General features: G+C 46.3%; 4 protein-coding genes across 8 annotated transcripts in view; 2 read left to right on the forward strand and 2 right to left on the reverse strand.

Annotated features, from left to right (window-relative positions):
* Positions 1 to 5440: 5440 nt before the first annotated feature.
* On the reverse strand, positions 5441 to 9537 carry LOC119440481 (uncharacterized). Its single transcript, XM_049663116.1, has 2 exons — positions 9500 to 9537; positions 5441 to 7576 (listed from the first exon to the last, which is right to left on the reverse strand). The coding sequence occupies exon 2, from the start codon at positions 7560 to 7562 to the stop codon at positions 5754 to 5756; it is 1809 nt and encodes a 602-aa protein (XP_049519073.1). The 5' UTR covers positions 7563 to 7576; positions 9500 to 9537; the 3' UTR covers positions 5441 to 5753.
* Positions 9538 to 76589: 67052 nt separating this feature from the next.
* On the forward strand, positions 76590 to 82956 carry LOC119441925 (apolipoprotein D-like). Its single transcript, XM_037706590.2, has 6 exons — positions 76590 to 79413; positions 80161 to 80294; positions 80397 to 80426; positions 81151 to 81227; positions 81629 to 81736; positions 82618 to 82956. The coding sequence occupies exons 1-6, from the start codon at positions 79285 to 79287 to the stop codon at positions 82794 to 82796; spliced, it is 657 nt and encodes a 218-aa protein (XP_037562518.1). The 5' UTR covers positions 76590 to 79284; the 3' UTR covers positions 82797 to 82956.
* Positions 82957 to 83079: 123 nt separating this feature from the next.
* LOC119441924 (adhesion G protein-coupled receptor L4-like) lies at positions 83080 to 228182 on the reverse strand. 5 transcript variants are annotated; one of them, XM_037706588.2, is made up of 29 exons: positions 227604 to 228182; positions 192810 to 192896; positions 189400 to 189598; positions 182757 to 182872; positions 175317 to 175349; positions 160706 to 160916; positions 160028 to 160182; positions 159909 to 159938; positions 157821 to 158040; positions 156882 to 156976; positions 153903 to 153944; positions 153584 to 153797; positions 149748 to 149842; positions 140369 to 140572; positions 136706 to 136806; positions 134701 to 134943; positions 134500 to 134617; positions 123854 to 124034; positions 121409 to 121567; positions 118173 to 118400; positions 105696 to 105804; positions 94794 to 94953; positions 93937 to 94015; positions 93753 to 93819; positions 90381 to 90466; positions 90155 to 90287; positions 88780 to 88878; positions 87152 to 87201; positions 83080 to 87060 (listed from the first exon to the last, which is right to left on the reverse strand). In XM_037706588.2, the coding sequence occupies exons 1-29, from the start codon at positions 227800 to 227802 to the stop codon at positions 86982 to 86984; spliced, it is 3792 nt and encodes a 1263-aa protein (XP_037562516.1). In that variant the 5' UTR covers positions 227803 to 228182; the 3' UTR covers positions 83080 to 86981. The 5 variants fall into 5 exon arrangements, with proteins under 5 accessions (XP_037562516.1, XP_049517695.1, XP_037562515.1 ...); XM_049661738.1 differs by having other exon boundaries at positions 83080 to 87201; positions 149748 to 149836; XM_037706587.2 differs by having other exon boundaries at positions 83080 to 87201.
* A 40070-nt stretch (positions 228183 to 268252) lies between these two features.
* The window catches only part of LOC119441926 (adhesion G protein-coupled receptor L3-like), a 125324-nt gene continuing 105218 nt past the window's right edge, over positions 268253 to 288358 (forward strand). The window contains exons 1-3 of the mRNA XM_037706591.2: positions 268253 to 268348; positions 279668 to 279952; positions 283982 to 284122. Of these exons, the coding sequence (XP_037562519.2) occupies positions 268279 to 268348; positions 279668 to 279952; positions 283982 to 284122 (496 nt within the window). The 5' untranslated portion in view covers positions 268253 to 268278. The remainder of the gene's footprint in view (positions 268349 to 279667; positions 279953 to 283981; positions 284123 to 288358) is intronic.

Consider the following 288358-nt stretch of genomic DNA (forward strand, 5'->3'; position numbering starts at 1 on the left):
ATCGGCTGTCATATTATCCGACTCACAAGCAGCTTGCCGCCTGTTTCTAAATGGGACGGCACCCCAGTCAAATTTTGGGCAATCTACTAGAAGGGCACCACACTATCATATGGTGTCCAGAACACGAGGGACTGGCAGGGAACGCGAGGGCAGACCGTATTGCTCGAGGATTAAACGTCCGAGCAACGGCAGGGCCCCGCGACGACCTTCCAACGAATTCTCGTGACATCCTTTTACAGCAAAGGCAGCAGCGGAGACGTTTTGGACATCCTCACTAGAATTCGAAAAGCCAACAGGAGAGGGACTGGCGTCGTATTCAGACAAATACATACCCCAACCTGCACCACCTACACAGAATACACCCCACGAGGTTCATTGAAGAGTGCCCGTGGTGCACAGAAATACCCACACTAAAACACATTACATGGGAGTGTCCCAAGAGGCCTACGCACATATACAGCCCAATAATACTGAAACATTCACTCATGAGAAATAGGCAGTGGGAGGCATGGCTTGCGGACGAGGGCCGGGAGAGCCAATTGGCTCTTCTGGACCAAGCCCAGCGAGCCGCTCGTGCCAGTGGAGCCCTGGAATAGGGGCCCCAACCAGCGTGCCTTCTTTTATTTATTTAATTTCAATAAAGTTTTTACTCACTCACTCATATCTGGGGCGTATAAAGTAGCTGGTGCGCTCCTGCGATGTGAGTGGTAGCCTTTAAACTTTGATTACACGCTGAATGTAGTATACGTGATATCGTGGGTGAACGAAACCCGCAGGTAAAATACTAAATGAAAGCACAGACATATAAATGCTGTGGTTGAGGGAAGGAAAGATACGCAGGCAAACCGAATCGCCGCTATTATATGAAATCAACGAATAAAACTACTGCATTTATTTTGATCACATTTTGAACTACCCTGCTGGCATTTCACTTGTCGACGATAGCACTACTGTGGACACCGGTGCGAAGTTGGTACTAGTTCATTGCTAACTTCTTCCTCTTCTTCTCCTTATCGTTGATATTACGATATTTGTAAACGTAGGTACCATTAAAAGAGAGAAAAAGAAAGCAAGGAGCGGACTGGCAACTGCTACCGCCATCTCCTTATCTTTCACTTCTTGTTTATGTCCCGTCCTTCCTGAATGGTACGCAGGCTAACTTCAGTCATCCTGCCAAACCACACGCAATTGACTGCCGGTAGGGCGCTCCGATGGGGACCACGTGGTTTGCGCGGCACAGTCCTCCTTCCCATGCCGATGGAGAGTGATCGTGGATGTCGGTCACTCTGCGGGAGCATCCATCACACGCACAGCCGACCCGCACAGACCGCGAATCGTTTCCGTTGCAGCCGCCTCACGCGGGCCTGCAGCATGGCACCTGCATGGAGGCATGCGCTCTCAGCCGCTCCCACCACATCTCACCGTGATCGCCCTGCGCCAGTCGTCAGACGCAATTACACGGCTAACAAATGATGTGCGCGGAGGTCGGTTCACGCAGCACGCCGAAAGGTCCGCATCCTGCGCCGTCCTTGATCTTGCATACATCACGTGGGCAGCTGCCGTTTCATCTTTCATCGTATACAGCGTGTCAGCATGCGTGTGTCTCCCGAAAGGCTTGGTGGTTCGCACCGAAACAAGAAACGCCAGCGTGCGGGAAGAGGAACGGAAGAGCATTACTTAATGACTTGCAGATTGCACAGAAAATCGCAGAATAAACCTGATTTCTCCTTCATTTGCTGAAGCACGAGAGAAAGGGCCCATGTACGATGAAAAGTCACTGAAGGCAGCTAGAAGACCACCTTACGTGAGATCGTCAATGTCATTATCCGAACATGAAGCTAAGGGCGCAGATTTTGACTGCATTAAAATAAATTTACGTTACATCTAGGACCGAGGAGAGGACTGCTGGATGTAGTATAGAATAGTATAGTATAATAAAGTTTAGTATAGAATAGAACAGAATAGTATAGTGTAGAATAGAATAGTATAGTATAGTATAGTATGGAATCATATAGTATAGTATAGAATCATATAGTATAGTATAGAATATAATGGTATAGTATTGTACAGTATAATACAGTGCAGTATAGTACAGTACAGTATGATACAGTAGAGCACGTATAACATACCTGATTAACTAAAGCAGGCTACATGACTATTTGCCCCCGCCCCATTTAAAAGGAGGAGTTGCCACTAAATCATCATCATCATCGTAGTTCTTACGTGTTCCGTCACCTTTCTTATGCATAGAAAACAAGACGTATTTACCTCATAACAAGAGATTTTGAAATGTAAGCCACATTGTGGCATACTCAGCAAAACAGAAAACACAGTCATACAATAATCAAACAATTTAAAAAAAAATAGCACGCTAACGAAAGGAATACACATGATAAAGACCTTGTATGTTCCTTTGGTTAACAGGGCAAAAGATGGGACAAGGCGAGTGGAAAACCCGCACAAAGCGCTGTTTGATTTTACACTCGCCTTGTTCCACTTTCTGCACGTTTCCGTTCAAGGACGTTGCCTTGCCGACTATAGCTCGGACTCAGACCTTAGTGGAATACACAAAGACTGCAAAATTAAATGTGCACATTGGTAGCGATGGTGACGTAACGCATACCTTTTTAGGCAATACCGCTGCGCCGGGGGTGCCGCGTCAGTACAGTTTATGTCCATCATTCTCAATTTAGCGTTCTGTGTGAATGACTTTTAAGCTTTACCAGTTTAGACGCTCAATCGTGAGTCGCTTATTTCGCCTCTCGGAAGCAGATTTATGTATAGGTGACCATGTGCAAGACTACCTGCTTTCGTCGCAGTCATCTGCGAGGAAACTACCCTCTGCGGCCCATATTTTGGTACCAAGGTACACGCGCAGCGCTCAAACGTTCAGCGAGTTCCTTTGACGGAAGACTCGCAGTGAGTTGTGCTCAAAAGAGGACTGAATTTCCGCAGCGAAATCTCCGCTCAAGGGACGCTTACACGAAGTTCAGCTACGCAGTATTCGAGCACCCGAGGAGGCTGTGCTATCAACCAGGCAGCCGTGAACCGGGCGATTAAACTGTCGACAAGGTTCGTCGGTGGTGCAGACATGCACGCACCCGATTGAAGCGATCGCGCCATCGTGGAGCGGCTGAGAAGTGGGGGGTGGCGAGCTGGGGTTAACTTGGAGGAGCGTTCGTCCACCTTCGACGTGGAAAATCCAATTGGGCGTCAGGGAGGCGTTGAAAAAAAGAAAAGCCTCAAAACTTGCGTGCGCCTCACAGGCCACCGTTGCCGGCGGGATCCGAAAGCAATAAACTGGACATCAATAAATGGACAGATAACGAAGTAAAAGCCGTCCATCTCGTGGGATGGCCCCATACTTTACGGCGGCATCTTAACGAACCGATGAAACAATGCAAAGCGCCGACGTGGCTGTTTAAAGAAAGAAAACAAACAAACTATAAAAGAAAATGATGCAGGAATTGTTCTGTAGGCTGGCTATGCGCGGATGGAGCCGAGAGGTGAGGATGGGATAAGAAATAAAAAAAAAGTGCATTAACGAGCGAAGAAAAGCCGGCGGGTGGTTGTGACGCCCAGTTTGCGATACATGTGGAAGCGAAAGAGGGGCGGGCTTCGCCACGAGGTGGCGCGCGGCGGCGATGGCGATGGCGATAGGCGATCGGAAGGCGGGACCATGGCTCGTTACCCCCCTCCGCCACGGGGCCGCGATGAAAATGGGCGATGCGAAAGACGGCGCGTCGAAAAGCTCACCTTTTTAATTGACCTTTCGCGCAGGGGAAAACGTGCTAAATAATTGCCGCCATTTCTAAACGTTACTCGCCGGGTCAGGGGCCAGCGACGAAAGGCGGCTGGTTCCGTCCTCGTTGTTTGGCGGCTGGAGGAGGTTGGCAAGGGAAGAAGAAACAACAAAGAAGAATCAGCGCTTTCCTCATGAGCCAAACTCATTTGAGCTCGACCAACGCTATTTGTATTGGTTCGTTCTTAGGGCTTTCATCGGCTATGTTTAGACAAGACTTGCAAGCCATTGTGCAGAATGCCGCGGAAATGGAAATATTTTGAGGACAACCTCCGTATTATCGCCGCTTGACAATAAGTGAACGTTACTTGGTATCAGTTTTTCTTTCGTGGTTGCTAACTGCTAGATGTTCTATGGTAGATTAAGGAAAGTAGAAACCTGGCGAGTGATAGCTCTGTCAGATACATAAATATAACGCCGCGTTTAAAGGAGAACGTCGGGTTCCGTACCCCTGTTTACCCCTGTATACTCCATTTGCGTGTTTCTGGCGTCTCGAAACATTACTTGCGTCAAAACAGCGCTGTTTATAATTTACCTGCGAGATCATTAACTCAAAAAAGATGTCGTACAATCAGACGCTGTTACACAGATGCAATTCGACGCACGAATGTATGACAACGCCATGTTCAACATATGAGCCTGGCTTTGCAGATGGGCAGCGACACTTCTATTTAAGATGAGACGAATTTTTGTTCCGGCTTTCTGGCGGTCACCTGAACTGGATGTTATTTTAATTGCTGCGCTCATAAGCTTGCGCAATGTGTGGTAAACAGGAAAATTTTGGAATATATATAAAACGAAATATAAAGACTACGACCCACGATATGCAGCGAGCTTCCTTAACCAACATAAGCACTTCAAAAAAAAAAAAAAAGAAATAAAAGAAACAATGCTACCTAATTCGGTGTTAGTCAAGGCGATCCGAAAAATTTTTACGCTATACCTCAAGGAAATCGACTTAACTATTACATTGTTAGAAAAAATAACCCAAGGACTCAGACACGGGTACCTGGGGTCATGCGCACGTTTACAGTTCTTACATACACGTATATACAAAACTATATTTACAGCGTCCGGAACCTTTGCGGCTTGTTTTGCAGCCTTCCAGTGCATAACTATAATACCGATTACTGAAGATGGCGAGAAAGTTAGGCTTCGATTACAATCAAGGGCATGTGTACAGCACACAAGCAATATAAATGAATAAAGCAGGGCTGCTGGTCACGCCCGTGTTTCGTGGGAATGTTGCGTATATCAATTTTTGCTTTCATTCCCTGTTTTCTTCTCTCCCTTAGTTAACCTCGGTTATGCCTGCTCTTAAGGTTTTCTACTGCCATTAGCGTGGTATATATATTCAGAAGCTGCTATACGCTTGATAACTTTAGTCGTGAGGAGATCGTAAGCACACTGATGGGCACGTTGATTTCTTTCGGAACGAACGTAGCTGGAAAAGCGGGTAATATGGCACACAACGCATACTAAATAACACGGTGTCTTTACGTACCCCACTCCTCCCTTCCCCCCCCCCCCCCCCCAAAAAAAAAAAAAAAAAAGTGTAACTTTTTCACGGGCCACAATCTAGAGTGTGTCCGCCACAAAGAGAAGCAGTCGCAAAACCCTTTTCTTTGCTCACTCCACTCAGTAAAGGGAGCATTTATGCGCGGGGTTGAGAATCGCGTCCTTGTCAACGTCACTGTGGTTACACCGGAACGCTTTACCAAACTCTGGCATGTTCATGACGGCCCCGTTGCAGCGTTTAAGCGCTCTCTCTGGGAGCATCAGCTTTCCTTCAAAGTCGACGCTGGCGCACATTACGTGGCAGTAAGTGATGAAGAAAAGCTGTTCATCACTCAGTCCGATGTCGCGTATGATAAGGCGAGTCTTACGGTCAGCCATGGCGAAAAGTAGAGCGTCCAGCGCTACGCGTGCGCCAAGGTAGTCGGCCAGGAAGTCAGCCTCTTCCCCCAAAGGAGCGTTGGGATTGGCTTGCTGGGCGAAACACATGGCCCTCTTTTTGTACTCTCGGTACACGCCTCCAGTCCACCAGTGTGCGGTCGAGCCAAGAACGTCTTTTTTTACGCTCTTGCCGGTGAACAGCAGAGCCAGCAGTCGGCCAGTAGCGCTTCCTAAACCACCGTACTTGATCGCGAGTGGGCACTTCGGGGGAGTAAAATGGTAAGCGTCGGAGTCCTGCGTAAACGTGAACCATGTTAGTGGCCATGTTGGCATCTCCGCCAGCCAAGGCAACATTGCGCTCGCCCAATGACCGCTTGATGCCGCGTACGTTGTACTGCGCATTGTTGGCGCGTATCTTAAGCTGGTTGCTGTAGTAGTCTGTTGGTGACAGCGCGTCCAAATTGGCATACCTCTCTGCAAGGTTGAAAGTCTTGAGATACGAGCCAATCTCTGGTGGAACAACTGTTGTCCTTTTCAGCTTTTCCAGCGTTCTGGATTTCGAAAGCTCGTCCATCCATTCAGAGCTGCGTATTCTACGTGTCATGGAGCTCTTTATGGAGTTAACGAGTTGGCGCACATCTTTTGAGGAGTCTTTGTTGGTGCTCGCAACTGACAGAACGTACAGGTTCCAAGCTTCCATGAAATGGGTGAAGATAAAAGACACGCAGACTTCAACTTGAACTGGACTGCGTACTACAGGATGCTCGAAGTTGAAGTACTTGTCCATAACTTTTCGAAGTTCTTCTTGATGCACTGCCATTTGTGTGAGTACTGAGAAGCCAAAGAATCTCATTGCACTTTCAGGAGGCAAGTCCTTTAGCAGACTTCTAAGAGCTTCTCCAATGTAGTACAACTTGGTGTGGAAGCGCGTCGTTGATGTTATGGCTCCCATGGGCTCCAGAGCCTCGCTCCAGACTTTCTCAGACAAGCCGATATCTCTGGTGACGGCGGCAATTTCTTGGAGCGTGTGCGACTTTTGCACGCCCAGCATGGCTTTGGAGGCACGACAAATGCTCAGATGAATGCCAACTAGCTCTTGAGCAGCGGCACCGTCGTAGTAGGAAAACAGTCCAAATACTTCTTTAACATACTCTTCATAGTAACTTTCGAGACTCTTGTTCGAGTCAGGCGAAAAGGGGCATGCAAAGGGAGTCGCTTGGATGGACAGTCGACGTCGCAACATGCCTTCGCCGAACAACGCGTTCTCGAAGACAAACACAATCTTCATCCCCCACTTCATGTCCAGATGCATGAGCTCCTGGAAGATGTCGTATGACTCGGTGTCCGATAAGGTGAAGTGCGGCCAGTTACCGATCTGAAACTTTTCGAAAACTGGCTTGATTTCGGTGGCTAGGGCTTCTTTTACCGACAGAAGGCAGGACCGGTAGGTGATGAGCACCATGTCGAGGACAGTCTGGTAGGTGTTGTTGGGCTCCCGCTTCTTCATGTCCGCCTGCAAGTCGTCGACGTACTTCTGGCTGCCCAGCCAGGAGACGTTGACGCCCTTGATGTTCGCAGAAGCCCAGGGGCTGCACACGTACGAGTAGAAGTCCCGACAGGGCAGGTCGCCGCTCACTGGTCCTAGGTGCATCATCTTTTTGACCTGCTCGCAGTCTGCAGTCTCGCAGCGCCTGCGCTTCTCGGACTTGCGGAGGGTCATCTGGATGTGCTCTCCGTAGATAAGGAGGAATATGAGGAGCCCTATTAACACTAAGCCGCAGGCCACTATGAGGTAGCTGCCAATGCCGCTGCCGCCTTGCATCTCGGTCTTGACGGCTGGTGGTGGGGCGTCGCCGCCGGCCATGGTCCCGCTCTGATCTGCCAGGAAGAACAGAGGCACAAAAGTTATTTTAATAATGTTTGCTGCCGATGTATTAGTAGCGCTAATGTCTTAGCACAAAAGTAGCGTTATTGGTTAGCAAATGGCGCACTAAATGGCCGACGGAAGGAACTCTAGTGCAGGAATCACCCTCCTCCTCGCCGGGATGTGTTGGCAACGTGAGTTGTTAAAAACTACTACGTTAAGAAGAAAAAAGTACCTCGTGCATTGCGTCTCTCTTCACAAGAGTGCATTTCGGTTCTCGGATAGTGTTCTTTGATAGCTTGTCTGCGCTTTTATTGTTATTCTGCGCACCTTCCCTGAGCTCATATATTTGAGGTTGCCTCCTCAAATAAGCTTAGTTCCAACTTTGGCGCTCTTTCTGTCTCTTTCTTTTTTCTTTGGTCTTTTTGCTTTGAGCCACAGTACGTCAGATTAGCTATGCACCAACTCGCCCAACATAGTACTCTGCTAACCCAGATAAGAATGGCGAGCCGAATGAGGGAGGCCTCCGCGAGCCGGCGCCTCGCAACCGGATGGTGTGGAGTTCTCTGTATATGACTCCCTGAAGGGAGTCATATACAGTAAACCTAGGTTGATGTACGGAGCCTTCATATGTGCCCATGCTCAAAAGAGTAGCGGTGCGTTGAAGGATCCCTAGGCTAGTCTACGCTTCTCAATGCCAACAATTTGCGAATAGTTCATTCCACATTTCTCAGACGCCTAAAGTTGCTTTTTTCAAACCGCTACTAACAGCCTAGCTTTCACAGCACTTCGTTGTGACAAGGAAGCCCATTTGCAGTCACTGTCAAAGTGTTCCCCAATCAATGTGCGATCAGCTCTAACAGTTCTGAATACGCGAGAAATGTGAAAAAACTTCGAGTGCACGAACAAGAAGGAATTATGCCTGACGGGTGGTTATCCACAAAAACTATCCACATGAAGTGCATTGTTCGTCCAGTATGGCAGTCGGACAGACTCATGGAACCGCCTCATTCCATCACTACGTGACGAACCTGTCCCTTAGTTAACACGCATATAAGTGGTCCCGTTTCATGTTTGAGGTGACAGTAAACAAGTTAGTCATGCGTAGTTACCTCGCTTCCAAGTAGCGTGCTCGTGCTACAAGTGTTACTCAGTTTGATGCGGTTAGGAGCCGCAGTTTAGTACAATATATCCAACACTCCGAGCGTTGGAGATTGGATGTTACGCTATCCGACGTGGTTCTACTTGCTATGTTCCACCGAGTCAGTACATGTGCTTGAAATAAAATATTTGTTGCGCAGAGGATACTTCGTTAGCGCTAGTTATTTCGCTGCGTAATTGCGCCGAGAACAGAGTTGACACGTATGCAGGGGTAGCACAGACTGGGCTACATATACGCCGATTCGTCATACTATAGTGCAGTCCTGTGTATACGAGCTATTCCGAAAGACCACAGCAGCATCCAGCAGCACAAACTATGGTCAGCCGGGACGCGGATGTTTCACCTAGAAAGCTTCGCTTTAAAGTGTCGACAGTAACCAGTCATGCATGATGCCCGACAAACGTAATAAGTGTGCACAAAAACAGGAGGATACGCCACAGTTTATCGCAATGCCTCGTATTTGCTCGATAACGCGTTTGAAAATCCGGCACACGCGTGAGAGCAGAAGCAGGCACTTAACGTTCGCAGAGAGATAGGAAAGAAAATGCGTGCTGGCGACTGCCAGCGCAGTGTTAAAACTCTCAGGCGGTGAATAACGGAAAGTTGGTGTACGCCAACTGTATACCACAGGTTCGGCGCGCTGTTATACATTGCGGACGAATGCGCCAGGCAGAATTCGGGCACCAGGTAGTCTGACGCGCATTGCGCTGCGCGCGGCTGTACCGCCGCCGTCCTTGCCTCCCTGCATGCAATAAAATAGCTGCTTTTTGCTTACTTGGGTGGCGTTCCCTGAAGCTGGTCCTTCTCCTCGGGAGTGTTCTTCTTCCTCTTCTGTCACCCTGTCAGCGAGCCTGCGTGTTCACGCGCAAGCATGATGCAACAGCGATAACGGCAGGAAAAATAAAGGGTGCAACGATCTCTCAAGTGAGCACTATACGTCCGTATTTACTGTAGTGACATTATGTTGTATTATTTCGAACGTTCATAAACTTCTGCTGTAATTGCACTCATTGAAGCCCATTGAAGAAATTGAGGTAGAGGGCGACGGTACGTTGGCGTTTAGTCTAGTTATTAAATATATAGTGCAGTTAAATTCATTTCTGAGGTCACTCTGGTCTGCTATATCAATGACCTTGCCCGTATGAAGCGAAGATGGCTATCGACGACTCAGAAGCTACATAGTTAATTAGAATGTCTTGAGGGGCTAGTTGGGTTCACTCTAATGAGTCAAGTCAATAAAATGAACAATCAGTCAAAGCTATGTACTGCTTACGATTCCCCTTTTCCAGAGAGAACCACAAGTGCCTTCTCTCAGGTTGTATACGAAAAATAAGAAAGGACTGGTGCCATCTGGAAAATCGCCATAGATGACCCCAGCGGTTGGACCCTCTTTTAGGCTACCATCGGAAATTCAACGCAGCAGTGCCAGTCTTCTGCATAGTCTTAAGGAAGGAGTGGCGTTTAGGCGTCGTTACGTGCTATGCATGCTTATATGCGCTGCAACTCTGGACTGTGAGCGGCGCCATGTCATACACCATGCACTATGCGATTGCCCGCAATACATGGTAGGTCAACAGAGGTTAGCCGCTACTCATGCCCGTCTCGCGAGCCAACCGTTGTCAGAAAACTTCCTATCGCGACTCTGGCGTGACTATTAAGCTGAGTTCTCAAGCCATCCAAGCCGTACTTGGCTAAGTTAAAAGTACCGGTCCGGACTTCTAAACTGTGTGTAGGTCGTTATAGGTCGTTATGTGCTTTGCCTCTTGTCTAGCTCCGTCATCGTCACTCATTTTGCCCGTCTTCCCTTCCCTGCTTATCCAGCACTGACTAGCTGGATAGGATAATGCTCAGCAGGCCAATTCACCTCTCTGGGTAACTTATAATTAAACCTCTTTTTCTTTTCATGTATTACAGCGAAGGCAGGAAAGCGAATTATTTTCTACCTCATGTACTGCAACTGGTTTCTGTTGCTACTAAAATCAATATGCTGCAGTAAAGGGGTGCGATGGCCCCACCAGAGCACCGTCGTATGGTGGAAGGGCAATCTGTTCCCCGTCTATATATAACGCACGATCCCCGCAACAAGCACCTATTGAGACTTTAATTGTATACTGCGTACCAGCCAACATGCACTGTAGATTTTAAGAAATGCATGTAGATTAAAGGTGTGTGAGAGAAAGGGATTACAGTATATCCGCAGAGAGGGGATGAAAGCGGCATGTGTGAGAAAATGCGAAAAAGCGCACAGGACGCGGACAGTCGTTCAAACAAGCCCGCGGCGCACGCATGGCACAGCGTATACAGAGGCATCCCTGGAAGACCTCGATGAAAGAAAGTTCACTAAGTATTATGCCCAGCGCGGACAGCTCGTGCACCTTAAGTTGACAGTGCGGCAAGCGAGTGAAATTTATAACGCGGCCAGTAGAGCAGACTAGCGCTCTGGTGGGGCGGACGACGCGACCGAGGAGGCCGGCAGTTAATCACGCTCGGGCTTAAGATTGCAATCATTTTCGCTGATTGACTCGTAACGCGGCGCTACGAGGACCGAAACGGACGGAAACAGGGCTCAGGGAGAAAATGTCCCGGGAGCCGGCAGGTCATTGAGCAATGGGTGTGCGTGCCCTTCGGCTGAATGAGTCTTCGGCGCAGTCACCCTGTCGGGCGCACGTGGTGCACTCGCGCCAACGGAGTGGCAGTGTGACCGTTTTGCCCGCTCTTTGGCTAGCAATATGCGGTCTCAATGGAACCACAATAATCTCGGAAATCCGAAGAGACATACAGTCGAACTCGGATATAACGAACCAACATATAACGAATCATTGTATATAACGTACAGCTGTAAAATCACCCTTGAACATTTTTGTATAAAATGTTTATTTTATATATCGAATTACCTATATATCGAACGTTCTTGTGATCCCCTTCAGATTCGATATATCCGGGTTCGACTGTATACCTTAAGCTACATGCTTAAGCTTAAGCTATAGTTATAGTCACATGACTAAACTGAGTGTATAGTCAAAATGAATACTTAAGTATTGCTGTTCGTCGACAACTCATCTGAAAGTAAGTATTACGTTATATTAGGGAGGGAGGAAATGAGCGCTGGGCGAAGAATGTGCAGAGAAAAATAACGGAGGAATTGAGATTGATGTCAAATTAATGTCGCTCAAAATTATGTCTTTGTACGGTTTAGTTTTCAGCCATAGTTAATTACTTGCCAGAGGTAATTGTAGATGAACAGTGTGTCTTCACACCATGTCCACGAGAAAACAAAGCATTGGCTAATATTACACTGCAAGGTTCTGGATTCGCAAACAACTTACAGTGCAGACCACTCTGGTGCCGAATACTTCACGGGTTTGAAATTTTGAGCCGGAGAAATATAAGCTGAGGTTGTTAATGAAATGCCTGAAATTTGCGCATATAAATACAAAATAAAAACATAGTCTAAGAAAAACGCAACAACCTATGCTCGAAGAAGACGTCCAGTTTTCATTTATAACGAATGCTGTTCAGCTACGTTGACTTAAGGTTAACAAAGGTGCTTAATGTTGACAAAAATCCAGCCGCATGCACCAGAACCTCCGTTTTTCGTTCATTGAACCACTCCAAAGGAGAAGAGTCCATCGCCGTGTCTTGCAGCATTGGGAGCGCAGTCACGCGCATCTGCGAAGTCGTTACGGGCTGTTCAATTCGAGATCAGGTCCTCCAGCATTGAATTAACTTCCGTGCCCGCACGTTTAGCATATGAAAACAAGGTCGCAAATTATCTTAAATTTTAGGACCGCTTCCCTGAACGCTTTGAGCGATGTGCTGAATGCGTGCTAAGGAAGAATACACGTTTATTTAATGTGTGCACTTGACCGTCTCCATGGTTCTCCGTGCACGCTAATCCGCTCGGCTTACTCCGATAGGATTCCGGATGTTGCTTATCAGAGTCCGGCCGACAGATTCCGCAAGCGCTGCTGGGTAGAATTCTTCTCGATCTTAAACGTGACACATATACAGCGCCTCGCAACGCTCTTTGCGTCCGATCGCAGGACTTTGCCTAGCGTTTGTTATCGGAGTTCAGCTCAGTTCAGTTCAGTTTTATTTCCTTAAAGACCCCTTTGCTAGGGGTATTACATAAGGGGTGGGTACAGTTGATGCAACAGAAACACAGGTATTCAGAAAACTACAAGAAAGCTCCATTTCGCAAGTGCATAAAAACAGAAAGAAGGGGGAAAATGACGCGGTGAAAAAAGCTGGTTATTTTTCAGCCAACAAAGACACATTTTCGAAGAACGATGTCGGGCAAGTGATTTCAGCCACGTGGTGGGGAAGGGCGTTCCAGTCTGATGCTGTGCGGAAAAAAAAAAAAAAAAAAGACGAAGAAAAGGTAGTTGTATGGGAGCGTGGCCGTAAGACTTGTAATGGGTGCCCAGTTCGTAGCGATATGCGTGCGGGTGGTGTGATATATGGCTCGTGAATTAGGGAACTGTAAAAAACTTATGAAAGAGGCAAAGGCTGGCTGTAGCGCGACGACGTGTAAGGGGCTGGAGATCAGATTTTGCTCTTAAGGATGATACGCTTACGTCATATGAGTATGATGAATGGATGTATCTGACGACGCGGTTTTGAAAGGACTCGAGCGCGTTAACAAGATAGACTTGATATGGATTCCAGATGGGTGATGCGTATTCAACTTTCGGTCTGATAAGGGATTTGAAAGCTAGGAGTTTTACGTTCTGCGGGGCGTCACGCAAGTGTCGTCTCATGAAGCCAAAAGTTCTGTTAGCTGATGAAAGTATGTTGGAAATATGCGTACCCCAACTGAGATCATGGGAAAGTGTTACGCCCAAGTACTTAAATGATTCTACTGATTCTATGGGAACGTTTACTATTGTATAAGAGGACAGGAAAGGGTTACGGCGGCGGGTAAAAGATATATGCTTACATTTGTTGGGATTAAGAGTCATTAACCATTGTTCACTCCAAGACTGCACGTTGTTAAGACTTTGTTGTAAGGTGTTTTCGTCATTAGCATTAGAAACTCGATGGTAAATCACGCTGTCATCAGCAAAAACTCGTATCTTGCAAGATACATGTAGGGGTAAGTCATTAATATAAATTAAAAAGAGAAGAGGACCGAGAACTGATCACTGCGGGACACCAGAAGTTACAGGGAGAAGAGTGGATTATTTGTCATTTATAGAAACGAATTGGTAGCGATCAGGAGTGAAATAAGAGAGAAAGGAAATAAGGGTGGTTAACTAGCCACTGTATATACCGACTGGCCGAGCTGCGCTGGTGTAACGGAATAAAAGGGATAAAAGGTGATAGGAGAGAGGAGTGAAATTTTTAGAGCGATAGCTCTACGACTCCAGGTACAAGCCCCCAGAAAACGTCTGGTTCCGTAAATCTGACCTTCAAGCTCAGCAAAGGTCAAACTGGGACTTAGCCTGCCACTACCGACGGATACTGCATACGCCGCGTGGGCGCCCATATCTTGAAAGCGATCTGCCCTATGTAATACCCATAGCAAAGGGCTCTTTAAGAAAATAATACTGAACTGAACTATGCGGACAAAGTGCGCGGTCGCACGGGCCTCATCTTCAAAACAATCTGCGATGTGTACAAAGTGCGCTGAGTGCTGGTAGCTTCGTATGCGCTCTGCTTTCGACGCTTAGTTCGCGTTGAAGCGAGTCGCAGCATGAAGGTCAATTCGCTCGCTGCTGCTGCCGTGCCGAGCAGCGTCTGTGGTGCAATTGTAGATGCGGTAGTTGCTGACGGCGCCGAGCAGCGTCTGTGTCCTTTCACAAAGCAAACAAAACCGTGCGTTCAATCACGGCAATATATTTTTTTTTCAGGGTTACACATCATGGTGTTCACGCTGCTCTTCGTCCGCGGTGGCAACCGCTACACATAGTACAGTGCAATAACGCTGTGCTGCTACTCCATTCAGTCGGTGCACACTACGCGCTCGCTCGCGCACACGTATACTAGCCTGTGTACGCGAGTGCGTGCGCATACCGCGGGGGTCCTCCGCCGGTACCACGCAGAGCGAACTCGGCGGTGGCGGCGTGCGCGCTCCTTGCTCGCCGACGACGTCTGCAGCGGTGCGCGCGCGCGGACGTCCCGTGGCGGCGGGGGGTGCACGCCTGCGCCGCTGGAGCGAGTGGTGGCCGCGCAAGCCACAGGGATATAAATGGCCCCGCTAAGGTGGGACGAGTCCGCCGGCTGCAGCGGCCGCATCGAGACAGCCACCCCCTGAGTAATGGAGAGGGGAGCGCAGCAGCGCGGCCCGGGGAAATGGACGGCATCCGCGGCAAATGGAATGGGCTCCGACAACGACCACCCACTTTCTAAGAGCATCGTTTGCGGACCTCTTAGGCCTAACGTCCCGACTCGCAACGACGGTCGGCCGTTTTAATTTGGCAGCGACTCCGAGAAAGTCGCCCCCCCCCCCCCCCCCCCCCCACCCCCCTCACTGTATACACCCTTACACACGCGCACTGGTTCATCTGTAAAAGGAATAGAATGAAGAAGGAAACTCTCAGCATCGGTCGACGGGTGAGGGAGGAGCAGTAGAGCGCCGTCCGCGGTCTCTCTCTTTTGTTTTCTTCTGCCATTTCTCTACGTTACCGTGCGCGATGCTGCCTTGGCAGTCCAGGGACGCCCGGGCGCTCGCGCGTGCGTATGGTTCGTTAATTGCGTTATTTCAAGGGGGGGGGGGGGGGGGCGACCTTTTACAATCACCGCCTCCCACCACCTCCTCTTCCCGGGCGTTGTTTTAGCCCGTCCGTCGTTTTTCTTCCAGTTTCTTTTGCTCGTCCATGGCCTGCGCATTTAGAAGCTGAGCACCTCCGCTCCTTGGTGCGGCATGAACCAGCGCGTTTACTACGCACGCTTGGAACGTATACGCGAGGTCGCTCATTCGCTCGTGGATTGTTTGAAGGCGTTGCGAGCGGGCTACGAGGATCCCATTCTGTTTCTGCACGCGGAATTAACCGCCTTGCCCGAGCTTGACCGAGTTAAGCGAGAGGCCTGATTTAAGACACACTGTAGTCACCGCCAAGTGAACTTCGCGTGGTGCTTGAGCCGGTTTGTTTGTCCAACCGTCGGTGGCCTAGAAATCTTACAAATTAGGCAAACAAGAAAGCCGGAAATTTCTTTTTATATTCCTGGTTTTACCTCGACGGATGGCACGTCCGTTCTGTTCCTCTTTTGTCCTTCTTCCAGAAGGTTGCAGGATCGGCACAGGCATTATAGTCAAGTCACGGTGCGCTCCTTCGATTTCTCAAGGCGTAGATACAGTTTGGACGTGGGCTTGCGTGGCGTGCGTGATGCACAACTAAAACGGAGGGCGTGGGGCCGGCAACACCTACGCGGGAAAAGCGTGGAGACATGTGCTCACGCAGGAAAACCTATTGAAGCGAACAGCGTCCTCCGAGACTGTAATCGCCTTACAATAACGCTGTGTTAGAACTTCGCGTTGTCATGTCGCCAGAGAAAACAAAGAAAACAAGTTGAAGAAGAAAAAGAAGAGAGAGAGAGGGGGGGGGGGAGATCGAGGCCGCGTAGTTACCAAATAAAAAAGGAGAAAAAAAAAAGACTATGGGATAGGATAGCCTCCGACAGAGATCCAAGTTTAACGGCACCGTTTCCTGTTGTGCAGGTACATACATCATACAAATAGCGATATTTCGAAGAGCCGATGGTTCATCTCGATTTGCAATCGTTTTAGCAGGGAGTTGAGTGATTGCTGTTTAAGAGAAGAGAGAAAAAAGGTAAAGGAAAGACAGGGAGGTTAACCAGAGATTATCTCCGGTTGGCTGCCCTGTACCGGGGGAGGGGTAAAGGGATTCGACAGGAGAGAGAGAAAGAAAAATAAGTATAAAAAAGGGGGGGAGGAAAGAAAAGGAAATCGCGCGCGCGCACGCACGCACGCACGCACGCACACACACACACACACACACACACACACACACACACACACACACACACACACGCACACGCACACGCACACGCACACACACACACACACACACACACAACACACACACACACACACACACAAAAACAGAACTGTTTCCGTGGGCATTGTCACGCAGTCTGCGAAGGCGTTCTAGTGTTGCACAGTGTCAACGTCCCCTCCTACGTCACACAGTGTAGAGTCACAATTTGACGCAGCAGTGCCTTCAGGACGGCTCGCGCTGTTGTTCGTGTAGGCCAGTTTCCAAGGATGTTCATTTGCGTTATTGAGCGTTTGCCCAGTTTATCTATCGTGGCTCAGAGAGCTGCTCTCTGTGGGTTAAAACGAGGGCACTCACAAACAAGGTGTGCGATTGTTTCGTTGCACCGGAAGAGCGTTCTAATCACAGTCGGTCAGATAGGCCGGTGGCTCGCAAGAAGCGCAGAAGCGCCTGCGCGGCCTTCTTCTGTGACGTTAAGTCCAGCCTGTGATGGAGAATTTTTTCTTCCGACAGAGGCAGGTCGTCCAATTGGTTGAACGCGTTGGTAAGGGAATGTCTTTGCGCACTGTACTGCGGGCAGTCGCACAAAATATGTACAATTGATTCTTCATTGCCGCAGTGGTCACAGGCTGCGCTGTCGGCCATTCCTATGGGGAACGCATAGGCGTTGGTAAACACAACGCCCAACCATAATCTGTACAAAAGAGTTGCGTCTCCTCGGCGAAGCCTTGATGGTACTCGCTTTGATGATTGCTGTTTAAATTTACTGTTTTGCGCTATAGCCCCGTTTCAAGCGCGTATTCACTAAATCGAAGACCTGTACGATACTATGAAACTGTTATCGCTGGTTCAGTGCGCGCTCTCTGCTTCTTTTCTGCCATCCCGGACAATCAATAAATGTTATTCTCTCTCTCTTTCTGTTCCCCCTTTTTCTTTCCGCCAGTGTAAGACAGCAAACTGGACGCTCGTCTGGTTGACCTGCCTGGATTTCCTATCCTTGCTTTCTCTCTCTCATCAGCCCAGCACTTTCATTTACCAAATACATAATTAGCATCTACAGCTTTTTTATACAATCGAAGCTTACGAAGTGAAACTGTTAGGAGAATGTCATAACATAGATGAAGCAGTGGAAAACAGGAAATTGAGAAAACAGTAGCTGTACCTAGCTTGCATTATACTAACAAAAAAGAAAAGAAAAATACCAAGAATATAATTTAAGTATCTAGGCAGTAGGCAATCCGTTACATTATCAATTACTATATAATTTTTGCTGTTGCACTAAATTGACTGAAATGTGCATAGTATATGTAATGTGAAAGGTGTTCAAAAATGATTTGTCAGTAAAATGAATGTGGTAGTGAATTTTTCATTGCTATTCAGGCTTTAAGAAGGAGCTGATTGTGGTGTTCTGAGATTCTTGTGCAATGAATACTAATGCCGCTATTACGGCCTGATTCATAGCAGTTGTAAATGTCAGGGTTCGTGCAAGATTTGCGAATAAAATAAGTAAAGTGCCTCGAGCGGCCAGTCGCGTGGTAATTTTGCGTGTATTCGCAGGCTTCTTTCACGCTCGGAAAAGCATGTTTATGTAGGGTGTATTGAGCGCCAAGAAATTGTATCGGGATTTTCTAATATTGCTCTACAATTTTCTCATTGACACTTTTCATCTAATTATAATAATTCAGAAGTTGATTAACTAATTCGAACTATAATGACGTAATTAGGCGGAATGCAAAAAAAAATTATGAGCCATTCCACTCTGTGAAGGTGGATGACCAGCGAAGCTGTATAGATGGCATATCTAAATGTACAAAACAGATACACATAGATGTTTTGGTGTTATTTTTCCACTTCAGTTTTTATTGCTTTGCGATCGCTATGGTAGACGGCCAAGGGTTCGGTGACGACGATGGACAGGTTCTTGGCGAAGGTTAAGTCCAAACACGAGCGCCTCGTGGTCGTTGGCACCTTGGGATCGGTGTACCACTGTAGCCCTAACCGTTCGAGCATAAACGAGGCCAGCCAATTGCCATCTGGCCACGACACGTCCACGTTGAAGTCGCCATCGACGAGGACTGCATGGAGTTTGATCGTCGTCGGACGGATCGAGCAGCCATCCAAAGGGGTCGTTCGTAAAGTCCCCTAAGTCGCGCTTGCGGGAGAGACAGGTAGAATGTGCGCGGTGGCAACGACCGTCCCGTCGGCGGTCTTTACGGCGCGACGATGGCGCCTAAGTCGTTCCTCACGTATATGGCAACTCAGCCTGCTCACGAGTAAACTGGACGTTCACACGTCACGCCGGTGTAGCCGTCGACTTGAACGAAGAAATCGGACAACGTCTCGGAGGGACAAAAGAGGGACAAAAGGGACCCGTCTGAGTATGGCGTCGTGGACCACTTTCGGCGCGTGCAGACGCAGCGACCTGACGTTGAGAGCCGCCAGCGAGAAGGTATATTGCGGTTCGGCGAGTCTATAGGCGCACACGCTTTGGTGACGGTGGGAAAGTGGTGGTTATCTATAGCCGCCGAAACTCGTCTAGCAGGTCACGGTCCAGGCTCTTCTCGGGCGTAGTAGAAGGTGTGATCTCCCTTGGCGTTGGTGAGGTATAGCCGGTTGACGTCCGTGCACCTATACTGAGGGCATGCAACGTAGACCAGCTTCTGCGGGTGCCTACGGTCTTACTCGTACACCACGTCCGCCTAGGTGGCTCCCTGTGACTTGTGAACGGTAATGGCGCTGGCCTCAGCCACGGTAAACTACCTGCGCCGCCAGGCAAGCCCCGTCTTTGTGTCCAGAGTGACGGGGACGGTACGCAACTCTACAGGCACCTAATCGGTCTTGATCTTGATCGCGCGCCTGCAAGCCGATTGCGCGAGCGGTTTTGCCTTGACGCGCGCCATGTGACCGGTGTGAGCTCGGGACGTCAAACTGAATCCAAAGGCGAGTCTTCTCGGGCCGGCTAGTCGGCGGCGCGACGCTGCTATCGGAATCGTTGCAAATGAGCTGTCGAAAAAGACGACTACGCTCGAGCCATTGCTGATGATGATAGTTTTCGTTCGCGGACGTGCCCTATCCATATGCAGCTTCGCTGTAAAAATAATCTGAGTATCTCCAAACGACGGCAAACAACATTACCTTTGTTCTGTGCAGCTACGTGACCATTTGCATACTTTTAAACCTTGGCCCAAGTTAACGAAACACCCTGTATAACAGCCACATGGTAGCAGTTAAGCGCATGCGCGGAGCCGTGTATTTTCCGAACATCTTTCGTAATATATATATATATATATATATATATATATATATATATATATATATATAGGTCCAAGGAGTAAATATGCAAAAAAAGAAGAAAAAAAGACAGAAAAAAGAGCCTTATAGTTGTGAGTGCTTTACAAGACAAGCAGACTAATACCGCGCGGTTTTTCGTCTCAATGTAAATATTAGGATATATTTTACAGAAATATATTGCTTTACGGTGTTTTAAAGAAGGACCGTCTGCTGGAATATTTGGTCTAACATAGTTACTTCCAGATATAGCGCAAATAAGAACACATGCACACGAAGAAGACACGACAGACGCTGACGAGCTGTCGTATCTTCTTCGTGTGAATGTGTTCTTAATTGCGCTATATCTGGAAGGAACTATGTTTTAAAGAAGTTGATATCAGCGTTATGTGCGATTCAACACTGAAGGTGATATACTATATACGGCAGAGCTCACAGCAATGAACTATTTTGGTGACAGCAGAATGCTAGCAAAAAGCAAACATGGACGTCGGACGTGAAGACATGTGCATTCGAACCGGATACCGGTGTTTTCATAACAACACATGAAGCGTTCCTAATTAAGGCTGTCTGGTGAAGTTGCCATCTTCCCTAAGTTTGTAGTATATAAGAAATGACCTGATGGCAGCATTCAACTGGCTTCGATATGCTCTGATCCTTGTCACTTCTTTTCTCTTTTGCCTTTCTTTCGCTGTTACGGACATCCAGGCAATGAAATCAAAATCCGTACACACTTCGTGCTTTAGTGAAACAAGCTGAGTTAGGACTCAGCGCTGTCTTTCTTTCGCTGCTCTATCATATTGCGCTGGTGATTTTTTAAGCATGAATACTAACGAACTCACCCAACTTCCTATAGTACCTTTGCTTTATGCTCATGCAGCTGAACTGTGGTTGATTCTCGTGGGGCGTGTTCGTGCATGCATGTAATAACAGAACTTCAGTAGGTGAAACTCATTTTTAATGAATTCATTTCATGTGAAATGTGGCAGCCAGTGGCACACAAATCCGGAATCTTGCTTAAAGAGAAAGAAAGAAGAAAGAAAGAAGAAGTAGAAAAAAAAAAAGCCACAATAGGAAATGCCAGGAATGACAATTGATTCTTAAGTGATGGTTTTCATCTCATTATTTTATTTTTCATTGCAATATCAATTATAGCAATTATACGGACGCTCGAGGTGCGTTTTTGCTGCTACCGTCGGCGTCACCATGCTGCCACATGTATAGTATCAACTGCGGATGTGCGAGGCCCGCGTATATACGGATGATTAGAATCTCTCCGGAGATGCGACAGACGCGTATACTGCGTTTGCCCGCAAAAAAAAAAAAAAAATGCGAAGCCATCAATTGGCTGTGCAGCGAAGCCAGGGACAGCCTAATGCTGCTGGCACGATCGTTGTGCACGCACCAACACCAGAGTTCCTGCTTTGCAGCTGCGTGCATATATACCACACCGCGGCGCATATGCACTGGTCTGAACGGAAGGAGCAGTAAACTTCAAGAACACCGGCGTTTGTTTTCCTTCGGTCTCGTCTGGCAAATCAATTCTGCGGAATCCCGCAAGGTGGAGGAAGGTTCGTGAAAGGGAAAAATTGTCATCCAGCCGGACCGTAGCATGAAGTTCCGTGCTATACGGCCGGGCGGATGACACATTTTCCCTTGCGGTCTCATCTCGCGTACCATGCGGGTCGGACGCCGGCAACGCCGCTGGCGGCCCTATTCCCCATGCCAGCGTGCTGAGACGCCTGGTATAGCTGCCAGGGCACTGTTTCTGCGGCTCAGCAGCAGTTGTCTCGCGTGCGGCGCCTCGCCAGCACGTTGCCTCCTCGTATACACTGTTTGAGCACCGTCCAAGGAGCTTCAGCGCCACATTAAACCTGGCTATCGCTTTCATTGCTACGACCTTCGCCCAGTTTCTTAAATTATCGTTACCTATGTTCAAGGAGATATTGGCACCTGTAGATGGCTCGCCTAATACTCTTCTCTTAATTGACATATGTGTGCACAAAACTATGCAGATGTTTCAAGCAAATATAAAATAAAGTGCATATAACGACAGCAGTGTTAACATACAGATAAACACGCACATGCAACGTGAACACACGAAAACAAATGTTCCTGACATATTAATCTCGCAACCTATTGCGACTTCTCTCTCGATCCATTATTTCAGCGTACTTTTGGAGATGTATCGCTCATTTCTAAGCACGCGAACAACCCAACCTTATGCACCATGCCCATGACAGAATATGTTCCGAAACTATGGAGCGCCATGCGCTTTGTCAAGCTATCAATACAACATACTTATGTCATATAAGTATGTTGTATTATAGCTTGATTAGTTCACACTTCTTGAGGCAGTGTGAACTCCGCCTCTGCTGAACGCGTTGAAGTACTTTATGCGGCAAAGTATTTCTGAAATAGCCTATTTTCACTTCAAATGCCTTTCTCTACTTCAATACAAAGTTGTTCAGGGCCCCTTCAAGTGAGGATTAAAGATCACATAAAGTATTATTGCAAATCTTAAAACGATATAAAAGTTTTATCTGACTGACTATTGCATACTTTCTGAATGGTGTCCCTGTGCATTGTCCCACGTGCACTCAGTACTCACTCACTCCCTTTTTTCCTCTTTCTATTCTCTCTTTTCCTTCCCCCAGTGTAGGCTAGCAAACCAGACGCTCGTCTGGTTGATCTCCCTGCCTTTCCTCTCCTTGCTCTCTCTCTCATATTGGCCAGATGAAATATTATGTCACAAAAATTTACCTTCTTATCTCTACTGCACACGTTTTACAGAATTATTAGCTAAAACACACGATATGCAATGCTATATGTAGGCACACGGCATCAACGCACGCCATTGCACTATGCAGGGGAAGTCGGAAAAAGAGCGACGCTTCTCTTGTTATCGCCAGCTGTCTCAGCAATCGTAAATACGAATGATTCCAAACCAAAGAGAGAGAAAGAATACATTGAAAGGCAGGAAGGTTAACCAGATGTAGTTCCGGTTGGCTAGCCTGCACGGGGGAAAGGGTATGGGGATAAAAAGAGAAAGAGAATGGAAGGGGAAGAGGGAGAAAGAGAGACGAACATAAACAAACTGCGTACACTGTAGAGCGGTAGGGGGCGGCGTTCTTAAAGTCTATCGTGAAGGCCTAGAGACCACAGGAACCTTAGTAACGTGAGTAAGGGCTTCAGTGCGGAGCCCTGGTCTAAAGCTTTTAGTTCCGTTAGTGGACGATTGTCCAATTGGTCCAACACTCTGCACATCACTTGTCTTTCGACATTACAGTTCGGGCAGACACAGATAATGTGTGCGAGCGTCTCATCGCTGTTGCACATGTCGCACAGTGAGGCTGTTGGCCATTCCAATAAGGAAGGCATATGAGTTCGTAAATGCAACGCCTAGCCAGAGACGGTACAGCATGGTCTGTTCACGTCGAGGTAATCCAGGCGGTAGATGCATCCGTATATCCGGAGACAACGAACGCAACCGGCACATGGTGAAAGTGTTTGAGTCCCACAGGGGCAAAGCACATTCACGGGACATCATTCGCAGTCCAGCCGCAGCGTCTGTTCGCGAAAGTGCAATGAAGGCACGTTGACCACTTTCATGTGCAGATCGGGCGGCCTCATCGACGTGGTCATTCCCGCTGATGTTGCAATGTCCTGGAAGATTATGTTGTGTCCTTTGTCATGGCTGCGATGATATATCTCTCGTATTTCTGAGGTCAGTTGTGTGCTTTCGGGGTGAACTAAATGTGATTACGATCGGTACATGCAGTCATGCTGGAGAAATAAATTTTCGTTGCCTCTTGAAAACTAGAAGAGAGCTAAAAAATAAAACGCGAAATTTCTCGCGATACATCATTTGGAACGGCACAGTACGAATCCAGGTGCTTCAATATTTGTTTGTCCTTACCAATTACTCGGCGGCTCACGTGATAGATATCGAAAGGCAACCTTATCGCATTTACGCAAGAAAAAATATTATCTGATGACAGCACAGTAAAGCGCCACAATTTTTGAGTTAGCTCACCTAACTCCGCAAAGATTAAAGTGATTTAACTGCATGTGTTACTAGTCAAGGTCATGTGGTAATGTGACGGTAATGAACTGAAACTTCTTAAGACTGAAACAGAGATTCCGGGAGAAAAAAGAAGGAAACTTTGTGCGATGTTAAAGAAGGCTGAAAAGGCTCTGAAATTCGCTCGACATACATAATTTGGAATGTTTCGGCAGGTTTATAAACTATTCAGTCACCGGAGCACACACGAAAATTTTGTGAAGATTCATATAGATGATTACATGTGTCCTTCGGGGGCAGATTGAAAATTACTATGTTCGGCAAAGCATACGTCACACTGTGCTTGATGCTCCATCTCGCTCGGCCCCAAGAGGTGAGATAACGAGCGACATTTGTGACTTTATTCTTTATAAGCTCTTCATAGTTCGGCTCCATGTAGGTATACGTTCCTTGCTATAAGTGGCAAGGATAGCAACTAACAGTTCCATAATATTCTTGTTTTAATTAGGTAACTATGTATTGGTGTTAATGTGCAAATTTGTGTCGGCCGTTGCTTCACATTCATCCTACTGCCTCCTTACACAAAACCCTTAAATGCGCAGTCAGGCTATGAAAACACGACACCGATGCGATGCCAACTATCGCTATACGGTTGGAAGATTCGTCGGCAGAGAGTGTTCGCAACAGTTTGGCAACACCGGGCCAACAGTGACGCCAGCGCTACCGACGACTCGAAGCTGTTGAGACAGTGGCAAAAGGTACTTATGACAAGAAAAGACTGACATAAGAGAGATAGCGCGAGGCGCTGTGGCTAATCTTTTCATACGTTTGTCCTTGTCTTCTTAGCGCTACCTATAGAATAGCAGTATGACAGACCAATTAGCCTGAATTAACGCATGCATACATATAATATTTATACATCAATAACACAGCTGCACAGATATTGTTAGGTTATTGACCGCGAGCAAGTGATAGCACGTGAATTCTTGTTGCGTTTTTTTTTTTTTTTTTTTTTTTTTTTTTGCGCAAGGGTGGAGGCACGGTCAAACACCACCAAGCACCTAGCTTTCAAGCAGCTGACCCTCTCTACACAGTGATATCGTTCACCACTTCGGGGCATGCTGGAAAGCTAGGACATATATCGCCAACACAAGAAAAACGTTTTCGAGGAGTAATAGGTTGATCAGTGAGGTGCTAAATTGCCCCGAGGTTACCGCAGTGATCCGCTGACACAGTCTATACATGGAGGCAAAACGCGGTGCATTAGGCCGACAATTAAGAAACCGCGGGCCCGCTGCGAGGCCTTTCTCTCGTGACAGTCGATCGGAGGAAAGCGACTCGCCGGAGAAAGGAGGCCTCCGAGAAAAGCAGCCACACAACACACGCACACGCGTCGGCGGCGTCGGCGGGAAGTCACGGCCACGAACGGACCTTTTCTTTTCGACGCCGGGATAACCAGGTGGCCTCCATCGGCCCTCGAAGTGCATGTATAGACAACACGTACACTCACAATCGGCTCTTGTCCAAGGTCCGCATTACCGGCGTCGTGTTTCGACCGAGCCGAGGTTATTAAGACGCTATCCCGGACGATCTGGGCGAAGGCGGGCGTCGGCTCTCCCGGTCCGGCCGACCTTGCTGCGGTAGAAAAGAAGCTCGGGCAATTACGGCCCGATGATCCATCTTTGCCACCGCACGAGGCCCGGTCAAAGCTCCGAGAAACGCCGTCCCCTATGCGCGCCGGTTGCTGCTGTCCCGAGAACGCCGCGAGGTTGCACGGAGCGCCACTGGACCGGAAGTCGTGCGACCTGCGGATAGATGTGTGAGATGTCGGTGCGGCTATAGTCCTGCCTATACTTCAGTCCTATACTTCAGTATAGGACTATACTATACTATACTTCAGTATAGGTATTGCACCAGCTTCAGTATAGTCCTATACTTCAGTTAAGCGTGCACTGTTTTTATTCTTCTTGAGGCAGTGTGAATGGGGAGGCACAGAACGTACTATACATTCTTATCCGCAGTATCCTTAAATGGTGACAGTACGAGTACAGGTTAGGAACAATTTCATAACGAGAATTGTTCTTAGAAGTATCTGGAAGTCATGCTTAATGCTCAGAAAAGAATAATTAATGATTCACTCCGATTTATCTGACCAAATTTGCGTCGGCATTTCCCCATGAAGCAGCAGAAGCTCTGAATTCAGGTCCGAGACTGCAAGTTGCCCATAGTCGCTCCTGTCAAAGAACACCTATCGCGACAGATCAATGCAGTTAACCTCAAGGTCAATATCACGAAAATGAGCAGGTTAGAAAGACCTCTGTGCACGAAACTGATAAGGCAGCTAGGTTTTGTAAAACCGCTGAATGCATTTCACGACGATGTCATTTTACGCTGTGTAGTGCCGCCCTTGAAAGTGCAGATGGGCTCGAATATTGTGTTGTTCTTCAAGTGACATGAAATCGCGGCTGTGAAGTTTAGCATGTAGCAAGGGACATCATGCCCTGAGAAAACCCGCACTCCTTGCTGTCGTTTGGAATGTGGTAATGGGTGCCGTGAAAACAGGTGCACTTCCACTCCACTTCAGGTATATATGCTCATTGCGCCGCCCCCCCAAGTGCCCACTCGAGCGCACTGATACGCGGATTCACGTGCTCGTATGCCTAATAGGTCCGCATGTGAGGCCGCGCATACCCGTGCTCCACCAAGCACGCTTCTAACTAGATTAAAACGTATCCCACCAAGACCGCGCCACGATGTCGCCTGTCTGACCTCTCGAAGCGCTGGTAATTACGAGACGCTGGGGCCCGCCAGGTGGTGCACCTTATTCGAGGAAGGCTGTCTACTCGAACACGATGACCGACGAGCCTCGCTGGCCAAGTAAAGACAGCAGCAGCGGCAATGAGTTTTAAGAAACAGCGTGGGCTCGAAATCCTGGTGTTGTCACCTAATATATATATATATATATATATATATATATATATATATATATATATATATATATATATATATATATAAAGTAAACAAGTACAAGTCTTGTACATGCTTCCGGCATTTAGATGAATGTTTTCACTGCAAGAGGACAGGCGGTGAGAGGTAAGTGGCGTTGCTCAAAGCTTTTCCCTTTCGTGAAACGTCAGGCAAAGGTGACCATAGCGGTTCATTAAGGTCGGAGGCACACACACACACAAAAAAAAAATCTTTTTTTTTTTTTACACCAGAAGCCAGAATTTGAATAACTTCCTTTTCTGAATAAGCATGTCGTATTTAATTTACCGAACTATTTGAAGTGCATAAAATGGTTCTTTTTTATTTTGTGGTGGGTAATTTTTGCCATAAAATGTGTTAAAAGTGCTAGTCGTGCCAGCAATGATAAGTGACTAACGAATTGCTGAATTGAGTAAAGCTTTGGCATTTCCGTAGCTAAGTGGTGTGGAACCTATGGAATGAACTAGGATAAATGTAATGTGATAAGTACTAAGGAAGTAATGTTTGAGAAACTAAGCAAAGTGATAGAAATTGCCCATTTAGACCAAACTTATTCGCAAAATGAGCTGCAAATTCAAACATATTGCACCAACTTCTTTTGTTCTAGTTCGTTGCACACATCTCTATGTGAGGAATGAGTCATGCAAAGTTTCTTTTCAAAATATTCGTTCAGAAACAAGTTATCAAGGTTTTCGTAACTTAAGATGGAACAAAATCTTGTTTTCAGATAAACGTAAACAAATGTTTCAAACCACGTGAAAGATGTCAAAAACAACACGTAGGGGCCTAAAATGCACCAGGTTCATATCTGGGGCCCCCATGAGATGCACTAGAGTATCCTTTTCTTCGTGTGGCTGCTCGATGACAGCATAAAATGAAGAAAAAAAGTTATATATATATATATATATATATATATATATATATATATATATGTACATTAATTGTCGGAGTCACGAGGGTGATAGTGGCCGAATACTGCACCAGGGAGGCCAATTCCTGTTCTGGTGAGGGAGTGACTTTGATGAAGCTTAGTGGGCCTTCCTAGTTTGGTTGCACCTGAACTAGTATAGCCCCACTAGGTCTCGGCAATATATTTTTCTTGCCGTTGTCAGGCACCACTCCATGCCTGATAATGTACAATAGCCTGGCAAGGGAACAAGAATTCAGAATCGCCAGTCAGCCTCTAGAGTCTGTAAAGGAGTACGTTTATCTAGCTCAATTACTCACAGGGGACCCTGATCATGAGAAAGAAATTCACAGAAGAATAAAATTGGGTTGGAGTGCATACTGCAGGCATTGCCAAATTCTGACTGGGAGCTTACCACTGTCGTTGAAAAGAAAAGTGTACAATCATTGCATTCTACCGGTGCTAACATATGGGGCAGGAACTTGGAGGTTAACAAAGAAGCTCGAAAACAAGTTAAGGACCGCACAAAGAGCAATGGACCGAAAAATCTTAGGACTAACGTTAAGAGACAAGAAGAGAGTGGTGTGGATCAGAGAACAAACGGGGATAGCTGATATTCTAGTTGACATTAAGCGGAAGAAATGGAGCTGGGCAGGCCATGTAATGCTTAAGATGGATAACCGATGGACCATTAGGGTTACAGAATGGATACCAAGAGAAGGGAAGCGCAGTCGAGGCCGGCAGAAAACCAGATGAGATGATGAAGTTAGGAAATTTGCAAGCGCAAGTTGGAATACGCTAGCGCAAGACAGGGGTAATTGGAGATCGCAGGGATGCCTTCGTCCTGCAGTGGACATAATATATAGGCTGATGATATATATATATATATATATATATATATATATAAAAGAAATTGTACTGATTTTCGGGAACCAATGTAATATACTTTCGGTTTCGCATTACGAGGGCATTGGTTGGCAAACTCGCTGTAACTCCCACACTAATGTTGGTAGGGAGATAAATTCTTTTGAAACATGTTTTTGAATGTTTGGGCATACATAAAAATCTAAAAAACATAAAAAAGACAAAAAAATATTCATCTAGTGCAATAAAATCGGCTTTTCTATGTGGCCTCCCACCTTAAGTCGTCCATATAAAAAACCGAGGCCTGCATTCACAAAGCTTTCGCTATACACATAAAAACGAGTCGTCATTGGTGGTCTTCCATCTATGATTACGATCGGCGTGATAGCGAGTGCCTCGTAAGGTGGTGTGCGAGAGCTGGCAACACTTATGTAAGTGAAATGACATTTGTGAACATCAACCGTTATCATTCTCAGGTCGTTCGCAAGGAAGCGCTAACCGTGCTTACGCAATTAACCGGTGCTCTACCCCACGGATGAGTGCGCTCAAATCACGTCGCAGCTTATGATTAGAGGCAGCGTTGTTGGTGTGGCTTTACAAAACCAGTCCTTCACTTTTCTCTCGAGAAAAGCCATCGCATAGTTTCTGACCAAAGTGGTACAAAGTGCGCCCTCACCCATAAAACGCTCAATTATAATTTTAAGTACAGTACTCCGTATAGGTGGTTGGGTATGTACTTGCTTTGTGTATGTGCGTGGCATGCATGCGTGCGCGTGATACGAACAAAATCATTACTGAGTCACTGCCCTCTTAGAGGAAACTTCAACGCGATGATTTCAATGATCCTGCATTGTGCATAACACCTAAATAACGGCTATTATGAAATGATACCACGCCATTAATTGAGGCTATAAATACGAAGTCTGAGAAAGAATGCATTATCCGCGTACCACCCGTGAAGCACCTGCTGCATTGCTCCGCAGTTGATTCAGAACTGTATTAAGGAAAACAAGACGATGCCATCCTTTATTTGCTTGTCTGCCTTTCTTTGAAACATAACGTTTTTTTCATAGGTGCTATTTTCTATTTAGTTTTCATACAGCCGCAATTCACTGTATGGGTGCCACCCTCTCCCCCTCCCCATAGGCTTAATAAAGCGAGCCAAACCCCGGCTGTTCGTAATACAGTTAGCTTCAATTACGCGAAAGAAAAATATTCAAGCAAATTTTTAAAGGACTTTTTGGAGAGAGAGCGAAAAGAAAAAGAGAAAATGTACCACGCAAGAATCTCAATTCACGACCTTCTGATCAGTTCGGCGTTCCTTTTTCACCTGCTTCCGCGTTCTCATTCAGGAAGCTTGAAACAAAGGTATATCCTCTCAAGGGTCCGCGCATCAAGGCATTCTGTCTCCCTCAAGAACACGCCCGGATGACGCTGTGTAGATTTAATCTCCAAGGCTCGAGTCGGCGCAGCGTGGGGCCCTGCAGACACGTGGACAACAAAAGTGGCTCAAATGACGGACAAGGACGCGACAATTAATCAAAGCGAGCGAGCGGAGCATTTTCTCCCCATTGGGCAATGCGCGTATATAAGGGCTCGTCCACGCGCAATACACGAGGCACAAATAGTGAAAGGCAAGGGGCACGCATGCCTGTTTGGCATGGCTCCAATAGAACATGCGCGATCGCAGGTGGTTTCCTCTTGCTGCCGCGATGCGAGGAATGGTATCGCTTTTCTCTCGCTGGCAACCGATGATGAACGACGGGAACGTTTTTGGCTTCGGGAATGCGTCTCCGCACCGGGGAAATTAAATTCCGCACGAGTTCCATTGCGGGTCATTCTCTGGCCTCATTATACGCTGGGGGAAAAGAAAATTTCCGCAGCTAGCTGGAAGACGAGACGGAGACAATGGAAGGGGCGCCGAACTCGATTACACGGCGGAGCCATTATTCACTGTCTCCAACAAACCAATTACCTTTCTCACTGTCTTCTTTATGCGCGGTAACGGTTGGCGACTGGGTAGATTGATGAAAAACGCATTAACATGGCTGTCGCAACATTTTTAGACACCAGCAAGCAATATCGAAGACAATGTTATGTATAGAGAGTAAATTGGGATGTGATATGGACAGAGATCTAAAGACATAGATTGCAAATCGGGAAGCGTATCGCAAAAGCAACACTCCATTTAATTCCTCAGAGCGCTTTCAGCAGCACAGAAAAACACGACAATCTCGCTTCAAGTTCTGTGAAGGTACGCTGTTTGCATTGTTATGAAATGACAAGGAAACGTTTGAATGGTACGTCGAAAACGTCACTTCAAGGAGGGTTAATCTCGCACGTACGCCAATGAGCTCTCGCGCAGCACCACTCGTATTTACGCGATAGCGTTAAGGGCCCCGTGTCGCAGAAAGTCCGGCGTCGGCGCCAGCGACCGCGGCCGAGAAAATTGGGAGGACGCTTAAGCTTCGCTTTTAAGAGTGGAACGCGATAGCATTCAAAGATCCCTGACTGCTACTCATGATGGTTCCCGACGACTGCAGCTTATGCACCCGTAATGGTTACTGGCAAACACTGGCGGCGAACGCTATGCACGTAGGCGAGCTTTCTGGTGGAAACGTGGCCTCTTGCGTGGGCGGATCCCGGAGATTTCTTTGGCACAACCGCGCCAAAGAAATTACATAATTTTCAGGTTTCTGTATTTGTTTTGCACTTTTTATATTTCATCAGTCTGAGAAGATTTAACATAAAAGGTAGGCGCTGTGGGTGTTTTGTTTCATGACATTTGTTTGTGGATTATCATATTCAAAATTCTGAGGAATAGCTTTGCCAAGAATGCAAGACAAGGTATGAGCAACATTAATGATAGAATGGTGTGGCACACCTAAACGTGGTTGGGGATGATTTTCTCGGCCGCGGGCGCTAATGCCGACGCCGACGCTGACGCCGGATTTTCTGCGACACGGGGCCCTAAACGCTATCGCGTTAAAATCACCCCCAACCACGCAGGCCTTCAGCATATATTCAGGTATAGGTATATGCCACGCCTTGATATATGACGTGCGGCATATGCGGGTTATATTGCCACAACATTCTATCATTATATTGCTCATACCTTGTATTACATTCTTGACAAAGCTATTCGGAATTTTGAAAATGACAATCCAGAAACAAGTGCCACGAAACAAAAAACCCAGAGTGCATGCCTTTTATGTTAACTCTTCTCAGACTGAAATATTAGAAGTGCGAAACATAAACTGAAACCTGAAAAATGATGGAATTTTGGGGGCGCGGTTATGCACTATGTCCGGGATCGGCCCATGCAAGAGGCCGCGTTGCTACCAGAAAGCTCACCTTCATGCATAGCGTTCGCCTGCAGTGTTTCCCTGTAACCATTACGGTTGCATAAGCTGCAGTTGTCGGAAAGCGTGAGAAGCAGTCAGGGGTCTCTGAATGCTATCGCGTTCCACTCTTAAAAGCGAAGCTTAAGCATCTTCCAAGTTTTTGTCACCATTATCACTCGATGCAACGGCGAGTATGAATAAAGGAATCAAACGAAAACCAGCCCTATTGTTGGTATCTGGTCGCTTAGTCCTGAAGAACGGTTCAAACGGTACGATATAGGAAGCTCAAACGCGGTGCCCAAGTTTAGCGATCGCCACACTTTTCTTCTTTCGAGTAGCTTAGCAGTGACATATAGGAGTGCATACTGCAATTCAGAGGCAATGTTTAATTTGATGAGACTCCATATTCCGCGACTTAAGCACTGCAACAGCGTCGGCGGGAAGACACCTATCTTGTGATTATTTCTACATTATATGAACCAAGGGAGAAAAGTATTATATCTGTCCACAATTTGCTGCGAGAGCCCGTTCAGCGAGAGCGGTGACACGTTCCGCGTATAACTCGAGAAACACTGACAACTAGGTGCACCTGAGGCGAGGCTGTTGCAAGTGACGATGACCCGTGTTCGCAAAAGTCATCTTACGTAAGAGAATTTCTCCACTGGCCGGTGTTCGGGCACCCACCGCTTACGACGTTTGTCGACGTCAGAACGATCGAGACGATGACAACAAATGATGGCCGATCACGGATGACGCAAAACAAGTTTTGTGAACGAAGGCCCAGGATTAGAGCTCTGCTGACTATTTGCAAAATTTGAGCCTGAACGCTCTATTCGCTTGTCTGTGGCAGTTCTCTGAAGATCACCGCTGCACAAACCGGGGACCAGACGGACGTGGGAAAACGCCGATGAGCTATCAACAGCAGTCGCAGGAGACTTGCTGCACAGGGTGTGAACACGGCGCTATGTTTGTTGTACTTGTTCCTTCGCCTATGTCCGGTTTTGAGCACGCGTTTGCAAGTTTACTAAGAATTACAGAAAACTGGGCACGTATGGTATACGGGTTCGTACAGGGTTGCACGAGAAACACTCCCTCGTTTCGATCATGTTTTCCTTTCTTGTCCGGCCGGTTTTCGTGCAACCCCATAGTATGAACAAGAGAATGAATTGTTTTGTTTTTTAGTGGCACGAGCAACGAGCGACACTCTTGTTTCTTGCGCAGCACTTCCGGTTCACCTCATGAGACGATCGGGAACGAAATTCAGATAAAAATAGAAGAAAATATAGTACAGTACAAAATTCATGGGTTTCATTATAGACATAATATCAGAGCATAAGTTTGATTAAAATTTGAGTTACTGAAGTGTCTGGAATAATTAGGATTAATTAGCTGAGACGACCGGGGACGAAATTCAAAATAACTCAGAAAAAATAGAATTTTTTTTGCTCATTGCGTAGCAAAAATCTTGATTTCATCAGCCTTTATCCCTTCACGTACTATCAATCCAAAAAAGTTTACGGACCACTCAGATCTCAGAAAACGCTAAATATGCGAGCAGCTTTTAGAAGTAGCCAGTAAAACCGTACATCACAATGTTGTTAGCATATACCAGTAGAGGCTGGAAATGGGAATACCAGGCTGCATTTTGAGGCTGCGGAGATATTCACCTTTTGTCAGATCCCTTGGTCCGCAAATTTTTTTGGTCGATAGTACATCAAACGAAAATTTTTGGACCACTTGTCTGCTACTAAGATAACGGACTACGTGATGCCTGTAGTTCTACCGGTATCTAGCGATTGACGACATGTCATGCTGCGAAATCACGCCCCTCTGCAACGCAACAGGCGAGCACAGTGGTTGCAGCGCATCGGGCGGTCGGTATCCGATCGGCGCCAGCATCTACGCGTTTGCGGCCGTCCCTCCATGCCGGAAGGTTACCACCACAATACTGCGTATCGAATAGGGAAGGTCAGTTTCCGTATTTACGCTTACAGGTGATCGTTGTCGTCGACAGGGGGATCCGGCAAGTCGGGCGGGGGCGAATCATTGCTTCTGTCGTCAACGTGGAGCTCAGGATTGCGAATAGGCATATCGCAATATGCATCAAAACCCATCTCTTCGCTCAACAGGCGCAACCTCTCCTCAAGCTCTGGGTTCATTACGCGAATGACACGGTCGAGACTGGGGTCGAAACATAATGTTCGCCCTGCATGCTGCTCGGATAGCTTTCACTGGCGATCGACGGCAATGAGGCTAGCGGAGAGGTCGGAGAGGCTTCGCGCACTGTCTCCAAGACACCAGAAGTAACCGACACGACATCACGTCATGACGCAGAGCCAGTAAAGGTGGAGCTTAGCCCGATTGCTCGGCGAACGAGTTGAGGAGGAGGGTAACTTGAAATCTAAATTGTAATCTAAGGGTAACTTGGATGACTAGGGAGGAGGGTAACTTGTAGTCGCCTGTAGCTCTCGCAATATGAGAAGCTTCACGTAAAATGTGGTGCGAAATTTTTACTGTAGCTGTACCTTACGCGCCTACAAAATTGATCCAGAACATTTCAGGCCCCCCTCAAGAAGGGTATTGACCTGCGTGTCGTTTTCATTCTTGTCAGCTTGCGAACACCAACGGTGGCCGACGGATTACTGGCGAGGGGTGTAAGGTGGGTATTCTCGCTGGCTGTGTTACCAATGTCTCTTGTGATTGGAGAAAATTACGTTGCACTTAGTGTAGCTTGCCGAGGTAGTGACAAATTATCAGTGCCGATATCCCTGACTCCGCACGTGCGCTGTTCGCCCAATGAGCTTTGTTGCGGAGTAATGACCCCTCTCTTTTAAAAACAAGTTTTGGGCTCCAAATCAAGAAAAAAAAAAACTGAAGTGTGACAAGCTATTCAGGTGAAGGAGTAACTGAGCTTTCACGCCTTAGAGAACATCAACATCAACTTAATTATTAATCTTGCCGATCTGAATCTGTAAAAGCCTGCTACACAACGTTCTTGCAGATGACTTCAATCGACAAACACAGCTGCACGAAACCTTGAAATCGATGTTTGGCAGTGTTCGAGACCTCTTCACTGATGCAGGTTATAGTTGCTCCTGTGTCAGCAGCTGTAATCCAGGAAGTAAATGCGTGGAATTGTGAAAATTAATCATCAGGTCCTCCTCTCAGTTTCCCAAATTGTTGGGAAGCACACATGCAGGAACTGGTATACTTTTGCTTGTTTCAGCACAGTGAAAACGTTTCAAACACGTTTCTTGCGGCCAAAAACGTCCGGTCGGAAGACATCTGTGCGTTGTGCGGCAGCGAAGCATTTCGAAACACTTGCAAAGGACAAAGCAGAGAGGAAGACCTCCACCTGAGGCGAAAGACACTGATTAGGTCCAAATATGATGCGGAGCTTCTTCAGGCTGGCCAGGCTGACAAGTCATTTCTCCTCATAGTAGCAGCCCTTGATGGATTGTCCTTTCTTGTCTCGGCAGTAGATGAAGAGGCGAGAGAAATCGTTCTAGTGGTAAATAAGCTGCGCAACATTCCTGCTTTAATGCTTTTGCATGCATTAATTGCATCAAATATTTCATTTAGATACAACAGGAACGCATGTCCGCTGACGTATTCATTGAAGTGGCTTAGCTTGACATGCCTGATCCAAGCCGATGCAGCCACAACACCCCTTCAAAGAGACGAGGCCACTTCTCGGAGGGGTTGTCATTCGATGACTCCATGCACGTGTTTACTCCAAGATGTTAATTCGCCTTGCCCATACACATGGCAATGACACAATCCTGCTGACTTGTGTGACGAACGGAAACAAGCGCCAACTAAATTAGAATAATGGTGGTGACGACGACATCAAAGCTAATGGCATTTACTGTTTGAGGGAATCGGCCAAGAGTGTGGTGGCTGTCATGCATATATTAGAGAGATGAACGGTTTATTATTGTTATAATACTAAAAAATGAGCACTACCTTTTAACTAATGGTCACCTCATATGAATATATGGCGCGTTAAGTTTCTGCTAGACCCCATATATTTTCTAAAATCATTGCCCCCGGCAGAATTTCATAGACATCCGTTTCATGTGACTTCTCCCAGAAAACCGCTTTCCCCAAAACCCTACCGAGGTAAACAACAGAACAAAAAGGAGGCTCCCATTTTCAATCAAGCTTTTCACGAGGATTGTTTTTCAGACGTATTTCGAAATGCAGACGTCACTTAACTGTGGTAGACTACTGCTATCACACTCTGTTTACCTTGGCGTCGTTAAGCGGCAGAAAGCTAGCGACAAGCTGTTAACGATAACTGCAGCGGGATAGAGGCGATCACGTCGAGGTAGGCCTGTCACTCCTACACTGCGACCGTATACAGCGCCGCGACATCTCTATAAACGTTGCCACTGGGCTATTATTGTTGTAGTTTCTTCTTTGTGTTCCTTTCCCACGTTATACGCAGTCGCTGCTGGTTACGCAAACGACACAATAACCCCGAAAGCGCACAATCAAGCACCCGAAAACAACTTTGTTTCGTTTTTATACAGGCGCAAGTGCGAGGCGACAACTCAAGCGAACCTGGCAATCTTCTTTCAGAAGCCTCACTGTTACATGCCGCGCTCGCTTTCTTTGCTCCTCTTCGTTTTTTCTCGCGTGACAAAGTTGCCTTCCGAATTCGCAGGCGTACAACGCGTCGAGCGACAAAGGGGATAAGTCGGACAACGCTCGCACGCCCGGCCTTTGTGTAGCCACGCGCGCACCTGCGCCTCGAAACAGACTTTACACGGAGCAAAGATGATCCGCGCCGAAGTGATCCGTCAAGTGAAATGACGGCGCCAGTCGTCTTCGTTTAATGCTTCCCTTCGAACGGCTTTGAGGCGAGGCGAGCGGGAGCGAGCGCCGCTAATGAAATTCAATCAAAATGGCTCGCGACCATCATTGAAGGTGCCAAGCTCCATTATGGATAGGGACCCCCACGAAGAGCCCCATTTAAGAGGGCCGACTGACAAAAGCGTCCGGCAAGGAGGGGTGGTAGGGATGGGGGGCTTAGGGAATTCCGATCGAGTTTTGCCGCTTGACCGACCACAGAAGGACAAACGCGGCACAAGTAGCTTTGTTTTTAATTTTGTTTTTGACGTTTGAAGAGGGTCCGGCTGTCTGCCACGTTCCTTTGTGCTGCTGCCTTAGCACATTTCTCTGTGAGCCAGTTTCGAAAGACTCGCTTTGCGTGCTATGCACAGAAGCAACCGATGCGCGTCAGATATGCCGAAAGAGACGCTTGCGTGCACTCTTACACGCGCTCAAGTTTCCCGCAAGCGACTCAAGACGATCTCGTATCTCGTACATTCTGCTGTGTAAGGTAGCTAAAAAGGCACAAACGCGGTGTTTTCACCAGAGCGGGAAATATGCACGCAGCGAAATTAAGGTGCTTCAGAAGGGTGGTTTTCTGGGCGAGTTGATAATGCATCTTGACGTGGGCAGCGAGAAACAACAGAGACGAAAGGAAAAAAAGCAGACACAGCGCAGACTATCGACTGAAGATTTTACTCAAAAAAGACATACAGATATAGAAGCACTGAAAAACACGTGGTGCCAAGAACTACAAAGTTGGCAAGGAGCTTTCAAGTCCAAACGTCACTCAGTAGTGCGCATCCAAGTAAACTAACTCTGCGGCATGCAGCGTAACGGATGGCTTCGCCCGACACATGTTTTACCTGATTTACTAATTAACAATACATCTTAAATATCTCGTGCTATACTTTGTCCTTGTATCTCGAAAGTACACTGGTTTCAGAAAACATTGGTGCGCAGCCGCATTCCTCACAACTTAACGATAAGTTTCAACAGGGCTGTCCCCTCAAAGAAGCTTTGAGGTCCATTAATCTGTTATTCAGACACCCCGCTATAACACCTCCCGCAACTTAACGGAACGAGATATACAACGCCTGCGCCGCACTCGACCAATCTTTCGCGGTGCTTGATCGTGCGCCCATGAATGCTTTGCCCTTCGCGTTCTGCCTTCTTGTCCACAACCGCGCATAGCTTGCCAATCTTGTTCGCAGAAAAGGCCACGTTAAACCCCTATATTGCCCCCAGCTTATATAAAAATTTTAGTGCTATGAATGCTACTATAATTCCGATTCAACATCATGGCCCTTATTCACAAGGACCTCTCCTCTTACGCTAGAATTGTTCGTAAGAAAAATTTCACCCGCCGCGGTGGCTCAGTCAGGCGTTGCGCTGCTGAGCACGAGGTCGCGGGATCGAATCCCGACGCGGCGGCCGCATGTCAATGGAGGCGAAATGCAAAAAAAAAAAAAAAAAGCTTTGTGTGCACGTTAAAGAATGGTCAAAATTAATATGGAGCCCTTCACTGCGGCGCGTGCCTCATAATCAGGACTGGTTTTGGCACGTAATACCCCAGAAAGAAGAAAACTTTCCAACCAATCATGATGCTTGCCAGATAAGCGAAGTTGACCGGCTAATGGCGAAGAACACTTGCGAAAGAAAAGCTTTGAGAATGCAGCCCCAAAAGACTGTATTCCAAACACTTCTTAGCGCCATCCTTTTAGTTTCTAGCACTTTCACCCCTTTTCTTCACATTGCTACTTTTACACTGTATGTCGCATCTCATCTATCACTTAGGCCTGGTAGCTATCTCTGCGTCTCTTCTTTCTTCCAAAGCGCGTCATCTGCCTTCTGCAACTTTACATTAATTCCTTGTATTCATTTCACTTGTGCTGATCGCATTTCTTTGTATTCTTTTTTTTTCGTGTGTTGTTTCCTTTGAACTACTCGCCGTGCCCGCCCTGTTAGATTCGTTGAATACTTCGCCATGGCACATCTTAGCAAGACCTCCGTTGAGTTATAGGAGCAAAGCACTTTTCGCTAAGTGCAGCCGCACGAAGACCGGGGCGCACGGGGGAGATCGAGTGCTAAAATTTAATCAACGCTTTCTTCAAGCGGCGCGTCGCTTGTTTTCACGATAATGCGACCTTCCTTTGACCAAGATCAGAGATTGTGTTAGGTTCGTCGACGTAATTCTACTCATAATTTAGGCCAGCAGCCACCTTCTTGGATGCCACGAAGGAAACGCATGTTACGCGCCCGCCCTCTTACCACGAGGCAGCGAAGCGTGTGGTCACCTCTGGAGGGCGACGGCGTGGACTCTGAAGAAATACGAGATGTTGCTCCCGGCGATGTCCGTAGCACCTATAGTGCGGCGGCTTTTTGACGCGTCGAACAGCGGGAATCACGAAAGCAACGTGGGCCGGCTCTCGGATTGATGGGATCAGATCCGCCCCAATCGCGCGATTCAAGCCCCATCAAATGCCGTCTTCTCTTTTACCGCGCGTACAACCGGGATAAATTGTGGTTTGGCGTGCCGGCAAGCGCTGATAGGTTGTTTATGGAGGGAGACCGCTTTTTGTCTACCAAGCATGACGCCTTTGCTTTCACTTCCCCAAGTTCGTGATTACGTATATATACGTACGCAATCGTGATCTGATACTTTATTTATTGTATTTGTACACGGCGGTCCTATACGCAAGGCTACCGAGCGCTGTGTCCACAACAAAATATACCCTCTACCGCAGCGTATACTGGAAGTCTGGTCAGCTGCGTGGTTCGAGTTCCCACCACAGAGGCCGCTGGTCGACCACAGTGGTTGCCTGCATAAACAATCACGAGGAAGAGAGGGCGTTAATCACTCGCGAGCACAGCAGCGTCCCGCCTTTTTATATGCCTTAATTTTACTTCGTACTCATCCTCTCTTTTCTTTTCCCCTCTTATCTGATTACAAGCGTTAAGCATACTATACTGCGCTTTATAATTGTACCTTGCCCTTCCTGCTTGGGTCAATAGACGTGGTATGTGCTTCTAAATAAATGAATAGATAAATAAATAAGGCTCGAAAAGTATTTTGCCGCATATCCGCTGCTCGACGGCATTCCACCCCTATACGCGTGTGCAGATTCTCTTGCGGCCGAGCTGCGCCTGACATCTCTCCCTGCGTGGTAAATTCTGAGCATTCGTTGACACCACGTCACAGCGCAACTACTGACATTCTTTTTTTCTTTCCGAAATGCAGACGATGGGACTGACTATATTCTAGGTCGACGCAGTATTGTTGCTTATATTGTGAACAATATTTTTGGTAGAGCCCTACACTCAACCGTTCAACGTTTCTCCCTCAACTTTTCAATTCCTACCAGCGTATATTTTGTTTTCGGAAACCCTATTAAGGGCAGTTTATCTGTACGTTTATTTTCAGGTCGTCATTATATGCTATACCGTCCTGTCTCAGGCGCTGTTCATCATTGGTCAATCACTGCGCGGAAAGCTCTCGTATTTTAGGGACGCGCGTTCGGCAACTGGAAAGCGGCTAGCATACCATAACTATAGTTTCTGTGTCGTTACGCTGAAAGCGGGCGCGCATGGGACGCTTGGTAATGTTTACGACAAAACATATTCAGCGCAGTCATACGACTATCAGAGGAGGAAAGAAAGCGAGATGGCAGGGACGAACCATTTTCGACTATAAGAGAAAGAGGATTCTGGTGCATGACGTGCCACAACCATGATCCGATAGTGAGGCACGCCGTGATGGGAGACTCCGTTTAAATTTCGACCACTTAGGGTGGCTTAACTGGCGCCTAAATCAAAGTCGACGAGCGTTCTTGCATCTCGACAACGTCGAAATGCGGCTGCCATGGCCGAGGTCGGACCCCCGACTTAGACCTCAGGAGCGCAACGCCATACCATACCAACTAAGCTGCAGCGGCTGGTGACGACAAACCAGAGACAAGCCACAAGCCCCACTTGAAAGTTTCGGTCGTTCCTTGTGTCTGCGTTGCCGTGTACTGCTTTCTTGCCTCTGAATTTGTCACGCTGCAACAGCAAATCCCTGAATCTGTCGGGGTGTAACTTGCACGAGCCCCGCAACCCACCAAAAAGATTTCGTTATGCGCTGTTCGTGTTTATATAGCGTTGCTATTGATCGCCGCGCATGTCAAGATTATATGCGTCGTTGCCTACTTCCCATAACATCGCTTGCTTACGAAAACGACACATAGGCTGCAGCGTCGTACATTTTTCGCTCCAACGCGAGATATTATGGAAAATTGGCATGGCAAGTAGACGGCCTGCCAACCAATACTTTCATTTATTCTACACACACCTCTCCCATCCACTTCGACAAGCAAGAAGAAAACTGAAAACTTCGCCCTCACTTTGCATGCGATAAAACAAGGCAAAAAGTATCAAACTGAATACATGATTTAATGCTAATATACCCCAACGACCGTTTTATAGCGGGAATCGGTTACGAACACCGCAGCGTCGGCATCTGCCAATATTTATGCTACTTCCCGAAAAAAAAAATGTCCGCCCTACAACGGAACAAGCAAACAAGCGTCACCTCACAACTTTCTTGCCACGCAAACTGAGATATATATGACGCATGTTGAATTGCCCAGTAGCTCGCATGCCTCGGAGGAAGTATATAGTGCGTGTGGTGAGAACGAGAACCGGCTCTGACAGGGACCTTGTAATTCTGCAGCGGCGATAATGTGGCATGGGTGCGAGAAATATGCTCCCGTCAATTGTCTGCTACATGCGCTTGTCAGGAAGGAGGACGCATCTTCTCTTCTCGGGAAAACGCGATCCCTTGGTTCGCTCCACATACATAGGAGTTAGCACTCTCCACTTCCACTCCAACTTCGGCGTATACTAGCGGAGCACGTGTCGCGCGAGAATGTCTCCATCGTCCGTGCCCCTCCCTTCTGTATAGAGCACCTTTCGGGTAATTGTAATCGCGAGTTCCAGATACGTGCGCCTCACTCTACAAATGACATGAACACCCCAGTTCTATACCATTCACTCGGGCTTTTCTTCCCCCCCCCCCCCCCCACCTCCCTTTTTTTTTTCTTCTTGTTATTGCGGTTCTTCTTCGAGCCTTCATTTACACGCATCCATAGCGTCAGTCGTGATTGAAACTTTCCATCGGGCGTGTCGCGCACCATTGTCCGCAATTTATTTCCGGATAATAAAGAAGCGTAGCGCGTTTGCGATGTCCTTTCGAGTGTCAGCCCGAATCTCGCTCTGATTAGTTCTTTTTTATTTCCTCGTCCCTGAACGTGCGTCTTTTTTTTGTGCCGGGTGCATGTTGTGTAAGCGCTGTGGTCGGGACGTCAATTCGTCGCTGCACCGAGGACCTCTCTCTTCGGTGTGCCATATGTTCCGGATTGTAGCTCGTAGAGACAAATTCTGGAGTAAATGGATAATAATAATAAAAGAAGTTTTTTTTTGATAATCCACACTCACTGCATACTTCGCCGGGTACAATTTTGGGCTGATAAATGTTTTTTTTACCTTGTGTTTTATGATTGTCCGCAACCAGTACAGAGTATACGCTTCGCTATAGGTTGGTATATCACCAGTATACAATCGATGTGACTGTGTGGATTTAGCCTGGTGAAAGGTTTCACGCGCTTTCAAGCCTCACTTTCTTCTTCTTTCTTTTCTTTTTTCTTATTCAGGCATGCCTATAACACCGAAAACTATATCATATATTATAGCCAGCACGCATAGACAGTTCACATCATGCGAAACTTTTTTTGCCGACGCCGAAACGCGCCATGCATGAGGCGCGTAGGCAGCCGCGGGATCCTCGCTCGGGCTTCCCACGGGAACGTTGCGCCTTCTATTGGCGCCGCCACGAAGTTCGCGCGTGGCGCTTGTGTCGCTACATCGCTTCAATGCTAATTGCATTAACGTTGACATTAATCGTGAGACGGTTCCTGCCGGATTTCCTTTTTGTTTCTTTTTGAATTTCGCCTCCATCGAAATGCGGCCGTATTTGGTCAGGAATCCTACCCACGACGTTACCCGCCGCGGTAGCTCAATGTCTACGTCGTTTCGCCGCTGCGCACGAGGTTGTGGGTTCGGTCCCGGCCGCGGCGGCCGCATTCCGGTGGGAACGGAATACAAAAACGGTCGTGTACCATGGTTTGGGTGCTCGTTAAAGAACACAGGGTGTCCCAAATTAATCCGCAACCCTCCACTGCAGCCTCCCCTCATGACCCACTGTGCAGTTTCATAACCCCACAGTTTTCAACCCGCCACCGCGTGCTCGATAGCAGAACACCATATCAGTACTGAGCCACCACGGCGTATAGTCCGCAGCCTCTATTCGGAAAATACGGCACTTGTGCTGAGCTCGTCCGATTCACGTCTCCACACGAAGCCGCGCAGCGAGCGAGCGCATCCTTTTCTTTCAGATTGCGTTAGATGGCTAGCACCTGTATCGGCCGCGTCTTGTTCGGGGAAAAACGCGGGCAGACTCCCGCCGCCCGCGACTGCGAATATGCGCGTAGTTCCACGCGATAGAGAGATATATCACGGGCGCCACTTTCAATAGCTCACAATTCGAGCGACGTTATTGATTTCACTTCATTTGAGCGCTGCTCCCGCGAGTGACGTGCCTCCGTGTTTAATAAACGGCCCTATAGGTGTGGGAAATGTACCGCGTGTGTACTTCGAATTGCTCTAAGTGCACGCCGCCATTTACAGTTAGTATTATTTAAGACTGGAGCTGTCGCTTCGCCTCCTTAGCAATATGTACGTTGAGCATTTCTCCAGAAAAAAAAGGAAAAAAAAGGAAGACGGCAGCAAAGTGCTTACAACTCTTTATTGTAACGGGCCAAAATATTTCGCTGTAGAGATTTTCCACGTACAATACGAAGGCGATCGAAACAGTTACTTCTTAATATAAATAATTAAATAGTTATTTAAAATAATAAATAACTCTCTCGAGAACAATGATGAAGCGCAAAACGTTGATAAAACGCTGCGGTTCAAGAAAGCACAACAAAGTGGCGGTATACTGACGCGGCTGCTACAAGAAAAAGCAAGTAATAAGCAATGGACGATTAGAGTAATATAGTGGGAGGAAAAATGCAGATCTAACGCACATCTGGAAATCTATGTGAAGCGACACTCTCGTGAAGCCGTTTAATGAAATGCTATAAATTTGCCCATTTTGAGCGAGCATACTCACGCGCCCCCGTGTTACGGAATGTGACCCATGTGGCCATCTGAAAAAGCTAGTTGCCGTCGGCACCGCAGTACGGTACGTGGGACTGTAGGTTTTCGATTATAGCAAAGGGTTGCTGTGCGGGCTGACCGAGGTTTGATGCCATCATCGATCACATAGTTCAATCGTTTAAAAAAAAACTATGAGCTATTCAGCAAGACGGCACCACCCAGACGCCATGGTCAGGAAAGTCCGTTATAGTGTTCGCACAGAAAGCTTCACTTTAGAATGCAGAGAAGGAATCCGTACGGGCATCGACACGGGCACAGGCAACTTCACAAGATAAAACAGATATATAGGTGTAGAACATGTAATATTAAGATATGTAGAATATTACGACATGTAAGTATCTCAGACAGGGTAGGTGACTGTTGCCGTTCCGATTCACGGGGGATGCCATTTGCGATCGTCACCAATCTGCCGTCGACGTCTCTGGTGTTCCGATATTCCGTAAACTATATATAATACCTGCTAATCTAACATGACAACACGTTCAGCCTCCACTATATACGCAATGCGCTTTTAAGGTTAAAGCAACGCGAGGTCTCAGGCTACAGCCATAACATCACTGCTGACATCGCTCGCGCTTGTACACCGGTGCGCGTGTAAACCGGACAACGTGCGAGCAGCGATCGGGCTGCAAAGAGAGCAAGCTCAGGACGCAGCGGGGGCATCCCCCCGCATGCCCCTTGTCCGCTTAATTTGACGCGACCCGGCGACCCGGCGCTGTCTACAAGTTGTTTACGTCCGCAGGACGACAGGCCGGTCGCCGATGTGTCACCGGGGGGTCCCCACGCGAACTGGAAAGCTGCCCCCGATGGTTGTGAGCGGGCTGCTCGCGTCTCTCTCCGTCCCTCGCAGTGCGGCTTCGTGGCTTCTATGCCGAGGCCCAGACCGCGTTGTATTTCCGCGCAGCACGTGGTTCACAGCAACCTCGACGGTAAGCTGTTCCGTCTCTCTGGCATAGTTAAAGATACAGAACGGATGCTTTTCTGTCTACATGCGGCGGGATACATCAAAACATGCGGCTAAAATTGTGTCGCTGGAGATTTCGCTATGATTAACAACTTTTTCACACGTAGGGACTAGTAAGGTTCACATGTAATAACGGCAACCACCTGCAATAACTTCCCAAACGAAGAATGAGAGGTAACCGCAGCAACTTCGTTCTAACTTCCGGGCATGAGAAAAAGAGCAATACGGTGCCTAATAACTGGATAGGTCGGCCTCCTAGCTGCAGTGTTGGCGTATCGATGCAACATTGTCAAGTGAACTATGATAGTCGATAAAGAATAACGAAAAAAAAAAACAAGAAACAGGAAGCCACGTAGCGTAGAGGGAGAGAGGAAACAAACTCTGCCCAGAAAGATAAGCAGGCAAACAAATGCACACTTACGCGTTAACTCAAGGCAACTTGGAGGACTTCGTAGAAGACCTGTGTTGCTGCTATGATTCCGAATATTTTGTGCTTATCTTCCCGGTGTGACAGTCTCAGGTGAATGTTAATACGAGAGCATGTACTCGGCGTATTTTGTTGCTTTCTTCGCGTCGTCCGCTTGCAAGTGGGAAATGTGGGAAGGCTCTATAGGTTTCTCCTCATTAGAAACATTTGCATTCAGTATCTAGTAAATCTGATTAGGAGAAATGTGCTTACGCATGTCACCTACGTCATTGTGTTACTGAGCCCGATGTCGCCGGTTCAGTTACCAGCTGACGGCAACCGCATTCCGACGGATATGGGATGCAACAACGCCAGTGTGCCGAGAATGAGGTGCACATTCAAGACCCCCAGGTGGTCAGAATTGCAGCGCACCCCAACCCACTAAACGGCATCTCTAATTGTCCGGGAGTATTCTTGGGACGTTAAACCTTGCCAACCAATCTAACACATATACAGGCAAGTGATTCGTGCCCTAATGCCGTCTACGCAACTAAATCACCGTCTCTGACAACCACTTCTCTTAATCGGACAGAATGCGCGACGCCTAATTCTAGACTAGGACATTTCGGGCAAGGCTTGGCGGGGCTGTGATACATAGTTGTATAGCGCCTTCTTTTCTCCCTCCCTCTCTTCTCTGTACATGGCTGCGCCAGTCACAGCTTCCAGTGGTACTGCACGCAACTACCTTCGGCAAGAACCACTGCCCGCGACGACCACCGGGCTTCTTTTAATTATGCCTGTTACGCCGGCCGCTGGGGATAGAAGTGCTCCGGCGCGCATCGTGGAGCCGCCGTCTCGACTGGAGCTGTTGCTTTGATTGATCCCGCGAGTTCAACGCCCGCATCGAAACGGCCTCTTCTCGGTTCGTAGAACGCGCAACTGTGCCGTCGCAGCGCAGTATGCGCGTGCCGAGAGAAGAAAAGCACGTGGGACACCATGTGCCTTTAGTGCGTAGCACCTTGTGCTATGTGCCTATGGTGCGTAACACGTGGGACGCCATAGTGTGCCTGTCCGATTCCTGGACAACGTGCCCCTGGAGACAAGGAATTATCGCGCCTGCATTTTGTCGTCGGTGTCATCATCATCGTCATTATCAGCCTATATTTTATTTCCACTGCAGGACCAAGGCCTCTCCCTGCGATCTCCAATTACCCCTGTCTTGCGCTAGCGTATTCCAACTTGCGCCTGCAAATTTCCTAACTTCATCATCCCATCTGGTTTTCTGCCGACCTCGGCTTCGCTTCCCTTCACTTGGTCATCGCTGTATTCACTTGTAATGTTCGTTTTGTAGGAGCTGTTCCGTTTGAACAGCTCGTTTCCGCCGAAGTTTCCACCGAGTGTTTCCCACCGAAGAATATCAGACAACAAATGACCAGGATTTTCCGGGATATCCTTATTATAGCTATACCTTCCAGAACACCTCAGCCCCTTGCGAAACGCGGAAGAGGGACAGCCGTAGCAAAAGCAGTATTATGCGAAGTAAGGTTCGTCATTTTACGGTCACATTCAGACGCAGTAAACGTCCCCAGCATAACGCGAACAGTATCCAAAACACTGTCTGTTTGATGTCGCATCATGTCGGTGTCAGTTTGAAGTGATCATGCCGCCCGACGCGATGATACTTTGTTCCATCCTATCCTGAACCCAAGACAAAAGAAAGACTTGTGGCTTGCGAGCATAGCCATGTGCAGGATTTCGAGCCGTACCTGGCCTATGCAAGAGAAAAAAAATTAAGCCAGTTCCACGGCTGTGAAATTTGATGAAACAGCGGAGCTCTGCAAACGTGGGTGTATAGCGTAGTGGATTTATGACGCTCGCCTTTTGACGGCGAGTACACGGGTTCTAATCGCGCCTCTCTTTCTCTCTATCTGTTTTTATCTTTCTTTCTCTCCCTTTCAATCTATAATTTTCTCTTTCTCTCGCTGATAGCAAGTTGTGTTACAATCGTCGGCACAACGCAATCATATAGTTCCCATAAATGCATCTACTGCAAGCGTGGGTGTATAGCCTAGTGGTTATGACGCTCGCCTTTGGACCGTGGGCACACGGGCTCGAATCACGTCTCGACATAGAAGTTTAGTTAACTTTATTGATTTCTTCATTTCTCTCGCCCTCCGTCTGTCCCTCTTTCTTTCTCTCTCTGTACCTCCTCTCCTCATCTCAGACTCTTCCACTTCGCTTGAAACTGCGAACACCATCGCTCCGTAGGGATCAACCTCGACCTTAAACAGCTCCGCTGTTAAAATAAATAAAAAGCAAGAGTCACAACTCGCAGTGCTGTTTTTCCTGCAGGCTATCTACTGCAAGAAATGTTGCCAGCGAATATAGTACTCAGGTTTTTGTCAACACATATCTTCTAAAAAAAAAAAGGGGCAAACGTACTGACAAAGAATTTTCGTTAAAGCAGAGGAATTAACGAACGCTACGAGAGACAATTTGATATTTACTCAAAATAGGCGTGACGTCAAGAAGCCACCTGCGTTTTACTTCGGTAGCGGTTTGTGATCGTAAACCGCGAATTCAGCTAGAAAGTTGAAAACTGGAAGGAAGATCAAGATTCTAAAGAACCCAGAACAATGAAAGGCTATAAAAAGCACATATATATATGCCCGACATGGTGTGCGTGTGCCCTTCTCCCGAAACATCATGCATCGCCTACTCGCCCAAGCCACCTCACTAGCCAGCTCGTAGGGTGGTTCCATCAACTCCTCCTGGCAGCTGCCGCGTTGCCAGCGCATGCGTCAACGCAGCCGTCCCTAATGCTTCAAGGAATCCAGCACTATGCGTTTGTCCCGACAGGCATCTGCTGTCCTCTTCATCCGTAGCTTCACCGAAGAGGCTTTCGACATTTTGTTGCGTTTGGCTAACATTTGGCTAAAATTGTCCAATTATCTACACTTAGGATTAAGAGGCGTTGAGCCGCCGCGCGCTTATTCCGTGCTCGACGCATTATCTGTCTTTCTTATTATTTTTTTTGGGGGGGGAGCAGGGAATTGGCACTCTTATTTAGAAGAAGTTGGCAACACTTCAAATGAAGGCTGCACTGTTTCATGAAGTGAACTGGCCTCAGTAGTCTAGGGACCCTACATGCAAGCAAAACCACCCTTGCATGCAGGATCGATCCCTACAGTAAGCAGTTTTGCAATTATACTTTTGCGTTTCCCTTTCGTTTTGCTTTGCTTTTGCGTTTTGCGGGAACTAGGTATTTCTTCTCATTCCTGGCGATAGCTGCGACGGACGGACGCTGGCGGCGGTGGTGATGGCGGACAACATCACCAACAGAAACGGCTATTGGAATGAGCCCATTAACTGTTAAAAAATAAGAAAAAAAAACCATAGGCAGTATTCTGTTATGCCCAGTGAGGAAGAAGTGCACGGATCTGCATGCAGTACTGCAATTGCCGTTCTTTATTTTTAAATATACTTGCGAACACTCCGTTTACATGAGCATGGAAAGCAGTCTTGATTAAAAAAGACTCACAGCTCATAAAATAACTACAATATGTTGCACTTTTTATTCATTTTTGTTCTTTTTTTCTGTATGTGCGTGGGAAGGGGGGGGGGGGGGGGGGGGGGGAGTTGCGTGTCACCGTGTACGTCTTCACAAGGCATGGTGCAATTATGCGGCGCCCGAGAACACCTGGGATGGAGACAGTTTACATTTGTAGCAGCGGCAAATGAGCGCAACAAGATTCTAATGATGATTCTGAGAAATCAAAGATGCATGCTGGCGCAAGCAACATCACTGCATTCTTGCAGTCGAAAGAGAGAAAACAAGACAAAGAGAGAGAAAAAGAGAGAAGGCACAGCAAGAAAAAAAAAAAGAAAGCAATTCTCACCATGCTTGCATGACCTATACTTGCTCTCTTCGAACAAAACGTGGAGAGGAGGGCAGAGTGGCGGAGAACGTGAGAAGTGGAGAGGAGGAGCGGGGAGGAAAGAGCAATTACGGTCTCGTGTCAATCGGCTTGTCATACGGCCTTTGTGCGCACCGTTCAGGTATTAACAGCTGTTATTCGTTGCCGTGGCTTATTTCCCCGAGATAAAGGCCGGCGAACGCATTCGTCCCGGCTTCCGGCTGTCGCACGGGGTTCGGCGTATTGCGAAGGCATGCGTGACAGCATCTCGAAAGCATTCTACAAGGCCCACAGATTTCACCCGGAAGCCGGAGGGTGTGAACGCACACCGCGCACGTACTAGTGCATATATATATATATATATATATATATATATATATATATATATATATATATATATATATATATATACTTGCATGGCAGCACTTACGTGCGTGCGGCAACCATCGTGAGCAGCGATTTCTTGGTAAAGTGGATTCGCGTGGCTAATGACTTCCTGGTATACGCACTGCGTCAGCGTTAACTAGAAGCGCTTAATCGTAAAGTCGAATTGAATGCACTCGCGTTGCATTCAGTGGGCGCATTGGGCGTAGCATTAGCTGTGGCAATCGTTAGTCGAGCAATCGTAATGTATATATACCCATTATGAATACGGCCTGTAGCAGTTCAACCATATAGCTTGGTGCAGTTTACTCTGGAAAAATTCGTATACAAAATGCGTCGTGTTGTTTTAACGATTCAGAACTTGCTTTCTTTTTTTATTCCGCATTCCATCAGAACAGCTCAGGCTTAAGTAGACCGACACTGCAGGAACTAAAGAGAGCGGGAAGGTGCATCCACTTTCAGCGAGAAAAATGAAGGATCAACGAGGACGAATGAGATAGCATTCTTAAGAGATAGCATTCTTCCAAATCAGTATCGGTAGGCTTCATTCGTGCATCAAAGCGTATTTTGAACCCATTGTCTCACGGACGCTTTCGAATGAAAGACAAGACGACATAATTTCGTCGCTTCTTTTCAATGTTTTCTATCTTCGCAACGCTCGAAGAGCGACTTTCCTCCTATGCTTCGAAGCCATTGTTCTTTCAGATGCGTTGGGGTAATGTTAGGTCAAATGCTTACGATGCCACTGACGCTAGCGTCAGTATTGTATCCTGAAAGGCAATAAAGCGATAATCGTAATCGGAAGAGGTTACCAACACCGTCTTCAACAGCAACAAAAATTCTATTTATGAGGGTAATTTTTCAGGAATATAATGTAGCGTGCCTCAAAGGCATCATCGCGCTTATCCTCATTACGCTTCCATGACATGATGGCAACTAGTTTTATCATGCCATAATGAAAAGCAAGAAAACAATTAAAAATAGTTTCCAGGAAATAAAACTGTTCGAGCTGACCTACAGGAGTCGACATCGCATTCTCCTCGCGACGCGTCAGCCGTCCTGCGGTCGTCGCCGTCTTATTACGATAGCAATTACAAGGACACTCGAAGCACGTCCATTGTCGCGTTCGTTGTCAAATGTTGACATTAATCAAATGTTGTACCTGGCGCGACGGCAAGTTCGCCGTGTGAGTTGCCGTGTGCAGGAGGTCACGTGATTTGTGGCGGGTGCCAGGGCGAGCGTATACGATGGCGAAAGGTGAAGGCTAATAGGCTCGATGCGCGCTGCTCTAACGCGCGCCCCGCATCCCCCCCCCCCCCCCCTTTTTTTTTAGGTCACGTGATCTGCTGAGTTTTTTGGAGGCGCGGCGCACCGGAAATTGTGAAACTCTCTTCACATTGGGACCAGTGGACGAGACGTGTTTACGTAGTACGTGAATATTTAATGCAACTTATGCTGCTCATAAATATAACAGCATTACTTCGAGTAATATAGTCTAATAGTTTACTGTCGCTGCCAATGCAATTCGCGTTTTGGACGAAACTGGGAGTTTTTTGGCGCTATAACACTCGTCGTGCCGTCGTTGTGCCCTCGGCTTTGGGCCGGCTATTGTCATATTGAACGGAATTTGGAGCTTTCGTTTCAGGGGCCTTCTACAATTTATTTTGTTGCTGCAGAGAGTTCCTAAATGCTGATGGAATCGCCTGTAGTCTTCGAAGGTTCCATGGATGTGCTCGAGGGAATTTTACATCATTTGGTTGATGTCTTGTGTGGCTCGTTCACACTAAGGTTCACACTGGGTTCGCAACAGCGTTTACAGCGACCGAAACTTTTGGTGCATCGATGCATGAAACAGCGTTTTCTTTGAAAAAGTAACTGGAACGCCAATGTATTTCGTCGGACACTCTGAAAATTAATGTCTAGAAACGGGTGCGGTCCAGATAATTCGTTCCAAGTGAATACGCCTTGCAAACTCAGTGGCTATAATTCATAGATGTAAATATGTGCCCAAAGTAAATAATTAAAAAGTTAATTAACCTAATTATGTACATTATTTAATGAAGCATTTCTATTTCTCGCAGCACTAATGACCGCCTCATCGTGTAATTTAGATCAAGGGTTAGAATTGTGCTAACTGCTTCGGGCAATTTTTTAAAAATTTGCTTGGACCTCCTAAAAAAAAAAAAAAAAACCCTGGCATATCTGCCAAGGCTATAAAGGCGACAATCATTCTTGTTCCAGGTGAATTAATTTTTTTTTCAGAGGCCGTTTGCACAACGAGCAAACACGCTGGGCAGGCATGCTTGCGCCGCTCGAACACCGATCGGTTGAACGACGCGTCCCAGCAGGTTCCAATAGCTCGGGTTATTGGACTCTTTTGTCAAAAGAAGAATATGAATATGACTTCCTGCTTAATTAACTCGTTCTAATCGTCTAAAGGTTCAACCACCAACACTGCAAGCTTGAGCGTAGCAACTTTATGAGCTGTCTGTTAAACTCTGTACTTTCGTTGTATCATCCACATGCGTATATCGCAAATGTATATACCTTTGACTGAGCCTGCTATATAACGTGCTTACATATGTATCTTGACTCACATCGCAAATGTATATACCTCTGACTGAGCCTACTATATAACGTGATTGGATATGCATCTTAACTCAGCATTGCCGTCCTTAAATATGGAGTGGCAAGCCCAAACTATAGCAAATAAGCTAGTGACGCAGCCTTTATCTTTAGTACATTACATTCTATACCTCTCATGATCAATGTCATCGATTACCTCTCTATATAGCAGTGCTTTCGCCCTCTAATACAGACATATATGGTAGTAGTAGAGCACGCGCACATATTCTATACTGGCTTCCACTACAACAGCGAATGACACACTGCGTTATTGAATATTTGAAAGTGCAAAAAAAACTAAAAGAAAACTAAATGCGCCTTAAAGGATGCTGCGGGCGCGTGGTACGTGAACTGGCCAGGTAATCCCTTTAAGGGGACGATACCGCCGCGGACGCGAAACCAGCCGTATAATCCAGGACCCACTCCCAAACGTGGCCCAGAGGACATGGCTCCCATCTGCGCACATAAATTGCGCACTCATAAAAGGTAAGGAAAGCCGGTTCATTTTAAGTGTTTAGCATGTTCGTCCGGCACGCACATCGTGGTCTTGGTGGCAGCTCACAGCAGCGAGGGAGAGACAGAGAAAGGGGAGAGAGGCCGCCGCTTTCACGGCAGGAAAAAAAAAATAATAATAAAAAAAAATCGTGCGGACAGACATTAACCCCGGGCTCGTCAAAAGAGAGCCACGCTGCGAAGCAAATCCGCACCTTTGACCCCGGAGACACGGAATCGAAGAAGGGCAGCGTGCAGGTATGACGTACGCGAAGCGTGCCCCGATCGCCGAAAGAAAATAGGCAACCCGCGCACGGACACGTGAGCCGCGCAGCATGAGCGCCTGCACGACGTGTCCGCGGAAGGCGCGTGTTGCGCTTCGGGCAGGCTGCTGCTGCATTGGCCGCAGTCTCTGCTTCGCGGTATTATAGTTGTGTGCACGGATGTCAGAGCCCTTCGCCAGTCTAATTAGCAGGCAGAAGCACCGCATCCTCCTCGCGTGTTCCCGCGCCGTCCTTCGCTCATTAGTTTGCGTCTGTTAACAGTGTAACATTCGTGAGGCTATAGCGTCAGGGCTTGCACGAGCAGACGCTATATACCACGACATGCAAATCGCAAGGGGTGAGTTGTCGCTGAAAGGCTAGAAAAGAGACGCGGACGCATAATGTTTGTTAAACGCGTAGCGTGCGCGTCGACCGTTCAGGCACCTGAGGCCGCTGGAGGAATTATGGAAGAAGAAATGACGTTAAATGTCAGCTACCCGACAATGTCCTGAAATTAAGTGGCCATACAACGTTCGCAGTAAAACCCTACTGAGGAGTGGATCAGCTAGTAGTGGCATAGCTTCTCAGTCACCTCATATTCGCACGCTGCAACCGGTAATAAAAGGGCACATTAAAAAGACTTCCTGAGATGACACAAGGATAAATGCTCATTTTCATACAGGTTGCTTGACAAAGTGTTGTAGTTAACCGTACCACACTTACTATTCTACTGGATTGAACACTGCGCGCCATTTACAGTTTTCATCTTTTGTAACACTGCCCGGAAATACTGGGACAAAGTAGGAGAACGCACAGCCGTACTTTCGCATACAATTGTTACTGCAGCTAAACATTGGCCATGGAAGGTCTGCTATCTGTTCCCCTCCATGACCCTCTCCATCCCCCCCCCCCCCCCTACCCCTCCACCCCTCAGTTTAAGCAGAGACTCAACAACCACCGGACACGCGCGCAGGCATGCAATGCGCCGCGCCGAGCAGTGAAATGAATGAACAGAGAAAAAGCGAAATCGGGGATACCGCTGCTGCCCGGAACTCTCGGGCACGATTCGTGACCAGTTACTTAGTCGAGCGAGGGAAACGAGGCTGCTAATTGGACTTTAATTTATCGAGCCAGACCTTAGAAACGACATTCGCGTGTGTTGCTCTGCAGTGGAGGCCCCTGTTTCGCTCTGCGGTTCTGGTGATTGATCGATCGATCTCCAATGAGTACGTACCCGCCAAAGCTCCACTCGCTGTATCCACTTTCTTTTATTTTTATTTACTATTTACCTTGAAGCTTGAAGGCAAACACACACACGCACAAAAAGAAAGAGGGAGAGAGAGAACGAGCAAGGGTGAGAGGGTATGACGTGTTGCCTTTCTTCGGTGATCAAGGTCTCTCAGGCGTGGATGCGAGCAAGGATAAATGACCTTGCAAATGACACACTGCATTTGTTACGACCGAAGAAAGTCAAGGGGGACCCACCACGGTGATATTTTCCTTTTTCTCTCTCTTTTTTTTTTTTTTGCTTTGTGTGCTTTAAATGAGGTGAACTCCGGGGCTGTTTATAGCGGCATTCTTTTCAATGCGTTAAATCTTTGCGCATGACATCTAAGCATATAGCGATTAGTACACGTGGAAAATTTTAGCCCTCCCACAGGAGCAACAGTATATTCGGCGGTGTAGATTTCTCGGAACGAGATAAAGATAGCAACTTGATCGTTTTGACGGGTTTGTAAATTCGCGCTTTTACACCTTCTATTTCAAGTGATGTTAACCAGGCGTGACCAGTAGGTTCGCATTTTATTTTCATTTTTTTTTTCATAAATGTTCTTGGCATGCGCTCGCTATAAGGAAATAAAACAGCTAGCTTAAACAGTTATCGGGGAAGGGGGGGGGGGGAGCTGGGGCTCAATTCGCACCTTGGATTTTTTCATTTGTTCATCTCCCCCTCCCCCTCCTTCTTGGCAAGAGATATACACAGGCGGAGCCGATATATATGTAAACATAAGTTTTATTTGTTTCTAAAGTCGAACGAATATGGCTAAAAAGATTGGCCGCATGACTCATAAGATACTGCATAAATAAATGAAAAACGAAACTGAAAAACACGTAAACTCTTGGTAGACATTCATGACGCCTTTATCAAATGGAGAGAAAACACTGGGCAACACGAAAATTTCCTCAACAAGCTAAAAATTCAAACATTACAAACTCATTAAAGGCCCTTCGTTTGTAAAAACCACTGGACAATACAAACATTTCCACAATAAGCTAGCAATTCAAAAATTAAAAAGACATTTTAAACTCTTCGTGTCTGAGAAACACTGGGCAGTACAAACATTTGCACAATAAGCTAACAATGTAAAATATAGAGACAGCTCATAAACTTTTCGCCTTTCAATTAAGAATGTAAACGAACTACCAAACTCGATATAAAACAAAAAGACGCGAACAATACTCAAAGGGCAGAGGCTGTAATAACGAATCGGCAAAATGGAGAGTTCACGGGAGGGGATAAATTAAGGTAAGAGGCTGTGACAGCTTGAATAAAGCTGGCGCATTATACTGTGATGAAGTTCACTGTTCTTTCATACACAGGCTACCGCACAATCGATGATGTGTTTCTACGCACAGTTGATCTCTGAATAAACTCGTCCGCGATGTCACTGAGATTTATTTTGCGGGCGAGCTCTTTTTGCCCATGGAGAACTGCTATGTGATTTAACCGCGCTTGTCCCATTGTTGGCCTAAGGTACAGGTACGTTTTGACGTGACGGAGGCATGAAAACGATCTCTCAGATGCGCATGACGTGACTAAGATAGTCAAAGCAATTTTGACAAGCTTAGCCACCTCGGGCAAAAGATCTCGCAGCTGTTCACAGTTATCGCCCGAAAGCATATCTACATCATCCTGAAGCGTTTTTAAGGGTGTATTGCGCTACCTTGCTATATCTATGAGCATACTACGGTGAACGTTGAGCCGTTGAGGCTCAAGATGTTGCGTGTAGAACTTCCACATGTGCGTGCTGTCACCATTCCCACCCAAAAACTGCTCAGTCTATGCCATGTGCTGCCACATTTCTGGTGCTTACCTTTCATGCAGCGAAGAATCTACTGTGTCCAAATACCTCGTAGAACCACTGGTGGTACATGTCCTCGGCCGAAGGTAATGCGTGAGGTACAGATCCATCGTCATACTGTCGTGGAGTCGTTGTTGTTGCATCGTGGAGTCTGATGATGATGATGATGCCTGAATCAATGACACAACCCACTGTGGGGGACAGGCCACGAACCGGGTGGTATTATGATCGAAACCTTGGCGCAGGAGCTTTTTTCTCTTTTACATTTAGTTCCAATTCACGCGCCTCTGCGTGTGTCTTGTTCCAAAATCGGCAATATCCTTTCTTCCTAAGTCTGCTAAGACTCTCCCTGACGGCCTTGACCATTTTTATGCTTGATCAAATCTCAGTGCTGCTTTCTGCAACGCAGTACTTATTGTTTCAATCGCGAAAACACGAGTGTCATGAGCTTGATGATGAAGTATGTGTCGAACTTTGACAGGCACTTTCAAAAATCCATTGACTTTGGCTCCGGCGTCATTCCTTTCTTCTAATGCTAGGCCATGAAGAAACGAGATCACGTGGCTATAGTTCTCAACAGTCGACTTCAGAAAAGTGCACCCTCAGCGTCCACCTCGCGAGACAAAACTTTCGCAAGTTTACGCTCTCATCTTTTTTTTTGAAATGCCTGGAACATATATCTATAGCGCTTCGGGGAGCACGTAGCAAAGTTTATTGTTTCTGATATGATGCCCAAAAAATCGCGACACATTTCCGCTTTCTCACGTCTGCCCTGCAGCACCAGGTCAAGTATATATGCGCAAGACAGTGTATGTACGTCCAGTGCTCGCTGCTCCTTCTGGTGTATGAGGGCTTGCAGGCCATCGTGCTCATATTTGCAGTGCCGTCATAGCATTGCCCACGGCAATTGTCAATGCTAAGATTGAAACGGCAGAGGACGTCCTTCAGAAGGGAAAAACTACAGGCCGCTCTGATGTCCGCAGCGTTATGAAATCTATAGAACAACTAATGTGTTTCGAAGTTCTTATGAATAATACGAAAGCAGATTGACACTCGCTCCTTGGCAGATATGTCCGCTGTCTCATCCATGATCACTGCATAGTGCCCCCTTCATGAACCTCATTCGTGAGTAACCGGAGAACATCATGAGCCAAAATTTAGAAAATTTCGTTTAACATGTTGTGGAAGAGCCACCTGTACTTAGTTCGAGAAAGCCATCATTTCAGTTCTGGAATGTCATTGGCGGGAAGTTCCAGAAGCTGTCTTAGATTACATTCTGCATCATCATGGCCCCGTACTGCCAATTCCTGGCATACAAAGTACTACAATGAAGATAATGTCGCTATCAGGGCTTTTCTTGCGTCTTCCATTTCTTTTGCTTCCCAATTACACAAGCAGTCGCTACATTCATCCCACTTTTCTTAGCTGCGGTTCCGCTCATGGCCGCACGGTGCAGATTCGAGGCCTCATGATTTTTAAATCTTATAAGAGCTTTCTTCCAGTTAGAAAACCCATTCTGCACAAACGTCGAGCGAGAGTCCTTATCCTTGGAAGTACTTGGAAGAAAAATGTTCATCTTACAAGCCGCGCGACAGGTCTCACAAAATACCTTGTCAACTGACGCGTCATACAAAAGACATTTGTACGCATGTTTCCAAGCTGGTTAGTAATGTCATCCCTGTTGAACTGTTGCGCTTTAACGTTAGGGACTGGAACCTCACCAGCAATTCGCACGCGTGCGGAGGCAGTGGTTACAGTGGCAGATGTCGAGCCTGTGCTGCTAAGGTAAACCTCGGTAGGTTCAGAAGCGGACGTTGAAGGTCCCGTGCCGGGAGGATTGCGTGTCCTTTCGGCATCCTTTATGGGAGGTCTGTTCTTGATATTCTAGACAGACAGACAGACAGACAGACAGAACAGACAGACAGACAGAGACAGACAGGACAGACAGACAGACAGACAGACAGACAGACAGACAGACAGACGACAGACCGACCGACCGACCGACCGGACCGACCGACCGACCGACCGACCGACCGACCGACCCGACCGACCGACGACCGACCGACCGACCGACCGACCGACCGACCGACCGACCGACCGACCGACCGCCGACCGACCGACCGACGACCGACCGACCGACCGACCCGACCGACCGACCGACCGACCGACCGACCGACCGACCGACCGACCGACCGACCGACCCGACCGACCGACCGACCGACCGACGACCGACCGACCGACGACGACCGACCGACCGACCGACCGACCGACCGACCGACCGACCGACAGGACAGACAGACAGACAGACAGACAGACAGACAGACAGACAGACAGACCGACGACGACCGACCGACCGACCGACCGACCGACCGACCGACCGACCGACCGACAAAGAACTTTAATGAATGCCAGGGTAGATGTTGGATGTTTTTGCATTCGTCTTCATCGAAATGTGGCCGCACCATCATTAGCTGAACCGATGAGCTAATGTGAACATCAGGTCATCGGTTGAGCTAATAGCAGAACACCATTTCCACTGAGCCACCGGGGGTCCCAGCGTTTATAAGTGAATCTTTGTCCCGAAACGACTTCCGATGACAAACTTACGGTGGTAGAACGTAAAAAGAAACGAAAAAATCAAATTACGCGCAAGTTGAATCGACCCTATAACATGTACTATCAGATCAAATCAACTTTGATCAAACCTTATGTGCCTTGAAAAAGGAGGGGTGCGGCAACAGAAAGCTGCTGACACGAATAGCTTGATCATCACGTACTGTCATCATGTACTAAAAACATGTACGATCAGAGAAAAAAAGACAGAGAACAGCGACAGGTGAACTTTATTTAACAAACGGTTTTTTTTTGTCAGAAACGCCGTCGCTAGTAACATGACATGAGTTGTTTTAAGGTTGGGAAATTCTTGGATGTGCTGGATGTGCACATCCATCCCACGCTGCCCGCGGAGTCTTGCCGAGCATGGGGCGCAAGTGTTCTGGTACAGTGGCCTAGCTCACCGATGAGAGACTGGATGTTATTGACGTCGCGTATAGGTTCCTAATAAAGCAGAGACCCGCCGGGGTGGCTCAGTCAGCTAAGGCGTTGCGCTGCTGAGCACGAGATCGCGGGATCGAATCCCGGCCGCGGCGGCCGCATTTCGATGGAGGCGAAATGCAAAAAACGCCCGTGTGCTTGCGTTGTAGTGCACGTTAAAGAACCCCAGGTGGTCAAAATTAATCCGGAGCCCTCCACTACGGCGTGCCTCATAATCAGAACTGGTTTTGGCACGTAAAACCCCAGAAAGAAGAAGAAATAAAGCAGAGTTGAGTACGCGCTGACGGCGTGTAAGTGGGTGTACTGGTATATCTAGCGGGAGCGGCGAAACTTACTTGTTTACTTTTTACATTCCTTTGCCCATTGCGTTCTCCTTCTCTCATATGCGCCGAATGTCCTTCTGGCTCTGTTTTCGAGCTAGAAAGCACATGATGGGGCAGAGATATGGATAGTGCGCTCACTGGTAGGTTTAGACGGTATGCTGCATTGAACGAAATAAAGCTCAGCAAGTTGGTTAGGAGTTCGTGGTTCGAAAAAGCAGGCAGCCTCCCCTTACCCCAGCGCCGGGTTGACAGCCGGTCGATTTACGCTGACTAAACTCTCTTTCTTTTCCTGTTTTTCCTGCTCCTTGATTAGGCTTACTATGGTGAACCTAACATAAACACATAATTTTCCAGAGGTTTTAGTTGTTTGGGAGCACTATATATTGACAAACCTTCATCGCTACCTCTTGAGGAATACCGTATCGTACGGTTTAGTAACAGCCGATATACCGCTTGCTTTAGTCTTCTCTGAAGCCTCTGCAGTTGAAAGCCTGCTCTTATACCTCGAAACTTCCACATTTCCTGCGAAAACCGGCGTCACAAGTCTTTGAAAACACGTTCTTTAGTCCTTTTTTGATTTTATTAGTAAACAGTTCGGAAGCTGAACAGTAAACATTTGGACCAGGGCTTGCTAAATCCACTGATCCCACGCAGAAATGAAAGTGCGATGTTCCATGCCAAAATACCTAGAAAATCGAACTTGACGACGGCGAACTTTGTTTTGAACCTTCTTCTGCTTCTATCTCTCTCTTCTGCTATTTTGATCACAAGATAACTGACGCATAATGGACTAGTCCGCCATGGCCGTATATGTCTTTCTGGTGAAAATTTTGCCTGTTTATACGATGTGTTCTGCATATGTGTCATCCTGACACACCTTTTCTCGACTGTATATGACGACCCATGCAAGCATGCGTAAGAAAAAGAAAAAGAAAAAAAAGGAGGGGATGCCTACCAGCTGCAGTGTCACGCTTATCCCCTTCTTCGTTCTCCTTGCGTACATTCCCAAGTAAGATTTGATTTGAACCATTATTTAAATACAATATAATCTTATTGAACGGAATATTAAGGAACCGGATAAATATGTTCTGATTAGCAGGAATTTCATTTACTCAGTGTTTGGGCGCGGCTGACGGAAACTGCATGGACTATACATATAGGCTCTGCTGGTTCCGTTGTTGGGAGGCACTGGCGATATAACAAGACGAAAACAGCTCTTACTACTCCAGTCAGTGGACGAATACCCCGCTGTCCTGCAAGGGAAGTCCAAACTATCAAACGGTGCGCTGTAAGGTATTTGAAATTTTGGCTATCCTTATCTTAGTCGTCCGTGGGGCGAGTGGAGGCGTCATGAAGCTGTCCAGGTCTTTACGTGCTGCACATTTAATATCTATCAAATATTGGCCGGCTTGAGTCTTTGCACAGATTTTCAAGGATGGCTCTCTGGATAGAAGACAGGTGCCGCAAAAAATATATTGAGATCCTGCCCTTTCTTTTTTTTTTTTGCATTATCCAAATACAAAAGCATTATTTTAGAACTTGTAAATCCAGTTCTTCTTCTTATTTCTGGAGTTTTACGTGTCAAAAGCAGTTCTGACTATGAGTCACGCTGTAGTGGAGGGCTCCGGATTAATTTTGACCAATCTTTAACGTGCACTACAACGCAAGCACACGGGCGTTTTTACATTTCGCCTCCATCAACAGTCAATACGGTTTAAGCGATTTACGTTTATTGAGATTATGTTAGATGTTATTCCGATCTCTCATGGAAATACGGCAAGATTAGTCATACAAAATGTCAGTGGCGCAAGTACAAAATAAATAAGAAGTAAACAGGGAGAAAAAGGAAGTGACAGCTTCGTACTGCAACCGGTAGGTGTGCATCCATATTGCAAGCAATGTACAGCCGCAATCATCGTAAGCACCACCACCATCATCATCATTATCATCGTCCTCGCCGTTGCCCTCGTCCAACTCACGTATTTTTCTGGAACCTCTCGTATGCGTCGAGCGAAAGACCACATATACAGGAAATTTACAAATTATGCCATTCCATCTATAATGCTTACCACACTCGACGGTATTTCTCTTCCCCTGCTATACATGCTGCTATTCTAAGAGCAGACCAGTTATCGGCTGTACGCATTATACTACCGACTAAATTACACATCAATGTATTATCATCAACGACCAATTGCACATCAACGTATAGCGCACATTCGACATCTGTGTGGAGTCCCCAGTCACTATATTGTTGCTTTGCGGGCGCGGAGACCTAAAGCCTCATCTTCAGAACTTGTTTGCAACTCATTAAGGCTGTCTTGTGTCGGGTATCACACCAACAGCCTCACGATTTCTGGAATTACGCGAAATGCCCGTCATTCCACAGGGGCACCTACGACATTGTTATTAATATACGAGGCGTATGGACAAAGAACGCGCATTTACACCGATGCATTGGTCTGCAGGTCCACAGATGATGTTGCCATCCCGGCCTTGTTAGTTGCAATCAAGTTCAATGTGTATTATATGAAGACGTCTACAACAACAGAACCCGCCACTCTATACGTGTTCTTCTTAATTACATCCTACTACAATCACAACCTCGAAAGTGTATGTTGTTTCGTTCATTTTTCACCTTTTTTTTTGCAACACCAACGCAGACCTTCAGGCGTTGCAGTCTGCTTTACGACGCAGGACCCATGCATGACCAAATGGTAACTGAGGTAGGAGAAGTTCTCTATGAAGCTCCCTCTTCATGACATGCGATCATCTTCTAATGGCTGGCGGTGCCGGGGTACTGCGGCATCGTCGATAACTACTTTGCTGATGATGCCGCCCGATCAGCCCATAAAGGATCCCAGAAAGTTCCCATACCGTTGCTAAGAAAAGACGCTGCTAGGTGTATTGGTTTCCTTGCTCCACACCAAGATGCAAAGTTTCTGCAACATCCCGTGTATCTCGAATTGCTGCCTCCACAGACTCGACCCTACGGTGAAGCTGCAAATTTCATCGTACTTCTCCCACCGTGATGCAACTTTACAGTGCCATCTCTGGTTAAGGATGACTTTTACGAAAACCTACTCATACATTATTGGAATGTCACATACGCAGATCTGTGAGTCGTGCAAATGTGGGTCTCGACAATCGAACACATGTTGTGTTTTTGTAATCATTATAACGTCGGACACGACGTTCTTCGAAATGTATTAGACTGGCTGGGCCGTAGACCTTTTTCAGTGGTACCGGTTCATGGACCACGGCCCCAAGCGTTGCAGGCTTCCAATAAGCGACGAGAACGTTACTAGAGTTTATGAGATCGACATGCCTCAGCGACCGATTGTAGGCGCGATGGGCAGCCGAACATGTTCCCACTGCTAGTGCCGCCCTTCATCTCCGTACACTTCTCTGAATGGTAAGTATTATAGATGGAATGGCAGAATTTGTAAATTTCCTGTATATGTGGTCTTTCGCTCGACGCATACGAGAGGTAAGTGTAGTAACTTTGTCCAGAAAAATATGTGACTTGGACGAGGGCAACGGCGACGACGTTTTTCCGTGATAATTACTCACTTTTGGCTTCGAGTCGTATTAATGGAACTATGTTCGGCGTGCTTCGCAAGATTCAGTTGTGTGGCAAGTAAACTGAAATATTTCAATCTTGCATATTTCATATTGAAAATGTGTTGTAAAGAAATGTATTAAGTAGACAATCTCATGCAAACGCTACAAATGTTACACAAGTTGTGTTTGCTAGTTTTTATTAACGTTTGCTTTGTGTAATTACAGGAACAATGTGCCGTTGTGCTGTCGTTCGATATCAGCGTTTATTTAAACATTTATTCGCAAGACAACGAATATACAAAACCCGGAAATAAGTGCTGTTTTGTTTCATGTAACATTCGTAGCACATATAGGTCTACAAAAGGTCGACCTTATCCCGCATGTCGTTAATGACGCGCACAAGCGGCAGAAATGCACCGAGCATGTGACAGCAGCCCCAAATGAATTACTGGACTGCAATATATCCATCACCGCGCATCTGCGCGTGTTAGAACTGACACAACTGCTTTGTGTATGTCTATCGGTGTGTTGCTATGCGATCATTTAATTGCTTTGAGATCGCCGTATTGTGAACACTTTTCATTGTTCCTTTCCCAACAAGAAACAGACATAAATTCCGTCATTAAAGAAACATTCTCACAGAACTCAGCATAGAAAAGTTGGTTGTTAGAGTTCAGTAGAATTTGTTTTAAATGCAGCAGTGGCGTAGATACTGAAGAAATAGTATCTGAAACTGAAGCTTCAAACGAGCAACGCCTTACCTTTTACCTCGAAATTTTTCACGGTATTCAATCGCTTGTGCAGCGTGGCCGCAAATTTTGTTTAGCATGCGTTCTCGCAAAGCAATGAAGGCAAGAGTAAATGACGCCTGCCGCACTCCTGGTTCAAACAGCGATGAAAAAAGGGGGCCTGAAGCCGTTCATGGTGAGATCACAGTCAGAATTGGCTCCACTAAGGACTCGGCTTATTTCTATTCGCAATCGCCGCTTTGCGGAGCTCCTCATTCGCAAAGTTATAAAGCGCTAATTCGTGGTTCATGTTATTTCGTATTTGGTTGAATTTTGTGCCACCAAAGTTTATGACGCTGGGCATAGGCAGCAGCGTAAAATTTTAACTAAAGCAGCACTATAGGCGGATGGCGTGAAACACAATTTACGACCGTGGCGCCACCGCTGGCGAGGACACGAAACTGGCCCCAGTGGCCGGTGACTGCCTTGACGTGCGTACGCTGTCTACCGTACGCACGTCAGCTTCAGTTCCTCACCATTCCTTCCCGTCCTCCTCATCCTTTCGATCGTTGTTATTTTTATAGCGCTTAATTTTTCCTTAACTGAGATTGGGCATTGCATTCAAACTTCATTACTCTTCTGCAAGTTTTGTTCTGACTGCCCAAGTCATCCGTGTGAGTACTTGACCAGAAGTAAATGCTCTGCTTCAGAACTTCCAGAAACCGACAATCCATGCACATCCTCAATTATTTCCCGCAAGTCACCTTCAACGTTACGGCGTGACACCAAACCACGAGAGAAATGGTTCTGCAAGGTTGAAGTGTTTGTATCTTTCACCCAATTTCATCTAATACCCAATTTGAGCGTGACGCATTGCGTTGTCATTTTCCCCCTTTCGACGTCATATGCGCCATATGTGTTCTTAAGAGTAAGAATTAGTAAGGAATTGTATAATACGAGTGTTACACAGTTGCATTTTTAATCGCGATTCAGCCCGATCGTGGTCAAATTTTTTAACCGCGATTGCCTTTCTTCAGCAGTTTGCACAAATGCGTAAATCAAGATCGACAAGTTCGATCTCGATCTGGTCTGATCGTAATATAAAATGGTCCACATGAAAACAATGTCAACACTGTGTCAGCACTGTGTTTCCTCTCTTGCAAGCACTCTTTACGTGTTGTGTATTAATATTCATGACTAGCCGCTAAGTAAAGCCTCCTTATTGTCATTCTAGGTTATAATCATTATTACATAAATAAAAACCTTGTGAATAACGATAAGTAGCCACAAATTACAAAAAAATGGGCTGTGCCCATACTTACTTTTTGCGCACCTAGCGCCATCTATTGAATATACTTCAAGACATACGCACGTTTTATATCTCGGAGGCCCATGCTGCAACTTCAAATTACTGCGGCCGATTGCTTTGATGTCGAGAATGGTGCGCAGAGGTTGTGTATGGGGCACCTGTTCTAGAGACAATGTGCTGAAATGCACATCGCGCTAATTACGATGGCGACCTTTTCGGAAGAACGCATTTTCACGCCACGGCAGGCACCTTGACCAAACGAAACAAGCGGTCCGCGCGGAGATCTCGGGGCATGCTTTGGAAGAGTTCTACCACTCTCGGACGTGATGGTATACTTATTTCATCTGCCGGCAGATGGCAGACACTCTAACAGGTAAATATTGCACGAAGAAGAACTTAGATGCTCGTTACACGAAGAAGCTGCTTAGATGGAACAAATACCGAGAAAAGAAAAGGTTGGCGAGTGAGCTCGTGCAAGCGAAAATTAAATGCGCAAGTGAACGTTGGGTGCCTAACATTTTCAAAACAGACAAGGGCGCGCCAAAAAGGTCCTGGAACCATATAAAAGCACTCGGAGCTCCAACTAAAGACTCACAAACGGCTACGAGGGATGAAGACGGTAACATCTACGAAGGAGACGATCCGCTGCGGTACATCACAAACGTTATTAGGGATAACTTCAGCACGAAAGAAAGCGTAGTTACGACAACAGATCCAGCAACAGCAGAAAAGCCTGAGAAATCAAAATTTAGCATAGAGAGCTTTTATTGGAAAAAGGTGGCAGGAAATGTCCCTAATAACACGGCAGCAGGACCCGATGAGATCCCAATACGGCTAATCAAAAACCTCGGTCCAAAGAGCAATTGGCACTGCTGACTAATGCCATAGAGCAAGTGATTAGAAGGAATAAAATTTCGGTTGGATGGCGCGAGAGCAAGATGAACCTCATCTAAAAAGGCGAAGGAGATAAGGATAAGACGAGCTTGTACAGGCCAGTTACAGTAAGTCGGTGGTATATAGAATGGCAATGCAAGTCATAAAATTAACTGTCGAAGTGGGTGGAGAAAAATGATGTACTGGGGGAACTACAGAATGGGTTCAGGCTTTAGGCAGACGCTTAGAGGATAATATGTTTGTACTAATTCAGTGTATCGAGATTTCAGTAGCTCAAATAGACTTTTATCGATAGCATTTCTAGATATTAAAGGAGCCTATGACAACGTAGACAGGGAATTGTTATGGGATATTCTTAAGCACGAAGGCATAGACAACGATTCCGTGGAGCTGCTGAGGGAGATATGTAGAGACAACCAAGTACAAGTTGCACGGGAAGGTCGAAAAGGTAATGAAGTGGTGGAAATTAACCAAGGGCTGAAGCAAGGATGTCTTCTGTCTGCATTGTTGTTTGCGCTTTATCCTAAGGACATAGAAAGAAGACTGGAAAATAGTGAATTAGGGTTTGATTTATCCTACATGCATAACGATCAAATGGTCCAACAGGACTGATGTATGCGGACGACATAGTGTTACTCGCTACTAGCGCACAATACAAGAGATTTACAGACACTTGAGAATATATGTGGCAACGCAGCGACAAATCTATGCCTTAAGTTTAGAACAGAGAAATCAGGAATTATGATCTTTAATGAAGATCGAGATGAGTAATTACGTGTTGTCAATTCAACAGCAAGTCATACCCATAATCAAGCAATATAAATTACTCGGCGTACACATAAACGAAGCAAAGACTTACTCAAGCACTCACCACGATAATCTGAAAATAAGGGGGAAGCGGAATGCAGCAATAATGAAACACTGGGACACAATAAGTATGAGGTGGTGCGTGTAATCTGGAAAGGAATAATGGTGCCAGCGCTAACGTTCGCAAATGCCATTCTATGCTTAAAATCGGATATCTTGTTGGGGTTGGAAGTTAACCAGAGATCAGTAGGCCGGTTGGCTTTGGGAGCCCACGGTAAAACCACAAATGAGGCAGTGCAGGGTGACATGGGTTGGGCCTCTTTTGAAATCAGTGAGACACAGAGCAAAATTAGTTTTGAAAAAAGGCTCAGGAACATGGATGAAAATAAATGGGCGGCTAAAGTGCACAAGTATCTGTATCTGAAAAGCGTGGACACAGAATGGAGGAAGATATCAAGAAAGTTGGCAACCAAGTACAGGATAGTTCAAACTGTAAATAGAAAACGAGGAGGCATCAGAAAGAAAGTGAGAGAAATAGAGACAGTGAATTGCATTCAAAGAATGGAAACAAAAAGGACCATGGAGATTTACAAGAATGCGAAGAAAGAAATTAGAAGTCAAAATATATACGATGACATAAAGGGCAGTGCCTTGCTATTTGAGGCTCAAGCCGGTTGCCTAAGGACCAAAACGTACCGGTAAAATATTCGGAACTAGGTGAGGCATGTGTATAGTGCAAAGATCCGGAGACCACTCAGCACATCGTAATGGAATGCAAAGGGATTCACCCAATGAGAACCGTCGGTAACGTACACCTTCCAGAAGTGCTTGGGTTTAAATAGACGGAAGCACCAACCGGTCAGCAGTCGAGATAAGCAAGATACGTTTAGAGTATTGGTGGAAAAAAAGCAGGGACGAGATTGATACGACCTGATCTCTTACAGTCATAGGAGGCGGTACAAAGTAGATATCGAGTGAAAAGAAAAAAAATATTAATGAAATGCATACAAAAATGCTAGATAAAAAAAGTTAAAAAACATGTATAGCATACCTGATCAAATCAAGCAGGCTAGGTGACTATCAGTCACCGCCCCGTTTCAAACGGGATGCCATTAAATCAATATCATCATCATCAAATGGGGTGCCTCGATAACAGAGCCGGGCTTGGTATCGAGGCGCCCGACAGGTAAAGCTAAAGCCCCTCCATCCAAGCGCCACCGCCGCTATTGAAAACGGATATAAGGGGCTTTGGGTAAAGCCACTTTCGTTTTGATATACTCGGAGAGAACCAAAAAAAATTATGTGGTTTTACGTGCCAAAACCACAATCTGATTATGCCGTATCGAGGTATGCCGTAGTGGGGGACTCCAGAAATTTGGACCACCTGGGATTCATTAACGTGCACCTAAATCTAAGTACACGGGTGTTTTCGCATTTCGCCCCAATCGAAATGCGGCCGCCGTGGCCGGGATTCGATCCCACAACCTCGTTCTCAGCAGCCCAACACCATAGCCACTGAGCGACCACGGTGGGTGGAGAGAACTAGGATAGTCCAGTTGTTGACTTCTGTAGATAAATTATTCTTTGGAGAAATATCACACCCACAAATAACACAAGGAAGCATTTGTGATTCGGAATCTTAACTAAGCAGTACAAGCGGCAAAGATGTAAAAATAAAAATAAATAACTTAGCTCCAATTCGGTACCCTTCGTAGCCACTTATGAAGACTAGTGAAACAACGGGGAAGCTCTATTTATATGCGAAAAAGATGGCCGCCGAAGTGGGAGTCCGCGCAAAGAGGTTGTGATTGTTCCCTTCCATATTATATGATGAGAAAAATTCAGGTAGAAACCGACCGTCAATAACTGTCAGTGTATGCGAAATGAGCATTTGAATAAGACTTTCCTGAAGACTCTTTCGCGTTTATGTACATGCATATACAGGTTTATTGCATCTTGAGTCGTTTCTACGACTAAGCCAATTCGTCGACTATAATAGCAGGTGATTATGCATGGTAAAGTACGAAACGTACTTACACATTGCGAAATGGGTAAGTGTAAGTGTGATACATGGAAGTGCGACCCCTCCCAGAGAAGGGATCAATGATATCACCTGCCCTGCTGTGGGTAGAAAATCTGAGCTGTGGGTACACAGTGCCTATTTCATGATGTCGGGGACCAATTCATGGCGGCTTTAGCTGCGTCTATGCTTGTCTACCGGCAATATCATTGAAATCACAGCGCATGGTATTAGGCATAGAAATCTACGTATGTTGCTGTGATCTGGGTGTCGTCTTCTTCATACCATCGTTGCCTTCGTCACCATGCCGTCGTCATCCTTGTCGTCGTGGCCATGTTTCATCGCCATTGTCATCACTGTTGTCGCCATGTCGTTGTCGTCGTCATCTATACGTGTCGTTCTCATCATGCCCTCGTTGTCGACATCGGCATGCCTTTGGGGTCGCCGCGTCATCCTCGTCGTCATTGTGTCGTGATCGTGCCATCGCCATCATGCCACCCTCATCGTGACCACGTTGATCTACGTGTCATCATGCGATGACGTTGCTGCGACACAAGCAGTGAGCGTACATCAGACCCAACTGTTGCGCCACCAATTGGAATTTAACGTCGCATAGAGGCCAGAAGCCCAGATTCAGGTAAGTTGGTAGCAGTAGGCAAAGAAATGTTCGTACCTTCAAAAAGTTCGGATTTCGCATCTTGAACAGTCATGTGGCTCATATGTTAACTCCTTCATCGACTGAAACAGTTTTGTCCTTGACTAATTGTAACGAGCAAATATGTGTCATGAGGGCACACGCGCATAACCATATAAATAATGAATGAACCACATGTGGTTCATACAGCCAATACAACAAACTATGACAAACTGTGCTGAATTTATACAGTGCCGTCTCTCCCAAATAAACTTCATTCTGAAAATTTCGAAGTCTCCTGCAACTCAAACTCTCAATTTAGGCTGTATTGCCGACAGGAATTGATGTATGTATAGGTATGAATATAAATGTGAACATGTATATAGTGCTTGTTAGTATGCATTTGTGCGGGAATGTGCTGAACTAGGCTGGTTTCCAACAAATGTACGTGTATTTATAACATGTATACTCGTATATGTGTATATATACGTGTACTTATAAGGAGACATGTATCTTTGTTTATATTACGTATTTTTGTATCTATTGTATGTATGACTTCTTTTACACTTCATATATTATTTTTAGTTTTTGTATGTGTACTATATTGCTGTCATACCAAATATGAAGGGGTGAGGTCCCCTGTAAAGCTCTTCGGAGCTTTTTTAGTTTTAGCGACAACTTGATTTTAGAGACTGCAATTTTTCCAGATGCAATGAAACACGCGAAAATTTCGGTTATTTATAAAGTTGGTGATCGAAATACTGCGTGTAACTATCGACCAATATCGGTACTCCCAGTTGTTTCAAAAAGAATAGAAAAGGTTATTTTGCTCGAATGACGGATTTTTTCATTAAAAAGAGCGTGCTTACTGATTCACAATACGGATTTCGAAAAAACAAGTCCACAGAAATGGCTCTTCTTACGCTGAAAGAATACGTTTTGCAGAGCTTTGAAAATAACTACTACACAGTCGGTATTTTTATAAAAAATCGCTTGGTATGTCTGAGCTGAAACATCTAGATCTAACTTGCAAAAGCTGGTAATACTTCAAACGAAAATCGCTCGGTATATAAAGAACGTTATTCGGCTTTCACCAACAAATAATTTATTTCTCAAATACAGACTAAACCACATAAACAAATTATACGAACATTAATTACTAGAAAGAACTTACGTAAAGCTTTTGACAGCCTCAATCACGAGATCCTTATTCGGAAGCTTTGTTTGTATGGAATTCGTGGAAAACCGCTAGAATTACTCAAATCATATCTCAAACATCGACGTCAGTACGTTTCTATCAATAAACATAATTCGTCCCTCTTACCTTTTATATGCGGTGTGCCTCAAGGAAGCATTCTTGGGCCATTTTTGTTTAACGTTTTTATGAATGATATCGTAACCATAAACAGTGAGGTTCAATTCCTTATGTACGCGGATAATTGCACATTGTGTGTCTCAGGTCCTGATGCGAACAGACTTGTGCAAAAATGTAATAAAATTATGGGAAGTTTGTCCGATTGGACGCAGGTAAATAAGCTTAAAGTAAATTCAAAGAAAACGAAAGTTGTAATATTTCGCGCAAAAAGTCAACCGCTTAACATTAATCATGCTATTTATTTTCAGAGCCAGCGCACTGAATTGGTTGAAGAGTTAAAAATTTTTCGAGTATATTTTTCTTCTAATTTACGTTGGCATGTGCATATCAAACATCTCTGCGGCAAAGTCTCTACGGTTACCGGTGCTATGGCATGTCGCCGCGCATTTCCACCTACGAGATCAAAACTTCAAATATAATATGGTCTCTTCTTATCGTATGTAAATTACTCTTATTTTGTCTCGGCTACAACATCTAAATCTAACTTGCAAAAGCTGCTAATACTTCAAACGAAGATTGCTCGGTATATATGGCTTTAACCAACATATAATTTATTTCTCAAATACAGACTAAACCGCGTAGGTAAATTATACGAACATAGATCACTAGAAACAACTTACTTTTCATCCGAATATGTAAAGAATTATTTGACATCCCTTGCTCAGCTAGAACTCTGCACAAACACAAAACATACTACACGAAAGCCCGAGGTATGGAAGGTACCATGGTTTCGAAACAGTTACAGCCTACAGTCCTTAACGCATAATATCCCAGCTATACAAAACATATATAGGCGCACAGCTACGCTAAATTAAAAAAAATGTTTGCGTGATTACTTTCTTTCTTTATAATGACAGTTCAGTTTTTTGCATTCAAGTGTGAAATGCCATTTTGTGTATGTGCGATGTGTAATGTTGGTTGTGTATGAAGCCTTTCATGAAAGTGTTGTTTATAAAGCCATCTGTGTATATGTCATGTGACTGCTACTGCCATGTAAGGGACGCTGGGCCTCCGTCAAGCTGCTGCGACAGCTTTTTGCCCACGTGTCCCTACAGTTCCCTTTGTTTCTGTTAAATAAAATTGATTCATTGTTTGATTTTCGTTCCGGTTCCTCCTCTGAAGGAAATAAACTTGAGCTTGAATTGTGGCCACTGCTGCCGTCATTCACAAAAGGAAGTCCCCAGCATTAATTAATGATTCACTTCACTTTATAAGTTTTATTTTCGAACTGCACAAGTATTACATACCTGTGTTCCATGACAATGTTTCATTAACGTGTGGCACACTATGTTTAAGCGGTGTTGAGGTGCTTGCAATCGCCGCGACTACAAACAATTAAGACAATAATGGCCAGTAGACCCTATACTTATTTTATTGTGATAGCGATTATACGGGCACTCCCGCCGATTTCCGCCGTCGTTGTAGCGTCGCCGTGATGTTCCGTAGTCCAAGTGCGATAACACGGCGACCGTGCCCCGTATGCTGTAGGTATGAGGCACAGCTTCCGAGGGTGAGCCGAGAAGGATGGTGGCTTGATGCGGTGGCGTCTTCTCGCGCGCGCAGGGGAGGAGAGCGTAGAAGGTGCGCGCCGTCTTGGCAAGCGCGCGGGTAAGGGGAGGAGGCAGGTTAGTGCTGCCGCACGCGCTCTATCTTCGAGGTAATCTGGGGTGGGCTCGAAAGCTAGGCGGCCCATAGATAGATGATGGCTTCGCATGCGCCGTATTGTCCTTATACCTTGTATACACTTCTGGTTCTCTTCTCTATAACTCTAATTTTGGCTTTCCGAAATGTACATTGTCCAAGGGGGAGGGGGGGTATTCTGTAAGAGTCCACCTAGTGGACTGTCCACTTCGGCTGTCGCCATTGGCTCCCACTTCACGAGCGCAGAGGAGACTGGCTGGCACCTTCGCGCTCGTGAAGCGGGAACCAATGGCGACAGCCGCAACGGACAGTCCACTAGGTGGACTCTTACAGAATACCCCCTAACCCCCTGGTTTTACTGGAACTATAGTGTCGCGTTGTAGTGACGGTGAACAACCGCAGCGTTATACGTTGGTTTATGCGTCCTTCTTCGTGACCTTGTTGAGGTGACGATAATCGACGAAGGAACTCAAGACTTCCATCCTTTTTCTTCACAAAGACAACAGGAGACGCCCACGGGCTTTCCGATGGCTGGATGATATCGTCGACTTGTTGCCTTGTAGCTTGTCGTACCCAAGCACCTCCACCAAACGTCACGTTGTAGTGACGGGGAACCACCACAATGGCACCACTCAAATCACGAAACTAACTGCTTATTGGGCGAACCTGTGCCCTGAAAAACAAGTGACACTCAGTACAATGATAGCGGCGAGCAAACTCGTCGATCATCGAAATCAGATCGCCGGGTCAGACGCGTCGGCTATTTATACTTCACTCATGGAACGTTCTAGCGTAATCGCTGGTGCTCGCACAAGTTCTATAATCTACAACACTAATCGCGTCGCGCATGCAATATGATTACAAAATGTTCGGTGTCAGCATAGGAAGCAGATATAATAGGATACAACAATCGAGAATGTTCTTACAAAGGTTCTGATACATGCAGGAGTGTCTTGCGCCGAGAGCGGACGTTAAACGGTAACCGGAAAAAGATAAACTAGTACACGTGTCAGTCAGAGCACAGAAAGCCCAGAACCAATACCTGCCGCACTCATTTGGCGGACTTTCCTTGGAATTACGATGGGCGCCGGAGATCGGGCGTAATGGGTATATAGGTAGAGCGTTCCAGAATACAGTAGCATAGGTACCATGTCCACTTCATGGTGGGAGCATCCGTATAGTTTGGCCTCAGCTGACGTTATCTATTGAAGTCACTGGAAATTTCGTAATGTACGTAAATTGCATGATTTTTTCCAGAACGAGGCCTGTTACATCATCATCATCATCATCATCATCATCATCAGCGACATGCTTGTTGTCATAATCATTACTACAGTTAAGTTCACTATGGTTCCAAGGCACCAGCTAGGAATCTCCTGGTGCGCTTATTGCGGGCGAGCGAATCCAACTGATACCCTGAAATTTAGTCAAAACAAAAGTGTGCTACTCTCGACTGCGTTTCTCATCCCTTGACATCAATTCCGCCACTCACGTAGACCACCTGTTGTTGCCTGACCGACGGTCACCTTCGCCGGTCATATTCGCCGGTCATATTCACCTGTAATCATTGCCAACCTTGCATTTTAAATACTTCTTGTGTAGTATAAGTAAACAACGCACAAGATATATTGTTCTCCCACCCGGAAACCCTATATGACTGGTATTTCTACATTTCTCTTGGGAAGGAAAAAAAAATGAAACAATTGTTACAGTAATTTGTATCTTTGTTGTCATTGATGTACATAGGCTGCAGCGTGGATTGTTCTGATCCTTTTTCCAATTACTTCTTGCAACATACTCTTTCTCTCCTCCTCCTCCTCCTCCTCTAGCTTTTATACATTTCCTGCCTAGTTGGCCTCACCTCAGACTTTAATTTCGGACCTTGTAATTATTTATGTAGTAGTTTATGCGCTGCCGCATGTGCTATTCTGTCCCTCTTGGCATTTTTCGCCAGGACAAAACTAGTCTCACTCATTAGAAATACAGCCTACTTATTTTGAAATTTTTTTCTGATTCGCTGGTAAGTAATTTTTCGCTGTTATGAGCGAAGGCGTTGCGAATTCGCAAAGCTGTAGAAGTGTCTGTGCATCCCTCATGCGGAAGAATGACATTTGGAGTAACGCGAACAACGCAAGGCTGAGTCGTAATAGCGGTTTGGCTACGCGTACCTTGCCTACATATAAATTAAATAACAGTCTCTCATCTCTTCTCGTTCAGGTTTGCAGTGAAGCCCCGAAGACAGATTCCTGCGAAGGATGGCGGTGGTGTGCAGGGTCGCGATCGCCGGTAACTTGCCCTTTTCTGCTGAGTTGGAAGTGCCAAAAACCGAATACTACTCGGTGGGCAAGATATCACAAATGGGTACACACTTGTAGAAACTAAATTCTCTTGCCCGACGTGTATACGAGCTCGTAGCTTTAGCATTACACGAGAAGCCTCGCGTAAGGTTGTGAACCTCGACGCTTCGGCAAACACGCTAATCTATTGCGATAGCACTCGATGTGCGTTTGCTTCGTTGCCCCTGGCGCCGTCATTGGCATTGTCGTGCTGTCATGGTATCGACCCGTGTGCGCGACACACGCGTGCGGTGTTAGAATGTCTCCAGAGACGTGCAGCGCATTTGGCTGTAAAAGCGACGAAGCCGAGGGGACCCACAATCACGTTGAGCTCAATCATCTCTGCGGGAGCCAGCGCACACACTCAGGAACATTACACCCTCGAGGATGGATTGGATGTCGAAACACTTTGGTGACAGCGGAGCTGTTTAAGCCGGCCGTAATTTGTGCCGCGAGCCACAAACCTCACCGAGCTATGACGTCACTTTGTTGCCTAGCAATCCCATACCAGCTGTGCGATAGCTTCGCAAGACTCCTCGCCTAGACACTCCGCGAAGCGCGTCGGCTCTGCTTGCTATAAACGTTCCGTGTAGCAGGTGTGAAGGCGGGTTTGCTAGTGTGCGTGCGGGGCGGTAGTATACTACCGCCCGCCCGCACGCTCGGTCTCCCCATGGCTGCTATAGCAGCCATGGGGAGACCGAGGAAGAACCACACTCCCGAGGAAGAGGCCGCTTTCCGGGAATCCCGCCGCTTGGCCAGACAAGAATACAATCGCCGGCGTCGAGCTGACCCTGTACAGAGAGCGGAGAAAACCTGAGGCAAGCGATGGCGCAGAGTCGAAGCTGCGCCTCGCTACAGTGCCTAGAATATACGTATATTCTAGGCACTGTAGCCTCGCTTCTCCTAGCTCCGGCAACGCTGCTCCGCCGCCGCGCCAGCGATGGCGTCACTGCGCGTTGCATAGCGCAGCTAGCAACACCGACACCGCGTTGCAATGCCGACATCGCGTTCCACCGCGTTGAAATGCCGACACCGCGTTCCAGCAGACCCGCTCCGTCAATGCGGTCGCCTAGCAATCACTTACGCAGCTTCGCCCAGCCATGTCATTGCTTCGCGCCGCAATTCTTGCTTTGCTTAGTCATGACAACACTTTGCGACACACACACACCTCTCGTACACACACCCACCTCTCATAGACTTCGCACTGAGTAAATGTAACATGGGATTGGCCGAAGAAGTACAAGACGAAGAAGTACAAGAAGAAGCCACTCAGCTGGAAGCTCGTCGTGCCGCCAGCCGAGAACGATTGAATGCGGCGATTGCGTGCTAATCTGGAGTATCGCGCCGAAGCCGCTGCTGCTGAACACGCCAAGGCTAGTAAAACCTGGAAGCTAGGTTGATCACCCGCTCCGCTGTTTACTCCAGCAAGCTTGCACCACTAGTGCAAGCTGCCCACTTTTTTGCACCCTTACTTTCTCTGAAAGTTTCGAAAATGGGTGAATCCGTTAGCTGAACACTTTTAGCACACCCTTTCAGCAATTTCAGAGCGCTAAAATGCTGTTTTTCTTATTAAGACGCATGCATAGAGTTTCTCACTATATTACCTAGAGGGAAAACTGGCGCTGCTGCGCTGTGGTATTCATGGGAATGCCGGTATATTGTGACTTCGGATTGGCATCGTTCTCGGATAGCCAAGAAAGCCTTGAAGACGCGCTTGGCTAGCACCGTTCCGTCTGTCACAATGATTCATTTCCTGCTAAAACAAAACGTAAAAAGCTGCTTTAGCTTTATTATTACACAAAAACATGTTTTCTTTAATTTTGAGGACTTACTATTGGATGCACAATTATATGAAACGTAAAAAGTATCAGCTGGCCGCTAAAGTTGGAGGGCAGACGACAAGATTATCGCTCGCTTTGGAACAACTTGTCGTCTGTTCTTGCTTTTCTTCGGTTGATTCTGCATTATAGGTGAGTAAACTTTATTGATATGTGTAATATAGGTGAATGAAAGCCTTTTATGTAGATTTTACTTTAATAACGCATTATTTGTGTAGCCATATCCACGTTTTAGACGAAGCCTCGTTCAACACCAGCCAACACAAGCCTCGCAGACACATATCCCGTCATTCCCATGAGGGCACGGCGCCCTTTAAGAAACTCGCATAGACGGTGGCGCCAGTTTACCCTCTAGGTGTTATAGTGAGAAACTCTATGGACGCATGATAAGACGCTTGCTGGCTACCTTACGGAAAAAAAAATCATTTTTTTAAAGCGATGCTTTATATGGCTAGGCGAAATTAATAAGCGTCTGTCCGTCGCCCGTCCACACAAAACTATCATCATCAGCATTGGCTCGAGAGTCGTCTTCTTCCGGAGCTGGTTCGTTGGCACCCCTCGGGTAGCGTTCGTGCCACTGCTCCAACGTTCATCATCGTCTTCTTCTTTGCACAGCTGGCTCCGTTGCCGCTCATTATTCCAGCATAGAATTTCACTTCTCTTCTGTCGTCGCAATGGGGAGGCCGCGTTTACCGGGTTATGAGCCATTCATTGTCTTACGTGGCGGACAGATTTAATTTTCAAACAATTTAATTTCGGAGAATCGCAAGCGGCAATGGCGGGCGAACGCTGCTAACCACGCCGCCGAGCAAAGCATTGAACGCAAACGACAACGGCGGACTGCGCTCACATACATACCATCAATGACGTCGTTCTCTCCGTCACCGCCGAACGTGCGTGTAACCTCATTAAGAAACACAAAGAAGTAACCAATATTTGAGAAATACTTTAATGATCCGTCGGGATTAACCCAGTCATAAACACCGGGGCCGCACTTTTCAGCTTCGCTGGTTAACCAACCATCAGTGCGGAGTGCTTGTGTGGTGTAATATTTGTTGTTTTAAAATGCACAACGTACCAGAAGAGTTGTAGGATTAGCCATATAGGTAATCACAGCATGTACGTTTTTTAGACAGGCACTGAAAATCAGTGTTGCCAGACCGCTGCTGCCGAAGGTTCTCCTAAAACAGCATTTAAATTCTGCTAGAATGCGCAAAATTTTCTCATGAATCTACTAAAAATAACCGGAAAGCTTCTCGTGCGAAATCTCCGATAATCTCCGCCAATAACTAAAAGCGTGACCCTGGTTGTAAACACGTCGAAATGTACACCCCAAGAAAACTTCCCTGAAATATGGTAACAGTTCTCACGCGAAGTTGTTATCGCCCACCTGACGCCCATGACCAACATGTGATTCTGTGCAGTTGTCTGGACCCGTACGTATTTACAAAAAGCTCTGATCGCTAAAATTGTTCGTAACAGAAACTTTCACCCGATACTGAAGCTGGATATACACGTATTATTAGCGAACACGTCCGGCCAGTGGCAATTAAAGCACGCTTATGAATAGAAAGCTTTGTGAATTCGGCCGCTGCTTCTTTCTCTCTCTTCACTAACCCAGTTTTCATGAATCACAGCGGGCCTACAAGGGCACGCCGTCAAAACGAGAAAAGGCCGTTGTCACACGGAAGCGACGAACGCTGAAGGTCCGTAAGTGATGAGAAATAACTTACCGCAAACAAGCAAACAGGCAGATTGGCAGTGAGGCCTGAAAAGAAGTTTCGGTCCGGTAACCGACCCAGCCGGCACACCTCCTTTCCTTTGACGAAAACGATCCTGGAAACTTACCACCGCCGGCTGCCTTGCATTAAGTACCCCTACATATACGGTGACTCTGGATTCCCGCGGCTCTCAAAGCGTTTCTTATCACGCATCGCCGCCCGTTCGTGTGGTGTATGTGGAGGTGGGTTGGAAACCAAAGCCAGGTGGTCCCTGCGTCCGAGACGGCTTACCGAAATTGAAGCTCATTCGGTGGACACGTTCCTCTCCGGTGACGCGGCGTGCCCGATAGTGGTGGTGCGGAGGTGAAACGCGCATTCCCGAGGAAGGCCCGGCACCTCGCGAGGTGCCGTCGTCCTCTACGTGCTCTCATGAAAATGGAAGCGCACGGACTGTTGCCTGTGCACCGGGACGAAGCGTGTACAATGCACGAGCCCGGGAGCATCGGGACGCGCCCGATAACCGCCTCCAGCGGAGCGCTGCGAGCAGCGCGAGCACGGATGCGAGAGTTGATCCGCGACGGTTGAGCCCTACAGACCTGGCCTTGCGTTACGCGGTTCTACATGTGCCTCGGTGAAGTACACACGCGGCTGCACCGGCGCCAGAATCGTCAAGTGTTCCCTGCCGAGAGCGTGTGCGCGAGCGTGCGCGCTGTTTCTGAATGGCACGACCTCGGGGCAGAGCCGTGTTCTGGCTGGCGATGCTCCTGGAAGCGACGGCTGTCTGTGCCATGGTCATGCCTGGACTTTGCCCGACGCTAAAAGAGAAGGACGAGTTTGATCTTCACAGGGTAAGAAACAGCTTTCATTTTGCTTGGCGAATTCAGTCGATATTGCTCCGAAGGTTTGGGCCAACTTATCGATTAGCAGAGCAGTTTTTGGTTAGCGATGCTGTGTGCTTTTTAAACTAACGAATGACAGATCATTTACAGATCATTTTATTTGCAAACAAAAACTAGCAAAGACAGTTGGCAAACGTAATCAAATTCGCAAATGCCACACATGAGCAATCCAATTTCGATCGTCTGTTTCGATTAGCCTTCCAGAAAATTAGTTGGCTTGCTTCAGCGTAGAGCCTTTAGTAAGTGCTGTGTGGCTAACCTTATAGTAGATAAATCAATATGATCGCAGTTGTGAGATAGAATCTATAGACCATTTAGAAAATTACCATAATTGTTTGGCACTGTTACTTACCGCATCTTCTTGTTCACAACTTCACATATCAGGTAAGCACAATGACTATTTGATAGTTCAGTGTTTTAGACAATAATAAATGTTAGAAATGGTTCACAATCCTATGTTGGATATTTCCGGTTGTTACGGAATTGTCGCATATATAGTTGACTCTTGGGTAGCAACAACAAGACGTGCGTCCACTTTTTGTAAGTGGGTTCGTTTTAAGAGCTAAGTATATAGCTTAAATGGGGTGCCTAATTTTTTCAGTGTCTCAGTGTTCGGTAGCACTTCCTTTCAAGCTTTGTAACATGTATATGTGCTTTCACTCACTGTTTATTAAACGCACGGTTACGTCGCTGCAGTTTATGGGTACCTGGTTCGAAGTTCTCAGGACACCGTTCATCATCGAATACATGGTTAAATGCGTGAGATTTCATTGCTTGGACAAAGGCGAAGAAAACAGCGTGGGCCTCAAAGTGCTCGGTGAGAGGTCGCCGTAAGTTATTTAATTTTTTTACGATCTTTATCTGCCAGAGCAGAGAACGTGATTTAGCCGAGGGAAGAGCCTGATACATGTGGCACGTGTTTTTTGTTACAGTGTTGCCGCAGTGTTTACCAGCGGCGACAGGTAAGCGAAGAAAAGATAAAAAAATTCCTCAGCATGTTTTCAGCAGATCTAGTTATAATACTCCCGAAAAATGTTACAAGTATTTGGCAATGTAATAAGGTCCTTTTAAGAGCGTACTTCCACGTCAAGTTCTGCTAAAGCAGAAGGAAAGAACATAAAGTGAAGTGGAAGTGGTGGCATCCCCCCCCCCCCCCAAAAAAAAAAAAAAAAGTTAGTCCCATTGCAGACAATTTCGTTGACGACTTACAAGAACTTTTCGCTTTCTGCTCAACTGATTTCTCTTTTTCTTCAACCTTACATATAAAATTTCGCCTCTTCTTTTCAATTCAGACATGTGCAATACTAGCTTCTTGGATAGTGTACGTCGGCGTTAATAAAATATTTTCCGAAATATTGAGAAATTATGCATGCTGAAATTTTTAAATGAACATTCGTGGTATTTTATTAATCTGTCAGAAAATACATAATATTAATAATAAAACGAAATGCTATGTTTATGTTCGAAGTAGCCTTGTAAGTAAGCGGGTACAGCAAGCATGCATGTGCGTGTCTTCAATGAGTGTCTCTTTATATTCGAAGTGGTTCGGACTCTATGATGGCTGTCACCGACAAAATTTCCCCAATTATGTATTTTTTTTGCACGACACGTTGCGCCCAATGCTCATTGCCTCAACATAATATCGCTCAATCGAACTGACTCTTTATTCTATGTGCGTGTTCACAGAGCGGACAGCCTGTCAATTGACGGAGAAATTCTTACGAGAGACGCCAACAGTCCGTATGGAATAAGGCTGAAAGGAGGTGAGTATTCAAGGAAAGGAGAGCTTTCGCGAAACTGTGACAAAAAAGCATTTGGCCTCTTGTGCATACAAACGGGGGCGTGCATCGGAAAGAAGAAGTTGTAAACCTAAGCTAACGGGGTAATCAAGCAAAGTTTTGAGCCTGCTACGGATCCTTCTACAGACTGTTAGCATCCAGTTGTGTATTTCCGCTAGCCAACCCCCTCTCCCGAAATTTACCTGATTAGAAAACATTTAGTGCTACTTATTAACGTGTCAGTTTGACGGCGGTCTTCATTTCTCCCTTTGATTTGTTGTCATAAGTATTCTATACGACTACAGCAGCACAACGTGATGGGTGGTATGAAAGATGTGATTCACACGGAAGCAAAGTAAAATAACCACTTCTGATTTCTCACGCAGCCTCCTTCCAGTATGCTTCTCCCATGATAGTCTTGGACACAGACTACGACAGTTACGCCGTGCTGTGGGCTTGCGAGAACAACATCATCAGCGGAATTGTTCGCAGAGGTACTCATACAATGCCCGTGACATGCTTTTTGCGAAAAAAAGAACCGAAGACACTGTTCTGAGGTCTAGCTATAAATGGAATGTTTGCTTACATACTCAGTGAACTCCCACGAAAAAGCTCCATGAAAACTCATTATCTTAAATGACCTTTGACACTACATCATACGTTACAGTCGTGGTTACCACATGACGTGGTTAGCATGCCTAAGTTTGACTTTGGAATATGTCCTCGCTGCTGGTTTGGTATGCCATAGCTCGCACAAGAACTCTTGTGTCATAAATAGTCAATTATATAAGCATGATAGCATCGACTGTTATGCGTTATCTTGAATATTTAAGGTTTACAGTGTCTGTCGCTGTAATGATGAGAAAACTCATCTGATGAAAATGACCCTTGTTCCCTGAAGTGACCTTCTGTCGCAATTAGTAATTTAGTGAGCTTGTACTTGAGGAGTAAAACAAGCTGCACTTCATGTTGGCTGGTCACTGTTCAGCATCTTCTGAAGGTGAAGTGTGCCCACAACGTGCGACGTTGTTACGAAATTTAACACTTTCCTTGAAAGCTGCTAGTACCTCATAACGAATCGTTTGTGATAGAAATTACCACTTTAAAGCGAAATAGCATGGTGTGTTGATGGCGTGTTGATTATTTCTTAACTACATCAACAAACGAAGACAGCAGTGTCCTGCTTTTGATTTGCAAGTGATAGCTAGTTGCCATTGGCTTCCAATTTTGATTCATGTAAGTTTTCACCCTGGCAACGATGAAGCAGTGTAGATAGAACGTTGAGCAAACGGATGCATTTTCTAATTTGAGAAACCTACATAAACGCTGCTTCACTTGAGTCACATATTTTTATGTTTGAATTCTTGCCTTTCAGAAAATATATGGGTTCTCTCAAGGGCACCGACATTAAATACAACGATGCAAAACTTGATCATGGACCACTTGAAGAAGCAAACCTACAGCACGTACTTTCTCATGCCAACGGAACAAAAAACATGCAAGGGCCATCCTGTACAAAAAGATGCAGCTGCAAAAGGCTCAAACGGAAAATAAAACACGGTTTTCATAAAAGTTACAGGTGGATATTATTGCAATTAACGCATGTATTTCCTTAAACGAGTGCATAAAACTGAGTTATAAAGCATGCTTAATGAACAGGGGACCTTGAGGTAATGTTAACCGTCCTGTGCTAAGGGTATGTTTGATGGACATATTTAGCGTATGAGCACAAAACTGGATAACCACAAAGAACACAAATGACTGCATGCACAGACACGCCATACAGAAAAGCACAAAACGTAAGGCATACACACGCTCAACACATCGTGCATACAAGTGACACAAAACGGGTGAACTTTATTTTTCAATATGAGCTTAATGAACAAATGAGAACTTAGGAGCTACACAACACAAATACATCAGAGTCGACGGCTGTGCCCGGGAAACGCACGTACGTGCAAGGGCAAACAATAAAAGCACACATTGACTAGCACACCATACCTACAGAAACAAGCCTCACGGCAAACTTCCGTGATCTTTAACGTCACTGATTTGCTACGCATGAGTCATAGAAGTGGGTACACGTTATTCAAGTATTTACATTTCAACAAAGTGACCATCCTCAATGATGACGAAGAAAAAGAAGTGAAGAACACATCACGATTTAATTCAAGTAAAGATTGGGCTCTGACTAGTGCTGCATCGGAGGTGAACGGAAATCGCGCGCGCTCGTAGAATGGTTTCGAGGAACTCTCATTCAGGGTTAACGCGTGTTTGTTTGAATTCATTTCAAATTTACTTTCGTGTTTAATGACTAAGCAGTACTTACGCTTGACAAAAGTTACAAAAAGAAAACAAAGACGTTCTCCACCAGATTTCATCACAATTGGTGCATAGAATGCTTACGTAGGTAGGTTAACTACAGAAGGTGGCCAGTACTCAAGAAAATGTTGTATTCTTGATTAATCCATGGGGCACACAAAAAAAAAGCTTGCGGCAAAAGATCGGCTGTTAAGAGCAGCCTACACGTTATGAGGGTTAGAATCCACGGTGAAGCCTATTTGGAACCAGCTTAATTTCCTCCTGAAGAATACCGCAGGAAAGAGGTAGAGAAAATATATTTGTTTTGATCTCCTATTTGCCTATAGCTCTCGGAAGGAGGGTAGTCAAGCTCCCTTAGCGTACCAAATGTTCAGGTCGCTTCGCCTCTTACATAACGCGCCTCCCACACGGAGGACATTTGTCTGCTTCTTTGAATTATCTGCAGCAGTAATGGCCAATGACTGTGTTTGGCGAATTATCAACCGCACCCATCCTTAGCCCGTACGCACGCCCATTTATTCTCTCTATTCACTAGTGCTGGTTCTTGTTGCCAGAAAAAAAATAGAATGAGCTTTTTCTTCTTTATATTGTTAGTGATCGATAGTTATGACAGAAAGTGACGAAAGGGAAATTATTTTTGGACCTAGGCACATACATCAGTTTCTTTGGAATTGTCTTTCCTAGTAGGCTGGGAGTGCCCCCCCCCCCCCCCAAAAAAAAAAAAAAAAAAAAAAAAAAAAAACATTGTCAGAACATGCACGAGCGTTATGTCAACAAAGATCTGAGAAAGATATCTACTTACGCGAAAATTGTAGCCCAGTGCTCGCTGGCTGCAAAACTATGATAGAAATAAATAAAACAACTTGACTTCATTTGATTTAAGCCTGTATCGACTCATTACATTTTAGGAACGCAGTGAAGAGAAACGATGGCTTAAGCCACCTCGTCCCACACCCTGAATATGCATCGGGGTCACTGTACTTACAACGCCGGCCACATTCCTAGTTTGTTTTGTCACACACGGTAGGCATATTTTGTGGTTGACTATTACTCGACAGAAAAGGTACTGCAGACACTGAGCCAACATCACACACATAGGCGTAGTAGGTGTTTTTGCTCCGTTTAACCAGGGAAGTTTTTGAATTTTAACATAGCAGTTGCACGGTGAATGCTCCTCTGAGGGCGTTTCAACTATGTTCTGTAGTATTCAAGTTCATTTTGGCCGTTCGAAAGAACTTTTCATGTCCTAAAATGCCAGCACTCGGGAACTTTTCAGTGAAAAATTTTATTGTAGAATACTCGGGAGAAAATTCAAGTGCAATTTAGCAGAGCTGACCTGCAGCAGTGCAGCAAACCAACTAGCCGTGTGATGATAGCATATAAAACTTCGTTTAGGTTATTGTGAACAAACTTGTTATTGTAACCTTTACCGTTTCTATGCGCAACTGTCCTCTTTAAAATTAAGGCATTCAAGATTTCTTATCCGCGTTAGCACTGCATTTTCCGCTTACTATAGAACTTATACCATGCGGTAAACAGTTTCGCTCTTTAGTTCATAAAAATCTGTTTCAGACAGGTTTGTATGCGAACGATTTATCGCACAAAGGTGTGCTTGGTATTTCCTATATGTACAACAGACACGTAGGGCTCGTAAGATATGTCCGAACGATGACCAGAATTTTGCGCTCATACGAAGGCTGCACACTGTGTAGTTGACCTGCAAAATTTTGGCGTTCAATCTTGTAGATAAGAGGGTATTGTGACGTGTAAAAACAAATTAATAAGGGAAACACCAAAACCTTTTTTAACCATTTGCACCGTTATCTAACACAGAGAGCATCGCTGTTATGCCTGTGTGTTGGTATTGTGCTTGTAATGTGTGACAGCCTGTTTATACAACGGGTGTTGCTATATAATAAAGGGACAATCAAATTACATACAAATCATAGGTGGATGTAACAAGCCGGGATATGCCTCCGCAATTCTTCACCTACTGTTTTGCTTCTTAGGGAAGTGTTGAATAGTGTAACGGTAGCCTAAATGATGTAAATGATTCAAGTGAATCGAACGTAGCGAAAGGTCGATTAAGCAAAGCTTTACGAAACAAAAATTCTTGGACACATTTGTTTTCCCTGACTAACCTTGCGAGATCGCTGGTTTATAGGCGCTTCAAGATGTGAATGACTGCTACTTCCACCTACACAGTCAACGACAGAAATCATTAGCAAAAAGGAATGAGCACTGCACATGCCCTACGTTATGTGCATGATGTTGGCTGAGTAGTCGTCGGCTGACATCATTGTTATAAATCACCATAAAAATGTTGCCAGGAAATCTTAGCTCTTATTTGCGCGAGCCTTGCATCACACGTGGACTCAGTTATCTGTTCATCTAGGCCCACAAATGAAAATGTTTGAATTGGTAATTTTCAAGTCCATATAAAGACTGTATTCTTTTACACAAACAGAGATGTTAGCAACGAAACACCATGCTTTGAGATAGCTCGGACAGTATTTGTTTAGGCGCCTTTTAACTCGTCGATTGAGCGTAAAATATTTGCCACCGAATTATGTTATCAATGGCTGTTTAGTGACCTGACATCTTTGCACTCGCTGTTGCTATCCGCATTCTGCAACGTTGCATGTTAGGGCCGACTTGAGTTCAACCCGCGTGGCCTTCCGCACATGCCGTGTAAACCGAAATTTTAGCACCTGTCTGCGACATGTGCAGTTTATCGCACGTGCACGCACGTGCGGAAGGCCGTGCAAAGTCCGCTGTTAACGGCGTCCAATTAGGTTTTCTTTAAGGCCAAAAATTCATGCCCATTTAGGTCTCATTCCTGAACGTGTTGACAGCCTGATTCGTCAAGGGCATGCCGTAAAAACCTACTCACACTACTCCCTGCACTTTTTACTACACGTAAGCTGCCACTTTAGTCGACAACAAGCCAACCAGTAGACAAAGCAGTGCATATTTTGTGGCAATGCAATGCTATGCAGCTAGCCTTATATTGGTTGCGTAATCAATGTGCTAACGCAAGTTTGAGTTACGTGTGAACTTAGCGTGCGTGATTAGCGTGCGTGCTCACCATGAAAGAAGCAACGTTCATGGTGAGCTCCATTATGGTCATGCCAATGCTTCGCAGTGAATACTGCATTCCGAAACGTTGTGATGTAAGATTCGCGCAAGCTTTCTGCGAAAATTCCGTGTGTAAGCAAAATGGGTCACATAAATGTTGCAGCCGCGATGCCAGTCAACGCCGCAGGAACAGCTGCCCCAGGTGCACTCGGGTTTCGCGCGCTGTGCGTCACACAACGATGCTTCTGGCCCATCGGAACTTAGAGAGGGCGGGATGGCCGCGTTGCTCCCCTCCGTCGAAGCGGACTCTGCTTCGCAGCGGCCTGGCGTCACCCTGATTCAGCCGCAGGTTGTACCTGAAGCGGGTTCCGGGCAACCACTGGAGGGCCGTCCACGACGTAGCTTCAGTGTCGAACGACTGCGAGGGTTGTTCGGCATCGTTTGTTTGGATGCCCTTAGAGGAGGACGAGGAGTGGGAGGTAGAGTTCGATGATAAGGAGATTGGGTACCAAGTGGTCTTGGAAGACGAGGATCCGGAACCTGACGGTCGCGACGACATCTGCAGAACGGCATGAAAGCCACGACGCAGTTAGAACTCTACGGACGCGAGGCACCAATAATCGCATGCGCCGACCACCGTACCCAGAAATCGAAGCTTTGTCTTACGTGTTCGTGTAGGCCGTTGTCCGCTGCATGCGTAGAAGAATTGTGCGCTTTCTGAGTGCATAACGAATATATATATATATATATCAATTGCGAGTACCCATGAAATAGTGGGTCCCGATGGTTTCTATGATAAATGTCCCCAAATTACAGCCATTTGAGAGTGACTCAGGTCACAGCCCGATATTACAAATATATCCGGCGAGATACCGACCGACCCAGCTGCAGCCACGCTTTACACTCATGACAGGGTCAGGCAAATAAAACTAGAGTAACTCTAAATAAGACAGCTTTAAAAGGGAAGTGTATTGGTACTTAGTGACGTTTTTCACAGAAACTGATGAAGTCTGTGGGTACCTAATGGAGTGACTCAGGAAGCAACTCGAGGCCAAATGAAAAAAGGCTTTTCACATTTAGGAGCTTATTGTGAACGGCCGGCTCCTACGCTACCAGTTTGCTAGCTTAATGATTAGCTGACGCCTGTTCTTAAAGACATTTTTGTTTACAGCAGCTTTGGAACTATGAATCTCCAGCTTTTAGATATGAAGTAAGACAGCAGCACTGGCACGTTTTTACCATCACACGAATGAAAAGAATCCTCTATCAAGGTAGCAACCACAAGCTATGTCATATAGGCAGACTGCCAATGAGCAACGTTTCTCATTGCACAGGATGATCATAGTCTCTCTTTTTTTAGCTGAACTGCAAACAGAAGTGAGAGCACTGGTCACCTGCTATTTACAACTGGCCTTGTCAAGTAACAATCCTTTTAAGCTTGTCCGCATCACATGTTTAGAAACTGAACAATGGAAGATCAATTAAAGGCATAAAAACCAATTTGATGATAGCATGTGAATCTTTCGAAAGAATGTGTTCGAGACAAAGGTTAGTTTTGCCTCATTATGATTATAGCGTCGCGTACCGAGAGACTGACTGTTCGTTCGCTTCTTTTTGTAATTTTATAACAAGGCTAGGGCGTCCGTAGCAATGCTTGCAACAAGCATGCCTATTTTAACAAATCAGGCTGACAGCTCAGAAAGGTAGGATGATCAATGCTTTACACGTGTTTCAGTGTTAATGTCCTCATTCGTCATGAAATGGAGACTCGAGAAATTGGTTTTACGACTCATTCGCTATTGCCAACATACAAAACGACACAAGCTGAGGCAAACACTGTGCTTGTAAGGCGATATTATGTGAGCTGGAAGAAGCGAATGGGTACTTATTGAATGATTTTGATACAATGACCTTCTAGATGGGGCAGTTTGACCAGAGCCTGATGTCACATTATAATTCGAAGACATTTTACGGCTCAACTATCAGTATAATGTAGAGCATGAACATAAAAATATTCGGCAATCATTGCATATTTCATAAACACTTTCAATATGTTCACGCTTTTTCGTCGTAACTGCAGACGTCCATAGCGCAGAGAGCGTTTGTATAGTTGAAAATGCTATACGATAGTGCTTACCGATCCTTTCACCAGGCTTCCCGTGGAAACAATGCTCCTGAATATCGCTTCTCTTGTCTTCTTGCTCATGAAGACGTGGCAAACAAATATTCCCAGTCCCTACAGAAACATTTTTTCCATGTGTTATTCGCCACCCAGCATGTTACAAGGCAATTCTCAATATATAGAACGCTCGCAAGAGGATTAAATGTTGTACTACCAAACAAAATTTTCGCTACAAATTTAGTTCACTCCATTATGGCAAAAGTGCGAGGACAAAGAAACTAAAAGTTAGAATTAAAAAAAAAATACCACATGGACTGCTCATCTTCAAGGCAGACTTGCGAAGCGCACACACGCACGTAAAAAAAAAAAAAAAAAAACACAGGCCGTCCCTTCTTGTTTACGCAATTTGAGGTAGCGCCTAGTGTGTTCGTCCTTTTATAATCCCATAAACTACCCTGTATACCCCGACAACCTTACAAATTATGCTTGCCTGTGAAGTGATAATAATTGCACATATAATTTTCTTTTTAATTTCACGTAGAATGTACAAGTTCTATTTAGATAAAAATATTGAATTGCATTGAGAAGTGTTTCAGTGTAAATAAAATCACACATCATTTAGGCACATTCAGTTTTAGAGAGATAACTAATAACAATGCGTAAACCTTAACAATGCCGAAGCCACAAGGAAAAATACCAATGATCTGTCGCTTCACATTAGCCATGCCGCAAAAAAAAAAAAAAAAGAAAGAAAGAAAGACAGTAGACTTCAGCGATTCGTCTGGTTTTTTTTTAATATACATTTTGCTCTATATACCTCGTTTTTCTCTCGCATGCATGTTACGTAACTGTTAAATACTTATTCAATAATTCTAATTCTTTCTAAGTTGCTTTATTATTATGTACAGCGTTCACACAAGTACTTGTACGTTCATAGTTTTGTACGCGTAGCTGACATTGTATACATCATGGTTATTATTTTTGTACTTTCAAAATCTGTGCTGCTATTCTACCGCACCAGATAAAGACAAAGTAAGGACGCGATTTTGAGCTTTAGTACTGGCTGGGGAATAGCAGGGTCTACTGCCCTCTATTTAACCTAAACTTAACCGGATTGACAAAAAAAAAAAAAAGAAATGGCTGATCCCTGCAAGGAAAGGTAAACGGTGAAATATTGCTGTGTAAGCTGATATGTATTTGACAAGATTCTGGATTCTCCTCTAATAGGACCTACAGCGATAACACGACAACATGCATTAGAGAGGAAAACGAGGTATATAGAGCATAACATGCATTAAAAAAAACGCGTATTTTGGCTCCATGCCAAGACGAAAGAAAACTATGAACTAAGAAAACAATGAAGGTAGTAAAGAACATCAAGGCTATTCACCTGAAGGGAATTGAAGATTGTGAATAAATATGCTCCAACCGTATGAAGTTTATCATCTCCAAGCATGAGGAAGCCGAAGAGCCAGGTCACGCCCAGTATGGGCAGCAGGATGAACGTTCCTCTCACCCAGTTCCTGAATAAAAGGGAGAAAGAAAAAGGAAAGATCTGCGCCTAAGAACGCCCTTCGAGTGCAGAAAAAAGAAATAATCAAAGGAGTCACACTCACTGAACTTTCTCTGCCGTCGTCTTCTCCACCACACAGCGGACGTGAGACATCTTCCAAAGCACGAGTATAAGTGCGCCCAAATTGAGCTGTGCGAGAAAGTGAGAAGATTTATTTTAGGAAAAGTAGAGCGGTTCGCTTGGGGTCCTCTAGCCTCCTACCTTGCTCAGAGGGAAGAAAAATAGCAAAAACAGAGAGGCATGAGGAACGATGATGAAGATAGGCAGCATAGGAAACGACTATATGCACGCTCGCATCGAAGGGGCCTATTTACAGCCTTGAGTATGCGTTAACAATAAAATTTAAAGGGAGCCTTGATGGCTCTTTTCGTTGATACGGTCGGATAAAGGCCAACTAACACTTTTTCAACGAACTGCCTGTTGCCAATCGGCAACAGGCCGTTGCATTTGGTGCTAATGAAGGAGTCAGTGCCTACCGTTCACGGTCATACAAGCAACAAGAGTGTGCTGCCACGTCTCAGGGACTTTGCACAAATCCCAGTATGGCAAGCCCGCACGTTGGACACGATATATCTATGGTCGCGTAAATAGAACAACTCGGCTTAGCTCGTGCAGGAGTCTTTCATAGGTATACGTCGGATGCCACACGACATCCGAAATTTGCTACGGGATCGAGTCTGTTAAAGGGGCTGCCAACCAACTTTCATGGTACCCATTCTTTTAATGCCTTAGAAAGCTTACCGGTCCGAGTGTCTAATCTGAAGTGGTAACGCGGAAAACACCGCGGAACATTTTTTTATTAGAATGTTTCGATCTGAATGAAGATGTAGGCGTTTACTGGAAGCATGCTGAAAACAGCGATAGGTGAGCGCGATAGCGATTATACGCCGTCATTCGTGAGAGGCAGACGACGAGTTAGGCTGTAGCTGCGAGAAAGTATTATTTTGTGTATCAAGCCGGCGTTCCTGCGATTAATGTTTTCTGAAGTATTAAATTATTTCTACAATAATGGCTATGTGTTTTCGTGGTTTCCTGTCCAACTTCGTTGGTCAATAACCAGTCAAAAGTGCTTTTTTTATCGAAGCTAAGTTAAGTTCTAAAAATCGAAACGACGCTTTTACAGGTGATACCCAGTTCAGCGTGCTGCCGTAGCCACGCGTGTGCTAATGTTGTAGTGCTGGCACCAATTTACGGCACAACTAGTCGATGACATTTTGTATCTTACAGGTAGACCACACAACTCTGGGTACTTACTCGCAAACTCGCGCGCATACAACAGTTTGCACGCCGCCATGCATTGCGGGACGTGTGTGCCGCTCGTTAGCGCGGACTTTCTTTACTTCGTAATACGCACCGAATAACGCGCATATGCCTAATAATATACGAACTACAATTTTGAGCTGTAAGTATGTTGTGCTTAACAACAGCCGACTGACGTACAGTAATATTATGTACTACATCCGGAGTACCAAGATTGCACTGCCAGGTAGCGCCACTTACAGGTTTTTAAGACTTTCTTTGCCAGTTTAAAATTATAATTCCTACCTAAATCGCGAACAGCGTGCTGGATTCTTTCGCTATAAATTATGGTCATTTCATTCCCATCAACATCTCACGACCCGTTCTGGACAGTCGTCAGTCCCTTTAACATGTTTGCGGCTAAAAAAAAAAAAAAAAAGTTGCAGGAAATTGCAAAAAAAATATGGCAGACGAATATGTTAGTTTCGATATTAGCTATTTTCGGTGGCAATAAAATCCAGGTATTCTACCAGATGACTTTTTTATATACTATACAAAATGAACAAAAAAAAAAAAAAGAAAACTGTGGCAGTCTTAAGCTTTGAACTGCATTGCTCGAAGAGGCGGACATTACTTGCATAATAAATCAAAATGCATGATTGACTAATTAACAAAAACAATAATGAGGGTTCCTACTAATTACTTTAGACCCAAATTCAAATTTATGAATTTTAGCCGGTGACAATGCAAGGAATATCCACTTGGAACGAATTCTGAGGATGGCACGGATTTGGAGATGTGAGTAATCGAACTTGCGGTAACGGTGCACAGCTGTTTGAGTTAGTTTTTTTTTTTTTTTAACGAAACACCACTTGGATAAATTGAAGTGCAGAATTACTGGAACACTTTATGTGTTTCGTCACACTCATCGATTATGAATACCTGGAAACAGAGGTCACCCTGAGATTCCACGGGATACTCCTTGCGAACTCAGTGGTTATGATTTGTAAATTATTTGTTTACGTTCTGCCTACATCGCCACTATGCATTGCGCTGGGGGAAGGTGTGTGGAGAAGGTGGCATAGCAAATAAGGTAGCACAACTAGCAAACAATGTTGGCAAATATGCAAAAATTGAACACAAGTTACCTAAGAATTACACGCAAACCAATGAATACGCAGCGAAAAAGGAATTTCGACAGTTTCTACATTATCATAGGGAAGATAAGAGAAGATTATCATCAGTTATGGTAGGACCATTTTCTGGTTGTCAGTTCCCTTCTCATATCGTTATCACAAAGAACGATTTGCCAAAAATGTCCGTTCTGTAAGGGTATAGTCCAATATTTTGGTGTACTATCTCGATGGAACGCGTGCATTGGTTCTAAAATGTGTTGGTGGGGACTAATGGCGGTTGAATAATAAATTGTGACATGTGCTGCAACGTATGTAGTTAAGAAATAATTAGTGACGCCTCTCACATTACTGAAATGTTGGAATTCCGCTGAAACAAGTTAAATTTAATTTCCTCGGAACGCTGTGGTGTGAGCAAGCGCGCTTTATTCTAAGTTTAACGCTTTATTCCGGATGTTTTGAAAAGCGCACGTGCGCTAACCAAGACACTTCATTCCCGATCTTTGAAGTCTCGCTTGGAACTTGTTAGGCAAAGAAGGTGACTTACAGGAATAAAATTACTAAATACTTGTGTTGAAAAAGTTGCCGTGATGTCTAGCAAAACGAGACATTAACTTTGAAGCAGTTAGGTTCCGTGTGAGCCCATCTCTACGCTGGCTAGTCCGTTATTTTCACAGTAAAAGAAACTTCGCCATGAACAGGCGTCCAGGAGCTTTTTGTTGTAGTAGAGCCACTTTATTTCTCGCTCTGTGCTTTCCAAATTCGCGATAACATGTATAGCCCAGAAAGAATATCAAAGTATCATGTACAGTAGTATCAAAGAATATCAAGCTACAATATAAAGATAATAACAGGTAGGTGCGAAGGCAAGCAACGCAGCGTGCTACTTTTCATTTCAGTAATCGCAGATATAAACACGAACAGTGATATACTTCCATTTGTAGCGATGTTATCATGTGGTTTACACAATCACGTCTACTTATAATGTGGCTACATGTGTGCAACCTGTTTTAGAACGCAATGCGCAGCGCAAATACACTTACGAGTACAACTGCTGCAACGGGGCCGATAAAACTGTACCGTACACCTTTTTCTTCGGGAAGCCAACAGCTGCAAAGAAAAAAAAATGAGGGCAGCATATATGTACAATTGTACAACTGCATATGCGATAAGCAACGGTGAATACTTGTCCTATTTGCGCCAATTACTTTAGCTTAAAAGACTTACAATGGATCGCTTGGTTTTCTGTAAATGTACAGCTCGTATCGAGAACCAAGAGTGATGCCTGCGATTAAAAGGGGAATTCCTGAAAGTAAAAACAAAAGTTAAAATTAGAAGAGTTGGGGTGCTGATCCAACGTCGTTAGGCAATAAATTATGGCAACAAAGCAACGAAACGCTGTTTGGGCGAAACAAAACGAGTGCTGTTTCTACTTGTGCTACTCATCACCGTCTTCATGAAAGGATTTCTTTTAGCAGCGTCGTGATACTTAAGGGTGGATAACAATTTTTCACTCTCGTGAAAACTCGGTTCGCTTTGCTGATTTCTGCAGAACTGATTTGCTTTTCGTTAACGTATTCAACTGTGCTGGCAGCAGATGGTGTTGCATGGTGTAACGTTAAGAGGGCATGTCGCTTAGCTTATTTAGGTCAGTGTGGCGTAACTTGTCCGCACCTTTCATCTCTATACGTTCGTATGTGTGTATAGGACTGTATGCTTTGAAATTTTTTGAGCCTGTGACATTGATTTTTCTTATCTTACAACTTTATTCATTATTATTCTTAGTAGTATGCGAAAAGGAGTAGCCGTCACCGTTATTGGGTGACTACATGTCCTTTTATTTTCATTTCAATAAAAAAAAAACAACTAACGTGTTTGATCTTTTACTCGCACACGTTAGAAACATCGCACATTAATCAATCAATTGAGAAGTTCATCGGGCATCCAAGCAACAGCAATCACGTGCATAAAACCCCTATTCAAAAGGTTACTTCAAAGATGCTACATTGACATGAAAGCACCAGATTGCGGTTACTCCGCCGCTTATACACAAAGAGTACGCGAAGCCTTGCATCTGAGCTCACCGTAGCCGGCGAAGTAGTACCTCTCGTAGTATGTGCGCTTCTGGTTGAACACTTTCCAGAGGAGCACGATGATGTGGCAGCCTTCCAACGCCATCCACCCGAAGACCGACAAGAAGAAGAAGTGAAGGAAGAAGGCCACGACGGCGCAAGGTATGTCCGGCTGGCGGGAAATACGTCGGTCAATCTAATATCAGCATAAATCTAAACACGCAGGAGTTGAAAGCAACTGGCATGCATTGGTGCATGTAAGGTCCGCCTGAGTTTGTAAAATTAACTTAATTCAGGCTCTGAAATGTATCTCTGGAACTACAGATTGGTTAGAAACCGACTGCGGATTGATCGGCCGTTCCACTACCTTGTAATTACGCCTAACAGGTGTTCTGATTAGTTAATTCCTGTTCGCGCTTCACCTAATACTGACTGTACGCATGGTGCTTCTCGGGTACGTAATAGAGTCACATAGATCGATTGCAAGTGCATAGATCGAATTCGTGGGGCCACAACATTTATATGGGGACGGCTTAACAGTGAAGCTGTTTAGGCTATATACATGGGCTGCATACATTATGAAGCTATATTTTTTTTTCATACAGCACCACATTACGCCGAGACAAGCGCCGCCGCGGTCACCGCACCTTCCACGCATTTGCCGCAACCACTGCTGCAGCCGCGCCGGCAACTCCGACGCGCCTGACGTTATGAACACAGAAGCGGAGGCAAAGTGCACAGGCGCTGTCTCCACACTCTTTCCTCTTCTCCCCTACCCGTCTCTATTGCTGCGGTGCCGTCGGCACACTCTTTCCCTCTCTCCCCTACCCGTCTTCATTCCAGCAGCACCGGCACCTTCGATGCGCGCGACGTTAAATCCACAGAAACGCAGGCCACATGCAGAGGCGCCGTCGCTACACTCTTTCCCCCTCTCCCCATAAACGCGCGTGACGTTATAACCACAGAAGCGCAGGCCACGTGCGCAATACTGACCAATCGTATCGTCTTCATTCCTTTCCACGACACGGACGCAAGCCGGATGCCTACATGCGGCGTTGCATGTAGGCACCCTAGCCCAGGGTACCCTACCCATTTACCCCCCCCCCCCCCTCCCCTCCTGTGAGCGCATGCGGGGGAGACATACAGGGGCTAAAGGTAAGCAGCTTCACTGTAAGAACAATTACTTGCCCAGAAGCCAAGCTTAGGCGTGAATTATATCAGCTATTGTGTTGACTGAGGACATCCGAGCTACAAGCACCATAGAAACTCCACGCGAAGCACACGAACTTGTACAACTATGTACTTTACTGCATTTCATTTCAACTGGCGTTTTATTGCGATATCAATTATATGGACACTAATGGCAAATGTCTGCCGTCGTCGGTGTCAGCTTCGGCCTCGCCATGAGATTTAGTATGAAGTCCAAGTGCGATAAGATCGTGGCCACGCACCATATGCTGTAAGTGCAAGGGGAAGCGTGCGAGGGTGAGCCGAGAAAGAAAGATGAGAAAGCACAGCCGTCTTCCCTCACGTGCAAAGCAGCAGGGGGGGGGGGGGGGGGGGGGGGGGGGGGGTTCTACTCTGGCGGCCGCTGAGCGCGGCCGCGCAGCCCCTATCTTGAAAGCGATCTCCGGTGGGTACAGAGTTTAGACGCACCGAGGGCTGAAGGATTCGTGTGTGTTGTGTTCTCGCGGCTTAGTTCGCCTTGAAGCGAGAGGCTGCACGAAGGCCAATTCGCTCGCTGCTGCTGCTGCCGCTAGTCATGACGCCAACGTTTTGACAGCAAATGTCCACGGTCATCAAGTGAGATGTGTTCATGTTTGCTTGCGCGCGCGTGACAACATGTTTGATCATGAGTAAGCGAATGTTTCCAAGTCTATACGGCCAATAAAGCTAATTTCCTTAATTCATATAGCTGTCTGCTGTGCGAGATCTCACATGCCGCGCATCAGAAGGGGAACTGCTACAGGATGACGGTGGTTCCTACAAAGACCCACTTTAGTACTTTTCACGAAATCACCTCACACTATAGGGACGGCAGGAGGTTTTTTCCTCCCCCCATCAGAAGCTGAACAGAGCTCAGGCAGTCACATTAAGAATGCTTCAAACTGAATCTTATCCTACACCTTTTGTGCTTAACAAAATTTACCAGGTGTTTCCCGCGGAATGTAAAAGTTGTGGACACACTCCGTGTCTATTTGATCATGTGTTCTGGCTGTGCTCCAACCAAAGGGCTTCGGACCTCAACAGTGAGGAGGACTGGAGTCGACGCATATCCAGCGAATTCCTCCATGATCAACTCCTGGCCGTCCGGAGAGCTCACGACATCGGGAAAGCCTTTGGCCTACCGGTGCCTACATGGGCGGAGCCACCGACTTAGCCTGGGGGCTTTTGCCCTCGGGCCCTAGTTTCTCTGGACCAAAATAAAGTTCTTGCCATGCCATGCCATATAGCTGTCTAATAATTTGCTATCGCAATAGATTCTTCGTCTTTCGGGTGATACAGCGACGCCTTTTTTGCATGAGCCTTTTTCTGAGGTAGACAGCAGAGAGGAAGGTTATCGAGAACTTTTCCATTCAAATTGGTTAACTGCAAGGGCCCAGATACGAACTCCGAAATTCCCATTTTCATGGTTCCATCCGACGAGCTGACGTACAAGGAAGGCATCTCGGTGCTACTGGAGGCTTTTGTGCCGAGTGACATAGAGAGTGCGGAAATAAAATTGGAGGACGCTTAAGCTTCGCTTTTAAGAATGGAACGCGATAGCACCGGCGGCGAACGCTATGCACGTAGGCGAGCTTTCTGGTAGAAACGCAGCCTCTTGCGTGGGTCGATCCCGGAGATAGTGCACAACCACGCCGAAATAAATTACATCATTTTTTTTTCAGGTTCCTGTGTTTGTTTCGCACTTTAATTATTTCAGTCTGAGAAGATTTAACATAAAAGGCATGCGCTGTGGGTGTTTTGTTTCATGACATTTGTTTGTGGATTGCCATTCTCAAAATTCCGAGGAATAGCTTTGTCAAATATGTGAGACAAGGTATGAGCAACATTAGTGATAGAATGGTGTGGCAATATAACCTGCATATAACGCACGTCAAATATGAAGGCGTGGCATATGCATATACCTAAATATATTCGGAGGGCCTGCATGGTTGGGGACGATTTTCTCCGCCACCCGCCGACATCGCACGCCAACGCCGGTTGCCGACGCCGGATTTTCTGCGACACGGGGCCCTTAACGCTATCGCGTTATTAAACACACCAACACATGCTGGCCTTGGACATTGGGCACTTGTCCGCACTGCATGCGCTGCATGCACTGCATGCGCTGTAGATTCTGGTGATGTCTATGAACAGCATTAACAAAATTGCAAGCGCTTGCGGTCTTGATAGGTCTCCTGGTCGAGGCTGCCCTCAAGAGTGAGTGCGTATCATCGCATGCTAACTTGGACACTTTCGTCGCAGCACACGACCATATATTTTAAGGATTACGCAGCGTGTCAAAAAGGCTTGAGCTGGTCCACATGAGCGACATTTGCATAAACTCTACAGCCTGCGTGGGTTCCGCGAGAAAACACACTGAATACTTTTCAAATTGTGAAAAGCCTCACGGTGATTGAACGAAGTGACTGTCCTTCACTCGATAACGAGTTAAATGACCCAACGATTACAAGGAATGATCTATCACAAGGAAGTTCTCACTGCTGTTCGATGACGACGACCCATTTGTGGACGTACTTTAAGAAATAAAAAAGTTTCTCATTCGGGCTTTCAACCATGTTCTCTCGCGCCATCAATTTGTCCTCTATGTGCCGTCAAAGAGTGGCACCAGGCATGACGCGTCCACTGTTCGGAGATGTTTTGAAGAGGACTTATGAAATGCACCTAGCCTTGCACTACGTTAGAGATGAGCAAATATTTAGCTTCAGCAATCACCAGTGCCATATTCTTACTTCTCTACCAATCAACAATTATGCCAAGGTCTGCAATTGACCGGTGTGCGTATACCACTTACGAACGTAATTCGGGCACATCTAAACGTTCTGCCTACACCACCATCCGGAAATGATCTGGTGCTCAGGACGCCTTAGATCTATAATCCACCGCCGCTTCAGTTCATCAGGAAGCAAGTTTAGAGTGTTTACATTTTGACGTGGCATGTCAGAGGGTCTATACTTCGCATGTGAGATTCTCGACACATTCTTTTTGTGAGCCTCTTCATATGCATGTCATCTGCATGAAAGTAAATTATCGAACATAGGCTTTATGCATACGAATCTTTTGTTTGATCATTGCATGGAGAACGTGGTAAACTCATCTTACATGTCTTCAAAAATCGTCACCCCTATTCATCAGATTGTACACTCTTGTAATAAAAACCATTACGTCTGCGCACGAGTTGGGAAGATGCCAATTATCCTCATCGCAGCGTGTGTTTACTCCTCAAATAAATTTGACTGAGACAGGCAGAATGACATAATTACTGTAGAACCTGGTCCTTAGACCCTCATACAAAAAAAAAAAAACTTGGTTCTCGACCTGACCGTATTAAACGCAAGCAAACGAAACACGAGTGTCACGTAAGCGAGCTTCACGACCAAACGGCAGAAGGCTTCTGTGATACTTTTCACCCAGAGTAGCCACTGCCACATGGAAGGAAGATTTTGAAAGATCCTCTCGCTGCTTTCCACAACAGCATCAGCATTTCAGCTTGTCAGCTCTCCTAGAATTATGCCGGGGGTCTAATGCGATGCCGGTGAAATAGATTTTTTTTTCAGAACGACCAGGGCCTGCATGACGTTACTGTCATTTCAGATCTGAGAGAGAGAGAGAGAGAGAGATTCAACTTTTATTGATGCCAGCAATCACGAGGGCGCACGCAGCCTCCCTCCGCCTAAAAACAATTCTGTTTCCTGTTGAAGAGACTGAAGTGGTTCTGGCTAAATGTAGACGTTCACGTACGCTGCCTTTTCCCATGACTTCAACTAGTCACAATTAAACTGGTCTTGTCATCGTTCGTGAAGAATAGAAATGTGGATTCTCGATGTTGCTGATGAACTCCACAAAGTATTTGCTGCAGTGTATTGTCTGTGCTTTGCATCATCTGTAGAGCTGCAAAATGTATTTAACAATCCTTCTACGGAACTGTTTTTGTACGGGAACGGTGCTTATGTGAATGATGCCCTTGAAGTCGTTTATCAAGCAACTCAGGACTTAAATGGAAGCAGTGGCTGCAACTTGAACTTTCGCACTTGCATTCTCGGTGTCGCCATCGCCGCAACAATCTTCCCTAAACTCATTCTCAGCTTGATGGTGTGGTAGAGCAATTGCCGTCGCTCTAAATTTGCACTGATCATTGCGCTATTGCTAGAACGACCGTTGTTTCTCGGCAGGCCATTTTTGTGCCGTTCTGCCTGTTTCAACGTTGCGTTAGTGACTATGGGCGGCTGCACACGCAAAAGTGGCAGCCTCGCTTTCCCGCTTTCCATCGACGCATCAATCAATTGCTCCTCTTGGCTTTGTATGGTATTTTCAGGTTTCAGACAATTGCTCCTCTTGGCTTCGTATGTTAGTTTCAGGTTGCCTGCGGTGGATCCTGTGGGCCCTCTTTTCAATACTAGAAATAGTTTTAGGCGCGGACGGAGAATATACACGGGCAGGCACACGGTCCGTGTCTTATTTTGCGTCTAAAACCATTTCTAGCCATTTGCCAACTAGCACGACAGCAGACGATACTAAGCTCTCTTTAATATCACCCTACTGTGTTCGGCCCTCTGCTACATGTTCTCCCTTGTCCAATGTTCTTTCGCACGCCGCTGTGTGAGTTAGCTCGTTTGAATAGGTTTGTTCTGAGTGCTGCTTTCCGATCACATCCTCACATATGAGCTTTACGCTTGGTTTGCTTGGCGCTCGTTCACCCGAGAAAGGGACGAATATTTGACTTCGCGATCTTATTCCCGGGTGCGGTGCTGAAACCGTCATTCAGCTGAGCTTCATTCACTGGGGAGGTACACAATGCACTAGCAGGCACAGATGAAGAAGTGCACTCACAGAGTGGCTCGGGAAATATTTCAAGACAATAAAATAAGACGCGTGAGAGAGGCAATCGAGTGGGACGCTCGCGACGCGGCACCGCCGGAGACTGGACCGGTGGTATCCAATTATGTCTTATCTCGGGTTTAGCGCGCTCCCGGACCTGGCTACAGCTGTAGGGCACGTGCGATCGCACACGAAACGGGAAGTTAAATGGAGAGCGACGCACACAGTTGTCCCTACTGTTGCCAACTGGCACAGCAACTGATAATACACGAAACACTGCGACTTTTACTGCATTTGATATTGCGCTAGTTGCTGCTTTCAACGCGTTTTCTCTCGGTGGGCTCGGTGGTATCTCTCTAAAAAGTATTCCTTTGTTCTCGCCAGAGAACCCACAGTCACGGTATGGTACCTGTCATAGGGTAGCTCAAGGAAATGTTTCCAGCCTTATTCGTTGCATTCTGCTACATATCGGACATTTTCAGTGATTACCAAGGACGGATCGCTTTACGCTTGACGTTTGCAACTGGTCATCAAGCGGTACCCGACTTCAGATGCAGGCAAAATCACTGAAAGTGGCATACTCAGCTGAAGCTCCCCAAACAGCCTGGGTGTCTCGACAGAAAAACGTGCATCAACTGCATTTAAACTCTAACCTATTACTTTCTAAGCTGTTCCATTCAGTAGTCAAGTGGTCGCTTATAGAAAGACTCACCAAGATTTGTCTGTCATTGTTCATTTGGACCTCTCCCGAAGCACACATGTCGCTCATCATAGATTGCGATCTAGATTCATTGGAATGGAACTCAGTTCCATTGCACACCTGTTAATGTTCACCGCAAAAAAAGACATCACAATTATCAGTGCGTTCCACGTTGCGGTTAAATCGCCCTTTGAGGGTTGGTTCGATACACGTTTTCTGTGTATCACAAAATTGGAGCAAGCCGCGAAAATCACCGATCATAAAGCAGCAGGCTGACATGGGAACGCAAATGAAATGAAAGGCTGTGCCACCGGTCTAGTTAGGAATTAAACCTGCAGACCGCTGGTTTTTAGGTGGTGCAGGCTCATCAGCAATAGCATTTTCTCGGACACTCTGCTGCTTGCAAGCATGCAGATCATGTTTCCAGAAACAGAAGTCACTGGAAAAACGCTCCGATGCGTGATGAAAGAGACAAGCCATGTAGTGAGCTAAAGAAGCAGTCAAGGATGGCGACGCGCAAGCTCGTTTTATACGGGAACATATAAGAGCTGGAGTGGAAGGTAAAAAGTAAATCGTTATGTTCTACGTCCCAAAGCCACAATCTGGCTATGAGAAATGCCATAGTGGATGTCACGGAATAACCTTGGCAGCCAGTGTTCTGTAACGTTCACCCAGAGCTCGGTACCACAGCATTTGTCCATTCCGCTCCCATAAGGAATGGAAAGACATATGGGGAGGCGGGGGGGGGGGGGGGGGGGGCGAAATGCTGCAGCCAGGAATGAAACCCGTGGCTTCGTGCTCAGGAGCATAACGGCACAGCCACTGAAACACCGCAGCAGGTTCAGTGCCAAAAAGCAAGGAATCTGCAAATGCTAATGCACTGGCGAATCTCCGTGCAAGAGAAGAGGCCGAAGCACTAAGGGACAAAGCCTTGAGGGCGTAGAGACCGGAAGCCGAGCCACGGAACGTCGAGCAATGCCGACGGAAGGGCGACAGTTGGGTACGTGCGTTAGAAGAGAGCTGTGAATATGTAGAGTACCCCCAATGCCCACATGTACCTTGACACCGCACAACCGTAATACGCGTCAGGACAATTCGTCGGTCATTTATAGTTTCATTTGCAGAATAGTCATTCGCATTCGTCCTCTCTTCACATATTTTTCCCTTCCTTGTGTCCCCCTAGCGCAAAGAGCCACCCAGGCGCGATTATCGCTAATTTGTTTGTCTTGCCATTTTCTCTTTTTTCTCCGTATAGATAAACAAAGAATTCTTGACGCAATGAGTGACCTTCTGTGGTAGAAACGTTTCGTAGTTTTTCAAAACCATGCACCAGCCAAAACAAAAGAATGTGAAGTATCCTGCATTCAAATACTGGCATTAAACAAGCAAGCAGCGTCTTTTGTTTTGTTCCGGATTACCAAAATGTGAACCGACCAGCTTTTAAATATGCAGCTACTTTATACGGATGACTGGCGTTGAGAAATGACACTAAGAAGTATACCAGATCACCACTTCATGCGAATTATCACTGTTATTTCGCAAATAGTGGTCATTGTAATAGCTGCCCACAAGTGCTGGCACTTTTTGGTGGATTTGACGCTCTTGTTTCATCTGTGTGGCATGCTGCGCGTGTACGCGAAGTGAAAAACAGCGCGAACAAACAAGGACAAATGCAGAAAACGACACGGTGTTGACTCTAAACTAATTTTACTAAGAAAATGAGCTTGCAGAACTGGGTCGTCGTTTTTTATCCCTTTGTCCTTGTTTGATCACATTGTTTCACACGTTCTAAGTGTACCTTAACCAACTAGCCCACATCGTTATCTTGGATACTGCATATGATAATGTAGCATGTTCAGTATTGAGAGAAGGACTACCTACGTGCTAAAAAGAATCTCGGTATTTGTTAATTGCTTGAATGGTGACTGCAGCGGTTGCTGACTAAGCTACCGTCCAAATTTTTTGCATATGGTAGGTATCAATAGAAGTACACTTTCGCAGATAAGTTCACCCTATCTTTCTAAATGAGACGGTACTTCGCAAAATCAGATTCAGACATATACAAGAGTTACATTCTTGCATACTTATTAGATAACTAGGTTACTGAAATCGTGGACGCACAATTACTAAACCATTATGTACAGATGGGCTTACTTCCAGTCGAAACAAGTATAAGACCCATCAGTAAGCTTCACTCAAGGGAACTAAACACAGCATGAGCTGAAAAATACAGAAACGTGAGCGCCAGAATCTATTTAAAATGCTCCTCGTGCTGCGCACAAAACATGAAGCGTTAATTTTTGGGCAAGCCAACGAATCCTTACACCGGAATTTCTCTTTCTGCCGCTACGCCAAAATGACTTTCTGAGCACACTATTGTCTCCACGCTACAAAGGCATGAAACTATAGCTACTAAAAAAGGTTCATCTAGCACCTCACAAATGCTTTCCTCATCCTTAACGTTGCCAAGCGATCCACTTAACAGGTAACTTAATAAACCTAATAATGTGGAAATCTTAAACTTTACACAGCGATCTAAGCCCTTCTTTGGCGTGTCTCCTTACACTCATCGAGTTGTTTAAACAAGGAAGTAAACTCTCATGCTCCAAAAATTTTAGCTACACTATGTTCGAAATGCGCACCAAAATGCACTTGTATGCACGAGTAAGCCCAATATGCCATGCAGACTAGCATTTCGGTGAGACAACATTCGAAAGAAAGCATCAGTTTCCAACCTCCTACCTAGGATTATAAATGTACAGTTTCAACTTAAACCCTTCTAGTGTTGTCGACCCAAAAAGCAAGCCCTTACTGCCCGTTCATACTGCAACATAAAAACATTGCGTAGCTTGCACTGGAGGCGCAATGCTTAAGAGACAACGGAGCTGATGGGCACCTAGATAGTCCTGGCTTTTGGGCTAGGCTAAGCACTACCAAGTCAACTGCAGCATTTTCCGGAATTTATTGATTATTGATCGATTATCGATTACCTATTGATTGGCGATCGATTGGCTATCACAAGGTATTGGCCAGGTATTTCGGCTAGGCTAAGCACTACCAAGTCATCCCCAGCATTTACCGGAATTTATTGATTATTGATCGATTATCGATTAGCCATTGATTGGCTATCCATGGGCTATCGCAAGGTATTGGCTACGTATTTGGGCTAGGCTAAGCACTACAAGTCATCCCCAGCATTTTTCCAAATTATTCATTATTGATCGATTATCAATTAGCTATTGATTGGCTATCGATTGGCTATCGATGACTGGCTAAGCTTAAGTAGTCCCAACCAAGCTTAGCTAGACTTAGTCAGGCTCAACCTAGCTAGTTCACAGGGGTATGTGCCATTGTGCTTGGACCCTTTCTGCACTGCCGCCAGGATCGGCCCACGTTTTTTCCGACTACGGACGGACTAACGGCCGGCTTAAACAGCTCCGCTGTTCATATATATGTGCAGTATTTAGTAGAAAAAAAAAAGTTACGAACAACTTCGAATAATATCACGCACAACTAAAATTTCAACCACTGGTCTAGGAGATCATTGTTAGAGCTAGGCATGATATCATGGTCTCAATATGAACACATTTTGGCAGTGGTCTATACGTAATAAAGCCAGAGTGCGTATTAATAAAAATATCCAGACACATACTTCGTTTTGACCAACTTAAAATGGGCACAGGATGCTTGCACATTCTCATGTTTCATTGGTCCTTGTATCTCACAGGCTCATGCAGATGGGTTACTGTCAATTTACGATGATCGCGAAACTCAATGTCTCCATGGAATATCCCATGCCCCGCAAGATCAGGCTATTATCCTATATCATTTCGACGTCTAGGAATTGGTGTGACACTTTCGATACAGTAAAGTAACCTGTGTCAAAATCGGATTGTCGGATACCCAGCCAACCGCTCACATTTAATTAAGGGCTCTGTAGACGTTGCATGAGCTCCTAAACTTATAGATATCGAAGATGCTCACTTCATGCAGAAGTTACGTTCATAAAGCTTTCGTTACGCTCAAGCAAACAAACCACGCAGTAACGAGTCATGCGCTGCATGTTCAAGCATGGGATAAGAATAACAAATCATAGTTTTTTTCTAATAGTGACACACAGAAATTTTCGATTTCCAGTGACAGGCGAGGAGGTACAGAACGTGAGAACTTACGGCTGTTTTCCGCATGTCTCGCTCCATTCCAGACAAGAGAAGGATTTCAGCGAACAAAAGCGATAAGCATAGGTTTCGATGGATGGTATTCCTGATGCCCTTTAGTTGCCTGAAACAGAAGACATCAAAGCTCCCTTCAACGCATCAGTGAGAACAATATCGTATTTACGATGTAATAATCCACTGCGAATATTTAAACGAAAACTTTTTTTGTGACCGGGGCCCTTTGTTTCGAGCTTTCGCAAGAGCGCGACACTTCATTTTCCGCAATGAACAATTTAGCGGAAACCGCGGCTGTAAACGAAGCGTTCTTGTATGATAATACCACATGATTGATCGAAGAACAGTTATTCGGGAAAATACGAGACAGTGCCTTTTCTCCTAATCGCAATATTTATTCCTGTGATCTGCCTCAAACTTAAGATGATGAAACGTGGGTCAATATAATAGTCTACTGAAGGAAATAGAAGGCATTTATTTATTTATTTATTTATTTATTTATTTATTTATTTATTTATTTATTTATTTATTTATTTATTTATTTATTTATTTATTTATTTATTTATTTATTTATTATTTATTTATTTATTTATTTATTTATTTATTTATTTATTTATTTATTTATTTATTTATTTATTTATTTATTTATTTATTTATTTATTTATTTATTTATTTATTTATTTATTTATTTATTTATTTATTTATTTATTTATTTATTTATTTATTTATTTATTTATTTAATACTGCAGGCCTTGGCGCGGCCCAAGCATGCAGGAGCGGCATACAATCGAAAACTAAAATGGCCAAGAGAAAGCAAGAACATTTCATTGAACAAATATTTGTGACTAGCAGCATAGTTCCTGCATTTGACTTTACAAAACTTTATCAAGCTATTGTGAGCCATATGAGGGTATTCAAATGGAAACATCGAGATCATCCTCACGTAATACTTGAAGCAGTTCATTTGAATTTCTCATGGTCATTTCATTCTCTCGTCTCAGGGTGCCAGCAAAGTGGCGGCTTAATTTTCCTAATTTATGCTTACTAAAACAAGAAACATCACCTTACGCGATGGTAACAGCAGCGAAGGTGTAAAGCAGGCTTTGTGACATATTCCTATTTTCTACTAAAACGTGGTCAAATGCGGAATGGTGGCTTGCTGAGCTAGTTCGTTCAATGCAACTTATGTAACAGCGCGAAAAATAACAAGGAAGGGACAACGATAGCAGTTTTCATTCTGTCTCTATCGACGTCTCTTCCTTGTTATTTTTCGCACTGTTACATAAGAAAATGGTCAAATGGTTAACCCAGACAACCGTCATCAAGCTGCGCACGGCTCATGATTATATCTAATGTACATGTTGTAACGGAAAACACCATAGCTGCAAGAAATGACTGAAGGTGTGCGAAACAAAGGGCATCATAAGAGGCGTTGACTGATGCCTTCTTTATTCCACTATTCGATACATTTTTAAGCCTTTGTCAGGCCTAATTGCTTATCTTTATTGTATGATAATTAAACTGAAGAAATAAGTGTTATTGAGTCACTTTGTATGTGACCAGAGTAGACATAGCCTTACAGTGACTTCCCAGTAAACTCGCAAGGTGGCAGAGCTGTGTTTAGCAACCCACTGATTGGCTTGTTGGCGTATTTACTATGACGTTACACTAATAATGTGATGAACCAAATTTCCGAGCAGACAGTTAGCCTTTGGTTCTGCGTTAGGGTAAGGAAAAGCCCTAGTGAGTTATGGAAGATGGCTCAGCAACTATATGGTGATGATGCATTATTGAGAAGCCGTGTCTGTTAATGGCGCCAAAGGTTTCAGGACAGCTGAGATTCGGTTAAAGGACAATTACAGAGTCGGCCACCCGTTGACGTCACGTTGCGCTGCAAATGGGAAACGTGCGCGGCAGTTACAGCATGAAAATCGCCATGCTGGTGTGCGCATATCCGAAGGTCCGAAATTGAACAGGTATGTGTGTCATCATACCTTATGCAATAATTCAGGGAAACGGAAGTGAATGAAAAGTCGTCCCTCAGACACTTACAGAAAAACCGATAGAAACCAGATGAACGATTATTATTGCGATAGCAATTATATGGACACTTCAACCGGCATTTCTGCCGTCGCCGTCGTCGTCGCCGTCGCCGTGAGGTTCCCTATAGATAAAATCTTCGCCGCGCGCCGTATGCCCGAGCGGAAGCGTGCGGGGATGAGCGCTATCACGGAGAGCGAACGCACTCAATCTCCCACGCGCAAGCAAGGAAGCGGGAAGCCAGCGCCGGAGGGAGCGGAGGGGGGGGGGGGGGCGCACTTCCTCTCTGCCAACAACCGCGCTCGTCGCTCGCTCGCACCGTCGCTTATGTCCACACGGTTCTGACCTTTATGCGCCGTGCATTCGCCGCTCAGTTTCCGTTGAAGCGATAGACCGCACGTACCTTCGCCCGTTGGTGCGGCGTATGCGCTTGCTGCCAGCGTTTTGACAGTCGTTGTCTGCAGTCATTCAGTGTGATCTATTCATGTTTGTTTGTGCGCGCTCACACCACGCTTGTTCAATCAGTTAGTAATAGTCGGGCCACATTTTCCAACGCACGCTACACATGCAATGCTGCCCGGGTCGGCAGTGCAGCGCTACAGGTGTGTCCCTTCGCACGCGCTGCCCACGGGAAGCGCTTCTCATCAACACCACCGTTTCACACGCGCCTTCTCGTGGTCATCGAGACTTTCTTCATGTCGGTCTACTTACGCCGCAGCACACCTGCTTACTTAATCAGCTCATGTTTACTACAATTCATATTGCTACCAAAGCCGCTCACCTTACTTCTTATGACATTGCTGTGTTGCTATCGCATTCATTGCTTCGCCCTTAGGGCGAAACTGTGACATTTTTTTCACTTTTGGAAAGGACCGGAAGTGATCTGAGAATTGTGTTAAGCATCCGCCATGAACCATTAAAGTTGGTGTTACCAGTATGACCCTCAAATGAAATGAAGAACAACTGAATGACGAGGTCACGGCTCACTTCCCTCTAACAAAGTTAAATGAGAACTATGTATAACAAAGACAATGTTTATCGTATTTTTGATGACTAGAGCTCGGTGCACTAAGAAAAAGTTGTCGCAGTTTCACCTGAAAGGCGAAGCATAAATTGCGATAGCAAATTTGTAGAGAGCTATACGGAGTAATGATATTAGCTTTATCAGCTGTATAAACTTGGACATGCAGCAGCACCGGCAACACGCAGAACTGTTGTCGACGCCGTCGGCGTTTTGTCCGCGTTCGCTCAAAATGCGTGCGGCGTTGGTGACTGTTGCCGGAGCCTCTGATATAAATAGGCACTTGGTGCCGCAGCTAAACGTCGCCTCCCTTCCCTCCCCCTCCCCCCCTCCCCCACGGCCTCTCGCGCGTCGGAAGAAGGCGCGTTTGCTCTACATATATGGTGATTGTAAAGGAGGAAAGAGACGCCTACTTCTGCAGCCCTTAAGGGAGCACGGCGCAGAACGCGCGTTTGTTCTCCGCCGTGCGTTCATTCCCCGTAAAAGCGCGCGCCCCTCGCGCTCTTTCACTCGCACATACAGCGTTCGGCGCGCGGCGCCGATTTCATCTCCATTGACGTCATACGGAACCTCACGGCGACGGCGACGGCGACGACGACGGCGACGCCGACGGCAGAAATCTGCTTTTGAGTGTCCATTTAATTGCTATCGCAATAATATCTGCCTGCAGGGCAAACAACCAGCAAGAGCTATATTGACATGCCAAAACATTTGCGTCTTGCATTTGGGTGGCGGCGTTTTATTTATACTTGTTCGCATTTATTTCTATTATGTAACAGTAGTTCTTACTGCGCAAAAAAATTGAGGCCCCATACTGCTGAATCAGTCAAGGAATAGCTGGCCAAACACCCATATTCCTGCTCTATCACATTCCGCATAATCCCCCGATTTGTCTCCATGTGGTTTGTTTTTGTTTTTGTTTCCCTGTATGAATTTTTCTCTGAAAAGGAAGCGTAACGAAGAAATGGTGCCAATCAAAACTACTGTGATTAATGTGCTGAACAGCATCTCAGATGACTATTTTGTTCCGTGCTTCCCCGACCTCCACAAATGGCGGCAGCTGTGCATATATAGCTGATGGGACTACATTGACAATATTTTGCTTTTAGTTTGTAAGCTGAATAAATGATTATGAATGAGCTCAGTAAGCTTTGCTGACAGACGTTGTGCACATACAGGGTGTTCCAACTATCATGCACCAAGATTTAAATATACGCAAATGCCACGCAGGTGGACAGAACCAAGGTAATGTTGCTTGCCATCGCTTGGAGATACCGAGATTATTTTTTGCATTCCGGCTAATTACATAATTAGCCTTCATTAATGATTCAACTTTTCAAATATTTTAATGAGATGAAAAGTGTTCATGCGAATATTATACAGCAACATGAAAAACTCCCGATACAGCTTTCTGTTGCTCAACGCGTGCTACATAAATTTGTTTTTCGAAGCGTGAAAGAAGTCCGCGATTACAAGCAAAATTGTGGCGCGACTTGCCGCTCGAGGCACATGCATGTGCATAAATGCCACTGCTTCGAGTGGCCAGTTGTGGGCACCCTGCATCCCCCCCCCCCACACACACACACACAAATACAGTAGAACCTCGCTGATACGGTACCGCTTAATACGATTTCCCGGCTCCTACATTCGCAGTCGCGAAAAATAAACATAACCCCATAGAGGAATGTGTTAATACATTCCGGTTAATACGTTCCCGGAAATACGATTATTCGGCAGCAACGTTCAGCATTGTGGCAAACTGCGGTCGTATGATACGTTCTGCAGCGAAAAATTATCATTCAGGTGTGCAAAAAGGCCGCTCTCATGTTCTTGTGAAGCGCTAAGTGGCAGACAGCCGCCGCGCGGCTTCTCTGCAGTGCTCAATCCCCCCGCGAGCGTTGGCCGGAGTGGGCAGATTCGTTGGGCGGACTGGGCCTCCGCGTTGCTTCCCTCTGCGCCGCCGCCGCTGCGTTGGCTGAGACGTTGGCGCGTACACGCGTGTTCCGGCGCGACGCTGAAACAGCGACCTTACGATTTGAGAGAGGAAATTTTCGCCGCGGTATCTTTTTTTTTTTATTTCTCCGCGCGACGTTGAGGGGTCTCTGCTAAGCTTTTGCATTATGGCGGTATCGGAGCATTGCCAGTCGGAGGCGCCTCCACGTGATTTGGCGTGCTGCTGAGAGCATTGTCGGTGCGCGGTTATGTTCGAATTAACCGTGGCAAATGCTTTCGCGTTCGAATTACCGAGCGTTCTCGCCCATTGGAACACACATAACTTTGACGGGACCACAGCGTCAGTTTGAATTAACGAAATTCGACTGTAACTATGTTTTGCAAGAAATAAATGTTTTCTGCCTTTGCACCTCAATATGGGCTTGTCAGCTTCAATTTTTACTCGATTCGGATCGTACGTTTTCCCGGATCGTACGTTTATTTTCGCGTATTTTTGAAAACTTACGAACGAGATTCTACTGTATATATATTGTAACGTACCGTATATATATTGTAATTGATGCGCCCTGCGGAACAAGACCGACACATACCTCTGGCATATAGTTATTTAGTTCCTTTTCTCTCTAGTCTCCTTTTCAAGCGCCGGTCACTTCGTGGTCCTTCCAACGCACCTCCTAATCCATTACAATATATATATATATATATATATATCCAGGATGTCCCAGTTATCACGCAGCACGACTTTAAAAAAGCGGTACGGCACTACGCGAAGCAAACCTAGTGCGTATTGTTTCCAGTACAGTGGAGTAGCCGCCAGTAATTTTTTTTCGTTACTGAGATTTAAATGACTAATTGTAATTAATTGTCTAACTCGAGAAGCACTGTCCTTACTATCAAAGCGTCAATGAGAAAATTGTAGAGCAACACGAAAAACTCCCGATACAGCTGTCTCTTGCTCAGTACGTGCTACATAAAAGTGTTTTTCCGAGCGTGAAAGAAGCCCGCGAATACACGCCAAGTGCCTCGAGCGACCAGTTGCGCAGCAATTCTGCGGCTATTCGCGGGCTCCTTTCACACTCGAAAAACACTTTTATGTAGCACGTACTGAGCAAGAGAAAGCTGTATCGGGAGTTTTTCATGTTGCTCTACAATTTTCGCATTGACACTTGGATAATTAGGACAGTATTTCTCGAGTCAGATAATTAATTACAATTAGCTAATTAAATCTCAGCAACGAAAAAATTACTGGCGGCTGCTCCACTGCACTGGAAACAATTTCGTGATCGCTGTGACACCCTGTATACACATATATATATATATATATATATATATATATATATATATTGAAACATGTGAGCGTAGTTTGGATGAAGAGAACAACGAAGCTGGGCTGGCTCACGTTAGACGCCATTGGTAGTGGAGCCCGCAGCCGAGGCCCGCGGTTGGAGTACCTGCGCTCGTCGAAACTTGCAGCACTGATAATGGTGGATGGTATACCACACTGCGTGTCTCTAACTTACACAGGAACAGAAGCCTACCGACGTAGTTCCTCGCTTACAATGAGACGCATGGTGGAGGAAAGGTCGACAGGAACTGAATCATGGCATACATAGACGGCGGCGACCATCGTGACGTTGGCCAGACGTCCAAACTTCGAAGTGATGCTACGTGTTTTAAGGGCCTCGAAGGTTCGACAGTGATTAATCACGTCAACCACTGATTCCAGACTCTCCTTGCCGATGAGGAAGTGGTAAAAATCCTCGGCAATACCTTTGAGAATATGGCCCACCTTTTCTTCCGCCATATGGGCATACACCGACTTGCATAACTTCAGTATCTCTTCAATGTACGTTTGCAAGTCTCTCCGGTAACTTGAGCCCTCTGCGACAAAATCTGCTCCGCGCATTTCTTTTTTGTTGCTGGGTCTTCAAATTATTTTTGAAATTTCCTCCACAAATAGTTTCCAGGTTGTCAAAGTGTCGTCATGATTCTCAAACCATACCAACGCATACCAACAACCCCACGTTAGACAACTGGCTAGCGGCATTCCAACCATTGGATCGGCTCACCCGCTGATAGTGGCCACTCATCTACATCGGTTTTCCTGCGAAGGTCCGCGGCTCCCTGTAGAGGTAAGGAGATGCCCTCGCGGACGGTTGCTGGGTGTCTCCGTTCAAGCTCATTTCTTGAGGTAGTGGTGCCAAGCTCGCAAGTCGACGGCAGCGGCGAAGCTCGTACTGTTGTACTTCCGTCGTTAGCAGACGGTTTCCCTCAGGTAGCACTTGAGAGTAGCTGGCGTGCCCCGCATCTTCCACTACAAATGTGACGATGGATCACGTTTATGTACAAGATGATGAATACAAAGGTATCGCTCAGCGAAAACAGTCCACGGCGCCACACGCGAGCCAGCCAAGCTTCGTTCTTCTCTTCATCCAAACTCCGCTCGCACGTTGCAATATATATATATATATATATATATATATATATATATATATATATATAGTCGCCTTTTAACAGCGGAGCTGTTTAAGGCCGAGGTTGAACTGTGCCGAGCGTTGATCAGTTTTGCGAAGCGCGCGCCAGCCACAGGTGGTCGGAGAGTGGCGAGGAGAGGGGGAGAGCGTGCGCCGAGCGACAGGTGGGCGGAGCCGAGAGAGAGACGGCGGCGTTGAGGCGGCGCGACGCTTTTCGGGGAGAGATAGCGGGGAGGGTCTACCGAGCAGTATAAAAGCGCGCACTGTCGGCGCAGAGCATTCCGACGTTCGGCGACGAGTATGGCGAGGGCGAAGAAGCAACTGTCTCCGGAAGAAGAAGCGGCGCGGCAGGAAAGACGATGGGAAGCTGCTCGAGCATGAGCCCAGCAACGACGTGCCGACCCAGAGTTTCGAGCAAGGGAAGCCGAGGCTAAGCGACGGCGAAGATCCGAAGACCCCGAGTTTCGAGTGAGGGAGGCGGCGTCACGGCAACGGTACGAAGAGACTCATCGGGAACTGAAAGCCAAGCTGAAGCCACCAGTTGCGCTGTTTCATGTCTTTGCGACGTTAAGTCAGCGAAGCTGCGCTGAATTTTTTTTTCTTGTTCCACAGCTGTCTCGATCTTCCGAGGCCGCACCATTCACATGATCTGATGGTCACATGGTCACAAAGGTTTTATGCAATCTTTTTATAGACGTCTGATGACGTCAATTGCATTTTCTGACTGGTTGGTAGTTCAGATTACCTCTTTTCAGTTATTTGCGAAACGCAACTGCTCTTGCTACTGCCGCAAGACCCCGGGCTGGCGATTTGCGCGCGCTTAAATCGCTTGCTTCAATGCGCATGTCATATATCACGTGAGCGAACAAAGAAGGCGTTTCGAACGCTACAATCGACCGGGGCTAATTAGATATTCATGAAGCCTAAGGGTGCAGAAAAGGTGCAGGAGATGTGGTCCGGATTAGGCACTATAAAGGGTGATCATTTTCAAGTTCTACGGAATTTTAAAAAAGTGCCTGTTGCAGATAACACAATTTTAGTCCTTGAGCTAGATTATTCGGAGAGGCAGACATTACTGCAATAAAAATGAAAACAAATTCACCGAATTAACAGATATTCATTAATCAACTTCTTAATTAGCTGTTGTATGGCACATATTGTGATTTACATATTATAGCCGGTAAACTTGCAAGGCGTATCCACTTAGAATGAATTTCCAGAATGACACAAGTTTGGAGATATGCGTCCTCACACTCGCCCTAAAATGCACTGTTGTTCAATTTACTTTTTTAACAAAACGCTCTTTTATACATTCCAGCACAAAGGTAACTGGAACGCCTATGTATTTCGTCCCACCCTTTGGTAAATAACAACTCGAAACTAGTGTCCTCCTGGAAATTCATTTCAAGTGGATACACCTTGCAAGCTCACCGGCTACAATTCGTAAATTGCAATATTTTCTATAAAAGAATTATTGAAAGGTATATTAATGAATTTCTGTTTATTAATTGAATATGTGTTTTGATTTCTTGTGCTAGTAATGTGCCCCTCCTTGAATAATCCGGCTCAAGGAAAATAATTAAGCTATCTGCCACAGGTGATACATAAAATTTTTGTAAAATAAATTCGTGTAAGCCCATACAAGATTATCTTGTATCGATATTTTGTAACACAATTTCCGTGAGTTCTGGGAGCGGGGCCTTTTGACGACACTGTGCACCTGCGCAGTAGATAGCGGGTAGATAATCTCCGAAGTGCAGGGAGATGCTAAAACTGTTACAGTGACGTTTCACTTCGTGAACGCGGGCGACGCGCAAGTGTAAGGGTGCAATAGTGCACATGAAGCTATCGGCCCTCGGTGCGCCTCGACGCCTAGACTGCCCGCATCGCAGATCGCTTTCAAGATAGGGCTCACGCGGCCGCACCATAAGCACCAGCCGCCAACGTAAAAACCCTCAACCCATCTTCCGCTTCCTCCCGGCTTTCCTCCCTTGCGCACGCGAGATTCAGCCGCCATCGTCGGCTCACCGTCGCACGCTTTCCTTCGCACATAGATCATACGGCGCTATCACGAGACGAACCCGGTACGCCCATTCCACGCACAGCACCCGTAGCAACTGCCAGAGGTGGTCAACCCAGCGCGCCTCCTCCTACCCTCCTCCTCTGCGAAGCTTCGCCTCTTTTCTACTTCCCCGCTTCACTCAACGCCACCTAGACTTTCCTCTAAGTGGCGTTGGTTTGCCGCGCGCTCAGCGCGCTTTTTAATGCGATAGTGTTAAAGGCCCGCTGTCGCAGGAAATCCGGCGTCGGCGTGGATGTCGGCGTCCGTGGCGGAGAAAATGATCCACAACCATCCCGACCGCGCAGGCCCTCTGCGTGGCGCAAGGTGTTATGACTCTGTTATACTCCGACGTTAACAACGCGCGCGCGCGCGCCGGCGTTCGTTTCGTTGCGTCACGTCGGCAATACCACGCCAGGCGCAAATCCGCCTGCTCCAATCTAGCTGTCTATACGTTGATCCAACTCCGCGTAACCTGATTTGGGCCCCCAGTCACCAGGGACTCCAGGGAAACGAACAGGCCGATCAGGCCGCCCGCGCACTCTCTCCCCGGGCTGTCTCCCTGTCCTTGGAAGCCTACTCCCAATCAGACAATCTGACCCTTTCATTCAAAGAAATCACCGATTACTATAAGGAGGAGCACCAGCGTTACCTGGCCCCTTGTAAGGGACTGGATTGCGCTGACGAGCGCCTCCTCATCAAAATGATTACCAGTGTACTGTGCCCGGCGGTGCTGAAGCATTTCAACCCATCCTTTGACGGCGCGTGCCAGTTCTGTGGGGAGGTGGCTGACACCTTCCACATAGTATGGGCGTGCCAATCAAACCCATCCATCCCCCCCAACCCAAACCCCACCAGAGAGGACTGGGAGGCGGCCCTGCTTGGCTGTCAAGACCTCAAGACCCAAAAGGCCTTGGTTAAACGGACGCGGGCGGCGTTGCTTGCCAATGGGGCCCCGGAATAAGGGCTCCACCTAGTACTGTGAGGGGAGGAGGCCAATAGGGCCCTAACCCAATCACCTCTCTGCAACCAGTTTAATAAATGTTTTTCAGCACCACCACCACCACCACCTGCCCTTATAGTCCTACGCGACGCGGCCCGACGCAGCGGCCGCAGCCAAAGCAGCGAATGTTCAGTAATGAGAAGGGAGCCTACATGCAACGTCGTTTGCATGTAGGCTCCCTTGTAATGAGTAAAACCCCTATATATAAAAAGTAGCGTCACGCTTTGAAGAATGCCGCCGCCTCCTCGCACACCCTGTCCCAGGCCAACGCCGCGTCGGTATTGGCCTAATGGCATCACGTGGACCATCGAGCCTCCGGGCGCTGGCTGCGTTTGTTTACGATCACGCTCCATCGCCATTTTCGCCCGAGAAGCGTCTACCGACTGGCGAGGAGCACGACGATAGCGGCGAACACAGTCGGCGATCGTCGAATCTGATCAGCGGTGAAAGATAAACAAGTGCACATGTTTCAAGCGGTGTAGGCGGCGCAACGGTCGAAAAAGGAGCGCGAAAGAGAGGAGAAATGAGGAGGAGGGAAGGCGGAGGAGGAGAGTGTCGCTACTTTTTATATATAGGGGTTTAAAAAAAATTATGGGGTTTTACGTGCCAAAACCAGTTCTGATTATAAGGCACGCCGTAGTGGAGGACTCCGGAAATTTGGACCACCTGGGGTTCTTTAACGTGCACCTAAATCTAAGTACACGGGTGTTTTCGCATTTCGCCCCCATCGAAATGCAGCCGCCGTGATATAGGGGTTTTAGTAATGAGCAGAGCGCCGCGCCGCCTATTAGGAACTTTCAAAACGATTCCTAGTTCCAGGTTTGCGCCAATCTCGCGTGATGTCGCGGTGCAGTCTGGGTAACGTCGACGACGCGAAATGCAGCCGCGCCGACGGACGCTGGTCGCGTCGGTCGCGCTTCGCGTCAGACTATAGAGTGCTCGCGTTTTGCTAGCGTAGCGTCGCTGTGCCCAGCATGCGCGCGCGTCGACGTTACGTCGGAGTAAACCGAGCCCATTAGAGCAATTCCAATCATTCCGAACCACCCCTTCCGCGCAGGCCCTTCGTCGTGGTGCAAGGTGTTAGTGAACAAAAATTGAATTTCTCACAGTGACATCCGTTAGAAAAATAATAAAGTACAACTTAAGCACAACCTACAGACATGGTGGCGTCGGACTGTTATTTTAATGTACGAGAAAACATAATTCTGTTACGAGGAAACTCAAACACAAACCCCTTTTGCCAGCATTTCTACCATAACAACGGCTCACTCGGGTAGCCTACTTGCGATAATCTCATCCAGATGGCGCTGGCATCCTCGGCAGGTCAAATTGTGACTTGGCCTGCCAAATGCGCTTTGGAGACGCGCGCGCGTTGGGGCAATATCAAACAATTAATAAAATAAATTAAGGAAAAAAGGTCCTAGGGCCTTCACATTTTAATATAAGACGACTTATATAGCCCCTGGAAAAACGTCTTCTCAGCAATGCATTTCTGTTTAAAAGTGAAGCCGACTATAAGGGGATCAGTGTAAGCTTGGTCTTTGTAAGCTGGCTTTCCCCATTCTGTGTTGCAGTGTACGAAGCCTACTTGCCGGATGCGAACGATGCGATGCGAACGGGTCCCGATAACGCTATCTCGTTGTACTCTTAAAGACGAAGCTTAAGCGTCCTCCAATTTTTTTTTCGTTCTTTCTCCGGCGCGCGATTCTCTTCTCCACCTCCAGGCGCCATCCACCTCCGCTTCCTTCACGGCTTCACACTACCCCTCGATGGCTCTCGGTGCGCCTAGCCATATACGCTTGCGCGTAAAAAGCTTCGCTTTAAGAACTGACCTCAGTAGACATTCCCGGGCCACAATTACCATTGAACATTTACGAACATAAACCGTAGATCAAAGCGACGTAGCAAATGAAACGGCATACTTTACCTGTACACACTGAATATAACAATGCAGGTAACGAGGCAAACAATAGAGATGCCACATCCAATCTTTGTGATCCATTTTAGTGCATCGATGTCGGTGTAGCTGAAGTTGCTTACAGGATTCATGAGGACAGCGAACACGGTCAGATGATTGCATGAGCATACAATTGTCCCATTTGTGATGGCCGCCACTTCGCAACCATCGGTGCTCCATTTGCTCTTGCCGTGAGCACTGCAAGAAAGTCAGAACAAATTATAAGTGCATTGCTAGAGGAAATTGTACATTATACCGCGAGTGTTGTACATGACTCCAGGGCGGTGCGTGCGACCGTTATTGAGTCACCAGCCTCGGAGCGAAGAAAAGTATATTTTGATGATCAAGTCGGGGTGCTAGGAACGTAACAGAAAGGTAGAACAGTCCCATCAAAATTATGCAGATCCCATGCAATGCGAGAAAATTTTACGGCAAGCATTTTTCTGGTATCGGGCTGCATAACCTCGTTTGCTGTTATGTAAAATGTGACCAGATTGCTCAACGTGTCCGTGTAGGGCGGGAAATTACGTGTTTGACGCAAGGACGTGTATGGCGACAACAGCAAGGCGACCGTGACGAGGATGCCTGACGACAACGCACTCCAGCGTTCTGACAGCGAGTTGCCGCGGTCATTGAGTGAGATGTGTTCATGTTCGCTTCTGCGCGTGTGACAGCATGTTTGTTAATTTATTTAGTATGCCATATATTACAAGTTCATACTGCTGGTAAAACTACTATTCTCACTTCGTATAGCTGTCCACTAATTTGCTATCGCAATCGATGCTTCACCTTTGCGGTGAAACTACGTCTTTTTAAAGCGAAGCTTTCTTTGAATCACTGATTCGTCCGTGAGCGCCGAAAACACACTGCAGGAAAGCCAACTTACACAATGGAAATATCTGCGCATCTGTGCACACAATCGTAGAAGACTACAGTTTACATTCGCAGTTGTACCGATAAGAACAATGGGAACTGCAATGCCACGCTACCCAGACGAACTGTATTGACCCTTTTCGCGGAGCAGTTTGTTTTAGAGAAACGAGATGGCGCTTACGGCGGTGCGCCATACGTCTCCTCAGCGCCGCGCACGAATACGAAACCATTTCCGCTTCTACCTTGCTTCTGTGCGATCAGCTGTCGGAAATGCAACTGAGTTGTCGCTAACGCACTGTGCTCCATTCACTCTGGTTCGAATCATGTGGATTGAAGACGTGTGCAGTAGGCTGCAAAAATAGTGACTGGCATATTAAGGAATGTAATGATCATGTGGGGTCAGGTTTGCTGACCGCTGCTGCAATTGTCCGTACGTGTTTCCGGCACTTCGAGATCTGATGTACGGCTCTCCTCGAGGATACACAAATTTGCCCATCCGCCTGCGTTGTATCGCTAACCTTCAAAGAAAGGGTTTCAGGCCCGGTACGTCGGCAAGAGTGAGTACTGCTCGTTAAACAATGATAACGGGAGTAGCGCCGCCTCCTGTCATAGTAGGTTTCGCGCACAGTATTTACGCACATCTACCCCAACCAGCACGGAAACTTACACCCACTCTTTCGCCAACGTGTCAAGAATAAGTGAATGGGCACACACTTGAATATATGCGCACTATATACGCACAATAAGTGACGGTACTACATCGATAGCGCACCAATTCTCGAAGCTGATTGTTCCGTGATGGTCCACAAGAGTAAGCGAAGTACTCGCGATAATACGCATTTGCTACAAGGTATTGCAAAGTGCAGAACAGCTACGTTTCAAGCCTTGAGCACAGCAAAAGCAAATCTATCAGAACTGAGCACACCCGCGAGCGATTAGGCAGAAAATAATCAGATAGTGGCCGCACCGAGGAACTTAACTGCGTCAGAAACTGACAAGCCACTGCTTCAAAATATTTGCCAAATAAAGTACAAAGAGCAAACACACTAACCCTGATTCAATTCATGAGCGGAATGTTTGGATAGCTTCAAATACATATTTAGCCCCGCTTTTAGAACAAGCACAATATACGCTGCTTGCGCCGTTTGGACATAGGTTAATCAGCTCCGAAAGTGCTTTTGCATGTCCTCTGAAGCTGTGATCAAAGCTTCGTGTCGTTCACCCAGCCACCGTTTACGATATCTCCCAAAACAGAGGTTTTCTAAGCCGCGCCGGCGTCATACACTTCCATTGTAAACAAGGAGGCAACGGAGGCAGTTGAGGCAAGCAATGGACGCGTCATCACGTGATCAAATATGGCAGCGCCCACGGGATCGCCGCGAAAAGGGTCAATATATCTGCATCGTATTACGCGCGTCACGCAATGCATTCCCGGCTGTCACCATTGGTAGGCCGCGGATGCAGCGCACGGCAGAAGAAGAGGCTGCTGTACGCGAACGTGAGCGCGATCGTACCCGTAAGGCCGATCCCGTGTATCAGCAACGGCATGCAGTCCGTGAAAGTGTGAGTGTTTGCGTGTAGTCAACGGCTACGTGATCTAAAATAATGGTTATGCAACTTAACGAAATGTGTCTTCATTCAACTTCAACGTTCAAAAAATACAATCCTAAACAAGCAATCAAATCACATATGCATCGCATCGGGTCGCTCAGCATTTCTTGGGTTCGTTGCGTGGTCGTTGGCTTTGGACTTTGACTTTGATTCAGTTTGCATGTACCAAAACTTCACGTTCAAGCATCTTTCATTAAGAAAGGGGCTTTGATTTTTTTAGCCCGCTTTGATTGATTTTTTAGCCCCGATTCTATTGGATATAAGACGGATTAAATTGCTCGTGTAAAAATGTCTTCCCAGCAATGCATTTATGTTTAAAAGTAAAGCCGACTTTAAGGAGATCCGTGTAAAGCTTGGCCTTTGTAAGCTGGCTTTCCCACGTTGTGTCTTGCAGTGAAGCCTACTCACAAAGAAAAATGTGATGCGAACGGAGCCCGATAACGCTATCGCGTTCCACTCTTAAAGGCAAAGCTTAAGCATCCTCCAATTTTTTTTTCAGAGGATCTAGACATTGAATCATTAAGGCTACAAACACACATAAACTGCACGAAACAAGTCTCACGGAAAGCCTCAGTTTCTATGATTGCAAGTACTGCGTGTAAAAAGATCACTCGACAGGGACGTCCGTGAATGAGCGAATTGGTGCGCGAGTGGAACGAACAAATGATAAGAACAAATTATTCCATTAGCTGCCACCCACGTTGAAGAACAACAATACTCACTTAGATTCAATAAATGAGCACTTTGGAGTAAAGCCTTTTCCAAGACTTTCGAATGTGAATGAAAGCATCACGTTGCCGTTTATATTCGAAGTCCGCTTGCCCTCGATCACCACCGATGCAGTGACAAAAGATGTTGCCAAGATCGGAGAGTCAGGTGACCTGCATAGAGAACGTATAATACGATGATTGCAGTCGAAAAAAAAACATGAGCGCTACAAAGCATCTCAGAGGGCACAAAAGGTACACAACTTCCCATCAATATCAGGCAGTTAACTCAGTAATAATGATGCTAAACGTTCAACTTCGTAGAAGTCACGTATCTTCCAGACACGGAATCGAGGACCCTTGTCGGACCAAAAAGTTATTGTCGTTTCACTTCGTGAACGCGGGTTACGAGCAAGCGTACGGACGTCGTGGACATATACAGCGAGCACCGCGGCGTCGAAGCACAATACGGAAAGGGCGCGAACGCGCCGATTTTCTTCTCCACCTCCAGGAGCCTTACCCCTCCGGCGCTCGCTTCCCTCGCGTCTTCAAACATAATCTCGCCGATTTCACAGACGGGCCATCTACGCTTACGTCTAAAATTGGACTTTCGGGGGTGTGAAGCAACACTAATGTTGTGGACGCCTGCACCGAGTTTCACTGGCCACATTTCCGTTTTAGGCAACAGCTTGCAACAGCGATACGTAATTCTTTCTCTACTTTTAGACGCTATGTCGACATTTGATTTACGACCTATAGCTACGGTATTGTAGAACTTGAACTTACTATATTCCCTTGTTGGCGTTTTCTGTTGCTCGCGTGTTAGCAGTCTATAGCAAAACATTTGAGCCATATCTACGAGCACTGCACGAATCGTTTACTGACTCGAAATGCTCTGTGCAACTAGCCAGAAATCCTCATGAGCAATAAATGACAATACAGGCAGGCTCTGTCTAGTCGCTTATTGAATGAGATACTACACACAACACACGGATTTAAGTTCGCAGGAACCAGTGTATTGCGCGAATGATAGAGCGTCGAAAAATACTACAACTAGCTTCTCAAAGTCCACCTTTAAGCAAAAGATGACACAAAAGCACCAGCGGCTAGGTGTTTCTTGGCGAGTTTCCCGCGAAACGTAAGAAAAATCCGGAACCTAAGCACATGCAAACTTTTCTTAGTAGAAGAGACCCGTAATTGTTCTCTTGATTTCGTGTGCTCAAAGCATAGGGTATTCTTTTGTTTCCATACTTTGATGTGGTAAACACGTTTTTTTTAGGTGCCAGAGCAAGTTGTTATAGAAGGATTATCGCCTGTTTCTTCCCTGTGGCCAAAGTAGTGTGCCAAGCTTGCATATTTTTACGGCTGCTACTGACGAACCGACAAACATTATTTAAGATGTTAAATGCACTGTCGTCAAGAATGAAAAAAGTGTGAAGAATGTGGAGTAGCGCAAGTGCGGCCCAAGATAACGACAGAAAGGAAAGGATGAATATACACACAAAACGGAGCTAATCTGAGACGCCATACAAGAATTTTACCGTGGGATGCATTAACGCCCTAATTAACCGAATTTGAGGATGGGCAACTCACCCTGCAGTTTAATCCTCATAATGTACACTTTAAATCGCTCTCACGGGCAAGCTAAGAAATACACAGAAGTAAGATTTGACGTTAATAGAATCCAAGTACGGAATATAAATATTGGTAGGTTTCAAGCTTGTGTAAAACTTATAACCAGAATTATCTTTTTTAATAACCCAATTCAAAGCCTAGGAAAGTACGGTAGCTCAGACCACTAAGGAGCTGATATTGACGCGGATCCTTCAAAGTAGGCAGGGCTTCTTAACCTTGCCATCTTACGCCTTTAGTAGCATGTAAACGGGCGCTTGGCACCTCCGCCTAGCCTGATAAGGGCATCTGAAAATCAGCCAGGTTCCTCTCATCGAACAAAGCCAATGTTCATTGGGGGCTATACACGAGAACGGGACCACTTTGCGCGGCAAATGGCTTAAAGATGTGAAACGCGTCCAAGTCTGTCTAGTTCTTTTATAAAGGCCCACCTTTAGAAGAAACATGGATCCAGTGAGCACTAACAAAAATGATCTCTCTTGTGCACCTCAGGTCGACTGTGTTTAGTATGCAGTGCCCGTTCTGGTAGCTTTTATTTGTTCATGTCTCTCCTAGTTCGCGTTAGTGGGCATTCTTCACGCGTGAACAAACTAACCTATCAATAAGTCTCATTGAACAATGAAACGATGACAGGCCTATTATTACGCCTCAATTTTTTTGCATTGTTTTTGTTGATTGTAATGAAACCACCGAACAGCACGCAGTGACGTTCGGTGGTTCGAAATACAGGTCGAAATACAGGTTGTGCGATAAGGAACGCATGACGAAATTGCGCAAGATGGAGAATAGGGCTGGACAAGTTCCTTCTTTGGTAAGTTGAGTACTTACCCTTCTGGCGACGTGCTGCCAAACAGGTTTTTCACAAGGGTGTTTTCAGAAAATATGATGCTTGCGTTTTTTGTTCCTGTTTTCAAGAAGCCAGGAGACAACTGTACAGTCGCGCCAGTGAGGGCGCTAAGATTGGTGCCGGCTTCCAACACGTGGTCGGTCACTGGCTTTACCTTGATAGCTGGCATAGAAACGAAAGAAAAAGTACAACGTAAGTAAGACCAGCAAAAAGTTGTTTAAGTGGTAGACTGTAAAGCCGATAACTCTTTACCACGTTCAACATTCCACAAAACAATACCCGTCAGTGAAATGAAACTGTAAGAGTTAAGGTGGCGGTCCCACTCCGGCGGCACGAGCCCCCCGTTTTCAGTACTTTTGGAGCAACCGTGGCAGCTCTTCTACTTAGGATATAAAGTTGTCGTATATACCATAAAAAAGCCTAATTCTTGTAGATTCCAACTTTATATAATATAAAGAAATTGAATAATGTAATTTAGAAATAAATGTTAAAGAACAAGCATGAGATGCATGGTTTTTTTCGAACTGTGTCTCAGTTGTGACCATATTTAGAAGGAACTACCGCATTTACTGCATTGCGGCTTGCTCTGTAGCTTTCGGACATATTTATCTATTTCCTAGACGCAGCAAAATAATGTTGAATTTTTACTTTTGGATAACTTGCTTTTGAAGATTGCCAAATATCGCAACTTCTGTTGTAAACAGCCCGGCAACTACATGCTCAAGGAAGCTAAATTTTGGATAAATTAGAGTTCAAGGAATTTCCATTTAGGACGCAAAATTTCATTCATGTACCTTTATTAGTTTTAAACCGCAGCTTCGTAGCTTTATACCTTCCCGCAAAAATGGGCAAAAGTAGGACCAGAATTCTAAATATTGCTTAATTTCGGTCGCATTATTAGGAAAACTAATAAAGGTACATGAATGAAATTTTGCGCCGTAAATGGAAATTCCTGGAACTCTAATCTTCCCAAAATTTAGCTTCCTTGAGCATGTAGTTGCCGAACTGTTTACGAAGTTGCGATATTTGGCAATCTTCAAAAGGAAATTATCCAAAAAGTAAAAATTCAACATTATTTTGCTGCGTCTACGAAATAGATAAATATGTCCAAAAGCTACAGAGCAAGCCGCAATGCAGTAAATGCGGTAGTTCCTTCTAAATATGGTCACAACTGAGACACAATTCGCGAAAACCATTGTCTCATGCTTGTTCTCTAACATTTATTTCTAAATTACATTAATCAATTTCTTTATATTATATATAGCTGGAATCTACAAGAATTAGGCTTTTTTGTGGTATATACGACAACTTTATATCCTAAGTAGAAGAGCTGCCACGGTTGCTCCAAAAGTACTGAAAACGGGGCGCTCGTGCCGCCGGAGTTAGACGGCCACCTTAAGTCACTCTAGATAATTCCTTTGATATGGTAGTCTCATGCAGCCTTCGCCGAAATGACGTGTCTTTCCAGCCCTCTTGAAGCCTTAGAGGTACTGGGTGATCTTGGATCTGTGCTATTAATAGTGCGATAGCAATTATGTGGACACTCCTAGCGCATTTCTGACATCGCCGTCGCCGTGATGTTCCGTATAAAGCCCAAGGCCGATAATACCGTCGCCGCGCACCGTACGATGTATGTGTGAGTTAAAGCGCGCGAATGGAGCCGACGATTGCGGCTCAATCTGGCACGCGCAAGAGAGGGAAGCTAACAGGAAACGCGCCGTCTTCCGTCGCGCAGAGGCCGTGGGAGCATGGGACGGAAGGAGACGAGGGCGACGCTGTTCTGAGACAGCAACTTCGCATTTCGCGACCGCGCGCTTGGGGAACCGACGATCGCGGCTCAACCTCGCGCGTGCAGGGATGGAAGAGGGGAGGCAGCGCGGGTGGGAGGGGGGCGGCGTTCTACTCCGGCACCAACTACGTGCATTGCACGGCCACTCGCGGTCGCACGCGCCTTATCTTGAAAGCGATCTGCTGGCGGCTCATACCTTTTGTGCTTGCGGTGTTCTCGTGGCTGTTTGCGTTAAAGCGATAAACAGAACGAAGGTGACTTAGCTCGCTGCGGCTGCAGTGCTTCCCGAAGCCAGCGTTTTGACAGGGAGTGTCCGCGGTCATCGAGTGGGATGTGTTCATGTTCGCCTATGCGCGCTGACACCATGCTTGCTAACTTAGCTTGTAAGCGAATATTTTCTACGGACGATAAAACTACTATCCTTACTTCGTATAGCTGTCTACTAATTTGCTATCGCAATCGATGCTTCGTCATTAGGGCGAAACTACAGCTTTTACAACGAAGCTGTTTATGCGGACCCTGTGCCGTCGTTGTCGTTGCGCTAAAAATGGGCCACGTGACCTAGCGGGAGAGGAGAGGAAAAGAAGAGCTCAACAGGGGAAAAGGGGTTGGAGAGACGCCTTTCCCCCTGTGAGAATGCTGTGAGAGGGTGCAGATGAAAAGGACAATGGGAGGGAGGTTGGCGTAAGTCGCGCCGTCCAATACTCATGTTGGAAGGGGAAGCGTGAGGTGTGCCCACCAATGACCGTGTAGGAAAAAAAGTCGCAGCTTCGCCCGAAAGGCGAAGCAACGATTGCGATAGCAAATTAGTAGAGAGCTATACAAAGCAAGGATAGTAGTTTAATTGGCCGTATAAAGTTGTACACATTCGCTTACTAACTAAACAGATAAGCACGGTTTCACGCACGCACAGGTAAACATGAACACATCTCGCTCGATGACCGCGGAAACTCGCTGTGAAAACGCCAGAGTGAGAAAGCGCGCCAGCAGCAGTGGGCAAATTGACCTTCGCGCTGTCTCTCGCTTCGCTTCAACGCGAACGTCGAAAGCACAGCGCATACGAAGCTACCGGCACTCGGCACATGCACTTTGTCCTCATCACAGATCGCTTTAAAGATGAAGCCCGCTCGGGCGCGCACTTCGCCCACATCTCAGATCGCTTTCAAGATACGGCGGCCACGCGTGAGCAGCAGCCGATGGAGCAGAACACACCCCCTCTCTCTCCCACTCCCTCTCCGTCGCCTCGCCACCGCGCCTCGCGCGCGAGAGACCGCGCCCTTCGGGCTTGCCTTTCTCCCTCGCGTGTGAGCCGCGAATGCCGGCTCACCCTCGTACGCCGTGCTCCCTCAAGGACTGCAGAAGATAGCGTCAACCTTTCCCTTTCCACACGAACCACTTACACACACGCACACGCGGCGTACGGCACGGGGCGACGATTTTTTCACTGGTTGGTCTTTGTACGGACCCTCACGGCGACGGCGACGACACTGCCGACGGCAGAATGCACTTGGAGTGTCCATATAATTGCTGTCGCAATAAAAAGTAGGTCAGCGCAGGAGTGGGGTGTGAGATGAGTTCGCGTTAGCGTTGGTTGTATATACGGAGCTTTGGCCAATGATTTTTGTCTGGGAACGTCGTAGAAAAAAAAATTCACAGCATATCCACGGGGTGAATGATGATGAGTGGGCGAAGCTCCGGAGGGAATCATCGGATCTCCCGCTTAAGGGGACGCTAGCACAAACGCGTTAGAAACGTGCAGTACTCTCTAGTAAGGGGGAGCGGCCACAGCGTCTTACGCAGCCATTTATACATGCCGGAACGTGCACCGCATTTGCCGACGCCATCACATGACTGCCGAGAGAGTATACCCCCCGTATTCATAAACGCTCCTCGATTTGAACTTGACTTGCCACCGCTTTGGGCAGCGCGTTCGAAACGCGTTGAAGGTAAGGCGGAGAGGCCACAGTGTCTTACACCAGCTTCTTACACGGGCCGTAACGCGCTAGCACAAACGCGTTAGAAACGCGCTAGAAACGCGGCCTTTCGTTAATGTTGGGTATTTATTGCCATCGTGGTGCATGTGTCTATGTGAGCTTCGTGGCGTAGTGGGGAGTCGGCGTTCGGCGTTCGCAGCGTTCGGACGTGTCATCATGTGCTCCCTTGTAGGGGAGGTTTCAGCGGCCCGTGTGGGCCGCGGTATCAGGTGTACTGAAAAGCCGGCTGAAGATTACCAGGTTGTTCTGCCTCATCTGCCCACAGGTGCGTCTGTTTTAAACACGGTGTTTTTGCATGGTGATATAAAAGCCAGGCCATATCGAGTCGAGCATGTCCGAGACAGCCTTGCGCGTCTCTCACTGCTGCCGGAAGTGGTTGCCCTCGGGGCATACCAAATGAATCACCTGTGGGCAGTGACGTTTAAGGATGAGGAAGGCAAGAAGAAGATATTAGCGGCAGATGCGTTCAACGTTAAAGATCACCGCTGCATGGTCATCGACCCACGCGATCAAGGTGTCCGACTGAAGCTTTACTGGCTGCTTCATGGCGTACCGGACGATGACGTGCGAGTGGCTTTGGCGCCGTTTGGAAAAGTTACGGAAATCAGCAGAGACAAGTGGAAGGTCAAGGGATGCATCGACAAAGGATCAACAACCCGCTCGGTGACGCTGAAATTAAAGGTGGGCGTTACAGTGGATGACCTTCCTCACCAGCTGCGTGTTGCCGAAGACATGGCGCTCGTCTTCGTTCCTGGCAGAGCGCCGCTCTGCCTCCGATGCCGTGGCACCGGACACATCCGACGAGAGTGCCGCGTTCCACGATGTGGGATCTGTCGGCGCTTCGGCCACGATGACTCCCAGTGCGTGCGTTCTTATGCCAGCGTTACAGGCCCACTCCGTAGCGACGTTGTGTCAGAACACCTGATGGACGCCGCCGACGCCGAAGAAGCTAGCAGGGAATACAACGACGGCGCGAAGACTGCTGCAACGCCCCCTGAAGCTTCTTCAGGAGCTGTTCAGGAAGCGAATGGTGGTGCCGAGCCCTCGGCTGCAGCATCGGAAACGATGCCAGAGACTACAACAGATGACGCGGAATCGAAGGCCGCAAACACGTTATTGTCAGTAGCGCAAGACGCCGACCAGGAGGTAACGGACGCCGAGATGCTCACGACCGGAAGCGTCGCTGCAAAGCGGCCTTACGAAGACTCCGACAACATAGGGAAAGCGAGTGCGTCCGGCACCGGCGAGCCTCCAACGAAGGCGTCGACTGGGCGGCGGTCTTCGGTTCAACCGAAGCCAAAGTTGCCGCCTGACCGTAGGGTGAACCCTACAACGCCTCCGCACTAGCGGAGGTGACGTTCCAGACGACTTCAACGAGGATGCCAAGAAACCCACTGTTGCGATGTGAGTAGGACGCCTGGCCAAGCAACCTCCATGAAATGGCGACTAACTTTCAATCTAGCCTTCGCGTTGCGACATTGAATGTGAGAGGACTGTGTTCGCGCAGGAGGCAATGTCAGATTAGTCGCACTCTTTTGGAAAATGACGTTGACCTTCTGGCTGTACAAGAAACAAAAATTGAAAGTGAGGAGCAAACAGAACAAATGGTTCAAATTTTTCGCTCTAGATACAATATATGTGTTTGCCACGCTGTTGGACGGTCAGGAGGCTGCGTCATTTTTATTCGCAATAGCATCGCGGTTGTTGAAAAAGTGTCCGCCTGCGATAGTGGGAGACTGGTTGCATGTGATTTTGTTTTTTCTGGATTACAGTGGCGTGCTGTGTGCATTTACGCACCAAACAAAATGCATGAACGTGAAACTTTTTTCAGGTATGCTGAAGGGTTTTTGAAAACAGAACGAAATATTGTGGTTCTAGGGACTTTAATTGCGTCTGTAGAGCTGAGGACAAAACAACGGGTCTCAATGTGCGCGATAGAAGCGCTGAGCTTTTGAGTGCAATTGTGATTGAGAGAGAGCTTGAGGACATTGGTTATGTCATGACACGAGATGGCCAAGCACGATATACACATTTTCAAGGTGACTCCCATGCGAGGCTAGATAGAATATACATACCGGCGAAGTTTGTACCACTATGCTCCTCTTATGAAACACAACACCTTAGTTTTAGTGACCATTGTTTGGTAACGGTTACCATTGGCGAAAAACGAAAGGTTGTGAAGTTTAACTGGTTCCTATGGAAGTTTAATGAGAAACTGCTGCAAGATGAAGTATTTGTCACAAGAGCCATAGCATGCCTTTCAAATGCCCTTCATACTGAAACTAACAGCTTCATAGCAGTGTGGGAACAGTTTAAATGTGATATAAAAATTGCTGCAATTGATAGAGCCTGTGTATTACGTCACAAGGAAAGGCAACAAGAGAAACAGTTACGCAGTGAGCTGGAGTATATGTTAGGCGTCGAAAATGAAGTGCCTGGAGCGTTTAAAAAAGAAATAAAAGAGGTGAAAGCAAAGCTCGAGTTGATCGATGAAGATAAGTACCGCGGCGCAATGATAAGGGCGCGTACTGAAAGATTGTGGCTGGGCGAAACGCCCACTAATCGTGTGCTTAGTGAAGAAAAGAAGCATGCAGCAAATAAAGCGATAAATGAAATTCGATATCGTAACAAAATTACCCAAGAAAGCAAAGAGATGACACTTGCATTTGTTGAATTTTACACAGCTTCTTGGCCAAAAATTGATGACCCCAAGCGCTTCCGAGTTGGCTGTCTGTCCCTTATGCTAAGATTACAAGACACGGTTAGAGAGTCACTGGAATCTGAAATTACTGTGGCAGAAATTGAAGCGGCAATAGATGAATTAAGTAACGGCAAGTCACCCGGGCCGGATGGATTGGGTGCAGCCATATACAAGTTTTTTAAAACAGAAATGGCAATGGCTTTACATCGAGTGATCACTGAATGTTATGAAAAAAAGCAAGCACCCCTCTCTTTTAGGACAGCGCATGTAGTACTGATCCCCAAAACTGATGACCCTGCAAAGTTACTTTCAGTTGAGTCTTACCGTCCCATTAGTTTGACCAATACAGATTACAAAATATACATGAAGGTGTTAGCTAGACGGCTCCAAAGCGTTATTCAGTCCCTTGTTGGCCCGCATCAAACGTGTGGTATTAAAGGTAGAACAATTTTTACAAACATACACATAGCTAGAAGTATTCTGGAATGTTGTGACGCATTGCATGACCGCGTGGCCATGATTCAGTTAGACTTGCATAAAGCGTTCGATAAAGTTGTACATGAAGTTTTGTTTTTACTGCTGGAGCATGTAAATGTTGGATCTGTGATTACTGAAGGTGTGAAAATGGTGTATCATGATTGTACAGCCAAATTAGTGATTAACAAAGAATTAAGTGATTCAATTCCTGTGCGGTCAAGCGTGAAACAAGGATGTCCTTTGTCTCCTCTTCTTTTTGCGATTTACCTGGAACCCTTTTGTTTAGGTTTACTTGCAACACCGCGTATTCGAGGCTATACATTTTTGAGCAGTGAAATTAGGGTTCTAGCGTATGCGGACGACATAGCTGTGTTTTGTACTGATAAGAAAAGCGTGGAAGAAGTTGTCAAAATAGCTATAGCTTTCTGCACAGCAACAGGTAGCGCGATCAGTTGGCCGAAATGCCTTGGATTTTGGCATGGCATCTGGGAGAGCACACCCGATGTGTACGGCAATATGAATTGGACAACTTCCCCAGGAAAGTACCTTGGAGTTCCACTAAATTATTACCGAAATGCGGAAGAATATTGGTCTGAGGAAAACAAACGTGTTAAAAGTACTACCGATAAATGGGGTGGCCATAACCTTTCAGTATTTGCAAGAGCTTCCGTTTGCAATATTTTTTTAATTGCCAAAGTGTTTTACGTGTTGCAAGTGATGACCATGACCAGAAGTTCGGTTCAAAAATTCCACCGAGTATTCGCGACTTTTATATGGGGATCGCAGTGGGAGCGCACCAGCCGGTGCAATTTGTTTCATAAGGTGAAAAATGGGGGACTAGGGCTCTCGCATCTTTTCTTCAAGCAGTTGGTGAGCAGATTCTTCTTTGTGCGGGATCAAACTGATGTATTTTTGAGAACTGTGATCCAAGCACGATTACAGAATTATCTATCTGATTTTGTTGTATCATCGTTTTCTTTGAAAGCAGGACCGCTTAGTTCTTATTTGCGTGAAGTGGTAATGTCTATACGCTTGCTCAAGGCAAGGTTTTCATATGAATACTTGTCTGATGTTACGAAAAAGCGTTTGTATTGTGATATTCTTGATGTATTCTTACCAACACCTGTCTATCGAGCTGTCTACAAGCTAGGTCCTGAACGCGATGTGTTAAAGCGTGTTAAAAAAATGCCGATCAGGCCCTCAGTTAAAACATTCTTTTTTCAAATACATACCGACACTCTCCCTGTCAAGCCATGGTTACAAAGTAAAGGTCTGTTTGTACCTTGGTCAGTAAATTGTTTAATCTGCAGGAAACCGGAAACAATAGAACATATTTTTCTAGACTGCCACGATGCCGTATTCCTGTGGGATGTCTTTCAAAGAACTCTTAAAAAGAATTGTCATTAAGCCCTTTTGGACTCCGGTTTCTTCCATGTGCGGATACAGGGGAAGTGCCGAGTGATATGCTAATGTTGCTTTGTATGCATAGCGTATGGAAGACCAGGATGGATGTTAGGCATGCCCATATACAAATTCACTCAGCAAGACACTATTTTGTTGAGAGTGTTATCTACACCCGAGACTTGTTCAGAGCCCAATGTGAACCCCCAGAATGGCTACCTGTATTGGATCAATTGGCTTCTGTGAAACATTTTTAAGCCACATACACCAGCCGAGCTGTGGCTGGTGTATTTACAATATGTACATGTGTATCTGATCAATTTTGTTTGTGTTTGTGAAATGGCATTAAATAAAAAAAAAAAAAAAAAAAAAAAAAAAAGCTTCGTGGCGTAGTGGGCTAATGTCGCGCGCTCGGAAGCGAGGGGTCCCTGGTTCGATTCCGCGCTACGGACACAACTTCGGAATTTTTTTTCTCATTTTTCTCAGACTGGTTACACACTACTACTACTACGACGACGACGGGGACGAACGGGTGCCGCTATAAGGAGCTTCGCCCCTAAAAAGTCAGGAACGCGCTAGGAGCGCCGTCGCCAGTGGACGCCGACGCGTCCCATCCACGGCAACACGCTATGAACGCCGTCGCCCATAAACGCCGACGAGTCACATGCCCTGCAACGGGTTAGGAACACCGTCGCCCGTGGAGGCCAACGCGTCCCATCCCCCGCAAGAAGCGCCGTTCACAGCTTCGCTGTTCGACCATCTTCACGGTGTGGAAGGGGTGGTGATGTTTTAAAGCAATGAATAATAGCACAAACACCTGCTCAGCATAAATATATACACCGCTGACCTTTCTGCTCTACGTGCCATGCCACAGAGCATCTTGTTTTTGTCTAAATGACGTACCATCAGGATAACATTTATCACAAGTGTTGTCAATGTCTGTGATAGCGAAAACACTTTACGATATTTCCCCCAATATCTTGAAGTGTTTCTTGCTTGTTTTTACTCGTTTACTTCAGAACGCACAAAAGCTTGTCCCCAGAGGCAATCTCTATCTTGTGCAGCGAAAATCTTTTCCACAATAATTATATATTTGGCTGCCACGTTAAAATTGCTACATTAGGTTAAAAATGACCGTCTTCCCAAGACTTCGCATTACCCCTCAACCCGTTCTCGACAGAAATATAGGCTATATGTCGGATTCCGCCTTATCTGGCAAAGCCAGCCCCGTCTGCTTCTTGTCAGGTTGAACGAGTACGCTAGTGCGCATTCTATTAGGTCGGGTTTCTTCAGACTCGTACCCCCCCACCCTCCTCTTCAATCTGCGGATAGTGGCCTCAAAGGTGAATGCCAGGTGCAGTGCTCACATCTTTTACACCGTGTACTGAGAATGCAGAGCGCTCGTAGCACAATTTTCTCATGCGCCATCACCGCCGTGACGCTTCAACTCTACAAAACCATGGCCAGACACAAATTTGGGGACGCCTGCGGAGTTTAGGGCTCTTACCAGGTGGCATTAGCAAACCTTTTAGAATCCGTCCAGAATCACAGCCCCAGGTTCTCTAACTATGGTCGCTATTCTAGTCTTTCCTGAGAGTGTCTATGTCGGCGGTGACGCCCGCCTCCTGAAATTTTGGGTTCGCGGTACTGAAATATTTCTATGTCGAGCGCACGTAACCATTTCCAACCTATAAACAACTTTTGCTATGTGGCCTGGTAAGGGGCCCTTTAATCAAACTCTATGAACTTTACTGAAGCTCGCGTGATAGCACATTGTGTACGAAACTTTATTATGTGCCTGTGTTCGAGTTGCTTTATTTCCTCTCTTTAATCCGTAATCGTAGTGTGCTACACCTGCAGTCTAGGCCTGTAGCAGGTCGAACATTCTCTTGTTACCGTTAAAGCTTTTCTTTCTCCCCTTGCACCTTAATTTTGTTAGTTTGGTCTAGGCTATTATCCCAGCGATCGTTATGACAACCTCTTTCAAGCATTTTCACTCGGACATCAAAGCTGCCACCACGAGTCAACTCTGAGGTGCCAATATTAAAACACCACATAGTGCCCCATTAACGCCTGCTTCGTGAACATATTTCTTTTGATCATTTCGTTCATTGTTCTATTACTGTTATTAGCCTTACCCTTTTTTGTGGCACTTAAGAGCTTACTGTTGCCACCAAAAATAAAAAAAAGTGACATCGTAAATTAAAAGTGCTCCGACCTCTTCTTTTACTGATCTACAAATTAATTACCAAGTCGATTACTTACTGGTATTTCCGGTTCCGAGTGTTGTTTCATTGAAGAGTGGATCATTGAATCCGATCATCTTGATCACAAAATCTTCGACTCTGTTGATAAGGCTGGCCGCCGCGTCAAGCCGCTCCTCCTGAAGTTGCGAAGGTTCCGCTATACTTTTGTTTATAGGAGCCCCGTGATATACGACAGAAACAGCACGTGCAAAAAGCTTACCTTCTGCATGCTGCCCCAGATATGTTCTTTTTGCATGGCATGGCTGGCTAGATCAACAACTGTTGTGGCCAGCTGCCGTGTCTCATTGGCCCGTTCAATTTCGCTTAAGTTCGCCAGGTAGCTGTCGAATCTTTGTAAAACTTTTTCGAAATTGGAAGATATGACGTTGATGTCCCCAGTATTTTCTACCTTTCCATTTAGCTCCTGAAATATCTGGGTAACTTCGGCGATGTTCGTGCTGTTCTGCGTAAAGAAGTAAAAACAAAATGCTGTTTATCATGCTCCTTGAGCATACAGGGTGTTTCAGGGAACCATTTCAAAAATTTGTTAAAATTGCCTGTGGCAGATAGCACAATTCTAGTCCATGAGCTGGTCTACTCGAAGAGGCAGACATTACTTGCAGAAAAAATGAAATGCATAATCAACTAATGAACAAAAACAACCAATTACCTTTTTAACTAATTACCTTATGGCACATGTAGCAATTTACAAATTCTAGCGGGTGAGAGTGCAAGGCATATCCATTTGAAAAGAATTGTGTGGATGACACCATTTACGAGATATACGCCGCCAAACATGCAGTAACATGTAAGGTCCTTCAACTTACTGTCTTAACAAAACGTCGTTTTATGCATTGAAGCACAAAAGTAACTAGAATGCCAATGCATTTCACCGCAAAGTTCGGGAGTTAATATTTCAAAACTGGTGTCATCCTGAGAACTTGTAAATTGCAACATGTGCCATAATATAATGCGTCAAAACGCATTTGTGAATTTTAAAGCGATGCTTTATATGTCTAGGCAAAATCGTATATGGCTAGGCGAAATCGCCTGCGTACAGAAAATTATCGTCATCAGCATTGGCTTGAGCATGGTTACAGTGTACTAGTACACTGTAGCATGGTCTTCTGCAGCTGGCTCGTTGGCTCGTGCTCGTACTCGGCACGCCCTCGTGCAACTGCTCCCGCGTTCGTCGTCGTCGTCTGCTTCCACAGCTGGCTGCGTTGCCGCTAATCAGTCCAGCGTAGAATTTCACTTCTCTTCTGTTTCGCAATGGGGAGGCCACGTTTACGGGGGTATGCGCCATTGCTTAACGGGGTATGAGCCATCAATCATCTTACGTAACAGACAGATTTAATTTTGAAGCAATTTAATTTCGAAGAACCGCAAGCGGCAATGGCGGGCGAATGCTGCTAACCACGCCGCCGAGCAAACTCTAGACATCGAACGCAAGCGACAACGGTGGACTGCGGGCATACCAAGAGTGATGTCGTCCTCTCCGTCACAGACGAACGTGTGAGTAACCTCATAATTGAGAAATACTTTAATAAACCCTAAGGATTAACCAAGTGATAGACACCAGGGCAATAAACCCTCGGGATTAACCAAGTGATAGACACCAGGGCCGCACATTTCAGCTTCGCTGGTTAACCATTTCCACGGAGTGGAAGGGCCGACAATTTTTTTGTTAATTACAATTGCATTTCAATTTTTTGTGCAAGTAATGTACACCTCTTCGAGCAGACAAGCTCATTTAGCAGAATTGTTATATCTGCTACACGAAATTTAAAATTTTGATTGACAGTGTTAGTTAAAACACACGGTAAGTATAACATAAAATGGTGAGAAGTGTGTTTCTAGAAATGGCCTTATCTGGATTTGAAAATTATGAACAAACAATAACCATATATTCCAGCACGCGCGCGCTTTAACCATGTTTTGGCTTTCATGCACAAGCTTTGACAGCTAACACCAAGTATGCTTTTAAAAATGCATATAATCAACGAGTAACATATAAAAACGAGTAATATATAAAAAATGGATCTACAGTGCGTAGCTTGCGCACTGCGGCGGCGGCGTGCTTAAACTCCCCGCAAATGAATTAACACCATAATTTGTAACAATGCACAGGTAAGAATTTCTCGCCTCTAAAGTTGCAAAACAGGGTCTGATATTTGGGCATAAAAATGTAGGGGCTCCCCCACGGCTGAAAATCGCTCACATACATTGAGACGCTGGGATGCTCTGTTAACGTCCTTTGACACGCAGCTATTCCTGTTTATGTACGCAGACCATTGGCCATTTTCTTCGCACTTTCTGTTCATACCTGAAAACGTAATAAAAATGTACAGTTACTACCCAGCGAGACAAAGCTACCTCTGAGAAGCACACATAGGGATTGAGCAAGAGGATAGTGCATGAAATGAAATAAAACTAAACTTTGTATTTGACTTCAGTGGTTTAGTGAACCGAGTATTTAGTGAACGGAGCATTAGTGAACCGAACATTAGTGAACCGAACATTAGTGAACCGAACATTTGTGAACCGAGCATTTGTGAACCGAGTATTTAGTGAACTGCGTTCGAGTATTTTATCGAATGACATGCCACCACATTTTTACTTCTTTTTACCTCCTCTCGTGGAGTAAACCTACCGCTTGCTATAATCGAAGAATATTTATTGGTACAGAGGTTGTAGAATAATGTTTAATAAAATAACCATTATGTGCGCAGCTAACTTTGGTATAATAAATCATCCACTATAGGGAACTGAAACTAAAATGAGTATTAATGCCAGGTGTTTATATCGCTCCGAAGACGATTACCACATTTATGTGAATCATGCGTGAACAGTTTAAGTACATTGACACATAACTAAATCGGGCATTGCGAATCAATACATGGATGGTGAATTTGACGCAGCAACATCCTCTAATACTTAACACGCTCCGAAATTTGGCACGTTCGCAGGGCCATAGAATAAAGCCTGTTCCACATGCAAGCGATTGAGCGAATGGAGCGAACCGCGGCGCGCCGCTGCGAAGCTTTTCGCGAGGTTTCGTTTCGCATGCATTGCCGCTGCGCATTTTCCACCGCTGCGAATATCGTACTATGCGCAGGCTTTCGTGCCCTAGTCCTGCACTGGTCACGTGGCGAGGCGGGCGGTCATTGGTTCACAAGCGGTGCTGCCGCGCTGCCGGCCCTGCCGCCGCGATGAAATTCCAACTTGCTCGAACCTCGCCGCTCCAGCCGCTAGTGCCACCACCGCCGCTTGAAACAGGTTTCTGCGCCGCGGCGGCAGGAATCGCGAGCGTTTTCGCTTGCATGTGAACCAGGCCTAAGGCACATGCGAGGGCCAGGAGACTGGTTTTCACGTAAGCTTGTTCGCCTTATGCTAGAAGTGTTTCCATGACGCACAAGCGCAAAGCGACATTTGAGTTCATCTAGCTGTCATAGCAGCTCTCTTTTCATGGCCTTTGACAGGCAGCAGGCGTCTTTTTAAATGAGCATTTCCGTTACTGACGAGTTACACTTTCACTTTGATTCAGATTTGTAGTTTTCCTTACCAAAGAGAGAGAGAGAGAGAGAGAGAGAAAGAAAGAGAACTACGGATTAAGGTCTAAGGGTGCACAGATGAAACTTACAAAGGACCTTAACGCAGTACAATACACACTGTAAGCAGTGACAGCGACTTGCTGACATATCTTGTTATAATGCAGAATGCTGACTGTTATAATACAAAGTGACACCGAAGAAGTTGCACATTTCGGTAGTGATAATGATCGTTATTAGCATATTTGTGTGTCTACTACAGGATGAACGCCTCTTGCAGAGATGTTTTTTACGTCTTTCTTGTGTCAGGTGACCACCTTTTTATGCCTGTAAATTTCCTAATCTCATTGCACCACCTAAGCATCTGTGCCCTTGATTGCGTTTACTTTCCCTTGCAACCCGTTCTGCTACTACATAGAACATCGGTTATCTGCTCTACTCATTACATGATAGATTTGACTTCATTTCTTCCACTTAATATGAACAAGAATATCGACTACGCACGTTTAATTTTTAATCTACACGGCTGTCTTCCAGCCATCCTCACGTTGCGCCTATAATTTTGCATACCGTCCCTCATTGCGCGGTCTGTAGCTTCCTCTCAAGCATCATTGTTAATCTCCAAGTTTCTGCCCCATATGTTAATAACTGTAGAATCCAAAAATTCTAGACTTCACTTTTCAAAGACAGCGGTAAGCTGCCGCTCACGACTTGGTAACGCCTGTGGCATGCGCTACGATTCATTTTTATTCCTCATTAGGTTTTCTTCTCATGATCCGGGTCCCCTGTGACTAACGAGTGCAAATAAACGTACTCGTGCACAGCTTCTAAAGACTGATTCCGAACCAAGGATTCTCGAACTTGGTCTTCCGCATACTAATTCTGAAAAGAATCCTCAGGCCGAATTCGCACACCCGTCATCCGCCCAATCCCGTCACTGTCGCGCCACCGGCGTTGTGTCAGAAGAGAGCGTTTCGTGGCTGGTTTCACCTCAAAACCAGGACACTGGCTACATTATGAGCATTGGTCAACGTTTTCCCGGTCTCCCGTGTTTGAGGAAAAACTAGCGAGGAAACGCTCTGTCTTGAAAGATTCAGGCGCTATGACGGTGATGGGATTGGGCGGATGACGGCAGTGTGAATTCGGCCTAAGTCATATTCAACTTTCCTGATCAGGCAATGTCATCTGCAAATCGCAGGTGGCTAAGATGGCATCGTTGATCCGTGCATCTGATCTTCATCAGTCTAAGAGGGCGAAACACTTTCCAAGCATGAAGTCAATAGCACTGGGGAAATTTTATCACCTTCCCTCACACTTTTCTTGGTCGATGTAATCTCTGATTTTCTTGTCATGAATTGTGGTACCTAGGATAACTAGGATATTTGCTAGGATATTCACACATACGTTCTCTTCTCCCTGACTACGCATTGCCTTAATTATCCCTGGTATCGCTACGGAATCGAACGCATTTTATTGATATGTAAATACCATATATAGACTTCTCAATACGCGATTGATAACATCAATGCAATCTTTAGTTGAATATACTGTTCTAAAGTCAGTTTATCCTCTGTGTCGACGAGATCAAGTGTTCCCCTTATTTTATTGGGATGGATGAGAAAACTTTATCACGCAAATAGATGACACTCTGGTTATTTTATTTTGAATTACCTCAGTGAATGTCTTGTACAACCAAGAGCCGTTTTATTCTAAGCATTCCGTTCAACTGAAAGACGATGCCACGTTACGAATGACGTGAGCGAGCTTTTTCGATGAAACAGGCCGTTCAATGAAAATTTCATGAACACTTATGCGATGACACGGTTCGCGTGGAAGTGGAGGCGAGCGAACTGACCCGAACTCATTCAACACACGTTGTTTCAGTAGCGAGAGTACAAGGAGGAGTACGCTCTTGTCTCCCATAATACCGCACTGCGTCAGGCGCAACGCCGGTAGCATTCTTGCTCTTCCAGAAAATTTTGTAAAGGCGGCCACTTCGCAATATGGAAGGTGCATTAAGTTTATGTAACAAGTGCAGCCTTGAGGTAATACGAGTGATCCATAATAGATGCAGCAGAATTAGCTATCCTTGCGTCCTTGTTTGTGCATCCTATTGCGTTACAGGTATAAATAATCTGTTAAGTGTTCGCAATGACAAATTAGTTGTAAAAGCTTTATATTGCGAATACGTACAGTGGCCAGGCTATAAGCTGTTTGTTACTTTTGGTAGTGCGCTTTAGCAGAAAGCGACAAATGCAAGCGTGCGGGCAGCCTCTTAAGAGATGCATTTCGGAGGTGAGTAGCATTGCAGCATGTAATGCACTGTTCACACGTCACCTCCATCGCAGTCTTCACAGCAACGTGTGCTGAATGTTGATCCAATCTTGGTGGATGGCCAACCGTCTACTGAAGGACAGTGAGTTGTGGGTCCAGGAACAGGAGAACTGGTACTAATAGGTGCGCTAGTGCTAGCAGCAGCGACAGTAGCTTTGGCAGTAGGCGTAGTAGCGGGAATCGGCGGGTGTGTTATAATGTTGGCAACTGGAAGACAAAAGAGTGATAAGTTGTTAGACAAAGCTTACATTTAAAAAAAGAAAAAAAAACAGATTACCGCGGCTTTGTCATGCCAAGGAATCTTGCACGTTGCCTCCTCCGGCTATCTGTCTAACTTCACCGTAGTGCATCAGCGTTACTCAATGGGCAGCATTTCTAAATAATGATATTGTCACGTTTAATGAAGAGGCGACTTCTAAAAGAGGCCGTTAAGGTAAGTCCGAGTCGCCAAAGGGGCAGCGCAGCACCGACAAAACACCAAGGCGCTAGCTCGTGCACAAGACTGTCCTCGTCTTCTTCTGGGAGCAAGTGGCACAAGCGCGTGGCATTACCCCTCCTCCCAGAAGAGCATCGACTCGATGCTAAACAAAGCATGGACGGGCAGAAAGACTTGTCCCAGGAGAAACATAATGGTCCGGAAACCACGACTATTGTGGTGTGCAATATGGTTTTAACCGCACTACGTGCACAATCTCGGGCCGCGGTTGTCGGCGTCGTGCTGGCTGGGTGCCGTCAGGAAGGACTTCATAATTGAGGTCACTTACTCGCCGAAGCACTTTGTAAGGGCCGAAGTACCGACTGATAAGTTTTTCAGAAAGGCCTTTACGGCGGACGGAGGTCCAAACTAGCACTTGGTCACCCGGTTGGTACTCAACTTGTCGGTGGCGAAGGTTGTAGTGTCGCGCGTCAATACACTGTTGTTTCCTGATGTTCACGCGAGCCAGTTGGCGTGCTTCCTCGGCACGTTGCACGAAACGCTCAGTGTCTTCAAGATTGTCAGAAGTGTCACATGGTAACATGGCTTCTAACATCGTCTGCACTTCACGACCGTAAACAAGAGCAAAAGGCGTGAAGCGTGTGGTCTCTTGCGTAGCGGTGTTGTACGCAAACGTGACGTATGGTAGGACTTCGTCCCACGTCTTATGCTGCACGTCTATGTACATCGACAGCATGTCGGTCATTGTTTTGTTAAGCCTTTCAGTCAAGCCATTTGCTTGAGGGTGATAGGCAGTCGTCTTTCGGTGCGTGGTGTAACTCAGCTGAAAAACTTCTTCAAGCAGCCTTGCCGTAAACGCCGCTCCTCGATCCGTGATGACACAGGATGGGGCGCCATGACGTAGTACGATGTTCTGTACGAAAAACTGTGCAACCTCAGAAGCTGTGCCTTTAGGAAGAGCCTTTGTTTCAGCATAGCGGGTTAAATAGTCCGTGGCGATAATTATCCACTTGTTTCCGGAAGTAGACAACGGAAACGGGCCCAGGAGGTCCATGCCGACTTGATCGAAGGGCCCTCGAGGCGGTTCGATAGGATTCAGCAATCCCGCAGGCTTCACATTCGGCGACTTTCGGCGTTGGCATTCACGGCAGGCTTGGACGTATCGTTTAACACAAGTGGCGAGTTTCGGCCAGTAGTAAGATTTTCGTACCCTGGCAAGGGTTCGAGTGAAACCCAAGTGGCCAGAAGCAGGCTCGTCGTGGCATGCGAACAGGATTTCATCACGAAGCTCTGTGGGTACGACCAAAAGATAGGTGTTGTTGCTGGCAGCAGAATTCTTCTTGTATAGGATGCCCTGCCGTAAACAAAACGACGACAAACCTCGAGCAATTTGCGGGGGCAGAGTGACGTTGCGGCCTTCTAGATGTTCAATTATGGGGCGCAATTCACAGTCTGCTCGCTGCCGTGTCGATACGTCTGTCCCGCTTATGGCGCCAAGAAAAGCGCTGTCGTCTTCGATGTGTTGATCGGCAGATTCAACAGGTGCGCGCGACAATGTGTCGGCATCGTCGTGTGTGCGGCCGGACTTGTACACGATGGTCACGTCGTATTCCTGCAGGCGCAGGCTCCACCGTGCCAGTCGTCCAGAAGGGTCTCTTAGGTTTGCCAGCCAGCATAAGGAGTGATGATCCGTCACGACCTTGAATGGGCGGCCATAGAGGTAAGGTCGAAACTTGGCAAGTGCCCATACGACGGCAAGACACTCTTTCTCCGTGGTAGTGTAACTGGACTCGGGTCGTGATAGGGTGCGACTGGCGTAAGCTATGACCCTTTCGTCGTTCTCCTGCCGCTGTACGAGCACCGCACCCAGACCGACGTTACTGGCGTCGGTATGAATTTCTGTTTCGGCGTCCTCGTCGAAATGTCCAAGAACCGGGGGTGATGCCAGGCGATGTCGAAGCTCGGCGAAAGCTGCTTCTTGTGCAGAGCTTCCAGATGAACGGCGTGTCGTCTCTAGTGAGACGAGTAAGTGGTGCAGCAATTTTAGAGAAATTGCGTATAAAGCGCCGGTAGTATGCGCACAATCCCAGGAAGCGTCGAACGCTTTTCTTGTCTGTAGGAGTCGGAAAAGCAGCTACAGCGGCAGTTTTCTCGGGATCGGGACGGACGCCTTCCGCGCTCACGACATGACCAAGAAACTTCAATTCTTCATAACCGAAGTGACATTTCTGAGGCTTTAACGTGAGGTTAGCCGATCGGATTGCCTCGAGCACTTGCCGCAGTCGCTTAAGATGTCCGGAGAAGCTGCCTGAAAATACGACCACATCATCCAGGTAGACGAGACAGGTTTGCCATTTTAGGTCAGCGAGCACCGTGTCCATCATCCGTTGGAAGGTTGCCGGAGCAGAGCACAACCCGAACGGAAGTACGCGGAACTCGTAAAGTCCATCCGGAGTGACAAAGGCTGTTTTCTCCCGGTCACGCTCGTCTACCTCTATTTGCCAGTACCCACTTTTCAAGTCAAGGGAGGAAAAATACTTGGCTCGCCGTAGCCGGTCAAGAGAGTCATCTATGCGCGGCAACGGATAAACGTCCTTCTTTGTGACGTTGTTGAGTTTTCTGTAATCAACACAGAAGCGGAGAGTGCCGTCCTTCTTTACCAGGACAACCGGTGACGACCACGGACTGTTTGAAGGCTGGATGACGCCATCGTCAATCATTTCCTTGACTTGTCGTTGAATTGCTTCTCGTTCTTTCTGCGAAACACGATATGGCTGCTGGTGAATAGGACGTGCATCCTCGTAAGTAATTATCCTATGCTGCGTGATGGGTGTCTGACTGACTTTCGACGATCGAGCAAAGCAGTCCTTGAATTCACGCAACAGTCCCCGCAGTGCCGCCTTATTGTCCTCCGACAGCTCGTTATTGATGTCGATATCTGGGACGCATTCTTCATCGCTGTCGCTTTCTCCACACGCGAAACACTCAATGACGTCCTCCCAGGCTTCAGCGTAAGCGACGGCAGTGCCCTGGAAGAGGTGTCGGTGCTCATTTGTGAAATTGGTGATCAAGACGTCAGCTTGGCCATCCCTAACGTCAATGATTCCTCGAGCCACGCTAATTCCGAGCGTAAGTAGAAGGGAGACGTTACACTCTGCGAGGACTTCGCCTTCACGTATGCCCTCGGACGTTACCGCAATCATTACACTAGCACGAGGTGGTATCGTGACGCTGTCGTCGGAAATTCGAAGAGCGGCTGTGCGGCGGCTGGCATCTCGTGTCGTCGCTTTCTTTGTAGAGAAAGAGATACAGCGTCGGCGGAGGTCGATGATGGCGCCATACTCTCGAAGAAAGTCTATGCCGAGTATTAATTCACGGGAGCATTCTCGGAGAACAAGGGAGCTGATCGGAAATGTAGAATTTTGAATTTGCACCCGAGAAGTGCACACACCAAGCGGTTTGACGACATGTCCGCCAGCTGTCCGTACGTGCGTCCCTGTCCACGGCGTAATGACTTTCTTTAAATGGCTTGACAGTTTTCCGCTGATAATCGAATAGTCAGCGCCAGTGTCGATTAAGGCAGTAACATTTCGACCGTCGATCAGCACAGGTATGTTCATGGAGAAGTCTCCAGCCTGAGATACTGGCGTCGTCAAGTCTCCGTCGGTCTGAGGTCGCTTCGATTGGAGGTCTTCGGCACGTCCAGTATCAGCGGCCTCGCCTCGAAAGGTCGCTGACGTTAGTTTTCCAGGCGAGGGCTCGGAGATCGTCCTTGCGACATCCGCCTTGCACCTCCCGAATAGGATGGTCGTGGTGACGGCGATCGCGACTGGCGCCTTGATGACGGTGGCGCACGCTGTCGGGCGAGAAAATCTTCAATCTCGGGTGGCCGTTGTCCGAAACGGGGTCGGGGTGAATTGACAGGAAACCCCTGGAGTCCAAGGCAGCGGTACTGGCACTCTCGGTATAAATGCCCCGCCTCACCACAGTGGTAACAGAGCGGTCGACGGTCAGGCATGCGCCAAATGTCCGATTTACGCGCGGATGGCCGAGCCTCTCCAAAATAAGGAACCGCCTGCGCTGACTGAAGCGTCGCATACGGGGTGACGGCAGGTAGGGGCGCTGGTGCAGGGATAGGGGGCCTGAATGCGTCGGCATAAGCCGCACGCTGGTAGTCGCTCATGGTAGGAGGCGTCACCGGCGACGGGGCGGGGCATCTTAAAACGTCAGCGTATGTTGCCCGTCGAGGTTCACTTGATGTTGTGAAGGCCTCAACTGGTGGAGCGGCCTGAAGTGCTGCTTCGTAACGTGGTGCGCCGAGCGCATGCTGCACTTCGTCACGCACGACGCTAGCGATGAAGTTGGCTGAAGGCTGTTGCGTCTGATGCAGCTGTCGCAGCTCGTCGCGGACTACCGCTCGGATAATCTCGCGAAGCGACTCGACGTCGGTCGTGAGAGCTCCTAGGCCACTGGTAGCAGAGGAGAGATTCACTTGCCGATCGTATTGGTGCGAGCGCTGGTGCAGGGCCTTCTCCATGGCGACGGCGTCAGTGAGAAACTCCGCAACCGTTTTGGGCGGACTACGAACGAGTCCACCAAAAAGCTGCTCTTTCACTCCGCGCATCAAGTGACGCAGCTTTTTGTCTTCCGACATGGTAGGGTCAGCTCGCCTGAAGAGACGCACCATGTCTTCCACGTACATAGCCACACTCTCGTTGGGTTTCTGAATGCGAGACTGGAGGGCCCATTCTGCTCGTTCTCGACGATCGGAGCTGGCGTAGGTGTCCAAGAGCCTGCGACAGAACTCACGCCATGATGTCAGGATGCCTTCGCGGTTCTGGAACCACGTGCGAGCACCATCCAAAAGACAGAAATAAACGTTTTTGAGCTTCGCCTCGTCGGTCCATCCATTGAACTCTGCTACGCGCTCGAAGTCCGCCAGCCAGTCTTCCACGTCTTCTAGAAGGTCGCCATGGAAGGGACTTGGCACACGCGGTTTTTGCAGCGTGTAATGAGGAGGTACCGGAGGTACCGGAGTAGCCGTCGCAGGGTTTGTCGAGGTAGTAGCGGATGTAGCATCCATACCTGCCGACGTTGTCGTTGTCCTCTCAGGTAGCGGCTCAAACTCGGGGGCCAATCCCTGGATTCTCCGGCTGGCGCGATGTACTGGCGTGAGCACCGGTAGCGATCTAGCGTTCCTGCTGCTAGGAGGGGTCTGTTGCATGGGTCGAGAATACCCAGCACCTCCACCAGAAAAATGTCACGTTTAATGAAGAGGCGACTTCTAAAAGAGGCCGTTAAGGTAAGTCCGAGTCGCCAAAGGGGCAGCGCAGCACCGACAAAACACCAAGGCGCTAGCTCGTGCACAAGACTGTCCTCGTCTTCTTCTGGGAGCAAGTGGCACAAGCGCGTGGCAATATTTCAGAACACTGCCCGAACTTCAGAAAACATTTAGTTAGCAACGTCGAGAGGGTACGCCCTTTCTTTAACACGCGTAGTCACGGCACATAGTCGTAACGTCTTTGCTGGGTTATAGCAGAATTTTGGTCAGGAATAAAGCACTGATGTAATGGGCCGCGGCGGTCGCCAATGGGCTCCTGTAATGAGGAGCCCACCTAGTGAGTGTGAGAGGTGACCCCCTCCGGGCCACCTTAAACTTCCTCCGTGTACTTGAAACAGTTTTTCAGACAGACAGAGATGCAGCAGGAAAGTTACGAACAAGTAGCGCACATACAAATGTTATTAAAAATGAGTACCCTCTCGATGTTTCCAACTGAAAGTTGTTGAAATTCGGGGCACCATTTGAAATATCGTTTATAGAAATGCTGCCTATTGAGAAATTCGACAAATGATCGGAGTGGCAATGTTAACCGAATTAAAATAAATTCTGGCGTTTTACGTGCCAAAAACACAATCTGATTATTAAGCACGCCGTAGTGGGAAACTCCGGCTTAATTTTGTCCAGCTGGGGTTCTTTAACATGCACGCAACGCACGGTGCACGAGCGTTTTTACATTTAGCCCCCATTGAAATGCGGCCACCGTGGCCGGGATTTTGATTACGCGCTTTCGGGCTTAGCCGTGCAAAGCCAAAACCACTATGCCACCATGGCGGGTAGGGATGTCAAAGATGCCTTGGTATGTATTATTTCAATAGACTACGCATTCATGCACATTTCGCTTATATAGAAAAAAAAACATTCACCATTATTTAGTGAAATGCAAGCTATAGCACCCGTGCAGCAGCCAATCAATAGTTATGAGTGAGTGGGAGAGAGCAAGTTGTTAGCCTGTTTGGTGATTAAAATCTCTTAACGTCGTGAGAATAGTTGCTTAAATTTTGCTTGTGCGCGTCTACAAAAAAAAAGCTGCCTATTTCTCAAGTTGTGGCTGAACATATCTGACCAATCAAAAAAGAAAAAAGGGAAAAATTCGCATAACGCATACGTCGTCACTGGTACCTGTCACTGGTACCATTACTGGTACCATCACCGGTACTGGTACGTCACTGGCTTATCACTGGTACCGATAATCGAGCATTTTCTGATGATGAAGGCACAACCCTAACAATACCTTTACTACATTGATTTACCCTTCCGTCCCACCAATTTAAGTTTCCGCTCTTGAAATAGTACTAATTAAGTGCTGGCATTACACTCGTGAGGTAACATTTTTACGCACGTAAGGAAGGAAGGAAAGAGCGGAGAAGGAAAGGCAGGTAGGTTATAACGAGTTTAGCACAACCGGTTTGCTACCCTACACATGGGAGCGGGATGGGGGAGGAAGAAAGATGGGGAGGAGAGAGAAAGAGCACATAGCACAGCACACACATCGTCAGTCACAGTCCGTTACTCTTGCGTGGTACGTGACATCACTGTCACGGCCGCTTGTCGAAGCCCGTTTCTTTCAAAAACCTAAGCAGTCCCTTCGTCGCCTTCAGCTGCGATGACTTCTGTCGACGACATGTGAGAATCGTTTCAACTGACATTGGTCTATTGTCAAGGTGCGCTAGAACGGACGCCAGGGACGGTCTCGGAACATTATATTCAGGACAGTCGTATAAAATGTGTTCTAGCGTCTCCTCGCAAAGACAGGCATTGTAAAGAGCGTTGTCGGCCATTCCAGTGAGAAATGAATAAGAGTTCCTAAATGCCACCCCTAGCCATAAGCGATAAAGCAGAGTGGCCTCTCTTCGGCGGAGTCCAGTTGGCATACAGAGATGCATCAAAGAGGCAAGGTGGTATTGACGATCGCTCCGGTTGGTCTGGCTGCTTGGTGTGCCTTTACGTGCTTGGTGTACGCACGTAAAATATGAATAAAATTCTCAGCTGCGTGCATGTTGATAGGTGATCGATGTCGCTACGACCCTGTATTATTAACTAGCTCGTCTTTCACAATATGACCTCTGTTGCCCTTGCAGTTTATTGCCGCAGGATGATTTTTTTTTAGTATACGACGTTCTGGACTCACTGGCCTGGACAGGGAAGACAGAGAACGACTTGTGGCCTATGAGTCCTACCTATATCTGATATAAGAATGAGCAAAGAAAAGTGTTAAGAAAAAAAAAAACGCACCGATGATTACGATACTCCCTAATGCGAAATTTGAGCGCAGCTCCATACGTGTTTTCATTTCGCGATATATTGGCGTGGACAATCGTCTCGTGCGGCACGTTCCAAACGGAGCGAAGTGTGGCGAGTCTGCCTTGGTAATCGGGAGATCGCGAGAGGCAGCGCGTGGGCGACACGTGGGTGCGATTCAAAGCAACCGCCGCAGACAGACCGCCGCTCATGCAGCGCTTTGTTTCCATACAGACAACGCGCTCTACTCTGGCGCCATATCATAGCCATCGTTACCGCACAGCCCGTCTTGTGCGGCACTACGCTTTCGTTCCACCAACGACGAGAGCGGCACTTTGTTGCAGGGAAGTCGTGCCGCCAGCGCAGCGGCGACAACACCCAAGGGCGTGTCACATCGAGCCTTATCCGTAGGCGCTTGCCATCGCCCCTTGCAGGAGCAGTGATCCCCGTCACATACGCTGGTACCGCGGACTGACCTCACCTCAGCAGCTGACGCTGCGCACGACCGTAGCCTAGGGAGCCCGCATGCGCTTGCATGTAGGCTCCCTAGCTTAGCCCTCACCACCTCACTGCACCCTGCCCTCTCCCCCCCCCCCCCCCTTCTCGGAAGCGCAGATGAGATCGCCCACGCGGCTGCGGATGCCTAGGCCTCCGGCAACTCAGCGCGTGCGCAGGCCGTCTCCCCTCCGCTCTTCCTCCGCTTTCCACCTCATCGTTCCGCTGCAACCTCCTCCTGCGCTATCACCTTTCTTTCATGTCCCGCTACGCTCCGCATTCGCTTTCATTCTTCGCGGCACTCGTTCACTCGGTACGCCGACGCTCACCGCAGGAACGGGCGCCTAAGAGCGGCGCTCTAAAATCAGTCGAAGAATATAAGTGGCAAAGCAAACACCGCATTGAAATTGAGCGTCTTGACGGCAGTGACGTAGCCAGTAACTTCTTTATCGAGGGGAGGGGGTCGGGAAGAGAGGGGAGTGACAGGGTAGGCCATATACTGACACCAAAATTCCATGGAGGGGAGGGGTCACGTGCCCAGTGCGTCCCCCCTACCCTCTTGCCACGCTACTGCAAGACGGACATAGAGCATTCAGCGCACGCCGGTGATTAGGAAGCTACAGTATCTTTAGGTACTGATGTTGGCATGAGCACTACACTTCTTCGGGCGGTCGGGTCAAGCGGGGCATGATTGACGTGCGTTTTTCAGAACACGTTACCCTGCAAATACTCGAAATGTTGGAGCACTTACCAGCAATTACCAATTTTACAGTAACAGCTCCGTAAAAAGAAAAAAGAAAAAAAAAAGATGTTCGCAGATTTTTATGTGCCATTTGGGGCATAAATGCGTGAGATACACGAGAGATACTCACACACACAGAGTGAACGTAGTCTCATGGAACAGTTTATTCCATCGACTATCGATATGGTATAGTTGCGAACGAGTGCCAAGCAGTGGTTCCTGTCACTGAGGAAAAATAAGAAGGAATGAAAAATACAATGCAGTGGCAGTGAAGGAAGTAATGCTCGCCGGATTTAAAATACACTGGAACAGCAGATATTATAAGAGCTCTAGAAAACAGCAAAAACAAAAATAATGCAATAAATAACTCCGAGCACCTCAGCCCGGTATAAGTGAAATGAAGTAGCTGGAGGCACGTGTTTCCAGCCGCTCCAACCGATCCCAAGTTCAATCAATCAATCAATCAATCAATCAATCAATCTGAGGTGAACAGTCCTCACTTAACTTTACTGGTGGACTGACGTATTACTGCCTATTGAGGCTCTTTCATTCCATTTTGGCGCTGTGTCGAAAGTTCGTACAAAAGAGAAAACATGGTGCCACCAGTATTGACAATGAATACTTAGTAGCAATTTGCACCTTTTTATATACACATACCAATGCAAAATGCAGTAATTTTGTGAAAACGTCTTTTTTTATCATGCGACTTTCTTGCTAAAGGGACTGGATGCGTCAGACACTTACCTTTGATGTCACGTTATTTGTTGTCATCTCTAGCATTTGTTGTGAACATCTCATTGAGTTTTCAGATACACGTCACAAAACTTCATTACGTGAATCAACATTGACTGATACTTTGTTACGTTCCCGTTATGAAGCAAGGGTCACTGAAGAAGTTTCACGTTCTACAAGGCGTCACGTCCGACAAAAACGACCCTAGCAAGGTGGCTGATCGGGCTAGTTGGTAATCCACAATAAGTCTGTACAGCGAGAGCGGCGGAACGGCGACGAAAACGAGACGGGACGAGTGCTGACTTCCAAATGGCAATTTATTGGTAGGTATGTAGTACTCATACAGGCGCATCTAAAGGATAAGACGAAAAAAGTTTACTTGAAAATTCAACCTAAAGCCCCTGATCAATCACTGTTGCCCGCTGCGCATGCTTGTTTCTTCCAAGAATCTTATTTCTTTATCGAACACCCCCAGCGATGGCTTGCTAACATGTTCGCAGTGTTCTCTAGTCATTCAGTGCTGCTTCGCTAATCACGCAGTGTTTGCTCGTCCCTAAACTTGCAAATCACTTCGGTACGCTTGAAGTGTGGGGTACAGCCACACGTGCTGGAATGCAAAACGAGAAAACGCTGCGTTCCAATGCACACGTTATTTGCGTGCTCGCGCAGGCGCTCATTAAAGGCGTCTGCCCATCTGCCCTACATAACAAGAGCCGCAAGGCATGGTAATCCTGTATACGGCGTTTTTTACAGAGTCCATGAACCAGGTTCTGTGCTTCACGTTGCATTGACTCCTGTGTTTCCTTACAGGGAATGTCCTCCGCGCCGACTGACATAACTGGTGCAAAGCTTCCGCACAAGCACCGCGCACGTCGAGCGGACCGAAGTGACCTGCAAGTTTAGGGAAGAGCTCACACGCGTGATTATCGAAGCAGCACGAATGGCTGGAGAACAGTGCGCATGCGTCAGTAAGCAATCGGTAGCCCTATCTGGTAAGGAAATAAGACTCTTGGAAGAAGGAAGCATGTGCAGCGGGCGACAGTGATTGATCGGGGGGTTTTTAGTTGTCTTAATTTTAATCTATTGTAAACCATGTATACATGCTACATCGAAAGCAATAAATCATCTGTTGGAAGTGAGCGCGTGTCCCGTCTCGTTTTACAATGCAGTTTCAACTGTGCAGGGCCTAACACTTAACGTTCGCCTTAATCCGTTTCTAAAACCCGCACCGAATACATTTAGTAGTGAAGTTTGTCCTGCATTTATCTTAGCTAAATCTCATTGAGAAATGGCATCGCTGTGCAGAGAAATCGGAAGCGCACGGAGCAGCTCAATTTCCTTTTCTTTGTCATTAAGTATTCTACGGAAGCAGCCCTTTGCAATAACAATTTCACTCTTTTGATCTCCTGATAACATACTGCCCACAGTTTAACAGAAAGTGAACAGCTGTGCTCGGCGAACAATCTGCCGCTATGCGCAACCGAGAGTAGGCGCTTGCTTACTTGCAGGGGTGCAACAGCCCATATGTTTGCATCTGGTGATAAGTGGGAACACTGGCGCTTTGTTGCGAATGCGCGGTGTTTAATTTCAGGCAAATATTAAGAAGCGGAGCCTACCGAAGTGTTGAAGCGAACGGCGATGAAGAAGAAATCTGGACCGAGACCGCTCGGCAGTGCACAGCGGACGCATTTCGACGGGGGCGACATGCAAAACACTCGTTTATTTAACGTTAGGTACATTTTAAAGGATCCCAGGTGGTCAAATTAATCCTGAGTCCCCCACTACGGCATGCCTCATAATCGTATCGCGGTTCTGGCTCTTAAAATCCAAGCATTTCTTTTTTTGACTGAGACTGACGCGAGGTCCATGTTATGAGCGTTTTTTTTTTTTTCATCCCGGGCGCTCATTTCATGGCAGAAGATGCGCTCAGGCAGTTGTTTAAGCATGTGGAATGTTAGAAATCCTTACATGAAAGTAAAGCGACGGTTGCGGAAGTTGAGAAAGCTAGAATACCGAGGCTGCCCCACGCACAACCACAGCGGTAGCGGTGTTCGCATGCCCTCTCATGCACGGTTGCGCCTCTAGCGGCGGGCGCTGGATCTATATGAAACTGAGGCGGCAGTTTCGTGACATGAAAAAAAAAAAAAAAAAAAACATGGAAGGGCTCTGCTAATACGTTGTCCGCTTACCTTACCCCGTTTGCAACATTGCCCGCATATAATGCTTTCAGCACCTGCTTTTTGAACTTTTATAAAATAAGGTCCTTCACCACCACCACACTTAACTTGACTTGCACACTAGTCATAATGTTCTCCAATTTTCTCCACATTTAATCTCGGTGGCAGTTATATTTCTCCCAAGACGATAGGCTAACCCCGTTTTAAAGGGGATGCCAATAAATCATCATCATCATCACCATACCGTTTTTTCTTTAGATAGGTAGGACAATAGGTAATGTAATAACAAGAGCTTGGTGGCACAACACACCGCCCAGTTTTAAAGGGGACAATCCATCCGTCCACCCAATCCCCACGCACACTGCACGCGTGCACACACACACACACGCACGCGTGCACACACACACACACACCACACACACACACACACACACACACACACACACACACACACACACACACACACACACACACACACACACACACACACACACACACACACACACACACACACACACACACACACACACACACACACACACACACACACACACACACACACACACACACACACACACACACACACACACACACACACACACACACACACACACACACACACACACACACACACACAGAGAGAGAGAGAGAGAGAGAGAGTATCAGCAATATCGGCCACTTGGGAGGTGCTGAAAATTAAACAATACAAACTACACAAACGCATGCTTCGTTCCCTTTATGAGCGTTAGGTGCACCGAGCTTTGCTGAGTTCACGTTAGGGAGAGCTCGCGCTTCCGATATCAATCGCAAGCATTTCCACACATACGCGGCACGCACACTGAGACATTCCACGATATCGAAAAAACTTGCCTCGTGATAATCGATCAGAAGTATCATGGGAAATGTACATGGAGTCCCTGCAATTTTGCATCTACCACTCGCTAGGCTGTGTGTTCTAACGCCACTGTCCCTGTGGAAAGCTTCAGCGCAACGTGCCTATAACGTTTCCAGCACTTGGCAGAAACAGCTTCATTAAAAAAAGGAAAGTTGTGCTCACCTTCTCGGAGAACTGAGCCAGAAGAAAGTGTGATCACGGTGGCGCCCGTGTTCTCCGTAGGCCATCAGCAGATTTTCGTAAGTGTTTATGTCCAAATTCTCTGGCAGTAGGTTCATACCGACGGCATTGCAGGCTTTGACGCTTTCTTCATAGGTCAAGTAAGAATGATTCACGCAGGTTGGAGGGCGGGTCGTTTGAGTCCTCTTCACATTTTCTGTTGTCCCATGAGTAAAGAAATGTGAAAATATTATGCTTACCGTCGATGTCACAAAGGTTTGCATGTAACACAGTCATTCAAAAATTCAGCTGGAGTACTTGCCACAGTTGAAGCGATGAGTCTTCGGTTGCTTCGTATGCCTACCTGTAACCAGAAGACGACACTAAAATGTGGCTTAGGTTTGGATCTCAAACAATTCTGGTCTTATAATAAGCTTTGGTGTTGCTTAGTTCTTCGCATTTTTCAATGCAGTCTGCAGAAATTCTAGACCTTTAAAACGTACACATTAAAAGGAAGCTTTAGGTCAGGGGCCCTTATGTATATACATGGAATAGGAGAAGTAATTTTCTAGATAACCAGGGAGTCGATTTTGATGAGGTTTCTCGCATTTAAAGAGAAAAAAAAAACGTAATATAGGGACTGTTAGAAGCAGATAATTATTTTGATTTTCAATTATTTTGGCACAGATTGTCAAAATTAAAAAAAAATTGAGAAAAGAACTCCGCCATCAAGTTTGCAACTCTCTAATCAGCAATAAAAAGCAACGTCACTATCTGTAATCTGCCCCTAATAGATCTGAAACAGACAAAATTACTTTAATAGGCACCGCTCTTAAAACTACCACTAATTGCTGAGTAGGACTTCTGCAAAACTCTCTTAAACATACTTAGAACTTTACGTAAGCTGTAAGTTTATGTCAACTTTGTGCGCTTCAGATGCTTTAACATGTGCAGTTTACAGAAGTGCGATATCTATTTTTGGTACAGAGATGCGGTTTTGTAAACTTCGTGCTTCAATTTCTGTATAGCTTACCAATTTATAGCAATTTTTCTAAAAAAGGTTCATGCCATAATTTAAAATTCTGCTTCCTAGAGTCACTACAATTTAACTTTCTCCTTGAAACACAAAAAATGTCGTTCAAATCGGCCCAGAAGGTTACTCATAAAAGCATTTATGCTTCGAAAGCGCTCAAAATCATAAAAAACAGAATTCAAGTTATCTTTCGCACATCGGCAGGCTATGAATGTCACAATATGTCGCCTTTATAAACTTTGGAGGTAAATTGGGTGTGTAATAAAGCTCTCTTGCTGCCTCATTTCACTTCAGTAGGGCTCCTGGAGAGCTCAGAAATGATACATCTAAGATGCCGCGAAACCCTCAACGAACAAAAAAATCGAGTATTGGGACATCGTGCAGGCAACCTCGGGTTCGGCCCACTTTTGCTTTTAATTCCAAGTTAGTTTCGCTGGGCTTAGCTGAAATCTAGTTTTCGCTACGGTAGCACGAAATGTAAGCAGATGAGGGGATTGTGTAAGGACCTGACGACTGCTTTCTAGTGCCACTTGCTTGTTGGAAATTTAATGAAGGCCGAACATATTTTCATGGACGTGGCCATAATTCTCAATGAGTAGTTGTGAACGCTGTGCACTATATAGAGTAGCCGAAGCACATGTGTTTTTCAACGGCCCTCTGCAATAAAAAAGAACATTTCGTGACGGTTCAATGGGAAAGCGTTCATACTATCAAAACGATGTTGTTATGGTACCTGCAAGGTACCATAACAACAAATGGAAGTTATCGGCGGTGTTAGAATCACGTCATATATCGGTAGTGGATACAGTTTGACTGGACCAACTCTTGAATACTGCAAGTGTTGAGGACACCCAAAGTATCTGCGTACGCGCGGCTCAAATTTCACTGATAGGGGAATTAACGTGCGGAGTGTTAATCGAACCTGCTAACCTCACAGCTGGAATTGCAGCGTGTTCCATGTGCTCAGTCAGAGGGGAGATAACGTTGCTAACACACACACACACACACACACACACACACACACACACACACACACACACACACACACACACACACACACACACACACACACACACACACACACACACACACACACACACACACACACACACACACACACACACACACACACACACACACACACACACACACACACACACACAAACAAGACGCGCTCACGCGAATTGGCTTCTAGGGGAATATATTACACTAAAATGGTAAAAACAACAACAACTAAACTTTTATTTTCAACTGCCTGCAATGTTTCTGCACCTTGTGAAACAAAGGCACCCAAAGGCTGCAGATAATTACGTCATGAAGATACAGAGAGGCTGCTTGTAGTTGTGGAACAAAAGAGATGAGTGTCAGACTTAGTTCTGTGTACGAGCACGCATGCGGACATATTAAGCATGCCTGCTTACAATAAACTCCCCCTGCGTAAGTCTGTGACAAAATCACGATCTGGGGCAAGTTTACAGGTGTTCTGCTGAGTATTGTCATTTAATGAGGCGGGTAGCTGAGAAAATGCGAGTGCTTACGTCTGCACCTGAATGCATAGGCTGTGCTTTTGTCTGCAAAGCAGTTAGTGAAGCCACCTGTTACTTAGAACATGCAGCTTTTACAAGCACGAGCCTTGGAAATGGTGTGCTTGCATAGGCGCAGAAGATACAATAAAAATGTTTCCGAAAAGAAAAGGTTGTTTTTTGTAGCTTTGAGTTAATAGAAACATGCTTATTAACGCTTTTGGTGCGTTCATGTCTTCGGTACGCGCGTCAAACTGTGATTTGCTGCAAAAGAAAAGTGCTGTCAGGTGAGCCCTTCTTAGTATATGCAGACCATCAGCTTTCTACCCTACAAGTTAATTTATTGGGCTATTTTAGTGGACAAAACAGAGACCTTTCTAAGGCATAATGGGAAAAGGGTTTATTGCAAAATATGTGAATGCGACTATTACAGTGTGTGCAGCTCATCAGGCGTCGCGCCGGGTATTCCAGCTAAAGAGTATAATTGTGTTGCACGATTTTTATTCGTCGTTTATTCGGTTATTTTCACGAGCAGTGAGAACATGGGAGATCCTGTGCTTAACAAAAGTCGGCCTTTCCTTCTTTAATAACACCCGTTGGACAAATACGCGCCGTTTTCATTGACCGAAAGGCAAAATTGGCGCTCTTCGATGGAAGAGTGCTATGTGGTAAAGGGCAGAATGTAGGCAAAACGGCTGACTGTACAGCCCGAGGAGCTTGACTATAAACTCTTGCGTCAACTTACAGATATATCCCAATTTTTCAGAGCAGTTTCGTGAAACCACTGCAAGTGGTGAGGTTAAAAAGCTGACAGCGGGGCATGTGTCCTGCTTTTGGTTCCTAGAAAAGAACACAAACAGTACTTTGAGGAAAGAGGAACTATTTAACGCAAAATATTACGTATAGTAAGCCACCGATACTGAAAAAAAGTAGCACCGCAGTTTTACCGCGAAAATAAAATCTTATCTATTCGTCCTCACAGGAATGCATAGCAATTGGCTTTTCCCAAAAAATTAGCGCTTTTAACCCCGTAGTTACTAACCTATACAGCAAATACATCGTTTGCCCCACTTTGTTGCAGTGGAGCCTCTAGCTCATGAAGTGGCTCGCTTAATTCTGGACTAAATCGGCTTGGCGTTCATTCGTTTTTACTCACTGTGCGTAGCACGCAACGCAATTACATTTCGTCAAGTAAGATAATATCGAAATGCCTTGAGTACGATCGTACTTAGAGTCAACTTCATTGCCCATAAATAACTTTTCTCTTCTTTTTTTTAATGGTGCATATTACGGTGCGCCAGTGATATTGGTCTCCCAAAGTTCGTGCATTCAACAAATCGCACCCCCGAATCATTCCACGTGTAAGGAAGAAGAAGTGCCGGTCAGTCAGGCGCATCACCAGCGCTGTTACGCACGGGGCTTGTCCTGACTGCTCGCAGGGTTCTGACTGCCGCACCGAGTTCGACCTCTCAATCCTGTCAATAAACACCTTGACACACGCTTGAATTCTGAAGAAATTACGAGTTCGAGTTCCGTAACGCCAGTCCTGCTTTGTTGGAAGCAGCTACATCAGATGGTGTGCGGCATCATGTGACTGCAAACACCCACGAATTGTGACGATCCCACATGATCAATCCTTGTAAGGATGTACACTTTGCCGCAAGAGGATAAAACAGCTGCTTGCCTGGGGGTAGGGCTGCTTGCTTCCCACATGAGGAACTTCTCAAGCGCATCAGTAGACTGGTTGTCCATGCGTGTGTAGACGAAGAAGAGTTCGTGTAGCGTTCTTCCTTTCAACAAAGACATGGAGTGGTTACCGCAGAACCGGGAGCCAGCGGCCATGTTAAATGTACGGCCTTCCGGAACACAGTAGTCAAACATCCAAGTCTCTGACTTGTGGTAAGCTTCAGATGAAAAGAAAAACAGAAATCGAGAAGAATTTACAACGCCTGTGATGCGTACCTCGATGCGAGAAGAGGCATGAAAGTTGACTGATAATCGCCGTGAACTGCGTTGCCTTGAAACGAGCAGCAACGAGTGCTCGGGTAACACTGTTTACGTGAGCATTCCGCATGGTGTTAGTTTTAAGCCAGCCGTAAAGGCAAAGCAGTTTCAAAATTTCTCCGTCAAGCTATAAATCAAGCTATATACCCGTGAAAAGCTTTATGATAAACAATGCAACGCGTAAGAGGTGTTAGGTGTTTATGCGTGTGTGTTCGTGTGCTTGCGTTTACATGTATATGAAGCATTGTTCCATTGCACTAGCGTTTTCCTTTTTCCTTCCCCCAACCGCTGCGGCCTCAAGTGGGATATGCAAGCCGGCATTTAGCGCTGCTCAAAGGCTGCAAAGAGACATTCAACTAGTGCGGCATACTTTGGCGGCGCAAGAGACCCTGAAGTCAGGACTCACCGAGCATACTAATGTAACTTTGGTAATGGTATGGCATGCGACGTTCTCTCGAACTCACCTAAATATCAGCCAAATTGCTTTTGGACTGTTTTGTTGTCCTTTTACTGCGAACAGCAATTATGAGTAAGGACATAGACTCTTTAGATCAAGCATGGTACGGCGTGATGCATATGAGAAAAAAAGAAGCCGACAGCTGATACTCACAAGCTTTTGAATTTAATGCGATAGCATCATCAGGAACGGCCCGCCCACACCCTTGACTGCAGGATTGACCCGCGCTACAAACCACATTATAAAGCCTTTCAGAGAACACACATAGTGCACTGGTGTCAGCATCGGCCCACCAAGTCACTCGCACTGTCCACGATTGGCGGGTTACACTCAGAAAAACATACGCCATAACGCGGGTCGGTAGGTAAAGAAAGCTTGGCTTGAAAATGCACCAGAAGTAAAGGTGAACCTAGCAAAGACATCATAAAGGAAAGCTCGCTAAAACGCGCTTCTCTTATGATCTGCTCGCAAGTGTAATACGGTGCGGACAGCATGGATCTGTTGCAAGCTTTTTCATATTGAGGGTGAACATCCGTGTTCTTGGAGTGGTCTCCATGATTCTTGCCTGTGGCACTGAAATTCGCTCAATTTTACAGGTCTGCCGAGGAGTTCTTTTCAAGATCATGCGGGTTTCGCCCAATCGTACTCGTGAGTCGGGAACTTATTATTGCTGTTCGCCGTAACTGAGCTAAGGCAATCAATGAGTAACTGGAATTTGCCGCTTATTTGTAGCCCGCTTACCACTGCTGCTTCTTTCATCCAAATGTGATGCATTCGTTTTACTGCCAACCATTAAAATATTAGTACCGCTGCAGCACTCCCCAGGAACATCTCTTCACTGGCTGATTGAGCTCATAGTGGCGAAAAAGAAAGAGAGAAATGTAATATTTCAGGGCGATGTAATATAAGCATTGAGATTTATTGGGACAAGTATTGAAGCAAAGATATGGAAACAAGATTGGAGCCAAATGCACGAAAGAAGTTTGTCGGAGTGTCGGAGGTGTGCTAAAATCTCATATACAATTATACCTAGCATCATTTTTTTATTTCGTTGTCTATGTACGGCGAATGTGGCATGCTTATTTTTTTCATTCTGTTGTCAGAAATGCAGTTTCTGCTGCTTGTACACCGACCTCATCGCTCGTCGGCCAACGAGGTAGCGAAGGCACTATTGAGTGCTTTCTGAGAACGACTAGCCGGCGCCTACCACTATGATGGTGTAGGGCTGTCTGTGCACGCGGTAACCTCTGCTGCACACTAACACGAGGTGGTAAGCTGTAAAAAGAAAAAAAAAACTAAGGATATACTTACTACAATCATTCAAGAGATTTTTTCTTTGACCTGGAAGAAATGTGCAGACGGCATAGTATGAACTTATTTAGCATGTATTATCGATATTTAAATCTGCTCTTTTGGTATGAAGGGCTTACTCCAAGTTTTGGTGCTGTCCTCGCATACCACTGGATATATCTCGCTACAGTTTCGCCTGAAGAACCATGGAACGTCACGGCCAAACCACACTGTGAAGCATGACGAGTCCCAGTCGATGCTGTCAGCGTCGAAAGCAACCACGCCGCTCAACTCTCTGGAGTAGGGAGGAAAACCGTGCGTAAATAGTTGTCATTACTACAGACGTCGCATTATGGTACAAGTAAAAAAAAAAACAAAAACAAAACTGAAACAAGCATCAGGCAAATGCTCTTTATTATTATCTACTTTATCAGGCGTTGCGTTGTGTTGCGAGGAGGAATACACCAATTTAAGAGTAATATTGCTGCACAATTTTCGCAGCCACGTGTTGCTTCGCCTGACCTATCTTCGCACTTGTAGTTATGTTTCAAAGGCCCTCTAATTGAGAAATAGGGCTCAGTGACTTTGTTTCCCGGAGCTTAGGCATGCTGCAGTAGCCCTGAAAAAGGGGATTGGCGACGCATATTGCCATTCGCCGAACGTGTTGAAAGCTTTTGGCAATGTCTCTGTACCACACAGGGTAAATAATGTATTTCTGCGCATCAGAAACTGCCCCTAGGCACAGTATTCAACGCTACTGCTCAATAAGAAAGAAAGTATGAAATCACACAAAAGGAGTTAGGCATGGAAGTGCGTACCTCACGTCTTCCTGTTTCAGGTCAACCCAGAACTCCAAGTCGGTACGCACTAGACGCCTTACGTAGTCCAGCTGTGTGCTATTCAGCAGCCACACATTCATAAGCATCGAATGCGACGGCTGCGTTAGGCAGCGATCCCGACTCTCCAGAGCGGTGGCCTTGTCGTCGTAATAGCAATATTCCACATCATTATTGTCATGTTCTACGACGACTGCAGATGCAAAGGGATGAAAAAGAAGGTCATTTGTAATACCATGTGGCCGTTGATTTGCGTCCATAGACATTGGTTCTAGACAGAATATTTTCGTTTTCGTATACTGATATGCTGTTGCACTCTGTATTGTTCTGCTCGCAGCGCGCAACAATCCATCGACTACAGCATTTTAGGAGTGACACCACTATACTGAATTCGAACATAACGTGTTAGTACAAACGTAGGTCTTAAAATAAAAGCAACGGTGAATCATTGCTGTGGATTTTCGCTACTGTAGCAATGTGAAACAAGGTATGTGTAAGAAAGAAAAGCCGGCAGATCCCACGCCCTGTGGGAATCGATGGTTTGCGAAGCAGTGTGCGGGGAGCCTACCAAGTTAACGAAACGACCATGAGAGCACCAAGACGTAGGCGGCTTATTCATGACTTACATGACACGCATGTCATGACATTCATGTCATGACTGCTCAGAAGTCCCTTTAGCTACACCTAAGAGACCTTAAGGCGAAAGCCTTAGTCATGCTCATGAATATGACTTCGACCATCAACCTTTAGCCTTTTCCTTCACTTAGTACCACATTCAAACCCATTCCATTTGTTTTTGAGTGTTAATCTTTTTTCGCTGAGTCATTGTCATTTTTGCTCAGTCATGGTCCTGACTATGACTTCTACCATCATCATTTAGTGTTTCCTTCACTTAGTACCCACGTCAGAACCCATTTCAGTGGCTTTTGAGTGTTCATCTTTTTTTCGTCGAGTCATTGACGTTTTTGCTGAGTCATGCTCATGACTATGACTTCTACCATCATCCTTTAGTGGTTCCTTAACTTAGTGCCTACGCCCGAATCCATTCCTGTGGTTTTTAAGTGTTAATCTTTTTTCGCTGAGTAATTGTCATTTTTGCTGAGTCATGCTCATGACTACGACTTCTACCAACATCCTTTAGTGTTTCCCTCACTTAATACCCACGTCCGAACCCATTTCAGTGGTTTTTGAGTCTTAATCTTTTTCGCTGGGACATTTTCATGACCTCATGACACGCATGTTATGAGATTTATGGCATGACCTATCACATGTGTTCGCCATACACTCCTCTCATACTCTGCCAATTTTGGTGCCTACCAAGTTAACGAAACGACCATGAGAACACCACAACGTAGGCGGCTGTTTAATGATCTACATGACACGGATGTCATGACATATCATTTATGTTCGTCATATACTGTTGTCATAGTAAGCCAATTTCGGTACATACCAAGTTAACGAAACGACCATGAGAGCACAAAAGCGCAAGAGGCTAGATAGATAGATAGATAGATAGATAGATAGATAGATAGATAGATAGATAATGTCAAATTAGCAAATTCGCGAAGAAATGCTTCACATTGCAGAATTGGCCGCCATCCCGCCCTGCGAACGTGAACGTCCAGCGAAGCTGTATCAAACACCACACATGGTGGAGCATTGTATTCACGCTGTTCTCCTGGTGTATTTAATTGCCGTGGTCTACCCATGGCAGTACTAGAATGAACTGAATGAGTTGCTAGACGGGACTCCCTTTTATATAGGAAAGCGTGGTGACGTCGCAATATATATATATATATATATATATATATATATATATATATGCTGTATGCCTGATTGCAAAGACAGATATGCCGTTTGCCTTCAGTTGTTAACCTGGAGTTTTGTGTTTACGCCACAATATTTTCCGACCAACGAGAGATATACACCTTCGCTGTAAAATTAGGCAGACAACATGAGGACACACCTACGCACAAATGAACTAGGAAAGAGTGGATGAACGAAAAGGCAATGCGAAAACGACCGATAAAAACCGCTACCACCTGTGGTATTGTGATAGAGCTGGCGAAAGTATAGTGCAGTGTTTCTGCACCAAGGATTATTCCCATTTTTAGGTCGGGTATAAATAAAACCATGACGATGAATCAGAGGGCTGCGACGTAGACTGGTTAATTACTCAAATTTCTCCACAGATGGCTAAAAAATCATAATGAACGAAGAAACCTGGGAGACAGGGCAGCGTATCTTTAGAGGTCGGGAGTTTAATATGAAGAAACTGCGACACACACGTTGGCACGCAGAATAACACATAACGCCTCTGTGTTCTTGCCAACAGTTCAACAAACAAGGCTGGCATGTTAACATATGCAGGGTGTTTCAGCGAACACTTTCAAAACTTATTTATGATTGCCTGTGGCAGATAGCCCAGTTCTAGTTAATGAGCTGGTGTACTCCAAGAGGCGGACATTGCACAAGAATTTGAAATGCATAACAGATTAATTAATAAAAATTCACTAATTAGGTTTTTAACTAATTACCTGATGGCCCTCATTGTAATTTACAAATTGTAGCCGTTCAGTTCGCAAGGCGGATCCACTTGGAAATAATTCTCAGGATGACACCAGTTTCGAGATATTAATTCCCAAACTTTGCGGAGAAATGCATTGGCGTTCCAGTTAATTTTGTGCTTCAATGCATAAAGCGACGTTTTGTTAAGGAACTAACTGGAACGTCAATGCATTTCTCCGCAAAGTTCGGGAATTAATATATCGAAACTGGTGTCATCCCGAGAATTCGTTCCAAGTGGACCCGCCTTGCGAACTCCACGGCTGCAATTAGTAAATTGCAATGTGGGCCATCTGGTAATTAGTTAAAAACCTAATTAGTGAATTTTTATTAATTAATCGATTATGCATTACAGATTTTTGTGCAATGTCCGCCTCTTCGAGTACACCAGCTCATTAACTAGAACTGGGCTATCTGCCACAGGCAACCATAAATAAATTTTGAAAGTGTTCGCTGAAACTTAATTAATTGAATTTTCGTAAATTAGTCGATTATGCATTTAAATTCCTTGTGCAAGTAACGTCCGCCCCTTCGAGTAGACCAGTTCATGAACTAGAATTGTGCTCTCAGCCACAGGCAACCTTTAAGAATTTTTGAAAGTGTTCGCTGAAATACCCTGTATAGGGTGGCCCTGCTAACGTTAGCCGACCCGTCCAACAAAAAACAAAAAACAAAAAAAAAACAGATTTAAAAATCGTGGTGCAAATTTTGATTTTAATAATAATAATAAAATAAAAAATGTCACAGTTTCGCCCTAAGGGCGAAGCAATGAATGCGATAGCAACACAGCAATGCCATACGAAGTAAGGTGAGCGGCTTTGGTAGCAATATGAATTGTAGTAAACATGAGCTGATTAAGTAAGCAGGTGTGCTGCGCCGTAAGTAGACCGATATGAAGAGAGACTCGATGACCAAGAGAAGGCGCCTGTGAAACGGTGGTGTTGATGAGAAGCGCTTCCCGTGGGCAGCGCGTGCGAAGGGACACACCTGTAGCGCCGCACTGCCGATCCGGGCAGCATTGCATGTGTAGCGTGCGTTGGAAAATGTGGCCCGACTATTACTAACTGAATGAACAAGCGTGGTGCGAGCGCGCACAAACAAACATGAATAGATCTCACTGAATGACTGCAGACAACGACTGTCAAAACGCTGGCAGCAAGCAGCAGGCGAAGGTACGTGCGGTCTATGGCTTCAACGGAAACTGAGCGGCGAATGCACGGCGCATAAAGGTCAGAGCCGTGTGGAGATAAGCGACGGTGCGAGCGAGCGACGAGCGCGCTTGCTGGCAGAGTAGAAGTGCCCCCCCCCCCCCCCCCCCAGCTCCCTCCGGCGCTGGCTTCCCGCTTCCTTGCTTGCGCGTGGGAGATTGAGTGCGTTCGCTCTCCGTGATAGCGCGCGTCCCCGCACGCTTCGGCTCGGGCATACGGCGCGCGGCGAAGATTTTATCTATAGGGAACCTGACGGCGACGACGACGGCAGAAATCCGGTTGAAGTGTCCATATAATTGCTATCGCAATAAAAGTCGCAGTCTCGCCCGAAAGGCAAAGCATCGATTGCGATACCTAATTACTAGACAGCTATGCGACGTAAGGATAGTAGTTCTATCGGCCGTATAAAGTTGTAAATATTCGCTTACTAACTAAATAAACAAGCACGGTGTCACGCGTGCACAGGTAAACTTGAACACATCTCGCTCGATGACCGCGGGAGCTCGTCAAAACGCTGGAGTGAGAAAGCGCACCGGCGGCAGCGAGCAAATTGACCTTCGTGCTGGCTCTCGCTTCAACGCGAACTAAACGTCAAAAGCGCAGCGCATACGAAGCTACCGGCACTCGGCGAATGCACTTTGGCCCATCGCAGATCGCTTTGAAGATGATGCTCCCGCGGGCGCACGCACACTTCGGCCGCGTTGCAGATTGCTTTCAAGATAGCTCCGTGAGCAGCAGCTGCGTAAGCAGAACGCCCCATCCCCCCTTCCTTCCCTCCCTCCCTCCCTTCCTCCCTCCCTTCCTCCCTCCCTTCCTCCCTCCCTTCCTCCCGTCTCCGTCTCCGTCGCTTCCTCCCCGTGCCTCGCGCGTGAACGAAGACCGTGCGTTTCCGGCCGCCTTCCTCTCTCGCGTGCGCGAGATTAAGCTGCGGTTTCCGGCTCACCCTCGCACGCTTTCACTCGCACACACAACGCACGGCGAAACTTTTTTTGCAAATTACACACTGAAACATTGCCCGTTAAAACATGGCTGCATAAAAAGAACATTTTCGTTTCTTCAGTTAAATGTCGCCTATGTGATGTGCCTGAAACCATTGAACACTGTTTTATTGTTTGTAAAGATGCCATCTTATTTTGGTATGTTATCCATAGAAATTTGCAAAAATATTTTGATCTAAACTCTCACAGTATTCGATATCTTGTTGCTCTATATGATGATGTCCATTCGATGTATTTTTCCTGATAGGCCTGCATAGCCTATGGAAATCTTGTATGCAAGACCAAAATGAAAAAAAAAAACACCGCATATCCACGGGGTGAATGATTATGAGTGGGCGAAGCTCCGGAGGGAATCATCGGTAAACCGTGAATCTTCCGTGTAATTCGCCCAGTCTCGCCGCACTAAATCGAACGATTGACTTCCACCAATGACACGCGCCATATGTGACGTCATTCCTATTTTATAACAGCGCCCTTCATTATAATTGCACCATCTACCGCTTAAGGGGACGCTAGCACAAACGCGTTAGAAACGTGTAGTACTCTCTAGTAAGGGGGAGAGGCCACAGCGTCTTACGCAGCCGTTTACACATGCCGGAACGTGCACCGCGTTTGCGACGCCATCACATGACTGCTGAGAGAGTATAACCCCCGTATTCATAAACGCTCCTCGACTTGAACTTGACTTGCCACCGCCTTCAACGCGTTTCGAACGCGCTGCCCAAGGCGGTGGCAAGTCAAGTTCAAGTCGAGGAGCGCGTTTATGAATACGGGGGTAAGGCGGAGAGGTCACAGCGTCTTACACCAGCTTCTTACACGGGCCGTAACGCGCTAGCACAAACGCGTTAGAAACGCGCAGTCTTTCGTTGATGTTGGGTATTGTCATCGTGGTGCGTGTGGCCATGTGCGCTTCGTGGCGTAGTAGTAGTGACTCTGCGTTCGGCTTTCGAGGAGGACGGACGTGTGATGGCTCGCTCCGTGCGAGGTTCTTCGGCGGCCGCTGCTGGCCGTGGTGACAGGTTTTCTTCTGCACCCCCGGATTACAGGATTTTGCTCCCGACATTGCCTTCGGGAGAGAGCATGCAGCAGTGTGTGTTTTTGCACGGTGACCTGGCAAAAAGACCATATCGTCTGGAAGATTTTCGAGAGCCACTCGAAGAAGCGGGCATCATCAAGAACATCACCGGTATAGGAGCCTTCCAGATGAACCACATCTGGCTGGTCAAGCTGCGCAGCAAGGCTGACAAGGATGCTCTGGTGAAAACGGGTGGACTTCAGGTCAAAGGCGGCTTCTGCGCTGTCATTGACCCCATCCAGCAAGACGTCACCGTGAAAGTCCACTGGGTCGACTTTGCTGTCCAAAACGAGAGCTTTTGGCAAGTGTTGAGCAACTTTGGTGACGTCCTTGAGGTGTCTAACGACAACTGGTCCGTCGCTGGCTTTGAACATGCGACGTCCACGACGAGGGTGGTGCGAATGAGACTTAAGGAAGGTGTTGTGCTTGACGACCTGCCGCATCTTTTCAAGTTTGGAAGTGGCACCGTTCTTCTTGTGGCCCCGGGACGGTCACCGCTATGTTTGAGATGCCGCAGGCAAGTACACATACGACGGGACTGTCAGACGCCACGCTGTGGAGTGTGTCGGTTGTTTGGACATGAAAGCCAAGATTGTGCAAGAAGTTACGCTAGAGTAACTAAAACGGTTATCCCAACAGACGACGTACAAGAGAACATAATGGACGCGGAGGAGGCTGAAAAGTCTGCCCCCAACAGCAATATCAAGGAACACGTAGGCGCGGTTCAGGAGACGGACGCCAAGAAAGCTGGAGGGACAGTCCCTGACAGCCAGGACTTGACGAAGGCAACTGAAGAGCGTGCGGAATCAGTCTACACGCAGGAGGCACCGCTCTTAAGTCAAGCAAGTGAAGAGGAAGACATGAGCGATTGTACCGAGACCACTACCGAAGAAGAGAAAGCAGACGCTACGGGGGCGACCGCGGCGCGCAGGAGCGTCTCAGAACGGGCGTTCCGAAGTTGACGGAGGACAGCAGCGAACGCAAGGTTAAACGCCTGGAGCGTCAGTGGCAACGCGTTGCTGGCGCCAAGGGTAAAAAATATGTCCCCGAAGTTCGGTCGCCGTCAGCATCGCCGGTGCGGGGTAAGAGACGCGACAAGTAACACCCCGGTATTCCCACTGCAGGGTAGAGCCACGGTAAGCGTTGTACTGTTGGTTCGCGCTTACAATCAGTATGATTAGTATACCTGCACCATTACGCGTCGGTACGCTCAATGTACGGGGTCTGGGGTCTAGTCGCAACCAATATCAGGTCAAACGCATGACGCAAGAAAGAGACCTAGACCTGCTTGCGGTCCAGGAGACTAAGGTTAGCAGAGAGGAGGCGACCGACAGATTGGTAGCGCAATTTTCTTTACGGTACAATGTATGCGTGAGCCATGCGGTGGGAACATCAGCTGGATGTATCTTGTTTGTTAAACATTCTATTGGCATTGTTGTGGAAACGGTTACAAGCTGCTTGCAAGGACGTTTTGTTTTGTGTGACCTTACTTACGGGGAGGCAAAATTTAGATTTATTTGTGTCTACACACCTACAAAGCCGCATGAAACTATTGAACATGTTTTTATTGACTGTAATAATGCTATATTCTTTTGGGATATATTACAGAGAACTTTAAAGATAGACCTACCCCTCAATCCACATGGCATTCGTTTTCTACCGCCTGAACGCGATTTTGAACAGATGGACGTTATCTTCTTACTCGGGCTGCACGCAGTCTGGCGTTCTCTGTTGGCATATAGACACTGTGATTTTAAAAGCCGATCTGTGCATGATTATTTTGTTGAAATGGTTGTGAAAGTACGTGATGTGTACAAAACGACTGATTGTCATGAAGATGTGATATCAATGTTGGATGCTTTAGCACATATAAAACGAGTGTGATGTTACAAACTCCTGTTCAGGCTTGTAGCCAAGCTGAAAAAAAAAAAGCTTCGTGGCGTAGTGGTTAGCGCAGCGCGTTCGGAAGCGAGGGGTCCCTGGTTCGATTCCGAGCTACGGACACAACTTTCGGAATTTTTTTTTTCATAAAAGTAGACGTGGCTACCTACTACTACGACGACGACTACTACTACATACTACAGAGGAGGGACAGACCCACACCCTAAGGAGCTTCGTCCCTAAAAAAAACATTCCGAAAGTTGTGTCCGTAGCCCGGAATCGAACCAGGGACCCCTCGCTTCCGAACGCGCGGCGCTAACCACTACGCCACGAAGCTTTTAGGAGCGAAGCTGCTTATAGCGGCACCCGTTCCGTCCCCGTCGTAGCAGTAGTAGTGTGTAACCAGTCTGAGAAAAATGAGAAAAAAATTCCGAAGTTGTGTCCGTAGCGCGGAATCGAACCAGGGACCCCTCGCTTCCGAGCGCGCGGCGTTAGCCCACTACGCCACGAAGCGCACATAGACACACGCACCACGATGGCAATAAATACCCAACATTAACGAAAGGCCGCGTTTCTAGCGCGTTTCTAACGCGTTTGTGCTAGCGCGTTACGGCCCGTGTAAGAAGCTGGTGTAAGACGCTGTGGCCTCTCCACCTTACATTCAACGCGTTTCGAACGCGCTGCCCAAGGCGGTGGCAAGTCAAGTCCAAGTCGAGGAGCGTTTATGAATACGGGGGGTATACTCTCTCAGCCGTAATGTGATGGCGTCGGCAAACGCGGTGCACGTTTCGGCATGTGTAAACGGCTGCGTAAGACGCTGTGGCCTCTCCCCCTTACTAGAGAGTACTGCACGTTTCTAACGCGTTTGTGCTAGCGTCCCCTTAAGCACGAGATGGTGCAATTGTAATGAAGGGCGCTGTTATAAAATAGGAATGACGTCACATATGGCGCGTGTCATTGGTGGAAGTCAATCGTTCGATTTAGTGCGGCGAGACTGGGCGAATTAAACGGAAGATTCACGGTTTACCGATGATTCCCTCCGGAGCTTCGCCCACTCATCATCATTCACCCCGTGGATATGCGGTGTTTTTTTTTTTGTTGTGAAGGACGGTGTTGCTGTGTGTGACGTTTTCTTCATATGGACTGCTCGTTGACGTTTGATTACTTATGTCCACCTGGTGCTCATATTATTGTAAATAGTTCCTGTACATAGAACATTTCATTCATTGTAATAAATACCATGTTAAAAAAAAGTGGCTGTATAGCCAAGTGGTTACGACGCTCGCTTTGGGACCGGGGGTAATGAGTTCGAATCCCGCCTCGGCTAGAAAGTTTATTTTTTATTGCAATAGCAATTATATGGACACTCAAAGCGGATTTATGCCATCGGCGTCATCGTCGCCGTCGCCGTGAGGTTCCGTATGACGTCCAACGGCGATGAAATCGTCGCCGCGCGCCGTACGCTGCATGTGAAAGGACGCGCACTTTCACAGGGAGCGAACGCACGGCGGAGAGCAAACGCGCGTTCTGGTCCTTGAAGGGCTGCAGAATTTAGCGTCTCTTTCCTCCTGTACAATCACCATATATATAGAGCAAACGCGACTTATTCCGTCGCGCGAAAGGCCATGGGGGGACGGTAAGGAGGGAGGGGAGGCGACGTTTAGCTGCGGCACCAAATGCGTAATTATATAAAAACGTTGCGAGGCGAGAAGTTGGTAAAGACTTCCGACGCTGTTAGACGAGTGTCCCGTTCTGGGGCGGTATTCTGTAAGAGTCTGCCTAGTGGACTGTCCCTTTCGGCTGTCGCTGATTGGCTGCTGCTTGACGTGCAGGAAGGAGACTGGCTGGCACTTTCGTGCGCATCAAGCAGCAGCTAATCAGCGACAGCCGAAATGGACAGTCCACTAGGTAGACTCTTACAGAATACCGCCCCTGATGTCGTCGAAAATCTCCGAGCCGCCCCCAGAAGCACCGGCAACAGTCACCAACGCCGCGAGCGTTCGGTGCGAACGCGGGCAAAACGCCGACGGCGTCCGCAGCAGTTCTGCGCGTTGCTGGTGGTGCTGCTGCATGTCCATGTTTACACAGCTGATAAAACTACTATCCTTACTCCGTATAGCTCTACTAATTTGCTATCGTAATTGATGCTTCGCCGTTCGGGTGAAACTGCGACATTTTTTCTTTCTTGGTAGTTTATTGATACGCACCACAAATTATGGCTAGCTTAACGAGCTTCGCTGTTAATAATAAAAAATTTCGAATTATGTGGATCTTATATACACAAACTGACAAATATGCATATTACTGTTGTATATACATCTAAAGAAGGTCTCAGCGGTATGCACCTCAGCCAAAATACTTAAATTATTCGTACAACGCACAGTTACATTCAAACGTGATCACGGACAGTTGTGTCATTATAAAGCATCGTTCCGGACACATATGTAAGTATGTATAAAACATTTTTCACAACAATAAAACCATTTTTTTTCACCTTTACAAGTGAACAAGAAACACTGACATAACTACGACACAAATTCATTTTTATTCTCAACCACGCAGTCAATCAAATACTCATTCAAACACCGGAGGGAAATTGCATTTATATCTATGCTTGTTTTTCTAAGATTGTTAAGTACGACTGACCGTTGGCACAGCAGCCTATTTTTTCCGTGATAAATTCGCTCAAATGGCACCATCCGAAACTTCCGCGCCTGAATGTCATACTTCAGGTAACGAGGCTCGGTTAGATTACACACATCAAGAGTTCTGCTTAGCTTTATTTTATGATATTTTTATATTTCGCAATCACACAGATCAAGAGTTCCTGCTTAGCTTCACTTTATCCTGTCTTTATATTTCACAGCACGGCTATATTGATAAAGACCCTGAAGGGGGTAGGATATCATGTAAAAAATGTGGTTGATCCCTCTTATATAGGAATCGGTATAGAACACGAAAGTGAAACGTGTCTTCACAGAAGTAGTGTAATGTTTATTGCACATTGATATATAATGTCTATTGGTGTTTTGTGGCTAAAGCGCCCTTAGGCGTTGATGCACCCACGCTGACGCCTGGTGGCACGTCTCCTCCATCACGACTACCAACGTCGATGACCATGAGCAACCGTCGTGCATATGGAAGCTGCATTACGCTGCACACGCTAGCACAACGCGAAAGACGAAGCACGTAACTGACACACTAATACAACGCGCAAGACAAAGCACGTAACTGAATCGTCACCGAGTCAAATCAGCGCGTACAGCGCGTCGTAATTGCAGCCTCCGCGATCAACTTCAGAAACATTTTCAGAGCTAATTGCGGAGGCCACGCTCCGCTGTGCTGAGTACGGTGAACGCCACCTAGCGTTGGTAGTGCTTCTTGATGCCAGCGTCCCTTCGAATGCTGGCATCGAGGCGTCTTAGTGCTGAGACGACCGAAGCGTTCACTGTCGGTGCGCGTTAGTGTCATAATGCAGTACTTCTCTTTTCTGCTCGTAGGCGGCGGCACCGCCCCGAGCAAGAGCGCGGGTACACGGAGGAGTGTTAGTATTAAGGCGCGTCTGTGTAGCTCTCTGCAAATGCGTTTGTGGCGCAATGGGTTAAACGCTCGGCGATCTATCGTCGCGGACCGAGAGGTCGTGGGTTCGATTTCCAAATTTTGCATGTTTGTGGAACTTTTTCTTCTGGTTTCTTTCTTTGTATTATGTTCTATGACGTATTTCCGTGACGGAAATACGTCAGTGAAGTCTTGGTGGACCCCGGCATAAAACACTTTCGTGTTAAAAAAGTTGCGTAGCTTGCACTGGAGGCGCATTGCTAAAGAGACAGCGGAGCAAATGGGCACTTAGCTAGTCATGGCTTTTGGGCTAGCCTAAGCGCTACCAAGTCATCGCCCGCATTATCCGGAATTTATTTATTATTGATCGATTAGCTATTGATTGGCTATCGATTGGCTATCGCAAGGTATTGCCCACGTATTTGGGCTAGGCTAAGCACTACCAAACAAGGGAGAGTGTGGTGTGGATGCGAGAGCAAACGAGGATAGCCGATATTCTAATTGACATAAAGAGAAAGAAACGGAGCTGGGCAGGCCATGTAAGGCTTAGAATGGATAACAGGTGGACCATTAGAGTTACAGCATGGATACAAAGAGAAGGGAAGCGGATTCGATTACGGCAGAAAACTAGGTGGGGTGATGAAGTTAGGAAATTTGCAGGCGCAAGTTGGAATCAGCTAGCACAAGACAGGGTTAATTGGAGATCGCAGGGAGAGGCCTTCGTCCTGCAGTGGACATAAATATAGGCTGATGATGATGAAGCAGTACCAAGTAATCCCCAGCATTTTTCGGAATTCATTGATTTTTAATCGATTATGGATGAGCTATTGATTGGCTATCGCAAGGTATTGGCCATCTATTTGGGCTAGGCTAAGCACTATTAAGTCATCCCCAGCATTTTCTTGAGTTCATTGATTATTGATCGATTATCGATTACCTATTGATTGGTTATCGATGACTGACTAAGCTTAAGTAGTCCCAACCATGCTCGGCTAGACTTAGGCAGGCTCAGCTTCTCTAGTTCACATGGGTATGTGCCATTGCGCTTGGACCCTTTTGCACATACATACGCCAGGATCGGCCCACATTTTCTGTTTTTGCTGTTCGCACTTTACGGATTTACGCTCGGCTTAAAAAGCTCCGCTGTTATAATAATAATAATAATAATAATAATAATAATAATAATAATAATAATAATAATAATAATAATAATAATAATAATAATGATGATGATGATGATGATGATGATGATAATTTTAAGACCTGCAGTTTCGGTCGTCAGAGGTCTGACAACCGATTGTCGATTAGCTACGATTGGCTATCGCAAGGTGATGAACTTATTTTTAGTGATGAAATACGATTGCAAAGGTATACACTTTTGCAATCGTATCTTTTCGTTGAACAGCTTGGCTAACGTTAGCTGGGACACACCAGCAAGCTGAAGAGGTAGACATAGAGCACTGCACGGGCTCGGGCAAGGCTCGGGCACGGCATGTGCTTTTTGACCCGGGGCCAGGCCGGGCTCGAGTATTTTGACACGGGCTCGGGCCGGGCTCGGACTTTGTGGTGGTGTTCATGTAACGTGCAGCGAGTTATCTTCGCGCGTCTCGACTCTGAAAAACCTGTTGCCCCGGCGCAGCTGGATTCTAGCACTGCTACTCCTGTGTACTTACCTTTTCTTCTTCCGTCGTATTTTGCTCTGTTTGAACAGAATGTAAAAGTCCAGAAAGACCGAAGTCGCCTCAAACGAAAGGATGCCATTGTATTCCTTACCTAAATCAATGCAATTAATGCTTTCAGCGCGGTGTAAGCGCGTTCGCGACTTGCTGATTCTCTTCAAAGGCGAATTGGTAAAACGATGACTGGTAAGATAAGATAATTCGTCACGCGGCGGCAATATGGCACTGCGTCCATCCATGATTGCACGCATGTTCTGAACCGGCCGCCTAGCAGCAGCGCATTACGCTGCACCATGGAGGCACGAGAAGCTTTCTCCATTTACTCCACCCATGCGCTGCGCTCACGACTGGTCGTGGCTGCGCTTCGGCTAGAGTGTACTAAACACGGTTGAGTGAGCCGAGCGGCTGGGGTGGCGCATGCTTTGCAGTGAGGCGCCCGACGTGGAAAAATACTGTGGCGGCACTGCGATAGAAGTGAATTGGGCCGCATCAAGGTCGCGCCGTTGGGTGATACTGCTCGGCAGGGTCATTCGTATACTACTTCGCGCGCTGGTATTTGCGTTCAGACGGCTCAAATGGTGTTCATATTTGCGTATGGCATGTATTTATGCCTTAAGAATAAATTCCTTTCATTCTCTTCTTTATTTTATTTTTTTACACGCCACTCGGTGATCTTTTTCGGTTTCGGGTCGGGTTCGGGCCCGTTTCGAGCCGGGCTCGGGCAACACCACCTAGAACTAGTTCTAGGTGGTGTTGGCTCGGGCCGGGCTCGGGCCTAAGGTAAGGGGGTGGCGGGCCGGGCCGGGCGGGTAACGTAGATTATTTCTGGTCCCGGCCGGGCCCGGGTCTCGCCATAAAACTTTTGGTCGGGCTCGGGCGAGCAGCCCTACGTAATAACGGGCCCGGGCTGAAAAAATCGGTCCGTGCAGTGCTCTAGGTAGGTATGAAGTAACTGTTAAAGTAATAGTGCTAGTTTAGTTTTATTGCGGCATAGGGCAATTACATGGGACACGCGAGGCGCGTTCGTACCGTCCCCATTGGCGTCGGCGTTGTCGAGCGTTCACTATCGACGGCGTGTGCGCGGAGGGTCTCCATAGACGCGGAGTGCTCTTGGCTGCATAAACCACGACTACGCACCGTCAACGCTACCCTTCGCCTCGGTGTCGTAGCAGGACAATGTTCTCCTACTGCTGGCATGAGCGTTGTATGCTCGCACACTATGAACAAACTAGCGCTCCTGCTCGGCTGGTGTGTGTACGCACTGGTCTGAATGGTAAACGTCAAGTTAACGTTATCTATCATTTCACTAGGCGCTGACTAGCGCCAACAGTTTATCGTCGGTCCCAGCTCCTTGGTCTCATCTTGTGCATCATCGAGCTGCGACGCCTGCAACACGACTGGCGATGTTCATTATCACGCCAGCGTTTTGAGACGCCTGGTATCTGCCTGGGCGCTGTTTCTTCTACGCAGTAGGTGTTGCCTTGCATGCTGCGTTGCGGCAACCGTCCCAGGCGTTCAAGCGCAACGCCTATGATTGTCAATGATTCACCCCATCACCCTCCTTTTTTCCGGGCTCAGAAAATCATACACCTTATTTGCTTCATCTTTTACACAGTAGCATCGACTTACCGCAATTTGATCCAGTCGAATGGTAGAATCCAGCTGTAACAGAAGCATAACGCAGTTTAGTCTCTCAGTACGGATACGTTTGTACATGGTTCAAGCAAATGCTAATAAGAATTCGGTATGCTGAACAACAACGTATCTTGTTTTCGGTTTGGTACGCAACAGCAGCAAAGGGTTTTGCTTACAAAGTCTACCGTTTACCAGCTCAACATGCTTAGGGAAGTAATATACAATGGCCTGCTTTAACATTGTGTATGACTCGTCGAAGGTTTACATAAGCTTCACAGCGAAGTAGTCAGCAGTCAACGTGCTGATTTGTTTCATAACCGACATTTGACAAGTACAGGCATGGCTTCTTATTCGTTGCCCATGCCGGTAGATAGTTGCATACAAACACATTTCATATATTGCTTGATTGCTTGCTTGACTTTATTTGGCTTAAGGTTCAAAAAATGTAAGGACCATGGGAGACGAAGCAGTAGAGATGCTTGTGTAGCCTGCATTGGTTGCACGTTAAAGGACCCCAGGTAGTGAAAATTATTCGGGAGCCTTGTACTACGGCGTCCCTCGTAACCCATTGTGCAGTTTTGGGAAGTTAGACCCCACAATTTATATATATATATATATATATATATATATATATATATATATATATACAGGGTGTTTCAGCGGACACTTTCAAAATTTATTTAAGCTTGCCTGTGGCAGATGGCCCAATTCTATTTAATGAACTGGTCTACTTGAAGAGGCGGACATTACTTGCACAAAAAATTGCAATGCATAATCGATTAATTAACAAAAATTCACAAGTTAAGTTTTTACCTAATTACCTAATGGCCCATACTGTAATTTACAAATTGTAGCCGTGGAGTTCACAAGGGGAATCCACGTGGAATTAATTCTCTGGATGACACCAGTTTCGAGATAATAATTCCCGAACTTTGCGGAGAAATGCATTGGCGTTCCAGTTAATTTTGTACTTCAATGCATAAACCGGCGTTTTGTTAAGAAACTAACATGTATGTATGTATGTATGTATGTATGTATGTATGTATGTATGTATGTATGTATGTATGTATGTATGTATGTATGTATGTATGTATGTATGTATGTATGTATGTATGTATGTATGTATGTATGTATGTATGTATGTATGTATGTATGTATGTATGTATGTATGTATGTATGTATGTATGTATGTATGTATGTATGTATGTATGTATGTATGTATGTATGTATGTATGTATGTATGTATGTATGTATGTATGTATGTATGTATGTATGTATGTATGTATGTATGTATGTATGTATGTATGTGTATGTATGTATGTATGTATGTATGTATGTATGTATGTATGTATGTATGTATGTATGTATGTATGTATGTATGTATGTAGAAAATTCTGGGGTTTTACGTGCCAGAACCCTCACTGATTATGAGGCACACCGTAGTGGAGGACTTTCGGATAAGGTCTGACCACTTGGGTGCACCAAATGCACTGTACACGGGTGTTTGCATTTCGCCCCCATCTAAATGCTGCTGGAGTGTCCGCATGTGGGCTGGTTGGTTCATGACAGTAATAAATAAGTGCACATGGTTCTACATGTATGTACCAAATCCCGGATTCGCGTGCATTTGTGTGTGCATTTGTGTGTGTGTGTGTGTATGTGCGTGCGTGCGTGTGTATGTGCGTGCGTGCGTGCGTGTGTATGTGCGTGCGTGCGTGCGTGTGTATGTGCGTGCGTGCGTGCGTGTGTATGTGCGTGCGTGCGTGCGTGTGTATGTGCGTGCGTGCGTGCGTGTGTATGTGCGTGCGTGCGTGCGTGTGTATGTGCGTGCGTGCGTGCGTGTGTATGTGCGTGCGTGCGTGCGTGTGTATGTGCGTGCGTGCGTGTGTATGTGCGTGCGTGCGTGTGTATGTGCGTGCGTGCGTGTGTATGTGCGTGCGTGCGTGCGTGTGCGTGTGCGCGTGCGTGCGTGCGTGCGTGCGTGCGTGCGTGCGTGTGTGTGTGTGTGTGTGTGTGTGTGTGTGTGTGTGTGTGTGTGTGTGTGTGTGTGTGTGTGTGTGTGTGTGTGTGTGTGCGTGCGTGCGTGCGTGCGTGCGCGTGCGCGTTTTCGTGATTACAAATTGCAGGACAAAATGACTCCTTCAAAAATCCACAAGGTAGAATCAGACCAAAGGGTGCTGTCTATTCCGTGATATTCGTATTATGAAGTCTATTGGCACGACGTTTATTCGGCGCGAGTACTCGGCAGCGAACCAGCTCACCCGATGATGATGATCACACAGTACTGAAGATGAGGATCGAGCAACGTAGGATGATGATAATAACACACAGATGAAGAAGACGTGCCTAATAAACGCCCACAGTATTTATAATTCATTTGGCAAATCGACTCAGTGTTCACAATTGACAATTAGCACGCACTTGCTCTAAGAACTGCTAGACTACTGGGTTGATTTTGCTGACAAAGCGGCTGCCCTAGGAATGGCGTGTTCTGGTTTCAATATCACGCCATGATTATTACAGCGAAGGTGTATATGCCTACGTTCTGGAGGATCGCGTCCGCGGACAAATAGAGGCGTAGAACAACAATTTTCAGCTCCAGCTCCCCGCCAGTTGTGCCTTGGCACAGGTGTCAAAATGGATGATGGATGGCCCATTGTTATTTCCCTCGCCACTGCCACTGCTTTCACAAGTGTCGCGATAATCGGCAGCGGCACGTCCCACCAATCGTTGTGCCCCTTTGTCTCGTGACGTAGAGGTTGCGCTAGCGCTGTTATCAGCAGTTGCCCATTGGACTCGCTATGGGACGGACGCTCGTTTAACCACATCTTCCAGGATCCTGACGATGCCGTGCAGTGTGCCGCGGCTATGAACGCTGTGGCTGATACGTCAGTCTATGACGATTGGGCGGACTTGGCGCAGCAAATGCACTATTTGGCCATCGCGCCGGGCGAAAACAGGACGCCGGTGTCCTTGTTCTTTGACGAAAATGCCGAAGACGCTCAATATAGTCAATAATAATACTGTAATGAAGAAGAACGCCTGGACTTAGGCAGCAGGATTGCCAACAGCATCGCGTGCCGCAGAAGCTCGAGCTTAGAGATTGTGCTCGGTGGAACGTTTAACCCGTCCTCGGCCTTTCGTTCAATAAACCTCCTTTATAATTGGTGGAGGTGCTGGGTACCCCTCAACTCTACCATCCTGGAACTCCGCACTCGGACGCTAACTTCCACCATGCCAGACGCCGAACCACAGACACTCCCGTCACCGCCCGTTCTCTGCGCTGGGGCTATCCGCCAGCGGGATCCTACCATCTTCAGCAGGACCGACGACAACGACGTTGAAGATTGGCTTGCGTCCTACGAGCGGGTAAGCGCTCATAACAAATGGGACGACACGACCAAGCTAACCAGCGACGCTTTCTATCTCGCGGGCGCGGCCCATCTCTGATTCAGGAACCATGAGGCGGATTTCCGAACGTGGTCTGCGTTCAAAACAGCCTTTACAGAAGTATTTGACCGTCCCGCCATCCGCAAACTTCGAGCTGAGCAGCGCTTGCGCACACGCGCGCAGGTAACTGGTGAAACATTCACCAGTTACATCGAAGACGTTGTCGATTTGTGCAAACGTGTCAATGCCACCATGTCGGAAGCGGACCGAATTAAGCACATCATGAAAGGCATTGATGATGATGCTTTCCAAATGCTCCTGGCCAAGAGCCCGAACAGTGTTGCCGACGTTATTACCCTCTGTCAGAGCTATGACGAGCTACGCAAGCAGCGAGCTATGACGAGGCCTTCCCCTGCAACCGATGCGTCTATCTCGAGTCTGGCCATTGGTTCCGTTCAGGCGTCGCTGCTCACGCAGATCAAAGCCTTTGTCCGCGAAGAAGTCGCACGACAGTTGTCCCTGGTACCCTTCACCCAGGTGCCTGCCAGTCCATTGCCTTCCACTCTGCGCAACGTTATTCAAGGGGAACTCGCTGAAGCAGTGCCGGTTCCGCCCCAACAGCCGCTTGTGGCCGCTCCGCTCACTTATGCTGCGGTAGCTGCCAGGCCACGCCACGAGCCGTCACCACCTTTTCAGCAGCCGATGCGCCGTCCTCCTCCTCCCGTCTCTTGGGTCGGCGCTCTTGTTGCCAACCCGTGGCGCACGCACGACAATCGGCCTATATGCTTCGCATGTAGATATCCCGGACACGTCGCAAGGTTCTGCCGCCGCGTGCAAACGATCGGCAATGATCTACAGGCGCCTCGTTACCCGGTCGAGTCCAATGCTGACTACACTCCATCCCACCCACCGCCAACTCGTACTCCGATTGATCGTCCTCGTTTCGACCATCGCCGCTCGCCATCCCCGAGACGCCGGTCGCTTTCACCGATGCGTCGGCGGCCCGTATCTAGCGACGAGGGAAACTAGACGACGCAGTTCCCGAGGCAAGAACTGCGCCAGCATCGAAATGCCCAAGTCCTCGTTCCTTGCCTGCCAATGTTATTGACGTGCTTGTCGAAGGTGTCGCTACAGTCGCTCTACTCGATACCGGCGCAGCTGTTTCTGTTATGGATGCTAAATTTTGCCGATCACTTCGCAAGGTGACGACGCCTCTTTCTGGATTGTCACTTCGGACTGCAAGTGCTCAACCCATCGAACCAACCGCAGCGTGTACGGCTCGTGTGAAGATTCAAGACGTTATGTACACTGTAGAGTTTGTAGTACTATCCTCGTGCTCCCACGCAATAATTCTAGGATGGGATTTTCTGTCTCGCCACAACGCTGTCATCGATTGCGCTCGCGCTCAGGTTGAATTCTTCCAACTCAGTGACCTCGCCTTCATAGATCCTCATTCTCCCGCTAAACTTGTAGTCAAGGAAGACACCAGTATACCGCCAGGCTCATCAGCACTCGTACCGCTCTCACGTGGTGCTATCTGCTCCGGGACAGTCTTCTTCACGCCGTCCGATCTCTTCGTTGCCAGAAAAGCCCTTCCTCTGCCTTTTGCTACTCTTGACCTCGCCGCCGGTTTCAGCACAATGCCCGTTCATAACCCACTTTCATCCCCACTTACACTGCTTCGTCACGAATGCCTTGGCCACGTCGAGACCGTCTATTCTATGCAGATTGTCTCCGTTCCCGACGAAGCGTCCTCTATGACTATTCTTGACCTGAGCGCCCTTTCTGCTACTGACGCAACATCTACGGTTGTCTTCACCCCATTCGTCGACGAGGCTCTCACAACTTCGCAGCGATCCCAGCTTCTTGACCTTCTGCAACATTTCAGAAGTTTTTTCGACTTCGCCCAGAAATTATTAGGCCGCACATCAACAGTCGAGCACCACATTGACACCGGCTCCCACTCACCGCTGCGCCAACGTCCGTATCATGTATCCGCTACGGAACGCCGCGTCATTGCAGACCAGGTCGACGACATGCTCCGTCGAGGTATGATTCAGCCTTCACAGAACCCATGGGCTTCTCCCGTGGTACTTGTCACAAAGAAAGACGGTTCCATACGCTTCTGTGTAGATTTTCGGCGCTTAAACAAGATCACGCTGAAAGATGTTTACCCACTGCCACGCATTGATGATGCTCTGGACTGCTTACAAGGCGCCGAGTTCTTCTCCTCCTTGGACTTGCGGTCAGGCTACTGGCAAGTCCCGATGGCGGAGGCCGATCGCCCAAAAACTGCCTTCGTTACGCCAGACGGCCTATATGAGTTCACCGTCATGCCTTTCGGACTTTGCAACGCTCCCGCTACATTCGAAAGGATGACGGATAATGTGTTGCGCGGCCTTAAATGAAAGATCTGCCTATGTTACCTTGACGACATCGTAGTGTTCGCCCCTGATTTCGCAACACACCTGCGCCGCCTTCAGCACGTACTCAGTTCCTTGACCAAAGCCGGTCTGCAGCTTAATCTGAAGAAATGTCGCTTTGCCGCACGCAAGTTGACGATCCTCGGCCACGTTGTGTCGAAGGATGGCATTCTTCCAGATCCCGAGAAATTACGGGCCGTCTCTGCATTTCCTAAGCCCACTACAATGAAAGAACTTCGCAGTTTCATCGGCTTATGCTCTTATTTCCGGCGCTTCGTTCAAAACTTCGCATCTATCCTATCACCCCTCACGCAACTGCTTCGTGGTGCCAAAGACCTCTCATCGTGGTCCCCTGCCTGCGACCATGCGTTCTCCACCTTGCGCCGTCTTCTCACGACGCCACCTATTCTTCGCCATTTTGACCCTCAAGCCCCTCCAGAAGTTCATACCGACGCAAGTGGTGTAGGCCTTGGTGCTGTGCTTGCACAGCGTCATCCTGGCCACGCAGAATACGTCGTGGCTTATGGAGTGCTTGGCCATCGTCTGGGCACTTGGCAAGTTTCACCCTTATTTATATGGCCGCACTTTTGACGTAGTGACCGACCACCATGCGCTGTGTTGGCTTTCGAATTTAAAAGACCCATCTGGCCGCCTCGCTCGCTGGGCTCTGCGAATCCAGGAGTATGACATACGCGTAGTGTATCGTTCCGGGCGGAAGCATTCCGACGCTGACGCTCTTTCCCGCTCACCGGTTTCGCCAGAGGTCACCCGTGAGTCCCCCTGTGAGCGCACGTTGTCATCTCTTGACTTGGACACTATTGCTGCCGAACAACACAATGACCCCTGGACGGCATCACTGTTAGACCTTCTTTCTGATACGTCAACAGCTCCGGCTTCTAGAGCACTTCGGCGACAGGTTCCGCATTTTGCGATCCGTGATCAGCTCCTGTACCGGCGCAACTATGCCCCTGAGGGACGTACGTGGCTGCTGTCATCCCGAGAGTCTTGAGATCAGAGATCTGTTCCTCTTTCCACTCGGACCCCCAGTGTGGCCACGCCGGCGTTTTCAAGACGTACGAACGACTTCGGCACCGCTACTACTGGCGGTAGTAGCGGTGCCGAAGGACTGGACTTAGGCAGCAGGATTGCCAACGGCATCGCATGCCGCAGAAGCTCGAGCTTAGAGATTGTGCTCGGTGGAACGCTAGACCCGTCCTCGGCCTTTCGTTCAATAAACCTCCTTTTTAATATATACATTCACTATAGCAATATTCACTATATCAGACCCACCATAGTCACAGCTTCGCTGGCTTCTATCTTCACAGTAGTGGAAGGGCTCTGAATTTTTTTTCTTGGGCAACAAAGCTATTATTAGGAGGAACTCATGCAGACTTTTTTTATAGCATTACATTATTATCCAGTAGGCTAAATTGTTAAATCATACTTTTGTGAGCGTATGGATGCTTGCATATGTATGGCATTTGTGCAAAGCCATCATTACTTAAGTTCAGGCGTTAACATTTGTTCAACATACTCGAAATATCGAGCACAATTTTTGCGCATATTTCCCAACAGCTCCTCCGTCGGCTCAAGTACATGCTTTATATAGAGTAGGACTTACCGTCACAAACGACTGCTATGTTGCAGATGCTGCAATTCGAAGGCGCCTTTGTTACATTTGCGGTTAGTACTTCAATGTTGCACTCATCCCATGTAAGAGGTTCAGGTTGGTTCAATCTACGAAGTAAAGCACGAGAAAAAGTAAAAAACAATGCACCATTATGCGCCGCATATAAATAACAGCATAAAGCACAGATGAAAACATCCTTAGAAATTAACATATAGTGGTATGTACTTGGGGTTTTATGTGTCAAAACCCGGATACGTTTATGAGGCACGCCATAGTGGGGGACTTCTGCTTAATTTTGACCACCTTGTCTGCCCTGTGCCGTGCTCCCAAAACACAGAACGCGAGCGTTGTTGCATTCCGTCAACCACAACGAAACATTTTGAACATTGCTCTTGTGGCCATTTCTTGAACTTCACCGTAATGCGCCAGCGCAGCCTAATGTCGAGCATTATTTAAAACGATATTTCAAATGGCCACCCGAAATTGAACAACTTTCAGTTAGCAACGTAGAGAGTGTAAGCCCTTCTCATAGAATTCGTATTTACGGTGCTTATTCGTAACTTTCCGGCTTCCTTATAGCAATGTTTTAATCTTGAACAAAACACTGCTATAACGCAGCAAGGATGTTACGACTAAGCGCCGCAAGTATGCACGTTATTAAAAGGACCCACCCTCTCGATGTTGCTAACTGAAAATTGAAATGCGAGCGGCCTTCGGAAATAACATTTTTAACAGCAAAGCTGTGAAAGCTGGAGGAAAAACGTCCAAAGTCCTCAGAAAACTCCGCGCCGTTGCCTAGCAACAACCAAGCGAAAGCTGCGCACCACCTGGCCCAACCTCGCCTAGCCGCGCATGCGCCGAAGCAGTAGCGATGACTTAACCTCCCATTGCCTAGTAACCGCCAGCGCAGGTGCGCGCTTGCTTCGCCTGACGCAGACACGGCTCCGCCGAGCTCCCGCTAGCTGCGCGCTAATGACGTCATCCCGGCGTGTCATCTGTTGCCCGCCACCCGTACACTGTGCATAGCTTTTGCCCAGTGTGTATGCGCTTGGCCTCGGAGTTCGCCATAGAAGGGGCTGCGCCTAGTAGTGTCAACTTTCGCTAGATATCGAGCGGCTAGCCTCCAACGCGTTCGGCGTCGGCAAGCAGCAGCGTTCTTGGCACTGTGCCAACCTTGGTTAGCCTGCCTGCGTTTGTGGCATGCCAGGAACGCTGTCGCTCGTAGGCGCCAACGCATCCAGCGCTAGTCAAGCGAAATGTCGCGAAAGGGAAGGTGTCTCCCTATATACGTAGTTAAGTTAAACCAAGACCTAGCAGCAACCTAGTTAATACCTAGCAGTATCAGCCAGTAAGATTTGAGGATCGACAGTTTCGCTGTGCCTAAGCTTTGCACGACGTAGTGCAAACTTGCCCGTTTTTTTTTTTTAATGCTGCGCACTGAGTTTTGCTGACGCACTGGGGTGAAGTTCGACATATAGCCGAAGGGGCAATTTCCAAAATTCATGGACATGTTAAAATACGCCCGCCGCGGTCGGGGTTGAACCCGCGACCGCGTGCTCAGTAGTGCAATGCCATAGCCACTGAACTAGCACGGCGGGTAAAATTAACAGATAGTAAAAAGAGCGCTTATTAAATAACTTGCCCTAAAGAAGGTGACACCGGTTTTACTACTTTACCATCGACCGAGTTGCCCTTAATTGTTAACGTCACCACATTCTATTGCATTTTGAGAGCAATAAAAGTAATTGTTGTTAACTGAAGCAATTGCGATGACATTACCATGTTTGATGTCTCCTCGCTGTTGGAATAACGTCTGTACGTTGCCATTAGAAGATGCAATAACTTCACTGATGTCGAAGTCGTCTGGTGCTTTATGGTACGTGTGACCAACAGCGTCACATAATTTTGGCAATGCCGTATTTAAAGCTGCCCAATTCTCGACGGAGCCCAAGATGAGGAGGGGAGGAAACAATGCTGACGGAGAATAAGGGATACATGTGACACTAGAACGGGCGAGGGCAGCGTCTTTTTTCGAAAAAAAAAAAGGCTTCGTAGTTCACAGCAACAGATTAGGGATATTCAATAGATTTAACGGCAGAAAATAGTGAAAAAGCGGAGTGAAAATGGCCACGACTAAGGTATGTGCTTACATTAAAGTGAAGTCGCATGCCTTCCTCGCCGCAGAATACTCGAGGCACCTGCCTAAGGGCAAGAAAGTCATGCGGTCCGTCGTGTGGAATTAGGTTCACCCAATATGCAACCACTTGCTCCTCATATATGAGGAGCAAGAGGAGCAAGCAAAAAAAAAAAAAATATATATATATATATATATATATATATATATATATATATATATAAATTTTTTGTCAGTTCTTCGCCACAGTGTGTTGTCCATGTGATTCTGCGAATATTCATATTTTCATTCGAAGCTAATCTCGTCGTATGTAAAATAAGCTCACGCGAGATATCCGTCACCTGCCACGCAGTAGTACGAGGAATCGTCTTTCCAGCCACACCGTTACTTACTGTTTTAATGCGATAGCATTATAGGTGGACCTAATCTACCTAAAAATGGGCGGATCCTCGAACGCAATGAAATCTAACAGAGCGTCTCAAAGAGCTAGCTGCACCGACCTAAAATTCGAGAAGCGCACGTGACGTATGCGCCACACGTTTCAAAGAGCGGCTTGGGCACGAGAGAAACATGCGTGCGATCCAGGACTTATGGTTAAGGCATTGGCCTGCTGTGCTCGAAGACCGAGGTTCGATCCCGCCATCGGTCACGCATTTCTTTATAGCATTCTATGCGGACTTCACCCACTTTAGAGGTATCTAACAGAAAACTCGATGTATCTTGAGGGTACGCGAGCGCGTCACAATGTGCACAAAATCGCCCAGATACCAGGTATATAGGAACGTCACATTGATAGATGAGAATATGTAAGGCCGCCCGTGACGCACGCGCACGGTGCTGTTGAGACGTCAGATTCATGGGACGTTATGCGAAGTTCTGGTCTAGTTTTTATTATTTGTCGCACTCTTGGAAGCGTGACTGCAGTCACAAGTAGCTACACAAAGAGGCACGATTTCGTGTACAGGAAATGCCCCCGTCAGGGTTAGTATTTTTGCTCTCCCTTATTACTAATATCCGGACCTGCTGATCGGTGCGACTGGGGCGTTTGACATCCGCATAGGAGGGCGCCCTGACAAATATTTTGTTCGACAGACCACACAACAAACCCCTTATAACAACTAAACTTTCTTTAAACTTCTATAAACAAATTCCGGACACTGTGTATATGCTAATCTATGGACGACGTATGGTCTTACAGTTTTCGTAGACTATTGTCTATAGAATGCCTCTAGACGAATTCTGTAGACCAGTTTACAGACAGCTTAATGACCTATTGTCTTACGTTCGTTATGGATTATTGCCTCTCGAATATTTACATGCAAATGTCTATAAAATCTCTGTATACTATTTAAAGACATCATCTCACACTATTTATTGCCTGTTACATTTAGCATCATCATCAGCCTATATTTATGGCCACTGCAGGACGAAGGCCTCTCCCTGTGATCTCCAATTACCCCTGTCTTGCGCTAGCTGATTCCAACTTTCGCCTGCAAATTTCCTGACTTCATCACCCCGCCTAGTTTTCTGCCATCCTCGACTGCGCTTACCTTCCCTTGGTATCTATTTAGTAACTGTAATGGTCCGCCGGTTATCTATCCTACGCATTACATGGCCTGCCCAGCTCCATTTTTTTCTCTTAGCGTCTTAGCGTCTTATTTTGAAAGTGTGGCCCCTGGTCAAGTCAACGAAATCCGGATCAACTCTCGAAAAAACATCCTGACGGTAGATGCCAAGAGTTCAACTATAATAGAGAAGTTAAAGACTATTCCAACATTAAGCGGAATTCCCGTCCGTTCCTTTTTTACTTACGGGAAGGAGTCAACGACTGGTGTAATTTCTGATGTCGACCTTGACATGAAGAATGTTGACCTCAGGAATTTACTGAGTTCATCGGTGCAGATTCTTGAGATTCACCGCTTGGGGAACTCCCGGTGCATCAAACTGGTATTTGCTTCGTCAACTTTGCCAATGACTGTCAAAGTGGGGTACGTGATACACCACGTCCGACCATTCGTCCCGAGGCCTCTGCAGTGTCGGAAATGTCTCAAGATTGGTCACGTAAGCGCTGTGTGCAGAAATGAAGTGACCTGCCAGCGTTGCGATGGGCAACATAATACCACCGACTGTGATGCACCTTCATTGAAATGTCCCAACTGTCCTGGCTCTCACGAAGCAACGTCGAAGGATTGCCCGAAGATGCAGCAGGAAGTTCGTATTCTCCGGAAAATGGCAAAAAACAAGTCTTCCCATAGACAGGCTGCTTAATCTGTTCGCCGAGACAGACAACGCTCGCATAAGAAGCGCCATCCAATGACTTCAGGAGAACTGGATTGTGGGCCGCAGGGGCCTCGACAACCTCTGCCTTTGCCGGCATCGAGGACGGTAACCGCGCCTACAGCAAATTCAGGATCTCCGAGAGCACAGGGCGTACATTCGTCGCCCCTGGGTGGCACAGACACGGAGTGGCCTTCGCTACCCAGTAGATCTACGCCCACGATACCATGCCGTAGTGTTCCTCTACGTCAAGAAGTGTATTCTAGGGCTAGTAAGGCCGATAACCATATGGGCAAGCAAGGAGCTGAAAAGAATGACCAAGAAAGCGTTGAAAAACTGCTGAAATGCCTGCTAGAATCAATGCGCGTGATTCTCTGTGGTATCCAGACTCCGGCCGCTAAAAGCGCCGTGCATGTCCTCGCCGTACTGGAGCAGCTGATCGCTGCTCTTTACATAATTTAATTACCTTGCTTGGCACCTGTGGTGCTCACGCAGGAGAAGCCCATACACAAGCTTCTTCGCGGCGAGTTTTTGTGAACTTTCAATTGTATTCGTGACTCCGTCCATGCTCTATAGAAGGTAGATGACACGTGTGAAGGACCTTTTTGGACTTTGTTGATAGCCATGAGGATGCTGAACTTGCCTTTACCGTTGTACATCCTTCTTCTATGTCATCATCACCCCTCATCGAGCCTTTATGTCCCCATTCCCCCCTCCCCCTGTGCAGAGTAGCAGGCTAGAGCATGCTAGCTCAGGCCGACCTCTCTGCCTTCCTTCAAATAAATTATCTCTCTCTCTCTTAGCGTCAATTATAACACCGGTTATCCCAGTTTAGTCTCTGATCCACACCAATCTTACAGTCTCTTAACGTTAGGCTTAACATTTTTCGGTCCATCGCTTTTTGTGCGGTCCTTAACCTGTTCTCGAGCTTCTTTATTAATCTCCAAGTTTCGGTCCCATATGTTAGCACTTTTAGCATGTCTATAGGCAAATCCTAGAGTGGCTCACAGGCGATTTATAGACTGTGTAAATCTATTTTTGTAAGGGCGTGCCCATTCTACACGATGTTTCAAACAGTTGCTTGAGTGCGTGACACTCACAAATGCGCTGCAGCAACGCCAAAGAAATATCCAGAATGATTTCTTCTCAAAATCCACATTTTATTAAATTGTAGCAGTCGTCTCACCAGTTTCGCCAGGGCCAATATGAATAACTGTTGTGCTGTGCAGAATTTGAATAGCTGCGAAGTTTATGCTTCCGTTATTGCAAAGGCACCGACCCCTTTATACGAATTACGATTCCGGACCCTGACAGCGGGGTCAGTAGTGAAGTGCTCAGCTGTGTAGCAAGAAGAAGAATCATGCGCAAGTATAACATTTACCTCCCTGCACTCAACAGTCTGTTCCTCCCTGCAAAAAGAACGATTGACTGTTGTGAATACGTACTGTCCACCAACGCCGCTAGGAAGATTTATATGTGTGTACATGAACTCATTTGCAAATATAAATGATTCTGGAAGATTGTATGAATATTTACAAATATACCTAATTGTACTGACGTCTTGCAGCTTTCCAGAACACTCTTAGAGAAATTATGAGGTGGGAAAAAATTACAGAGCTACCAGACCAGTCTTGCATAATCTAGTCGCCGGAAGCGTAGACCACACAATGTTATAGTCTCTCCTATCAAAGGACATTACACAAAGTCTGTATTTCAGTGAAAACAGTGGAAACATCGGAAGGAAGCTTCTGTGTAAGAAATTCCCACAAGGAACGGCGTCTTGCCGTGCGGAAAAGCACTTTTCTTACTCACTTATTAAAGGGAACGTATGGAATGTCCTGTACCATGGGCTAACGGAACTGCTTCATTTCTGCACCACACATGTACGTTGGCCCAAAAAACCGGAAATTTCACAGCATCACACTATAGCACGCTATCAGCAACTGAAGTGAACAAAAAAATTGCAAGCACATATCGCCAGAATAATAATAACCATAGTAATTATAATAAAAAGAAGAAACGTTATCTAGGCTGTGATGTCATGTTCTGCAGAAAAGTTAGCTTTCGTTAATATAGAATGTGGTGTTTGGCAAGGTGCCCTAACTGGTGAGCTCTGCCGCGAGCTGCTGCCGGTATGAAAAACAAAAATCTGCACGCTGCAAAAGTTCTATTGCGTGATGCGCATTTGCTCGCTAATGCTACGAGGCTTCGCATAATACTTACACGTCGGCAAGCCAGAGTTTGTGCTCCTCGAGCCCGAAGAGCTTCATCAGAGTACAGAGTCGGTGCATGGGCGTGGTATTCATGCTGATAATGTCCATGGATATGGTCCGGCATTCGTTCTCGGCAGCTTGCGCCGTGATGACGCCCGTCAGGCCCAGAACGTGGCAGTAGGTGCGCACCGGCCGCGTCTTGAAGTAAACTGCGCATGTGCGGCGCACGCAAAGCAACGATACGCACATATGTTTATAATGAGTGCGGTTGTGCATATTTGACGGCCTGAAAATGCACACCTCAAGAATATCCCTCAGGAGGACAAGTTGTACTGGTGGGGATGATGTTAAGCGCCTACGTATGCGCTGTGAAAAGCGATAACGTGGAGGCCAACCTAAGTCCACAAACAAAACGTTGGCGCACTCTAAAATGTTGAAACTAGACGCGTCATTATTGCGCATCAACGCTGCAACAGTACTGTTTCAGTATGGTACAGTTGTAGGTAACAAATGATCATCAGTTCATTGTGCACAAGTTCCCTAACCCTCACCCCCAATCTCAAGAAGCGCATAGTTCTCCATTCCTTTTGCGTTATGATCGCTGGCCTAGCTTACACAAACCCATTGTGGCTGACACAAACCCACTGCAGTGTCTTACACCACAGTTCTTCAGTAATTTATATTGTGTTCTTGTTTTTTTCCCTTGATTGAACCATGATTCAAAGGTGCATTCTACACAGAGAACGCGCGCAGTTGATCGTTACCAAGTCTGTTCAGCGACTGTTGAGACTGCTGACAGTTGGTGATAATTTCCAGTTAGTGCGTTACGGCGGTAAGCAGTAGGGACAGGTTCCGTCTATGATATATGAATACGGGCGTACCGAGTTTGATATAATTTTTTGCTGGCACCGCTAGTGGTGTCGCTGCACTAGCAATTACAGCAAGGAAAAATATGCTTAGGGTGAAGATTTTGTTGTAGATTGCGACTAAAGTAAATCACGATCTCAAATTATGAGCCTGTTGCGGCAGGACTCATGTTACTCGTTGTAAGAGAGCAGACGAACATTAAAGAGGTCGTTTCAAAACGTTTTGTTAATGTAGTCCGCCAGATAACCTTGGTGCAAACAGAAGCTGAAGGGTATTTCGGGAGTTTGTTTGATTAATGAACCAACAACTTCATGTTTATTGCAGAACAAGTAATTGCTTACAATACTATTGCACTGAGACGTTGCCTGTTGTGCGAAATGTATGAAAAACCATTAAAATGCACAATGGTAATCATGACTATACTAAAGTTGGGGGAAGTTAATGTACTCCGTCTAGTGGGCGTAGAACCATCCAGATTGCGAAGAATAATTTCCTCCCTCTGCTCATGTGTTTTTACATGCATGAGTTTGCAACTCATAGCGTTATTTGTAAATTGTTTTAAGCCTCAGAGCAGTATACATTTGACGCCTAAGTAGATATACCGTTTGACACTCCTTTTTTTAAATATGTAATTGAAGTGCACTTCGATTTTTGTCTGCCATGAAGTATCTACTCTTCACAATAAGAGCATTCTTTTTGTTTATTAGTTATTGCTTTTTGTTTTCTTCTACTGTGAAAATGTACATTCCTTGACCAAGGTAATAAACGCGACAAGCAACAAAAGTATACGTGCAAAGCACTTGTGTACATCTTTTATCATGCTCGTGTTACACGCGTAATCTGGTTATCTTGAATGTTAGAGAACAAAATCCAAGAGAAATACACCTCGGTTTCAGCCATTAAACGCGATATATAAACAAACTTAAGACATGATCACTGACGCCCCGTCTTATGAATGAATCTGATTTATCAAAAAAATATCACAATAACGAAGTGCGGAACTGGGCGACATTTCTAAGCGGTGTCTGACGGCAGCGCCATTAATTAAAATTAATTAAATAGTGGGGTTTTACGTGCCGAAACTACGATATGATTGCGAGGCACGCCGTAAAGGGGGAACCTCGATTAATTTTGGCCGACTGGGGTTCTTTAACGTGCACCCGATGTACAGTCGACATCACCCTTGTGTAGAGCGCGGGAATGGAACGGCGGCTTCAGGGGCGTTCCAGAGCCAGCCAGCGACGTGTAACGGTAGTTGCTGGGCCCAAACGTGCCCAGCACCTACTGTTAGACGTCGGACCCAGCACCTATAGCGTTAGACGTCGCTGGCTGCCTCCGGAGCGCAGCGGAAGCCGCCGTTCTCGCGTGCTGCACAAGGGTGACGCCGCCTGTACCGTACAAGGGCATTCTTGCATTTCGCCCTCATCGAAATGCGGCCGCAGCGGCCGCGACTTGATCCCCCTTCCGTCGGACTTAGCAGCGCAATGCTAAAGCCACTAGAACACCACGGCGGGTGGGAGCGCCATATGCATAATGTTCCAATACAAAGTGAAAATCTACACACGCTTTTTTATAGTCCTTTAGTTCACCTTATTGCCCTACTCATGGCCCTCGCCTGTAGATTGTATATTTATAGAAGTCAAGCTCATCCGGCCGGAAATTCCGCCAGTACACACACTCGGTCCTTTGATTTGTTCGCATCATTTTCCTCACATGACATTGCGAAAGATACCACTTGTTGACACGGGATCAGATTCGACTGATTAGCCCTTCAGGCGCAAATTAATTCTGTACAATGAAAATTTAGTTTCCCCACTATTCTTGCATCTTCACCAACACGAAAATTGCACAGTTGTAACTGTTTCGTGTCTAGCATACTTATGAGAAACCTATCCAGCCACTCGAACAATATGTCTGGAGTAAAACATTGCGAGAAACAATGAAAGAAGGGAACCAGTTTCATAACGACTTACTGACGCTAAGCGCGAAACACCCAGCCGTCTACCTTACAACTTGTTTTACTAAAGACGTCTACCCGTATTACACAAACTTTCAGGTCAGGTGCGATCAGAAGTGTTTCGATATGGATACGCCACATTTTAATTACAATTATTTTGATCGCTGCGTTTTCTTTTGATACACTGTCTTGGTGAACACAATTGTGTGCACAGCACATGAAGGTGGTAATTACGGCTTTGCATAGAACGCAATATTCTGGTTCGACAACTCTAATAATTAGGAGAATGTCAAATAGCCTCATGTACATGTCACCCTTGATTGTGTTTATTGGCAATGAAACTGAAAAATGAGAGCTCAGGACGCAAGTATCCTGGCTCACAGATTTGTAACAGAGCAGTTGACAAGGACTTAACAAACAGCATCAAGTAAACTAATGAACCACATTGCTTATTTTGAGCAAATCTTAGCATTCCACTGCAGACTCTCAAACGACAGTTTTAGTCTACACGTCATTACGTAAGTGCGGAGAGAGGACACAGCTTTTTCATGAAACGCCACATGAGGGAAAATAGATCTAGGAAGTATAATACTCACAGCATCTGACCCTTTTCGGCTCGGGATTCGATTCCACTGTTCCAGTTTCAGCCAGACGCTGCGGCGAGTTGGTGGTAAGCAGGAACACTGGAAGAAGTAGCACAAACAGGAGGAGTAACATCTCAGGCAATGTTCGCTGAGAAAGCAAATACGCGACGACTCGCGAGAGCGTTTTGCTTCACAGAGCCAATCAATTATAAACAGTTATCATTGGTCGCCTCGAAGGCTCTTGCGCGACGCGCGTCAGGCCAAATGCACCCTGAAAAAGCTCTAGGGTGCTCCAGCTCTCGGAGCTTCGCGCCTGAAATGCACTTCGCGATGTAGGAAACACTATACTGCACGATTATCTTCACTCAGCGCTCGGCACCGGTGAATCCGGCGGCCCTGCTGTCTCTCTGGCGCTTCTGCGCACGTCATGCGAAAAATGCACACACGGGCACCGCTACGCAGACCCGCTCCAGAACGCGGGGCCGTCGCGTAAACTTTGGTCCGAAGGGCGCGCCGTGACGGCCTGCGGTGGCCCTGGCTGACGCACTTCCGTGTGGAAGCTTACAACAAGCACGAGCGGTGTAGTGTTCTCTGCGCGCACAGTTTGATCAACAGCGGTGTGAGGTTTCCAGGTCTGTACCCCGTAACTTGCGCACAATAAAGGAACGGATGTGGCCACACTCACTGAAAGATGGTGTTCAAAAAATGCAATAGGCAGCGTCAGCCAACTCGTCCTCAGTAGTGCGCACTTGCGTCACAGCCGTACTTCTAAATGCAGCATGATTTGTTGCCACGGCATCTTTGGCGAAGTGTAATTAAAAGAGGCCTGAAGAGCAACGTATAACAAAGTATTACTCTAGCTTTTATGCTCTAGCTTTTACTGCGTCGATATCGGAGGAGGAATTTGCAATGGCAGGCTAGAATAAGTTACAGCAATCTTGTGTTTGAGGCAGAGTTCAATTCTTGCTAGTTGCTTCATGCACCAAAAGTATATAGGTACTGCGATGACACCTTATATTGCGTCTGCGCATTTTTTTTATACAGCGAGCAAATATTACTCTGATATACCGAGTCGTCGCCAGCCCTCCTAGGAACCGTAATTTGTCTTCAATAACTATAGCGGGAGGATAAAAATAACACTGTTTAAAATAAACAAAAATATGAAGTTGAAGATTCACCGATAGTGAGCAGCAACCAGCATGCTTAGTAAAACGTTTTCTGTAGGCTTGTGTTAACATGTCGCTGGCGGGCGTGCTTTTTAACGGAAAACATGGGCAAGTAAAAAAATGAAAGCCTACTTCAACTGGTGCAAGTGCCCCTACAGAGCACGGAAGAGCTTTCAGAAAATCGGGTTTTTTAGTACCTTTTATCGGTTTGGCTGATCTTCAGACGTACTTTTTCAAATCGACATTTTCCCCAGAAATGGGGTGGCTGATATCTCCTGGATAGGCGATGACTCAGGATATTACGGTACTTTGGCGTCAATGTGCATATACAACAAACGGCATTTGATACGCCAGTGATTGCGGTCAAGCCATTAATGTAAGGATATAAGATGCATGGCAAGAAGACGCATATGTAAGCTATATAAACAAGAAAGCGCATATGTAAACAAGAAGACGCATATGTAATGGTTTCAATATCGGGCTTTTGTACTAAAGGTCCTGTGTTCGAATCCTGTCGTAGAACATTTCTAATAATGCTTATTTATTGATTACGCAGTACTTTGTTGAAAATGACGAGTTTACAAAGTCAAGAAGCCGTTTGTAGACAGAAGGACGAAGTTTAGGCAAATCCATGTACTTCCCATAATTCCCATGCTGGCTGAAACGCTCCAATCACAGCTCCCGTAGACACTCCCGTGGCAGCACTGCTATGGATAGGCCACGCAGAGTTAGGGCTTCCGTGGAACCACAGCGACCACAAAGTGATTATCACTACCATTACTATAAAGTAATAAAACATTTCTTACAGCCATCAGTAGGTACAGTGGTTTTGCAACAGCTTCGCTAGACATTCATTTTCGCAGGGCTGGGATGGCGAGTCAATTTTTTAACCGCGCTTGATTGTGATATGTAGCTTGGTAACCTTTTTCTATATTTTAGTATAATTTCTTGGTCTGTTGCTTAGAGCCACCAGCTTAAAGCTTCTTAAAACGCAATTTTATACGCTTGTACTGCTGCAATAGCTCAACGCATCGAGCGAAGATTACCGCCAGTTTCAGTGGCATCGAAGCAACTGTGGCTAACCGGGCAACAAACATGACGATCTTGATCTGCTTATGAAGAGAGCGTGCAGGGACACACACTGCTGGCAAGAAACGATTCAGCAGCGGAACTTGGTTTGCTAGCTTGCGAGTGATGCCACGCAGTCCTTATGGAGCACACAAAGTTTCCAGCACATACGCCTGCATCGCCTGTTTTTCGACTCCCTCCTCCATCTGGATTCTCCCGAACCGAGACAACAGTACTTTGTCGACAATGGGTGGCAGTGCTGTGTGTGACGACTGCAGAAGCGAGTAAACTATGGAATATATTCATTGACATTGTCCTCGCTACAGCACACGCAAGCGGTCAGTCACGACCGCATTGGCTCGTCTCGACGTCCGGCCGCTTTCGGTGTAGACCTGGATGTCAGCGCATGCGGTCGTCACATCTGAAGTCGGTCAACGCGCTGTCGAAATTTCGACGTTCAAGTGTCCAGTTAGTGCGACTTTGATAACCCCAGGCGGTCTCCCCCCCCCCCCCCCCCGCCTTTTCTCGCGCTTACTTTCTTTCTCCGCTATTATTTCCTTCTTTCTTTTCCCTCTTCCCCTTCTCCCAGTGTAGTGCATCAAACGAGAAGCTTCTGTGGCGGTTTCCCTCCCTGAATTTTCTATCGCAGTTTTCTCTCTCTACTGCAATAGGCTTATCCGGGCTGCATATAGTAATATTATTCTTGGTACTTAACATAAGGCCGTAGTGGGCGTCAAAGTTTAGGGAGCGTCGGCTTTATAACGACGATGATGACGATGACGACGCAGACACTGCAGCGGGCACGCTCGGTGTGGGGCCGTTCGCTCGATTGCGATGCTTTGCAGTGACGACCTGCGAGTGACGACTCATGTGAGTTCTGAATATATATTTTATCTATATACGGTGACCGTGTACATAGCTCCCTTCCCAACAAGGCCTTACTACGTTGGCATACGACCGATTCCGGTCTTGGGAGGGCTTCACCTTGCCCACTATAACATAAATTAGGAATAGACGGAAACGAAGCAAATAAAGTGAGCAATGCAGACAACAGGTGGCTAAACATGCGGGCATGCACAAACATCAGTGCTTGTCCCCACCAGCAGAAGGAATCACTAAGGCCAGTTGACATTCGTGTCAATATGAGAGGCAGCACTTTGGTGACTATCTTGAAGTACGAGGCCACGGTCCCGAGATGCTGCTCCCCTGGGAATGACTTTTCGTGACAGCAGCGGTGGGCTTCGCGAAGGGCAAGACCTCAATCGTTAAAGGAAGGACGGTCACATAAATGGGTCTTTACGGTTTCCTCGCAGCCGCAAGACCGTTGCGACCAGTGCTGTCCACCATCCCGATGGCAAAGGAATAGGCGACGGAAAAGGCGAAGCAATGCCACTCAGCTACGCAATAAAGTTGCCTCGAATCACGGTAATCGTCGCAGTTGCGTAGCTGGAACGACTGAGTGCAAATAGTTGTACGCAAAATGAATGGAATACCGTTGCTGGAATGCGGTGTCCCAAGTAGCAGTCCTAAAGTGTTCCACCGCGTCTGTTCTAGACACCGGCACGTCGAAGTGCGCTGTGTTTTTTTGTGGGCTACGCAGGCAACGTCGTGGCTACTGTCGTTGCCGATGACGCCGCAAATGCGCAAACCCCACTGAAATACGAAGATGTGGCTTCCTTCAACTACATTGTGATGGTTTTCATCGCTTCCTACATGCGATTGATTCCATATCAGCAAATCCTTATCCGGCTCATAATATGAGCGAAGGTGGTGCATATGCAGAGAGCGACGGGTTGCCAAGGAAAAGCGAAAACGTTGAGCAAAGAACCTCGTGTAAAAGGAAAAAAAAAGTTGTCGCAGTTTCACCTGAAAGGCGAAGCATCAATTGCGATAGCAAACTTGTAGAGAGCTATACGGAGTAATGATATTAGCTTAATCAGCTGTATAAACTTGGACATGCAGCAGCATCGCAACACGCAGATATGTTGTCGACGCCATCGGCGTTTTGCCCGCGTTCGCTCAAAATGCGTGCGGCGTTGGTGACTGTTGCTGGAGCCTCTGATATAAATAGGCACTGCGTGCCGCAGCTAAACGTCGCCTCCCTTCCCTCCCCCTCCCGCACGGCCTCTCGCTCGTCGGAAGAAGGCGCGTTTGCTCTACATACATGGTGATTGTGAAGGAGAACAGAGACGCCTACTTCTTCAGCCCTTAAGCGAGCACGGCGCAGAACGCGCGTTTGTTCTCCGCCGTGCGTTCACTCCCCGTGAAAGACGCGCCCCTCGCGCCCTTTCACTCGCACATACAGCGTTCGGCGCGCGGCGACGACTCTGGCGCTGAGCCGTGCTCCCTCAAGGGCTGCAGAAGATAGCGCCAACCTTTCCCTTTCCCTCAAGAACCACTTACCGGCGACGACTTCTTCTCCAAATGACGTCATACGGAACCTCACGGCGACGGCGACGGCGACGGCGACGCCGACGGCGACGGCGACGCCGACGGCAGAAATCTGCTTTTGAGTGTCCATATAATTGCTATCGCAATAAAACACCGCATATCCACGGGGTGAATGATCATGAGTGGGCGAAGCTCCGGAGGGAATCATCGGTAAACCGTGAATCTTCCGTGTAATTCGCCCAGTCTCGCCGCACTAAATCGAACGATTGACTTCCACCAATGACACGCGCCATATGTAACGTCATTCCTATTTTATAACAGTACCCTTCATTATAATTGCACCATCTCCCGCTTAAGAAGACGCTAGCACAAACGCGTTAGAAACGTGCAGTACTCTCTAGTAAGGTGGCGAGGCCAAAGCGTCTTACGCAGCCGTTTACACATGCCGGAACGTGCACCGCGTTTGCCGACGCCATCAGCGTTTATGAATACGGGGGTAAGGCGGAGAGGCCACAGCGTCTTACACCAGCTTCTTACACGGGCCGTAACGCGCTAGCACAAACGCGTTAGAAACGCGCAGTCTTTCGTTAATGTTGGGTATTTATTGTCATCGTGGTGCGTGTGTCCATGTGCGCTTCGTGGCGTAGTGGTTAGCGCCGCGCGATCGGAAGCGAGGGGTCCCTGGTTCGATTCCGCGCTACCGACACAACTTTAATTTTTTTTCTTGCGATAGCAATTATATGGACACTCAAAAGCAGATTTCTGCCGTCGCCGTCGTCGTCGCCGTGAGGTTCCGTATGACGTCAATGGAGATGAAATCGTGGCCGCGCGCCGCCGAACGCCGTATGTGCGAGTGAAAGGGCGCGAGGGACGCGCGCTTTCACGGGGAGTGAACGCACGGCGGAGAACAAACGCGCGTTCTGCGCCGTGCTTCCTTAAGGGCTGCAGAAGTAGGCGTCTCTTCTTACAATCACCATATATGTAGAGCAAACGCGCCTTCTTCCGATGCGCGAGAGGCCGTGGGGGAGGGGGGAAGGGGGAGGGAAGGGAGGCGACGTTTAGCTGCGGCACCAAGTGCCTATTTATATCAGAGGCTCCTCCCTCAAGGGCTGCAGAAGATAGCGCCAACCTTTCCCTTTCCCTCAAGAACCACTTATCATCATCAGAGGCTCCGGCAACAGTCACCAACGCCGCACGCATTTTGAGCGAACGCGGGCAAAACGCCGACGGCGTCGACAACAGTTCTGCGCGTTGCCGGTGCTGCTGCATGTCCAAGTTTATACAGCTGATAAAGCTAATATCATTACTCCGTATAGCTCTCTACAAATTTGCTATCGCAATTGATGCTTCACCTTTCAGGTGAAACTGCGACAACTTTTTTTTTCATAAAAGTAGACGTGGCTACCTACTACTACTACGACGACGACTACTACTACTACTACTACAGAGGCAGGGACAGACCCACACCCTAAGGAGCTTCGCCCCTAAAAGAACCATTGACGTTTACAAGCATGTCCAGAGCCTCATACTACTATACCCGCGATGCAGTGCTGACGGCGGACTTCCACGGACAGACATGAGATTAAGTAGCCGTTGATATGTCTGAGTACGTGCCTGAACTGATAGCTCAGTAAAGAACGCCACCTATTGCGATAATTATATTCACATTCATGCCGTAATCGAAGCACTTATTTTGTACTTTATTGGCACTCATTTTGACGAAAGTATTGTCGCTGCTGTAGGCTCATTCTGAGCGGAAGGGCCGTGTGACCTGTGCGGCTCACAATACGAAGTGTGACGTTTTCGAAGAGGGCAGAGTTACTAGCGTTCCAGGTCACCCTTCTGCCGTAGGGTCACTTCGTTTTCCAGAGAAACTCAAAGATGAGAGCAATTGTGAACTCATGAAGTTCCAAGTCACATACTCCCATTCCATTACCTCGGTATAAGCGAGGCATACAGAGATGAGAAGAATGATAAGGCCCACTTGAGAAACTACGCCTACGCAGAATACGGCAAGTGAAACGATGCCGAGATATCAGCATAAATTTCACATGTATTCTTAAACAATCGTTTTTGCGTGTCTACCGAAATCAGGCACGTCCAATGCGTTTGCTTCAAACTTTGATCAGATAGCCGCAATCTTTCCTGTTCTCCCTTCTTTACGAGGACGCTGTGGAGTTGGCAACTGTTTGAGCGGTTAACGCTTCTTAGTAGCGCGAATAATTTCGACAAAGACGGATGCAGAAATACGCAATACGGTTGCTTCGTTCCATGATACAGGACATGGTGACACGCCAAGTCCTTCGATGGGCATTTTGTTAGTTATTTCTTCCATGTGCTTTGGTCTTGGATTTACGCCAAGCACTTTTAGTCAATCCAGGGTGCGCTATTTGAGCACCAGTAAGACGCATGGCCATTCAAATCCCGGTGAAGTGGACAAATAAACAGACACACCCCGTTCTTGAACGAAGAATAGACACAAGGGGTGCAATACGCTGACAAAATAAAAGAGGGACACCAGGAACTCGGGCCATTTTTAGCAACGTGATAAATAATGCAAGAGAACACCTCACTGACGCACCCGCTCTCTTTTTATGTTGTCGCCCATCGATGGATCGCTAAGGACTGCCTGAATTTTGCACTGGCGACCAATATCAAACACCGCGGCATTTGGCGTCGCGACTGCTTTTCGATTTCAGCGACAGTGGCGGACACCTGGACGGAAACGCCGTTAGTCATACGGCGCTTGGCTCTTGCGCGAAAGCGAAAAAGAAATCAAAAGATAGCCGACCCAAACCTCCGGCTCGCATGCCATCAATTAAGAATGCATGTCTCATCGCGCGACGCTGCGTATAGAAACTCGTTTAATCTTTCCTATATCCCGTCTGGCGACGGGGATGTCGGTTCCTGCTATGGATGCGCCACGTAGGAGCCTTTGTCTACATTAACCTGAAGTGGGCCGTAAATACTACGCTTAGCGAGGGTCTTTGCCAACCGCGCGGCGTTAGTCACCGCGAGGGAAAGGGAGCATGCGCGCTTCGCGTAGCGGCCAGCGCTTACGTCATCGCCTTGAGGAAAGTGTGTCAGAGGTCGTAGGAAGGCACGCGAGGCGGGAAAGTATTCAGGCCGCTACCTAGCTCAAGAATCCACACTTTCAATGTCACTTTGCAGGCTGTTAGCGGCCTAGAGAAGACACTGAAGCGCAATATACCCCATTACGACATCGCGAGACGGAAGAAGAAAAGAAAAAAAATGGAAAGGACAGACTGGCTGCGGAGGCAAAGAAGACAATGAGTTCGGCTTGTTGGACGGTCTTCGTCCTGACGAAAGAGGCGGTGGGAAAGGTACAAGTTAATTTAGCTTTGCGGAGTGTCTTTTTGAGGGAACCAGAGCCGTGGCGAAGACTAGTAAAAGCGTTGGCTCAAGCCTAAGGCTTCTCTACTTCTCCCAATGCTGATAAATTTCCTGTGCATCATTTCACCATAGGTTGCTGCAGGCACTTTCGGAGGACAACGTCCACTGCTGTACTCTTTATCAGGCCTTTCTGACACAGCAGACCACGTAGAGGAAGACAGTCGGTGTCTTTGACCAGCACTTCGTTGGTTTATTTTTGTGTTTATGCTAGTCCCCTGTTTCATCCGTCACGTGATGCATTTAGGGGCATTGTAGTAAAGGACACCGAATGGCATGTGCATTAAGTAAATCACGAACTCAAATGAAATCACGTTCTGTAAAACTTTATTAAAGAGCCCGTTTGCGCAGGTTGACAGTTACAGACATCTCAAGGCTAACATTACGCTGAAAATAAAACGAAGAAATGAATTATAAGTTTACGCGCTGCTTTCTGCAGGGCCTGTTCGCGATCACTGGTGTGCTAAGTGGACTGTGCGCGTGCGTGGCATACTTATTGTGCTTACTTCGTGTGTGTCATACCAGTTCTTTCTATTATCGTCCTACACAGCCGCTGCAAAGCTTATAATGACTCTCTTTGACGAAAGAGTCAGTATAGTTGACACGTTGGCCTTGTGGTAGTCGGCAAATTATTAGAAGCGTGACTAGTTGCAATACCCATAACCGTAAATACGCCACGCGGGAACGTGTGGATCATAAAATAGAAAAAACGGCTGTATCCTCTTAAGCTGCGTATGATTTGTGTGCAGTATGCGTGGTCTTGAATAAAATGTTTTTCTCCGTGTCGTTAACCCTTCTAAGAAAAGCACAGCAGTCTACCCAAAGATGCGTACCTTTGCTCCATACTGACGATGAAAGTTAAATCAAATTAAGGGGTTTAAAGTCGGAAACCAACTCAGTGGCCATTAGAAAGGTTGGATATTTATTTATTATTTATTTATTTATTTATTTATTTATTTATTTATTTATTTATTTATTTATTTATTTATTTATTTATTTATTTATTTATTTATTTATTTATTTATTTATTTATTTATTTATTTATTTATTTATTTATTTATTGTACCCTCAAGGATTTGCAGCATTATAGAAGGGACCCGCCGTGGTTGCTCAGTGGCTATGGTGTTGGGCTGCTGAGCACGAGGTCGGCGGGATCGAATCCCGGCCACTGGTGGCCGCATTTCGATGGGGAAAAAACACCCGTGTACTTAGATTTAGGTGCACGTTAAAGAACCCCAGGTGGTCAAAATTTCCGGAGTCCCCCACTACGGCGTGCCTCATAATCAGAACTGGTTTTGGCACGTAAAACCCCATAATTTAATTTTTTAGCATTATAGAAGGGAGGGGCATAGAAAGACCACTTACAAATTTGATAAGGATACATATCCGCATAATGGCTTTGCGGCGTTTGTGAAAAGCGCTAAACATCGTTCTTCTGCCTTTTATAGTGATACCGTCGACGCCGCTGCTGAACCTGATGGCATCTCGTGCCACGAGTTTCGTAATGCGGCTGTGATCAGCGCATCGTAAACCACGGTGCATCGACGCAGCTGTCTACTGTTATCGCTACGGACGGCGCTTACGTCGACTTCTGGTTCACGTGATACCTGATTCGGTACCCGTTGGCGGCGATCGGCTACAAAGGGCCCTGTGGATTGTGCATCGTTGGGATTGGCGGCGTTTGTGAAAAGCGCTAAACATCGCTCTTCTGCCTTTTATAGGTGAGTGCAGGTTCATGGCATCGTAAACTGTACCTCAGTGCATGCCGCAAATCCCAAACCCAGTGCTTACGATTATGTGTGTAGAGTATGGGTGTTGACATTGTCACATATCGAACGCGCATAGGTAGTTATAAGCCAACGACTACAGTGTAGCAGTAGTGAAAGGCTTCGTTTTCATGCAGCTGCTGGTTTCTTTGCTATATGGTGCCCGAGAGGGCGATTGATTGTTCTTATGTTTTCTGCGGCTCATCTCCTAATCTGCTGCGGTGACATTGAAGTCAATCCCGGCCCTGACAAGATAGACAAGGTTCGTGATGCCCTAAAGGATGCCGAATCTGCGCGTGAAAAAATTCAGAAGGAAATCAGCAGTAAGATTAAAGACATTATATTAGGTATAACTGACCTTAAGAAACACCTTTCGAAAGTGGAAGCTTTGCTAGGCGATTCTTTGGGTAATGCCACAGCGTTAGCCGAAGTCAAAAAAGGTGTCAATGACATCAAAAGCGATCTTTCATCCTTTTCTGATAGGCGAGATTCTGAATCTAACATATGTGAACTCGTTGATGACATCAACAATCGCATGCGCAGAAAAAATTTGATATTTTAGGCAGAGAAAGAAGACTACGAGGCTTCTGAAGTCGTCATTGAAAGCTTCTGCAAAGATCACCTTGGCCTCGAGGTAACGGATATTGAACGTGCACATCGCATTGGGTCTCGCAGGCAAGGGCAGCACCGGTCAGTAATAGTGAAGCTTCTAAATTACAAGACGAAATGCTATATTCTGGATAATTCCTACAAGCTAAAAAATTTGAAATTAATTGGATAGATGAGGACTTTTCACCTCAAATACAATTTGTGCGTAAACAGCTTCGCGACTTTTCTCGAGCGAATTGTGAACCCGATGAAAGGTTTAAGTTATCCGCGATAAGCTAAAGATAGGAAGGATACTATATCGGTACCAGCATTCCGAGAGCAGGGTCGTAGAATGGGTCCAGCGAAATGCAAACCCATGACGCAGTCGCCACGCGCAGAAAGACAGTGGGAGACCTACATTTTCTATAACTTCCGCCAACTTTCGTAGCATCCTTAACAAACAAGAGCAACTTACTTCCTTCATTCACGCTTGTAATGCAGATGCTATAATCGGAACGGAAACGTGGTTAACTCCTTAAGTTAGCAATTCTGAGTTACAAATTTCAAATTGATTCACTGTTTTTCGTAAAGGCCGTGTGGATAGAAAAGGAGGCGGTGTCGTAATAGCCATAAGAAAGCATATAAAGGTCAAACTCATTCCTACTGACATCATTCTTGAAACTATTTGGGTTGCATGCTATTTACCAGCTCTAACTTTGGTTATTGGAGCATGCTATAGGCCACCTGACCTTCTACAAGATTTTTCTGAGGAACTGCAGCCTGCATTAGGCTCCATCCAATCCGAATATAATAACTCTCCCATAATTTTGGCCGGCAATTTTAACTTTCCAGGCATAGAGTGGTCTACTTTAAAATCCCCTGGCACGCGCCAAACACGCGATTGTGCAGATTTTGTTGACATTTTAGAATATTTTCGGTTGTCTCAACTTATCCAAACCCCTACGCGGCACAATGCTATTCTTGATCTGCTTCTAACAACGCTCCCCGAACGTGCTACAATGGATGTACTAGAGTATATCAGTGACCATCCTGTCATACATTGTACCTTTAAACGCAAACCGTGAAGAAACCGCGACAAAAAAAAAAAACAATTATGACTATTCTAAAGCGGCCCCCGAAGGGTTCAACTCTGAGCTTTTTGAGTTTTACATGTCATTCATGCAAACGTATGAAAACTGTTTATTGCAAAATAACTGGATTTGTTTTCGTGACGAGTTGTTGAAACTGCTGGAGAGATACATTTAAAAAAAATGGACCTATGAAACAGCAGACAAGCCATGGTTTACCCGAGAGATTAAGCGATATTTGAATAAAAAGAAACGTTCGTTTCTTTTTATTCTCAACACGCGCAGAATCTGTTGAAGCTAAGTCAGAATATTTATCGTTTTCTAAAGAATGTGCATTACATATAGAGGCTGCCAAATATAAGTTTTTCAAGCAGGATATTTCGCAATTTCTAAAAACAGATCCAAAAAAATTTTGGAAGGTCATTGCTCCCGAACTTACAAAAGAGTTACCTATGTTTGACACTGAGTCTGGTGCTGCAATTGATGTCAGGGATGTTGCTGATCGGTTTAATTTATTCTTTTGTAGTGTATTTAATGACGAAAAGCCCCTAGATATGTCAACACAGTTTTCTGATAGTTCTCAATTTATGGAATGTATTACTGTGACAAGTGACGGTATTGTGAAAGCTATTGAGCGTTTGCCATCGTTTTTCAGTCCTGGTCCTGACGGTATTTGTGCTAAGCTACTAAAAATGACAAAGCACAATTCTGCTCTTATACTTACGCTATTGTTTCAACAGTCTCTCGGAACCGCCGAAATTCCAGACCACTGGAAATTGGCACACGTTATACCAGTATATAAAACTGGCGACAAAAACAAGCTAACAAACTATAGGCCTGTATCCCTAACGTCTGTTGTATGCAAACTACTTGAACACGTCTTATCTTCTCAAATCATGCAGTACATGGCTAGCAACCACATTCTATTTGCAAACCAGCATGGTTTTCAGCGAGGCCGGTCATGTGAATCCCAGCTTCTTGAACTAACTACAGACAGTCACCTCAACCTTCACGAACTTACACAAACCGACATCATATTTATAGATTTTGCTAAAGCCTTTGACCGTGTGGCTCATAACCACCTGATATATAATATGAAGCTGATTAAAGTTGACGAAAAAGTAATAAACTGGGTTAAAGAGTATTTAAGTAACAGACAAGCCGTCGTAATTAATAATGTCCGTTTGTCATTTCAACCTGTTCAGTTCGGTGTGCCTCAAGGTTTCGTTTTGGGACCCACTCTATATTTAATTTATATAAATGATATTCATCAGGGTATAGACTCGGAAATCCGGTTATATGCCGACGACTGCGTTTTGTACCGACCGTTAAACTGTAAGGCTGACTGTGTTAAATTACAAGATGACTTGAGCAGGATTGAAAGATGGTGCTCAGACTGGCAAACGAGCGTTAATACCTCAAAAACTAAACTTATGAGATTTACTACTTGCAGTGAAATTACGAAGCACACACACTTTCTGAATTGTGAAGCTCTAGAAACTGTAGAATCATTTAAATATCTAGATGTTCATCTTTCTCCAACTTTGTCTTGGCATAATCATGTGGGTTGTATTGTTTCCGCTGCATGTAAATCTCTTGGCTTCGTCGTACGCTTCGTCAGGCTAATAGTGATACCAAGCTTTTTTTTTTTGCATATACCACCGTACTTCGTTCAAAACTCATTTATATGAAACCCGCACCAAACGCATCTTATTACCAAATTAGAATCTTTTCAGAACAAGGCAGCGCGATTTATTAGAAGTAACTATTAACAACATTCAAGCATCACCAAAATAAAACATGACCTAAGACACATCCCATTGCAAAATGGAAGAAAGATATCTTGGTTAATTTTCTTCCATCAGTTTTTTCATCACCCAAATATCTTCTCTCAGGCACACATCTTACCAGCCAAAAGGAAATTCCCACGAATTGATCACGAATTTAAGGTCGAACAACCATTTGCACGTACTAAACTATTGCATTTTTCATATCTGCACTTAGCCATTTCAGGATGGAATCATCTCCAAAGTAATATAGCGGAAGTAACTGACCATATTATAGTCAATCATACACTTAATGAAACATTCGGAAATTAGAAACATTAATATTTCATCTTACATTTCTTCTTACATATCAAAAATTTTGAAAATTCTCAAACCTTGCGGTAACCTTATTTATTGTTATGATGTCAGAGGATGTAAGAATATAGTTTGTATAATGTAAGAATTATTGGTGTATGATGTTGTCGAATGAGAAGAGATGTAAATGTTGCATAGCATGTACGACTTCATATAAGGATATTCGATTTACATGCATGCTGCCTTACACTTTTGTGTATCAATTGTTATTCTCCACCCCTATGTAATGCCCAAGCTGGACCTTCAGGGTACATAGATGTAAAAAATCGAAAATAAGTAAAAACAACAAAACAGAAAGAAAGAAAAGTTATTAGATGTTGTCATAAGGTACATGGAATGACAAAGATGGTGACACGGAGGTCACTTCGCCGTATGCACACATACAGGCGCTATATAGAACACAAAGGCAAGAAAAAATTGTAAAAATAAAAAAGACATCAAAGGGACCGGTTAAGTTCTTCGCGGAATTTGTCTGAGATATAGTAATACTGGCGGTAGAAGCGGGCAGGAGATTCCAGTCACGGCAAGTTTTGGGTAGAAATGAATGGGCATCAACAACAATTATGGGATTTTACGTGCCAAAACCACGATCTGATTATGAGGCACGCGGTAGTGGGGACTTCGGATGAATTTTTGCCACCCGGGGTTCTTTGACGTGCACATAAATGTAAGTACACGGGTGTTTGCGCATTTCGCCCCCATCGAAATGCGGCCATAGCCGCCGCGGTGGCTCAATCAGCTAAGGCGTTGCGCTGCTGAGCACGAGATCGCGGGATCGAATCCCAGCGGCGGCAGCCACATTTCGACGGAGGCGAAATGCAAAAACGCCCGTGTGCTTGCGTTGTAGCGCACGTTAAAGAACCCCAGGTGGTCAAAATTATTCCGGAGCCCTCCACTACGGCGTGCCTCATAATCAGAACTGGTTTTGGCAGGTAAAACCCCAAAAAGAAGAAGAAGAAATGCCACCGCCATGGTCAGGATTCCATTCCGCGACCTCGTGCTTAACCGCCCAGCACCATAGCCACTAAGCAACCACAGCGGGTAATATATTACCTTGCTGCATCGAGTAATATGAACTTTGCAATAGTGATCAAGCGTGAAGATATGAAAGGAGCAGGCTGTAACCAGCGCAATTTAAGTACGTTATTGTAATAATCGATCGTTTGGAAAAGGCAGAGGCAAGATAATTTTCTGCACATGACAAGGGTTACTTCTATTTTTCATGGTAGTCACACTGGTTGTTCGACGATAGTTCGACAGTACGAAACGTGTTGAGCAATCTTGAGCTGCTTCGAGCTTTTTGGTCAGTGTTACCTAACCAGGGTCCCATCCAGATGAAGCGTATTCCAGCACATGCCGGACGTAAGTGATATACGTATAACTGTTTCTTTAACGATGATGGTGCAAGGGAAAAGTTACGTTTTAGGTAACCTAGCATATGGTTGGATTTGGATGTTACATAATCAATGTGATCAGCCCATGACAAAGAGTTAGTAATGTGTATACCAAGGTAATGAAACCGAACAGATTCAAGTGAGATTGCGTTCAAAGAATACAACTGGTTAGGGAAAGGTGAACGGTTACGGGAAAATCTCATTGTTTTGCATTTATAAATGTTACAGTTTTCTGAGCTCACACCAATGCGTAATCTTATTAAGGTCTATTTGAAGGGATTCGACTGACGGCATCATTAATAATTTTCCGGTAGATAACACCATCGTCAGCAAAAAGAGAAATAGATGAATTTATATTATTAGGTAAATCATATCCATAAATTAAAAACAGTAGTGGGCCTAGAACAGAACTCGGGGGTGTGCCTGAACGCACGGGTACCTCCGGAGAAGCGGTATCATTAGTGAAAACAAACTGTGTGCGGTTAGAAATAAATTGTTCTATCCACATGAGCAATAGCGGGTCAGTACGTAAGCGGTGTAGTTTTAATAGAAGCACCTGATGGTTAACCTTGTCGAATTCTTTCGCAAAGTCTGGGAAGATGCAGTAAATCGCCACACCCGTGTCAAGGGAAACGTGCAAATCATTAGTAGTATGAGAAGTTGCGTTTCGCATGAAAATAACTTGCGAAAATCATGTTGAGAACTGTGGAAAAAGTTATTTGATTTCAAGAAATTAACAAGCTGAGTGCAAATAATATGCTCTAATAGTTTACAAGGAACAGACGCAAGAGAAATAGGTCGATAGTTCCGGGGTTATGCCTGTCTTCAGACTTATGAAAAGGAATTACCTTTGCTGCTTTCCAGTCTTTTGGCAGATAGCTATACTGAATTGATTTAGTAAAAAGAAAACCTAATAGGATAGAACTAATTTCTTTGGTATTCTGAAGGAATTTAGAGTTAATTGTGTCAATACCACACGAGGACGACTGTTTCAATTTATGAATGATAGCCACTATACCGGCAGTTTCAAAAGTAACGGAATCCATAGGAAAATAGCCAAAATCGTGTGTACGCATGATGAATAATGTTAGTCAGAGAAAGAGTGAGCAAACGTTTCGTTAAGTAATGAGGCACAGAGATGCTTTGGAACTGGATCACCAGACTCATCAACGAGTGATATCGCTGTTTCAATTTTGGTTTTACTGCGCTACAAAACTGCTTTCTATTAGTTCTTAAGAAAGATGGCAGCGTAGCGTAAAAAAATTGTATTTAGCAGTGTAGAGGGCATTAGTATACGATGTAGCAGCCATTTTGTAGGCTGACAAGCGCTCCGCGCTTTGCGATTTCATTGCAACGCGAAAGAGCCTTGTTTTTTTGTTGGATAATCTTTTTAAGTATATAGAATACCATTGTGCGTTAGAATCACTGTATATAGTTCTTAAAGGGACGTACAGGTTAATTAGTTCAAGAACGTTTGCTTTCAACAACTGCCAGAGGGCTTCAACAGGTTCACCTGAATAATTTAAAAGGAATTCGTCAAGGAAGGAGCAAAGACTGACGTTGATAGCTTCGAAATTGGCTTTGTTGTAGTTCTCTATCCCTTTTACAATCTTACGTGTACTAGGTGTGGGAAGAGGAATTGTAAAATGGAGTACATCATGATCGTTGAAGCCGTGTGTGTGTTACAGATGAGGTGATATCTGGAGCTGATGTTAGTACCAAATCAAGTAGTGACACTGTGGTGGGTGTCACACGTGTCGGCTGAGAAACAAGTTGAAACAAATGGAAATCTAAACAAACGTTAAAGAAACTGATAGCTTCTGCGGGCGATGAATCGGGAAAGGGGCATGGTACTGACCATTCTATGTGTGCAAAATTAAAATCACCGACTAGAAAAGTAGACTAGAAAATAGGAAACCGTACAGTAATTTCACTCAAAGAATCATCTATAGCGCCTCAGAAAGACCGCATGCACAGCTTGGTGAATGATAGCAAGCGCCAAGAATTGTTTTTTTATTTAATCGTTAAGCAGCACCAAATTACTTCCAGACTACTAATTCTTAGAATAAAAAAAAAACATCTGAAATTCTCATTCACTGCGATCAGAACTCCACCGCTGCTGTTGCTGTTGTTATCGTCGTCGTTGTAAAAAAAAAAAAAGGGGGGGGGGGGTGCTGGCTACGGTTTAATTTTTACCTGGGCGAATTCTTCAAAGTGTACACAAGTCTGAGTACACGAGCGTTTTTCCTACCGCCCGCATCGAAATGAGGCTATCGTCACCGGCATTCGAACCCTACTACCTTGTTCTCAATACCAGAACGTCAAATACTCCACGACGATAGCATCTTTATTTGGTCGGAACACTTTTCGGAAGCCAACCAAATATCCAGTTACATCAAGCGTGGCTTTAAGTAATCTTAGCTTACTCTTATAGCCGTGGAAAACGGACTACTCTACCTGTCACGCGTACTAAGGGCACTAATATGATATAGCTGAGCTACTTGGACGTCTGATGTAAAATAAATTGTGAAGTGTCTGTCGCATTTCAGACAAAAACAAATGGAATCCATAGGTGGCAGCAACGTATATGCATATTACTCATGCGCATCAATATTTGAGTCTGTGGCCGACGACTAGTATTTGCGACATATAAAACTGATATAAAGACGCCTGTGCCGACATCAGGACGAAAATCCACGCTGGCTAGTAGCACAAGATTTCACTTTATTTGACATAAGCCACACGCGTGCGCTGGCCGAACACGCAGAAGCGACTCGCCATGAAATAGACTGGGAAAAGGCAAAGATAATGGAAAGAGAAAAGAACAGGAAATTTCGGTTTCTTCTTGAATCCCTGGCATCGAGCACACAATTAATCTCAATGACGGCAACTTTCCCCACATGTACGCACTTTATTACGTCACATCTTAAAGCATACATAACCGGATCATTTCCGTCTTTAACTTAATTGTGAACAAGAGTCCCGTGCGGGAGCAGAAACATCTTATTTTTATAAACTTTCGTGGTCGCTGCCTGTTTTAAATGTTGTCATAACGCACACATTGTGACTAAAGTCGTGTTGAGAGATTTTATAAACAGACAAATAAAGTTCCATTGTGGAGTAATCGATCGCCAACAGCCACATACAATTGCCTTTCCTGCTCTGTCTAGCAAGCGATTGTTGGCGATAGCCTTCCTGCATGTTCGCATAGCACGAATACGAATGTGCATAGTCACTCGGGTATCGTGGGCAGTGTGTCAACATCTGCACCAATGCAAACAACGTGGGAATTATGCCAACTGTTGGCGGATGTCACAGAGCGTCTGTAGGTCAAATAAAGTAGAACTCTAGCGAAAAGCAGCCTATATCACACAGCGAAGCTCCATATACATGTACGATAGCCAAAATAGTCGCTTTTGTGAATTACTTAAGAGCGCAGATATAAAAACACGTGCCTTATCGCTGAAGCATCACATTTCGACCGAGCTTGCGAACCTCTGCGACGTAGTTTATAGCTCCTTATGTCGTAGTAAGAGGTCCGAGAGAATATGACAATCAAGCGCATCTCGGTGCATGATTATGGAATTAAATTCGTTTGTTCATGGGGTCTAGCGACCCGAATCTGTACAGGGGTTATGAGGGACGTCGGAGCATAGGGACCTAGCTTAATGTTGACTGCCTAGGGCGCTTTAAAGGGTGCACGCAAAACACGCCACACGAGCGTTTTAAGCATGAAATGCTTTTAGCTTCCATTGTCGCCAACCTTCAATTGATCTTGAGCCAAAAGCCCAAGCCGTTATCCAGGCACTCAAACGAGAACATTCGGGCATCGTTGCGAAACAAAAGGAGGTCGTCTGGGCAACCAGTTAAAAGTTAATAATGCGGTCTCTGGCCCCCAACCCTTTGTACAGGACCGAATTACATGCGCTACTTAGTTCCCAAGCAAGTTACAAAAATATTGCTTCCGATTTCTTTCTAATATTTGTTCAAAATATCCCTCAAGCTGTAACTTCTAGTACGCTGAGGTTTTATTTGTCATTTCCAATAGCGATTTTCAAAAGGCCGATAGAGGGCACCATACATCTTTCGGCGCTGAGACAGGGTTGCCTGTACTCTTTTGAACGCCAGCGGTCCGTGAGTCGTGAGCGGTCTGCGACAAGAAGAAAAAAATTGGCTGTGGTTTATCTCTTGGGAACCTAGTTATCAGGAGCGAAAGGTCTCTTTGGCTTGGTTTTGCACAGACTATGCGCACAGTGTTGCATTAAAGTTCAGCTTTATTGAAAATCTGATGGCGTGTCTCTTTGTGTTTCTTAAATGGTGACGAAGACGCTCTTTGCTTGAGATTTCGCAGCCTGCCGTCTAGCTATATCTACTGGATTATTGGATTCAGCCTGTCGCTTGCGCTGCAGCGCAGGCACAGGCGGCCCAGCCGGCGCGCCATCCATGGCGAGACTGAGCGACCAAGCACCGGCGAAGCAGCCGTTAAATCCTCGCCTATTGGCGTGGTACCGCAGCGGCGAGGCTCCGAGCGGGCGCAGCTGCGATGCCTCTCCTCAGCGGATCACGTGGCGTGACGTCACACCTGCCACGCGCTCCGGCGGCTCAAGGTCATTGCGCCGCGATGAATGACCTTGCGCGACATCGTGCAGTAGAGCTTTCGCTCTAAAAAGTAGAGACAGACGTTGAGCGCACAGTCCTGTTGGAAGAAGAAAAGCGGTTGTAGGCGGTGGCACCGCAGCTAGCAAAAGGCGCTTTATGGTAGCCATTTCATGCTTACATCGACTCTCGATTACGGGAGAGCCAGCATTTTTTTCACGAGCGTTTTCAAGCGAAGCGTTCTTTGCCTCTTCCCCCAACTTGTAGACGCGCTGTCTGGCCGAGTAGACAAAACTTGGGACACTTAATTGTTATGTGCCACTCGGAGTGTGTCCGAATAGACAACTAGGGTCACTGGATATATGTGCAATTGGAAACGTGCCACTCGGTGTGCGCCCATTCTTGGGCAATGCACCAGAATGGGTATGGCGCCACTGCAGGTATGAAGTGCCCGAATAGACAAAGACAAAAGTCAAGGACTGGAGAAGTCGGTAACAAAAGTAGCTTATCGGACAGAAAAAAATGAAGGGAACCACATGGCACCAGCTCGTGTATTGAGTCAGGAGTGCTGAGCTGCAGGAAAGTGAAGTCGGCAACAGAAAATTGAGGAAGTCGGCAGAAGAGAAGTGCGTATAATTGCAGTCAATTCGCGCACTTGTGTGCAAACAAATTCCGTAAGCCTGTGTTCGCATAACGTTTGAACTACCATTTGTGCTGAGGTGAAAAAAAGCTTCGCTTAACCCCAATTTCCGGATTCATTGATTTTTTTTTTTTTTTTTTTGCATTGCGCACTCATCCTAATGCAGCCGACACGGTCTGGAATTGAACCGGCGTTTTCAAGCACAGCAGCGAAACGGTGCAGTGTCAGAGCACGGCAAGGGCAAATCATCTCGCTACGTCCTTCACGGTCTTTAATTTACTCAATGCCCGACGGAAAGATAACATGTGAAAGGGAACGAAATTTAGTCACTAGACCATGTACAAAATTGTTCACCAGCAAGCCACATCGATGCAGTCCCATGTCTGTTAGTCTTTGTCGAAGTCGGAATCAGTGGTGCTATTCATATAAGAATCAAAATGTCATCAGTAGAGTTTTGTAAAACCGGAATGTCAATAAAATGTTCACTTTCTCCGGTCAGTATCTAAGCGCGCTTGCAATTTAAAGTTATATGGTCATTGCCTTTGAATTGGTGGGTTATGTCAGTTTAATGTAATTGTTCAGCGTTAATCAGGACCTCCAGAGCTTTCGGAGCACGGTTTTGCTTGGTAAACGCTTCCTGGAACTTCGGTCTGGCAATTACAAAACTGTTACCCGAAATTTCAAAATGGATATTAAAAAAAAAAAGATATTGGCGGCACCAACAGGAATCTTTTCCGGCCAATTGGTAGCTTAGTTCAAGAATCCCGGAGCAACATTTTTAATTGCCCTCCGTTTCTACTATCTTCCTTTTCTATTTTTCCTCAAGCAACTCTTAATACGTTTTACCTAAGAAAAATGATAGGCTTGCAAGTTGTAAGTGAACATTTTGGTTTGGATTTCCAGCCATTACCCTTGTATTTTTAATTGTTTTTAGCCTGGCATACTTCTCGTAGTCTGGGTTCCTATAACTTTTATTTGGGTTTATTTCATTAGGGAGGGATCAATGACATACGGTGTCGATAACGATATATTTACTGGATTACTCTTACTTTTATGTCTTTTGTGTTTACTCTTTGCAATTTGTTTCCATTGAATCTCTTCTATTTGTTAGTTACGATTCTAAGTGCCTCATAGGTTCTTTTTGCGATGTTTATTACTATGTTTTTTTTTTTTACCGTGCTTTGCATTTGCTGCTTTCACATGGAACTGTGGCACTTTTTATGTAATTCCTTCGGGCCCTTGAGGAGAAAATCAACGCAATGAAATGACTTCCCTGATTCAAGAGGCAAACATTATACATCACTGGTTCGGCTAGGGTGTAACGTGTTCGGCAATTTGTAGTTCTTTCCAATCAATCCCCAGCATAGACTTACCCCAGGCCATTAATTCATAAGGATAGCTGTCTACCATTGCTTATACCACGAAACTGCTAGTTCTGGCAGGTACATTTGATTTGGTTTGCCCTGAGCGTTTTATCGTCGTACTGGAAAAAGAATGTAAGCCACAGAATACTGCGGCCACGAATTGAAGTGGTTCGACGAGAAATTACGAGAGGTGCTCCTTTTTTAATCGGTCCATGCGCCTGCGTGCTAGCGACCTTATAGGTTTCTTGTTTATAGACATGAAGCTTGTCTAAAGGACGAGTCAACCTGGTCATATCGGCAGTAACCTTGACGCATAAAAGTTGATTTCGGAGTATAAACATTGAATACTCTGATAAACAAAAACAACATTAAAAAATAAACGACATCGTAACCTTTGAACAAGCGCTCACTAGAGAGGCAAAGTTATTCTCAGGCAGACCCTTTTAAAGTATTCTGCTCGCAACATTTTCCTGGATTTTCACTTTTAGCGAAATACTTGGTGACACCTAGCCGTAAAAGGAAGCTAAATATACTAGTTATCAACTAGATTCCTATAATTCAGATTCCTATAACTCAGCGCCATAGAGATGCTATACCCTAGAGCTGTACGAAAACACCGCTCGCACGCCATACTACGTTTAGCGGTTGGCCCATGCCTGGGTACTGGTCATTAACAGTGACCAAACAGGCAGTAAAGAAAGGACTTGCTAATAATGAACCCTCATTGCCCTACGCAGAGCGCTAGTAATACAGCGCTTAAATCTCGCTCAGATGGCAAGATTTCATTCTGACTTCCTCTTGCAGCAGAACTTTCCATGCTGACTTCAGTGGCTGAACTAAGTTTAAAGAGGTTCTGTGATCCACGCGCGCGGTGGGGCGACGCAAAACAGCTAGTTAATGGAGGAGTGCAGTAGTCCTGCCCCGCCAGCTCAGTGGTTATGGCACTTTACCGTTGGGCGCATGCTCGGTCACGGATTCGATTTTGTATGCAGAGGCCGCGTGTCGATGGGGGTGGACTGTAAACAAAGAGAAAGAGAGATACAAAACGAACAAAAAAGAATGGAGCTACTCGGCCTATAGATGAACCAAACTGAGTGATTGCTGATGCTGTGCGTGCTACATGGACAGCGCGGCGATATAGGCCCAGGCTGTGGGACTAACAGAGCAGCAGCGTTCGTTGCTTGTTTCGAAGGCCCTTGGAGAATGCCCGCTTGACGCTTCCTCTCATGGTGCAAGCTCAATAGGTCTGTTGAACTGTTATGCAACGTTTCCTCAAGAGCGATTCTTACCCTGCTGTCGGGGCGCAATGCTAAAGCTCAACTGGGGAACTCGCGTCCTTTACCAGTCATTGCACTGGACGCAGCTTCCGCCGGAGTCCCGTGCCGCCAAACTACGTGATTGGCACGTAAATTTCAACAACGAGTCTCTCACGTGCTTTCATGTTTTTCATGCTTCCTCTGGATGGAGTCACGCCAAGATGTTACGCCACGGAAGCAGAGGCTGAAGTTCAGCACCACGAGACGCTCACGTGATTTCTCCACGCAGCATGTGCTGCAGCCATGAAAAAAAAAAAAAAGATTATGATGTGGAGTTTGATATTTGAAGCGCGCAGCTTTCTTTGCCTCTTTAGACCGTTTTAGTAGTTGGCGGTAGGTACTTGTTGGTCGCACTTTCACCGTCGATACGAAGGCGCCGACCCAGAGGCCGTGTGCTCTCGCAAACCGGAGTTGCGGCGTGTTTCTCCATCCATTATAGCTCTTTGAGATGCACGTAACGGAAGGACAGCCCTGCTCTCATCACGCCGCCTTTTTACCCAGTGGCGGCAGAGGGAGCTAGAGGACCGGCGGGAAAGCAGGATGGCAGTCGCTTTCCACGCCGGTGCACGTTGGAGCCTCGTAAGACAATACACATAACGAATCGGCTAATATGTATAGCCATCTCTACTACCGCTACACATATGCGGGTTCGACAAAATTACGCTATGAAACAAAAAGCGCTACGTAAATATTCTTAATGCGACAAATAGACTCCTTCGAGCTCATCAATCGTTTAAAAAGTGAATAGCTTTCTAGAGGCTTTCGGCTATTCACTTTTTTTTTCTTCTTTTCAACAAGTGCTGTCCTACTAGTAAGAAATCAAGGGTTCCCTATGGTAATCGGAGATCGAAACCAATTTTAATGTTCTTCTAGCCCCCAAAGGGATCAGGGCTGATCGCAAGGGTGTATAAGCGTTCGGACGTGCTCGGGTGTTTGTGCGCATCAGTGATCGGTTCATTCATGGGTGAAATGTACCAACTAGGACGCAGCATCACGTGATAAAACTGAAGCCCGCCAACATCGGTCCAGCATGTCATATTGTCACGGTGGGCGTTTGTGTCTCGCACCGCGGCGCTTTGCGCGTACTTTTTGGACAGGCAGTAGGGGAGCGGCAGCCACAATCGCACTTTGCAACAAAGAAGATAACTCCGGACATTCCAAGAAACGACCGAGGTTGTGCAAGCATGTTGGGAGAAGAGCGCACAGAGCGGTTCGCAGAACACCCGAGCCCGTGCGCATCTATTAAAGCCTTTACCAGGAACCAAGCGTACTGTGCCGAGTCCACTGAGCGCGGCCGATACTTAGAGGTAACGTGATGGATCAACTTTTGGAAACAAAGGTGAGAGCAAAGGCGAAGGAAAGGGTTTTGCGGAGAATGGACTTGCGCAGGCTGGCTGCGTGGCGTCATACTTCCTCCTAGTTCCTTTACTTCCTCCATGGTTTCAATCGTTTCAAGGTGCGGCCTGTCGTGAGTGAAGAGAGCGTACGCTGTTATATGGCCCCTGAAGCTACGTAAATACAAGCCGCTGGCATGGTAAGCCACCTGTGTGTTATCAAGCGACGGGTCCGCGTTGGTGGCGAAGCTTCCATCTCTAGACATCGAGAACAAGCCTCTTGAAAAGCGGTGAGATAACGCCAGAGCACTGTTACGAAGATGAGATGAAGCGAAAGTCTATACATCCATACACTTGCAGTCAAGGTAGAAGACGGTGCAGGCACAGATTGCCAATAGCCATAAGTGGGTAGGCTGTGCGACGCCAAATTATTTAGGACCATCACGCTGTTTCCGTTGCATACCAATAACCGGGAGTCTGTGTTACACTTAGCCCCACATCGCTGCTTCTGAGGTGAAAAGCCCACGTATTGGGCTTTGGGTGCACCCTAATTATTCCAGACGATCAAAATGATTACACAGCCACAACTTTTGCGTCTCGCATGGTCCGTGAGTTGCTTTGGGACGTTAAACTAGACAACTTAATTTTAATGCAACAGCCGTTTCTTCCAAAAGTAACCCCAAACCCATGATAGGTTGCCGATTGTCCCATAATATTACAGTAGCATCCTGTTCTATGCTCTCTCGCAAAGATACTAGGCTACTTGTGAAATTCAGTCAAACTTGTCCTCATCATCATCTTTCATCACTCTTTTTTGTCTGCTTTCCTTTTTTTTCCTGTGCAGAGTGGCAGGTCAGACCATGCTAGCTTAGTCCGACGTCTCTGCCTTTCCTCTAATAAATTATCTCTCTCTCTCTCAGTCATACTCTTTTGTGATAATTTCATTCATAGTAAGTGCAAGCAATTGTACTCTTTTACATACAATTTTTTAAACGTCTTTATTTCTTTATATTATAGGTCAAACCTTCCGGCAGATTATGTTGCTACAAATGAAACTTACATTTGTGATACCCTGCGGAAGCATTCATAAGGAACCCATTCAATGGGTCGCCTGTATGAGGACACAGGCCTAGTTCCGCTTACGCTTGATCGTCGGATGCACGGATTTTCAGAGGAAAGCAGCCATGAAGTTTCGTAATGGTTGCATAGCCTTCTTTTTCTTTCTTTAGATTGGTCCACGAACTATTTTGGGGCCGCAGGGGCTAGAAGACTCGGTTCATATGTAGTCTCTCTGTTTCGCGGTTCCAGTTGCGCGCGCCGGCCTCGCTTGTACGCGATAAAGGGCACACGACGGTTGATCCGTTCCACTGAACAAGGGCCAATGGTGTGCACTTCAAATTATCATATCGGAGCTACAGGAGCGTGCGCATTCTTCTACACGAAACATCGACGACGACGACGACGACAGGTACAGCGGTGAGCACTGTTAGGGTGAACACGCGAGCGCGTGGCCGACGGCACTATCAGCGCCGCGTAACAGCCATCGTTGGAAACATTGCACATGCGCAGCATGTGCTTTGCGAAACACTCTTTCCACCGCGCGCATCACGTCATCGATACACTTGTTCGTCGTCTGCTAGCCGCATTTTTTGTTCGCTGAGCTGATACCTTCTGCATTTCAAGGTCCATCTGGATTGAAGATTGGCGCGTGAAGGAAAAAAGTGAGTGTAAGAGGGATAATTATTAAACTTTTTATTCAAGAAAATTGCACTTTTGCAATTCAAGTTAAACAAGACCATGAGAACAAATATAAAAACATGAGCAAATCTAATAGCGAGTCATGTGACCACTTACAGCAACGACTGCAGCTATTCTGGACGGTAACGAGTCGTAAAGTGATCGAACATATTCCCGATCGGCTTTCAGCCTTTCCCACTCGTTGCTGACTTGCGCCCACAACTGGTCCGAAGTCGCGGAATAAAGGGGCTTCCTTGCCAAAGAAGCTTTCAGACGGCCCCACACGTTTTCTATCACATTCAGGTCCGCTCCTTTCGGAGGCCATTCCAGTAGCTGCATGTGCTGCTCCGCCTGGAACTCCTTGACAGCCCGCGCCGTGTGTATCGGTGACCGGTCCTGTTGGAACAGGTAATCACCGTCTGGGAATAAACTGCTCGCATATGGCAACAGAACATTGTTCAAAATGTTGCAGTATTGTTCCGACGATAAGTGTCCACGTATACGTTGCAGGGGCCCTAAACCATATCTTGAAACAGCACCCCACACGTTCACACTCGATCTCCCACTGGCAGAAACACCTTGCACGTTGTCCGGGTCGTTCCTGCGTGGCATTGTGACGTTAACTAAAACAATTGCTTTTCAAAGCAGGAAGTTTGCCTCACCGTGTGCCTGGTAGTCTCCAAACACGCAATCTTTGGTCTTGTCGCGTGGAAAACGTCGACTCATCCTAAAAGATGACGCGACCCCACTCTTCTGATGTCCATGCTTCGTGCAGCTCAGCGAACTGCCGTCGTGCGTCCTTGTTTGCCGCCGTTAGTAGTGGCTTCTGCGCTGCGACGCGACTGCGAAGGCCCGCAGTACGCAGGCGACGTCGAACAGTGGTGTCCGAAACGTCCAAATCCAAGTCCTCGCGTATTGCTGGGGCTGGCAAGAAAGGGTTACGAACAGCAGCTGCAACTATGAGGGCGTCTTCATCGTCTGTGGTAGCTTTAGGGCGGGTCGCGCGGGGTGCATCCTGAATGCGACCTTCATACTTGTAGGCTTGAATTATCCTGTTCACAGTCTTCAGGGGCCTATTAACTAAAGCGCCAATTTACCGCTGGGAATAACCTTTCAGGGAAAGATCGACAATTGAGCGCCGTTCATCATCGGGAACCCTAGCCATAATACGATCTGGCGACAGAATGAACGGCTGCGAAAGATGTTTGGTTGTTTTATATACGGCGTTGCATGCACAACTTTGAAGGGAACGAATAGACACGCCCCCATAGATATACAAGTTTTTTTGTCTTGTTCTGTTCAAGCACAGATGTTTAAAGAAATCTTAAAATGCAGGATGCATGGGCTTAGAAAACAAAAATGCGGCTAGCAGACGACGAACAAGTGCATTCATGACGTCATGCGCGCGGTGGAACAATTATTTCGCGGAAGGCGTGATGCGCATGCGCAATGTTTCCAGTGATGACCGTAACGGGGCGCTGACAGTGCCGTCGGCCACGCGCTCGCGTGTTCACCCTAACAGTGCTCACCGCTGTACACTATAAGTGCGCCTGAGGAGCAGCTTAAGCGCTGCGACCGACAACGAGAAGTGGTGACAAGTTTCGTAGTCACCCCGTCAATGTCGTGACCGTGGCAGTGCTGTCAGGCGATTCCAGGACGGCGAACACAAGTGCTTGATACGCGTCTCAGACGACAAAATTCGCCGCACGGGCTCAAGAACTCAGGCTTAATAACGCGACATGTCAACGCAAAGCTGATAAGGCTGGTTCGCGGGAGTGACTGAAGGCGGAGCACAAGGCGAAGAACCGAGTAGCGGCGCGCCGTTTCAAAGTACGCTGGACAAGAGCGAGATAGAAATAAGCGCCGAACGCGAGGTCAAGCGAACGCGTTGCGCCAGAGGTCCGCGGAGCGCTTTCAAGCGGTAAAGGCCATTTGACAAGTACAGCGCGAGGCCTAGAAGTGAGGCAACACCCGCCGAGAGATACAAAGCGAGCAGTGATTAGCCGCTGATCGATGTTAACGATAGTTCTTAGATAATCAGCCATAACTCTTCCTTAGTAAATTATTATTTGTGAATGTAAGCGAGGTTCTTATACTCGCTTAACAAATATGTACGTGGTTCACCTACATGTATTTTCTGTATTGAACCAGGTACTAGCCAGATAGGCTCGTGGTACAACTATTAATGCGTTAGCATTAGGAGGCGAAAGTGGGAAAATGTGTGTGTGTGCGTGTGTGCGTGAAGTATGGGAAGCCGGTCCCATTGTAGAGGTAGAGAGGGCATGGAAGATCTCAGAGAAGCATGAATGTTGAAAACGGTGCTGCGCAATGAAACAGACATCAACAGAAATAAGCGCATGTGGCATTATATATATATATATATATATATATATATATATATATATATATATATATATATATATACATACAGGGTGTTTTAGCGAACACTTTCAAAATTTATTTAAGGTTGCCTGTGGCAGACAGCCCAATTCTAGTTAATGAGAAGGTCTACTCGAAGCGGCGGCCAATACTTGCACAAAATGAAATGAATAATAGGCTAATTAACAAAAATTCACTAATTACGTTTTAAACAAATTACCTGATGGCCCATATTGCAATTTAAAAATTGCAGCCGTGAAATTTGCAAGGCGGATGCACTTAGAATTAATTCTCAAGATGACACCAGTTTCGAGATATTAATTCCCGAACTTTGCGGAGAAATGCGTTGCCACAGGCAACCTTTAATCTGCCACAGGCAACCTTTAAGAATTTTTGAAAGTGTTCGCTGAAACACCCTGCATATGCATATACAGGGTGTCCCAGCTATCACGCAGCACGATTTAAAAAATAGGAACGGCATTACGCGAAGCAAACCTAGTGCGTATTGTTTCCAGTACAGTGGAGTAGCCGCCAGTAATTGTTTCGTTACTGAGATTTTATTAATTGTAATTAATTATCTAACTCGAGAAGTGCTGTCCTAATTATCAAAGTGTGAATTAGAAAGTTGTAGAGCAACATGAAAAACTCCCGATACAGCTTTCTGTTGCTCAATACGTGCTACATAAACGTGTTTTTACGAGCGTGAAAGAAGCCCTGCGAATACACGCAGAATTGCCGCACGACTGGCCGCTCGAGGCACTTTGCGTGTATTCGCGAGCTTCTTTCATGCTCGGAAAAACACTTTTATGTAGCACGTCTTGAGCAACAGAAAGCTGTATCGGGAGTTTTTCAAGTTGCTCTACAATTTTCTGATTGACACTTTGATAATTAGGACATTACTTCTGGAGTTAGGTAATTAATTACAATTAACTAATTAAATGTCAGTAACGAAAAAATCACTGGCGGCTACTCCACTGTACTGGAAACAATACGCACTAGGTTTGCTTCGCGTAACGCCGTTCCTCGTTTTTTAAATCGTGCTGCGTGATAGCTGGGGCACCCTGTATATATATATATATATATATATATATATATAGAGAGAGAGAGAGAGAGAGAGAGAGAGACGCAGGACGTGTGTCGAGCGAACTTGTGAACAGCTCTTAGCAATGCGGTGAACGCGGTTTCAATCATGGATCCGGGAGCTCAAAGAGGTGTGACGAAATGCTTACGCACATCTTGCATTTACCGCTAAATCGCCACTGAGTTTTTTTTCACGCTTATTTCCTGAATTCTTTAAATAAAACTCATTTTTGATTGACTGATCAAAAAAAAGAAATATCTCAGTGGCTATTTAGCGGTAATGGCGAGAGAAGTGACTTATCATTACAGAGGACCTCTCTCGGGTCCCGGATGCATGATTTAAACCGCGTTCGTCCCATTGCAAAGTTGTTGTTCAGGAGCTCGCTCGACACACGTCCCGCCTTTTGAGCAGCGAAGTGGAACTGACGGTGGTCCGGTGCAGATACATACGCTTTTTTACACTTACACTTTGACACTCAATAAATGATGATGCATTGGCTCATGGCGGTTAATGTCCCGAAAGTGTTTCACTGGGGCATGAGAGACTGCCGCAACGGAGGGCTACGGATTAATTTTTACGTAGTAGGTTTTTTTTTTTTTTTTAATGGGCCCTTTAACCTAAGAACACGAGCGTTTTTCATCCCGCTGTCGCGACCGCATTCCAAGCAGGCCGATTTTTTAGTCTGCATGTTTTGTAGTTTTTATTCATTGTGGTGCTAACATCGTTATTCACCAAAATTCGGCGGTAACAGAGTTCAGAATAATTCAAGAGCAAACCGATGAATTCAGTACGGCTACATTGAGGGATTGGTACTTCTGGTAGAAGTATTTATGGGATCGCTGATTTGACGCATCATCCATTCATTAGCCAACAGGATGGCCCGTGCACCATTCCCTCTAAATTGCCTCGCCCAGTGCTTCATCTGAATTTTGAATGTATACGCTGAAAGCTTCAAACCGCACTGCGCACTTATGTGAAGCTACTGCTGTGTTATGTTAAAACTGAAAGTGCTTTTCCTGTCTCCTTGCATTGTTTTTTTTTTCTTTTTTTTTCAAGTGTTGCCTTTTTTTTTTGCTAGCGCTGGAAATGTGGCAAATAGGCTGACTATGTTTGCTGCGTAAATGTGAGTTCGTCGGAGTCAGTGAGCGATAACGTACGCTGTGACTATGGGACTTTTCGCTAAGAATTTATCGAGAAGTTTAAAAAAGTATTCAATTATGGGGTGTTACGTGCCAAAACCACGATCTCATTATGAGGCACGGCGTAGTGCGGACTCCGGAGTAATTTGGACCACCTGGGGTTCTTTAACGTGCACCTAAATCTCAGTACGCGGGTGTTTTCGCATTTGGCCTCCATCGAAATACGGCCGCTGTGGCCGCCGGGATTTGATCACGCTACCTCGTGCTTAGCAGCTCAGCGCCATAGCCACTAAGCAATCAGGGCGGGTGACAAGTCTACGAGAGAGAGAGAAAATGATTTAATGAAAGGCAGGGAGGTTAACCAGGACTGAGTCCGGTTGGCTACCCTACACTGGGGGAAGGGAAAAGGGGAGAGAGAGAGAGAAGAATAGAAAGTCCGCTGTGGATATCGCCGACGTAGCAACAGATCTCTGCTGTATCACTGACGATCAATCAGTCCGGATACCCCCCCCCCCCCCCCCCCCCCCCCCATAGACGGTCACTCAGTCCTGTAGTTTTCAAAAATTGCAGCAGCACTTTTGTGACCTTTTGCAGCTGTGATATTCGAGGCCATGGTCCCAAGATCTTGCTCAATGTGAACGGTCTTCTATCCAGCCTATTGAGAACGTTGCAGAGGTCATGTCTTCCGTTTTGAAAAGATGGGCAGTAGAACAGTAGGCGTTCTATAGCCTCATCGACACCGCAGGCATTACACTCGACGCTATCAGCCATTCCAATCAAACACGTGTAAGCGTTGGTGAATGCAACATCCAAGCGTAAGAGGCACAGCATTGTTTCCTCACTTCGCGGAAATCCAGGCAACAGCCGCAGCTGCATAGATGGGTCGAGAGAACGCAACCGATGCTGGGTGAATTCAGTTGTACGCCACTTTTCCAATGTCATACTGTGCGCTAGCCTGCTTAGGTGTTGGGTTGCGTCAGTCCTCGATAAAGGCACAGAAACAAGATTTGCTCCTTCATGTGCTTTCCTAGCAGCTTCGTCGGCGATGTAGCTGTCGGAGTGCTGCTGAAACATTGTATAGGGTCTCGGATCAAGTTACGGCTTTTCTAGCGTAGTTTTCAGTAATGTGAAGCAAACATTTCAGCCTGCTCACCAGAAAAACGGTGCATCGCACTGAGCAGTCGTAGGACGCCGACAATTTAATGGCTATACCACGCGTATGTTATACGGTGTTTGCGCAAAAAGAAGAGATTGATAATAATAATAATGCTAAATTTCCTTAAATACTAAAGACGTAAAATAAGATGGGAGTATGTCGTCAGTGTCACACTCTGTCAGTGTCAGTGTCACACTATGACACACTCGATCTATTGGATCTCACGGTAAACCAACCGATGGCCCTCAGGCTTCAATTACACGGGATTATCGCGAAACAAAAAACCACTAGTCGTCTGTTCTCAGGCAAAAGGTAGTTGCGCTGTATCTCAATCCTTTGCAGTATATATTACTATAGACTCCTCAGCGCTCCAGGCTGACTACTTATGATAGGTTCACGTCAAGAACAAAAAAGAAAAACCAAACTACACAATACGACTACACTGTATGCCTGCAGCTCAGCGAGCGACGATAACGTGGAAGTACAGGGTCGTCCACTCTTAGTGCGAACACGGCGCTGCGTGGCCGCGCTCCGCAGAGCGCCAGCGCACGTGGCGCGGCCGCGCATCGAAGCTAAGCGGCGCAAGCGCACAGGGGCTTGGAGGCGGGGCTTCGTGTCGTCTGCTAAAGCGCGCGAGCGAGCCGTGTTTGTGCCGCCTGTTGTCTGCTAAAGCAAAGCGCGCTCGTGCACTTTAGCAGACGACACGAAGCCCCGCCTCTAAGCCCCTGTGCGCTTGCGCCGCTTAGCTTGATGCGCGGCCGCGCCATGTGTGCTGGCGCTCCGCGGAGCGCGGCCACGCGGCGCCGTGTTCGTACTAAGAGTGGACGACCCTGTACATCGTCTTTTTTTGTCTCATGCTCCTCCTCAATTTCATTTTTTGGCAGCTTATTTTTCTCTGATGGGAAATGTACTTAATTTGGACGAATAATTTTTATACGCTAGTTGGTGAGAATGAAATAAGTGAAAATCTTTTTGTAAACGCTTTCTGACTTGAACAGCGAAAGCGTAGCAAATGAATCCGTATGAATTATTGAGGTAGTGCCATAAATTTACAGGCTATGAGAGGCGTGTGCCTAACATGTTCACAACGAAGTAATGTAGGGGCTGCGCACTGGTTAAGACAGTGCCCTTCAAACGCAAAGGAGACCGTGTAAGAGTCGTAGGTGTGACGTCATCTTGCTGACACAACGCAGACATAGTTCAGCGCTTGCTATGCGACTATACACAGGAAGAGGCTAATGCATGTAAAACGAGCACGCTATTTCACTGCAGAATCACCGTTGACGAGGGCTGTAAAACTGAACGCTGCAAAAGCTTCTCGCATTCCGTGTACACTTTAAGGAAATACGGAGCTTTTTTTTTTTCTCTTCTTTTAAATGATTCCAGCAGCCTTCCAACGTGTTCTTACAACGATCAAATTATTTTGATCCTTGTAAGCGGATCCTTGATCCTTGTTTGATCCTTGGCAAATGCGGGCCCCCGAAGAAGTGTACAGCCTAAGCTCACGCTGGAAACTTCGATGTGCTTCCTTACCGCTAATCATAGGCATTTACCCACTGTACGTTTCTTGTCAAACAGCGGCTAATGTTCACCCAAGGCACGCCAATTTTACAGCCACTCACAAGGTGAAGTATATTGGCTGTGCAATACAATGAATTTAAGGCAACCAGTTCTTGTAAGGAACAGTGCATTCCTCGCAGTACAAGGATGAAAGAATATATATATTCGGACACTTTCCTGACTCAAGACGGGTGAGAACCAGGCAAAAGGTATGCGGTCGTCACAGAGTGCGAGACGCTCAATTAAGCGGCTAACGAACTGCAGCTTCGCCAAGTTCAAGGCTCGGTGATAGCGCTATCCACGCGGTCAATTCATGACAGCGACATTCTGTGGTAGAGTTCCCGGCGGCGTGTGACTCAATAAATTGCATTAGGCTGCTATGTGCGCGCTAGCAGAAGACAGGCAACTACGTACGTGCCTAAATTAGAGAATAGGCTTCGCGGCTTTAAAACTCTCCTCACACGCGCCTTGACTACGAGTGCTTCGGAAAACCTCTGGCTGTACGCAACACCAAGTCAAGCGAACGCTGCAAAGTTTATTCACCATGGGCAACAAATTCTTGCACGCTGTTTATATTGGACATTGCAAAGCAAGAAACAGCGCAAGAAGGGCAGTATGACAAAATATTCACGCGGTGATGAAAAAAGTCCGCACCTAGAGAGTCATAGACAGGCATTCTAGAAACATTTTTGTAGCGCTCAAATAGGACGATCACTGTACAGCAACAATGTTGTTGGCAACTTCGATCACTGGCTACAACTATACACGCTTTTTGTTCCTCGTACTTCATACTGTTGGTGTAATTGGGTTCCAGGAATTCAATGCGAGAGATGACGACTTGCTGCTCGCTCTAATATCCAGCCTGCCCGTGACTAACGGGACGTAGAGTCTACATTAGTGCGCAACCTTGAAGCTATATTTAGGTGCACCAAAAGAGCGGTTATTCCAGGTGATGGCTCGAAAGTGTGCAGGAATGCGGTACGGAACTCTGCCGTCTTCTTACTCTTTCTCGTGCTTGTGCATTTATACAAGCTGCCATGCCGCTAAGGATAGCTGTGAACCGGTTTGCCAATGTGCTTGCATAAGCACAAAACTAGATAACTAGGCAGTCCACGTCCTAATGGTGTTCGTCGCTTGCCTCAAACTATGACTTGATAACTACCGTTATCAAAGCAAACAACTGACGTCAGCTGATATACGACATTTACAGTACTGCGGCGCGCGGCAGCTGACTCAACACTTTCGAAGCCAACGGAGACCACGAAGCTTGGCGTCAGCTGTTTTCAAGGCAGTGGTGGCCACCTCTCTATTAACACCCGCCTGCTGGCCTAGGGCGCAGCTCGCCCTGTGTCGTGCAGAAGCAAGCGATACTGCTATTTTTATGGACGACGGTGGTAAACCGCCCAGGGCTTACACAGCGGCGCGTGGCAGTGAGACACGAGCGCGCAGCAGAGATAACCGGATCATACGAGATGTTCAGCCGCTACCTACCTTCTCTGTCGTCAGTAACTTGCCTCCGAACGTGTGTCCTGGGCACTGCACTAGCCGCTGCCGGCTCGAACGCGCACAGCAACACCACCGTGCACAGCGTGACAGCCAAGGCAAGCACCGAAGCACGGCTTCCGATTCTCACAGGCAGGCACGACGAAAGCTGTCGAACGGCGCCGTCGGGCGCACCTCGCGCACACATATCGTCCTTGCGCTCGACGTCGATTTCACCACCCACACACAAAACCACCGTTCACAAAATGAAACGAAGTCCTCTCTCGCGCGCGCTTTTTCGTCCTATGGTATCCACACGGCTTGTTCCGCTTCAGCCGAGAAGCGATGGTTCTCACTTCCCACTCGACTCTCTTTTCTCTTCGCGATCCGCGGTCACGTCATCGGCCACAGCCGCGTCGCGACGACGACCAGGCTGTGCTCGGCAGTTCGCGCTGGTAGGCGCGTCTTACGGCATGGCATATGGGCGAACCGGTGTGCCCGGCGGAGCGGCGAAGACGACTGAGAAGCGCGAGGGCAGGCGGGTAAGCATTCTGCGGTTGCCGGCGGGGGTTCTTCCTTTCTCGAGAGCTGACGAGAGACCGCTAGGTGTGTGCGTGCGAGAGGGCAGCCGTTGCCACACGCCCTCGCCCTCTCAGCGACCCTCCGTTTCGCGGCGACTCTCCCACCTTGAGCACATCGCGCTTTTGTGCTCTTGGCTCACGCTCTGGCGCCTAGATAAGTTATCGGCGCTTACAGGTATGTGCGAGCGCAACCTCGTGCGCTTCCTCTTTCGTTTGAACGGCTTAGTTCGCGATCTATGCGGATGGCTGGCCGTTTGATTTAACGAAGCCTTCCGAATTCCCCCCAAAATCACATGCTTCTTAATTTGCCAAAATTTTATGATGTTTGGTAGATTGCCCGATAGTGTCCTAATTTCCGAGACCCTGTAGCATACGGGCACGTTATCATAGAGGAGAAAGGCCACATTGAAACGAGGTGCATCAGTGACATTGGATATTGAGGAGTTCATTTTGTCAGAAGCATTTGATTTGAGCTATGTCTATCAGGTATCAGGTAGAAAAAAAAAAGAAAGAAAAGCAAGAAGAGTTAAACGCACAGGGTTCGTCCCTCCGAAACGGTCGTGGAACGTGCATCATTGATCTGGTGCAAGCTGGTGCAGCACGTTATCGACCCCATATCTACAGACACCTGGAATCCAATAATTTTTTTCTTACTGAACAAGGTTTCAAAAAAAATGTTTTGCGTGTGACAAACAGCTGGCGAAATTCCCAACGGACCCATCCCACTTGTAAGAACAACGACCTACAAACTGACTGCATTTTCCTGGACTGCTTAGGATCAACCGCGTTGCTAACTGCACCGAAGGACTCTGTCTACCGGCTCCGACCTGGGTGGAGCCACCGGATTGATTGGCGGGGCCTCCGGCCCCGCTTTAATTCTTTCTCCTCAGGACCTCAATAAAGTTCGTGCTCACTCACTCACTCAGATAGATTTTATAATGCAAGTTATCGTACATCCGCACCTTTTATCGTTTCGCAGACAGATCACTGTCGTGCACAGCTTTCCCTAGCCCCTTGTTAACGGCGCAGCTGACGTGCTTCAGAGCAGTGTCCTTAGTTTACTCATTTTTAACCGTGTAAACAATCGACCAGCTAGCATTTCATCCGGTGTGTAGCTTATTCTGCTTGGTTGCTTCGTTTACCGCGTGGTAATGGTCATAGAGAGGACCATATAACCTTACAAGATGACCACAGTTCCAAAATTGGTGTAATTCCTGAAAAACCACCCTGAACTTATCGAAAGGCGAAGTGATATAATTTTCTCAAAAGCACGTTGATAAAGTTTTTTTTTTCTTATAACATTAACAACACACAAGTAAGCAGGACCATGGGCTATACTTATCTTGGTATTCACGAGACAGCCACATTATCAAGGTTATACGAGTATTCAGGCCGAAACACCATACTTTTAAATATAGAAAACAATTTATTATTATTATTCATATTACCAATACGTATATACGCCGAGTCATCAAAATTATTTTCTATGCATACACGCCACCTCCGACAATGCGCATTCAGACACGTAGAATAACATGCTATGTTCGTTCATATCGTGAGTTTTTTTCAGCGATGTGATCCCCTTACCAAATATACTTCTCCAGCATGACCAAATTAAATAAAGATAGAATGGATCATTCGTTCTCAAATACTGAAATACGAGTCTTTGAAACCCCCATACCAAGAATACCTTAACCGGGTATAGCACCCGGTGATCTCGTGTTAACTATATGATTCCACTGCTGTTTTTTTTTTTCAGTTTTACTTTTAATGAAAATGGAAATCTAATTGCAAGATCACTTTTCTTATCTTTTTTTTTGTTTCTTCTTTATATATACGTTTTCGCACATTTCTGCATGAACTGTGCCGAAACGCGCAATAAAGATCACTTGAAAGTTCAGTATTGTCCCTTTCTGTATACATATATGCTGCCTGCGCTGGCATACATTCAAAACCTTCTAACATTTGCTGTATTGGATGGAGAAAGCTCGGTTGGGCTTGCTAGTAGCAGAATAAAGCGAAAAAGTCGAACCGTACTACTTGCCTTTTTTTTTTTTTTTCGTGTAAATTCACGCTATCACACACACAAATATATCCACGCTAGTAGGTAGGTCTTCCCCGCTACAGCTGGAAACACCAAAGCACTCTTATAAAGCCGGTTCCACAGTGACTCGACTCTCAGGCGCGTATTCAGCAAAACTTGTGCTTTCCATCCACGTTACCCGGCGCTATATCATTTTGAAATGATCTCTCTGGCAATATCGTCTGCAGTGCGTATCACGTTAGATTTCGTCGCCGTACCAAACAAGTTCAACGCGTGGGTGAGTGGTCTCTATCCACAGGTTCATAACCATCTGGTCAGGTTGGCCTTCATGTCTGACCATTATTTGTATATAGTGTCGCGGATTCGATACAGACTGTATACAGTGTTGATAGATGGAGTGAAACGTGGAATGGCCCAGCGGACAAGCGTGACACATTGCTCCTTCGAGGACACTGGATACTGAGCAGGGAGGTGTGTTCTGGCTCCTCCTCGAATTCCTCCATGATGCAGAGCTGGAGTGTGAATGGCCATGCCGTGTGTTCGGGCTAGCGGGGCGAGGTGTGGTGGATAGCGTGCAGAATGCTGCCCCCCCCCCCCCCTTCCCGTTGAAATCCGTCGTCGCCGTTGACTTTCCTTGTATGTATTATGACGTGTGTGAGATTATGCCACATTTGATAAGTAGGGCTTGGGCGGAGCAATTGCCACTAGCATTTGCAAGGCTAGGTCCACCTGCTGCAAGCAGCACTCCTCCTCATCCGGTCTTCATGTACTCCATTTTAGAGCTTGCTTTCTTCTTCCTTTTTTTTCTTCTTCTAGAAAGAGACGTATGTACTACATTTATACTTTTAAATGTTTACCAATTTGAACTGCCTTCTTCCTGTTTTCTGAATTAACAATACACTGCTAGTGCCTAGTTTTGTATAACACCTTATACTCGAGATAAATTGTCACCCTCAACTGCCTAATACTTGTAACATCTCACACGTCCCTCTCCCCTCTTGCACTCACGGCTGTTTGTAGCCCGGGAGGTAATATTAATATTTATTATTATTATTATTATTATTATTATTATTATTATTATTATTATTATTATTATTATTATTATTATTATTATTATTATTATTATTATTTGATTTGAAAACATCTATACATTTTACAGGAAAGGGAAAGCCGGCAGCAGGCTGGCAACTGACACGGAAGGGCCACAACGCCTGCCTACTCTTCAGAAAGGAGCGGACAGAAACATAGAAATGGAAGATAGGAAGAAGGAGAGGAAAGATCAAAGAAAGAGCAAGATCACAAATCTCAAAGAGTAAAGTAGAACAGACAGTACAGGTCACAGACAGTAGGGCCGGTCACTTCAGGTCGCGCTACTAAATAATGTTAAATAGAAGAAATAGTCTCTGAGTTACAAACGTGAGCCTAAGTTAGTTCGTTCTAGAAGAGTAAGGAGAGCGCGATGAGCCTGATCGCATCGAGACGCACAACAACTGGGGTACAAACATTCGTCTAGTCACGTACACCGCAGGCCAAGTAGATGATAGTCCCTCACTAGCGAAATGCGCTGCGCGCTGAAAGCGGCACACTCCAATATCAGGTGCTGAAGTGTCTCGCAGCAACCACAAGACGTACACGATGGACTGACCGCACGCCCTTGACGGTATAAACGTTCGCACACGTTCACACATGCGACCCTTAGCTTGAGTAGTTACTCTCCAGCGCGCCGAAGCAAGCCTCGGCCGCGAACACGGTGCGGGAATGTTCCATTTGCGACGCGCTGGTCTGGATGCTGCTTGAGCAGATGGCGACGAATCAGCAGACGAGGGTCATCAAGCTTGCACGAAATTTCAGGGCAGGCACAGTCGTTATGGGCGCAAGTTGAAGCCCGCCGATCAGCTTCTTCATTTCCGGAGATCCCCACGTGTGAAGGTATATCCATTTGGCAACGTGAGGTACACCACGTGATGAAATTTTGTTTGCAGAGTCAGTAATGCTGGGCTAAACTGAACAATAAATCTGACTAGGTTGTAATCTGCTAAGGGCAACGCGGAGTCCGTAAAGATGACAATCTTCGATGCGTATAACTCGATCCTCTTGTACATATTTCAATACAACATGAATCGCTGCTAGCTGCGCAGTTCCTGACGAGACTGGAAGGGGTATATGAAATGTACGTCGTACTTGAGTCGAAGGGCAGAAAAAAAAAAAAAAGCTGGAGAGGCGCTTTGACCATCGCTGTGTACAGATGCATCTGCGAATACTTGAAGATAACTTCGAATTCTTTTGAACATGTGCGAATGAACCAATTGGAATATTGCCGAAACCGGCATATCACACTTTTTGTGTATGTCAGGGATTGTTAGGTAAATGGGGAATACCAACAGATGAATAATAAAGATGCATTCGATGCCCACTCCAGCAGTCCCATACATTTTTAAGCGCGCAGCTTTCAAAAAGGGCTCAATTCATCAGTGCTCTTTATTCGGTTCTTGCACGAAAGGCCCAATGCTCTTTATTTGCTATCGATCTTGCTAAAGTGCGACCGCTTTCTTTCTCCTGTCATTGAGGAGATAAGCCCGTTTATCAAACGCAAAGAGCAAGGCATCTTCTATACAAACTTCGAGCGCTATATTTCAGCATGAGAGATGCTGCGTGGGGCCGGATTGGGCAAGGAATAGTGCGGGTGCCCAAAGTTGTAGCTTATGTGGTTCCTCCTTCGATGCCCAATGGGTATATAACACAAGTGCTACTGCCGGGTCGTGCTGTAGAGGAGTATGGAAACAATTCTTCCCATCTGGCCCTACCGACCATCGCCCAAGAAGGTGCAACCGTAGGCCCAATTTCAGCGTCATGTGTCATGGACTCCCAACTCACCATTTGCTGAAGAAAGGCACCACAGGCATCCACCAGCGTCAGTGCACTAAATTAGAAGGCGCTGTATTCAGTACCATAAAGAATATAGTTCTTAGAGGTGCTGTTTCCATGTTATGTACTCTTCTGCACTTGATGTGCGGAAGTGATCACTTCGTTTTTTAAAGCAAAATTAGAAATGATTCGAGCAGGAGAAATGTTTCAACCGGTGGGCTCGTTTAATTTCGCGCGGAAGCAAAATTGTTCACATTCTATACTGTATTTATTCCGAACTAAACCCATATGATAAACAACAATATATGCTTAGACGAGTCATCGTGCTCTGATCCCATTTACGGAGACTGCAACAGTCTCTCACAGTGGTCAACGTAAATGTATATACCGGGTGTTTCAGCGAACAGTTTCAAAATTCTTTAAAGGTTGCCTCTGGCTCTGGCAGATAGCACAATTCTAGTTGATGTGCTGGTCTATTCGAAGAGGCGGACATTACATGTACAAGAAATTGAAATGCATAATCAAGTAATTAACAAAAATTCAATAATTAGGCTTTTAACTAATTACCTTATGGCCCATATTACAATTTACAAAATTATAGCCATGGAGTTCGCAAGGCGGATCCACTTGGAACGAATTCTCAGGATGGCACCAGTTTCGAGATATTAATTCCTGAACGTTTCTGTTTCACTGAATAAAACGACGTTTTGTTAAGAAAGTAACCGGAACGCCAATGCATTTCTCCGCGAAGTTCGGGAATTAATATCTGGAAAATGTTGTCATCGTCAGAATTCGTCCCAATGTGGGGATCGCCTTGCGAATTTGTAAATTGAAACATAGGCCATAAGGTAATTACTAGAGGCCGGATCTTTAGGCATCAAAAAAGCGCGTTTTAGGTGGCGAAAATAGGCAGGCAAAACAGCGTTTTAGGCCTCCAACGTCGTAAATATAGGCACAATAAATTTTTACACTAAATGCAAATAATTTCAAACGAAGACGTGCGCGACCTGTATCTACGACAATAAAGCAAGAAATGTAATTGTGTATGATGGCACAAAGGCGCCAACAGTTGAACATAGCCGTGCAATTGCCACATAAAACTACTGGACGAATAACGATCAATTGGCTTAATTCTACAAGCACACTGCGGATATTCATGTGTAACGGCCACTGTACTCGAGCGTCGCATATAGTGAAACAGGCATGAAAAAGAATACTTGAAAGTTGGGAATACTGATTAAAAAAACGCTACTTTATGTCTGCCTGACGCAATTAAATTAAGACACAACAAAAACAGATAAATAATAAATGCAAGAGAGACTACGATTCATTAAGAAATTAACATGTTCTTATTTGAGGGCTGTTAGGCACAACTCTGGCAATTTTCTCATATACAATGACATTATCCGAATTGTACAGGCAAAACGTCCCAACACTGCCAAATACACTTCCGCCCATTTGAAGTGCACATATTTGAAGAAATCTGTTTAGAGGGCACGTGGAACGTAGTCTAAGAATCACTGTGAAGATTGCGGAAACAAGAGCAAACTACCACCATCTCCACATTTTTTGGATTCAAAATTGTGCCTCTCTTGTCACTGAGAATGATCTTGTACGCTGAGAATGAATGCTTGACGGCGGTGAACACTTTAAAAAGTAAATTACAAACAAAACAAAAGCCGCTTGCGCATCACAGTTTTCTTCCTTCTTTTGCTCTTCACTCTCATTTCCCCTGACGGCTCTCCGCGGTTTCGTATTCGCCAACCGCTCGCGACATGTCAGCGCGGCGGCGTGTGCTGGCCGGCGCCTCCCATTTCACTGCTGCTAGTGGTTGTTTTCCAGGAGTTGCTTGAACTAGAAGACTAGGTTAAACCTCATAAAGTTCTGAACAGTCAATGTTGCCCGGTAACTTGAATAACGGTCTCTAACTGCACTCTAAAGCGAAACTTGAGGGTAAATAGTATTGATATAGGCGCCTAAATTGAAAATAGGCATTTATAGGCACTATAAAAACACTATAAAAGCCCTTCCTAACCTAACTGGTTCTTGGTCAATCTCCCAGAGTGGGTGCGCGTCACCAACTCAAGGGCTTTGCATACAGTTTGTTTCAGCGAACATTTTCAAAAACATTTAAAAGCTGCCTGTGGCAGATAGCATAATTCTAGTTCATGAGCTGGTCTACTCGAAGAGGCGGACATTACTTGGCACAAAAATTGAAACCTATAATCGAGTAATTAACAAAAATTCACTAATTAAGTTTTTAAGTAATTACTAGAGACCGGATTTTAGGGAAATGCCTTTTTTGTTCCTTGCGCTCCTATCGCCCCACTTTGATATATGAGCATGAATTAGAGGTTAAGAAGGGCTCTTATAGTGTTTTCATAGTGCTTATAAATGCCTATTTTGGCGTTTGTCTAGTAATCTAGTTTGTCTGCTACCTGTCGCATGATAGCCAAATTTTTGTTTTTGCTCACCATGCGATGGGGCTGAAGCTCAGGGTGAGCAGGAGTGGCCTGATAACGTCGACATGATTACGACGACGGTGGCGTGATAACTGACGGCTAAACGTGAAGGATGGCTAACAGCAAAACCCAGTTTCGAGCTTTCAACAGTCCTCGCTGTAAAATAAATCGTTCCCGCATTATAGGTTGTTTACAGAAAAACGGTGTGGGCCTCAGGGCCGTCGCTTCTGCTCAGAAAAATGGCCAGCGACGCTCCCAGACCGGGCAGACAAACGGGGAACATCCACTTTACTGCGGAATGTCCAAACATCAACTGCTACGGCTGCCTGCACAGTTCCACGGGCAGGCCCTCCCATATGCCACGGGCGCGTGGCCCGGAGCACCATGACGATAGCAGAGCGCCCAACACTGCCCCTCCCCCATCACAAACACCATCAGTCAAGCCATGGAGTTTTGAGGAATAAAATTGCCCGCCAAAGGTCACTTAACCTTGGCCATTTGCGTTTTATACCGTATTTTTACTGCTACCTGTCGCCAATGGTCGCACTGTAGGAAAATGAGGCCAGTCAAGCTGCTCAGCTTTTATCATGGTTTCCGTGTATTGTTTATATGCAGAATATCGAAAAAATAAAGTATTGTATATTGTGAAATGTATATTGGGAGTTGGGGTTTGAGTTTACGTAATACATCCTAGGGCTCCCCCGACGAAAAAGAGTGGTGAAAGGCTGTTTTCGGTAAACTGCCACTAGTCTTATATTGACTGCAGCTATTATAGTAGCCCTGATCTTTGCGTCCAATCGAACAGTTGCAGTATGAAAGTAGCAATCATCTATTTTGCGCACTTATGCCGTTCAATGCGTCCTTCCCAATCAGCGTACCTGCTGGAACCAAAGATTCGCAACAATAGCTGCCGACTGATAAGTAATCGGGTCGACACAAAGTGAAAGGGCGCAAAAATAGAACGATATCGTATCACCTTTCACACATACTCCTCTGCCACATAGCACTGATTTTCGGTCAACTTGCATTCGCTTGCCTAGAGAACTAGTGCACGTGTCACAAAATGTAAGGCGGCCTGAGGCAAGGGCGAAGAGATTTCGTATTCGGAGCAAATAGCTGCTTCTTCGGACGTGCAGCACTCACGTTGCCTCGGAGCCATGAAATCGATTTACTGCCTCAGATTGGAGATAGCGCAAAAAAAAGGTATTTGCGCAAGGTAGATGTTGGTTTTATTACTGTTATCACAACGTTTCGCTTTCGGTCGAGAAGTGCAGAGGAAAAAGAGCGAGTCCAATGAGAACGCATTCTCGGCAATTGGCAACAATCTATTATCAACCCAAATATCAACAAACGTGAAAACTGTGCCGGAAACTGCCGATGCCTTTTTGTAATTTTTTTTTTGTTTTTATGTCGACGTAGAAAAAAAATTGAAATTAAGTAGGAAAGGGATAATAAGCGATGCGCTCGGACACACAGCAGCATTGACTGCGCAATCAAAGCCGATCGCAGAGCTTCCACAGATGCAGAATACTGATACGGACAACTGAAGGTTAAAGCGAATAAACCAGGATGACTAGTCGTTATTCTTGCGGAGGATAGCACAGAAAAATTTCTGTGTCAGAATTTGAGGTAATGACGAATCGCGTTACATTATTTTTCTTTAGGTCGAAATGGTTCGGTTACAGCACTATTTTTCTTTTATTATGAAAATTCAACGGGAAGAAGTGAGGCGCTTCCAACCACTTCAGTTATATATAGTCTAGTTGACCGGACTAACGTGAGTCTATCCGCCGACTACAATAATTACAGCGCCGAACTAAAGCTTCGCAGTGGCGCTACACTTGGACGTGCCTTGAGGAAGTAAGCGACAACATGGCGCCTGCAAGAGAGCAGGAGGAGGAGAGAAAGAGAGAAGGCAGGGATGTTAACCAGAAATGCGTCTGGTTGGTTAGCCTACTCAGGGGGACGGGAAAGAGGAAAAGACGCAAGCTGGCTGCTGCCTAGGCACAACTGGAAAAAAAGAACAAGAACACCTCCCGCATACAGGCTCGAGCTGTAGCGATTGTTTTTTTTTTTTTTTTTTTTTTTTTTGCCGCAGGCCCATCGAAAATGACTCTTGGTAGTGGTGCCTGACACTTGCAGGCATTGGAAGGTGAAACTACTGACGTGTGTTTAAGATGTGGCAGTCGCTTAGGGTAACTGAACTGTGGTGGCCAAAACATTGTCGTGTTGCAAACTAGGCAGAATGCTTCGGCTTTCGGAATGGAGAGAGGCCATGGACCATGGCTAATGGTAACTGGTTGACGGCCCCTGGCCGTCATGCGCTAATTATTTGGTAAGTACGTTATGGTATTTAGCTTCACAAAGATAAACATAAGTATTAGCAAGGGCAAAGTGATGAAACACGGGCATTTCGTTTAGCTCACCATTGCGCACGTAGAAAAAGAGCGAATATGAAGAAGTATTTCATGAACCTAACCTGTGTCATGTGTATTTTCGGCGCTGCAGTTCAACAATGAAGTTTTTCTTCTGTTTTCAATGCTTCTTTCGCAAATTACACGACGGCCAAAAAGCCTTGCGCATGCATGCCTAAATCCCGTGGACCAAACCGGCTTCATATACGATTTTTTTTATTACAAATATATTTTTTTCCCGTTGGGCACGTCATGGTTTCCGGGGTTCCTGCGCGCGCTCCACCAGCTGCTCACGCGGTTCGCTGAGACGATTATAATATGGGTGGAAAAAACGCAGAGAAGACACTGATAGAACCGAATTCATTGTAATATAATGCTACAATATAGTGATAGAGGTTCTAAATACGAACGTTAAGATCGAGATCGGATAGGCAAAAGGCTGGATGGCGATAATTGTCGTAAAACCCGAATAAATCAAGCAGGCTATGTAACCATATGTCTCCGCCCACATTCTAAGGGGATGCCAAAAAATCATCATCATTGTCATGATTGAATTTCTCTCATCGTAGCTTGGTAAACAAAGCAGAGTGCATTGTTAGCGCAGAAAAAAAAAACATGGTAGTGAATCGGTGTTCCAAGCAGTACTTCAGTTAGCAGCATGCTTGGGCACTTCGTAATTACATTTTCGCGAGCGCCATCTATATTATATATGCTTTCAGCAGAAAAACGTCATGCCGCGGCAGGGCTTGCAAACGTCAAATCAGCATGGCGTCATACGTACCCCTGAGACACAGCTATTCCAAAGGCCATTGGACTAGCTCACATCTACCTTTACGGCATCAGCGAGGGGAGACACAAGGCCAAGGGGTATATTTATTTATTTATTCATTTATTTATCGCTGAAGGTCCCTTGCGGAAGCAGGGATATTCGAATTACTTTATTAATGGGTTAGCCTTGTTCGCAGCTTTTCTACAACAAAGAACGTTCAGAAGCACAATGGTGCCTTATTCATAATTTCAGTGCTTACAAGTCCTACACACGCGCGCAATGCTTAATCCTGTGAGCTCTCCAATGAGCGAACATTTGTTCTTCTTTCCGGGGTTTTACGTGCCAAAACCATTTAAGAGGCACGCTGATTAAGAGGCACGCTGTAGAGGAGGTCTACGGAATAATTTTGATCACCTGGGGTTCCTTAACATGCACTAAAACGCAGGCACACGGGTGTTATTGCATTTCGCCTTCATCGAAATGCGGCCGCCGCGGCCGGGATTCGATCCCGCGACCTCGTGCTCAGCAGGGCCACGCGAGCGAATATTTTACTTGCGCGTATTGGACAACAGTGGAAGGCTGTAGCGCAGATATCGCACAAATGGAGCTCTGTACAACAGAAGCATGCATGGAGCGTACAGATGTGCCCCCCCCCCCCCCCATGCCTTTCCTCTCTTCTATTTCTCTCTCTCTCTCTCTCTATCTTAGTGCTTGGAAAAACAATTTTAGATTTAGCAGTGACGCAATTTGAATAGATGCACATTTTTTCTTCATGTTTTGTCAGTTTCAATTTAAACAAAGGGCGCCATGTGCTTTGGCGCGTTGCTGTTCAAAACAGAAAGGAGACCACACCGTACCGTCTGTCAGTAGTGAAACTCCTTTTGATAAGGTATTCATCAGCTTTCAAGGAAAGGGTTTACTTCAAAGGACTTTAGTTCACCCATGTGCACGTGGTATTAGGTATCTGCACATGTCACCACCACAGTCGTTGAAAGTTACGAATAGCAGGTTTTCTTGAAGGGGTAGGGGGACTAAAAAATAAAAAAAAGATGCGCCACTGCTTGCGCTATGCTTTTAAAGATAATCGCGGATGTTTCGATAATGGCATCGTTATACGTATTATCTTAATTAGAAAATACAAGACACACAAAAGTTCACAGGACAGACACCAATCCACCTATATTGTTCTCTTCTACGTGCCTTCCATGTCTTTGTTTAACTAATAATGGCACATGTAGATTATCACTACAACGGGACAATATGTGTCAAGTAAACTACACCCAACTCAACCAGGAGCGACATTTACTAAGCCTCGTGAAGTGGCCACAGACACCGGTTCCAGCTCTGCCACCTCGTTGAGAGCCCTCACGTGACTGGCCGCCGCGATCTGATTGGCCCTCCCGGTACACTCGTATTTCGCATTTTGCCGAGCTGCGGTGAAACGGGGTGCAGTTATCAACCACTCGGTGATCTCGCAAATCCAACGTCAATGGCTCTCCAGCTATCGCACGCACTTGGCCACCGCTAGCTTTATGGCCTCCCAAGTCAACCGCTGTTCGCGGCGACACTCGAGAACCGCTTTTTTTTGTGTTTGTTTGTTTATTGCACGCGGCTTTTATTCCTCGCTTGCTGCGAAGCCAAAAACGCTCGCGTCCTGTCCTTGGACTTGTCGGCGCCGAGAGGCGTTGATCCCACGCACTGTGAAGCGAGGCCACAGCTAGGCACACTTCCGGTATTGCGGTGCAAATTACCTGTCAGGAGGATCAACACGCAATCCCTATATTGGTGTTTGCTTAGGCGTAATCGGGAAAAACATACACCTTTCTCGTTTCCTCTTGTTTTGAGCGTTATACGTTTGCCGGCGTACGGAACAGGTTTGCGGCCTCGGATAACTGCGCAATTCTGATTTCAACAGAGAGATTAGATATTCTTATACTTGTGGGAGAAAGAAATGGCACAGAAGCAACATTTAAGTATTTATTCGACCCCAAGAACCTTAGCTTAACTTGCATGCGTGTTCTAACCTTGCAATAGTTCTATGTGTGAGAAAGTGTTGAAACGTTTAGCATAAGTGGTCTTAGACGAATTCTTACCCTTTCAATTTAGTTTTGTGTGAATGTACTATAACAGCCCTCGTCGTTCCTAATAACGGCATTCCATCTATGTGATGTAAATCATGGCAACATTTTAAACCATTTGCTTTCGAGCCCTCTGAAGATGCTTTGAAGGCTCATGGTGCACAGGGTCTCGTAAAAATGTTTTATATAACATGCATTTGCGATATTAATTGTCAAACAATTAATATATATTAGGATACACAATCTGCCGGCAGTGTCTCATATGCATTCAAATGCACCTAAAAATCAGCAAAGATATAATTCCACACTTCTTACATTTCTTTTCATGCTCATTTCTGTCAATTTTAACAGCGGAGCAATTTAAGCCAACCGTCAGTCCGTAACGCGTTAACAAAAAAAAAATGTCACAGTTTCGCCCTAAGGGTGAAGCAATGAATGCGATAGCAACACAGCAATGTCATACGAAGTAAGGTGAGCGGCTTTGGTAGCAATATGAATTGTAGTAAACATGAGCTGATTAAGTAAGCAGGTGTGCTGTGGCGTAAGTAGACCGACATGAAGAGAGACTCGATGACCACGAGGAGGCGCGTGTGAAACGGTGGTGTTGATCAGAAGCGCTTCCCGTGGGCAGCGCGTGCGAAGGGACACACCTGTAGCGCTGCACTGCCAACCCGGGCAGCATTGCATGTGTAGCGTGCGTTGGAAAATGTGGCCAGACTATTACTAACTGATTGAACAAGCGTGGTGTGAGCGCGCACAAACAAACATGAATAGATCACACTGAATGACTGCAGACAACGACTGTCAAAACGCTGGCAGCAAGCGCATATATACGCCGCAGCAGCGGGCGAAGGTACGTGCGGTCTATCGCTTCAACGGAAACTGAGCGGCGAATGCACGGCGCGTAAAGGTCAGAGCCGTGTGGAGATAAGAGACCGTGCGGACGAGCGACGAGCGCGGTTGTTGGCAGCATAGAAGTGCCCCCCCCCCCCCCCCGCGCTCCCTCCGCGCTGCCCTTCCCCTCCAGCGCTGGCTTCCCGCTTCCTTGCTTGCGCGTGGGAGAGATAAGAGACTGTGCGGACGAGCGACGAGCGCGGTTGTTGGCAGAGAAGTGCCCCCCCCCCCTGCTCCCTCCGGCGCTGGCTTTCCGCTTCCTTGCTTGCGCGTGGGAGATAGCGCGCGTCCCCGCACGCTTCCGCTCGGGCATACGGCGCGCGGCGAAGATTTTATCTATAGGGAACCTCACGGCGACGGCGACGGCGACGACGACGGCAGAAATCCGGTAGAAGTGTCCATATAATTGCTATCGCAATAAAACATCGCTGAGCGATAAGTCACCTGGATTGCCTATCAACCACCTCGCGGAGCGGCGTGTGCTTCGCCTCCTTTCCGTGCTGTGAACATGTTGCCTTGACATGGGGCGTTAAGGAGATGGAAGGAGAGCATGCGCGTGGTGCGCGCTATGCTGGGGAGAGAGAAAGAGGAAATGACAGTGAGAGAGAGAGAGAGAAAGAAATTGTAGCAGCACCCACGAGGCAACGCGCAGAGGCACTGCCGACGCCGTTCGCTTTTCCCCGTTTCCCCGCGTTCGCGCCGAACGCGCGCGGTGTCCGTGACTGCAGTAGGCGCCTCTGGCGGCGGCTCGGCAGATTTCGACCAGCCACGCCCCGGCAAGTGTGGAGGCGCAGCTTGGCCGTGACATAACCGGGGAGATAAATCTCGGAGCCACCGCGACGGCGGCAGAACTCTCGTTGACTCCGCGGTGAGTACGTGCAGCCTTGACATGGGACGACCAAAGAACATCCGGACACCCGAAGAAGAAGCCGCTCAACATGAAGCATGTCGTGCGGCCAAGCGAAAATCTGTGCGTCGGCGGCGAGCCGATTCGGAATACCGTGCCTAGGAGCACTTTGCATTTCCTAGCAAACCTTAGTCAAGCCTAGTAAAACTTGGAAGGTAGGTCGATCATCAGCTCCGCTGTTTACTCCAGCCTTGCACCACTAGCGCAAGCTGCCCACGTTTTTTTTTTAAATCTTTATCATGCCTGTTAAAGTGAGCTGCCAATGTATGTAATTATAGGCCCCCACTATAGCTTAGGCTATTGGCCCAACAGTTTTGTGATGTACTGTTCCTTTTGAAATCGTTGAAAAGTCTGTTAAATCTGTGAATACATTACTTTTAAAGAGAAGAACCGCACGACATTTGGATCGGATGACGAAACTGGCGCTTATTTTGCTCGGCGAGTGCGCGCACTAGGATCAGAATTGCCTTATGAGGAAGTAGTTGCTCTGCAGGCTGTGGTGTTTGAGAAAGGAGCAAACCAGCACCTAGGTTAAAAAAGTTCAACAAATATGGAAAGGAAAATAGCGCAAGAAACAGCAACAAAAAATTAACGTATCTTGCACTGGAGGCGCAATGCTAAAGAGACAGCGGAGCTGATGGGCACCTAGCTAGTCCTCGCTTTTGTGCTAGGCTAAGCACTACGAAGTCATCCCCAGCATTTTCCTGAATTTATTGATTAATGATCAATTATTGATTAGCTATTGATTGGCTATCGATTGGCTATCGCAAGGTATTGGCCAGGTATTTGGGCTAGGCTAAGCACTACCAAGTCATCCCCAGCATTTTCTGCAATTTATTGATTATTGATGGATAATCGATTAGCTATTGATTGGCTATCGATGACTGACTATGCTTGAGTAGTCCCAACCATGCTTAGCTAGACATAGCCAGGCTCGGCTTCGCTAGTTGACAGAGGTGTGTGTCATTGCGCTTGGACCCTTTCTGCACTACCTCCAGGATCGGCCCATATTTTTTGTCCGCGACGGATGGACTAACGGCCGACTTAAACAGCTCCTCTGTCAAAAACTCCCAAACTATGACATGGACTAGAAAGAGCGACACCAGTGCACTTTCACGTCGCGCTTCATATCCCCGGTCTCTTTTTGCTCTTCCCTCTTCCAATAACGTACAGCCAATTCTTTCTAATACATAGGCGTATCTACCAGGAGCTAGGGGTAGGGGGGGGGGGGGGGGGGGCACTTGCTCGTTCACTGTCAGAAGGTGGGGATGGGGGGCAAAGTAGGTCTATTGCCTCCTTACTGTCGAAACCGGGCACTGTCGGCTACACACTGGTAAATTGAAAAAAAAAAAAAAAAAAGAAAGACAGTTGAGGTGAAGTTGTCCTTCAGAATAGCGCCAACTTAAATTTGCTTCTTTGACTGCACATTCCTTATTTAGGCTGCGAAGATTGTCTTTCGTGTCTCGCCGTCACGCGCTGTAGCAGATGGCGCTTGGTCGTCTGCCAGCGTTTTTACAGCGACTGTCCGCGGTCATCGAGTGTGATGTGTTCATGTTTGCTTGTGCGCGCTGACACCATGCTTGCTAATTCAGTTAGTAAGCGAATGTTCCTAAGTTTATACGGCCGACAAAACTACTATCCTTACTTCGCATAGCTGTCTACTAATTTGCTATCGCAATCGATGCTTCGCATTTCGGGTAAAACTGCGAGTTTTTTTCCCACGTACAATACATGAGTGGAATTTTCTTACCGTTAATATATTCTTAATTTACAGTTTTTTGCTCATTTAGTGTTTTGTACTATCTGCTCGATTATGATGCCTACCCTGCTTGGATCTTGAGTTCGACGTATTCCTTTAATAAATAAAAAAATATCATGTTATCAGTGATGAATTCGGAATGTTTAATACTCGTGCATATATGTTAAGAGAGATAGGGAGGGAAAGGGGAGGGCTACCCCCACCCCCTTCATACAAAATGTAGTTGCTACCCCAGTGCCCAAATGCACACTTATGTTAAACAATGCTGGTGGTAATATGTGCAAACAGAATAGGAAAGAAGAGGAAGTAGAAGTGGTTGCTCTCCGAAGCAGGGCCCGATTTCACTAAAACGTCTTGCGCTAGAATTCTTCGTAAGAAAGAATTTCAGCCAATCTGGATGCAAGCCATTATCTAAGCCGGCCGGCCAATGGCAAAGAGCACTTAGGAAAGAAAATCTTTGTGAATCGCGCCGCTAGAAACACATTTTGTGGCTAAAACTGGGCTAAAGAGCGCAAGTTATGTGTCTAATAACATCCCGTCACATCGCGCATTGAATAAAACTGGAACATTTTTCTTTTTCGTTCTATGTGTCAACTTGGGTGAAGAAAATAGCACTCTTTCTCACTGAATCGGATTATTAAATGTTTATTTTCTCTCTCTATAATGTCAATGCCTTTAATTGTATTGCGTTCTATGCACAATTTAGGAAAACAATTTTGAGCTGAATAGCTCTTGCAGAATACTGTAAGCCGGGACATTCTTACAACGTACAACTAACATAGTTTTTCTATACGTACGGAGTTATACCGGTGGCCATGATCTATCCGACCATCATGATTCCTTATGTGCATGAGATAGGAACTTACGAGGATGAATTATAATCATGATGCATGATAAATATGGCGTCGCATAGGATTATGCCTACCAAGCAGTATGAGATGAACAATCGGTGCATAAGAAAGGAGAATGAGTAACGAGTTTCAAGATACGAAAACAACACAGAGAATATGACACACGCATTTGAGTGGAAAACTCCGATTAAATTCTCAGCACAAGTGCACCCAGCGTTATGTAAACGTGCTTATTTAGTTTTTTTTTTTTTATTCTTAGGGGGAGGAAATGCGACTAGAAGCGCTCAAAATCACATATGTATGTTTGTACAGTTTTCAGAAGAAAACTAAATCCCTTACGATTTTTATATTCTATGAAAGTGTGGAAAACGTTAGGGGCAATATGCAGGAAAATATTGCATTTGTAGTGCATTAACTAAGCGTAAAGTAAAATATTGGCGGACGCTTAAACTTCGCCTTTAAGAGTGGAACGCGATAGCATTGAAAGATTCCTGGCTGCTTATCAGGCTTACTTTTCGTATATTCAAATTACAATTCGACGCTCTAACGTCGGAAGGTTGTGGTCAAGTCGTACGCTACAATTGTTCTGGCGGATTTTACCTTGAGAAATTCAATTTTTGTTCACTAATGCCTTGCGCCACGCGAAGGGCCTGCCCGGTCGGGGTGGTTCGGTGTGTTGTGGTTCGGCATGATTACTTTCGCCAACGACGCCGGCACTTAAGCCGACGCCGACGCCGGAATTCCTGCGACACGGGGCCCTTAACGCGCTCGCGTTCAAATCGTTACACTTTAATTTTCGGCCCATTTAGCGACGTTATATGAAACGCTTACCGGAGTTTCTGTTTCCGCGCTCACCTGAGAGGGCGAAAGTGACAGAAAGTTCATATTTGTAGAAAATAAGAACCACTTTATGAGGTGTATCGAAAGTTGCAATTGTATGCGTAACCTAGGTGTTCTGAAAACACTGAGTACTCATCTTCACCCAATTTTATTGGTTACTCGAGTCACGCAGTTACCTCTTCTCGGTCTTGTCGGCGAGCTATGTGAGGTACGTTGTTTATATTAAATACGATAGTCTTTCTTGGGCTACCTAAACGCGAAAAGCTTTGTCTGTCTGTCTGTCACTCGATTCAACCGCCCGGCCAAAACCGATTCGACCGCCCGGCCAAAACCAACCAAGCTACTAGCACTGGAGGCATGGGGTCATACACGTCAACATTATACAGGGCAAAGGAAACCTCTGGCCTATTTGAGGCAAAATATCTGTACATAACAGTGATCCGCAGCGTTCATTTAATTAAAGATCCAGATTGGACTGGTTTTTACGTTAGTAAATGAAAAAATCAAAGCGTTAGAACTGGTGTGCAAAAGACGCTACGCATTAAAAATAAGCCGACTGAAGCCGCGGCTCTGTAGCCGGCTTTAAGTCAATAGTAATACAAGGTCCCAACAGATGGCACGAGAGCAGGGCGAACGCGGGAAATTTGAATTGAATTCAGCAAAACCCCATTGCATCCATCATTGGAGGAGTGAGAGGGGAGGGGAGAGAGTGAGGGGTGGGAGGGGGAAGAAGAGAGGTTGGTACGTATCAGGGGCGGCAGAAGACTACGGTCTTTCGTCGTCATTTGCAGCAAAGCAAGCAGAAATGCAGGCAATGTTTTCTTTGAAGGAGTGTATATGTTTATTTATTTAAACATTTATACGAACTAGAAATGTTTCATCTACGTGGCTAAACGCATTCGACGCTACAGCGTCTTCTAGGGTAGCAGCGCATGTTTAGAATACTCCGGCTATATGCGTGAGTATTGCAAACAAGACTACATGCTAGTAAGACACGCATTCGAACGTGAACTATCTGATCAAGATAGGCGGATCGAAGGGGGCTTGGCCGCTTCCTAGCCAGCGTACGTAAGCAACCGCTATCGGAGGGCGACTTTTCTTGGCCCATAGCGACACTAGGACTTCGAGGCAGACAACCAAATGCTTGTTGGAATTCCTGCATGCCGAGGAACTGGATGAGTGGCCTTAGTAGAGCCATTGTGGGGATGTACAGACGCACCTACTTCTTCCCTTCTGTCTTATATATATATATATATATATCCACACCTTTACATACGCGTCGACTCCTCCACACAGCAGATGTTCTCTCTCACTGTGTCAAGAGGGGACATTCCTGCCCTTGCTTTTCTTGATATCGGAGCCGTACTCACGAAATGTTTACATCACCAAGCCCGCCTATTCCTGTTCGCTGTTTCTCTCGTTTGTTTGCTGAGCACTGCCTCCGGTGCACATCCGGTGTCGGTTTTGCGTGCTCGGCGCTTCAGAGGAGCCACCATGTTGCTCGCGCTGTTGCTGGCTATTTTTGCGCTGCAGGCGAGACCTTTATGTGACGTCGTTTCTGTTGGAGAGAAGACTGGCTGCTCTGGTATAATAACAGAATACGGAACTTAATTTGATTTTCAGCTGTTTCCGCCGGGTATAAGTGCCTATGATATTTCGTGTGTCAGGCACAATCGCCACCATGGGCCAGTTTACGCGGATCGATCTTCCTTTCTTTCATATTATTTTAATTGTTTTGTAAGCCCGCCGAACTAACCCAGTGCCATGATGTTGTGCTGCTGAGCTCCAGGTCGTGAGTTTGATCCCTGCTGCGGCTGCCACATTTCGATGGGAGTGAAATGAAAAAAAGGCTCTTGTACTTAGAGTTGAAAGTTTGTCAAAAAACCCGAGATGGTCAACATTAAGCCGAACTCCCACACTACGCCGTGCCTCATATTCAGATCGGAGGTTTGGCTCGTAACACACCAAAACTTAATTTTATCTTTTCGCTTTGCAATGAGACACAGAACACGAAAATAGACATCGAGTACACGCGCTTCCGCTCAACGCTCCTTTGCTGGTACAGTCTCATGCGTTTGCACTGTTACAATATAGTTCGATTAATATATATATATATATATATATATATATATATATAGGGACCGAGGTTAGGTTCACTATAACAATGCGTGAGTCGGTGAGTGAAAGAACAAGGAACCCTTCAGGCCGATGGCAGGAGCAGAAGAAGCTATATTTTATTCTTCTTCTATTTTTTTAACCGCGCCGCACACAGCACGAGGAATGAGCAGAGATCAAACCATTGCATTGGGCGATGGGTGGTACGCGGTAGTATGGACATGGCGGAGGCCAGCAGGTACGTGAGTTCGCAGAAGAGATCGCATTCAAACTGTCGGCCGTGATCAGTGGTAACAACGCTGGGGCATCCGAAGCGTGAGATCCAGCAACTGACAAACGCTGAAGCTACGGTAAGTGCCGTGACGTCGGTGACAGGAAACGCCTCAGGCCAGCGGGTATAACGGTCCACCCAAGTGAGGATGTAGCGAGCACCTCTGGATGGTGGGAGTGGGCCAACGATATCGATGTGAACGTGGTCGAACCGAGCGTCGGGTGGGCGAAAGGAGTGAATTGGCAATTTCGTGTGTCGTGTCGTCGTCTTGGAGCGTTGACAGTGAAGGCATTCACGCGCCCAGCGGCGCACATCAGAGTTCACACTCGGCCACACAAAGCGGGTCGTAATATACAATGAGACGCTGTGTAGCAGGAACTCCGGGATGACTTGCGCCGTGAAGCTTGTCGAATATTTGACGCGGAGCCGGAGAGGGACAAACGGACGTGTTCGACCCCGTGAGACATCGCGAGCTATGACGTCCGAAGAAAAAAAAAAAACAAACTCGCTTAACATTTCACTCGGCCGCGCAACGCTTGAAACAGCGAAGCTGGGTGATCGTAGCCCAGCATTTTCCGGAAGTACGAGCGAACTTTAGTGAGCATTAATGACCGATTTATAGAACACGCCTTGAAGATTATAAAGAAGGAGCGAACGCATTTGGCCGATCACGTGAACTCTTGCGGATGTGAGGCATTATTTTTTGGCGCGAGGATTCTTGGTCGGAGCCGCTATGAGCAGGCCCGCTTGAAACTGGAAGCATATCACATAAAAAAGAGGGGGGAAGGTTGCATCAGTGAACCTTCTTTAAGTTTCTACGAAAAAGAGTTTGGCTACCTCGACGCGCATGTAAATTAGTCTGGCATTTCTTATACATTGTCCTTATCATGTAATTTTTCATTTTCTTTATGTTTTTTTTTTTCAGTTTCAGTAACGTTTCTGCCCATGTGCCTTTTTAATATATATTTCATGACGACGTTGTGGAATAAACAGTTGAAACTAGCGCCTGTCCTATGTTTGACCTTCCGTTTGTGTCTTGCCTCTTGTTCGCGCTTTAAAAAGTTTACCTAAGACGCACTTTGCAGGGTTGATGAGAAGGCTGTGTTCCTGAAGCCTAGAAAATCGCAGGCGCCAATGGATGCAATGCTGTTCGGGGGAAATACTAGCCACCAGGAGGTCGTCGAGATATGCAAATACGAAGGGAAGTCCCCGGGTTACCTCGTTGATGAAACTCTGCAACGTCTGAGCAGCGTTTATCAACCCGAACGGCATGCGAACGTACGCGAAAAGTCCGGATGGTGTTACAATTGCAGTCTTGGGGATATCCGCTGGCTCAACAGGAATCTGGTGGTAGGCCTTAACCAAATCTATCCTGCTGAATATCACCGCTCCCGCTAGGTTGGCAGAGAAGTCGTGAATGTGGAGGAGGAGATAGCGATCAGGGATGGTGCGCGCGTTGAGGGCACGGTAGTCACCGCACGGGCGCCAATGCCCAGGGTCACCTTTGGGAACCATGTGGAGAGCTGGCGACCAACTGCTCGACGAAGGACGGATGATGCCTAGTTGCAGCATGTGGTCCAATTCTCTTTTGGCGATGGCAAGGCGGTCCCCAGAGAGGCGTCTGGATCGGCAAAACAATGGAGGGCCAGTAGTGACAACATGATATGTGACGTTGTGACAGTACTGGCAGCTCGAGGTTGGAAGGTTTCGTGATGGCTGGGAAGTCTGACAGAAGTGAGGCGTACATAGATGATGGTACCTGAGGCACCGTTCCAGTTGTTAATGTCGTAGCGGCCAGGATGCCTTGTATAGACTATACTGGTCATCGTGTCAATGAGTCGACGAGCGCGGAGATAAACACTGAGGGCGAAGTGGGTCAGAAAATCCGCACCGAATATGGCCATGCGTACGTCTGCAACGCCGAATACCCAACGGAAGGTGCGTCGGAGACCGAAGTCGATGGTACGAGAGCACTGACCATATGTGTTGATAGCAGAGCTGTTGGCTGCTTGAAGAGGCGCAGTTTTCTGAGAGCGGGCTGCCGGTCTAGTCGCACGTCAGGAACGACATTGACCTCTGCACCCGTGTCCACGAGAAATCAATGTCCGGCAATCCTGTCAGTGACGTAGAACAGGCGGCTTGTCGGACGGCAAGAGTCACTGGCCTCCATAAGTGGCTCTGCGGTATGTTTCCCTGCGAGCCGCAAGGAGAATGGTACTGACGTGCCCTGGCACCGAAGTTGCTGTGGTACCAAGACGTAGGAGACAATCTGGCACTGGAATAGTGGTCTCGATGACGAGGGTGGGACGGAGGCCGTAGTGCATTGACAGTCTCGGCAAAGTCATAGATCAGTTGCTCAAGGCGAGACTGCCGGTCTTCGAGTTGCGACAGCAGAACGGTAGATGCCGTCGCCACAGTACCTCTTGCTGAATAGTCAACGACGCGATCGGCCAGCTCCGCCAGCTTGTCGAGGGACACGTCGTCTGGTGTGGTAGGCAAGGCAATAACCACATTCCGCGGCAGGCGCTGAAGGAGCAGTTCGCGCAGCAGCGGGCTGTTTGCGTCCCGCCTACTGTCATTGAGATGCCGCCGCATGCGGCGTAGAAGTTCCGATGGTCGCCGGTCGCCGAGCTCCTCTTTGTTGATAAGCTGCTGAAGACGCCTTAGAACAGACACCGACGTGCGGTGCAGCACCGTCGTTTTAAAGTGGTAATAGGGGGTGGTTTCGTGGGGTGCGTCCGCAACGCCGTACAACTCCGCAACCACCTAGCTCCGTTGAGAGTGCGGAAACAGCCTGGCAGAACTTCGCTTGTTGCGAAGTAATGCGCCGAAGGGTGAACATGGCCTCCACGTGTGTAAACCAGGCGGCAGGATTCTGTGGCCAAAACGATGGCAGGTGAATCTGCACCGTGGCGATGCCCTCTGCACCGATCGCCGGTCTGTCGTTCGTGGTCCCTTCCATGCTGTGGTGCTCGCCTTGCGATCACGTCCGGGTCACCACGTTATAGGGACCGTGGTTAGGTCCACTATAACAATGTGTGAGTCGGCGAGCGAAAGAACAAGGAACCGTTCAGGCCCATGGCAGGAGCAGAAGAAGCTATATTTTATTGTTGTTCTATTTTTTTAACCTCTAAGCACGCAGCACGAGGAACGAGGCACATGCGCATGCACATGCACCTGAGCGCGCCATAAATAACAGGCGGCCGATGAAGATGACAATGGACGCTAGAGTCTAGTATCTCACCGAAATGTATGCCGGTAATCTTCCTTTAACAGGGAATCGTCACGTAGCAGAGTGCCTGAGCATTGTAAGATAGCGTAGTTGTTTCATTCTGTATGCACCTCAATGCGGGGCACGTTTTCAGTATTTTTACACAAGCAAATTATCTCTATCTTAGAAGTCAGTCATTCAGACCAATCTGTTTTCTCTTTTTTTTTTCAACCTACAAGCAGATACATAAACTCACAGAATGGAAAACAGGACTTTTCCGCATTTAAGCGAAATCTGCGGGCTGCTTCAGTCAATAAGGCTAGGGAACGGGAAGAATCGCTCATCCATTGTCTGCCGGTAATCTTCCAGAACGTGACGCTATTTGAATGAAAGGGTTGCGAAAGAATTTGTAGCCCGCAACAGGGAAGCCCCTTTCTCTGAAACATTCAGATAACTATCGTTTCACATTGACCGAACCCACATCTTATACGCTGCCCTGTACGGAGTGACACGATGCCAATGCTCCCAGTCTAGTATTGAAGGGAAAAGCGTGAATGTCGCCTACACGAGCCTACTTAAGTTTAAAACTCTAGGCTGACCATACAATCAAACAGCATAGGCCAGGGGGGATTGGTTTTCAAGTTTCACACATCATCATCATCATCAGGGGCAAAGGGGGGGGGGGGGGGGGTTGGAAGAAGTAGCTTGGCCATGGTGTAGTTCAGAAGCGGGAGTGGATTGGATTGAACGTGCCGGTAAATCTCCATCTTACTACTGTAACAGTTCAAAATCAGGATACACTGAACAAAAAAAAAAAAAAGAAAAACACCATCGAGGCCAAGCACGCGTCCTCGACGCTTATTTCCTTGTACAGAGTCATGCTGTTGCAATGCTACCCGAGTACGATGAATACATTCTACTATCTCGCATAACAGATGCTCTTCAGCCGGCGCCTAGCCGCGTGAGACAGGCATGCAAATGTGACTAAAAGAATCGGTTCTGAATGCGAGCTCGGATTTTTCGCAGAAAACGTTCTGCACCAGTAGAGTTTTCTTACCTCACTTCCATTGTTCTAGAGCGGCACGTAGCGGATACATTGCGTACGCGCCACCTTATGTGGGCTCCAAGCCACCCATTGTTATTGAAACGAGCGTCGCTGGCTCGGAATGTTCTCAGGTAAAACCATTAGGGCTGAGCGCCGCACTCAGGAGAAGGCCTGTGTCCGAGAGAAGAATCACACGCGCCTGATGAAAAAGCGTGAAGCAAATATATGAAAGGAATAATGAAGGGAATGCTGGCCTGTGCTCTGCTTCACGAGGCAACGCTTCGTGTCCGCGTGCCTCGGAGTGCGGGGAAATCTTGGGCAATTCCTTCAAGGTTGAGCGCACTGTTAGCGCCAGCCAGTGCAGGCCCTGCGTTACTTCAGAGCCCCGATGACTTTCAAACGATGCGGGCCCTCGCATACGAGGGCCTCAGGTACGGTTTTAAAAAAGCGGTAACCAATGTTTCCTAACAATTCTGCTACTGTCACTGTCAGGGCTATTCTAATAGAGAGCATCAGTTGTAGGCTTACTCCCATATTCAACTTACTCTACAATACTTCTACCCTCCCACTCCAAGCGAACTTTTGTAGGAAATGGAACACACCCTCTGAAAGCCTGTGACAAATATGGTGTAGCCTTAGGTATACAGCCTTTATGTCGGGTGTTTCTACGAAGAATTTAAGTAATATTTAAAAATAGCCGTTTTGAAATTTAAAATCCGTAGCCCCTCCCCTGTCGAGGAGATGGGGGTAAGCGAAGCTTGTCGTGTGTTTCCTTCGGTGTTCCCCCGAACGAATTGCATTGGCGAGAACACCGTTGTGCTCAAACCACAACCGGTCACACACACTGCAGCTAGCTCCGAAGTTCCGGTTGAGAAACTCGCCTTAAAGCTGGCCGTCACACCGGAGAAGTTGGCGCTTGCGCTGCCGAGGTGTTCACCACCGTTGTCGGTTTTTGGAGGGCTAGACGGCGCTGACGTTTGACCTCAACATCGCGCTCCCGCAACTCGGGGTCGGCTGCTCTTCGCTGACGTTTGGCCTCAACATCGCACTCCCTCAACTCGGGGTCCGCGGCTCTTCGCTGACGTTTCACCTGGGCTTCGGAAGCCCTCATGCGAGAATCGGCACGTCGACGACGAGACCTTTTCCGAGCGCGTTCATTCTGGATGGATTTCTATGAATTTTCTTCAAAATTAAATCTGTCCGTCACGTAAGACAATGAATGGCTCATACCCCCTTAGGCAATGACCCATACCCCCGTAAACGCGGCCTCCCCATTACGACGACAGAAGTGAAGTGAAATTCTACGCTGGAATGATTAGTGGCAACGCAGCCAGTTGTGGAAGCAGACGACGACGACGAACGCGGGCGCAGGGCCATGAACGCGTGCCGAGCACGAGCCACCTGTGCAGCTCTGCGAGCGACTGGTTCTTTAAGGGCGAAGCACTTAGGCACTTAGGGCCTAAAGTCGCTAGATATTCTGTGCTTTCAAGAAAGCAAAATAATATCTAGGGACTCTATTAGGGCCGAGCCTTGTCCCTCGTCGTCCGTCCGTAGCTCTGGTGTGCATGGATGGATGGATGGATAAAAACTTTATTTCATCTATTTAAATGTGGTTGGCATGGAGACCAGCTGCGGGGCACAAGGGCTATATAAGCGCTGTACACACGTACAGTTATATATATATATATATATATATATATATATATATGTGTGTGTGTGTGTGTGTGTGTGTGTGTGTGTGTGTGTGTGTGTGTGTGTGTGTGTGTGTACCCGCCGCGGTGGCTTAGTTAGCTAAGGCGTTGCGCTGCTGAGCACGAGGTCGCGGGATCGAATCCCGGCCGCGGCGGCCGCATTTCAATGGAGACGCAATGCAAAAACGCCCGTGTGCTTGCGTTGTAGTGCACGTTAAAGAACCCCAGGTGCTCAAAATGAATCCGGAGCCCTCTACTACGGCGTGCCCCATAATCAGAACTGGTTTTGGCACGCAAAACCCCAGAAAGACGAAAATATATATATATATATATATATATATATATATATATATATATATATATATTATATATTATATGTGCGCGAAAATCCGGCTTCCGGAGAACGCTTCCGGCGTTTTGCCGACGCTTCCCGCGCTCTCGCCGCCTCCGGGTCCGCTTGCCGGCGTCGCCGTGCTGCTGCACTGATCACAAGGCAGTCTTAATGAAGCGAAAACGAAGTCCGCACCTCAATACCATATACGACCAATAAAACAACATTCTATATACTGTACACATGTGTTGTCACTCATTTGCATGTTCGAGTGGGCAATGTACAGGGGATTCACGGTTACCCGAATGATCCCCCGGTGCTTCGCCCACTCTTCATCATTCTCTTCGTGGATATGCGGTCTTTTTTCATCCTGCACGTTACATCGTGAAAGCGCGCGTCCCTCGCCCTCACTCGTTTTACTCGCACACACATCATACGCGCAATGAGAGTTTTTTTTTTTCTATTGCCGGACGCGGCGATCAAAAGGTGAGCCATTAACAGCTTCGCTGTAAAAACGGTTCCTTTAGTGACATGCCGTCAGTGGTGGCAGCCATGGGGTGAAGGGTGATACGAAGTAATTAGTCAGTAATTAACAAAAATTCAATGATAAACTTTTAAGCTTTTGGTTTAAGTGGACTCATCGTAACTGGGAAATTGAAGCAAGCTCACCGTACAAGCCATATCAACTTTCAAGTTCTGCATATCAAGCCATATCAACGCTCCGTGCTCCTCGCTTTCCGAGCGCGCTGGCTGCCCGCTGCTGGGTGGCGTAAGAGAACGTCGCCTCGAGGGGCGTGGCTCCCGCGTTCTGATAGCCGAAATTCTTCGTGCTTGAGTTCAATTCAATTCAAAATTTTTTCCGCATCTTACAGTGCAGATGGAGGCGTTGTAGAAAAAAGCTGTGCCAGGACAGCCTGACGAGTCTACAACCCTAAAGTTCAGCAAGGGGGCAGTACTGGAACTTGTACAACTTTAAAACATAGATAAGTACACCAAGATAAGTACACACTACACAAAACAGCAATTTGTACACATAATTAAACTTTAGCCATGTTATTTAAATACAAACAATGAAGTTCCTCGCGTGAACAGGAAAACAAATCACAATTAATGATAGCATAGTAGAGCACTGCACGGGCCGACACTGCCCGGGCCCGTTTTTACGTTGGGCTGCCCGCCCGAGCCCGATCAAAACTTTTATGGCGAGACCCGGGCCCGGCCCGGGCCCAGAAATATTCTACGTTACCCGCGCCCGCCACTCATTTACCTTAGGCTCGAGCCTGGCCCGAGCCCGGCTCGAAATCGGCCCGAGCCCGGCCCAAGACTGAAAAATACATGTTTTTCAGAGTTGAGACGCCCGAGAATAACTCGCTGCACGTTGCATGCACACCACCAGAAAGCCCGAGCCTGGCCCGGGCCCGCGTCAAAAAACCCGAGCCCGGCCTGAGCCCGTGAAAAAATTGCTCTACCCGGCCCGGCCCGGCCCACGAGCCGGGCCGGGCCCTGGCTTTCGGGTAAGCCAGAGCCCGTGCAGTGCTCTAGAGCATAGCCATTAAGAAGAGACAGAAGAGTATAGTGAAAGCGTTCTTTTCCAAGATTAAGTCGAGCTGTCGGTACTATCCATTTCTCGCCATGTCTTGTTGGCAGAGCCGAATACTTTTTTCCTTAGTTCTGCTAATTTACTGAGGTTGGTTATATTATTTCTAATTTCCGAATTAAAGATGATATTAAGGCGATATTTATAAAGGTTATGTGCTTCACTCACTCTAGAATGACTAAACAACGCTGCGCTCGGATGTCTGTATGACGAATTATACAAATGTCGGAGATACTTTTTTTTAATTAAATCAATGTATTCAAGGTTAGTGAACGTTGTGGTACCCAAACTAACTGGTAATAGTTTAAATGTGAGTTAAAGATTGAGTTCCCAATCAGCATCTTAGTTTGTGTAGCAAGGTCATTTGAGAGCTATTTTGCTTGATACGTAATTAGCGTGATAATCCCATGACATATTGGAGGCAAATATTAGGCCTAGGCACTTGAACTGATCCTCTATTTCTACAGGACGCGAATTTAAAATAATATCTTCATGCGGTGGGATCAGTTCATTTTTCGGCCGCAAAATGACAGCCTTAGTCTTACCCTCGTTGATCTTTATTGAATTATCTGCGGACCAATCCTCGAAAGCTTTCATTGTGACGTTTCCTTTATCAATAAGTTCAGAAATGTTATTACCGGGAGAAAAATAGACTTGTATCATCCGCATAGATGACAAACTTTGCGTTGTGGCTAATGTCTGCAATATCGTTTATATAAATGTTGAAGATTAAATGTCCTAGTGTACTTCCTTGAGGGACACCGCATGTGAGAGGTTTCTGTCCAGACTGGATACCATTGATCAATACTACTTGCTGCCTAATGATAGATAGGAGTTCAATAATGATAGTGCTAATTCCCTCGGAAACCACAGTACTGTCATTTATTTCGCAAGATTTTGTGATCCACGAGGTAAAAAGCCCTTCAGAAATCCACAAACACACCAATGACAATAGCTTTCTTTTGTAGTTGTGTTATTATATACTCTTTTTCTTTCAGTAAAGCAGATTCAGTTGATTTGCCTTTGCAGAAGCGAAACTGAAATGGTGTTAGCAAGTCAGATTTATGAATGAAGTTAGACAGTCTTAGATGAAGCATTTTTTCAAAGGCTTTTAAGAACACTGGCAGAATTGAGATTGGTCTGTGATTTCCAGGAACATTTTGGTCTCTTTTTTTATAAAGGAACAATGACTTTCGCTAATTGCATCTTCCCGGAAAAACTGCACTCAGTATACAGAGTTAAAGATGTGAGCAAGTATGGGGGCGATTAGTTCAGCTACATGCCTTTCTGGCCGTATTTGAACGTCGTCAATCTCACAGCTACTGCTGTTAAGATTTATTATCACTGACACTACTTCACTTTCCATAACCGGATGCAAAAAAAACTGATTCATCATTTCGAATATGTATACATATCATATGTTTGCAAGCACCTGATTGAGCAGCACTAGTAGTGAGGTTTATTAAAAACCTATTGAATACATTAGCCGATTCCAAACCAGAAACTTCCTTTCAATCAATATTTAATTTGGTTAATACAGTGTGTGCACTATTACGCTGTAAGAGTGTATTTAAAGGGACACTAAACAGAAACCGGAAGTTGAGCTTAAATGGTAGATTATCCTTTCACGATCACAGCCATACTATTCTCACTGCAAACAGATGTTTAATAAGCGAGAAAATTGCGAAAAACTGAAGGATAGGTGCTGACGCCCCTTCTAATTTCCCGCACTACACGTTCGTGACGTCGGAGATTACAAATGCAGGCCGGTCGCGATTGGTCGAGAGCGATTTATCGCTGTTAATAAAACGCAAAATTAAATACACCTTAAACGTACATAAACAGCATTTGCCAACTTTTTAAATCGTTTCAAGCGAGGAAGTACAAGTTTAGCACAAAATTAAATAAATAAGAAAAAAATGGCATGGCGATACATCCGGTCGGGGTAGTTTCGTAGTCTCGTTTTTGGTCACTGCATCGTCGCGCGCGCCTGTTCCGCTCTACGGTGTTTGGTTGCGTGTTGCGTGGCTCGAAAAACGTTGACTTCGCGGGAAACAGCCAGAAAATGCCTCGTGTGTGTAGTGTTGAGGGCTGTATAAATGGCCCAAGGCCCTTGCTCAGGGGCAGCGGCAGTCTTGAGTCGATTGTGTCCTTTCATGTGGTGTCGCGCGGTGAGCCCCGGCTCCCCGGCGTTCGCAATGGCTCAGTGCTCTGCCGATGATAAAACGGCAAAAGAGCCAGAGAAACCGATGGTGTGCTCTCTGCATTTCTCGCCCTCGGATTATGTGTATAATCCTGCCCTCGGAAAGTATCTTGGCGTGCCCCAGAGGCCAGTCCTTTCTCGAGCAGCTGTTCCCTCAATGCGGTCTTCATCAAACCCCCTACCGGTGCCCCTGCAGCAGCAAACTGGCGGCTCGGTGAGTGCTGAATGTCATTAAATAAAGGCACGAAATAATCATACCGAGTACGTGCGCAACTTTCTACGCTTGTTCTGTCGGGAACATCGTCGCCTGGCGGACCGGACGCTTCGCCTTCCGTCGACGAAAACGAAGCTCTCCGCCGGCGCGGCCAGCGGCTCACCGCCATCGCACGCGGAAACATCTACCGCTCGAGCACGGAGGATCATTTCGCGCTCCGTTTCACTGAATATCGCTGAAATGCAGTCCTGCTTCCCTGGCGAGCTCTTAGTTGCAAGGTTCAGCGGCAGCAACGGTATCCATCGCGGCGAACGCAAACGCAGCGACCATGCATGCAGCCATGATGCATCCAGTGCCTCGGCTGTTTACGCAAGCGGTGACGTATCATGGCGCATTCTGATTCGCTGAGAGCAATGAAATCTGTGACGACAATGCTTCAGCGCCAAATCTGGGGTGAGAGAAATTGAGGAAGAGATATTTGGTCTTTGTTTACGAATTTCTCCGCTAATAACTCATATTTTTGCGCCCAACAAAAACTGCATGTAATTCCTGAAGGTCCCTCTTTTATTCCAGCTGAACTTCCTGTTTCTCTTTAGTGTCCCTTCAATCTTGCCCATAGGGCTCTATGTGGAGCATTCTTGACATCTAGAAGTGATAGGTGACAGGAAGCTCGTGCAGATCGCAGTTTCTTGGTCAATTCATTTATTCCTGCATTTCTTAAATACCGCAAGGTCCTCAGCTTGTCGAATGCCCAACAATTTCCTGTATAACTTTTGTTTGGTTTGTATTTCTCTGCGGAGCTTTGGCGTTATCCTGGGCTTGTGGATTTTGCTACTTTTCGTGTGTGTCACGAGAGGAAAACAGTTAAGGTGTATTTGTTTAAATGTATCAGTAAGCATATTATAGGCTACATTTCCATCGTCTACGTCAGCTGTCTTGCCCCAATCTATTTTCACGAGCTCATCACCGAAGGATGTCAGTGATGACTCTGTAATTGCTTTGTATGTGAATGGTGTATATTTGCTCCCTATCTTGCCAGGCTCCTCTATGCAAACAAACACGGGAAGATGATCCCTAATGCAACAAGATAAAGCGCCCGATATAACATTCGTCTGCATAGAGTTAAGGATCATAAGATCACGCCCAGAATTGGCTTCCACTTCGGACTCTTGTTGGTATATTTATCAGGCTAACAAAACCATTAGACATAATGCTCGTATTAAAATCTCTAGCAGACAGACTGGGAATGCTCATATCAATATTAAAATCCCCGCAAGCTATTAACGCTTTCTGATTGTCACACTGAATAACAAAGTCCTGAAACAGGTCATAAAACTGCAGAAATTATGAAATTTTACCGTCTGGAGGCCGGTAACACGAAGAAAAGACAGTGCTTTGCGTAAAAACTGACTGAATTTCATAATCTCGGGTTATTACAGTGTATGATTCGAGTATTTGAACTTCTGCGTCGTGCTAAGCAATCGTGATTAGAGCACTGCACCCCGTTTTTGCATTGGGCTGCCCGCCCGAGCCCGACCGAAAGTTTTATGGCGAGACCGGGGCCCGGCCCGGGCACGGAAATAATCTACGTCACCAGCCCGGCCCTGCCCGCCACCCCTTTACCTTAGGCCCGAACTGGGCCCGAACCCGGCTCGAAACCGGCCTGAATGAACCCGGCCCGAGACCGAAAAAGATCACCGAGTGGCATTAAAAAAGATAATAAAGAAGAGAATGAAAGAATATATTCATAAGGCATAAATACATGTCATATGCAATTATGAACACCATTTGAGCGGTCTGCACGCAATTACCAGCGCGCGAAGTAGTACGAATGACCCTGCCGAGCAGTATCGCCGGCAGTTCCCAACGGCGCGACCTTGATGCGGCCCAATCCACTTCTATCGCAGTGCCGCCAGAGTTTTTTTTTTTTTTTTCACGTCGGGCGCCTCACTGCAAAGCATGCGCCGCCCCAGCCGCTCGTCCCACTCAACCTTATTCTAGTACACTATATAGCCGAAGCGCAGCCACGACCGGTCGTGAGCGCAGCGCATGGTTGGAGCAAATGGAGAAAGAAAGCTTCTCGTTCCTCCATGGTGCAGCGTAATGCACTGCTGCTAGGCGGCCGGTTGAGAGCATGCGTGCAATCATGGATGGACGCAGTGCCATATTTCAGCCGTGTGACGAATTATCTTACCACTCATCGTTTTACCAATTCGCCTTTGAAGAATCAGCAAGTCGCGAACGCGCTTGCACCGCGCTTAAAGCATTAATTACATTGATTTAGGTAAGGAATACAATGGCATCCTTTGGTTTGACGTGACTTCGGTCTATCTGGACTTTTACATTCTGTTCAAACAGCGCAAAATACGACGGAAGAAGAAAAGGTAAGTACACAGGAGTAGCACTGCTAGCTTCCAGCTTCGCCGGGGCAACAGGTTTTTCAGAGTCGAGACGCGCGAAAATAACTCGCGGCACGTTACATGCACACCACCAGAAAGTCCAAGCCCGGCCCGGGCCCGCGTCAAAATACCCGAACCCGGCCCGGGCCCTGGTCAAAAAAGACATGCCGTGCCTGAGCCCGGTCCAAGCTCGTGAAAAAACTGCTCTACCCGGCCCGGCTCCTGGGCGTGCCGGGTCCGGGTTTTCGGGCAAGCCCGAGCCCGTGCAGTGCTCTAACAGTGATACACCACCGCTGCGGACATTTTGTCTATTTACGTAATGTGTGGAATAGACTTTCAATCTAAAAACATTATAGTCACATGTGATCCACGTCTCCGTTAGCATTATCGCAGAAAATTGAAAGGAGAAACCAGGCAAAAATTCTTCTTAACACAATAATTTGTTTTTCACTGACATACATACGACATAAAGAAACAAGGAGAGAGAGAGAGAAAGAAGGAGAGATAGAGAGAAAAAGAAATAGAGAAAGAAAGCGAGGGAAAGAAAGAAAGAAAGAAAGAAAGAGAGAGATCACCTAGCTACAGACAAGAGACGCAATCAATCGGCCAGCTTCGCTGTGTCTTGAGCTTTGCGCGGCCTAGTGCAAGCTCTCGCCATTTTTTTCAAAACGCCTTTTCTTAAATAATACTTCAAGTTCTCGTAGAAACACCCGGAATTCTAAACACTCTTCATACGGAGTGCTTCACGAATATGTAGACTATTTCAGCCGTTTATGTTAACGGCCGTTGCAAGTGCCCGTGTAACAGGGTACTTGCAACGTTCGGGTACATTTGTACCGAAAACTGTAACCCACTCCTGCTTAAGGCCTGGAATTCAGGCTAGAAGTACTCAATAAATAAAAAGACATGAATAAAAATTAATTTTTATTTCTATCTCTCTCTATTTTACATGGCGCCTGTCACCTATTAGATAGCTTTATTTACAGAGCGGCAGCTAGATAGGAGGGGATGGGTTCAATAACAGAACGGCCGAAGAATTTTATTGATTCCTAAAACACTTTCTATTTGAAAAAAAAATAAATAGCAGGAAAACGAAGAGAAACACTCCAACGCAAAAATAGACACCCTCCATGTCAAGGTATTGGCTATGCTACTATGTGATTAGCCTCCGTCATTAATAAAGGTATCTGGCTACCTGTCCAGCGGCAACTAAAGAGCAATATATAATGGGAAAGTATGTATGCAGCGTGACGGCGGGCATTTTTAGTAGGAAGTTTTATCAATAAATCATTTATTCTTCTAGTTGTCGTGCTTAAAGTGCCTGTTCGTGACTCATAATTCTAGGAAGAGAGCTCTTACAAGTACCCAGAAGATGTGTACTTAACGTGAAGAACGACGGAAAAACTAACTATACAGGCGCTAATGAAAAGTCATTGTTATTGTAAATGAAATATTGTTAGTCACAGCGAAGGTACTGGGTTATGCAAAAAGCAAATTTTGTGGTCATAAGAACTTTTGTACAAAAACAAAAGCAACACATGTTTAGACACTGTGTCTTCTATTTTATTTCAGTATGTTTTTATTAAATATGAGCAATTTTCCTAGGTATGACCGATGCGCAATGAACTTTTCAAGCAATACATACATGATGCTAAATTCAATGAGGTGCCGACCAATTTCTTGCAGAATTTCATTCTATTCGCGTCCAGGATTCATCAATTATCGCTCAACAAGTTCCACTAGTCGTTGTCGTCACTGTTATATTTGTAACAGTGGTGCCTCCTCCATGTGTTACTACTTAAGTCGAAGTATGGTACACCAAAGAACGAAGTAAATGTGAGAGACAACTGTTCCTGCATGCTCTGTATGATGTCATAAATTGTTGGTGAACATTATATGGAGCTGGGTAATCATTGATCAGGCTACATTCACGACGAGCCACACGCCAGTAATTTGGTGCAATATCTCACCGGGTTTCTAATTACCGCAAGCTGCTGCGTAGTCGGAAATGCAGCACGCTTGCTGACGCATTTTTGTTCCGAAACTTACAGCAAGAAGTTCATACTTCGGCAGTACTCATAGTTACAGAAGCTAGTTTATCAACAATGGAATCTACTTGTCCGGGGGTCAGCCTGACACACTTAGCCTTCGGTGGAAAAGCTTAACGGCAGACTAGGTGCTACTTTTATTTTTTTTGTTCTTTTTTTATTTGGGGGAGGGGGGGGTAGTATAAGACTAGCCAGTGAAATGAATTAATAATTCCTTGATGCTTTGAAATCCGTAACGATCGGCACCTTGTGCAGCAGCGTAGATCCATGGCATGATATAACGGCCACAGTGTAATGACGCCTGCTGCTGCTTTCGAGCGTCCATCACTCCCGTGCGTAAGGCCGTTTTCGGTATGATGGGAACGTTTTGTCATTTACGACACCCGGTTTAATAATTCATGTTTGCGCCCGCGCACGGCCCCTGCGAATCATTAATTAGCGCGTTTTCGTACACGCAGGTTTCAGGACCCCATGCAGTTTTGGAATGCCGCTTTTTACCCTCACACTATAGTTGATCATTTCGCACTTGTCACCGAGCGACCGCGCCAGTTGAGAATGCCAACTGTTCCGCAATGATTAATGTGTGTCGTCGCACCCAGGAGTGATTCTAACAACGACAAGGCCGCCTGGTTGTTTCGGTTTCGCAACAGCGATATTAAAACGCAATGCCTTCACCCTCTCTCCATAGTTACGATGTTGTCAGCCTAGAGTTCTATGTTCTCGCGAATATGCTAATGATGACATAGCTTCAGCATTTTTTCTTGTTTCATTTGTTTTTGAGCAAGGTGAGTCGATGTGTTTGCGGTGCGTCCCTCAGGAGGATAACTACTTATTTTAGTGTCCGAGATCGATGTGCTTAACATACGGCAGTCACGAGGGACTTCGTTTGCATTCAGTGGCATTTGCACCACTCTTATGCATAGCTAAGACGATCGAGAAGAGCATCAGCTGCCGCCACCTGCCAACACCTTCTCAATCACAGCTAAAGATTATTAATCAGAGAATTGTTTATTTAACGTGCCCAGGAATGACTCTAAGGTCTGAATGCTGGCACATGGATATAGCAGCAGAAATGAAGTAAAAACTAAACAACTACAGTATAACGTAAATAAAAAACGAGGGAAAACACAAACAAAAAGAACGATTGGGCACACTGCGAGAAGAAATTAAAACAATGTAAATGTGAAAGAACAATAATGAAAAAATGTGCAAATAATATGAAATTTTCACTCATGATAACTTCAGAACACCGAGACAGAAACAAAGACTTGAACAATGTGGGAAAATTGCTAAGATATAACAATCCGAAGCTCGGAACAAAGCAATGGCAGTGTTTTATGGAAAATATCAACATAAAAAAGATTAAGAGCTATAAATACTTTGAATTTCATGCACACTTGAGTGTTGGCTATGGCATGAAAGCACGTGAAAATATTACTGTTCCCTGCTGATCTTACGCGTAATTCGAAGCACGCTACGACTGAGGAGTTCGGAGCAGGTGAGGTTACCGTGAAGGAGTTTGAACGGAAACAGAAGGTCAGCGTGATTATGTCGGCGACAAAATAATAGTGTATAGGGGCGGTCGTATATAGGTACGGCTAGCAACTTTTTACGGACCCTTTTTTTAGTGTCACTGCTGCATTTTGAGGCCCCATTGCAGACCACCGACCCGTATTCAAGTTGAGGAAGACAAATTGTTGTTTACAGCTTGAGTAGATGTGTCGGAGAATGAGATTCACTTGACAGCCTGCAAACAAAGGTTAGAAAGCGCAGACCCCGCATTGCAACAATTTTAGTGTGTGCAGAAAAGTGCGAGTACGCCGAAATTACTTATCTCAAAGAAAACAGGTAGAACTGCAGGATACAACAGTCATCAATAATGCGAATTTTCGTTAAAATCTGGATGACACCGGCGTGTAGAAGAAAAGATGAATTTTGAATAGCCGAAGAAACAACGTGAACAAAAGAAAAAGAATGCTTCGCAATAAAATGCGAATACAACGGTGGGAGTCAAAGTTAAGCATACGTTAGTTAGTTATACGTTATGCATTTTGCAGGCAGCTGGCTATGGCATTCACTCAGCGGCTGCGCGCGCGTCGAACGGCTCCTTGACTCTCTGGATGACTTCGTGCAGGCGCTCATTGTACAGCTCGGGTATGCTGAGGGTCAGAAAGAACGCGCGCTGGCCTAGCAGCTGGATCATGTCGATCATATTCCTCTTCCTATGCGCCCAGTAGTGCCCTATAGTAGTACGCCGTCCTTCAGCTGCTCAAGTAAACTTCCGAGGAACGCAATGTCCGAGTTGACGTATTTCTCGACGAAACTGCACTCTTCAAAGAGCTTCTTTGTGAGCATCAGGAGCTGGTTGGCGTGCACGGGCTGGGAAACTTCCTTTTCAATCACCGTTGGTACGGTGGCAACCACCACCCAGTGTTCCGCAGCCGACATGTCCGCGTCTTTTTACGCGTGCCACCTGGCTCAGCGATGGTAGCATGCGTCGAGCATATGCACAGGGACGTGCATATTTCGTTTTATATCTTATAAAATTATGTTGCGCTTACCGCTGCTTTGTTATTGCTCAGACTTTCCAGAAAGATCGCATTTTACGGTCCACGTCGTTCAGTGTAGCACTTGGCACAGTTGCTTGCCTGGTTTTGAAGTAACAAAAATGCAAAGTTGCCTTCGTTTACGGTGATGCAAGCTGCTGCCGTGCTGCTGCAATGAGCGCAGAATAAACCGTCGAGTTGCGATACTGTAGGCCCGGGTAGTACAAGTGAACTGCCAGCGTTGTAATATAACCTTTCGAATGTTTGTCGCTGAATCCATCGAAATGTACTTGCGGAGCTCGAGAACGCTGCATGAAGTGCATCCGGTACTCGTTTCAGCGCATTCAACACAGGTACTAAAGAACAGGGGCGTGCCGCACATTGCCCATCGGAAAGTTAATTTATACGACGTACCACAGGGCAAAATTTATGTAAATGAGAACATGGAGTTGGTACAACTTATGTGTGGTCAGCTATAAATAAAGCTCTTTTGAAAATGTGCCGCCTTGGTCACCACGCTTAAGTAGACTTCATGTAAATAATTCTTAGCTGCGAAAACGAAAAGCAAAATAAGTCTAAAATACGCTTCTCGGCGGTAGTGTCGAACTGTACGCAACGTCGTCTAGACTACAGAGTGGGCTTGCGATTCGCCGCCTACATGTTTTTGCCGCTACCATACACCCTCTTCTAATGGCGTAGTAAACCTGCAGAGAATACCAAAGTGGCTCGCACTTGCGATGGATGTGTGCCTGCGCTACACGCCATTAGGGGCGAGAACCTTTTTGATATTTTGTTTTCTATTGATGGCTAATTTCAGCATTCTATATTCTCTCGACAAACAAGTTCGCACGTCATCGCTATGTGCGTGTATCTTGTGGCTTCACTGCAATAAACATCGCATGTTTGCCCTCTCTATGCACACGTGCAAAATGGGTTCAGAAATGAGGAGTTTTCGATATTAACACAGCCAGAACTCGCCGCACATATAGAAAAAGTTTCGGTATTCCTTTTGCATATACCAGCCCAGTTTAGCTTATGCCTGAAACTTTAATACTGGCATCAGGCCAACTGCAGCTATTTGGTATATGTGGGTTCTAGTATAGCGTTGTACCTCCGGCTTAACCGCATAATGCGTTGGGATTCTTCCATGGCGAATTTTGCATATACAGTTAAAGAACTATTTAACGACGTTAATGGGACCCGATAATTATGTTGTGAAATCGAGAATATCGCGAACAGAAAGCACTTAAAACGCTTACGCAAATAACCGAATCGAGGCAGAAAAGATGTGGGTTTCGCCTTTGTATGCACTGGGTCGTAGACTAGTGGAGATTGTGGAGCGTGTCTCTTAATTGTTTCGTCATGGGAGCAGTAAACAATCTTGACATATCAGTGAAGTCCGTAACTTGAATTGAAATCCGGTATACCTATATTTACCCATATTTTATGCACATGTCACCTGAAAGCTTCGACGAAGCTGCACTCTTCCAAGAGCTTCTTTGTGAGCATCAGGAGCTGGTTGGCATGCACGGGGTGGGAAACTTCCATTTCAATCACCGTTGGTACAGTGGCAACCACCACCCCTTGTTCCGCAGCCGACATGCCCGCGTCTTCTTACGCGCGCCACCTAGCTCAGGGATGGTAGCACGCGTCAAGCATATGAACAGGGACGTGCAGGACGTTGAGTTCACTTCATCGATTCGAGATTTTAAAACGCATCAGGCGCTGTTAATATATTCCTGGGAATCGAAATCGCATCACTGAATACAAAAGTTAGCAAACAGTGTTTTTCGATGTTTGAATATAATAAACCGTTCATCCGGATTTCCATTCACGAATTTATGTCGGACACCATGCTTTCATGTCGTTATCAGGATAAGCGAAGTTTCGAGCTGTCCGTCGATCATATCTGAGGCCACACAGTTCTACGTTACTGCTTCTAACCACTTTCTTTAGTTTATTATTTCTACTTCGTATACGTAAAGAGACAAGAATGAGCGCGTGAACATGCATGGAAAGATCACAAGAGTGCACTTGCGAAATGTAACTTTTTTGTTCAGCTTTTCTAAATACCTGTGTTTCTGTTACGTTATCAGCTGTACCCACCCTTGTGTAATACCCCTAGCAAAGGAGTCTTTAAGGAAATAAAACTGAGCTGAACTGAACTGAACAAGATTGAAATGTATTTCTCAGGCGCTTTCTATGCGCGGTTAACTAAAACATTACAAGACGGGGCTACTACATGTCAAGTGCTCTATTACCCGCATGTGTTTTTACCGCACAAACAGGAAAACAGCACGTAGCCACATTCTCGAGTGTCTAATTGCAGCAGACTAAGTTCAAGAGTGGAGAGCACCACTTTATGCTCTCGCTATAGAGCGGGCACATAAGGCTGAGACCGCTTATCAGTGAAGGTAGAGTTCAGCGTACCAGGTGCTGGCGACCAAACTAATGAGTTGGCAAACAGAGGGAGAGTACTTATATGCCGGCCAAAAACAGCTGGTAACCTCAAAGAGACGACACTCTGGCGGCAACCGCCACCGGCCGTCATGAAGGCCCGCTGGCAGCAACTTCTGTGGCTTGCAGGTTTGTTAAGGGCGGCACAACCAGCGGACAACTGTGAGTTGATTTATCGACGCTTCCATGTGTCCTTTGGTCTTCTGGTGCATGTAGTGGGATAGTTGGTGAAAACACATTCTGTTGCAGTTCAACATATCTACCAAAAGCATCAGCAGCACTTCTATATTAACTGCAAATTCCGGGTTTGTATGAGCATGACATGCTTATAGCAGGCGTCACCAAAATTCTACGTGAGGACTTGTAGCGCCTTGCGCAGCGCTACGCTGATTTTGTAGAGCTTTAACTGTTTTTAGCGATCTGGTCAAAACAAGCCAGGTGCCATTTAATATTTACTGGTCACCGGATAAGGAAGCAAGGTAAAGACTCATTGCTTTAGATGGCGAGCGTGCTGCTGTGCGTAGGCGACGAAGTTATCAGCTGCAGCTATGATGACTATGTCTTCCGCGAGAAAAATATGGATGCGGTAAGGAGAAGTGGTTTAGGTGGGGCACAAAAAGCGTATACTTTCGCCGGTGAAGCCTTGTGTGTATTATTCCTGCGTATCGTTGTCTACTGGTTGCTAAATAGCTACGCTAAAATCAGTTTAGACTGGTAACATACATTTAATTTGATTAGCATTCTTAGGATACTTCACAAATATTACGGTGTCCATCGATCTATCTTATCGTTCATCGGTCAACTTAGATCCCTGGATAGTTCATGATCTAATGGGTAGCGCGTGGAGCTGCTGTTATGAGAGAACCCGATTCAAAGCCAACCGCCGGACCAACTTGTGTCACTGGGGATGTGACACAGTGTAGGTGCTCCTCTTCAATAACAAACCAAAAAAAAAAAAGATCCTTTAATATTTCTCGGGTTTCTCGGTGGAATCAACGCCGCGTCATATATCTCCAGACAATCTTGTCTGAATATATATTCACACACGTGCCACGCGCAGAATTCGCGGCGGTGCCCGCTAGATGGTGCAGCGTGTGCTGTGGGAAGAAAAAAAAAACGTTTAAGGAGGTGTATAAAAACTGCTAAAATGAAAAGCATGTATAGAATACCTGAGTAACTCAAGCTGGCTAGGGGAACTATTTATCACCGCCCCGTTTAAAATGGCATGCCAACAAATCATCACCATCAACATCGAAGCTCGGGAGCGGAACCCGGCTGAATACACGACTCACATATGACACGTTCCGGCTTTGGCAGTACGGTGTGTCGCGACATTGATTCAATGCTAATCGCGCTAACGTCGACATTCATCGTGATATGGGTTCTGCCGGATACTTTCATAACTCTATATCTATTCATTGGCTACTATCACAATGAAGTACCTGTGGCGTAGAGGCCTGCAACTCTCAGCAACTAAGTGTGCAGTGTTGGAATTCACGCACAAATCAATGTCACAATAACCCATCCTTGTTGATGGAACGGCGCTCCCTTTAGTCAGCCACCACAGATTTCTTGGTGCGATAATAGACTGCAATCATTCTTGTACAAAACATGTTACTGCGCTTAGGGCTTAACTGACAACCTTCATACACGTTCTGAGTGTTATATCTAGACTCAGATGGGGGCCCTCTGAACAAAGTTTGTTCCAAGTGTACCAGGCACTTTTTGTGGGCTACATACGCTACAGTATGCCTGCGCTATCTAACATGGCGCCATCTTGTATGCGCACGCTGGAGAGCCTTCAAGCACGCGCAGTGTGGATATGCCTTGGCTTGCCACGCTGCACGCCAACTAAGGGCACAATAGCGGAAGCACGGGCTTCCCAATCGAAGTATACAGGTCTTGTGAACCTGTGCGATCTTATATTCGCCTGCTTGCGAGGCACTCACAGCATCCTCTGTCAACGCTTCCAAGAATAACACCTGACTGTGCTTTTTCTAAAGCAATTGCGTACCACGCAAGCATTATACCTGCAAGGTTCCAGGCCACCAACATCCCCGAGACACTTCCCTGGACATTACTCAGACCACTAGTGAGGCTTCAAATACCTGGAATTACGAAGAAATCACACGTTTCTTCCATTGGCTTGAAGCAGCTCACCTTGTGCCATATATTTACATTGTACAGTGGGACTATACAAGTATATACTGATGGTTCGGTCACGCCATCTATCACAACGGCAGCATTTGTTATCCCGCAACTTGGAATTACCCGGTGATTTCAATGGACCACAAATCGACATCTGCGGCTGCGGAACTTGCGGCAAAACGGGAGGCTGTCCGTTTTATGAGAACGCAGACCCCTCATAAATGGACGGTGTTATGCAATGCCAAATCAGCGCTACAGGCGCTGAAATGCTTTTTAAAGAAAGGACCATATTACCTGCTCGTGCTTGAAATCGCTGAACTTAATCACAGTGCCGAGCTACGTGGCCACGTGATCACTTTTCAATGGGTGCCTAGTCATTGTGGTGTGATTGGCAATAAACTCGCTGACAGTGAGGCAAGATCGGCATTCTCTTCCTCTGAAGTACGGACTGCATACTGCGACCTGACACTAACTCATTGATCGAGGCCCTCATGCAGGACCTTACGGAGGCATACGGAGCCCACGCTGACAACATCCACAGGCACCTAGATATGATCGACGCAGACGTTAAATTCTGTTTGCCCGCGAAGGCTACGCGGAGCAAAGCGTCATTGCTACACATGATTCGACTGGGCGTCGCTTCCACCCGTCGCTACACACACCTCATCGGCCAGTCTAACAGCCCGGATTGTGAACACTGCCAGACGCTTGAAACGCTGGAACATTTCTTCTTGCTGAGCACAAGGATTGAAACGTAGCTGTTCAGTACATTGTAATACCTTGTAGCAAGGACGTATTATCGCTAGTAACTCGCTTACTCTTGTGGACCGTCACGATACGTTCAGCTTCGACCATTCGTGCCCTATCGGTGTAGTACCGTCATTTATTGTGCGTATATAGTGCGCATCTATTCAAGAGTGGGCGTAAGTTTCCGTGCCAGTTGGGGTAGATATGTGTAGATACTGTGCGCGAATCCTACTATCACAGGAAGCGGCGCTATGCCCTTTATCATTGTTTAACGAGCGGCACTCACTCTTGCCGACGTACCGGGGCTGGAGCCTTTTCTTGGAAGGTTAGCGATACAACGCTGGCGGATGAGCAAATTTCTGTATCCTCGAGGAAAGCCGTACATCTCAAAGTGCCGTAAACACGTACGGACAGTTGCAGTAGCGGTCCGCGAACTTGACCACACATATTCATTACATTACTTAATATACCAGTCAATATATTTTTGCAGCTAACTACTGCACACGTCTTCAACCCAAATTATTCAATACAGCATGATTGGAGCACATTGCGTTAGCGAAAAAGTTTCATTTCCGACAACTGATCGCACAGAAGCAAGAAGCGGTAATGGTTTCGTATTTGTGCGTCGTCGCTGAGGCGACGTACGGCGCACCGCCGAAAGCGCCATCTCGTTTCTCTAGAACAAGCTGCTCCAGGAAAGGGTCAATATGCGCCTGCATGTCTTCTTCCTAAGGCTCTGGCCTTAGGTAGCTCTGGCCTCTAGCCAAATAGCCCTTTGTGTTATCGTACAAAATTTACCTCTTAACTTCTTGCTGTCTATGCGTGTGCATCCCCAAGGACTTTTTCTGTTTTCATTTATTGCCCCCAGTTTACCATTGCTGTTTCTCTCATTTTATTTTTGATGATTCCAGGTTGTATATTCGCACTTACAATGACCCTTTACTTTCTTTACCTCTTTCTCCATTCCATTGTCCGCCCTTCTTGGGTACAGATGTTTGTGCACTTTAGCCGCCCATTTCTTTTCATCCGCGTTCCCAAGCCTTCTTTCAAAACTAATTTTGCTGTTCGCTTCTCTGACCTCGAAAGAGGGGCCCAACCCGTGTCACCCTGTAGTGCCTGATTTATAGTTTTACCGTGTGTCACTGATGTCAACGTAAAGCCCGCCTCAAATAACCCCCTCCCGACAAGTCTCTCAACAAGCATCAATCGACCAGGTGGCGGCTCTTACAGACGTGCATCTTTCCTACACCGTCCCTCTACCATCACATCTACCCCGATGCCTTCACACCGCAATGCAAAACATGCCACACGCCACGCGCAGATTTCGACCACATTATCTGGGCATGCCGCGCAGCACCGCACAGCATCAAACACAGCAACAGTCCTTTAGAATCACCACGCCCAAGCAGTGGGAGGCAATACTGCTCAGCGGATGCCCGGAGGACCGACTCTGTGTAGTTGTAGTAGCTGGCCGACGACGCTGCCAAGACTCAAGACTCATGGTCTGGTCACCGCCTGAGGAAGGGGACTCCCGTGGGGCTAGTCTCCCGGCCCCCCGCCTCCCTTGGCCCCAGCAAGGACCTTCAATAAAGTTTTGTCTCTCTCTCTCTAATGTCAATTGGCCCACTGACCTTTTGGTTAAATTCCAACTCTGACAAGATCTCTGATCTTCAGCGCGAAATGGCATTTGCGAGTGTTAGCGCTACCATTTTTACTCCTTTCCAATTTCCGCGCACCACCTTGTATTTCCAATTTCCTCGAACCACCATAGCCACAAAGCTATCGATGATTCCTTGTACCAACATTCCACTTTCCCTAGACATTCAAATTTTCTTGGTGGACGTTAGACAGACAGACAGACAATGAACTTTTATTGAGGTCCTGAGGGACCAGCCGGCGGAGACCCGTTGGGGCCCCCGGCTTGCCGCTGGCTGCTCCCATGTCGGAATCGGGAGGCCAAGCCTCTCCGCTCGTTCACGGGCCCTCTGGACGGCCATGGACTGGAGCTTGAGTTCCACACTAGAGATGGCCTCGTCCCAGTCCTGTTCGCTGGTGAGTGACGTATCCCGTAACGCAGGACACTGCCAGAGCATATGTGCTAGAGTGCTAAACTCCTCCCCACAATCCGGGCACTGTGGGTCAATTTCTGTATTAATCCTGCTTAGGAAATCTCGCGAGGGATATGACCTCGTCTGAAGCATCCTAAGCGTGATCGATTGAGCTCTAAATAGATTTTGGTGTGGAGGCGGGAAACGCCTGCGTTCCTCTTTATAGTGGGAGATGATCTCATGGAATGTTAATAAGGGGTCGCTGTGGCCGAGTTCCTCCGGTTCCAATGAAGCCTCACCGCCGTCGCGGCGCGTGAATTCTCGCGCACGGCGGTGAGCAATCTCATTGGGGTTCGGGCGGCCCGGCAGCACGTTGTCACCCATGTGAGCAGGGAACCACGTAATATAATGGACGGAGTCAGAGTTAGTTCTGGACTTGCTCTTCAGAAGCGCCTCCGCCTGTCTCGCAACCATTCCCGAAGCAAAAGCCCTGACGGCCGCGCGTGAGTCAGTTAGAGTAACTATTTTCTTCATTCGTGTATACACCAAGGTATTGCTTAAATATGGGTATGACTTACTAGGAAATTTATATCTTGTCATTACACGTCTCTTCATTCAAGATCATAATTTAACATTTCTACGAGCTAAAATTAAAGCCTAGATCTCGCTTTATTACCACACGTCTGTAAATCCCTTGCATTGTTCATTAAAAGTGCAAGGTTGTCGTCATACTTACATCAGCCCAGGGACCCTCTGTCCGTTTTGTCGGTTTATGTCCCTTACGTGTGTAACCTAAATCAACACATATTTTACTATTTCCCAATTGTCTCTCTATTCTCTTAACATAAAGCGTGCACAGCAATGGAGACAGATGATCATCCTTGCTTCAGTCCTCTGTGAATCTGCACCCGTTCTCTGCATTTGCGGCCTTCGCCATATGCGTTTTGTACTCGGTTGTCCTTAGATAGGGTGTCCCAGCTAACTTTAGCCAGGCTGTTTGAACAAAAAAAAACTCACACGGTGCCAGATAAGATTGTCAGACCTACGGTGTTCGGCTGTCAGACCTCTGACGGCCGAACGCCGTGTAGGTATCTTGCACGGTGTTCTCCTTAATCTTTCTTTTATTCTTTGAATAGCCTGGCTAACGTTAGCTGGGACACACAGTATATCTACTTGGGCAGCTCCAAGAAATCGCCGTCTATATGTCCTTTCATTTGAGAATATCCCATACCAATTCCCAGTATACATTTCGGCTACCACCTTTGATATCTAGGACGATGGGCGTTATGATCCATTCTGAAGCATTGAAACCTCCATTAAATGAGTTAGTACAAAAGCATTATCCGCTAAGCGTCTGCCTGGCCTGAATCCATTCTGTAATTAACCCAATGTTCCGTTTTTCTCCACCTATCGACAGCTCTAATCTTATGTCTTGCACTGTCATTCATATCACCGACGTTACTGTAATTGGTCTGTACAAGCATGCTTTATCCTTATCGCTGCTGCCTTTATAGATTATCTTCATCCTGATTCCATGCCCCCCAATTGAAATGTTTTCACTTGCTTGTAGGCACTAATCAGCTGTGCCTTGCTCTTTGGGCCGAACTGTTCGATAAGATGCATTGGAATTTCATGGGGTTCTGCTGCCGTGTTATTAGAAACTTATTTTTTATTGCCTCTTCTAAATAAAGTTTTCTGCGTTTGATTTTGTGTTATGCAGCTTCTCCGTTGCTGGATCTGTTTGAGCCTAGACTACGCTTTTGTTTTGTTTCATTTTTCACTAACAACCTCTCCCACGTGCAGCAGTGCAACGTCTCTTTCGAAGATGTTACTGTATTCATTCAGTATAGAGGTTTGCGAATTTCAAGTGGGAGCTCCTAGTTCCCCCACGTGGTTCTCAAAATGTTTTGCGGTATTTTTATATCTTTTGCGAATGTCATTCCACCAACGTTCACTTGTACATTGCTACTAGTTTACTCATGGCCCTTTTCTTTTCCTGCTACTTTCCTGGTACTTTCCTGGTTTCAGCTAAGTAGTACCTCTTCGTGTAATTATTCAAACTTATTACGTTACAACATAACGCCACAACACACTAGCGTCAGCGTTCCCTCTAAGATAGTTTTGTAGAACGCTGTATGGAACAGATGGGTTAGAAAGTTCCTGGTGCGTGGAGCGTAGTGGATATATCGTAGTTTAGCCTACTTCTGGCGCCTAATCGGCGCTGGTGAAGCGTAGACATAAGGAATCTATATAAGAACGAGGATTGTGCCTCGGTCTTCCCAGCAGCATCTGTCGGCATTGTATCCGCTGGCATATTTAAGTCCTCAGATGACACTGGATAAGGTATCTTGTTTGCATCAGTTGTTTCAGCGCTGCCTCGTCTCCAGCTGATTTGGGAAGTCGCAGCTCCGGAGAGCGAAACTCAAATCCCTGTATGATAAAGGGCTGAGAGATTGTAAGCGCGGAACGTTTCTTTTGATTGCGCAACCGAGATGACATATCAGGAAACCTGACTGTGTCGCAACAGTTTTTTTTTTTGCATGAAACCTTGCGCAATTTCCTGGTAACACTAAGTTTCGGAAGCAGAAGGCAGCCGTGCTGTTTTCTCTTTACTGCACTTTAGAAATTTGTATTCATGTGAGAAATGAATTCAAGTGCTGATACCTCTTAAAATGTAGCCATATGCTAGGGTATTTTGCGTGGACATATATAGTATGTGTGCCAACAGTGTATATTTTGTTTGCGAGTGTATTTGGTGCTCACAAACAAATATGCAGCTTTAGAACAGGAAGATGAAGACAACATAGAGGTAATGAAAGAAACCGTATCTTGGCTGATCTCAGAAGCAATACTTGAAGTGGGAGGTAAGGCACCAATGCAACCAGTAGGTAAGCTGTCCGAAGTAACAAAGGACCTAATAAAGAAACGAAAAAGCATGAAAGTGTCAAACTCAAGAGATCGAGCAGAATTCTCGGAACTGTCAAAACTGATCAACAAGAAAGTGAGTTATATTCGAAAATATAACGCGGAAAAGATTGAGGAAACAGTAAATAATGGACGCAGCATGAAATCAGTGAGAAGAAAACTTGGCATAAGACAAGGCAAAATGTATGCAATTTCGATGACATAGTAAAATCAGCGGAAGAATTCTATACTGACCTGTACAGTCCCCAGAGCAGCCAAGCTATGTTCATTCGAAGTAGTGATGAACAGGATACAGAGGCTCCTTCTATAACTAGCGATGGAGTGGGTTATAAGGGCCTTGCAAGATATGACCAGGCGAAACGCTCCTAGAGAAGATGGAATAACAGTCAATTTAATCAAAGATGGAGGAGATATCATGCTTGAAAAGCTTGCGGCCCTTTATACGCAATGCCCCATGACTTCAAGTGTACCAGATAGCTGGAAGAACGCCAACATTATACTAATACATAAGAAGCGAGACGTTAAAAAATTGAAGAATTATAGACCCATTAGCTGCCTTCAGCATTGCATAAAATATTCACCAAGATAACTTCCAATAGAATCAGGGCAACGCTTGACTTCAGCCAACCAAGAGAACAGGCTGACTTCAGGAAGGGATATTCTACGATGGATCATATCCATGTCATGAATCAGGTAATAGAGAAATTTGCGGAGTACAACCAACCTCTCTATATGGCTTTCATATATTATCAAAAAGCATCTGATTCAGCAGAGATACCAGCAGTCATAGAGACATTGCGTAACCAAGGACTACAGGAGGCATATGTTAATATCTTTGCAAATACCTACAAGGATTGTAAAGCAACCTTGGCTCTCCACAAGAAAAGTAGAAAGATACCTATCAAAAAGGGGTCAGGCAAGAAGACACAATCTCTCCAATGTTATTCACTGCATGCATAGAAGAAGTATTCAAACTTTAGACTGGGAAGGCTTAGGAGTGAGGATCAGCGGTGAGTATCTCAACAACCTTCGGTTTGCAAATGACATTGTCTTATTCAGCAACAATGGGGACGAATTACAGTAAATGATTCAGGATCTTAACAGAAAAAGTGTAAGAGTGGGGTTGAAGATTAATATGCAGAAGACAAACATAATGTACAATAGCCTGGCAAGCGAACAATAATTCAGGATCGCCAGTCAGCCTCTACAGTCCGTAAAGGAGTACGTTTATCTAGGTCAATTACTCACAGGGAATCCTGATCATGAGAAGGAAATTTACAGAAAAATAAAATTGGGTTGGAGCGCATACGGCAGGCATTGCCAAACCCTGACTGCCAGCTTACCACTGTCGTCGAAAAGAATAGTATACAATCCCCGCATTCTACCGGTGCTAATATCATCATCATCATGATCATCAACCTATATTTATGTCCACTGCTACTATATGCGGCCGAAACTTGGCGGTTTACAAAGAAGCTCGAGAACAAGTTAAGGACCACACAAAGAGCGATGGAAGGAAAAATGTTAGGCCTAACATTAAGAGACAGGAAGAGAGTGGTGTGGATCAAAGAGCAAACTGGGATAGTCGATATTCTAATTGACATTAAAGAAAAAAATGGAGCTGGGCAGGCCATGTAATGCGTATGATGGATAACTGGTGGACCATTAGAATTACAGAATGGATACCAAGACAAGGAAAGCGCAGTCGCGGACGGCAGAAAACTAGGTGAGCTGATGAAGTTAGGAAATTTGCAGGCGAAAGTTGTGGTAATTGGAGGTCGCAGGGAGAGGCCTTCGTCCTGCAATGGACTAAACACAGGCTAATGATGATGATGATGATGATATAGTAGGTGTGGGCGTAGGCAAGAATGAACTGTCCGGTCGATGTATATGTTTGCATTGCGGTTAAGTGGTATTGTGATTTAGAGATTAGTAAGAGGTCGTCAGTTGGATTCGTCCGGTTTTCGCGTTTCTGTAGATACTTAGTGCGAAAACACTGGTGTGCACAAATGTACCGTCGCGAGCAAAAGTTTGAACACGGGTGGTGTCGTGATTGTTTTCCTTCACAACCTAGGCAGGCCGACTCAAATCAAGCGGCACATCCCACATGCTGTATGATCGACCACTCCAGTGTGTTGAAGCAATTCTAGGCTACAGCACTGTGCTAAAAGAAATTTAGCTTTTTTTGCTAATGCCGTGGTTTCCATAACCTTTTGTCGCGACTATAGGTGCTCATTAGAAGACCCCCGCGTGACTATACCATCTTGGAACACGTTGCTCAGGCTACGTTCAAGCTCTGAGGGAAACAATAAAATGGTAGTAAGAACAAACGCGTTACCACTATTGGGCTCCTTTTAAATGTCCTTGTCACCACCAGTGGTAGAGACTGCCATTATCTCGTCTGCCTGCTTATGCTAACCACAAGGGTTATTTTAGCCTATAGTAGAAAGGAACCCAGGCAGCTTAAATAAACCCCTCTACCCACTCAATGGCGTCCTCCTTCACATTTTCCTTGTGGACGTTAATACCAACCAATTGTTTATTATTTATTATTTCAAACTGTTATTCAAGTGGTCTTTTCTACACAAACTCAATCGCTCTATCTCACAAATCTGGAATACTAGAGTAGTCTTGAAGCGAAAGAAGCGTGTACAACAGTTAACCAAATTGATAGTTTCTAACGGCGTAAAGGTGCTTGTAATAAAACGCATGAACGCCCATCTATCCAGTAATATGAGAAGCACCATCTCCTGTTAACTGTTGGTGTTATCGGCTGAATCATACGAATGTGAGGCCTATACATTGGGCATCAGTGATAAACTGCTCGCGATTGCACAATGCTGCATTCACCAGTTTCGTGGAAGCAAAGCACTCGACATTTCGGTAGGGGATGGGCGGTCGCCGACATTTATGAACCTTATTATCACAGGCACGTCACTTGCCAGCTTGTACGCAAAGATGAACCATCTCTCTTGAAAGAGACCGCTGCTATAGTTTATTCTACATTTACAAATTGTGAGGTTGGTGATTATCTACCTTCTCATTATTCGTTGCCACACTTTTCTCACCACCATGCTTTCCAGTATTAGAATTTCACCGGCGACTGCTCCAGGCCCCATGGCCATGTGTAACAACAAAGTATTTTTAATGCGCTTACACGTTCTAATCTCATATGTAACCGAAAGGTATTGCATATCGTCACCGATTCTATAGCGAGAACATCTTGTCTAATCAGATTGTGGGCGCGAAGCGAATTGTGTTGTGCTATCGCGAATGTAGACGGGCGCCAGCGATTACTCTGAAATGTACGGTGATACATGTACTAATAGTGGAAGGACTAGGCCCTTGATATTTAGATTCGACGATCGACGACTGTGCGCGTCGTTATCGTTGTGCTTCGAGTGCAGCTTGTCTCTCTGTACACAAGGTGACCCAATAGACAGCTCTGGTCTGAACTCACTTTTTTCCGTGTTTAGATGTTCACAGTCACTTTTATTACATCGTTTTATTACAAAAGGAAAAAGAAGAGAGACAAAGGACAGTCAGTCGTATAGAGCTAGGAGCAGTTAACTTGCGGAAAGTAAAATTCAGTTTTGGTGCAAACTTTTTTCAGGCTCGGAGGCAGACTGCAGCAGTACTTCCTCGCTTGCACCGGCAGGATGGACGGAGAGCACAGATCGAACTGTGCTACTGGCGGAGGCGACATACAATGACACGACAACCGCATCGCTGACTGCGAGTACCCCATCGCAACACGAAGACGCCTTCCAAAGGCGCCTGAGCATGCTGCTTAAGGAACAGAAGCTGGTACTTGCACCGGCGCCCGACGCCAACAACCGGCGTCGACGTGCAGCCATGCAGAAAGCTGCTGAAGTCTGGGCGCTGTTCCGTGGAAAGCGTAAGTATTAGCATAGCGTGCACAGGGCAAGGACACATTATATCCGTATGGCGACGCCCTTGGTGCAAACTTATCGCATTGGACGCATTATGAAAATACACCTGATGTGACGCAAGAAACTCAACGTATAGGAGACAGAACACTCAGATATAGAAAGACCAGGAGACATACGTATATAAGAAGGATAGGGTAGCGGTTCAAGCTTAGTAACAGTGGATGTAACAGCTTAGTAACAGCAATTGTTTCCATTCCACTTATATACAAGCAACTGTCTCTAACGTTTAATCATTGTCGTTGTTAAATACAGGAAAAGCTCTTTTACGAACGTCTCGCTTGTGAAAACGGTAAAAAGATGGCTACGAGGAAGGTCTTAATTTAGCGGAAATACAGGCGCTTACGTTTGATGCAAGGTGCTTCACCAAGCCTGAAACACGAACCAATCGAGCTCCATGACTTCTGTGAACATTCTTGCCCACAGCGCAGGGCAGCAAATCGGCTGGTCTTCGGGTTGACCACCCTGCTTTTCATCTTCCTTTCTTTCGCTCTTTCTCTCTGATGAGTATGGATTTACATAATGACATACGACTCTAAATTTAAGCTCAAAGGAGCGAAATGCATGGTAATTTCGAATCCTAAATCAAAGTGTTAGAAAATAATTTGTAGCCAAAGTCCTAAATATTTATATTTCGATTACAAATTATAACTCCCTGCCGTGTATGCTTCTGTTCTTTTTTTTTCTTTCGTTTACTAGCGAATAGGTTTCCTTGGCTTTCTAGCCCTTTTTCATGGTTGTCGGACTTTCGCCACCGATAAAAATTGGAGGACGCTTAAGCTTCGCCTTTAAGAGTGTAACGTGATAGCGTTATCGGGCTCCATTCGCATCACATTTTTTTTCGTTATGAGTAGGCTTCAGTGCAGCACACAACGTGGGAAAGCCAGCTTACAAACACCAAGCTTACAATTACCCCTTAAAGTCGGCTTCACTTTTTAACACAAACGCATTTCTGGGAAGACGTTTTTACAGGAGCAATTTAAGACGTTTAAATCGAAATGTGAGGGCCCTAGGACCTTTTTATTATTTTAGTAATTGTTTGCTGTTGCCCCAAGGCACGCGCGTGTCCAAAATTTAGAAAGGCTCGGTTTTAAACATTCCCTTCAATGTTGCCTAGAACCAAAGTACAGCGAAACAACATGAAAATTGGAGGACGCTTAAGCTTCGCCTTTAAGAGTGAAAGGCGATAGCATTCAAAGATCCCTGGCTGCAATTACAATCCGACGCTATAATGCCTGTAGGTTGTAGTAAAGTAGTACTTTACGATTTTTCTTATGGATTTTAATTTGAGAAACTCAAATTTTGTTCACTAACGCCTTGCGCCACGCGGAGGGCCTCTGTGGTCGGGGTGGTTCGGGATTATGTGGTTCGGCATGATTATTTCCGCCAGACGCCGATGCTTACGCCGACGCCGACACCGATGCCGACGCCGGATTTTCTGCGGCACGAGGCCCTTAATGCTATCGCCTGAAAAAAAATGTCGCAGTTTCACCCGAAAGGCGAAGCATCAATTGCGATAGCAAATTAGTAGAGAGCTATACGGAGTAAGGATAGTATTTTTATCAGCTGTATAAACTTGGACATGCAGCACCACCAACAACGCACAGAACTGTTGTCGACGCCGTCGGCGTTTTGCCCGCGTTCGCACCGAACGCGCACGGCGTTTTTATATTAATACGCATTTGGTGCCGCAGCTAAACGTCGCCTCCCCGCCCTCCCTCCCGTCCCCCCATAACCTTCCGCGCGACGTAAAAAGTCGCGTTTGCTCTCTATATATGGAAAGGAGGAAAGAGATGCTTAATTCTGCAGCCCTTCAGGGAGCACGGCGCAGAACGCGCGTTTGCTCTCCGACGTGCGTTCGCTCCCCGTGAAAGCGCGCGTCTCTCGCGCCCTTTCACTCGCACATACAGCGTCCGGAGCGCGGCGATGCTTTCATCGCCGTTGACGTCATACGGAACCTCACGGCGACGGCGACGACGACGCCGACGGCAGAAATGAGCTTTGGAGTGTCCATATAATTGCTATCGCAATAAAAGGCGCCGGTGCAATGGACGCGTGCTCTCACGCAACTACGTTGCGGGGCTGTGCGGTTGTCACCGAATGCCTTTGAGAGACACGTCTCGTAGCGCGAGTAGGGAGCTTGCATGTAAGCTCCCTGAGCGCGAGTGCTTTCTAGCGTCTGAAAGTTGTGTGGAGGAGTGCTCCAGAATGACAGCCCTCCTCTCCTGCCGTCATCCTCTCCTTCTATGGTGGCAGCGGGAAAGGGTTCGGGTGGCAGGAGAGGAGGATGGCTTGTAGCCTTCCACGCTGGCATTTGCGCCGCTGCAGAGACAGCGAATATGGCGAAAATGATTATATGTATAATAATTTATTCTACTGCATCAAATGTGCTAGTTACCGGCTCTGTTCTGCGCGGAATTGCGCTATGAAACAGACGCCATCTAAATATTCTCACTGCAACAAATATACACCTTCAACCGCATCGTTCGCTTATTAAAGTGAATAGCTTTCTAGAAGCGTTCGACTATTCGCTTACACTGACAATCATTGTCGACGGTTTCTGTACAGTGTTTCTGTTGATAACGGGAGTCGGAGGTGTGTCCTTTCCCACATCATCATCTAGTCTCCCCATGTAGGCTTATCTGCCTACCACAGCTGTACAAGCAGGCACCACCGTTTTTACTCTGATCGTAATACTTTCCGATTCGTTTTGTCCTTGGCAAAACGAGTAACATCGGGTGTTAACTACTGGTGCTTTATGATGACAACCTAAAGATAGATTTTTTTTTAAATTGGACAGGAAACTCCCCTCTGGGGAAATTGTCATATCGTGCGTAGCATTTCTTGTAATCATTACATCCCTTGAAACCGAGACTGCCCTATTTAAGAGAATAGCAACTGCTAAGAAAAACTCGGAGGGCGCTTAAGCTTCGCCTTTAAGAGTGGAACGCGATAGCGTTATTGGATCCCGTTCCCATCACCTTCTCCTTCGGTTGCCATGCTCTTGAGTCACATAGCAACCTAATTATCATGACACAACATTCGATTATTTGTCCATAGTACGACTTTCTTATCATTGTTTGTTTTGACGCGGCAATGTTCACAAATCCTGTCGTCCAAAATCACATTTTTATGCGATACAAATGCATCCGATTGTTCAAGTACAAGGAAATGCCACAATCGCCTTTCCATAGTTATTTCATTGGTCCGAATCCATCATATGCGTCTAAAGAGGCAATCAAGCGCTCCGGCGCTTTATGCCCTAGCGCTCCTCCTAGCAGCCTTCGCGAGCAGTGAAAGCTTTCCGCTCCTGTCTCGATGTCACGCACACATACGTTCCTTCCTTCACGGCACGGTAGAGTTGTCCACACAGAAGTGAGATGGTTACTTCGCATTTGCCGTCGTTGAAACGGTGGCTGCGAACGCTGTGCATTATAAAGGCGAAAGCCTTATATGTCTCACGTTCAGTCGACCTTCAACATCCTTGAGCGAAAACCATGTCGTCGGCATCGAGTCGGAATCGTGTCATACATATATGCAAACACTGACGCAACAATTTTGATGGTGTGCGGGTCACCGTCGTCATCGTCTTCTATGAACAAGCAAGACACGCTCACGCAAGAATTCTGATGGTGCACTGGTCAAGCAAGCAACGCTCACGCAACAATTTTGATGGTGCCCGGGTCACCGTCGTCATCGGGCTAATTAAGATCGGGTGAATCTGGATGAGGTCGTCAGAGTACCCTGTGGTTTGCAATATGCTCACCAGCTACTCTGTCAGCCTCTTCGTTTCCCGTGATTCCCTCAAGACTGGGGCATCCATGAAAGGTGAAATTTGGCTCAGGGTTTTATATCTCGTGTAATCCTATTTCTGAATACGGCGGTTAGCGAGCTTTTCCGCAAGTTATATTTGTAATCCGAGTAAGCGTTATCGCGTCCTGCCAGTCACGGTAGTCCGTTTTTGTTCTCGGCTGCAGATTCGATCGATTCTGAGCTCCAGAAAAGCCGTCATCTGCCGGAAAAGAACGAGTGCGAGGAGACTGTGTACCGAGGGATTACGTGGCCAGCCACGCCACCGGACAAGTGCGCTGAGATGGACTGCCCCACCTGGAATGTCGGTAAGGCACCCTCCTGCAAGCTATCTGTATAATGGCGGCACTAACGCTTGCGCGTGCAGGAGCCTCGAGATATTGCAGTAGGTTGTTCAACGCACTCCCGAGATAACAATATGTTTTTGTTTACCAAACAAATAAAAGAAATAGTGATAGAATGTAAGAGAAGCAAGAAATGAAATAGTCGAATATTTGCATCCAATAAAAACGAGCAGCATAAACAATGTGGCAACGCGCTAGGCAACGCGCGGTGACATCATCGTTCAGCGAGGTTTTTTTTACATGCTCCACGGACTGACGGTCGGCTTAAACAGCTCGGCTGCTAAAATTGTCGACGCGAGGTGCCTGCAATATGCTTCCGAGCTGTATGGTGCACGTTTGAAAAGTTGGGACTGCTCAACAACTTGTAAACATTGATAGATGAATCACCGTTCAATATTACCACCTCAGCAGTTTCTTTCTTGGTCTCCCGGAGACTTCTCGATGCAACATAAATGACATAATCGCCTGATATGGCTGCATCTGGCCTGCCTAGGCCTTCCCGCTTCAGTCCGAACAGGTAGGTAGCTGATAGCCCCCTCACGGGAAGCGACTAGTGTTGCAGACTTTTGCTACACTTTATCTCACCTCGGCAGCAAAGTTCGTCCGTTATCTCGGTGGTCTTCTTTAGATTGGTTGTCGATATTGACGGATGAAGGAACATGGGTGGGCAGCACGCAATGTCACTGCAATAGAATGGTGGCACCATCTGTCACCGCTTCGACAAAACACAGCTAAACACGCCTTGTGGTGACAGATGGCGCCACCATTGCGTTGAAAAGAAATTGTTACCTTTAGAGCCATGTCTGTGCAGGCGACACGCACTTGCCATTGCGTTGCATTGACATTACTTCCGACAGTATATGACAGCATATATGCTCCTCTTGCTCGTGCATCAACGCTCGGACGCGGGAAACTAGTTTTATGCGTATTTCATGACTCGGTTAACGCATCCTACAAGCTTGAACTTATCATGACGAACCTTCACATTCTGCTTCAGTGACATGTGTGATAAGCCTACATGCCTCCGTCAGGAGTGGTGGCTGCTTCGACGGCAAAGAATTCAACGGAGAGCTGTAGGTTGCACTGCTAGAGAAAGTGTATGTCTGACAATCCAGTAGCACCTTCCAAACGAGCAAGGAAGGCTGGGACCAGGCTAGTGGCTTAAACTAAATGATCGGCGAATACGACAAATCAAAAGTCAGTGTCATTGCTTGCAAACCTCCATTCACTGTTTCTCTGGCACTTAATGGCTGCAGGCACATTGGTTCAGAAAAGGCAAGTGCTGTGGAGTAAACAACGGGGATGGTGATCGACCTAGCTTCTTCCAGGTTTACTAGGCCTACGAAATGCTAAGCGCTGCTAGGAACGGTCCGAATCGGCTCGCCAGCCGATAGAAAAGTTGCAGTTGGTGTACTCGCCAACAGGTTCTGCCGCCGTCGCATCACGTCATGGCCAAACTGTACCTCCACACTCTTACGAAACCTGCCGAGCGCAGTGGCGCCTTTCACGTTCGGCGCTCGTCTGACGTTCTCTCCTTCCCTCGCCTTAACGTTGTCTCACATCACGTTCAGCGAGGTGATCATCGTTCATTTCCGTGCGGCATAAAACAGGTCAAATCTCTTATATGCATATCCTCTTTAATGAAGTCCAGCAGCGATCTAAGGCTGTGGACCATAGATCTATTACGCAGTACAGGCTAGTGCAGTAGTGGCATCTCGATCCATCGTTATACAAGATGAGTGATATGCCTGCGCGAGCAGCTGGGCAAGGGCAAAAAAGGCAAGTCGTGCCGAAGGCTGGCCGACCATCCGGAGCACATAGACAAGTTGCAGTTGGTGTCAACAGGGATCCTTCTTCTGTCAACAGGGATCCTCTTTGTGCCTGTGACGTTCTTCTTTCACGTTCTCGTTCATGATCTCATATCCTTGTTACCCTATTACGCAGTACAGTGCAGTCCATCGCCCATTTACACTGGTGGATCGCACCGCCTTTCTCATCACGTACTACCTCCACAGGCATTATGACGTGGTGCTGCAACTCCAGGGGTTACTGGAAGAATCAGAGCCCTAACACGGCACAGTGCGTGCAGCCTTCTGTCCTGTTGCTCAAGAGCCAGGTGCGGCACGCAGCAGAGCATGTTTGAAAACTGTAGCAGTGCACTAAATATGTTCTTTTCTGTTTCTTTTTACAGATAACAGCAAGCTCGAAGGCAAGTTGTTCAGGATTTCCCTGCGGTTCGTTACCAACAATTTTGAAACGACGATAAACATCGCGTGAAAATGTGTTGCAATTTCTTAAGATTTTAGATCGAGTTTTTTTGCTCATTTTCTGGAGGTCCATTGGTATTAACACGGAATCTACGTTACCGTGCATGCAAGCACATGGCGATAAATTCAGGTGCTCCTGGGCTCATACATTAGGAGGCAAAAGCACGCGTCGGAGTTTCTTAAGGAGATTACTACAGTCAGCTGTTTTTACCAGTAACTGTGTTTTTTTTTTCGTGTCGTAAAATTGTGACATTAGATAAAATGTCCACAGCTTCGTTTTTTTTTATCTACTATTCAAGCAGGTGGGAGTGGTGTCCTGTCAAAGAGGCCATTGCTAGCTCGTTTATCTTTTTCTCTTTGTGGTATTTATATATGCTTAAATAATAATAATAATAATAATAATAATAATAATGATAATAATAATAATAATAATAATAATAATAATAATAAATAAATTCACCGTTCTCCAGTGCTCTTTTTCTCATTCTCTATTTCGCAGTGTCTGAATTTTACAAGTATCTGAGAACAGCCAGTTAACGACGTCCTGCTGTGACGCACATATCTTTTTTTTTTTACACCGACGCCCTAATTACAACACTTCCACATCCTTCAATAAAACTTTGTCAACGATAGCGTACAATTAAAGAAATTTTATTGCTCTCAGTGGTTTCGTCCGCAAGAAAACAACTTCTCTCCGCAATGTCTTACGGGTGCCGCCTCTGCCCAGCAGAAGTACTTAGCCGACATCATCGAGACCGTGAGCGACTTCGTCAGCAACAACTCGCTAGAGGTTGGCGGCGACCTGGTGGCCATCGTCGATCTTCTAGACATGGGCGTGGTGCGAAGTGACACGGGCGACAACTACCCCGGCCGCATCGCTAGCGCGGCTCAGGCGCTGCGGGTTGGTGGTCTCACGGCTTCTACGGTCGATGAACTGCTGAGCCGCGACAAGCCCTGGAACGAAGTGCCCGTGGTGCGTAGAGAACGTTATCTTTGTCTTTTGAAAAGTGCAAGCACCGATCCGCTTGCAGGGTTTGGTGAAGACATGATGCATGTGTAATGCTGAAATGGGTCACACAACAAAGTTTATGAGAAAACGGACACGGCACTAGAGCGGATGCAATGTTTGCAATGATACATCGCAATGATACAATGTTCCTTGTTGATGCATTTTCTTTTATTTGTGCCGAGTGTTTCGTTGATTGCACATTGTATTAAATCGCTCAAGCTTTTGTCGTCAACTTGCGCGCTATCTGTTGCAAACGCGATGATGAATGACATAGGAGAGTGAAAGCCAAGTATATAGCAACCCTTGAACACTTGTGAGCCAGTCAGTAGCAGAAACCTTTCACTATAGAACTGTAAACGATGGCACAATCGGTGGACTAGAGAATAAAATACTGCAATGGTAGTCAAGTTAGTCTGTTATGAAAGTTAGCGTGTCAGTTAAGCTTCGAAACTTTATGAGCACAAGGAAAGTGCCACGGAGTGGGCGACCTTTATTTTGCAATACGTTGCAATGCGTCATACGGATCACCTCATTGAGCTCAAGTTGCGATAGACCTGAGCAGATGTTTACTATAACCCAGCTGCAAAAAAAAAAAAAAAAAAAAAAAAGACACATTAGCGTAGCTTGTCCTGGAGGCGCATTGCTAAAGAGACAGCGGAGCTGATGGGCACCTAGCTAGTCTTGGCTTTTGGGTTAGGCTAAGCACTACCAAGTCATGCCCAGCATTTTCCGGAATTTCTTGATTATTGATAGATTATCGATTAGCTATTCATTGCCTATCGCAAGGTATTAGCCACGTATTTGGGCTAGGCTAAGCACTGCCAAGTCATGCCCAGCATTTTCTAGAATTTATTGATTATTGATCGATTATCGAATAGCGATTGATTGGCTATCGATCGACTATCGATGACTGACTAAGCTTAA

Source organism: Dermacentor silvarum, chromosome 2 (assembly GCF_013339745.2).
Source record: "Dermacentor silvarum isolate Dsil-2018 chromosome 2, BIME_Dsil_1.4, whole genome shotgun sequence".
Taxonomy (NCBI): Eukaryota; Metazoa; Arthropoda; class Arachnida; order Ixodida; family Ixodidae; genus Dermacentor; species Dermacentor silvarum.

Bases quoted from the DNA above. Each gene is read 5' to 3' on its own strand.
- LOC119440481 (XM_049663116.1), bottom strand. From the start codon at position 7,562: ATGGCCGGCGGCGACGCCCCACCACCAGCCGTCAAGACCGAGATGCAA.
- LOC119441925 (XM_037706590.2), top strand. From the start codon at position 79,285: ATGGCACGACCTCGGGGCAGAGCCGTGTTCTGGCTGGCGATGCTCCTG. The intron at 80,427-81,150 runs GTAAGCGAAGAA...GCGTGTTCACAG, and splicing joins GTGTTTACCAGCGGCGACAG to AGCGGACAGCCTGTCAATTG. The intron at 81,737-82,617 runs GTACTCATACAA...CTTGCCTTTCAG, and splicing joins CAGCGGAATTGTTCGCAGAG to AAAATATATGGGTTCTCTCA.
- LOC119441924 (XM_037706587.2), bottom strand. From the start codon at position 227,802: ATGTGTGCGCGAGGTGCGCCCGACGGCGCCGTTCGACAGCTTTCGTCG. The intron at 192,897-227,603 runs GTAGGTAGCGGC...TACTTCTTCCAG, and splicing joins AGTTACTGACGACAGAGAAG to TGTTCCTGCTTACCACCAAC. The intron at 87,202-88,779 runs GTAAGCACTATC...GCCGTTCTGCAG, and splicing joins GAAGCCTGGTGAAAGGATCG to ATGTCGTCGCGACCGTCAGG.